This window comes from Calypte anna, chromosome 1 (assembly GCF_003957555.1).
Source record: "Calypte anna isolate BGI_N300 chromosome 1, bCalAnn1_v1.p, whole genome shotgun sequence".
Lineage (NCBI taxonomy): Eukaryota > Metazoa > Chordata > Aves > Apodiformes > Trochilidae > Calypte > Calypte anna.
Window position 1 is genome coordinate 84,952,895 of NC_044244.1, and position 288,358 is coordinate 85,241,252.

General features: G+C 41.3%; 2 protein-coding genes across 3 annotated transcripts; both read right to left on the bottom strand.

Annotated features, from left to right (window-relative positions):
* Positions 1-19,374: 19,374 nt before the first annotated feature.
* Positions 19,375-130,508, bottom strand: TBX15 (T-box transcription factor 15). 2 transcript variants are annotated; one of them, XM_030467075.1, is made up of 8 exons: positions 130,217-130,508; positions 76,570-76,783; positions 68,293-68,394; positions 66,382-66,553; positions 65,696-65,863; positions 62,242-62,306; positions 54,789-54,886; positions 19,375-19,438 (listed from the first exon to the last, which is right to left on the bottom strand). In XM_030467075.1, exons 1-8 carry the CDS (start codon positions 130,416-130,418, stop codon positions 19,431-19,433), a joined length of 1,029 nt encoding a protein of 342 aa, XP_030322935.1. In that variant the 5' UTR covers positions 130,419-130,508; the 3' UTR covers positions 19,375-19,430. The 2 variants fall into 2 exon arrangements, with proteins under 2 accessions (XP_030322935.1, XP_008503670.2); XM_008505448.2 differs by lacking the exon at positions 19,375-19,438 and adding an exon at positions 37,971-40,180.
* A 25,677-nt stretch (positions 130,509-156,185) lies between these two features.
* Positions 156,186-205,400, bottom strand: WARS2 (tryptophanyl tRNA synthetase 2, mitochondrial). Its single transcript, XM_030457336.1, has 6 exons — positions 205,299-205,400; positions 181,297-181,554; positions 164,241-164,321; positions 162,424-162,509; positions 159,717-159,835; positions 156,186-157,680 (listed from the first exon to the last, which is right to left on the bottom strand). The coding sequence occupies exons 1-6, from the start codon at positions 205,350-205,352 to the stop codon at positions 157,232-157,234; spliced, it is 1,047 nt and encodes a 348-aa protein (XP_030313196.1). The 5' UTR covers positions 205,353-205,400; the 3' UTR covers positions 156,186-157,231.
* Positions 205,401-288,358: the final 82,958 nt, after the last annotated feature.

Here is a 288,358-nt window from a genome sequence, read left to right on the forward strand (position 1 = left end):
CCATAGTGTTGCCACAGCATGTAACCTTGTGCAGGGAGGTTGAGCTGAAGCATCACTGAGAGCGACCTGGACATATCATTAGTATTCTTCAGGGCTCCAAGCACCTCTTGCCTTGGGTTGATGGAGAAGCCCTATGTCAGAAGAGATCACAAGCCTTGACCTGAGGCATCCCAAGCTCCCTGAATCCTTCACACCTCCTCAAAGCCTTTTCTCTTGCTCTGCTGACATTTTTGTAAAGTTCCCTGCTATATAATCTCAGCTCACCACGTTGCTGTTTAAATCAGTCACCACCAATCTGTTGTGACCCTTCAGATCAATTACTTCCCTCCCATCTTAGACCATTCTTGCAAATTATTACCACCTCCTATAAATATGGCTGTGAGGTTGCAAAGTGTCAGTTCTCCTTAGAAAGATGATTTATTTAAATAAGTGCAGAAAGGAGGTTTGGGCTATTTTTAGGCTTCTTTCTATGAAGCTATATGAAGATTTGCTGACCATGTTTTCCTATTAAACTGTGCTTCCTTTTCACACAGTGGAAGAGTCATCCCCATAAGGCTTTCAGTGACTGGCTTTCACTGTTCAGTTTTGTTATTACTAATGCTAAATTTATCTTTATTTATTCTGCAGTAAAATCAAGCAATCTCCCACAAGAATGGAGCAGCCTCCTTAGATAAGTGCAATATCCAAATGCCACTGACAACAACAAGCTTATGGTATGTTTTCTGTTCAGCTGAAGAAGCTGAAAAGTCCATCTAACAGGTGAGATTGGTCCAAAGTGAGAGCTGCAAAATGTTATCTGGAATGGAGAAGAGTATTTCACTGTAACAGTTTTGTATTAGGAAACTACAATTTTGTGCAGAGACAGACCTATTTATTTTAAATGAAAATTATTTATCTAAAAGACAAAGTGCCTCTTCCACTCTATAGTGAGACTGGCCTGACAGAATAGCCAAGGACCTGACAGCTAGGGTATTAACGTTTAGAGAAAAAGTGTTAGGCTCTGATGCACAAGTCAGACTATTGACTTAGTCTTGAGTGTCTCACATGCTGGGTGAATGATCCTAGCACACTGTTATGAGCTATTTCCTCTACCACCTCTGCCCTTTTGTAGCTAATTTTAATAGTTTCTGAGCATGTGTTAATGCAAAAAACACAACTTATGCTAAAAGAAAAAATATTGACAAGGTGGAAAAGCTATTTGTGTCCCAGATGCTGCTGCTATTGCCATTTTCCAGCAGAGAGGTAAAGTACAAAAAAGTTCAATGACTTTCCCAAGATTACTCAGGGAGCTGGCAGCAAACTGATGTGAGACACCTCATATTTGAGGTCCTTTCTCAGATGACAATGCTATTTACTTCTTACTTTTAGTTTAGATGTCAGACAGTACCAGCTTGGTTTTTGCGCTTCCCAGAAGTTAACAAGACTTTTGTGTAGACTGAAAAGAGCTAAATAAAAAGAAATAAAAGAAACTGCAGGCCACCTTATTCCCTATCAAGCCTCTCACCTTCCCATGGAGTCAAGGCATTGTAGTTCTGCATAAGAGATTAGGGACAAGAAGTCACTGCAGGCTTCCTCCTGAACTCTAAAAATAAGAGTTCTACTAATATATTTCAGTACTAATTAAGTTTTTGCTAATCTTCCCACAGAAGGTTATCAACATAGTTTACAAAGTGTCATCTTTTAGCAACTACTCAAGAGTTGGCTGTTTCCCATCTCATCCCCTCTGACACATTTACATAATCTCTTTATACAAACACACAGATAAAAAAACTCCCTGGTGTATCTAGAATATTTGCAACTGAAGAGGAAAAAAAATCCCTTGTCAAGTTGTCCAGTAGCTGGAAATTACTTGTCATGTCCACTGACCAGTGATTCTTTTTATTTTTAAATGACTAGCCACACTATGATTAATGTCTCATAGAAATGGGCTCAAAATAAGTCTGGCACAAATATAGGGCAGGAGGAGGGTAAATGGAATAAAGACTGGATGGGTTTGCAGCAGAACATTGGTGGCGTGAATGGCATAGTGGGCATGGGGGAAGGAAAAAATGTTTCATGCTATTTGTAGCTCAAAGTTGCAGCTACAGATGGTGATGCTGCCATGTATCAAGGGCTTGGGACACTGAGAAAAGGCAACCTGCACTGCACAGACTTGTCTCTCCCTGGATGCTGGTTCCCTAGAAGGTGAACCCTAGAACATTCACAAGACCTCATCACCATTATGTTCATAAAAGCTGATGACACTCTTTCCAACATGGTACTGAATCCACATCCCTATCTCCTGCACTGGTTTTGCTGTGTGTTTTACAATATAATGCATTTGCTATTCCTCTTACATGAGCAATATTTTCCACTTTCTTTTGCCAGCTGCTATGCAGTTCATCTTCAGCCCATTTCCTACAGTGATACCTCAGAGTGGAAACATCAGACAAAACAAACAGGGACAAACATGTCACTTCAGGATACTATGAGAAGTACAAACTCATAGCTGATGCACTCTGCAGAGAAGACAAACCTGGTGGTGTGGTAAAGGATGGGGAGAAGAAGCACTCATTCCAGACTATTGAAGCAGTCTTGATCACCTGGTAGAACAAGATACTTCAAGGAAAAACAGTCTTGAATAAATCCAAATGCCATGGCATGCATCTAGTATCACAGAATGGAAAGGTCTCTCCAGTCAGGGGAGGCCAAGAACACATCCTGGGAAGAAGAGACCCTGAAGAGATCATGGATCTGAATAACTGGACAGACAGCTGAGGTGAAACAAAAATTCAGACTTTGCAGATGAATAAGCAAAATGAAAAATGGGCAGTATAGTTTGCTGATCAAGAAGCATTCACAGTCACAATCTGTTTTGGTGTAGTCATGTGGCAGCATTCAGGTGACACCAGAAAGCCCTGGGGCCATAGGGAAGATTGGACATGGCTCTCCCTGCATGATCCCACTCTGAGTCTACCCAGTCTTGCAAATTCCTGCTGCTTGCAAGCCCTATGGCTCAGCTGCATCCCAGAAGTATCCCATCCTACAGAACTCCTCGCTGTTGCTGGAAGCAGGATCCAGCTAGTAGAGCTGATTTGGCTGTGGGCTCTTTTGCGTGGCAGGACAGGTTAGCACTGCATTTCTTGTAAAAAACCCCATTGCAGCTGCAAGTGGTAAACCATGTTGCTGTGAGAACAGTTACCATCAATTTCTAAAGTTGCTTTGCCATTATTTTTTGTCCAAAACAGTTTACAATGACTCACAGTTCCTGAAAGAAGAATAACAAGACTGTAATGTCATCGTTTTTCCGTGGTGAAGTCTCATTAAAAACTGTGTGATGTTTGGATTCGATCTGTTCGCACCTTTCCACCTCTAATGGCACAGATTCCTGGGGATAGGTCTCTGCTTTAGGGTGTAAACAGAAGTTTGGTCTCCAGGAAACAGAAATACTCTTGAAAAAAATTGTGAAATAAATTTTCTGTGGGTCCAACAGGAATGAATTTGTGGCTCCCATTAGGTGAAATCTTTCCCAACAAACAGTGGTAAAACAGGAGGTGTACATAGGCCTTTGCCAGCAATATATAAACATGAGGTTTCTGCCATAATGCAATAGCAGAGCTCTGTCTCAGAGAAACAAATTGCCTCTTGTAAAATGGGAAGCCAGAAAACTGTTCAGAAGCAATGAGATGTTTCCCAATTGCTAAGAGTATCATGGGATAATAATGAAGCGATAGAGAGCCTGTCAGTGTTGTGAACATATAAAGGCTGAGATTAAATGCATCATCTTTTCCTCTCAACTCTCTCTTCCTAAGAAACTAAGAAAGATAGCTTCTAGTTAGCTCTAACATATAGATTCATCCATATAGAGATTAGAAACAAATGCTCTGTGACTTCTTCTGTCCGATTTGCTACTTGGGTATTATACATCAAATATCACCAGCTGTCTATTAAGCATATTATGCTATATTTAACAGACCTGGCTTATATTTCTTTATTTGTATTAATATATTTATCTATATTTTTATATAAATATGTAGAAATGGATTATGTATTATAGAGGGTCAGATATTTCCCATGAATATCTTTTTCTGAATGGAAATGCAGTATTTAAGAACTCTGAATTTCCCCATGGCATTTTCCTGGAGTTTTTTTACTCTCCATTGGGAAAAATAAAATGCTTTGTTTTGAATTAGCCCAGTCTAAATTGAAATACTTTGGTCTGTCAAACTGAGTTAAAACATTTCATGATGGGGCAGTTCAGCTTTAATTTATATCCACAAGAGTTACTATGTGCCTTGTGGACATTTTAATTTATAGAACTCATACTTTCATAAAGCATCATAATAATTTCTCTCATTAAATATATGCAATGTACTCTGAGAGTTAGATGGCCACAAAACATCACAGGGCACTGGCTGGGAATTTTGTTGACTGAGAAACATGATGTATCACTCTCATGAGTCATCACAGCAGCTCCAAGGGATGCACAATTATATCAAACTAAACTGAAGCTAAACTTCTTCTGAGAAAGGACAAATCTTCTTACAGTAAAAATGTTTCAACATTTCATCCAGATGTGCATCCAAAATAAATGTTGATATCGGAACTTTTTATAGAAAAAAACAAATAAATTTTGACTATTTTACTGTCTAATAAATAGGTTCTACCTTTGAGGCTTTAAGTGCTTTTCCCTCTCTGTTATAAGGAGCATGAACTGTAGTTTTTTATGTACTGCAAGCACCAGTGACCTGCCATCTAGGTAGAATTATTTGCCATGACTTGGGGAAGGAGTGTGAGGGGAATCTGGTGAATTTCAATAGAAGTTTGAAACCTTCTCACCTCCCTGAGAGCATGAGAAATGGTAGATCAGAGAAACCAGTGTACAGGAACAGGTAGCTTGTAAAAGATGTTTCTAACATTTACAAAATTTTTAAAATTATATAGCATCAAAGTTAAGACTTTTATTTTAAAAATTTAGGAAATTCAGAGTCCCAATTGCTTTAGTGAGTCTATGCCCACTAGTTGCATTTTGGCAAGGTCTTTAATTACATTAGCACACAACAAAAGACATAAAGCCTGGAGAATATTTATAGCTCTGGGTTAAATCTATTCAGGCGCAGAAATGTGACATATCTTGGGGTGATGCTGAAAGAAGGCAGAGACTGTTATGGAGTGGGTGCTTGGGTGATGACGGAGCATTTAGTTTGTTGTGAGCTGAGTCAGAGTGCATCGTATAAAGCCTTAAGGCAGCACTGAAGATCTTTGACTCGAGTTGATGTTGTGTGGAACTACAAGAATGCAGTATGCAATTACCTGGGCTGGCATCCATCCAGGACAACATGGCCATGACCTCCTCTTTTAATAAAAGTGTTAAGGCAGACTTAGGATAAGATTTCCACAATGGTTTCTGCCAAGGCTTCAACCAGTGCTGTAAGAGAGAGAGAGAGAGAGAGGGCAAGAGCAGTCTTTGAGACTTGGAAAGGAGACATTGTATTTACGTGGTTTTGATTTCTCCTTAGCTTGTCAAGGGACAGAAGGAGTGTGTCCCAGACTTCAGACAAAACCAGATGTAAAATTATGTAGGACACCTGATGGCCCCTCCCAGAGGAAAATGCTCACATCCCAGGCTGAGAACACTTTAGTCCCAGTATCTGCTTTTCTCTGTCCTTGAGGGAACAATCCTAGCTATAGAGGAGTTAACTACATGTAACTGAGAAGTGTGTCAAATCAATTACCTCTTTAAGATGTCCCCAAGGATTGCTGTGAAGCAGCAGGCTTATGTTTAGAAGACCTCACAGGAGACTTGGTTTGCCAGCAGAAGTGATGAGGTTTGGTGCACCAAAATTAGTGAGAGTTCTGGAAGCTGCCTTCAGCTCAGAGACTCCTCTCCCTCACAGAGGCAGTCTTATCCCTGCTGCTCATGACCTTGACATAAAATACCAGCTCTCTTCCCCTTCCCTATGACTCTTCAAAATCATAAGAACCTGAGATCCAAGGAAGTTGAAGCCAATTCAGTGCTATTCCCATTTGTGATTTATACAAAGTATCACAGCAGAGCATGCCACAGAGATACCCTCATTCAAGCCTTTGTCTTTCATCTCAAAGCCATGGCTGGTCTGTATCAGAGTTAATTTAAAAGACAGTCTCAACACTGTCATTCATGCCCAAAAGATGTCAAGGAAGAATTCTGGAAAACTACCCTGGATATATCCCCAAAGCATTATTATTATAGAAGGGGATCTTCTATTATAGACAGAGGGTGCTGTCACAGAAAGCCAATAAGTCAACTGCATATTCCTAGACTAAGGGGAGCCCAGTCTTTCTGGTTTTGTACCACATCATCTGAAAACAAACAGGGAAGATGATCAGTGCTAGAATCAGAAATTACTGCAGGGAAAACTCCCATCTGCTTCTCAACTTGTTACCACCCTGTAGCAGCCAGGGGATAAAAAAGGTCTGGATTTTGCATTTTAATAGTCACTTTGTATTTTATAGACTTGGATATGTCAGAAAAGAACACTCACTAGAGAGATCCTCTTTTATGTGTCACAGTTTGTTCATGAACTCGCACCAACTGGCTCCATGTGTTGCTGTATTTGGCATCTCCACAGAGGAGGAGGAGGAATCTCCCTTCAGTCCTCTCCCAGGAGGTGACCTCCGTTCTTGAGAAACACGGGGATTAGCTGAGCTAGCAGAGCATGTGCATGACGCTGCTGGGGGAGGATGGAAAGTGCTGCATGGTTTCAGTGGCATCCTGTTACACTGCACAGCACTGACAACTGCAAAAAGAAAGGAAGAGGCCAAGAGAGCTTGAGAAGGGCTGAAGCATACAGGGTAGTGTCATGGCCAGTGAATGTCACCTCCATGGTTAAAAAAGGCACTGTGCTTACTGCCTGACCCCTGCAAAGAATGCCTCAGATAAGCCATCTGCTTGGCAATTTTGCATGCTTGCTATAAAAAGACAGTCCTAAAAAAATACTGCCAAAACTCCTAAGTGCCAACCTTGGATAAAACAAGGGTTAAAAATACAGATTTCATGTTGACTTGGTTGAGTGCTGATGCCTGCTACATTGTGGGACTCAGACTTTTCATAGGGATAGATTCTGTCTTCACAGAATCACAGAATGGTTTGGGTTGGAAGGTACCTTAAAGATCAAAGATTTCTCTTCACCCATTTGTTGGGGAAGAGGCCATGTCTCACAGAGGCCACCTGGAGCACCTCCCAGTGCAAAGGTGCTGTCACAGGCACTGCAATAGCAGCAGAAATTACACCTTCTGATCTTCCAGTTAAAAAAACAGTCTTGGCAAAAATTACCAAGAAAATTCCTGAGAATTACTGATGATGAAGACAGCCTGGATAGATCCATGGGTATTTGGTGGTATATTTCATAAGAGAGTTAACAAAGAAAAAAAACCCTACTTGCACATGCTTCTGACCAGGATAGTGAAAAAGTTGAGTCAAATTAAAGGACAGTAATTATTATTCTTTTTAGCTCAATTGTCACGCAGAATTGGTCTCCTAGGCTTATGAATAATGTCTCAGCACTGAAAAAAAATAAAGGAAAATATAAAGGACAATAAGAAAATTAAGTTATCCACAATGGCAATGCAGGCAAAATATATTGATATTGGATATAGTTTATTTAGATCCACACACACGCATATATAGAAGATATTCATCCTGGATTGCATACAAAATCAGTAGTTTCAGTTAACCATATTGTTTTAACAAATGTAAGAAATCCAATGTAGATTAACCTATTCAGTATTTGTGTTGCTAGTGCCAAATGCCTATATGCTGTCAGATGTTGTAAGCAAAATGTAAATAAAAATAAAACACAGGAAAAAAATTACCTTTGATTAGCAAAAGACCAAACATAGATCCCACTCATGGTGCCTTGCTAAAGATACGGCTCTCAGAATGTGGACTTTCCTTGGAGAACATTTAACCTTATAGCTGTGACTTTGCACAAAAGGATCATCGTGAGAAGAATCTCAGTCAAAATGGTCATAACCATCATATGAGTCAACAAAACATGAAGAGCTCTGAAAACTGGAAAAAAAAATCTTCCTTTGAAAAGGGGAAAAGAGACTGTGCAATGCCTGGAGAACAAAATTTGGGAAGCATCCAAAAAAAAGATCTGTTGCCTTAGGGTAGTGTACTGGTACATGTGGCACAGTCCAGCAGTACCAGAGTAAAACAGTAACATGAAAGTTTAAATATCTTAAAGTCATAAGATATGACTAGCTTTCAGTAAAGGCTTTTTTAAGTGGAACAGGGAGCTTTCTGAGATGCTGGATTTAATTTCCCAGGTTTTGAACTGGAAGGATTCCAGTGAAATATTAAGAAGCTAGTTTGCTGACATTTTCAAGTGATAGATGGCATAACAGGGGAAGTTATAGGTCAATTAGGGTGATGTTGACACTGGGAAAAAAATAACAGGGACATGATCAATAAATAGTTAACGTACAAAAATTCAGTGGGTGTTAGTCAATGAGCTTTCATGAAAATGGGATTTTATTAAAATAACTTCATATTGTTCTTTGAAAAGATTGTGGTCCTGGTTGACAAAGCTGATGCTGCTAATGTAGGGTTCAATTTCTTCAAAATATGTTTTCAAAATATTTTACATTCTGATTAAAAACTAGGACTATGACAAGACACTATTGCATATATTAAATGAATTAAAACAGATAAGTGAGTGAAAACTGCATTTGCTAACAGAGAATCTTCAGTAAAGGGTATGTGTTTCTAGTGCACTCTTACAGAGGTCTGGTTTTGCTCTAGCATGGCTGAGTATTTTTACACATAATCTGAAAACAACTATAAAAACTATGATCTGTGGCATGGTATATGAGGATGAGAGCATCTGATAGATGTAAGGAAAATTGGGGTGCTTGTTAGGCTGAAAACAGCTGAACATATGTGTGCATAAATATATATATACAAAGTGTATATAGAGCAACAAAAATGTGCAGATTATGTTTACAAGAAGGGAGATCTCATTCTCAAAAAAAACAAGCAAACTAAGAAGCAAACAAACTATGAAAAGGACAGTCTAAAGGGTGGAGAGATTGAGAAATGTGACCAATTGAGAAGACCTGCAACTGCATTTGGGCAGGTAAAGAGGGGTAAATGGGTTGCTCATGTTGCTCATGAGAACCAGTCTGAGGCAGTGCCACTGTGAATCCCAAGCAGGGTGTGCATGGTGGTGGGTAGTGCTCTCAGAGCATCAGTCCTGATGCTGTTTCAGGAGCTGTTTTAGAAATTACACCTCTGGGGAAACCGCTAATCTGCGAAAGTTCCTGTGTTGTACAGGTCATACAGGAAACTCAAATCCCTGAAATAAGCTCTTGAACTTGTCTCCTTTGAGCCTCCTGGTAGACTGACAAGAGCTCTCTCTGATCAGGATAGCCAGGAAGGGAGCTATGAGAATCCGTCCCTTGAGAGAGCACAGGCAAAAAGAAAACCACCAGGCAATTCCTATCTTGCTCTTTCTTGAAGAGGAAAGTGGCTTTTGGATGCAGATCATGTTTTTAGGGAGAAAGCCTGGAAATTCTGGGGGAAGGACAGGGTAGCATGAGTTTAGCAAGGATATCAATTAAGCTGGAAGTCTGGGAAGACTTCGCTTGTGCCTCAAAAAATGTCAGCATGGAAAGGATCTCTGTCAGACTTATTTGGTATATCATGTTGTCTGGATAGCTGTGAAGGAGGGATATGAGAATTCAGTGTGTCAATCACCAGTCACTCATGTGGTGATAGGCACTGGAAGGCCAGAAAGGAACAGGCAGGTAGACTGCATGAAAAGACTTAGGAGCATTTTTGTTCTTCTGTGTGAATCTCTGTCTCCTCAGCTATTGCAAAGTAGTTAAGACCCTTAGACCTGGAGTAAAATTTGCATCACAGTACTGATGTAAAGTAGGCATCAGATTTATGTAACAAAAAGATTCTTTGTTGGCAAACACAAGGTAATTCAGTTTCTGAGGGGAACCTGTGTTGTTATGGGCTTCCTAAGGAAGGAAACAATTATTTTTGTCTGATAACCTGACATGAAGGACCAAGTTTTTAAAGTTACTTTGACCTGTCCTTGAAACATGCACCTGCTCTTCTGCAAGCACAGTTACTGAGGGAGGGTGCATATTTATTTTTTCCATTCCTATAATTTGATTTTCCATTAAGCCAGGCCCTTAATGCAGGTCAGTAACAAGTTCACAAATGCATAGGCCATACTGCTCATCTGCATACAAGCTTATGGTGTTTAAATTTTATGGCATCTGGGCTTGTGATTTCAAAATAGGTCACACCATATATTTGTACATGGCTCAGGTGGGCAAGTGAAAATTCACAAGCCATCCCACAGACTTCACTACAGAAAGGACACCAGGGCACATTTAATTCCCATTTGGTCAGGTATAACAATTGCCATGCCCCTCCAGATGTAAATAAAAAATTAGTAGTTTTAACATGAAGTACTCAGATGTAGCCTCAAGCTACTCCTTTCTGAAGTCCCCAAAAGCATTCTTGCTGCTTCTGCATTAATCAGGTATAGGGGGTGTCTTCACATCGAAGGCTTACCTAAAACCTTAAAAAACTGAATGGGATCCACATTGTTATTCCATACTAACTTCTAAATTCATCTCGTCTTTCATAGGATTTCCTACCAGACTTTTTGTGCCATAATTTCAGATGCTGATATTGCTAGCTAAATGCTTCAGTCCTTCCTTGAGAGCAGAGTTCCTGCTTTTCTAAAACAGACACAATACACCAAACACTTCATCAAACAGTCAGCTACTCCTTTGATTTTACAGCAAATAACAAAGCTTTTTCTAGAAAGCAGTCTTGTCATATGCACAGTAGTTAAAAGCCTGTAATTGTCCTAACACTTTGGAAATGCCCGTGAAAGTAAGATTTGACTTGTAATTGAAGGAAGAGAAACACAAACTATCAAACAACTAAACTTCTAGTGTGAAAACCCCCAGACCACTGAATCTTGTCCTGTGAGGGCAGCAAAGCAGTAGGAGATGCTGATGGAGAGGTTACATATTGCAACTGGAGCAGGCCCTGACCAACCTGATCTGTTCTCACAGCTGACTCTGCTTCAGGCTGGCAGGATCCTGTGATTCTAGGTGATGTCCATATCTTTATCAAGGGATCCTATTTTACCACTGTCAAGCTCCTGACTCCTAGACACACTCTGCTTGTGTTCTAATTGCATGTTTAGCTGATGTCTTGTATTCATCAACCCTTATCCAGTCTGGTTTCCTTTGGAAAAGAGAGATGTGGTGTGGTTTAGTTAGGTCTTCTGCTCTGGATAACCAGAGTTTTCTTGGGGGAGAAGCAACCAGAAGTGCCTAGCACCCTCAAAGAACTCCAAAAAGGCCTCATGATCTGTCACTGCCTGCTCACCATTAACTCTACAGATGATTCAAGCAAAGGTCATTTGCTGAGGCTGGATCTCTCACTCTTGGCTATACCAGCTTCCCTGGCAGATCAGCTTACAGGGGCCCCTGGGAATCACCTTCCAGTGATATTTCCTAGCAGTAGTGCACTCAGAGCCCTTCTCTGATGGCAGCTGTTACCTGTGAATGCCTGTGAGGTTTAGGAAGGCCTCACACATCACGTAGGAACAAGCAATGCTCTGTTCTTTCACCTAAATGATGATACCAGGCATCTGGGGATTATCTCTAGTGCATTTTCTTGAGCTACTGAGCCCCCCAACCCTAGATACTTCCCATCCTCTGGCTGCTGAGCTCCATCACTCCCATGAAAAGCTGAAGCCCACTTAAATAAATTCTGACACCCAACACCTCTCTGTTTTTTCAGCCTGCCTGCCCCAAATATTTCTCTTCAGTCTTGACAGAACGGGTATTCACAGGGCAGTTCCAGAATAACAAGTTTCCATTTTTGAGAAGGTTGCATGGAGAGCTTTGTGGTGTGGCAGCTGGCCAGTGGGTGGTCATTTAGCCAGGGGAGCTCACTACTGAGTAGTTAATTTGACATGCAGTGGTTAGGCTCCCTCCAAAGCCCAGTCAGACACTTCTAGGCTCCCAGTATTAAATTATACCTGACATGCAACTCCAAAATATCATCACTTGAGTGCAAACCTTGACTTTGGTGAGGCTGATCAGCCCAGCAGCTGCTTATTTACCCTGACACAATCAATTTTCTCCAGTGGACTGTGGGTCTGTTAGCTGCTTTAGAGAGATACGTGGCTTGCACCAGGGTCTTCAGAACCTCTGCATCACTAATCTGGGAAAAATATATTAAGAAGAAATAGTGGTGACAAATAGTGACGGTGAACCCACAAATATGAGGCTGGGAAGAGTAGGACCTCTTTCAGTGGTAACAGGCCAGGATTCCAAATTCACCCCCAGCAAGTGTAGGAATGAGACCATCATTGCAGTGATGGATTCCCACTTTACACAAACTCTTTCTGTATCTCCTTTAGGGCTTGGACTGAATAATCGTTATCACCACATGGTAGCTATCTGGGACTAGCTAACACATTATAAAAGCCTAATGTAGCCAATACATGTTAGAGTCTTAGCCAGAACCTGAATTGTTTGCCAGAACACTTTTGAGATAGACTGTTCTTGTGGTATTTGTATCACTGGCAAGAAGCAGAAGTAGAGGAAATCTGGAAAACATTTCTGAGGGAAAAAAAAAAAAAAAAAAAAAGTCTGTGAAGTGTTGTAGAATCTAGAGGCAGATAGATGGTACTAAAATTCTGATTGCTTATTCAAATGGTTGTGGGGTTTGGGAGTCTTTTGGGGCCCTAAAACCAGTATTTTACACTTTCTGATTATGTTAGCATGTGTAATCAGTTGGTTCTTTGTTTTCTCTGCATCACTCATATGGCCCAAGGCCTGCTCTTTGGCACTATTATCCCTCCAAAGAAGCAGAAGGATAGTGCCTGCTGAACTTAGTCACTTGCAAATCAAAGGGAAAATATTTAGAGTATTAATGAAAAAAGTTTTCTTCTACTTCATGTGGCATTGACCTTTCCTGCTTCAGTGCGGTCCTCAAACTGCATGCAGCATCCTGAGGTGTTCAGAGAGAGTTTGGTATCTAATTAGGCCATTGCATATTATGATGACTAGAACCAAAATAACTGTAAAGGAAGCAGAACAGTCCTTCTGGGATAGATTTCTACTGCCATTCATATACATCCCTCACAGAGAGCTAATTGTGAGAAATGCTGTAACGTGACTAATAGAGTGATGGCAAATGGAGAAAAAAACTGACTACATAAATACTATTGGAATCTGTAGCACCCATTCACCAGAAAATTCTGATATTTCAAAATATTTTTCATCCTGATGGATGGATGGCAAAACTATTAAAGTTTTCCACCCCGCTAGAAGTACTAAGACATCCTGACTGACCTCTGACTGACATTTATAGCTGAGATGAAGTTTTTCATCAGACCAAAACTGTAGCTGGTTATGAAAATTGAAGTGGAATTTTTCCACAGCAAAGGCCAGTTCAGCATTTTTCCAAGTCCCCAGGAGGTGTGATCGACCTCCTGGGATCCTGCGAGTCCCCTGCATCCGTTGTGGGCAGGGATCTGAGTTGAGCTTCCTCTTGCTGTTGCTCTACCATGATTATCCCAGGCTTTTTCATTTTGGTGAAAAAGTACTTGATTGATTTGAATTGCTTCTCTTACTTTTGGGAATATTTTCTCCCCTGTCTGAGCAAAGAGAAACTCCCCAAATATCTCAATCAAATTTTGTGGGAAAGCTGAAGTAAAATCCCTTTAATCTGTTGTGTGGAAAGGACTGTATTTATCCTGTGTAACCCTGTGGTCAGACAATTTCCAATAAGAAATATGAACCTCGGACTCCTTCAAGTCATGTTTAAAAAAAAAAAATATAGATAGATAGATAGATAGATATTTCTTTTCTTTCATTAATTTTTACTTACTTCACTAGAAATTTACAGTAGAAAGTGACGTCTTTCTAACATTTGGCTGGAAAACCCAATGGATCACTGGATAATTAGTAAGACAGTGAGTTTACAAGCATGCAAAGAACCTGAATAAGCAGTAAGGGAAGGAACTTCTACTCAGACAGCAAAAAATGTCATGTGGCAGAATATAGGAAAGAGAAAAGCAAATGACCCAAGGGTAGGAGGATGCCAGGCAAGATTGGTGGTGCATCCAGGGAGGAGATAAACATATTTTGCAAGAGGAGTGTCAAGTGACATGCTGAGAATTCCCACAACTCAGCCTCTCTTGATCTCACAGAGCACACACAGCTTGGTCATAGGGTATTCAGTGATTTTGAATGTTTTGTTGTTACCTCCACAAAGAGAGATCCCTGAATTCTCCAGCTCTGTCCAAGGCTCATGCAGCCACATTTATAGCAGAGTTCATGAGGGATACTAGAGCAGGTCCTCATCTCTTTTCATGGGGATGTACCCAGGGCTTCTTGTACTCCTTTTAGGACTTTTTAATAATGCTGTGATCACAGCTGCCTTAGTCTGAGGTCAGTATTTCTCACCGTTGCAGAGAGGCTGCTTCAGAACCTGTAGTTTCTTCTTGTCTCAGATGTTTGAATCATCACCTTCATCTTTCTCTATTCACTTCCACGAAGAATATACCATACCCTGGGATTTTCCACCAGCTATGAAGTTCAGTAGAACTGGATTTCCCACCAGGAGAGAGTTAATATCTCTGGTTTACTAAAACAAATAAAGACAGAGAAGGTGATGTGTAGAAGCAACACACTTGTTTTTCCCATTTTAAGCTGTGGCAGCTGAAAAAGTAATCTCAATGGAGCTACCTGTTCTATAACATCTTATCTTAGGATATGAATTAAATGCCAGTGGTGGTGGGAGTTGGGTTCTTTGCTTACTGAGAACTGTTTGTGTTACTGTATCTCACCAAGCCTGGTAGAAAAAAAAAAACCAAAACAAAACATAAAAAAAAAAAATTAAAACGTTTGAGTGGTCAGAAGATCCAGGAGGGAAATAGGAGCTACCTGTGCCTTAAGTGACTGTCTGCAAGTGCCACATGGGTTCCCTGCTGGGTGCTAAGTGACCACCGAAATGCACACCATGGCCACACCAAATGAGAGCTGAGAAGCTGAAGAGTGCTGTGCTGACATGGCCCTTATCCTGTGTGGCTGGAAGCATTCCACACCTACTCAGATCTTCTGAGCAGATCACCTTCCTGGGAGGCTGCTTGCTTTGTCACTGGCACATACGGCACATATGAGGGGACATGGTACTAAGGGGTAGGACGGTGTTACCTTTTAATTTCCTGAACCATGTTAAATCTGTCAGATTAGGAACTGGGGCGATTAATAGAAGAGTTGATGTTCAGATGGCAGTGGAAGAGCTGTTTTCAAATGAAGTGTTCTTAAGGAGAGATATTTGGAACCTCCTCTTCTCAGTGCTTCGTATCACTTCATGACCTACCACTTTACTTTTCCTCCAGATTAGTATAATTTGAACATTAGTCTGTGCACCTTAACCTCCTTGTCTGCAGGGAGCAGGGGAGAGGACATGAATCTGAGTAAAACACCAGCAGTCACTGATGCCATAAATCAGAGGGATTTTAGAATTTGATGACAAACCAAATTCCTGTCAGAAAAGAGCAGAGCTGACCCCTCCCAAACTGTCATTGAAGCTGGGCCATAAAAATCACAGCTGTCACCAAAGCATGACAGGCCTCTGGGGGACATGCCATCCTAGGGACTCATCTGCTGCTTCCACTGCCAAATTCCAAACCCTCAGGCACATTCCACTTGACATTTTGTCACATCTCTTGCTGGTGCATCTGTTCGGGGGCATTAACTTTTCCTAAATCACTTTATCCTTTTTTTTTCCTTCTTTTTTTTTTTTTTTTTTTTCAGAAAAAGCAAGGCTATGGGCAATGTAGAGGTCTGAGCAGCGGTCTATGGCATGAAACAAGAGTCCAAATGTTTAAAAATTGGCAGCCTTGGATGTAACTAATCCTATAGGCCATGTTGTTACATTAATAGCATTGGAGCCCTTCCCCAGCTTTCTCATAGGTCCCCTTCAGATATTGGAAAGTCACTATAAAGTCACTGTGTAGCCTTCTCTTCTCCAGGCTGAACAACCCCAATTTCCTCAGCCTATCTATGGGATATGACACTCACCTATGGGAGGTGCTCCAGCCCTCTATTCATTTTTGTGGCTCAGATGCCTGGGGATGGTATCCTGAGTTTCTTTGCTTAAGGTTGGAGTCCCTGATTTACTTGAGGTGTAGATGGGGTTTCCCCAAGCTCAGACTGGCATAGCCTGGGACAAGGTTTCAACTTCTGCAGTATGAAGTGGACTTTGTTTGCAGGGCTGTTCACGGAGCACCTGCTCATGGAGGTTCATGGTCATGGGGCTTGTCTGAGGCTTCTGCTGTTCCTTACCTTTGGCTTTCATCAGGCTTTGGTCTTGGGAACTAATGTTCTGGGAGACACTTATATCAGAATTCATGATATCATATATATCTGATATCACATATATCAGAATATCAGCGGTACACAGGAGGGCTGAGCAGTCAGCCTGGTGAGCCCTTCTCTGAGGATCTCTGAAAAGACTTTGAAGAGTAACTTGAGAAGTTTCTGAACAATTACTAAATTTAAACATTTTCCGGTCCACAGACCAGGTACATTTTGCCAGAGTGCTTGAAAGAGACTTGCTGAAGAGCTTTCTGAGCTATTCCTGGTGATACTTCGCATGTCCTGGAACACTGAGATGATTCCAGATGACTGGGAAAAAAAGCGAGTTGTTGTTCCTCTGTTCAAGAGGATAAATGGGATTTCTCAACTAAATACAGGCACATTAGCCTGGCGTAGGTCCCAGGGAAAATTACAGAAAGACTCACAAGAGACATGACTGGTAAAGAATGGCAGGATACTGATGCAATTAAAGACCATTGATGCAATAATACAGAGGGCATATCCTATTGGAAAAAATTGAAATCTCTTTTTAGAGACTGATTACGTGACTGATAAAAGTCACATTTGGCTTTGCTGGCCAAAGCACTTTATTTTGTTCAATGATTTTCTGATGTAAACTTTAGCTTGCACAAATGTCTAGGCTGTGCTTGTTGAAGAAAAATCTTCCACTGAAGCTTTTTTTCCCCTTTTTTTTTTCCATTTTTTCCCTTTGGAGGACTGAAACCATATGTTTTGGTATTGGTGTATAGTGAAATATTTCAGTTTGCTACATTTCAGTTCCACCCCTCCTGCACTGGCAGGGACACCATCCACTAGATCAGGTTGCACAAGGCCCCATGCAACCTGGCCTTGAACACTTCCAGTGAGGGGGCAGCCACAGCTTCCTTGAGCAACCTGTTTGAGCATTTCATCACCCTCACAGGAAAGAATTTTTTTTCCAATGTCTAACCTAAATCTCCTCTCTTCCAGTATGAAACCATTTCCCCCTGTCCTCTCACTACACACCCATGTAAAAAGCCCTACTCCAGCTTTCTTGTAGGTACCCTTCAGATATTGGAAGGTTTCTGTAAGGTTGCATTGGAGTCTCCTCTTCTCCAAGCTGAACAACCTCAACTTCCTCAGCCTGGCTTCACAGAGGAGGTGCCCCAGCCCTCTTATCATTTTAGTGTCTCTCCTCTGGTCACGTTCCAGGAGCTCTGTGTCCTTCCTATGCTGGGGACTCCAGAACTGGACACATTACTCCAGGTGGGGTCTCACAAGAGCAGAGCAGAGGGGGAGAATCCCCTCCCTTGTCTGGCTGTCACTGCTTCTTCTGATGCAGCCCAGGGCATCGTTGGCTTTCAGGGCAGCAAGCACACACTGATGACTCCTGATGAGCTTCTGGTGTACCAGTGTCCTTCTCCTCAGGGATGTCCATAATCTTTTCTCCTCTTAACCTGTATTCATGCATGGGATCTCCTTGACCCAGAACCTTGCACTTGGCCTTGTTGAACTTCATGCAGTTTTCACGAGCCCACTTTTCGAGCTTGTCAAGCAAAGACTAATCACAAGCGTAGGTGTAATATGCCTATGTATTTTGCTACTCCATCCCAGATGTAGGCTTTTCAGTGGAGTTACATCTCCATGAAATATTCTTGTGTCCATACTGGACTACCTACATCTCTATCCGAAATCTCATTCTTCGTGGGGAAACAGTGAGAACTTTCAGCACTTACATGGACAATTTCAAATTTACTGATCCACAACCAAATCCCACAAACCGTGGATTCACACAGCAGACCTTTGGATCTAGAACAGCAAATATAAAGTGGTAATCAATAGCTCTGAGAGCTACAGACCTCTGAAGGTGGAGCCTAAACTGAACCCTACCAAAGGGGGAGAAGAAAGTCGGGGCTTATCAGGAATTTTCTCCACTAGCACCTGATCCACTAAGCCTTCTGCTGCAAAAGTCTCCTTTGAAAACAGCCAGTTCAGGCAAACAGTGCAAAAGTGATTGCGTTATCATCCTGAGTTCTGACAGCAGCAAGCAACACTTCTGAGAGCTTATAACCTCCTCTTTGCTTGCATCACAGCTTTTTACTGGCTCAGGAAGCCTCTACCCTGCACTGGAGGTCCCATCTCTGGCACAACATGTCGTGGTAAATGGGTCAGAGTACCATGGTCCTACATAGTCAAGTGGAATGAGATCAGTATAGGCACTCTTCCACACTGAACTTTTATCTTTGATTCCCTTATGTTATATTGCTTTCAAAGGGAAAGGAAGACTATAAGGGTATTTATTTCTCTTCCACTCTACTTCTCGCCTTGCTGATCCTGTCCTCTCCCTCTGCTCAGCATGTCCCAGCAGTTCTTCCTTTTCTGTCCCCCAAGGTTCACCCTTCCAAGACTGTCGTTACCCTTTTTGTCTCTTCCTTTGTTCCCTTTCATTTTCTTTGCTACCCATCCCTGTCTTCTGCCTTTCTACCTTACAGACTCCCAGCTGGCAGCTTTCCACATTTCTCCTCTTTGCTCCTGCTTGCCACTGAATATAAGGTCTTGGAAGCAATCTCCTGTATCCTTTAACCCATTGCATCAGGGAGCTGGTGCTGACACAGATGCAGCAGCAGAAGCTCTGCTCCCCACTCCCATGGCTACAGCTGCAGCCCCAGAGCTGTTAATTCTGCTTCTCAGATTCAAGGGTGGGTTAATAATTTTTCAGGGGTAGGATGGGGATACTTAAAATTCTGTATCAATTGCCTTTCATTGGTTATACATGATCTGCTCCAGTCCAAAAGGAAAGGAAATCAAATACAACTTCATTGATCCTGGATTTGCCACTTTTATCCTTCAAAAGAAATGGAAGTCATGTGCATATGGCAATGAAGAAACATCACAGAAAGGCATAACATGTTATATAGTAAATATTGACAGATATGCAGCAGATATCTGTCCCACTCCTTGCTTTTTCTCTCTCTTCCTCTCTTCATTCTTCTTTCTCAACAGCCAGCCCTGTTTCTGCTTTCTTCCATCTGGCAGCTCTCAGAATAATCTCACCCACCTGTTAAATGAGAGAATGTCAAGTTAAATTTACAGCAGGGCCTGGAAACAGGATGCTACAGAGAAGTATTTTAATTAAAATCCTCTAATTGAACGCATGCTTCCTTGTGAAAAGGGAGCTGCCAAGAAGGGCTTGATGTCACCACCTCTACCCCCATTTGCCACAAAAGGAGGGCAATTAAAACCAGCTCTCAAGGTAGAAAGAGGAAAGGGCATTTCCAGGCAGTTTTCCAGGGTTACCTTTGCAATACCATTAGATGTTTGATGGGAGGTTTGCCCCTTATTAGAATCAGGGTAGAATAGCTCTGCTAGTTCTGACACACTTCAGACACTTTGCAGAGTAAGAAGCTGCCAAGTGTGTGTAAGGATGGGGTTATATCTGTGTGAAACTTGAACTCTGCAACGGAAGTTTGACAAATATAAAGCCCTGCCTCTGATGTGGAGATCATCATCACAGAAACTCTCTTGGGAACACTTCTTGTTCTTTCTTCTTTGCTAGGCAGTCAAGTGGAATTTTAAGACTGTTTATTGCCTTTGCTTGAATAGATGCATGGATGGAGAGCAACATTTTGAGATAGAAAGCAAGCTGGAAATAGGCAGAAAGAGAAAAATGAATGGGGCTCCCATTTGAACAGTCTGGATGGCCAAGTCTATGTTTGTAGACAGGGCAGCATGTCCTCCACCTGGATATGCTTTCAACCTGAGATTTGCTGCAGAATATTAAATGCAGCCTTAATGTGTTGAACTGCAATTGTTCGGTAATTGCACAGGGCTTGGGTAGAGGAGTAACAGACTGGATATGTCCAAACAAACAAGAGCAGGAGCCAGGAGGAAGTATTCAGGGAGAAGAGGGAATTAGCAAGCACTGTAGGACCACATCACTGCAATGTAACTCTAACTCTTCTAAATACTATGCAAATCCATCGACACTATATACCTCCTGTAACCATGAAACCTCTACTTTTCTTTCCTTCTTAGACAGTAGCTAACTGTTATGAAAAGAGAGTTACAGAGAATGAAATGCACAGCACATGCCTCTGAAACAATTCACAACATTCCGCAGTATTTACAGGTTTTTCCACTAAGTTGCCCACAACACGCAGGACTGATGTTCACCGCTATCGCATTCCTGTGCCTCCAGGATGGTAGAGGTCATTTCCCAAGAGCCCCAGGTCACATAGGAGAAGTTCCCAGCACCCTCAGGTGTTTGCCAGCCCTCCTTCCTCTACAACAGAGAATCCTTTAATAACACACATTCACTTTGAGTTTCAATATTTTTTGCTTCGTTGACCTATTTTGAAATTGGAAAATCTTACATCCCCTCTTGAGAAACCTGGCAGGCATGTTTGGCTCATGCTGGGAAAGCAAAACCACTGGCAAACCCTCCAGCCTCTGCTAAAATTTAAAATGGACTGTCCAAGTGCTAAAGGCATTTTGAACACCCTTTGGGAATGCTAGAAAAAGAAGCATGAAAGAATTAAGACCTAGGGAAGGGTAATTTTTTTTCCACATCAAATTCTGGGGTGCAATAGTGACTTCCAGAAGAACAGTACAGCCCCCCAAAATAGTAGATATGCCAGATTTTTAGGGTAATGGAGAACAGAGAAGTCAAGACTTTTGTCCCTTTGGCTTTTTGCATTTTACCTACATACTTGTCAAATGCAGAGTAAGCTTAGCAGCAGCTCTGAAAGTGCTGTTGACAGCAGTAACTGCTTGTGCACCAGGAGAAGGACTTGCCCATTCTGCAACAATTCACCACCAAATGTGCTCTGAAAATGCTACAGCATTGCTTTGGTGGTAAGAAGCAGTACTGGTGAACCAGGAGTGCAGAACCAGTGCTGCAGATGTAAGGAAGGTGAGAACAGGGAGACAAACTCTTAGGATGGCTTGGAAAAGAACTGCTGACAGTAAAGATTATCCTGCCAGCCAGAGCTCAACATGGATATTTTGTATGCAGATAACATCTTATACAACTCATGATAACAGAAATGTCCCATGAGATGTTTATCGTGGTTTTTAAAGAAACTCCTGGTGAAGATTGCTCCACTATGTGAAGGACAGTTCTAGTGTAAGACTAGTGTTAAACTAGTGCCCAAAAATGGAGTAGTGTTTTCAAGAGACTGAAAGTTTCTTTAACAACATTGCTTTATAGATGCAATAACCATAGGGTGCTACAGAAGTTATTAAGTGAGCATGGAAATACGGTTCAGATCCTCAGCTTATGAAACATTTTTGTAGTTTGCAAAATTTCTATTATGTTTCTTGCTGAAAAATCACAGGAGTTTGCAGGCATACAACGAATATTAGGATTCTGCCTAAAATACTTGAAGTAATCCACCACCCCACAAGTGTTCAGCCATGGACTTAATTTGGACCATATGAACCTCATGAGTCATTTTTGAACAATCAGAAGGTAACAGTTCAAGAGCAAGAGACAGCAAAATATAGCTAGTGCTGTACTACAAGCCTTGCATGGTGTATACACAGAGTGCCAGGAATATCCAGTTCTGTCCAGTTGTTATCAGGCTGTTAAGCTGATATATAAAAGTCAGTGAGAAGTGTTGTCACTTGCAGCAGGGATCAACAAGGCTGACTGAGATCCACAGCAGCGACTGTAAGTAGCAGAGTCAGTGTCATTGGAAAGGAAGTTTTAGAAGACAGAATAGAAGATGAGAAAGAAAGAAAAAAGCGGAGACCCAGAGAAAGCAAGGCTGAAAGGAACTTCCCTAAAACCATTCAGTCCTTTATTAATGATCATGGTCGGAAAATGCTAAATGTTACCAGTCACAGGCCTGTAAAACCAGGCTGCTGTTTTGATGAAGCACTCACTCACCTGGTTCAAGGAGTGCCCAAATGAGGTAGACTGTCTGCCAGGAGAGGTGGATTAGCCCACCTAAGGTTTGGGTCTCCTGCTAAACCTCAACCTTGTGCTGCAATTGACCTAGAAAAGTTGGGAGATGACAATTAAAGAGCTTCCAGTCAGTAGGTGGTTCTAAGAACCAAGCCTTGCCAGCAGGAAGTGATATTATCTGGCTGCCTTCTTGCGGCTTTTGGTAGCCTCAGTAACTGCAGCCAGTGCCAGAGAAAGCCTTGGCAACTGAGCTCACCACTCTCTTCTCAAAGCTGCCACTGGCCAGAGCCCTGTGTGGGTTTGAGAAGCTGGCCCTGGCTTTTGTCAGCCTGAATCTGCTCTTTGGGGATACAGGTCCAATTTTTAATGCTGCCAGCCTGGTATGTCTGACTGCTCCCCTGACCATTTTTAAGGAATATGTTAATCGTGTATTAGTTACAAAGAGAAGACTGTGAAGTCCAAATCACTCAGGTTAGAAGCATTGTCACTGGCATACTCCAGAGCTAAAGGCATGTCTGAGTCACTACCATCAGCTAAATGAGTGTCATATTTTTAATGAGGAAGTGCTGCATTTGGCATATGCTTTTTTTTTTTTTTTTTTTTTTTAAACCAAAGTTGGAAGAGACCTCTAGAGATCATCTAGTCCAACTCTCCCACTAAAGCAGGATCACTCAGAACACATTACACAGGACTGCACCCAGGCAGGTTTTTAATATCTCCAGAGAAGAGGACTCCACAGCTTCCCTGAGCAGCCTGTTCCAGTGCCTTGTCACCCAGTGAAAAAGATTTTTCTTATGTTTAGATTGAACTTCCTGCATTCCAGCCTGTATATCCTCCCCCTAGTCCTATCACTGGGCTTTTACTAGATTAACCCATCCGGTCTGAGAGCATCCCTGTGGATACCACAGTGTCACATATGAACTGCAAAGCTGAGATTTGTGTGCTTCAGAAGATCCTGGTGAGGCCCTGACAGTGATCCACATTATGAACAATCTGTATGAGACCACTGAAGTGCTTATTTGAAGACAGAGTCTCCAGGCTGCATACAACTTTAACTGTGTCTGTGCTGACTGCTAGAAGGTATCAAAGTTCTTGAACACTTTGGGGTGCCTGAGGTCAGGAGAGTGCACAAATACTTCCCATTGCTAAGCAGCTGTTTACCCATTGTCCAGAGCTACAGACAGGTATGCTGGACCCATCATTCCTACCCTGTAGCTGCAGACACCCCTCCATCCAGGACCACATCCCTTGGGAACGGGTTTTGTAAATCTGATAATGTAAGGGGAAACTCCTCTCCTCTCCTCTCCTCTCCTCTCCTCTCCTCTCCTCTCCTCTCCTCTCCTCTCCTCTCCTCTCCTCTCCTCTCCTCTCCTCTCCTCTCCTCTCCTCTCCTCTCCTCTCCTCTCCTCTCCTCTCCTCTCCTCTCCTCTCCTCTCCTCTCCTCTCCTCTCCTCTCCTCCTCCTCTCCTCTCCTCCTCCTCTCCTCTCCTCTCCTCTCCTCACGCTTCCCCCATGCTATCCATACTGCTTTTGGTCTCTTCCTGCACCCTGGGTTCTCTTGTGTGTCACTAAGCCAACCACAGCTCCCCATGCCACCCTTGCTCTTTGTCCTTGCTCCCCAGACTCTCCCTAATCCCTTGTATGTGTTTCTAAGAAGCCGACCTCTCCCTCTGCCTTTCTAGGCTCATTATTCTCTAGTTGTGAAATGGATGCCAGCCTCCTAGAAGTTTTATTTCCAGAAACATCCAGGCAGTAGAAGATTATTGCCATTTTGCCTGAGGACTGACCCCATTCAAAGGTACTAGGACTGACTTCTCTTTTGGTTAAGAGTCTGATAGAGAATATTGAAAAATGGAGCCATTTTGGGTAGTGTTGACTTGTGTCAGAAGATCATGAGGGAAAAAGATCAATATTGGATATTTCAAACCCCATTAGACATGGCTATATGTTGCACCCTCGTTCTAGTTCTTAGGCTCTCTAGTTTCTCCTGAAGGTTGTTCAGCCTTTCCTCTGACTTCAGACGCTTTTACTTTTCTTCTTTCCTACCATTTTTTGCCCTGGTATTCAGGTTGTAATGAAGGGTAAATTAATTAAATTGAAATCAAAAGAAAAATATCAAATTTCAACAAGTATCTTCAAGAAAATGTCCAATCACAAGTACTGAAAAAGCTGATCTTAAAATGCCTGTACAAATCATGGAGAAAGACTCAAAACCAAACTGCATGTGAAACTGCAAAGACAGTGGAGGGGGGAGTGAAAGGAAAATGCATGACAAATTCAGATGAAGTGTCCCAGACAGCTTTTGTCTGCGCAGAAATGGTTTTATGGGATTCTCTGCAGAAAAGGGAACAAAAAAAATTAAGGAGTTGAGTTCAAAAGATCAAGTTGCATTTTCATTGATCTCAGACTTGTAAGAGCTGCCCCATCAATCACAGTTGCTTAAAAATTCCTATTAATGGCCTCAAGTGCTGGGGCTGCCCATATGGTTCATCTTTGTAACATTTGGGCATCTCCCTGGGAGCAGCAGGAGATCTGTCAGTGTCAGAGCCAGACACTGTGTTCATCCCTACATTCCCACGAGTGGTGTAAGGAAAATAATATTACTACAGGATTGAGGATCTCTGTCTGACCCAAGGGAAAAACAGCAGCAGAGGATGAGAAGAGAATAAAGACTAGGAGTGGCTTTTGGAGATACTGAGGACAACTGGAGAACTAGTTAAAAAATCCCAGTGTATAGTCCATGAGGTGCACAAGGCAGCTTCAAGCCAATGTGCTGCATGACACTGCAGATAAATAAACTGTTGTTTGCTCTTAAGGAGCTGAGAAATGCAGGGCTGGTGGAGGCTTTCAGACTCAAAGGGAAAATTAAGAGACATCCCTACCATTACACTGAATGATGTGCTTAATGCCCTGGTAGGCTGGAAGTCTTTTCTTTGCTTGAGAGATACAAATAAGTCAGCATGATGGTAAATCACTAAAGGGTGTTTTTTTAAGATATAGCTTTGTAGGTGTGCAGAGAGGAGCTGTACTCACTGGTAGCTGACTCATATCCATGGGCAGCAGATATGTTTTTACAGACCTGAAGACTTTGGCTGCAGACTTTGGCATACAGACATCCATGTTACTATAGACAGAATATTAGGAATGTTGTTGATGCTGAGTACATATTTAAGACTTTCTCCTGTTTCAGAGGGTTTCCCCATCTAGCCAAACTGACTCCATGCCCTAACTGCCATCACTTTCCCTTGGAAGTGATTCAAATCTAGAGCCAAAATTCAACAAATAAATCTTTCTCTCCAAGGAACACAAATTTATCTTTGTAGTAAGTCCTTTTTTGCACTGGGGAGATGGTTATGAGGAGAGAGTTCTAAACTGGATCTTCAGCTCACATTGGACTTCAATAGCGACAAAGTAACTCAGAAATGGACACTGAAAATATGTGTGCTGCAGCCTAGCTTTGGTAAGTCAGCATTCACTTTGCCATTATTGTCCCAGAGGTTGTGACAGAGCAAGTAGCTGCACTGATACGGCCAGGAGGTCTTTAAAGTTTGCAGAATCTGCCTGCAGAGAAATATGCCAGGGGAGAAGAATATTCACAATCCCTTACCCCCTCATGCTATCAATTTTCCCCCCAAAAAATCACATTTTATTAAGAGTAAATTATGCCTAGTTGAAGAAGGTCAATGCAGCATCAGAGAGCAAGTGATCACTTTCTTTCCAGGTGGGCTGAGAACAACATGGGATGCAAAACTTGGGTGATGCTGGCACAAGTCCTGAGTTGAACAGAGGTCCACCTCCTGAAATTTGAGCAGAGGCACAATGGGTAATGCTGTGAGAAAAGTTGTTTGCTGCAGAAGCAGGAGTAGAGCTGTCAACTATGTCAGCCCTCCTTCTTCAGAATGCCAGCCTGCTGCAACCAAGTGCTCAAAAGAAAGATTAACCTTGTTGAGCTGAGATCTGCCACATCTTGCACATTCAGGGACATTCTCCTGCTCCTCATCCTTTGTATGCACCTGCACTGGTGCTTGAACAATTCCTTTGCAAGCAAGCTCTTCATGAGCAACAATGCTGAAATTCAGTGTATATTCACCATTTTACACATTTCAATCTGGTCTCCTTTTTCTCCTGTGCCTATGCATTGCATTTGTTAGGGGTTGAGAGAGGTAACCTGCTTTTTATGGACATCTTTCTATAGCTGGTTATAGCCTTTGTAGCTTAAAGAAACCACTGTGATTTTCTCTTGGCCAGCTTGATCCTGCTTTGTGCTTGCAAGAGAAAGAACACTTTTTCTGGTGGCTGTCTTAGGATCTCGGCAAAATGCCATAATCTGCAAGATGAGAATAGTGACTTCATGAATAAAGGGAGGGCAAAGGGGGTGGAAATGAATTTTTGGTTTTCTACATTTAAATCTCATTAGGCTTTGTGTTTTCATTCCAAATCCTTTTCAAAATACAGTGTCTATTTTCCTCCAAGATGCTGTGACTATGACTTTATGCTTTGCCCCCGCTGATTATTTTTCTAAATAGAAAGCAATTGTTTGTCTTCAAAAGTCACCCAACAAAGAGCATCCAGGAATAAAGCAGAAAGTGAGAAAATGTGAGTGCTCTAGAAGCAGGCAAGTCACAAAGGAGTTAAAATTCTTCACACATGTCCAAGTTAAATAATACCTGGAAGGACACATGGATCTCCCCCCAGCATCTCCAGAACTCTGGGATGTGGGCTCATGAAATGCCTGCAAGGCAAAGTTGGCCTCCATTGTGTCTTGTTTAATTTGGCTGCTTGATGTACTCTTATTTGTTTTGGGTTTCCTTCCTTTAACGTGAATGTCCTTCCTTTAACGTGAATGTCCTTCACATTTTCAACATGTCTTTTCCCCAGCTCTCCATACCATATTGTTTGGACAACTGTCTCTTTTTCTCTGTGCACCTACACAAGGCTGCTGGCACGGGGCCACGTTTACCCACACACAGAGGGAGAGTAAAACCAAACCAAAGAGCCCATCGGCACAAATACCATGTTTCCAGGGGTGCACTTTTCAGCTCTGCCTGCTGGGAAGGAGCTGGCAATGGTGTCCCAGAGGCTTCCATTGGCAGGACTACTCTGGAGCAGCATGGAATGATCAAGCTTTGCTGCCTGTGCAACCAACCCACAGCCTTTCCAGCCTCAGCTGGGAACTCTTTCGCCACCACCTTGCCAAGGGTCAGTGACAAAGTACTAAGCTTGGTCTCACTAAGGCTGCAATGTCTGCATGATGTTGCAGTAGTTATGTGAGAAACATAGCTCAGAATACCTGTGCTTGGTGGTGTCAGTCATCATGCAGAAAACTTTCCCTCCCACCTGACATAAATGCTGGAAATACAAATTTGTCATTCTTTCTACCAGTGAATACGGCTTTACAATAGATGGAGCTGATTCTGATGTAAGTTATGCATGGTCAAGGGCAGGTCTTCTGTTCAATTTACTGGTATGTAAAATGAGGGTTTGACCAGCAAGGGAGGTGCAACTTAACCAACTTAACTTGGTTGCATTTTTAAGTGCCTTGGCCATGGAAAACAAAGGATAAATTTTCAAGTACTATTGTAAAGAGGAAGTTGAAGGTATTTTTCTGGCTATATAAAACAGCCTAATTTTCTTTAAAACTATTCCACATAAAATAGGAACATGTGAAATTATATTTGTTTCATAGAATCATAGAATCATAGAATCCTAGGGGTTGGAAGGGACCTCGAAAGATCATCTAGTCCAACCCCCCCTGCCAGAGCAGGGCCACCTAGAGTACATCGCGCAGGAACGTGTCCAAGCGGGTTTTGAATGTCTCCAGTGAAGGAGACTCCACAACCTCCCTGGGCAGCCTGTTCCAGGGCTCTGTCACCCTTACAGTAAAAAAATTTTTTCGAATATTCAACTTGAACCTCCTATGCTCCAATTTACACCCATTACCCCTTGTCCTATCACTGGTAATCACTGAGAAAAGCCTAACTCCATCTCCCTGACACTCGCTCCTTACATATTTGAAAACATTGATGAGGTCACCCCTCAGTCTCCTTTTCTCCAAACTAAAGAGACCCAGCTCCCTCAGCCTTTCCTCATAAGGGAGATGTTCCACTCCCTTAATCATCTTCGTAGCTCTGCGCTGGACTCTTTCAAGCACTTCCCTGTCCTTCTTGAACTGAGGGGCCCAGAACTGGACACAATACTCCAGGTGTGGCCTCACCAATGCAGAATAGAGGGGGAGGAGAACCTCTCTTGACCTACTAACCACACCCTTCCTAATGCACCCCAGGATGCCATTGGCCTTCTTGGCCACAAGGGCACATTGCTGGCTCATGGTCATCCTCTTGTCTACCAGGACCCCCAGGTCTCTTTCACCTACACTGCTCTCCAGCAGGTCAGCCCCCAACCTATACTGGGACATCGTGTTGTTCTTCCCCAAATGCAAAACTCTACACTTCCCCTTGTTGAACTTCATCATGTTTCTCTCTGCCCAACTCTCTAGCCTGTCTAAGTCTCTCTGAATGGCCGCACGGCCTTCCGGTGTGTCAGCCACTCCTCCCAGCTTAGTGTCATCAGCAAACTTGCTGAGGGTACACTCTATACCCTCATCCAAGTCGTTGATGAAGATATTGAACAACACCGGTCCCAGTACCGACCCCTGAGGGACTCCACTAGTCACACACCTCCAACCAGATTCTGCCCCATTGACTACAACTCTCTGACTCCTTCCTTTCAACCAGTTCCTGATCCACCTCACTACCTGATCACCAAACCCACACTTGGTCAACTTATCTACAAGGATGCTGTGAGAGACGGTGTCAAATGCTTTACTGAAATCAAGATAAACCACATCTACCGCTCTTCCATCATCTATCCACCTAGTAATTTCCTCATAGAAGGCTATGAGGTTAGTCAAACATGATTTACCCTTGATAAAACCATGCTGACTGCTCTTGATGACCCCCATGTCCTTGATATGCCTGGAGATAGCGACAAGAACAAGTTGTTCCATCACCTTTCCAGGGATGGAGGTGAGGCTGACCGGTCTATAGTTACCCGGGTCCTCCTTTTTGCCCTTTTTGTAGACTGGAGTGACATTTGCTATTCTCCAGTCCTCAGGCACCTCTCCTGTTACCCATGACTTACTGAAGATGATGGAGAGTGGCCTAGCAATGACCTCCACCAGTTCCCTCAGCACCCTTGGATGCATTCCATCTGGACCCATCGACTTATGGATGTCCAGATTACTCAGCTGATCCCTAACCCAATCCTCATCTACTATGTCAAGCTCCTCATCTATCTCGACTACTTCTGGGGCTAAATGAATCTGGGGCTCATGCGGAAACCCTGCAGGAGTAAAGACAGAGGCAAAGAAGGTGTTCAGCACCTCTGCCTTCTTTATATCCTCTGTCACCAGGGCTCCCATCTCATCCCTTAGTGGGCCAATATTGCCTCTGGTGTTAGTTTTACTAGCTATGTATTTGAAAAAGCCCTTTCTATTATCCTTAACCTGACTTGCAAGGTTAAGTTCCAAGGAGGCCTTAGCTTTCCGAATTGCCTCCCTACATCCTCTGACGACAGTCCTGTATTCCTCCCAAGTGACCAGCCCCCCCTTCCATGATCTGTAGATTTTCCTTTTCCACTTAAGTTTTCCCAGCAGTTCCTTTTTTAACCATGCAGGCCTCCTAGCTCCCTTACTGGATTTCCTAACCATAGGGATGCTCTGATCCTGTGCTTGCAGATAGTGGTCTTTGAATATTGACCAGCTATCTTGAGCCCCTTTATCTTCTAACACCCTGTCCCATGGGATTTCTCTTAACAGTTGATTGAGGAGGCCAAAGTTTGCCCTGCGGAAGTCCAGGGTTCTGGTCCTACTGGGCATTCTGGTCCTTCCACACAGGATCCTGAACTCAACCATCTCATGATCACTGCAGCCAAGGCTGCCATTGACCACCACTGCTTCAACAAGGCCCTCCTTGTTGGTTAGTACAAGATCCAGCAGCGCTCCTCTTCTAGTCGGCTTGTCCACCATTTGCATTAAGAAGTTATCGTCAATGCACTGGAGGAACCTCTTAGACTGTGAAAGGCTGGCTGTGTGAGTCAACCAGCAGATATCAGGGTAGTTAAAATCACCCATGAGAACTAGGGATTGAAGTTGTGAGGCTACTTTCAGCTGCCTGTAGAAGGCCTCATCAACTTTCTCGCCTTGATCAGGAGGTCTGTAGTAGACCCCCACAACTGTATCACCCACACCAGCCTGCCCCTTAATTCTTACCCACAAACTTTCAACTTGCCCCTCATCAGCCCCTGCACAAAACTCAGCACATTCTAGTTGCTCCCTCACATAAAGAGCATAAAGTAGTGGAGAACTGAGTTAAAGAAACCCCCAGTGGTACAGTTATGGCAGCAACTGAAGGGAGAAGAAAACATAGATATTATGGATGGATGAACATAGAGAATTTTTAATGTTTGGATTCAAGCTCAGTTGAAATTGTGAGCTCCCTGCTTGCCTTGTAGGGGCAAGTCACGGATACTATGTGTATAACCAAACAAAAAAACAATTAAACAGAGCATAAAAGCACTTATGTTTGTGTACAGACAGCAAAACTAATTTGATGTGATTATAATTGTGACTGTTTAGTGATTAGTTGCCTAGTTCATTCAGTAACTATAAACAGTGTATGCAATACTGTAAACAGTGTAAAAAACAAATCAAATACAGCACATTTTATGTATAAAGAATTATGTTTCCTTTCAAAGACTGATGTTTTTGTCTTTGTGATTAAAACCTATGGTGGCCAGCTTTGGAAGTATGCAAGAAAGAGGGCAGTTTACTGTTAACTATCCAAAAGTATCTCAGCTATTCATAAAACATCTTTACAGACTCTATGCTGTCTCTTTTGTTATGTGTTCATGGCCAGTTTGTTCTTATTTCAGATCTGTGCATTATATTTTTCATTTTTATGCAGGTTTCTTCAGGCTAACTTATCTTTTTATGTACTCTGTTATTCTTTTTACTTTTTTCCCTCAGTTCAACAAATTTTTTTTTAGTTTCCTCTGGTCTTCTGTAAAACTTGAGACTGCTCCCAACTTTGTAATGTTCACTGAGTTAGGAGCTGGAGTATTTTATATGTAATACTACAGCTGCAGAAACTGATGTAACAAAACTGAGTGCAAGACTGTATAGAGATGAAAGTGATTTTTATTTAGGTTTCCAAAAAACATGAGAGAGCCAATGCACACATGGGACTCACAAGTTCCAAATGTATGTCTCCATATGTTCTGGGCAGAATCATTTGCATGTAGGGGGAGACCACCATCAAACCTTCACTTCATCTTCTGGCTTTCTTTTCACTGGTGGCAATGAATTTGGTTTTAGATAGGTCTTTTATATATTTCAGAAGTCACAGGTACTGAGCTTCCACCTTGGAAACTTGGTTAATTACCTATCATAAACCTCGGGTAACATTGCTTCACATTGCCTGCTTCATCCTCATTTTGGGCAGCTTGCTGTTAAAGCTTGGGTTCTTGTTTGAAGTTACAGGAAGGAGAAAGGGCACATAGAGTGTGCTGTACTCTTGTTACCATCCTCCCATTACTGGATTGCAGGTTTTCTGCTGTAGAGCTATCTATGCTGTGATTTTGATGAAAGCAACACATTCCTCAGTGTTTACCAGCTTTGCTATTGTTGATCATGACCCTGGCTATCAGGACAGGCCATTCATTGCTCTATTTCATTGCATCCTTGCTCTTGTGTTTCACTGGTGCTTTAACACACACACCTGCATTCATACTTCTGAGTAATATTCATACTTCTGTGTACAGACCCTTGCATAGCAACACTATATAAGCTGTGGACCACAGTGCTGGCCCCGATTTGGATGGTTGGTAGGCTGTGTTTAAATTTATGCTTGGTTAGTTGCACAGCAACTTGTTCCAGCTTTATTGGGAGAGGCAGATGCAGGTAATTGCACCAAGTCTCCAATTACTAGACCACATTCTTTATTTATTTTTTATTTATTTGTGCCTGTTCCTGGTCCAGTTACACCAGCTTGAAATGCAACTCTACTAATGTGCTGTTACCTGACTGCACATTAAAGGAAATGTTATAAAGGTAGAAGTGGAAATCAAGGCCATGTCAACTCCCTACCCCAGGGACACTCCCGATTCTTACAAAGAACACACCAGGAAGGCAGTGCATGGTACAGCATGCCCCCAGGACTGTCTGCTGTGTAGTCTGGAGGGAAAAGCCCTTTCCAGGCACAGGCACCTTGAATGAAAATTACTAGAGGCAGCCTGTCTTTTTGGCTGAACCAGCACCACCCTTCCCAACATCCTAAGAAAAGCACTGATGCTCTCTGCTCACAGTCTCACTCAGGACAGCTCTGTGTCTTTTCAGTACTACTGTATCTAGTAATCTGGAAAATAGTCATCTAGTATCATCTGGATACTGTATCTGCACATCTGGGGTGTGCACAGCTGGGTGCTCAAGGGAAGACGTGGCCCAGCAGAGCCCAGGATGGCTGGTGAATCACGGCATTACCTTAGTTGGAAAAGACATTCAACATCATCAACTCCAATCATTCACCACTGACAAGGCCTTAATTAAGCCATATCCTTAAGCACAATGTCTATACCACTCTTAAATACCTCCAGGAATGGTGACTCCACCATTGCCCTGGGCAGCCTGTTCCAATGTCTGATAACCCTTTCAGGAAACAATTCTTCCCAACATCCAATCCAGAACTCCCCTGGTGCAACTTGAGGCCATTACCTGTCATCTTATCACTTGTAATGTAACTTCATTGAATAGACTGATCCCTACCTCTTTACTCCCTCCCTTAAGGTGGCTGTAGAGAGCAGTAAGGTCTCCCTTCAGCCTCCTCTTCTCCAGGCTAAACAATTCCAGTTCCCTCAGCTGCTCCTCATAGGAGTTGTGTTCCAAACCCTTCATCAGCTCTGCTGCCCTTCTTTGTCCATGCTCTAGTATCTCAATGTCCTTTCTGTAGTGAGGGGCCCAAACTTTGGCTACTTGCAGATCCCATTTACCCTCATAACTTTTGCTGTCATATTACTTGATTCAAAATCAAGTTTCATTTTCTTTTCTGACATACAGGAAGGGAAATTTGTGTTGTTTCCATGTTTTGACCCCGGAAAACAAGCTGCTGGTCAACTTATGGAAAAGATAGGCACCTGAGAGGAGCCTCTAGAAGCCACCCTATCTCAGCAGTGAAGGACATTATCCAGCTGAATGTCAGAGCTTCCAAAATGCTCAACAAATTTAGAACATTACTGAACAAGAACAGCATCTGTAGGAACTTCAACTAGTGTAAAACTATATGGGCTCCTAATCCTTCTCTCCCACAGCATGCAAAGAGTTCCACATTAAGTCAGAAAAACAGACGATCTCAGTTATCCACAGACAGATTACTGCACAGTTAACCCGGCTGTGGAGTCTCATTGCTCCTTCCTGAATCAGCTGATGCCAACCACTATCCAACACAGAATCCCTGCTCATCACTGGGCTGTTGCAACACGACAGCATGCAGCCATGTCAACTGCTCTTCTCTAGTCTAGTTCTGCATTCAGGCAGGCTAGAATTATTGGAGATTTTCATTTTAGAAAGGAGCTAATATTTATAGAGTTATGCTCCATACACTTCTTCTCCCATCTGTGGTCAGGATAAGTAACAGGTACTGACCCAGAAAAAAAACCCATGAAAAGAGTTCCAGGGATTTTAGCTGCATTCTGGACATTTTCCAAGATAGCAATCAGAAAAATTAGAAGGAGCAGTCCAAACACTGACTGAGCTGCTTTTCCAGCAGAAGTCTTGTGGGTCAGCAGCAGGCAGGACAAACCTGTCCCAGCAGACCAGTAGTCAAGTTCTCAGAAATGGTCCCATCAGTGCGCTCAAAACACTGGGTTACAGACCTGTCCAAAAATGGGTGATCCTGCAGGCTGGTTTTCTAAGAAAGACACAATGTTTAAGGGGTTATATGTTCCTTGGACAGGAGTTGGCTTATTTATGGCAACTTACCCGTTGGCCACACCAGCACCGTCATCACAAATTTCTGCCACTGCTGCTATAGCTGCATTTGTAGCATGTAGCTGACATGCTCAGATGTTCTGCCCAAGCTTTAAGTGCATTTTCATTTTGTTGTTTTGTTTAGAATGATGCTCAACAAGCAACATCCATAAAACCTCATCTGCTAGTACTAGTCTAACATGGGGTGTGTGCTCTGGGCCAGTGCACCTACTTGTGCTGGGGGAAAAAAGTCTGAACCCTTTTTTTTATTTTTCTTAATGGCAAATGACTATCAGTGAGGCTTCACCCCATATGCAATGTCAGCCACCCTAGCAGATCATCTGCTATGATTTTTGCTGATGCGTATTTGTGACAGTGTCACAGGCCTTGTATCTTATTTATATTTATGTTTGCTTTAGCACATAGTACTTACATTCCCTTCAAGAACACTACGTTGTACTGTAGTGCAATGACTTGATTTTGTTGAGCTGCAGAGACCGTGGTCACAAAAATATTTATGTCCTGTGCCCATCAGTGTGTTAAGGAATGAAGCTAAATAAACTCTGCAAAGCTGATAAACCCACTCTGATTATTTTTGCCCCATTCTTTTCAGTTGTGTAACAAGTTGACAAGTTTGGATTTCGAACTGCCTGTGCTGCAAGATGAGGGATCTCTTCTAGCCAAGACTTCCACTAACGTTCCTGGCATTTGGACCGGTCTTTTATACAAGGGTACTTCTTCAAAATGATAATGTTCAACCTTTTAAATTTGTAGCATGTACCTGGGAGATAGTGAGCCTTCTCTCCCTGTGAACTGGAAGACAGAAGCCTGGATAGGCAAAGAGTAAATGTGTCAGTCCAGGAGTGGTGGAGTAAAGACCACTCCTGGTTTCTGCAGCTCATGGTAGGTCTTCTGGTGTCTAATAAGATGCGTGTGCTCATCAAAACTTGGAGGGGGTGTATATGTGCACACATGCAGGTCACCTGTTCCTTGTGTGGCTTTTTTGAATAAAGAGATGCCACATGGTGGCCTCTCCCGTTCTGGGAAAATGCATCAGCGACCATTCCTCCTCTCCTGTCTCTTCTTAAAAAAACAAATGAGAACTTAACATCTTCGCAAATGTTACCACACTATCAAATCTGCTTAAAGTTGGCCAAGGGGCTCAAATGTTCAAGGTAAAGCAGCGAAGGAAGGAAGGGGAGAGGAACCACACAACAGCCATATCTGTCCTCCCGTGCACACGTGCTTTGCAAATGAGCAAAGGCCTTATGAACAAGAGTGTGACTATGCCAGGAGGGCTTTTAAGCCCTGTGGTCAAGGCAGTCACCTAAGGAAAGGGAATGGGGTGGTTGCCCCACCCCAGGGGTGGTTGCTCTGTGTACTGCAAGCCCAGGCTGCCTACCAGGCAAGCTGGTCTCAAGCAGATCTCCCACACTGGCCCCAGTTCCTGTCTCCCATTGCGCCTTGCATCACCCCTTCTGTGGGAAACCTCAAGCAGAAAGTGGCAAATGGCTCAGAGACTCGTGGGGTGGAAGGGGGAGAAGAGGCACTGCTGTGCATGAGATACATCTGTCATAGCCAGGTCACTTCGAATTCAATGCTCACCTTGTGTTTCTGGGGAGGGTGTCGAGGCCTTAAGCATATTGTGTGCTCAGTGGAGTCTTATCCTGGGTAGATTTGAGTTTAATATTAAGAAGGAATATTTACAATGAGGTGGTGAGACACTGGAACAGGTTGCCCAGAGAGGTTGTGGATGCCCCCTCCCCAGTAGTGTTCAGGACCAGGCTGGATGGGGCTTTGAGCAGCATGGCCCCATGAGCAGGGAGGTTGGAACTAGACAATCTTTAAGGTCCCTTCTAACCCAAACCATTCTGTGATTCACCAGTGCACCTAACTGAACACTAAGTAAATAATTTTAACATGCTTCAGCCTGTTATCATTTCTACTGCTCTCCAAATAGTGCTTTATTTGACTTTGCACAGTGACAAGCAAAGAAGGAGTTTACTAATTTGTTCCAATGCACTGTTAGCTTGTACTTAATCATTGTAGACCACTAGTGTAACTTTCACACTAAATTGTGTTTTTGTACTTTCATCTTAAGACAGGGAAGCCTCTCTCTGGTTTTTGGGGTGTTTTTTGTCCTGCACTTTTTTCAGTCCTCACGCTGAAGTTCTGATTTCTAGCCAATGAAACACACATATGCTAAGATGAAGGAATAACTAGCCAACTGAATCCCTTTTTTACATATCTTCCCTATAAGGGTTAAATAAATATGGTCAATAATTATGGTCAACAAATGCTCACCTTGAGGTCAATAAGTTTCACACTGAAGGGAATTGGATTGATAGTGTTATCATCTCAGTATGTTCAGAAGTGTTGTTGGATCAGGAACAGGGTGGTCAGTACATTAAAGGGTCGTATTGCTGAAGAGTCCAGCTGATGAATTCAAAGCTCTTCCCTATGGATGCCTACTAAAATGAATTGAAACAGGGACTGCAGTTCTTCACACTAATATTGAAATTTGTGCCCTACATTTGTATTTTGCTTTCTTCAGTGACTCTGGTGATTTTTTATTGATTTCATTTTTTTTTCTTTTAACAAAATTAGAAACATTTATTTTGATACTGAGAATTACTCTAAATTTGCTGAACCATATTCTCTTCTTAGGTGAAATAAAGACTTGCTCACAAAGAATTAAATGGAATAAATAAGAAAGCACGATCTAATGTGAGTAGCCATCAGAAGGAAATACTGGCTCACCTAACATACTATTAACCTCTAGAAATCGTTGCCATAGGATGGAGTCAAACCCAGAAGCATGGCAAAATTCAAAGCACAGATTGAACACTATTTTAGAAAGATTCCGAAAGGACTTTAGAAAACAAAGAATTAATTATCAGAGGTAACTAGAAGGTAACAAGGGAAGAGACAGATTCTCTGCCATCCACAGTCCTTCCAACCCTTTTCAGCAATATCCATGCCAGATGCAATAAAAACCAGAACACCACTGGACAGACTAGGCAAAGAACTGGGAATGGTACAGGTATATTTGTCTTGCCCTGTAAAAATAAAAATCAAGAAATACTTCCAGAATTTCTCTTTCAAGGTCTTCATACCTTCCTGGTGCTTTCACAATTCAACTAAAAAAAAAGAAAAGTTTTATTGACATGAGGAAACCTGTAAACTCTGCAGCCATAATTTACAGCTTCCCCACAGCTTTCAGTGTTAAGGTCTCAATTTCATATTAGAATTGTAGTGCAAATGGAAAACTGACACATACCTTAAAATGACATTTAAATATGAGAAACAAATAATACTATTATTAATAAGTATTATTTTCTACGTTTACTTGGAAAAATGAAGAGCCTTTTATTAGAGTTTAAAAACCAAAATAACAATGCTAGCTGTCCTTAAGACACACTTCCTGTGAAGTCAGGCACCTTAGAGATCCCAAGCACTCAACTTTTAAAATCTCTTAGAAGACAGAATTTTTATTTTTATTGTAATATTGCCTGGACTTCACAATTTAGCACCTTCATTTAATAGTACCTACTTTAGTATTCTCATTTCCTCTGTTGTGCAAACATGCATGGCAGTATTTTGAAAATGTCTATCTCTAGAGGACCACTGAGGAAGCCTCACAGACAGAGAAAAACACAGAAGGAACAATTGCAAAGATTTATTTAGCGCATTCTGTGCTTGGCACTTAGAAACAGAGTTCCGTGCATAGGGCAAATCTTTATACACTTTTTTCTTCATACATATTTTACATACCATTTTTATTGCCCTCTTTTATATTCATAATATTGAATTCCCCACTAGGCATATAAATACATTTATCTACAACACCTCACACAAATCTCAATAATATTTGTATTCTGTTACTTGGTATTTGCATTTCAACACAACTTCTTAAATGCATAGCTTGCACCAAGCTACAATTGTTTTCTTATTTTTAAAGGATTTGAAGAAAAAAAAAAAAAGAAGAGAAAGAAAGAAACAAAAACAAAAACAAAAACACCAGAAAGGAAAGATGTCAAAAGGCAATGATCTATTTGGTTAAACAGAGATCATGTGGCAGGCAGGAGGTTTGCAACTACTCGACCTTACTGTTACTGAAATGCTAATGGTTTTCTATGGCAACTCTTGCATGCAAGGTGAGGGTGGTTGGCTGCACTTCTGTAGGGCAGAGCTCTCTCTTTTCTCTGCTCTTTCCTGTGAGCTCAGTCTACACAGTTTCCTCCCATTAAGTTGAGTGCTATGGGACACACATTCCCCACAAAGGCTGTCATCCTTTCAGTTTGGATGCATCACTTCAGGTCACATCAACAGGAGCTGAGCCCCCTCTCCCCCATGCATCTTTGAGAATATCAGTCCCTGCTTGTATCTGAGGCTCACTTGTAGGTTAAAATTTTTCTCTCTCTTCTCTCTCATCTCCGTCTGCAGGCTGGATGCTGGTAAGCTTTACCCTCACAAAGAAAGCACTTGTCAGGCAGAGCCAAGGTGAAAATGCAAAAACATCTTTGGGAGGAGAGACTCTAGCCCAGCAGCCTCACACCTCTGCTAAAGTGGGAGAAGGAGCCATGGGCCACTGTTGGCTTCAGAAAAGGGCAGAGACACGCCAGCAGGGAGAAACAGTCTGAGAATGGAAAGGTCTTTAAAGATATGGGCAGTGTAGCTTCAGAGTGTGAAGCCTTTGGAGACCGCCTTTCTTCAACACCTGAAGAAGACAGCAAAGGGTCACAGCTCCCTTCATGCCAAGAGCTCACACAAGCTGAGAGTTAATGGTATTTTCAACTGCTTCTCTCCATCTGCTCATTAAAATCATGCCCTTCTCTCTGCAATGTCCAGAAAGAGCAGATGCTCTATGACAGGTCTGGTGGCCCTGGGGTACAACAAGCTGCAATGGCTGTCAGTCGAGGCTTTCCACAAGGTTCTGGGTGCACACCTAGATGGCTTGTGTTCTTATTTAACATTGAAATACTAGTTCCGCTATATGTTTGAAGGCAAAAAAGGTAGTGGGATGGGTCTACCCCTGGAAACGGCAAAGGTCCTGCTGCTTTCGATGCCAAGGAGAGGTGCAGCTTGTTAGACCATGTGCACAGACATTTGTGAAGAGGAGCCCTGAACTGCACCGTACTGTCTGTTGTCACAGGCGTTGGCCGTCTGCTGGTTGCCGGAGGGAGGGCTGATCATGTGCATCCCATGATCCATCCCTGTGGAAAGGTATTGCCTCTCTCCAAAAGCCCCGCTGGATGGGGAAGAGCAGAGTAAAGTGCTTTGGGAGGTGGTGAGTTTCTCTGGGCTCGCCGCCAGCCTGGGGGAAGCAGGGAAATTGTATCCATAGATGTTGTAGGGATTGTGCAGGGAGAAGGCGTTGTAGGAGCTCTGCTGCATGTGGCCGCCACCAAACATGTGTGAGGAGGAGGAGGTGGAGGCAGGGTTGCCTGCTTGCATGACATACTGGAACTGGGAGCTGGGGAAGGAGCCCAGCTGGCTGCTGTATGCCTCCATCTTGCTGTTACTGGGCAGGGAGGAAGGAGTCGGCATTCCTGAGATCAAGGATGGAGTCCTCTGAGGCATGAAAGTTTCAGAGGGCTGCGAGGCAGAAGCGGTGCCACTCTGTAGCCGGTTGTAGCCACCATCACTCAGCCCTGGGTAGCTCTGCAAGGCAGCCATGTTGCTTCTGGCACACGGGGGATAATCTGACAGGTTGAGGTTGCAAAGCTGACTCTCCCGGCAGCCAACGTTGAAAGTGTTGGGGGCCAGATGAAAGGCTGGAGGGGAGCAGGATGGAGAGAGAAGGTGAGAGGAAGCAGAGGGAGATGGGGTCCCTGTGCTGGAGGTGGTCGGGGAGGTGCCTGTGCTGCCTCCTGTAAAACAAAACACATGGGAGGATGTTGAGTGCCTGGGACCACATCTGCAAAATGAGACAGTCTCGTTAAAAAACAGCTTAGTTTAATAAAGAAACAAGGGTGGTAAAATGGCCGCTGGAAAACTCAGCCTTTCTTGGCAAGTGCCCTCACTTTATTAATAGCATCCCTTGGTCCTTCCTGCGGCTTTTTTGTTATGATTTTGTTTTTCAATGGAGATTTTTCTTCCCTTTTAAAATAGGAGAGGGAATCAAGCGTGTCACAGAGCAATGGAAGGCAGTGGGAAAAGCTATAAGGAAGCACCACTTCATCAGTCAAGAGAACTGCCATTTCCAGGCATGTTTATCTAGTCCTTTTTTTAAAAAAAAAAAAAAAGTTTCATCTCCCTCTCTCAGAAAGACGACCAGTCAGTGGGTTGCATGGCTCCACTACAAACGTGCTTAAGCATCCATTCAAGGGGCTTGTGGCAGAAAGTGTCTGAAAGCATACTGGACTTCTGCACTGCTGAGCATTTTTTTCAGACTCATATTGGAGCAGTATTGACTTAAGCCAGGAGTCACACTAAATGAATGGACACAGCTTCAGTATAGCTTGAGCTGAGCACAAAGGGGATATGTCAGATTTTTCAGTCATGTGCTTTAACTTGAAAAGGGATTCCATATGTTGTATCACTGGTGCTAACCAAATATTGACATACATGCTTGTCAGCAGTATCAATGTATTATACATTATTAATACTATGAATTATTTTGCACAGCAGGGATGCTCACATGTTCTGACCTGGGAAAAAAATACTGCATGATACTACCAAAAACAGTAACAGTGAATGATAGGAGGAAGCTCATGGCACAATTTTTAGCTTGACAAGAGGTTATTTATATGCAAGATTCTGAGTCAGAGGAAGATTCCTTGAAGGTTAATGAGGAAAATCAAGTCTTTCCGTACAGGAATGCAGTCTTCCAGTGTGAAACCTTTCTTTCTTTCTTTTTTCCCTTTTTTTCTTTACATGAGATTCCATTTCTGCATTAGTGCAACTAACACTGAAGACTCTCATAAAAGAAGTAAAGAAGTGCTGGAGAAGTGGTTTGTCAAAGTGGTAAGTAGAACCAGAGGAACTAGGAAGACCACTGGTGATGTGGCATTTCAGACAGCCCTGAAGATGACAGGTGAGAGTCAAAGGGACTGGAAAAGAGGGTGCTAGAGCAGGGAATTGAAATTTAACCAAGGCAGAGATTGGACATTGAGGATGAAAAGTAAGGGTTAGCTTTCTCTTGTGTCACCTTGTGGGAAAAAAAAAACAGCAGGAATTTGAGACCAATCTGTTGCAAAATGCATGAGGAACTGAATGCAGTGCTGCCTGATAACAGGAGAATAGGTGATGCTAATGGTTAAGAGATGCACTAGAAAGACAGGCTCTGTGTCATTATATGATGGTGAGAATGTGAGATCATATTTCTCTATGGTAAAGACTTGGCTTTGTTGGTGAAAGTCCAGAGAGGGACACAAAAATCATCAGAAGAATGGAGCATCTCTCCTACAAAGAAAGGCCAAAAAGAGGTGGGATTGCTTAGCCTGGAAAAGAGAAGGTTCCAGGGACACCTAAGAGGCCGTGAAAGAAAAATGAAACAGAATGAGGTGTTAGAGTGAAAAGATAATTCTGAGACATTGATAATATTTTATTTGATTTTTAATTAAAAATAAAAATAATAAAGATCCAGAAAAAAAGCAGAAAACCAGATCTGAGTAAGAACTGCCTGGGATGACTGCAGCTGACCCATCAAGAAAATGCCTGGTTCCGTGTTGCTATGTCAGAGCAGTCATTCCCACTACTGACCATGGGGATGAATGCTTATTGCTAAGCCATGTCCTTTAGATGTTCTTTAGATGTTCTTTAGACATTCATTCAGAGGCATAAAAGATAGGTATTGAGTCAAAACTCATTAGAATTAGATATTCATTGTCTAATTCTTATTAGAATTAGAATATTAAAACTCATTAGAATGCATGAGAAAAATTGAAGTTTTTAATGGCATCATGGCTTTCTATATCCCCTTTGTGTCAACACTGAAATATCAAACTTGCTAGTGCTTTTTTGCTTCAGGATTGATTTTTGTGTGAAATTCTAATAAATTTGTATTTTAAAAGGTACATTCCTCTGGTTCATTTAAAGTCCAACAGACAATCTCTGGCTGATTTGTTTTGGTAAGTTAAGTTGGTAGATCCTGAACCCTTTCTCCCTGTCTCTTTGTTGCAGGTTGTCAATACTGCATCCAGACAGGCAGAAGCAAATGTCTGCCTCTACACAAATAGTCCCATTTCAAAGTCTATTTTAGCTGAAATTGCTGATAACTGTGAGTTTAAACTGAAATACCCAACTACAGACACACATTTTCCTGTTAGTCCTGCACTACAGAGGATAAACTTCAGCAGAGAGGGCAGTCAAACAGCTGAGTTCATATATCATCACTTAGCTGTCAAAGATCAAAATACAGAGGTCACATAATCACAAAACAAATACAGCACAAAGTGAGATGTATTTAACCCACAGTAATTCCACACCTGATTCTTTACACCACATATTTCATGAGCAAACTTCAGACCATGACTTACTTGCTGACAGTGTCTGGAGAGTAAGTAAAAATACATATGTATATTTGTATGAGCATTTAATGACCTGTTTGAAATAAAATATGTAAAATAAATTATTAACTACAATGTCTTTATTTCAGTCCTCCTTTACTCCATACTTAACCATTTAAAACTATGCAGGAGAGGAGCACACACATTGGTTACCTCAAACAACAGGCTTTAAGTATCTGCTAAGAGGTTACAATTAAGTTGTAGCCATAACTGAGGCTTTGTCTCCAAAGAGAGTAAGTAGGGATCTCTGATTAGCAATTACTAGCAGTTCTTAGTGGTTCCAAAACTGAAACACTGAGCTGCATATTTTAGCTTACCCAAAAGAGGGATTAAGTGATTCTGCTCTGAATTACCTCTGTTCGCAAGCTAACAGGAAAACAGTGAGGTGACAACACAGTAATTAGGAAACCAAGTAAAAAAAATCTTATTCTTCATAGCTTTAAATGATGATGAGGTGAGAGATCTATCAACAGGAGCAAATGCCAGACCTTTAGAGCATCTTTCAAGAATGCTTTGCTGTAAATGCCAACCACAAGTACAGGACACAGCTCAATTCTGCTATGAGCATATGCAACAGAGCATAACAGAGAAGCCTGAAGTTCCTGATCATTTGCAGATTAATCTTTACATCTTGAAGTGAAATGGGAAACAAGAAAAAGCAACATCCATCTCAGCTCACCCTCTCCAGTCAGACAGCTCTACTCTGAACAATAATTTCTAATCCATCTTTGCTGGCAGCACTAAATATGGGCCAAACGCAACCTGGACTTTTGTGCAGTTATAACTTGGAGCATAGTTGTAACAAAGTCAGCCAAATACCCAGAGAGATGGCAGCAAGCCCAGCAAGTGTATCCACACCAAACTGCAGTCTCTAGATACACAGATGTGTAACTCCTTTTAATGGAAGGCATGGATACAAACCAATCTAGTTAAACAGACACACAGGGCTATGTTTAGGTCTGATATAAGTCAAGTAGAACCACATTTAAGGAAGAACAATATGAATGCCTCAGTAATTCTCCTCTTTTCTTTTTCTCTGCTCATTGCTGCCCTGGGAATAACTGCCAGCACCAAGAGCATTTACAATGAATGTCACAGCATCTCTCATCTCCACACTTATCATGATTCAAGATTGATTAATTAATGATCGTCTGGTCTTCTGACAGTTATTTCTGGCTCTCCATATATCAGTTCCAGGTATGTGCAGATAGAAAGTCACATTCACATAAAATGCAAACTTCAGACTCCCTTCCTTTGTATCTGAATAGTGCCCCACATGGCAGATGAAAGTGTCCATCCTTCTGTCCCAGGCTCTGCCAAGCCGTAGTGCCATCCTGAAAAGTGCCTGCACTCTGTCTGGGCATAAAAGTGATAACCAAATTGACCTTATCAAAAGGGCAGGAGCATTTCCAAAGAGGGGGAGTGGAGACTAATCTAGTGAAAGAAAGGTTAAAAACTACAAACTGGACCAAAAAAACACTGGTAAAGCAAAGAGATGGGGAAAAAAAAAAAAAAAAAAAAAAAAAAAGAGGGAGAGAGAGAGAAAAAAGAATGAAATCATGGTGGAGGTGGTAGTGGGATGGCATTTTTTCTCTTGTGAACAACATATAGAAATGTTGGCTGTGTACCAATATCAAATACCTGCCCAGAAGGATTAGGGAGGAAACTGCAGCTTCTCATCTGGTTAAAAATAAGAAGTGCCATTAAAGTTCCATCTCAAGTAGCTTATGGTCTGTTTTTCTTTTCCAGTCACCTACTTTCTTCTAAGACTTGTTAATGGTGTTGTCTCTCTATAGGTTCCAAATAGACCCTTGCTTTTGCTCTACCTAGACTGAGCTTGTGTTAAGCACAATTTCAGGTTAAACTGCAAGCCAAATATACCCAGTCCATGGGTATGATGTGCCTTTAGATGAGGGGCTGGAGCATTCTTGAAGTATTTGGCAGGCCAGGGTGTCTGAAAGGCAAAATGAACCTCTTCCACACAGGGCAGGTCACGTAGAGAACTTCTAACACTGCAGTGTAAATGGAAAACACATCTGCCAGCAGCCAGTGTTAGCCCAGGGAACTTTCTGGCAAGAGGGAGCCAGGAGAGAGAGCAGGAGTGCCAATGGAGCCTGAAGCAATTGTGTATGGAAAAATTTCTGGGATCTCTCTTGAATGACACCACACTCGTCAGTTGAACCTACCTCCTTTATCTGAAAGGTAGACATAAATCACACTTTGGACTCAACCACAGCATACTTTACTTCCTAATGTTTCCAGGCTTGGTTGATACCATCACCTGTAGTGCCTCTGTACAAACCTCTCCGTCCTTGAAGGCCTTGTTTAGGGTATAGGATGAGAGCAAGCACAAGCTGAAACTGCAGCAGCACAAGATATATGAACATGAAGGCCCTGCCCCATGCAGTGGTAAAGTCTCATCAGACAGCTACAGGCAAGAGTTGTAGACTAGTTTGGACAACTTGATCACTGCCTTTATCTGACCACATTGGCAGCCCACAGCTCCTAGTGTGGTTGAGTTTAAACAGTGGTAACACCACGTCATCAAAAACAAATGTGGATGAGGGTCCTCAGAGATGATGCCTTGACTTTCTAACAAGGATGGGAACCACAAGGTGATTTGTCTTAAGATTTTATGTTTTGATGTGTCAGTCAGTAAGCACAAAGTTATTATCCTTGGAATGCAAACACCTAAGCAGCTCAGCCCACTTCCACCTACAATCCAGTTTAGTTTATCATGGCCACAGCTGTGGCTCAGAACCTGTACTCAGCCCAGCAGAACAGTATCTGGCCCACAGCATCAGCCCAGCCACTTTCTCCCACCTTCAGATATGAGCAGGACTAGCTTGAAGGCAGAGGCTTGGGAGTAGACAGCCTTGCTGATTGGTGTCTTGTAGGAGCCACAGCCCCTTTTCTGATACATACCCAACACATTTGCATCGTTGGACAGGCATCTGTCTGAGTGCCTGAGGCTGCAGGAAAGAGGGGCTGTGGCCACTAGTCACTCCTCTGGCTAGCAGCTCTCCTCCTGGCACTTTGCTTGAACTAATAAGCCCTCCTGAGAGGCAGTTTATATTCACTTGGGCACGAAGCCATGCTAATGCAGCCCTCCAGTTTTCCAAATGGAGCTGGCCAGGAGCTGGCATGTGTCTGGCCAGCGTGGAGCACAGACAGAGGAGCCTGACCATGCAGATGTAATCTAAGTCGTTCCTGAAAGGACTGATTTTCGCAAAGGCTCTGCAGACATGTACACATTTGCAAGGGGATTTTCTAAAGCATGGGAGAGACCAATCCTTCCCAGTGTTTTGCTATGTCCTATCCTTGAACAAAACAGTAAATAAAAGTGATGACATGCATGCAGAAAAAAGAATTTGAATAAAAATAAAATTCCTTTACCTTTCTGTGTACTTGCACATGCATGCACCCTAAGGATGGCTTATGAAGCTTACTCCCTGTCTCTTCCATGCTACTGTACCTTTGGTTGCAGAACAAAAATTAAGTACTTGACCAAAGGAAGAAATCTGAGCTGGTTATGAGGAAGGATTTGTGCAGATTTCCAGGTGATCCTACTGATAGAAGATGAAGTTAGAGGGAGCTACTTCAATCATTTGATCTCCTGTCTTTTAAGAGCCTGGCCTAGAACAAACCTGGATTCAGCTTCCTGCTCTAGTCTTGCTTGATGCCTACTTGTTTCTCCAGGTATCTAAATACCTGGTGTCACTCCTCTCTCAGATATCATGACAACTGCTAGTATAGCTGACAGTTCAAGGTCTCTCTTTGCATTCCTAGTTTTTCAAAAATCCAGCCTTCAGAAGGACTGAAAGATTCTTCTTCATGTCCTCCTTGTGCCAACACTACCCTTCTGAGTTCCTTCTTCACCATCTTGGAAAACTAAACAGCTTTGATGCCTCCTCTTTGTCTTCTCACCAAGCAAGGGCAGAGACACCTGGTTTGTGACATACCAGACTCTACCCCCATTCTTTCCAGATTCTAGGAATGAAAACTTGCCTTTCTCATAGGAATGAGACCCATTTCTGCTTTCATGGAGGGTAGCTGCCTGTTTTCTCTCTAGAGCCCCTGGATAATTATCAAACTATGAATCCACTTTAAAATCTTTAAAAGGCCCAAATGAGACCTGAAGTCTTCCTCATGCCAAGTTTCTGGGTTCACAGGGGAAACATGAAGACTGCTCTGTAGTGCTTTGAGATATAACTCACAGAGCCCAAAAAGGACCGTTATGGTAATAGATTTAAGGGGGGAAGATTGTACTGTATGGTACAATAAAAGGAAATAAAAGGAAATTTAAGGTTAGTAGAATATAGGGAAGAATATTTTCTATAAGTTTACCTCAAATTATGAGAATCACTGGAATTAATGGTACATCTAGAACAACTCAGAATAACAATTCCCTTTAGCTCTTGCATATTTCTGCAAAAAACTGAACAGTCTGAAAGTTAGAGGTAAAACTTGCCTCAGTCATCCTCCAAGATAAAATATTTTCAAGATTTAATAGTTAAAAAACAACCTTTTTTTCTAACATGGAGAAAAGGTATAAGTCACTACAAATTATTTCCATTCTCATCTATATCCAGATCACCACAAGTGCTTTCCCTAAAGTGAGACAACATGCCCTAGCCAGTTCCCCTAGATTGTCTTTAATACAAGGGTTTCTCCTGCTCATATAAACACATAAAATTCTTGGGCCAACTCCACACTGTCTCAGGAGAAGGCCCATTGGACATGACTTTCTGCCCTGTAGGCAGCTGTAATGCAGGGTACAAAACACTTCTGTGAGATGCACATCAGCTCCTACAGAAATGTCTCATTTCTCTTCTTCAAGTACAGACAGATAAAATCAACTCAGGTCTGGAAGGTGATGAGGTCCTTACTATATTGGAGAAATTTGCTCATCATTGATAATTATAGATTGTACTAAGGTACTAATTCACAACCATCAGCTGGTCACAGAGATTCACGAAGGGATCTTGTAATGAAAACTAGTCCAGGAGATTATGATAAGTGATAAAAAGATGTAGAAAAGCTGTCCCTGTGGCACAAATCCTTCAGAAAGTAACAAGAGAAACCACTGCAACTTTGCAACTGAAAATGTGGTGATTTCTTTGGAGGTGACAAAAGCAAACTGAACTGCAAACCCATTCTGCTATTCCTGATGGAGACTGCTTTGAGCCAACACAGGACCTGGAAGCTCCAGCATATTAAGTGATAGAAAAATACAACAAACAAACATGAAACTCCAGAGGTACTGTGGTTCAAAATTTCTGAAGTGAGGAAAAATGTCTCGCCAAAGCTCAAAGCACACACCACTAATGACAAAATAATGTTCTGCTCTGAGGAACTTTTGCAAATCTTCAAAGTATAATCGTTGCCTTCGATTCTTTCATATGAAACCTGATCACCATCCATGAGATAACATATATGGGCTTTGGTAATTAGACTTTAGAGTAAACACCCCCTTGGAGTAACAGAATGCTTCAGGCTCCTTTCAGTTCATAAGAGAGGGGCACAGACTTTGACTTTCAGACCTTCGTGTCACATCTGGAAGGGTATTTTAGCTTTTCACTATGAAAGATGAGACCTTGAAGCACCAGAAGCACTCCTTCCCTAAAGAAAACCTGTGCAGCTCAAGCAAGAAGAAGCTGGAACAGCTTGTTCTCTGTTGCTTCGTTTAGATGAGGCAATCTACTAGCCATTTGAGGTATGCAGCAGAAAGCAGCTCTTGATCCCAATAACCCTGGCAACAACTGCTCTGTTTCCAATCTCCTCTTCAAGGTCAGACAAATCAAGAACATAATTGAGACCAAACCCAGATATCTGACCTCTGCCAATAGCCTAGACTGTTCACAATTGATTTTGAAAGGGAAGCAGCATCCAGATTCTCCTGGTGGCATGGCTGAGAGGACTGAAGGCTGCTGTCTGAAGGCAAGTGGCCAAGCAGATGTATTCATAGGTTGTTCAGTTTCCTTTTACATCAGCAGGTCTGCTTTTTTGGAGATGCTATTTTGGGGATCTGGGATCTCAAATAAAGCCAAAAGGATCTTAACAGTTATTTTCTTCTTTCTGCCTCAAGGCGCCTCTGATGTCTTCAGATGAAGTTCTGCAGGGCTTCATCTTCTCTCCACTTGACTCTAATATGAATCTATGCATTCAATCAGGGCACCAATCAGAGCACCACACACTTGACATGGAGGCAAGTGTACCAAAGAAGAAATTACTAACAAGAAGTACAGACAAACTTCAGCAAGACAGAGGTGATGCCTGCCCAAAAAGGGTAATATTTACCTACAAGAAAGCTGGAAAACCAGCAACATTTCAACTCAGGGTATGTGTTCCCCATCTGCTGATATATCAAGCAACCTTAAGGTCTGTCTGGACTCACTGCTACTACAAGAAAACATTGTTCCTTTCCAGCAGTAAATGAGCAAACTGAATCTCTTCCACACAGAGGAGAGGGAGCCTTTTGGGCATAGTATTGCTGGCACAAGACTGCAGTGTTATACTTTTCCCTCCTCAGCAGACACCATACTCAATTGCCAGTTTGCACATGCTTGCTGCTTTAGAGATAGAAGCATTTTTGCTGCTACCAGAGACACTTGCTGATAGCAGAGACAACAGGACATCTTACCAGAAAGAAACTCCTCTTTGCCTCCCAAACTGTTTTAGACAAACATTGAGCTTTTGATACCAATATCAACAAGCATCAATGAAGACTCTATGGAGTGGTCTCTCTACATCGGGTACCCAGAGCAACATCAATGCATATACTTAAGCTGATGGAAAATGGGTTGAATCTACTGAAAGCAACTGATAGAGTCCCCAGCAAAGGCCCTTATTAAAGCAAAGAAACCCAATTTGAAAGAAAAACTGCCTTGTGAACTCACCAGTCAAAACTGCTTGATTCTTGCAGATTTGGTGTGCATGTATCAAAAAAATTAAAAAATGGTTAAGTAAAAATGTATGTGTTGCAAACCTGCCAAAATACCACATCATGTGGCTCTCATACTGGTCCTTGATATTCTGCTTAGGAGTCAATTCTTTTTACCAGTTGCCATGGTACCTTTGATTTTACTACTTGCATAAGTCATCAGCGTTTATAGGAAGGATCAGATACCAATCAGTGTTCCAACACTGTCACAGTGCCTTTCTACTCTCTATGTTCTGGTAAAACTTATGGCCACTGACAGCAACCTGCTCGTCTCAGTGTCCTGTGGGAGACTGCATCACACAGGAGTCAGCAATAGCTCTTTTTAGTCTTAGAAAATAACACAATCCAGAGTTACTGGAACTTCCATTTTCTTAACACTACCACCCTACCTTTTTTTTTTTTTTTTTAATGTTCCCTGTTAAAATCGAGAAACTAAGCTACATATTTTAAATAATGAGAATCTGGAAGAGGTTCAATCTAAGTTTCAAAAATATACTCCAATTAAAAACTTTAATAGATTCTTGGCTTTCCCCACATCTCACTGCCATGTGCATCAAATAATTCCAAGCCCCCCTTTTTCTCTAATAATCGGTAGATTGCAAAGCTGGTGACATCATTCTCCTAAAGGTCAGCCTCTCCTGGACTGATGCTTTCTGAATATTTTTTAAAGAGTTTTTGTTCAATAGGACTTTTCTTTTTTTCCAACTGGCTGCAGATCTGCCATGATTTTGTGGTGCTTGCCCTTTTAAAGCTGAAATGATTTTTGTATTCTGTGCTCTAAAAACCAGGCTTTATATTCAGGTCAGAGATTTTACTGACAGAAATGACATTTTCTTCTCCTTGGGAGGGCAATCCGGTGACCACTAAGGTCACAGACCTGTAGGGACTTACTGATGAACTTTACTCCACCAGCAGCATGTGCAAATAAAGCTGATGGACTACTAGAGTCAGCCACACCAGACCGGCTGTGATATCAGGCACTCCAGTTTGTGTAGCAGCTGAAACCTATCATTATGTAGATTAGAAAGTTATTTAATCCCTGTATGAAACAGCTGCATCCAGTGTGCTGAGTATCAATTTGGTATGTCACTGTGGCCCTTGGTCATTGTACAGCTTGGGCCAAACAAATAAGCAAAGCACTGGGATACATGCTGAATGGGAGAAATGTGTAAAAAATTATAATACCTTTAGATAAGTGTATCATGTGGATGCATCTGGAATACTCTGCACAGGCTTGTTTTTAAACAAATTATTAAGGACCTGGAAAACTTTCCACTTGAAGAGAAAATAAATGACTGGCACTGTTCAGTGGGAGAAACACAGAAGAAGGACATAAAAACCTGCAAAAAAATAATTATATTAAGAAGGTAGATGAGGGGGAACTCCTGTTCTCCTTATCCCGGAACATCCCACAAAAAAAGAATTTTCACTCAGAGCAGTGAAATCAAAGCCACCATAATGAAGCATATTCCACACAGTTGTGTCACAAAAGCATGGAATTTACAGTCAGAAGAACCTATTGACAATGAATGATACAAAGCTATCATGCAAGATGATATGGACTGTAAAGATTCAGTACCTCATCTTTTTTAATATCCTGCAAACTGAGCTTCCATTCTTAGGTATCTTCTCCAAAAAAATCAATCTACTTTTTTTTTCCTTGAATCTTCTTCAGTCTATTTCTAGCCTTTAAAAATACATATAGTAGCAAACTATATTGTAGGCTCAGTTTACAGCTACGAAATTGTCTCTGCACTATTTACCACTTTTTTTTTTTTTTTTTTTTCTAATCCAGAGACTGCATGTCCTTTTTTATCACACTATAACATACACTGTCCCTTGTACGTGCATTGGCTTATCCACTGGCACCTCCAAGTTCTTGTCAGTACCAACAGTTTCCATCACACCTGGTGAATATTATGTCCTATGTTTTGTTCCTGGACATATGATATTGCATCTGGCTGAACTAAAAGCCACAATTTGTTTGGATGCATACAGGTTACCAAGCAATCTCTACTGCCCTTCATACCTTTGCCCCCATCATTACTGACCACTTTGCAGTCTGAATGAGATCTGTGCCTCCTAGCAGCTGCAGTGTTTCTTTTAGACCTGGACACATTATTACTGGAACCAGTCTCTGCAAAGCAACATTGGGACTGTCCCTACTGAATGGTGTTTTCACATATATCACATCAGCTTTGAGAGCAGTCAGCTACTCCTTTCCTAATACATGCAAAATACTAACTTTTACAAGCTGACATGCAGCAATTAGTTAAATGCTCTACAGAGATACATCACACCTATGGAGTTATTTCTATCACTCAAATCTGTAACTTAGCCAATTAATTCAGTTGGATTTGTTTGACAAATCTGTTTTGGAAAAGGCAGTTAACACTTCTATTTCTTTAAAAAATTAGCAAGTGACAAAAGAAGAGCTAAGAATCCATACCAACCCATAGCAGACAAAAATCCATCTGGAAAGCACCTAAGGCACCATATTCACACTGCTGAAGTCTCAAGATTCTGCTCCAGAAAGCATAATTTTTTCTACCACAATAAGGGGGACTCACTTCTAGAAAACGAAAGCTGAATTCCACAGTTCCTACAGGAGATCTGTTCCAGCACTTCAGTAGTCTTCTATAACTGCTTTTTTCCTATTTACCACAGACAGCATCTTCAGTACTATTATGTACTCTTTCTCCCCTTACCAGGCTGAACACCCACAACTTGGTCCTCATCAATTATATTTCTTCCTAGGCATGTTGCGCCTTCTGTAGCTCTCACCTTGTCTCTCTGCAGTTTGCAGTCCTCTTAAGCTCATCTAGTCCCAAAAGGCTCTGGCAGCCCCAGTGATGTTTCCTGACTAACAATTAAAGGGATAAAATGGAGGCTTGCCATTCCTAAAATGTTTATTCAGAAATGCCATATACTCACCCAGCTTTGGAGATAATGGCATGATCAAAAATTAAAATGTCTGTTTATTAAAATAATACCCTTAACATTTCCAATACATGAAGATCCAGGGTATCAGATGATACCACACAGTTCAGAGCACTGAAGCTTCAGTTGGGAGAGAGGAGTAGAGTCCCAGGAGAGCTACATTAAAACATTCTCTAAGGCTCAGAGCATCTGAGATACAATAGGTTATGCTGAAGCCAGCTCTTGAACAGCAGTGATTTACTCACCTGTCACACAGTTCATGTGTTTGAAAGAAAGGAAAGAGAGATATAGGCACTTTATGTTCTGGTTGTCTTAGGTTTGGAGGGAAGAATCACGTATAGTTTTAAGCCACCTCAGCACTTCTTGCTCTTTCTGCCAGCAATTCCCAGATCTCCAGACCAGTGTATTTGTGCTGGCCCCTGGGGTCTTTCCCAGCAGCCATAAAGAAATAGCTTATGTTTGCACTTTGGCTTTGTACCTATCTCTGAGACCCGGGTCAGCTTGTTGCAACAACTACTGCAGAAGTGAGCATTATGGTGGAGGGAGTATTTCTGATTTACTATCTTGAGGCTGTTTTGAACGGCTAAATGTAGAGCTCAAGAACACTGTTTTGTAGTGAGCTCTAAGTTTTGAGACTGACCTGTGGATACAACTTTAGTAAAGGGCCATTCTAAACCTAGTGGTCTGTGGTGTGATGGTGGTGGTCTGCACAGAGCTGGCCGGTCACAAGGTAATGGCTTGCTTCCTGGTTTTTCAGCTGCCAAACTATATTAAAACAAGCTAAAAATACATTAAATATTTTCCTTTGCTAATATTACCTTACCATGTAAGCAATAGCTGGACTTGCCACTAGGATGTTATGTGATAACCAATGGGAGGGGAGGGGAGGAGTGTGAGCCAGAACAGGGGGTCAGACAGAGGAGGGAGGCTGGTTCAGCAACCCTGAGAGGGAGGAGGGGCTGTAATGTTTCTATTTAGGTGGCTGATGAAAACACTTCTGAATCCCTGTTTTAACTCATCTCTGACTGCACACCTCACTGCAAGCATTCCTTGACACAAACCCCTGAATTTGTGCAAAACTTCTCCTGCACTGCGATGGGCAGCCCCAGCAGCCACTGCTGCTGCCTTCCCTCTAGAGCAGACCACACCACCCCCAGATGCATTTGAGGTCCAAAGAGAATTTTTGGGGTGATTTCAAGCTCAAATATGAGAGGCTGGGGAATCTGCCACACAGGGCATGCTTTCAGTTTTGATTGTTTAATTTCACAGGTGTAACATTCGAAAATGGCTTTGGGTGATTTCTTTTCTTTCATTTATATTGGAATAAAAGAAGTACCAGGTTGTCCTGGTACCTCTCTTCCCAGTGATCACTGTGGTTTTAACTAGAAATAGCTGCAATGAAGTGAATGGGGAAGTCCTATCGGTGGGGGGAAAAAAAAAAAGTAACATAGTCTGAAACCAGAGATAAAACCCCTACTTAACAAGTGAGAGATGTAAAGGGCAGATGCTATGAGAGAACACAGCATAAAGAAGTGCAAAACACTTGTCCTACCCATTAATTCTTCCCAGCTTTGTGCTAACAAACTTCCTCAAGCAAGGCCATCAGGTTTTGTAAGTGAGCCAGCATGATCCTGGAGGGAGGCACATTTCTGGTCTCCTAAATCTTCCAGAGTACACAGGTGCCTTTCACTTGTACTGCCACACAAATGATAAATTCTAAGTGTAAATAGAGAACGTCTCTGATGTGCTGGAGTCTTTCCGTGGTTCCTCTGTGCTCTCTGCACACTTAACTCGTTGTGTACTTGGCCTGGTTCTCCCAACCTTCACTCTTTCCTGGTTCTCCTGCTAGCTCTCAGCTGCACCAGGAACACCAGGGGGATGAGGTGGTTGCACTGCACTTCATGAGGCAAGGCCTGTCCACCATTTCCATCTCCCCTTTCTGCTCAGTGTCCTTCAATAGCAATCAAGAGCTCAACAAGGTGCAGGTCCCCAGCCCCTCCAACCCAGCCACCAGGCACACAGCTGAGTGCACTGCTGCTCATAGACCCTTTTCTCCTCCTCTTTTCACGGCCTTTGTACACTCACCCTGCTGCTTCTGCATAGTAGTGAAGTCTTCAAAAGTGAGAGTGCGCACAGGGGGCCTCCAGAAGGCATAGGTCTCCATAATGGCCTCCAGCCCTGTCCTGTGAAATGAAAATAAAAGAAGAGAGGAATGTCAGTCAGTTGGAAAGGGTATTAGTGTTGGGGAAAGAGGGCTCTGACCTCCCTTGACAGGCTGCCAGCAACCACCAAAATGTCACCTTGGCATCTGTGAATTCCTCAAGCGGGGCCTTCCTGCACAGGTGCTAGCCACTGGCGTAAAATGACATTTCCACAGCCCCAAAAACAGAAGCTCCTAACAACCTTCCAGCACCCCTCTCTTTTTTTAACAAGGATCCCAATGTCTCTGTCTATTCTCCAGGGGAAACATGTTTGTCAGCTCCTCGAGGCATTCTTTATCATAGAGCAGGCTTTACATGCTTTGTGGATACAAGGTGTGATGCAAACAAGGGAGGTCTGGGATTCAGCCTTCAGAGTCAGAAGGATTTTATGAATTGCTTTTCTCTGCCTCCTCTAGTTCTGGACATTGCTTTGAAGTGCTATGGGAAGCCATCCATGGAATCTCCTTGGTTTTGGACTTCAACTAGAAATGTAGAAGAGGTATCTTATAAAAGATCAGTGGCATCTCTGATTTGGGTTCTTAACTGACCGCAAGAGTAGTGACACAAGTAACACCATAAGTGGTGACAGCACCAAAGAGAAAAAGCCAAAAATCAAGTGGGAACTTTTCCTCTTGAAGGGCAGGGGTCTCGGATTGGTTCTTATTTTCACCACAAAATGGTAGAGCTCTTCTGAAAGTGTGTAACTACACAGGCTTAGTGAGGACAGAGTTGCATTGTCAGGGAAGAAACCTCATGCTCTTTATCAGACAATCCCCTGGAGTTTCTTCCCAGGAAAGGCTCTTCCACGTGGAAGCAGCACATTACTGTGTTCCCCATTCCTTGCCTTCCTCTGCCTGTTTTCCAGCAGTAGGTTATAGCCCTCACACTGACTGAACACGACTACAGATGCTTCGTCAAATGTGAGAACATATCCCCTTTCAATGCAAAAGGCTCTAACATCCCCAGAGCCTCTCATCAGATATTGAGCTGATACTGGAGCTGCCTTTTGCTTCTGAAAATGTCTTTCTGCACGTGCCTTCACTCACTCAGTTAACTTTCCAAAGTCTCCCCGGAAGCTCGGATGCTTTAAATACATTGGAGTTGGCAAACCAAACTCTGTATTTTAAGAGAAGGTTTAGAAGAGAGGTTGTTGCATGGTGTTTATTAGCTGCTAAGCTGTTAGAAGTAGAAACAGAAGACATCTCTGCATAGCAGTCTCACACTAGTGCTGAGCACATTGCAACAAAACTATTTGGTTAATACACTTGCCTCTGCCAGCTCATGGAGCTCAGAGATAAGGCAGCACAGAATGTGAACCCATCTGCTAATCTGGGCTCTGTGTGCAAAAGCAACTTTTTGACCACTGGATCCACACCCAGGATTTCATCTACTATCTATATGAGAAAGTCAGACATGTTCAGACTCCAACTGCTTCTCAACACATGCATCCAGGTGCTTTTTTGTAGCACCACAAATAATCCCCAGCCCAAAAACTGAGGGAGTGCTTTCTGCTGCCATAATATACCCAGCAGGCACAAAATGCCCTGAGCAAATCATGATGCAACAAGACCTACTGTTGAGAGGATTTGTCTTGATTAAACCAAGTAATACATCCAGACACACAGACTGAAAGTTCCAGCTGTGCTAATCCAGCTGCTCTGTGTCTGCCACCAGGATTTGGTGGGGAATAAGGTAGACCAGCTTACTAAAACCCACGTTCTCACAGTCCAGCTCAGTCATTAAATCCCCTTGCACATAACCCCACTCTTCACCAGCACGTGACTTCTAGCTCTGCTCTCAGGACTCCCTTCCAGTAAAATCCAACCCCTAACAGGAGGTGGCTCAAGAAAACAGTAAAGGCAGATTAAAGTTATTACCCCTGCGCCTCTGCCTGGAGCCAGCATCAGCTCAGCTTGCTCACAGTTCAAAGTTTCTAGTTTTCTGTCTACCACTTCCTTTTGTAGCAATACAGTTCTTGCAAGTACCATATAAATTTGAACTTCTAAAGGAACAGGAAAGAAGAGAATAGTCAGGAGATAACAAAAATATGAAATAAAAGATCAAATCAGGAGCAACATCCTGCTTTCAGGAGCTGGACCCTACTGTGCCTTTGAGCGCACAGAGGGTAAATGGCAGCAATGAGTGTAGTAGAGCAGCTTGCAAAGCTGCTCTATTCCTGCCCTTTATGTCCATGAAAGGAGGAATGCCATGCCCCTGGAGAAGCATGTCTTACTCAGCTCCTGTCACTCTCCCCTTTTCACACAACCACTGCTGACAGCAACACTGGCTTCACCAGACTCACAGATTGCCATGTAATGGGTAGCACTGCAGACACAGGTACCTGAAGAATAGAAGTCAAACTCCACAGCTGGCTTAAAGCCACCTCTTTCACCTTTTTTTCTCTTCCTGCCCCAAGTGTCCTGTCCTTTACTGTCCCAGAGGTGTGCACATGTTAAACATGCATTATAAAACACACTTCCTGAGAATGTGTGTGACAAAGTTCAGTTATGTCCAGTTCTCTTCCACAAAAATTTAGGTCCTTGTATACCAGATCATTTTTCTCCCCTGCTTTAGGCTGTTGTGATTTTTTTTAAATCTTCGGGAAGGAAAAAAAAATGTGGGTGTTTCTGAAACAGAGCCTAAGCAGAACACATTCTTACTCAACTTCCAGATTCCACACATAAGACAAGATCCACAAGACAGCAGCCTCTTGTGTTAACCTGCTAGGCAAATACAACCTTATGTGTCAAGTATTTCAGAAAAATAACGTGCAATCACAAAAAAACACTGTTGCTTTATCCCTAGTCTTTCAATATATATTTTTTTCTTATTTTTGTAAAGAAATGGTGAGATAAGGGGTGGAAATCTAGCAGCTCTGTCACTGTCAACTCTAACAACCCTCTATCCCAGTGCAGTTTATGTCATCAATGTGGCACCAAGATATCCAGAGCCACATCACATATCTCCACCACAGGACAGGAAGGTAATGTTCTCCTTGTTAGCAGAAATATTGGAGTGCTATTGTGTGTGTTTTCCAGCCTCTTGGAGGGAAAACAAACCCCACCTGGCCAAGGAAGAGACATTTTGGGACAGAAATAAGTGCTGACAAAAAAAGAATTGTTGTCAGCATTTCCAAAATTTCAGCAGCTTCTTCTGGGGTTTGGTAATAGCTGCTGGTACCAAGTGTGCTGAACATTATCCATGTGGCATCCACTGTCTCTTCCAAAGAGCTGCACTGAAAAATTTACTTCAAACTGTCAATCAGGCCATAAACTCTCCCTTCTCACACTATCTTTATGAAGGAAGAAAAAAAAAAACAAACTATCAGAGAGGAGTCACTGCCAGCTTTATTTTAATAGGGTCAGTCCTTTAAAAGGTATCCAAAATTTGCTCTCTCTTTTTCATTCATTTTTTATTTTTAGTGCTATAAAGTTTTAATAATAGGCAATAAATGAAACAGTTCCATTGTCTGAAAAATGAAAAAAGATGTATGAGCTATCTGTGCACCTCCATAATCCATCCCATATGGCCGACCTTGCCATTCCTGCTGCACTCAGGATCCAGGTCATCATTTCATTGTTCACTGGGGAAGCCAAACTATTGGCTCCAAGCACCCTTCTGGCTCTCTTACCCTACACAAAAGCTCAAAGACTATTTCCAACACAAACAACTTTTATCCACCTCAGATGCCCACATCTGAAAGTGCTGTTGCTTGCCTTCATCTTAGTTTGTTTTATTCCCACACCCTGCTGGGTTTCCTGATGGTTGTCCCTTCTGTCTTCCTCCTAGATAAGGAGCTCCCACAAGCATCCCACTGTCAAATGAACTTTACTTGGTCTCCAAAAATAGGCTCTGTGGCATTAAACCTGCACCCTCACTGCCCAAACATTTGGCTAGCTGAGCCCCACATGACAAAAACTCTGGTTCTCAATCTCTTGAAGTTCAGGGAAGCAATCAAGTAATACCTGCCTTTTGAAGTACATTACACAGGTATCCTTTCATCTCCAGGACCAGTTCTCTTGTTTCACTTCTACAGATGCAACATGTGCTTTTACAGATAAAGGAAAGAGGGATCAAAAATCACATAGAATCTCTAAGAATCAGGAATTAAGGCTCATCCTTCTAACAGAAGCTAACTCCCTAAGCTATCAAGGCTATTGGTGACATTGCTGAACACCATTAATTAGCATGGTTTGAGCTCTCAAAGACCACAAAACAATGTCCAGCTGCTGAGCTGCTTGCATCCTTCCAGCTGAAATACCTTACTATCCTTCTCCCAGCACAAAGACTGAGGCAGTAAGTGATGAAGGGAGACCACCATGCACACAAGTAAAGGAGATGCAAGAAGGGATCCATGAAAAGGTCATTCCCCCAGATGGATAAAGGCAGCTACATAGTGATGAGATGTCCCAGAGCAACACGTTTTTAGTAGTCTCTTGTACTAGTGAAGGGAGACCACAGTCACAGGGAACCATATGGGAAGGCTGTGAGCTGATGGAAGTAGAAGAAAATTTCTGCAGCTTGCAACAACAGTGAAACAATATTGGAATAAGAACTAAGAGAAAGAAAAACATCACTCTCTATTTTATGAAAAACCTCCACCCAAAGCAGAAAGGAAATGTCCTACAAATTAAGTGGCCTATGAAGCCCTCGTCTCACACCATTTTTCCATTGTTTTGTTGGATTTTTTCTCCATCAATTACTGGCAAAGTCTAGCCATGGGTCCAATTCTGTATTCTAATGCTGCTTCGAATATGAAGACCTAGAGCAGCCTCAGATATTCTGTGGTTCCTGATGATGCCATATTTTTTTTTTCTTTAAGTCCTTAAAGAGAAAATCTCTTGGACATATACCACACTTGCCTGCTTCACAAATAGTTTCTTTTCAAATTACCCTGTTTCTGTTTCAAAGAAGGCCTACTTTTTCAGTGCAATGTTCTCCACCTACAGCCTAGTACTCTGTAGCTGAACGAAGTGGCAACGATGTGGGAGGCCACAGAGCATCATGAGCATCACAGAGCATCAACCCCCACTCAGGTTGACCATCAATCCTGAGGAGATTTTAAAGTCACAAAGGGAAAATTCCAGCACAGTTAAGAAAATGTCCCATTTGGAGGGTCCTTTCCACACATACCTTGGATCTTAATGCTTTTGCCCCCTCCCACGTGTTTATCTATGTACATGTCCTCTTTAAAGAGAGCAGCTGAGACTTAAAGTGTCCTCTGCTAGCTGACAACAGCAACACAACCTTAGCCAGACCACTGCTTGTGAGGCAGGCGCCTGACTGCTATATGTGCTTGCAAATACCTTTGCCTGTTTTTTCTTCCTAAAGCCTCAGGCTGCTCTCTTTGATGTGTAATACCTTAAAGATTTTAATTCCTCTTTACATCAGCAGAGAGCCTTACTGAGCCCTCCCCACAGCTGCAGTTGTGTAGCAATTTCCTGCTCTTTCTTAAATCAATGAGCTACAAAGATCAGTAATTCCCAACCTTTTTAGGAAACTGTCCAGATTCACTGGGCTAGGACTTTATTAATGCCTTCCATGTTAATCTAGCTCACCATGTACCTGGAAGTGCATCAATCCCTCTTCTAAGCCCAACCTCCATCACAGCTGTATCTTTGCACACAGGGAAGACCTGGTACCCGGGGCACATAGAGCTTTCCCCCCACAGGAGAGGAGAGCAGAAAAGAAGTCACATATGTCTCAAGTATCAGAAATAATGCTCACAGTGGAAATTAAATAAGGGCTGTATCATCTTTTTTTGCATATCTACCACAAGATGAGACTAGAGGAGCCGAGCTAGGAAGTCACTAGGTCAGTAGGACATCATCTTTCTGACCAGGGAGAGCCCAGGCACTGGAAAAGGTGACAGGAAACATGGGGCAGGTGCCCGGTCACTGAACGCATCCCATCCAAACCCTGGGTAAGGTAATGGTCCTGGTGAACATACACAAGAGGAACACGCAAGTGAAAACAGAATTACAGTGCCCATGGGGACTATGAACATGACTTTCACTCTGGTTTACACACTCGGAGCCTCGCTTTACAGCCCTAGGGTTCTTGTAATCAATTTAATGTTTAAAGCTTTTGTCACATTTACTTAAAGGAATTTAGATCTGAAATATTTAGATCTCCTTCAGACTCTGCTGGATTCATGAATGGCAGGAAAAGGTGAATTTTTTTATTTGGACTTTCTTACTATTTTTTGGTAACTCTGTAATGTATTTTACTAATACAGAAGATATTTTAAATTAAATTTCCGTTTTACCATTGTGGTGTTAAAATACAACATATTCTAAATAATGTTTAAGTTTTTCTACTTCATGTTTTCATTAAAAATACTGACAAAATGAAGCAACACAGTTAAAAAGAAGCAATTTGACATCACTGGAGAAAAACTGAAATAATTTGAAACTTGAACATATTTGCACCTTCATCTTGCCAACCTATCAGAAACTCTTTTTTTTTTTTCCTAATATAAGGCAAATATTTTTTCTCCAAGTTATGGAATTTCCTGTGAAAATTAAAATTTAAAAATGCCCTTCAGCCAGCTCTACATAGAATAATGAACAAGCACAGTGTCTAGGTTCCCTGTCCTATAACTTTCATTATTTTGCAGTGTAATCTTGTGACCTATGTCTGTTTTACTATCTGTAATATCCCATTTTTGTCTTTGTTCTTTCTTTAGTAAAAAAGAAACATTTATTAAGAGACTCTACAGTATCTTAAAAAGTTTTTTCAAAAAGTTATTTTACCTAATTCTTTGGATACAGCAGTGTGAACATAAATATATAAATTATTCCATAGGAAGAAGGAAAAAAACCTTAAAAACCACAAAAAAAAGCATACATACAAATGAAAACAGCCTTGAAAGTAGCAGTAACAGAAAAGGTGCTGAAGTAGCAGTGAACAGGAAATTAAACAGATGACAGCAAAAAAATAGTCACAGAAAAAGCTGTTGTCAAGCAGGAAAGCATTAAGCTGTCTTTACAGATATGTTGTCTAAGAATATCTAAAACCCTCTGTCAAGGTGTGGGACTGCCGGATCCAGGCAGTGGTAGGAGCAGCACTGTAGGAGACTTCTGAAAAAAAAGGGGGGGTTCAATGTAGCAGGCTAACCTGGAAAGTATACTCTAAGGAACCCATCATTACACCCTGGATCTGTTCAAAGTAAAGCAGGCCTTCTACTTCCCCTAAGAATGAGATCACAGCAAACTTCTTCCATAAAAACTTAATTAGGATCACAAAATGCCTTCCTTGACCTTAGACACAAACCCTGTGCACATGTCAAGGGAAGGAGAGAGCAGATAGAGAAAACACAAAAAAGCTCCTCTTACCTGTTTCTCCCAGAATCTCTGAAACCTTTAGCGAAGGGGTTTCTGTCAATTTTTAATCTGGTGATCTGCAAAGGATGAAGAAGAGAATCAGTTGATCTCTCCAATTATTTTTTTTTCTTTCAACAAGTGAAAATTACTCATGTTTAACACTCTTGCCCAAACCAACTGCACAATGATCTTTCACACTTATTTCCCTACACCTATAGTGGGCTTGCCCTTCCTCTTCTTATGTTAAAGTCACTAAGATTATCTGCTTAGCAAACGAATGACACCAGAGGCAGAAATCTGCCAGCATCAGGAAGTCTGGCACATCACTGGAGCCGAGAAGCTCTTCCAAAAGGAAAAGCACATCTTAGACCCAGGTGAAAAACCCCAGGAGCTATAACCCATCAACAGCTGTGTGTTTCCAGAAGCAGGGGTACTACTCAATTTGGGCTGGCATCTGGGTTATTCCAGCCTCAACACTCTACATACACAAGCAGCTGCACACACTCATGGGCCTTCAAACAATGCCAAGTAGAAAGGGCCAAGTAACACATAGACTATAGCTGTAGCCTTCAAAGATAGCAGCTGGCCATCTGGTCACTGGGAGAAGGTGCTGCTGTTCTGGTTAGCATCTAGGTGGCCCTTCAAGGGCTTTCTGGTCTAGAAAGCTTTTTTTTTTTTTTTTTCTGCCCTCTTCCAAAAAAAAGAAGACAAAAGCCAGATCGAGTGATTTTGAGGAATCTTCCTTCCTGCTTTATTTTCAGCCATGAATTCCATGTTGGTAAATCTGGAAAATAATACTGGGATTTTGACCTTGCAGCCCATGGTATCGTACTCCCGGTAAGCTATTTCCCAACCTGGTGTGTCACAAAAGCTTCCCTTTAACACCCTTCCCATGTTCCAGAGACCTTATCTCTGCATTGAAAAGAGAGTGAGATCTCCAGATCCTAGAAAATTCAAAGTGTTTTGCTCAAAGGGGACTAGTATAATACAGCCTGATCGGAAGCGGATTTGCAGGTGGTTTGCTTCTGTCAGAACCCAGCCCTTACTCTGGATATTAACCTCAGATCTGGAATGCAGCTCCTATTTTTGCAGAAGCTTAATTTGTGAACTTAATTTCCGCTAGCCTGACTTTGCAGCTGTCCTGGGACTTGTGTGTACAGAGACAGATATGTTCTGTGGAGGATGGAATTACAGCAGAGGGAATCCCTGTGGTGGATTTGCTAACATTTTACAATTGTTTCCAGAGATGCTTCTCCCAGCAAGGCAAAGTTTTATAGTCACTGAAGGGCATGTAGGCAAATTCAGGGGATTTAAATTTATTTTTAATGAAAAGGTTTTCCCAACCCATCAGAATCTCCTTGTATTTTTGAAATTCACTCCCCATATTGGAGTTGGGGGGAAGGAAAACACCCAAATGCTTGGAATTTGAAGAGACAGGAAGAAATTTCAGTCTTCTTTACAATGAGGCAACTTACAAAGCCAGTGCCTAATGGAGATCCCTCCCTTAGCACCTCACGTACCTGTACAGTTATATCCTATAGGTCTGGTCATTAGGGAAGAATGATAGGCTTCTTTCCCGTCATTCCTTCTCCTATCTATATTGTATTTCTCTCTGGTCAACAGCTTAAAGTTTGGGTACTAGATTATTCGGTGTGAGGGGGGCAGGAGATTTCAAATGTTGCAATGACAGCAAACCAAATATTGTTTTGCAATATTTTTTTCTGCTGGAATAGTTAATTCATTTTCAATCCCAATTTGATTGTACTGAAGGGAACCAGACAGAAAAAGTCAGGAACTGGAATCCAGAAGCAGTCATAGGAGCACTCTAAACACATGTGCTCTCCCTTATATTTTGCATAATAATACTCTAATAATACACTGACCTATTGCAATCCAAAAGTATATAAATTGGCCAAATACTACAATCTACCCTAAGATGATTTGGCATGGGTCTGTCTCTCAGTTCAAGAACACTAATTATAATAATGGTCACTGAGTTAATTAAGTCATTCTTCATAAGGACAGATGTTATAACCAAAAGAAGTATTCACATCACCATTTCTGATTCAAAACTCCTCTGCTTTGAATTGAAGAAAATTATGTATCCTGTTTCCCTGACAGGCTTGATAAAAAATTACTTTTCTTCCAAGCTGGTTCATACACCCATTCTAGCTTCGACTCTCTAAGTGGAGACACTATCAACATGGCAAAAAGCTTCACCAGCATGGCTGGGTAGGATTTGCCTTACACTGCCCTTTTAATGCCATCTCAACCCCCATCCTAGTAAGGAGGAGAAGGGAAAGAGGATGCACACAGTATTTCTCATCTGAGAATTAAATTAGGGAGGATGTATACATGAACAAGAGGAGCACACTGAGCCCAAAGTGTGACAGAGGTGGTGTGAAGGCTAAAGAGAGTCCTTGAGGCAGAGGTAGCTGGCAGATTAACAATATATAAGGAGACTACAGAGGGAATGTGTGGATATAGGGAGCTCTCAGTGTGTGCAATGAACGTGTCTGAGGAGCCACGAAAGACTAGGACATAGTCTTTTACTGGCCACTGAAGGAGAAGGGAGAGCAAATGTGTGTAATCCACAGCAAGGCCTTTCCAAATCCTTGCTGGTGTCTCAAATGCTTACATTCTCAAATGCTCAGATTTTCCTAGCAATTAATGTCCTCTTAAAGATATCATTGGGAAAAATAGTGATAGACATGGAATTCTGTAATCAAATGCAAGAGTGCACTGGCATTTGAGCACAGTAGCCTAGTTGAAGAAAAAGGGAAGATCAGTAATACAGGTCAGTAGTCAAGGTCTCCAGAGGTAGGATCCCACTGTGGCAACATCTTTCCTTTATGATATCTGGAGTCAACAGTAACACTTTCCACTGGGAACTGTGCAAAATCTGAATCAAATATGACTTATAAGAATTTCAGTTCATATATAATACATATATAAAAATATATAAATATATTTCAGTACATATATAATACATAGACAACTGCTGCTTATGTTCAAAGGCTTCCATTCTCAACAAACTGATGATATTGTACTTCTCTACAACTTATTCCTTCACTGTTTAAAAAAAAACAAAAACAGCTATGTGATTCCTCTTTGAGATAACAGATCCAGACTAGCTGTACAGCCTTAAAATTACAGTGGGGACAGGACACCGTACCACGAAGTTTCAAGGAAAACTGAACACAATATATTTTTTTATGGTTCATCTCACCTACTTTATAGCAAGAATTACAGGCACCTTATCTGCAAGGTACTTTTCTGGCTTGCTATCTCATGTCTACACACTGCCTCATAGTAAAAATATTGGTTTTGTACAGAAAAAAATACTTATTCTGAAAAACATACACTCTTCTTGAGGTATGCTTCTTAGTTAGGCTAATGTCTCAAATATGAAAAGCACACTATTTTTATGAATGCCCAACAAAAAATGATCCTAAAGGATCTTTACCTGTTGATTTTGGTAGGCTGTCACTGTGGTGAAGACAGTCTCAGGAAAGTTAAAAGTTTTCACCCCATCTCCTGAAGGAACTGGCTTTGTAGGAGAAAGATCACTGCTGAAATCCTTGCGGATGACATGAACACGGGGCTGGTACTTGTGCATTGAATGTAAGATTATCTGAAGAGAAAAGAAAAGAAGGAAAAGGCATTGAATGTAAGATTATCTGAAGAGAAGAGAAGAGAAGAGAAGAGAAGAGAAGAGAAGAGAAGAGAAGAGAAGAGAAGAGAAGAGAAGAAAAGAAAAGAAAAGAAAAGAAAAGAAAAGAAAAGAAAAGAAAAGAAAAGAAAAGAAAAGAAAAGAAAAGAAGGAAAAGGATTTTTCTTTCCCCCCAAACATTCTACCCAGATTTATAAGGAAGCAGGGATGGAGTAAGCACTAATTTGAAGAAAATTACCCTTTTCTTACTTGAGACAAAGTTGTGCTGCATGCAGAGAGAGGGGCTTTATTCATTTATAGGATCAGGCAACATTTTGAGAAAAGCACTGAAATAAGGAAAAAAAGCTCCATAATTCTGGAGAATGGCTACAGAGTGTACCCACAAGCACACAGAAGCATCAAAGCAGCAACAACACCCTTTCAAGTCTGAGAGGAGTAAGGCTGGAGCAGCAAGACACCAGGATTAGCTTTCAACTTACATGGCCTTGATCATCAAGCTCGTTGTTTGTCAGTTTGAGTTTGTCAAAACTGACCACCTGCCTCATCCAGGTGTCTCCAGAAGCCAGCGAGTCGGGGTGGATGTAAACTCTTGGGGGCACTGGGGAGTCAGCATTGCCAGCCACCATCCACTTGGAACTGTGATACACATACCTGAAAGAGGAAGAGGAGATGGCTAAGAGAAGTTGTCACTTGCTCACTTGCTGGAGCAACATTTCCAGGGCTCACCGCCACCCTGTTGCACAAATCCAAAGCTCTCATTTGCAGTCAGGGGAGAATGCGCTTTATGGCAACCTCCATAAATGAAAGCCAGATTACCCCTGAGCCACTTGTTCAGGCTTGATTCCTCATTAAAACCACCTTTGCAGTTATTTTCCATGTAAAATGCTGCCACATGTGCCTTCTCAAGTCCTTAACCCTCTCTGAGCCAGAGTAAGAAGCTAAAAAATATGAGTAAATAAAGCCCTCTCTGAAGTATTAATAAATCCCCTGTAATTTCTGGAAATCTGCACTGGCTTCCATGCCAGACTGCAAAAAATGTGTCTTCAGCCAGAATGGGCAAAACCCAAAGGATACCACTAGAACAATGGATAAAACAGAATTTCTGATTTGAAATGTTGTGAAATAGGAAATTCCATATAGTATTACAAGTGTTGGGATTAGAGGAAAATAATAGCTTTTGTGTTCCTGGTTGTGTATCATCTAATGTGTACCTGATCTAACCATCCTATATATACCATCAATTTCTCTACCACAGCTTTGCCTAGCTACCTTTTTTCTTTCTGTCCTGTGGCTCTTTCATCTTAAGGCATTTCACAGACAGTCCTGCTAACACGTCTGAGTTCTGCCCTGTGCTGCATCTCACTGGATCTCTACTCAGTTCTGGTAAGTTATTTCAGCCCTCACCTACAAACAGTGACTCATTTCCTGTATTTTCAAAAGAAATGAAAAAAAAAAAAAAAAAAAAATCTGTAAATCTGTTCCTTTCACTGCTAGTGTGCTCTATGTGGCCGCACAAGCTAACAAGGACAAAAACAAAGTGTATGGTATATTTATTTTCAACATTGTTGCTGTCACAACCACACTCAAAGAAAGGGGAAAACCATCCTGCTGAGTATCAGACACTACCTTGATGCTTCCAAGAAAATAATTTTTCTGACAAACACTGCACGCTCTGAAAGCAAACGTTATATTTAGCATTTGAAGAAGAGGATCAGTTCTTGAATCCTTGAAATCTGGTGAAGACTCTTTGGTGTAAAGGCATTTTAATGAGTATAGATAAATCACCTTTGTCCAGAGAGTTTTCTGGACACGAGGAACATGAGTTTTCTGGAGCACTTTTTAGGACTGGGAAGCCCATTAGTATCAGAGAAATCTCCTCTTCCTGTCTTTCAGCTCAAGGGTTGAGATTTACCAGAGAGTTTCTCAATAGCTCCACACTGCAGGTCAGGGCCCATGTGCCCTGTGGCTGCTCTAATGGTCAGTGAATGCTTTTAAAAAAAGAAATCATCCAACCCAGTTCAGGCCAGATCTGAGCTGCTCATCCTAGCTGAGGTGCTGCTTGCCTGTTTTTATCTTGCTGAAATAGTTTTATAGGCTCCAGACTTCACACTGATAACTTTAATTAACCATCTCCTTGAACATCCAATTATGAAATCCATATGAGAGATCTCCCTGATAAAGAACTCCTATCTGAAAAGAGTAAGATTTCAATTCAGAAGTGCAAAAGTGTACATTAAACCTCTGGTTCGGCTTTCATAATTCTGTTCAAATCAACTAATTGATGTTGGTGTAAATCAAAATGGTCTCCTTCAGCATGCCTTTGCCAGGGTGTATTTCCTAGGCTATCATTGACAGTAAGTTATCACAATGTTCCTACCTCTGCAGCTTACCTGTATCTCTTGTTATCCACAGGCACAATGTCCATTGCAATATAATATTGCTGGTGGGGATCCAAGCCTGTAATTTTCACTCTCATGGCTGGAAACATTCTCCTAGAAGAAGAGTAAGAATAAGGAAGAATATGGTGAATAAGGAAGATGAAGGGGTTCCTTTGGCCTCTCTAATACCAGGGATGTGCTGCTTTACACAGCCCAGTTCTTGTCATGACTCCTCTAGTCTTAGTGTGATTAGTGAAGACTGTGCAGGCAGGGGGTTGCATCTTTGAATTTTTCCCATTTAAGAAAAAGGGTAGCAGGATGAAAACTTACGGGTAACATTAAAACACTCCTAGCTGAGCACTCTGTCTATTCCCAGCTCCTAGCAGACAGTTCTGCTATGCTCCACACAAATTGTCCTCTCTAGGTATTTCTAGGATGGACAGTGTACCAGTGTACCTTCTTCCTGCTGTTTTTCCTGATGGCCACGCATCTCTAATTATTGTCTCATATTCCAATAAACAGAGCATCACTTCATTCCTCTTTTGTGAGAAAGTCATATTTCAGTTTCAAGTATGATAGTACCAGAGTAATAGTTGCTTAAGAAAATATAGTTGCTGAAGAAAAAATGAATTTATCTACTTATTAGGCATATATTTGACATTTAAGAGAAACACTGACATTATTGTCACGGTTTCCTTGAAGTTGTCTAATGAGCTGTAGTCTTTTCTGTGACAAATGGTCCAGATTTGTCCTAAGCATTTTCTTTTGATTGGCAAGTTATGAAACTCTACACCAGCAAGAATACATTCCCAGACTTTCTTTTGTTGTCTGAGCACATGCTTAGCTTTGCTCTGCACTATTCACTCTTCCATAGGTGTTTGTAGCTTGGCAGTTATTTCAGAAGACAACAGCTCAGAACAATTTTAGCGTTAAACCATGCTAGCATTACTGTGGCTATGGCATAATTTGTCCTATTTTAAAATTTCCTGTTTGCCAGTAGTCCCCTTGCCATTCTACACCTTCCTCAAACAGCATGCTGAGGGAATTGTTTATGCCATATTATATTTGCAACCACTGTGGTATTTTAACATCATAAAATCTGAGGAGGAGAGCTGGTGAGTTGAAAAAGAAAATGAACAGCAGACCACAGCAGTGAAAAAAGTCCTCCATTGCTTTGCTTTTAACTCAGACCTGAGCTCTGCTTGACTGGCTTCTCAGCACTTAACTGAGAAAACCCTGAGCTGAGGTTCTACTGGATATTGTCACTCAATCACACAACTTCTGCCCAGAAGATACAGAGTTTTGGTAGAAGAAACTATGAAAGTCCTGGACCCTCACAGGAAATTACATTCTGCTCCTCTGGTAAGTAGATACCTATGTAGATACTATCCTTATGGAGCAAGAGTAGCTTGAATGGAAAGAGGATAATAAAGGGGAATTTAAAATCACAAGGCCAAATCATGGAAAAGAGCACAAGAAATTATATCCACTGTTTCTAGGGGCTATCCCTAGAAGCCATCATGATACTTTCTATTTAGTGAGGAGCAGCAAAATGTCAGAGAAGATTTAGATCTCCTCCCAAGTGGACACAGCTTAGAGGAGGAATGAAACAGGATGGTTTATGTCAGCATCCACAAACATGTCTCCAAAAATTTGCACTGAAGGGATGCAACCATAAGAAGCTATTTTAATCTTTTCCATGCAAGCCACATGTAGGTACAAAGGTTCAATACACATATTGAAGACAAGGGTGGGAAGAAGGAGACTGGTGCTCAGGCTTACCCCTCCCTGCAGCTCTTTCATTTCATGACACTGAAATGTTAAATTCTGACCTGCAAGTAACTGCATCATCTGCCTTGGAATAATAGCATCATAGAATCATAGAAACATAGAAGGCAGTGGGTTGGAAGGGACCTTTAGAGGTCATCTAGTCCAGCCCCCTGATGTGAGCAGAGACATGGAAAGGGCATTTATCAGGGTAGGTGGGGAAAGCACTACCCCACAGCTGCCAGAGCACATCTAACTCAAGTTATGAAAGACATAAAACTGTCAGAAAACCTGTATGCAGAAGCCCTTTAAGGAGAAAGCAGATTTGTGCAACTGATGGTGTGAGTTTATGAGCTGAATGGGTTGGGGGGAAAAAAAGAATAATGGATTAGTCTTTGGTGGCTTGAGGGCACTACCTTGTTTCTACCACAATGGCTCATTAAATCTGCCAAACCAAATGGGTACAGGAAGTGGCATTTTACAGTCCAGCTCTCCTTAATTGGAGAGAGGTGGCTTGGGAGAAGCTTAAGAGGTAGGTCATATTTCAGAGGGTTGATGAAAAACCCAGGTTAATCCAGATTAAATATCTGAGTCTCTTCGGGTCTAAGTCTGTGCACTCTGTACCGGGAAACTGGAAATCTATGTGTCCCAAGAAGCTCTCTACAAATCTGCAGCCCTGTGCAAAGTTGCAGTATAGCCTGTGGGGTTGTTTGCTTATGAAATACCCTGTAAAATATTACCACAAACCATTCAACAGGCTTAGAGGCTAATCTCTAAAATGATCGGAGAGAGCTCTGCTTATCCCACTGCTTTCTCTAAGGTTTAAGCGTACTTTGAAAGTTTCATAAATTATTACAGGGTTGCTTTTTTGTGGGCGTAGAAGTGACTGAGGTTTCTTTGTCCTAAGGATGTAGCCTGGAATTACCACAGCAGCTCTCCAACAGCACTGCTGCATAAAAAGGACAAGATGGAAAAGGAAGAGGCAAAGAGTGGCAACTTGGGGATGTACTCAGGTGTAATCCTGGTAAAATCCCCATGCTTTCTGTTTCCTCTTGGCTGGATCGGGGCTCCCAAGAGGCACCAGCTCTATAGGAAATGGGAGGCTCAAAGGCTTGGAAGGAATTCAGGCCACTTTAATATGGCTCAGTTAATAAATAGTCAAGCCATTCATCAAGAAAGGTATCAGCTAGCTTTATAGTCCACAGTTACAGACAAGAAGGCTGTTTTCATAGGGAACACATGATGACATCTGATATATTTTAGGAGGAGGTTTTATATCAGCAGCAGTTTAGGATGATCAGGTTATTTATATGTTAGCTTTACCACTAAGCAGGAAAACAGTCTTCCTAAACTTAGACTGTGAACTTACACACAGTGCCCTTTTAGGGCAAATGTGATGTCATATGAAATAAATTATTACAATTATTTTTGGACCACTTAAAAGTGTTTTTAAAAGCTTTTCTGTAACACCCATGTGCTCAGTCTACTTAATTGCTGTCTCCTTCCATTACAAAAATGAGTTCTATGAAACTCTGAATGTGAAAAAGTTAATGATCTATAAAGATATCTGAAACTTGATCAAAAAACTTTTTGCCAGCTCACTAGTGCACAGAGGGATGGTATTAATGCCCTTCTGTTTCCTTCTGCAGTGTGGGAATATGTAAAGGAGATGTTTGTGTTGAGAGGAAAGGCTGAGGGCAGGGCTTGAGAGCAAAAGGATTTATTGTTTATGAGGGAGAGGGAGCCCAGTAGATCTTCTCAGTAGCTCCCAAAGGGGACATTTTTCTAGAGCTGAAGAAAGATTATCTGGTCCACTGGGCCAGGAACTCTGGGCAGCAGTTTAGTAGCTACACCCTGCCAGCTCTCACTCTGAGAAGTCCTCTCCATGGGCCCCATCAGCATCAACAGAGCTTCACCAGAAAATCCCTGCTGGTGTCCCTAACTAAAGAGTACTGTGGGGCCCTTCCTTCCTTCCACTGGAAATAAAAAAAACACCCAACATTTGATAATGCAAACAGCCCCAAGCACACATTTCAAACAACTCAGACTCATTATTTCAGGGAGGCAAAGAAACTCCAGAAAAAAAATACCAGGAGGCACAAAGGAGTCAGGAGAGGACAAGGTCACCTGTTCCATTCACTGCTGACTTTTCCAACTCTTATTACTGATCCTTAGACTCAGCACTTAGATTTGAGACATCCCACAGTACAGGTATGATAACTGTAACACAACAGATGAGATTGTTTCCCTCATTGCTGAGATGAGACCCTGACTGTGACAAGTAGAATACCTGGGTCCCCAGAGGAATCCCAAAGGAATACATCCTGGCTGTGCTTGTGCATGTGTTTGCACTCATATAACCCCTCCATAAACAAAAGGCAGAGCCTCCCTCCCAGAGGAGAACTCCAAGCACACTTCATAGTACATTCCCCCAGAAAGAAGTGCACATTGCTTTTCCCTTTGGGCAGCACTTCCAGGTAGCAGCTTACTGACAGCTGCCCATGAAGTTCAGGTGACCATGGAATTTAGCTGAGAGTTATAAAGGTGTGGGGGGGATTAGGATTCCTCTGCTGATGTTGCCAGTGTACATGTATTATCACAGTTTGTGAAGGAAACACAAACTCCTTTTGCAGAGAAAAAGAGCTAAAGGTGTTTTAAGGACTAGTTGTTTAAATTTGTGGCTTAAGTTGAATTTATTTTTTCTTTATACAATGAAGTCTAGGGCTACCTTGCAGACAAAAAGGAGATAAAATTGATTGAAGATTTGAATGCACTGCAGCTGACAGGAAGACATTTGCATCTTTTCCACAAACAACAAAGGAGTCTTGTTTTAAGCATATTGTTAAATTACTAGTAATGCTATTCTGATTTAAAACAAAGAAAGGAAAAGTTCTAAGAGGACTGAAGTAGGTTTATGGAAACAGACAAAAAAATAAAAAAAGAGAGATCTATAAATACAGCATCTAGAAAAGAAAAAAAAAAAAAAGAAGACTTAAATGGGAGCGGGAGTGGGAATGTTAAAAAGTGTAGTAGGCTTGACACAGTAGGCAGGATAGAGCTCCAGAAATATGTTTGAAATGAGAATGTAGGTTGGAAACTAGCATTACACAGTAAGAGCAGAAGGACATTGTGGGGTCAGACAAAACAAAGCAGTGCCTTGCAAGTCATAGAAGATTAAGGAGCAGCTGTAGTTATAGGTAACTGAGTCTGTAATTACAAGGGCTTTCAAAACAAGAGGCCTTACAGGACTCAAAAAGAGTTTCCAAAGAGAGAGCATCAAGAAGAGCAAAATCTTCCCCCGGGAAAGAAGAAGCTGGAAAATAGACTCTGTGTCTCTCACAGTTTCAATCAGTAGAAAATCTTCAGGAAATAGCACCAGTTCTGCTATTTTTACCATCAGTCATACAATGGGATTACATATTATGCATCCCATATGGAGAAATAGGATCACTAGATTCAGCTCTGACCCAATATATCCTCTCTGAAGGAAAGATTTAATTTGTGAATTTTATCATATATGTAAGGACCAGCCCAAAGGAACAAATGTACTTCCTAAAGAAACTGTCTAACTGTTCACTGTGCTTTGCAGTGGTTAATCTACAAATGTAGTCAGCAGAAAAATATTACCTCCAATGTTCTCAACATCACTTCTGGAGATGAATATCATCAAGCAGAAAGAATATATATTTAGTAGCTATATAGATTTTGTATGGTCAGCCAGTGATGAGCTATCTGATACCTATCAAGGCTCAAGTAATGATAAGCCTCTCCTTTCAGTAAGAAAGAATATTATTAAATCATAAAGAATATAAATTTAACAGTAAGTTATGATTCTGTAAGTGGAAAAAGTCTTTCATAAGCAGTAAAAATTTTCAAGACTGTTGCTTGCAGAGGCACTGGAGAATGCTTTTAATGGTGTTACAGAAAATATTCCTGGAAAGAGAAATATTTACATTCCTTACAGGTTTCCTTATGTCTATTCCCTACAAAAAAATTATCAAAATACATATTGGTTTGGACTCCATAAAATAAATTTAAGGTGTCTGTCTTTCTCAAGAAGTGCAGCAGAAATAATGAAGTATTTCATCAGAAAATGCAGACTGAGGTTTCCTCCAAATCATGAAAAACAAAATTTGCCAAGCTGGGGCAGAGAAAAAATTAATGTTTTGTTTTGAGTTGCTTCTTTAAAAACTGGGTGGGTTTTTTCCTGGCACAGTGCTTTACAGAAATTGTAGTTAAGTTGCATCATGTACCCTCATGGAAGGAACTATGTACATCTCACAAAAATTCTTAATGAGCTTAATTCTGGTACTATGTAATTAAGGATTTGTAGCAATTATTTGTGATGATGATATGTCATGTGGTAAGCTATGTTTGTTAGAAAGGCAACATGAATTGCAAGTTCCATGAAACATTGCTGACACAAAATATTTCAACACATAAATGCGAGGAAAGGAGTTTTATATCAAAAGTGACAAAATACATCCTCAACAAATAAGAGTTTAAAGCTCAAAGACAGGAGATGGCAAAATAAAAAAAAAAGTGCTTTTTTTAAAAAAAAAAACAGCAATTTATTCAATATTATAATTTCCTAAAATCTTTCAAGGAACTAAAGGATCTTTTTTGTATATCATTCTGACCAAACAGAATTTTTTCATTGTTTGAACTGATCCAAAGTATTTAATTTAATTATGTTGTATTTCCCCATAATATTTCAGGTTTTTTCCATGAACTCTTCCTTCTTGAAGGCTGCCAATGCTGTCAGAGCATTTGTGAGAAGCTGCATTGAACTGTCTGCAATATTGCAGTGTCATTGATGTTGCTATTGCTTTGATGATTTTTTTTTAAATACCTGTAACTATTCAATGGCTTTTTAAGATCACAGAAAGGTCAGCTACTTCATTCAGAAATGTGTGAGCTGCTGAAATAATCTTCATACTACTAAGCTTTGGGTGTCTTAGTGCGCACTGGTGTTGATGGGCTTAAAGATACTTATGCTGCTGTTAAGTCTATCTACTCCGTAAAGTAATTAATTATAGTTAATCCAACAGATAACCATATATTATTTTAATTTTCTAAGACATCATGACCCAGGCATCATGACAATGAAGTCAGAAGCATGGAATTTGGTTCTGATGGAGTCATATGTAATGATCATTTAGGTCTCAATTTCAGCCCGTATGAAAAAAAAAAAAGTTGTTAAAAATTTTCTCTGCTTCAACATCTCAACAGAAAAGTTGTTGCCTAATAGCAAGTGTTAGAATTGTTGTTACTTTGCCTTTTCCATTCGAGGCAGAAGGACAAAATCAGCAGCACACTCTGTACCGTTGAGAGATGCTTCCTGTGGCAATGAGATAGTATGTTCAAAACTAGGAGCTAATCTGCTTCTGATACTCTTCTTCAGTGCTTATTTGGCGTTTTTCTCTGCTATAACATTCCTCCAATTCTCCAGATTTCCTGGAGCTACAGAGCAGTAGTGCTCACTTCACGAGAACATACAACAAGTCCTTCCGGTTTTTCCGGCAGATTCTGAGAGCACAAACGTGAAACAAAAGTTTAATCAGCAGAGCACCGGGGGGGGGGGGGGGTTTCCCCAAAAAAACTTGCATAAAATTCCCCTCCGCGGGCAGCGCAAACCAGCACCGGGGACGGTCACGTGGTTGGTCCCCTGTCGCCGTCTCTGTCCATGGTGCTGATGTCCCTCTCCTGACCGGCCAGATGGAAGCCACCAAAACTGGGTCAGCACAAACCTGGCTGGAAGTTCGGCACCCCTCGTAGACTGAGTGATCTAGAAATTTACAGCTACCCTTCCAAGCTGTGCTTTGGCAAACGGATCTTTAGACTTTTTTCTGTTTTTTTATAGTAGACAGCAAGTGAAGATCTTACCCTTGGCTAAGAGTGGGGCAGGGTGAGTTTTTCTTTTTTTTCTTTTTAAAATCTGGCACTGCCTAACTTCAGCTGACATTTTATCTGTTGCAATTGCAGGGGAAAACATTAAACCTGCACTTTTTTTAAAACATGAACATTTTTTTTAGAATTGCTGGAAGACATTCCTTTGGCACAAAGTTGAGTTTGAGTTTCACTATATTTGACATGAAATCAGCTGTCTCATGAAGTGCAAAGGGAACTTGAAATAAAACTGTTATTTCAGTTGGGCTTACCCCCAAATTCATAACTCATCTTAAATTCAGTACAGCCAAAAGCACAATGATCATTTCCTGATCTATTTGCTCAAAGGAAAGACTATCCTCAATAGTTTCTTGCAGCTGCCAGTTCTCCTTTGGAGCCATGGATTCAAGCAATAATATGAAACAACTTTGTCTATATTAAGAAAGCTAGCAGGAGATACTGCTGTGAAAATTTTAGTCGTTTGTTTTTTCCTCTATATTAATTTATTTGGGTTATCAAGAAAGAAAGAAAAAACAAACAAACAACCCTCCCCCAGGTTTCTCTTAGCATTTATTTTTCTTGTTGCTGATGGTTGTTTTGTTTTAACTAAGCAGAAAGCCAGAGATATCTTACCTGCCTGCTTTCGTGATGATCATCTCTGTCCCAATGTCATGAAATCTTTTCCAGAGGTCAGCACACTGCAGCTCTACCTGTATCTCTTCCATAGATGAAGGTGGAGGAGGCTGAGGCCCTGAGCCACCAGATGTAAGGTCAGAATGGGAGCCGAATGAGCAGGATGTCCTTTCTGCCAAGACCTCTGTGTCTGACCCAGTGCTCTGCTCTGAGTCTGCAAAGTAAACATGCCAAGTAAGCCACTTCAGTTCCACCTGAACTGTGAGCAGTAAAGTGAGGGAAAATGAGGAAAGCCAACAAGGGAAGTGCTAAATAACAGTACAATATGTGTGTGCGTGCGTGTATAATAAACACACACACACATAGATTCATGGTTTGTTGTGATTTCTTGCTTCATTAGGGGCTTTGGGTTTTCACCATGACATCTGGCCTTTTTGCAAAGTTTTAGAAACAGTTAAAAAAAAAGGACCCCCAACAGAAAATATCAATATTAACAAACATCACCACAGTACTGGCAATGGAGTACAATATATAGATTTAAAAAATTGAAATAAAAAAATTAATTCAACCCATAGTTTCAATCCCAGATTAGAGGGGCTCACTGGAAAACTACATTCTATTTAACTGGATATCCTCCTGCACTACTATCGAAAAATGGGTTGTTTTTAAACAATACTTTACAATGATCTTTGTCATCAAAAATAATGAGCATTTTGTTCTTTTGCCATTTGGCAGCACCATTTTAGAAATGTGTTTTCTTTGCTCCCATAATATCTTATTTAAACAATGATATTTCCTGGGAAAATAACCATGCTTCTTTTGGTGAGGGAAATGCTCTAGGCTACTGAAGTACAAAAAGGGGAGATAGTAAACATATGGAATTCATTACCAAGAAAAGTAATTGAAGAAAACTGCAGAAAATAGTACATAAGACAACCACTTCTCTTTATGGGGGAGAAGAAGAAGGTGTGCTCAAAAAGAAGCAAACAAAAAAGTGATATCATACTAGTTTAAAAGTCCAGGTTAGCCTACTGAGTCAGGTGGACATTTCTTTACAAAGGTATCTCATGTATGTATTAGGTACAGTGTATATATGGTCCTAGTTCCCATAAGTTGGGGCTAAGATGAAATTATGCAAATAGCAGTTCTATTTTGCAACAGGGTGCACACTCACATTACAAGAAAATAATTCACAAAACATCCTGCAAAGCAATATGTTTAAATTTTGAACCTGTTTTTTTAAAAATTGGCACCAGTATTATATAGGTGGTTGACAAAGGAATAAAGTGATGTGGAGCACTTGGTCAAATGGCTCAAGAAGAGCTGTGTGCATTTCAAAGAGGGTACAGAAACAATATTTCAGAATGTCTTCATTGGTCACATTAGTACAAGGATACCAGTGAAGAAATAAAACAGCCATATATACCTATTCTCTGCACTTTAAGAAAGAGAGAGAGATTTCTGTCTGCAGGGGAAAATTAAGGAGACAAAACGGAGCTATCTGTGTTAAAGATGTGATGAAATCACCCTAGCTAAAATTCCTTCCATACCAAGCAAATGCCAGCAAACTCTTTAATAACCCTGAGGTCATGCAGGCTGAGTCTCAAATTTACAGTGCTTCTGAGAGACAGCGTGTCCTGGAGCAGCTTGCACATCAGTGTAAAGGGCTATAATTAAGAAGAGACCAGGGGTGAAGATGCCACCTGCAGAATCACCCACCCCACCTCCTGCCACATGGAAACACTTCTGGAAAATTCAAACTGCTGCAGTGGCATGTACATAAACTGTTTGCTTGGCAGTATCTGAGAAACTTCCAGGCCCAAGTGCCACCAGGAAGTCTTTATCTTCTGTGAGAACTCCAGGGGATATGTCATTGCCTGAAGGTTGTTCTGAATACATTTTGCCAGTGGTTTAAACAATCTGCCGGTACAATGTAGGACTTTTCCAAAGTTCAGCATGTATTGCTCTGAATTAGTTTTGAATACGGTGACCTCTCTCTCACACTGGCTCATAAGTTGGACCAAAGCAATAATAGGTGCATCTATCTAAAGGAGCAGTACAAAACCTAACAACACAGGACTGTTGCATGGACACCCGGAACTACAGCCAGAACTGATATCCTTACCATGAGCTGATTCAAGACAATATGACATAACCTGCTGGCATTCTGTGACCACAAGACAGAGCATGAGAATATGGAGAGGCTCAGACATTCGCTCCCTACTTCAGGAGCAAAGTGATATTTATCTGCTTCCTCTAGCTCAAATTATTCCACCTCAAAGGGTCGAAGCAGGTAAGCCTGAGTAGAGGTTACTATGCTTAGGACATTTGTTTTCCTAGTAATGGTTAATAATTTTGTCCTTCAACAAAAAGCAAGACTATGCTTCACAAATAACAGTAACATCTTTTTTGTGTATCTACTCATGTGCTGAACCATTAACCAAAAATTATACATCTTCTCTGATGTCCTAGGAAAGTAAACTACACTGGGTGTCTTAAGAGGCTGGACCTAGGGAAAAGCTTCCATTATGGAGTTTTCCTCCTGAAATGAAACTAAATGGCAGGCTTGGATCTAAAGAGACTGGTATAAGGCACATTATCTCTGCTTTGTTCAGACACTCAGAATCATCTTATGAAGCAGTATGGTAAATGGCCAACAGATGGCACTTGCCTAGGTGCTGTCCCCACATCATTTCAGCATTTCCTGGGAAGTCTTTCTAACTGGGCATGTGCCTGGAGCCTTTGGGACCCCAGGGAATCTACTGCAAATGCATGCGTCAGAAAATGAAATATCAGAGGCTTAAGTCCCCTTTCGCTGCTTTGGTGCTGGTATCACTCTACTGACTTTCCAGACTTTTTGAGGGTGTTTTTGACAACAATGGAAGTGGAAGATGGCAACAACCTTGTGTATGATTCATCATGCTGACACAAATAAAAAATTTCAGAAGGACCTCTCTTACTACTGGAAAGCCAGTGTCTACCCAACCACGCAGTACCACACAAAGGAGAAAATAACTTTTTTATTATTATTCTTAGGGCAATTATTTTGTGCCTTGAAATCTACAGTTGCCCCTAAATTAGTACACAGATAAACAAATACCTCTCATTACTCAAGTTTGGGAAATGGGTTCAGGAGAATCACTTATATTGCTGCATTTAATTCAGTCTCAGGAGGCACTGAGCTGAATTTTGTTTTCCTTCAGCCATTTTTGAGCTAAACCCTCCTGAATGGTGTCATCCAGTTGGGGACACTGAGGTCATTCCAGACCAAAGGAATTCAGGGGATTTTAAGTATAGGTGACATATGAAAATTGTTCCTAATGACATCCAGCTCTCTAAGATTCTGTGACTCTTAACTAGAGTTCTCTACATGTGTTAGGATTCTGAATTAATCAAGAGATAGGTGTCAACATCTGTAAGTGAGCAACATACAGAGGGTTCAGGGTGAGTCAGTCTCAATATGTAGCACTTAATTGTGGTGGCTGGCAGCTAGCACAGCTCAAGTCACTCTGCTGCACATGATGTGTTTACAAGGAAACAAGGTGAAATGAGCTGAGTTTCCTTGAGGCATTTGAACAGAAGGGTTGATTTTCCTCATGCGCCAGCTTTAGAGGAGTGCAGCTTCACTAAATTGAAGGACATTATATCTACTTTATATTGGTCTAAGCAGAGGGGAACTAGAGAATAGGTCCTGAAGCTCCAAGAAAATAGAACACGTCTCTGAACACCCTGAGGGGCAGATAATGGCATTATTGACACATGAGCAAGTGGCAACTAAAACAGTTTTATGATTTTCTCTTGGTGACGTAGAGTACAGTCCTTGAGAAAGTATATGCCAGAACCAAGCTTATCCACTGCTGGCAACTGGCAGAAGTGGGAATGGATGCAACTGAGGTTTCTAAACTTACAGTATTCCACTGGATTTTCAATTGAGACAGTTTCAGGTCAAAATGTTTTTCTTTGCTTTTACGGGCACCCATGAAGCTGCACTTTTTGACCTAGCCTTCTTTTCTCTACAAGGTCCTTTCCCTCACCTGGCTGCTTGAAGAAGCACCCTTTTTGCTGCATTGTGGAGATTAACATCTCCAAAGCTCCTGCTGACTGCACAGTTCATATCACTCTGACTCTCTCATGTCCTCCTTGCAAATTGCTTCTGAAACCATCTATTTCCATTCTTGCTCATTCCTTACATATTTTTTTTTCTGATCTTCCCATCAATTTTTTTAGCTGTTTGATGCAGTAATGTGTAGCCAGAAGAAAACAGAGACATTTTGGGCTCTGTGGAGAAGGGCCCAGTGACAATAGTGGAACACAAATGCTTAACTCCTCCACACTAGTATATTTTGCTGAGATAATAGAGAGAAAAGTTCCCAAAATACTGTCCATTGTTACAGTTAGCCTGCTGGACAAATAAGCTGACCAAGTTTTATGACCATGTGAAAATGCTGTTCCCTTTCTACTCCCGTTGGATGGCTTTCTACTCTGCCTTCTTACCACACTGATCATGTACCCAGCTACTGCAGGTTAACAGTGTTGGACCTGGAGAAGTGGAAATTTCTGAGTGCTTCCAACAACCTCTGAACCTACCAAAAAGACCACAGGGTCACTTGCAGAGCTCTCAGGAATACTGTGGTCATTGCTGATATTAGAGAGGAACATTAAAGTCTTTCAGATTTTTAATTTCTTTATTCCTTTCCCATTTCTACTATTTCCAGATTGCCCTCAAAATCCACAGCTCATGTATTTTGATCCACAAATTCTCAGGCTTCTTGTTGGCAGACAGGAGGAAAGACACCATTCTCACAAGCATGGTGACTCTGAGATCAGCATCCCCACTGAGTGCCTCAAGAGGATTTAAAATAACACCAAGCAGCTTCCTGCACTAAAATTACATGTCCTGGGATGGGAATCCTTTTGACAAAAGAGTGAGCTGCTGCTAACTGACTTCTTTCTATAATATTCAGCTGCCTGGTATTCCTCATCCCCTGCTTTTTCTTCAGTCTGGTCCAAGAGTCAAACTGGTATGTGAGACATTTAAAGCCATTAATTTTCTAAGCGAATTCATACATGGATCTTCAACAGAATTTTCTCTCCATCTGGAGCACAGCAGGGATACTGCTCCCCTTATTTAACCAATAAAACAAAAAGAGCTCAGTTTAGTCCTTGACCATATAATGAAGATCATGCACTCAACAAATGTTATACTCCAAGGTATCAAAGAGAGAGTGAGAACAATGACAAAAACCTACTATACATAAAACACCATCTACCCAGGAAAAGACTTATATTCATTCTCTTTCTCTTTTTTTTTTTTTTAATTTGCATAATTGTAGATATCTAATGTACATCATGTCAGATTCCATTAGCATAAAGATTTCTCTTGAGTGGAATGTGGCAGCTGTTACAAGCTGTTAGGGGGTTTTTTTTACTATTTACTTTTGTTTGCAAAGTTTGTGACCACTTAGTGCAACAGGTGGTCCTTCCCTTTCCCCTGCAGTTGATTCACTGGCAATCAGGACCTGCAGACCTCAAAGCAGGTACAAAATCCTAGGTATGCATGGGCAGAAAAAAATCTGGGAACTCATCTGAAATTAACAGCATGGATCCCTGGCTTTTGCTGCTGGTTGCAGACAGATCTCATGCTTCTTTTTAGATTTCTAATTTTCAAACTGGTTACTGACACCCCGCAAAATCAGCAGTATGGAAGCCATCCATAAAGAAGTGTGACGTGACTGTAATCTAGATACAAAATGCCACAACTCTATGACACTGAAAAAAAAACCAACCTACTCATTTGGCCATGGTGTGGTGGTTCTCAGTGCAACTACTTCAGATACATGGCTGTTTTACCCTGATAAGTAATAGTTGGGCAGAAGCGAAAATAAAGACCTGAGTAACTTCAAAATTAAGAAATCGAGGTGCAGTAAAGACAGCAAGAGCAGGTGAAGCAGGCTGGAGTCCAACAGAGCCATTCAGATTAGGGTGGTTCCCTTTTACACATCTGATCCAGCAATTTCTCTTGCTGTAGGCAGAGGTTTCTGAACACTTTCCAGGTGATTGTAATCATATGCACATGCTGCAAGGAACAAATAACACAAAGATCATTCTGCATGGGTTCTTATATATTCTCTTCTCCTCTTGAACCTTTTTTGGTATGTTCATAAACCCTACCGCAATAATCAGGCCTTCTTCCAGCAATAGGCCCATTATCAACTACATACAGTTAGAATTTTTAACCTGTTTATTACTGATAATAGAGCCATAGAATTGTTTGGGTTGGAAAGGACCATCTAAACATCATCTAGGCTATTCCTCAATAATATTTATTATGATTACATTACTGACTACAAGTTGTAATCAATATCAGGATTTAATGATCTGTAGATGGCACGAGCTTGTCTGAATCAAGAGCTTCATCAATGCTCATGCTGCATTGCAATCTTAGCCAAAAGAAATATTTGGTAATTAAGAGCCTAAGACCCTTTCATGAAACCAGAGCAGAACAAAATAGCATTCGTATCAGCAAGACTCAAAAAGACAAACCTAGAAGGCTTTGTATAGATGGGAAAATGCGGCACAGACAAATAAAGAGACCATACAGTCACAAGTGGAATCAACGAGAGACAAGATAATCCTGAAGTGAAAAATTCCTCTGGCAATTTAGCCTGAACTATTTCTTCATCCTCCTGAATTATAGTTTAATAAAGGTGTTTTCATAAAATGAATCAAAGCCTGTAAAATACACTGAAGCTAATGCTTGCCTTTACCAAAACAAAGACTAAATATAAGTCCAGTATGACATGGAATTAATACACATATATATCCCCATGGCAAACAGCTAGTAGGAGAATATAAAATCAAACACAAAGAGAAAGAAGCATGGTGGCTTTGGCTCCAAATTCAAGTCTTTTAGTAAGTTGGCTGAGCATTGCCAAAAACTGACTGCTTCTGCCCTGGCTTATTCCATGTAAGACTCAACAAAGGGATAAAAGGCCCAGAAAAGGAAAAATCACCCTGATTGACTGGTATGCTCCAGCTGCTCTGCCCCACTCCAGCAATGCAAAACAGCTGTAAACCTGGTTTAACCAGCAAGTTAAATTGGGTTTATGGCTTCTCAGTGTTGGCAAAGAAGTACAATGCAGCTGGAGTTTACTAGTATACTTAGCCCTTGGAGTTTGCCCTCAGAAGTTAACTCTTGCTTCAGACAAAATAAAGAATATGAACCACAGTTAAACTTAAAAGTTATTTTTTTTATCTCACAACCTATTGTATGTTTATAAATACTGAGAAAAGGAAAACTTACACATTTGCCAACATAATAGTTTAGGACCAGACATTGAAGCGTCCAGCTCCAGTTTTGAGATGCATCAGCTATAAAATGAGATGTTGGCTGTTGGGCTCTGAAGTTATCCTTGGCAAATATAAATTCTCATTACAGAAGTGTAAGCTAGATGACCAAGAGTGTTCTGAGTCATCTCACATCATAGAGGATTTTTCTGTAGATATCATATCCAATCCCACCATATTATCTCATAAAAACTAACTGCAACTCAGCAGTCTGTGCTTTGGATAATCCATCTTGACTAAAAATATCTCATCAAATAGACATCAACCAAAAACCTGTTCTATAAACATCTCTGGATTGAGGTAACTTGTTTGCTTAAAAGAAATGTATAATCATAACCTTTCCCCAGTAGAGGCTTCTGGCAATCATATTTCAAGAGAATAAAGCCCAGCAAAACTTGGACTAAGTGCTTGATTTTCTATTATTGTTGTCTGGAAAGCAAAAAATAGTTCGGGTCACCAGTATTTCAGACTACCCTTGAGGAAAATGCAATTTGAAATTTCCATATAGAAGAAACCAAGAGATTCCTAAAATTCCCTGAGGAGTTTCTCTGCATCTGTCAGTCAGCGCTGTCTTAGGAGGAGGAATCACTTGCACAGCCTCACTAAAAGACTGCTTGGTAGCAAATATTCAGAAAGTACATACTTCAAATTGTAAAGGGCTAAAAAGAACATGCAGAAAACCAAGATTCTGTTAAATCAGGATAGAAAATAGAGGAACATAATACTGAAGCAAATGCAGAACACAGAGAATGTCAGACTTCAAAAACATGAGAAATACTAAGGAGAAAGTGAGATGTTATTAAAAAAAAAGGGAGGTTAAATTGATGACAACTTTAATCTGGCCAAGATCCTGAACTTGTGCAGATTACTAAGAATTTGTGTGGCAAGTATCCAAGAGTTTGTGCAAAATTAAAGAGTGGAAATGCACTTGAAAGTTATGGAAAGCTAGAAAAATGAGATCAGGAGTCAGATGCATTATATGCTGTAGCCTGTAAACATAGAGTCGTTATTCTTATAAATAAAACCATGCAACAAATATTTAGAGACCAGCCTGAAGCAAAATTTAGGCTCTAAATAACCACAAATTGTGCAGGAGTTTGAAACCAGATCCCAGCTCTGTGGCAGGCCCTTCCCTGATGGGAAGGTGTACGAGCTCTAGTACAGTAGAGCTTCTGGATTCTGTGGCTTGGACTCCTCCCTGCCAGCCAGGAAAAAAAAAAATCATTTGTAAAAAAGGAAAACATTACACAAGGGTAATGCTGCAGAGGTACTCCTTCTCTCTGACACCAATGTGAAATTGCCAAGAAACCTAAAATGGACTGTGAAGTCCAGAAAATATGGCTCTCATTTTGTAGATAGGAGCACAGCCCAAACAGGTTAACTTCTTAAATGTTTGCAAGCTGATATTTGGTGGCCTACAAACCACAGGGAAAGAGACATTACATATGTTTCCCTATACCATGGTGGTTATCATGACAGCAGTATCAGAGAGCCAGCTGGCATCTTAATAACAAGAAATGTCCAACCCTTTCCTGAGTCCTACTGAGCTCCTGTCACTCTCATGTGGTGGTGAGTTCCACCACATAACGGTGCACACAAGAGGAAAGAGTCCTTTTTCACTTTAAAATGGATTGCCTTTTTAGTCTGAGTGTTCATGTGCTGCAATGTTATAACAAGACAAACACGTATTGCTTGTGATTCCTTTCTAAACAGAATAATTCTGAAAGGAAATCATTAAGAAATTTCCATGAGAATGGTTTTACAAGAAAAATGCAACTCTATTAATCTGAAATTTCAAGTTTAAATCCTTTGTTTTGTTCACAATCTACAGTTTTCTTTTTGGAAAACAGTGATTATCAGTCTAGTCCAGTTGAAATGATATTTGGATTTTTAACAGTTCAACAAATCATTAAAGTAAGTTTTTTTTCATCCACATGCTACGTTAGGCAAACTGTCCTCCAGACTCCTCCCACTCCTTTCTGAGCCAGACTTTGGAAGAATATGTACTCTTGTGCAATTTTGATTGACCTCTATCTAAACTTCTTGACTGTAATCCAAAATCTTTCAAATTCTTTTAACAAAGCTTCTCCTTGACTCTAAACATTTTAATTACTTGCTCCCTGAATCTGTTCTGTCTTTAGTAAGTACATGCCTACGTGCACACATACAAAGACATGTAAGTATGTATATGGGATTTAATTCTTTAAAAATTGTTTGGCTTTTAAATCAGTGATCTGCCACTAGCCCACATATCATAGTATTTTCAATGGCACCATTTGTCTGAGTGGTTTTTGCAACCTAACATTCTGTTTGTTGTTTTGATCACCTCTGCAGAGTGAGCAGATGTTTTTACTAAGCAATGAGCCTGGAGCATTTTTCACAAGTGATAAATGTAGTCTTCCTTATTTGCTTCACATTCAGTCGACTTGCATCCAAATCAGCTGATTTTCCTGCCTCTAACTATGTAGCCATGCAGGTAGGATTGGGGGAGAAGGTTCTCCAGAAACATCTGAGCACAGTGCTTATTTTTTTAACTCCTAGTGTTTCAAGACTGGAACAGGAACATTAAAAATTTCTTTTAAAAGTGAAAAAATGTGTTGGAGTTGGTACAAGTTTGTGGGGAACAGAACTATGAGAGATTTAATAGCTTAGAGTGCTGTATTGTGAATGTATAGTGCAAAGACTTGGAAGGGATGTATTCCTTAGAAAAGAGCTTCATCCCAACCTATGCTATGAAAGGCATCCATGTCAGACAAAACCAATTTGAAATCCAAAATATCAAACATACTAAGCCATAAAATGGAATCTGCCCTTGAACTATAAGCAAGAATATACCTCATATCAATTTGAAACAATTATCTAAACAACTTTAATTTACACATCATCAGGCAACTTGCAAAAGTTATCCACAGAAAATGTTGAAACTGTAGAAGTTTTCAAAGTTGTAAAAACTTGTGCTTCACTCCACCTCCAGGGAGTGATGCCTGGCATTGATGTTTCAGAATATCTTAATAATTATACTGCTGCCTAGAAGAGCTGAAAGAGTGATGTAGGAAGCACATTACCAGCAGCTGTAGTTGACAGATGCCAGGGAAGAGAATGTTGAAAGAGACGTAGGAGTAAGAAAGGACATATAAGTGGACTCCCACACTCTGTAATTTGACCAGACAAAATAACCCCATGCAAGTCTGGGCAGCATATACAAAGATAATGCTGCAGTGAGAGCCAGGTTGTGGCTGTATTTAGCAGTTTAGGCAAGAGGAAACCCTAGAGACTTTCATTTCACATACAGCAGAGGAAGGAGATGCTGAGTTAGATGCCTCCCCTACCCAGCAGACAGACAGGATGAGGAAGGGATGGGAGACAGAGAAGCACAAGCTTCATGCCAATGCTCAGAGGTGGCACAAGAGCAGGTATAAGATGTTCCTCCCTGGAATGTCAGTGCCACATGGAATGAACTGAAGTCTGAGAGAGACTCTGGGCCTTCCTCATCTCCACAGCAGCAAAATAATTAAGGAAATCCTACTCAAAAGTCATAGAATCATAGAATCATAGAATCCTAGGGGTTAGAAGGGACCTCGAAAGATCATCTAGTCCAACCCCCCCTGCCAGAGCAGGGCCACCTAGAGTACATCGTGCAGGAACGTGTCCAAGTGGGTTTTGAATGTCTCCAGTGAAGGAGACTCCACGACCCCCCTGGGCAGCCTGTTCCAGGGCTCTGTCACCCTTACAGTAAAAAAAATTTTTTCGAATATTCAACTTGAACCTCCTGTACTCCAATTTACACCCATTACCCCTTGTCCTATCACTGGTCATCACTGAGAAGAGCCTAACTCCATCTCCCTGACACTCACTCCTTACATATTTGAAAACATTGATGAGGTCACCCCTCAGTCTCCTTTTCTCCAAACTAAAGAGACCCAGCTCCCTCAGACAGTCTGACAGTCTGTACATCACCTCTTGAACACCAACAATTTCACCCTGCAGATGTGCTCCTGTTGGGCTGCATGACTTGTCGATGCAGACATTGCCAGCAACTGAATTATCAAAAAGAACAATATTCTAAAATACCACTGCTTCCATGTACTTCCACAGAGAAACAGCAGCACAAAACTGGTAGCTGAGCCTGGAGGATCAAAATCAGTACATGTATCATTTCCTTTTCCTCAGGTCCTTGGGTGAGTATTTCTGCATTGGCTTTTTCTCTTTTCTTTTACTGTCTTCAGTCCAAGCTCCTGAAGTCACATCCCAACACACTCTGCCAATCGCAATCCCACACGTCAAAATCCCTACATGCAGTCACACACACTGATTCCAGGAAGCTCACACTGCTGGACTTTGTTGGCTTCCACAGAGCCACCCTGATTTATGCCTGTTGAAGCCATCATCCTGAGCGTAAGAACACCTACACTGCACAGTTGTTCCACATGTGTATATCCTATTATCCAAACAACAGATGCACCACCATGCATGCACAACATATCCCAACATCTGGCGATCACAAGCTAACTGTAATAACTCCATGAACTTCATTCATCTTTACAAAACTCACAAACACTTCATCTATATATCCTCTGAAGAAGCATATAACCTTTTCCATTTTACCAAAAGAAGTATGTGTCCTTAACCTGGCATTCACAGTCACACACAGGAATACACCCAAGCACTTGCACTTACTCTTAAAGCATACATTTGGTCCCTTCTGAACAGCAGGGCATGAATGGCTCTTGACTTAAACACTTAACAGATGTTGCACATAATGTTCATGCAGATAGGCATCTCTTAATTGCTCAGTCATACCCATACATGTGCCTATGTGCCCTTACCTGCTATGAGGCCCACTTTTCCACTTCTTGGCTAGAAGTCATGGCAGAATAAAACTGATAAAAAGAAATGAAGATTCACATCCAAATAGCCACATATGTTAACTTAAAAACATCTCACTGCTTCACACTAAAATTGATACTTGTATAACTCAGAATTTCTGGATGCTGAAAATTTCCAGCCTATATCCCTGTGTTTCTCTCATTCATATCAAGCATAAAAGATATGTTCACAGAGAATGTGGGCAAAAACTTCTGTTATTTTGTGGTTAGTATAAAAAAATATTTCGTCTCAGATTGCTTGTGCCTGCCTGGCTCTCTTTTCAGGGCACTGGAAACAATAGGATTCCCCACTGTGATGTTCTCAGAAAACAGTGTCACAGCACAATACACTGGAAAGTACACAGTCTGCAAGAACTGAAGTTGCAAAGTTCTCAGGTTTGCCAGATTCTCCTGCCAGTGATGTCAATGCATCAGTGGTGATGTCAGAAACCTGTTGGCTTCTGTGACCCCAGATAACACCCTTTGTGCATGTCAAAAGCACGGCTAGTAATTTTCTGTGTGTATATATACCCACACGTTTTCAACCAGGCAGAACCAAACTATTTCATAACCATTCTTCCAAAGCCTTTAAAACCATGTACTACACTTGGAAAATTATATGTGTATTTTGAGTTTACTGAGGTTTTTTTCCCAACCATCTTCTCTCTAAGAAAGTTAGGGGTTTTGACAGCAGGAAGAATGGCTTCTTGTGTCTCAAAGCAGACAAGAAGAGGAAATATGCACTCTACTAAAATACCTTAAGAGCTTCTGTTTAGAAAATGGGCATGAAAATTTTCATGTGGAAAGGAAATCTGCAAAATCTCAAATTTTTCAATCTCAACTACAAGTATTCCATATATTTTTGAAGCAGAAAGCAACAAGAATTTACATCACCATAAATTTCTATTTTAGCCTTCAGGATATGAGCTTAACATAATCAGGTTTCCAGATATCAAATGTGCAAAGATCCCTAACAGCTAAATGAATATACTTTATTATAACAGCAACTTCTCAGGCTTTTGGGTATCTTGGGATACCAGCTCTGAATGATGCTGTTTGTTCCTTGTATCTCACTGTGTTGTTAACTATGAAGTCAAAGTGTAAATATCATTAACCATTTCATCAATAAACAGATGTGCAAGTAATGCATTGCTGAGCCTCCCAAAAATCCCAGTTCATCCTGACTCTGCTTGCACACTGATGCACTGCACTCCTGCACTTAGGGTTTTCCATCACAAGTAACAGTGGCACAGGGAAAACTGATAGTGTGCCACTGCAGAAAATACATAGAATGGAAAATCAAAATCATTCACACTACAGCCTAGAGATGGAAAGACACCCATAGACACCAATGCACCAAGAACCCAGGTATCTACCAGTGCTTGTGCTTGTTATCATTCAGCATATTCCACATGAAAGGTCTTAAAGAAAAAGCATGTGGCTTTCTGATATATGGATGATCACTCACATCCTTTCCAGATGTTGTTGTACATTTATCTTACTGGTCAGCTTAAGAACTACAGAGAGGCAAAGGATGGTTTTAACCCTCACTGGGGTTTTTTGATGAGTGGGGTATAAGTGCACAAGCAGATAATTAGCACATCCATTATTTGGTCTCTAAACATATTATTTCATCTGCGTCTCACAAGCTCTTTTCAGCAATTCCCATCCTACAGTATGCTGGGATCAGAGGGAAGCACTGAACTAGTAAGAGATCCAACAGTTCTTATGTGGGGAGTGGGGAAGGGGGGGTGGGGGTTGCGGAAGAGAAGAAAAATGCAGATATATTTCAAAACAATGTACTTTTCTCCAGCTTCCTTTCCAATCGTAATTCTGTCACCTTCTTGTGTGGCAAAATTTGATGTGAAAAGCAGCCCAAGTCTGCCTCTACTGCTGCTGAGCTTGACCATGTGGCTACAGAAGTAGGCAGCAATTTCCTCTCCTAGTACAGCTGCGAAGCCCCACAGTGGTGCTTCAAAGGGAATCTGTGACCCACCCCTTCCAGCCTGAATCCCAGCAGGGTCTGAGAAGCAGCTGGGCTGCTCTTCAGTGAGATGCCTTTTGGAGAACAGGGAAAGAGAGGGAGGGAAGAGAAAAAAACAAGGAAGGGATACAAGAGAAGTTAAACAAATGTAGGGAGTAAGAAAGGAGAAAGAAGAGGCTGGGGATTAGGACAGTTTATTGGAGTTGACTTCTTAACACCAGATGCTGTAATGAGAGTCTAGGAGTATTGTACCTTACACCTTCTCACAAAACACCCCAGCAGAAGGAATGACAGTGAGCCAGGCTAATGTCCTCATTGCTATCACAAGTCATTCCCCCCTTCCCACAGCTCCTGTCAGACAGCCTTTCTTTCTACTGCTGGCTGCATGTCTGATCTGCTCAAGCAGAGGAGATTATTTGCACCAGGCAAGTAGAGACCTCTTAATCCATCTCAACAGTTTGCTTGCCCACTTTCATTTCACATTCAGAGGAAAATACAAACATAATACAGAAATATGGTTCTGCTTCATCAGGATACGTTTTGAGGCACCCAGAATCCTGGCTGGACGGTCTGTTCTTTCTTTAACTCTTAAAGGATTTAGGTGTAAAGAAACCAGTAATAAAAAGCCTTTCAACCATCTACAGACTCCTTCTCCGAGCTCTGTGAAGCCAGCATGTCTCACAGCATTCCTCAGTAACAAGATGGCACATCTGCAGGAGAGGTCCATTGAGGCATAGACGGAAAAAATAAAATAAGCGGCTGGCTGAAATTAAAGGGCTGTTTCCATGGCTAAATCTCCAGGTGTCTTTGCAAAATGCTAGTTTTGCAGCCACGGGTATCTTTTTACTGCTAAAATAAGTCAGGATATTTACAGAAAGGTAAACTAATGCACCTTGGTGGCCTTGCTGGAAAACAAGAGCAATGACTTTCTCCCAGAAGGCAGAAAATTAAATCCATCGTTATATCTAATACATCCCCTACCTCTCTTACTTTATCTGCATCTGGGGCAAACCCCTCACAAGCTTATTATATCAAGTATTCCAGACAAAGGCAGCTAACTTCTTTTTATTTATCTTACTGTTAAAAATGTGCCTTTATTGCAAGGAAGATACAGTTGGAGAATAACAGATTCCACTGTTTACTGAGTGGGAGGAACGGAAAAGGTCACATCTATGAGACATGCTTCGTGTAATAATTTTGGTGTTTCTAAATCAAGCCAGGCATCTCCATGTGGATTTACAGGCCATGGATACTTTTGGGTTACTAAGTAGGTCTTTTTCTTGAGCAAAGGGTACGTTACACTGTCCAATTCAGTAAGAACCTTGAATGCAGGTAAGACCTTGGAGCACAAAGCAAGGGTTTTGTGCAGGATGCTGCTAGGGCAGCCTGGTGTCCCACCCATCTCCATTCCACCCACCAACCCCTCCATCCCACCTCACTCCACCACACTCATCCTTCTTCACACTCCCGAAACTTGTACTGCTCAGGTCCCTCGTGTTTCAAGCAGCAAATGTCTATGCAGCACTCCCAGGAGAGAGAGGTGGCAGAGCACTTGCTACTCCATGGCACAAACAGGACGCACCGGCTGCACTCCCCTTGAAATCTAATCCACAGCCATCCCCTCTTTCAGAAAAAGACTGTGAAAGGGTGTTCCCTCACCCCAGAAAAGACCACGGTTCTCTCCTGCGTGTAGCATAGGGCACATGCATCACCACACCCCTCCTGCAACAACCCAGTTGAGCCCCACCTTTGAATTTGGCATTGTGCTCTTCCATTCCTATCCTGCATCTAATCCACTATACAGCAACAAATGTTATCTGCTGTACAATGGGAATGAAAAGGAGAATATGTACCAGAGAGTGTTACAAGGCAGCTATTCTTGCCATTCAGTAAAGGAACTGTTTACTTGCTGCTTTGCAATGTGCCACCTCCTTTAAGAAATTCATGCAGCTCAAATTTCAAAGTCCTTCTCAACATACAGCAAGTTCACACAAACCTTTGTTTAGAGGTCCACCACAAGCCTTCTCAGCTACAGCACACCTCTGCCCTGAGACCCAGTAAGTGTCCCAGCCCTATTCATGAGGTATGAAGGGAAAACATTATCTGACTGAGAGAAAAGTATATCAAAATTCACCCTTAGAATTCACTCTCCAAACCTTTTCCCTGACATAGTTTATCAAGTCTATGTCACAAAATAGTAATAATTTGCCAAGCCAGAGATTCAAATGCTATCAAATATCTGGTGTGAATAGCTTTCTGTAAACATCACATCTGCTCTGGAGCAGTTTTGGCCCTAGTAAGGGGTCTTATATGAGGGTCTACCCAGACTCGGGCAATCATTATGCTAAAACCCACAAGAAGCAGACAGAAAGAGAGCACTTCTTGCTGCAGAGGACAAGACTGAGCAGCCAGTGTGTGGAGTAAAAGGAGGAACTGAGACTCTCAAAATTATCTGAAAGAGGGACCACTGTGTATCGATGAAACTGGGGTTAACTGCTGCAAGCCCTGAGCTGGGCTTGATTCAGATTCTGATTTGGTGCTGGAAGACTCTGTAAACCACTAGCTATGTCCTAAAGACCTGTTAGTGTTAATGTTATATCTTCAAAACTGACATTAGTTTTCTGGAAAGAAACCAATCAAACCAAAACTGAGATATTAAGAGCCTAATCAAATTATCCTCCATTCCCTCTGTCTAGCAGACAGCATCATCTTCACATCCAAATGCTCTGCATGTCACCCCCTTAACCTTAAATGAAAACTTGCACTCTTGCAAATAAAACACCTTGTACAATATTCACGGGCTTAATAGGACAGGAAAACATGGTCATAATTACTGTAGGAACATTACACCTTTTTTTACATAAATACACATTTTTATTAAACTTGGGAGGATGGAAAGAGTAGCAATGCTTAAAGCCAAAATACTTACACTTACACCTCCTTTTATCTAACTAACAAGTCCTGCAGACTGCCAGTTCAAGGGTTCTGTGCTACTACTTCACCCTTAGAGCAAGAGTGGCACAGCATTCGGCTTCAGAGGAACTAGAATATATGGACCTCTGGCTACAAAAACTTTAACTGCTATATTGAGCAGATGGAGTGGAGCAAAGCAGCCTTCAGGCTGCTTAACACCTGACACACTGTTTTTTCTCATTTTATTATATCACTTTTACAGTATCATTGCTGTTTCACACTTTATTTTTTTCATAGTCCTTAGACTGTCTATGTGCTCTGGTGATTTCCTGCATGTGATTTCCTCCCATTTATTTATGCACTCAAATGCTCCAAAGCTTTTTTATTTCAAAGGTTTGAAAAGCATTCAAAAGAATATAGCAACATAATATAACAAATAATTTTTTAGTAAAAAGCAAATTACAGTTCCTACAAATCTGTCACACAGGCCAGTGCAGTCTGCCTAAGAATGAACAGAGCTTTCAGACTTCATGAGGCAGCATGGTTGCCTTGATCATACAAACCACCAGGAAGCAAAAACCTCTGTGGTAGCACAGCCACGTTTTAGTGCAGATCCCAATAAATGCTTTCATTTCTGCACATAATTTAAAGCGATTATATGCAGAATTTATAAAACTACTATATTCCAGCTTCTTCAGTAATCTAAAGCAATGTCTCACTTATTTTATGTCAAAGTTGGTTTAAAGGGGCTTATACAAGGGTTCCACATGCCCAAAAGCAAAGATACACACTCACACACAGTACCTTCAAACCCCTTACAGGACTGTATCTCTGTGCCTGTGCTTGGCTGTCCTAGAAGTATCTTGGCAAAGTCAAAGCTGCATCACACTTACCAGAGCTGCTCAGATCTGAGTTATTCCCTCATAGGGGCTATGGTTAATTCATAGTCACTACCTCAAAGTAGCAGTAAATCCATTTACATCCACCTTCCGCCTGATTGTCTTCCTGTGCAAACAGGGAAAACTCACACAGAAGGCTGAGTCAGGTTCACTGATGATGCCTGAGGACTTGGACAAACCACTTCAAGTTATTGCTTACAGCACCACTATCAGCTTTATAGCAGAGAGATCCACCACACTGTTTTAATACAGTTTCATCTTCTTAACTCTAACACCAGTTCAATAGCTTTCACATCCACACATTTCGCTGAGGAAAGAGCATCCTGGCCTACCCAGGGCTCGGGAGGGAGGGAGGGAGGGAGGGAGGGAGAGAGGGAGGGAGGGAGGGAGGGAGAGAGGGAGGGAGGGAGGGAGGGAGGGAGGGAGGGAGGGAGGGAGGGAGGGAGGGAGGAAGGAAGGAAGGAAGGAAGGAAGGAAGGAAGGAAGGAAGGAAGGAAGGAAGGAAGGAAGGAAGGAAGGAAGGAAGGAAGGAAGGAAGGAAGGAAGGAAGGAAGGAAGGAAGGAAGGAAGGAAGGAAGGAAGGAAGGAAGGAAGGAAGGAAGGAAGGAAGGAAGGAAGGAAGGAAGGAAGGAAGGAAGGAAAGGTATCCTTCAGACCTCCCAAGATGAACACTCGAAATCTTAATTTTTAATATAAAAAAAACCAAAACTGTTCCTTAGAGTCATGGAGCTCTCTGCTCTCAATAGTTTTAAATGGAGCAACCAGAGTGTGATAGGAACAATAAGAGCAGGAAGAATACAAGGAGGAAAAGGGTAGAAGAAGCAAGAAGAAAAGGATCTGGAAAGATACAGTGGATGGAAATAGATGGAGGTTGTAGTGTTATGGGGAGAAAAATAATTTAGTGGAGGGGGAAAGAAAAATAAAAACAAAAAGCTGAAGAGACACTGAAGTAAAGGGAAAGGAAAAAAATAAAGCACAAATGTGTGTCAGCCCACACATACACAAAATAATTCAGTGACTGGAAACTTACTAGCTAAATTTAATCACTGAAAACATTCTCAAGAATTTCCTATGTGGCTTGGTAGATGATGCAAACACTCAGAACCTACCTCTCCTCATCACAGGGAAGGCTACAATACTTTTCTTTTTATTTACCAAAATTTAACGTTTGCTATTAGGATTCCCTAGAAGATCTATTGCCTTATACCACCCCCGAAAACCCATAAAACCATCCTGAGTCCACACATTTTCAGAGGAAACAGGTACAAACATTGTAGGCTGCACAACAGTAAGATAGAAAGCAAAAGAAAAGGGGAATGGGAGAAAGCTAAGAAGCTCAGTGTGAGGAGAGATCAGTAGAAGAGGCAGTAAAGAGCTATAACAGCACAGCTTTTTAAAAAATGCAGAACAAATAATAAAGAAAAATAAAGACATTAACAGGGCATTAGAAAGGCATAAAAAACATGAAAGAAAAACATAAAGAGAAAGCAGACTATGGAAAATGCAAGTCAAGCTAAAATTCAGAAATTACTCTGACACTGCTGCATGGTTTGAACAGCTTCCCAGTGTTCCCTAGGTATTTCTAAACTTCTGTGAGATGCCCACATTGCAGGAAATAGACAACCACATTCAAGTGGACAAAAAGCTGCATATGATGGATTGTGAAGGAAATCTATTGAATTCCTCTAATATTCAATCTTAACCCACCATTGTAATTTTTGGTGTGTGCTTAACTCAATGTAACATAATTCCAGTTCTGAATCAACAGTTGTATCTATTGACTCTGAGAGAATTTTTTCTCATTTACAGTGGTACTAGAGACTTCTAATTATTCTTCACTGTGCTCTCTTTCTACATAAGTAAAACAAACCAAAGGAGAATCAGCTGTCCAGTGTGATACACTGGAGAAAATATTTCTATACCTCCATCTCACATTAGCAAGTTCATGTAGAGGACCCTGAAATGGATCTGCACAGACAGCCAAAGCCAAGACTTCCTCCAACATCTTGTGGAAGCTCAGGTAGAAGACATTATGGATTTACTTGTAAAACATGCAAAGGCAATGTGTGAGAGAATAGATGACAGCATGAAACCACTGTCATACCATCCATCTAGCCCCAAACTGAGGTGTGACCTCTCTCTTCTCCACCAACAGAAGCCTCCCTTATCAAAAAACACTTACATGAACCCAGGGATAAAACCTACTCAGCTGCCCCAGCCTTTGCAGCTGTCAATCCAGCAGACCAATGGGAGAAAACATTTTGCACAGCTTTCAAAACTCCCCTGAGGGTAGGGAGAGGGCAGGTCACAGTTCCTTACACAACATGGGCAGTAACAACAGGCTTTAGTGCAGTCCACATTGCTTCTCACCTGTTTTCTTATCCACCAATACCTCTTGGTTGAAGGAGGTTGAGGGACTGCCAGCAGAAGGCTTGCTGGGTCGTATCCTCTAACATCGGTCTCTTGAGAAGCCAGTAACCAAGGAGATGGAAGTAGATGGACCATGACACAAAGCTCATGTCAACAACCAAGATCAGAAGCTGCCTAGCTGCTCACTGCCCAATTCAATGCCCAGTTCAATTAAATTTATTTATTTATTAATACAAGTAGCATTTTTCTTTACTCTTTGTTTTTCTGATTCAGTTGAGAAAGCGATGGTAAAACGAAACTATAACTGAAGGTGGTCAAAGAATGCTGATAAGATAGTTTTTCTTCAATAATGGCTTTTTTGTAAAAATAGAAGTGTTTCAAAGATGCATTATTATTGTTTCATAGTTGAAACTATGTCTAGTTCTTTGTTTCATTTTGATGATTACAAAACATTTTGTACTGCCATTTGTAAAAATTTCATGTATTTTTATTAAATGCTTTTCATAGTGCTACCTACTAAAATATTTCCCCCTGTACTATTTACAGGGACACAGGAAAGAGGAAAATAAAGTAGATACCAGACAGAGCTGCAGAATAAGAACAAATACTGAAATGATCCAGCCAATGGAAGGAGAGGTGAGCATTTCTTGTTCCCTCTCTACCATAGCCCTTGATTTTGCAGGTGTCCTGCTCTGCTGCAGGCTCAGATTGGTGTGGGAAGGCTGTGCAGCCACATCCCTGTTACTGTGTAAAATGTCCTGAAAGAGAGCGATTGTTCTGAAAAACCAAGGACACCTATGTTTCTCACTCTTCAACCATTCCTAGGTTAAATCCATTCCATTTCTCAATTTACAAGAAAAGCCAGTTTGAGGAGAGTTGGGATTTTTTTATTTGTTATTGTTTCTCTTGTTTTTCAGGGAGTTCTAACCTTGCACGCTGGCCTGGGATTTGAAACCCAAGCTGAGCTCCTTTCAAAAGGTTCCCCTTCACTGAAATAAATTTTATTGTTGGGATTGTAGTAACACTTTTCCTGATGGAAAGCAATAACACTTTTTTTGCTACTCTGGCTCTACTGCAGCAGATGAAGTAGGAAGTTGTAAAAATACATATATTTTTTTAAAAGCAGAAATTACTCTAAGAGCAGAACTTCACAAAATAGAGGTATTTGCACACAGTGGTCCCAAGATTAGAAGAGATTTATAATTTTAGCTCAGGTTTTTGTTTGCTTGTTTATTTGTGGAAGTACAATTTCTAAGCAGCAGCTCTACCCTCTGTCTTAAGATCACTCTTAAACAGCCTTCAGAACATAACCACAGAAGCAAACAATATCTTAAAAAGTACTGACTTATTACTCCCCAATTCCTCTAAAAACCTGTGCTGCAGCATAACCCTAAAATGAACAGATAGTACCCTTTGTAAATGTATGCTAATGTATTACAAAGTCTAAAAAACATAATTTGCCATTAGCAGAGAAAAATGCTTTGGTGCCATACACTGTCGTTTCTGCAGCATTTCTCAAGAGGTTAATCCAGATTCTTTAAACTCCTCCTATACAGAACACAGTCATGAGCCAGCTGAAAGTCATCTGCAGCCATCTCCTGTCCTGCTGTCTTATTTTTGCTCAACTTCAGTGAGGGTTTGTTGTTTTTTTGGTTGTTTTTTTTAGCATGAGATTTCAACGGAACTGAAAATATCTCATAGCACAAACTCCACAGCATGCTCTGAGTAATTTACAGCTGCCAAAACCATTTAAATCAAATCCCATGAGGGATTTCTCTTTCTTCAACTCATGCACATTAGAAAACAAAAATGGCCAGCAGCCATCCTCCTTCTCTTCCTCCTCTTTCACCGAGCAGATTCCTGCAGCTGGAGCAATGTCATTAGAAGCTGCACTGACAGAAGCAAAGCAAGGATAGTTTAGATATAAAATGCAAGCAGTTTGATTCCTAACAACAGCTTCATCTTTTCTTTTATCTTCAGAATTGCAGAGGTGGGCCCTGTGGTCTGAATCCTCAGCATTGCACAGTGTGTAATGTGTGGCTGTACAACTATTTATAATCACCCTTCATCTGATTGCATGCAGGATTTAATTAGGATTTAATGTCTAACTGGTGTTCTGCCTGTATGGTTTTTGAGATTGTGTTGAATTAAAACAAGTTTTCAAGGCAACCACTGAGAAATCTATAAAACACCATGCAAACCAAATAAGCACACACAGCAATTCAGGTTCTTTCTCAAAAAAAACCCCACATGCAGTTTTAAAAAAATGTGCGCCTTGATTTATTGAATGAGGAAGTTGTTTCTAAAGAGGAAGTTTTTGCCCTCATTTCTTAATTTTCAACCTCCAAAAAGAAGCCTCAGGACTAAAAGGTGGGGAGTTCACCTTCTGTAAGGTTCTGGAGAACATCTGTATGAAAACCAGTGAAAGACACAAAGTATTGGATGAAGTCCTCAGCCATTCAGAAGGCAGATAAAGCAACCCTCAAAATGCTGCTTGAGGTACACAACCAAATAGAAATAGAAAAACTAAGCAGAAAACAGTGATTAGAAACAGTACCATGAGATGCTTTCAGAAAAAAAAAATCTAATTGCAAAAGGACATGATGAATCATAATTGTGACATTTCATGACTCATGGGCAAAAATTCCCATCCAGTATCATCACTGCACTTGCTCAGTTCAAAGGAACCCAAACAGGGACACGCACAACCTGGGTCTGCATGGGGCCCTGCAGAAAAGCAGACTTATGGTGGCAAGAAGAATAAATAGAGATGCTGTTGCCAGCAGGGCCTGCTCAGCTGCTGTGTGGTGCAAAGGAGACTGTGGAGAATCTGTGGAGAAGGTTCAAAGGGGTTCCCAGGGTCTCCTTCCCTCCACTCCTCCCGCCTCACTTCCCTGCCCACTGCTGGGCCCAACTGCTTGGGCCAGGTGTTGAAGCCTGGATTTATGCCTCTGCACATTTTAGTTTCTCTGCAGTACTTATTCCAAATAGCTTTTGCTCCTTATTAAAGGTCAATAATAGTTATTCTGTGACTGCTGAAAACAGAATGCTCTGTATGGGCAGACATGTACTGTTCAGCCTGGCTATGAGCTGCTCGTATCCTATAATTTCCAGCATCTCAGTTTTCCCTAGCTCTAGTGTGGCAGGCAGGCTTTCCCTTGATTTTTTCCTCTTCTAGATGGCAGAAGGATTCCTGAATATTACTTTGTCTTGGAAAGTGCAAGTAGTGAAGTTCCCCAAGAACTGCAGAGCAGAATGTGATAGCTCATTCACTTATACCTCTTGTTTACCGCCAACACCACAGAAAATATTGGTTCATCTTCCACTGCACAAAGCAAACTAATAGAGAGATGCTGATGGGATTTCTGTGTGGGATGATTCCCAGAACCAGGTCCTGTGGTCTGCTCCACAACAAAATTTAAACTACGTTGGTTTTTTTTTTAAGAAACTTCTCATTGTCTTCTGAGTCCCTCAAGCCAAAAGCAATTTTCTCCAGCATTCTTCATACCACCCCCTGCATGGGTTGTGGTAAAAGTTTATATATTTATAAGCTCCTATTCAGAGATATTTCCAGTGCACCAGAAAATGAAAAACATTTTAACAGAGCAGAAAAAACTAAGCAACATTAGAGACATCAGCATACTTACTTGTATAGTAAGTACAGAAAACCCTTCCTTTTCAGGTTTTGTTTTGCTCTGTATTTCTCTCTTACATAGTCAATGTGACTGAATTATGCCTTCCTGATGCTTCCCTCATGCAGGAATAGTTTTGATTTTCAATCTTCCCAACCCATTGTTTTCCATTATTTTTATGATTATTTTCCGTACCACTTTCCTTTCAATTATGATTTTTTCTTTCTCATCATGAAAATTTCTATACATGTTAATTACAGTGATTTTCATGCCTTTCTTCCTATATCAGGACAGCAAACAGCACTGCCCAAAGATGAGCTTTCATCAGAATGTCTCATTTAGCCTCCTCACTTCAAATTCATGTAGTCTGAATGGGTTTCTTTCTTACTTCTATTAGCCTGAGTTTTATCACCAGATGCTTGGCTGGTGATAAACCTTTTTTGAACTACTCCTTCTTGGCCTTTAGAAAGGTTCTATTACAAAGAATCACCTAAGAAATATCACTAAGAGTGCTCACTCTAAATCTTAGAGGAAACTCTCCAAGCTAAGTGATTAGTAGATTATTTCATTTTTCTCCTTATTTGTTTAATGCTTACCAGATCTGTAATTTTTAAACCAATGTGAAGAAAGCTGGAAAAAAATATTCATGCCAATTTACAAGAATCCTTCTTCAAGGAACTATCTATATATAGACATCTAAGAAAAAAACAGTAAAGCAATGATAGTGGCGTTTAAAGTGGATTTACTAAATTGCATTAAGCCACTAAAATGGAAATAACCTGATCTGATTTAGTTACTTCATCTCTAGAAAATAGCTACCCAGATTATCTATGTAAATTAGCTAACATATTAAGAAATAATTAATTTTAACTATCCAGAATATCCCACTGTAGCAAAGTCCTTAGTTAATGTTCTTCCAGTATTACCATTAAAGTTCAAAAGGTTTCAGGAGCTTCTGAGTAACTACTTGAACACCTACCAACCATGTCAATGATAAGAACTCACAACAGACTACACTGCTTTATCCATGACTATTTAAGAGTCTTTGAACCCTGTCATCTGTCGTAGTGAATACAAATACTTTCAACCTATTTCAGCAGATCAGAAGACCCTTCAAGACATATGCATTCCTAAATGCATAGGAAGGAGGTAGCAGGAAGACAGGTCCTCCAAGAAGACTGCAAGTAGTAAGCTGCCAAAACATCTCATTTCATCTGCAACTCTTAGGGCTCGAAGTCACAGGGATCACTGGAAAAGCAACAGCTTTTCAGAGCTGTTCAGAGCAAAATCAGAGAGTGATTTTCATACAGAATCATTAAGTGTTCTGATGGTCCCAATGCAGTTGACAAACTCTGTATAAACTGGACTACCACTTCTTCACTTCCACATACCTATAGTCCACTTAGGCATGTACTGCATCTGTATGTTTTCTACAGGGAAGGTCTCAGACCTCTGAAACCATGTCCACCTTTTTATTCCTGCTGCCCCACCCTCTTGACATTTGAGTATCTGACTTTTTTTCTTATTTATCTTGTAATAGCTTTTTATTTTCATTGTCTCTTACCACCATGTTGTGAACGTAATCCCTGCACACCATGTTCTCTATATACCAATTATGCATATAGAAACAATTGGGAAAATATTCAAGTTCTGGCCATGTTAGAAGTGGCAGATCTGTGGTTGCCTGTGCAAAATTTCCATCCTTTTCTTGTTGTCCTCTGCCCCATTATTTGCCTAGTGTTACTCACTCTGGCAGGCTTGGGAACTTTTCTTGTTAGTGTAGTGATTGGTAGTGATTTTCAGCTTCTTACACTGAACATGTATCTAATGGCTAAGGACGATGAGAGAAGATCTTGATAGTGCTGCCCTTCATGATTTAGGAGTTCATGCTGGTGTGTGTTATCAAAAAACCCTTAAATGAGTTAATTTGAGTACAATGCATGTCTGTTTCTAAAGACAGTGGGTAGTTGGGGGGGTGTTTTTTGTGGAAGAGGATTGGGAAGTGTTTGCTTTTTAAAGAATCAAAGGAAACAATCTCAGAAAATTTACTTGTTTCCATATATTTCAATGTTCCATGCAAATACGCATATGCACTGACATACGTCAAGTTCTAGCCAAAGAATGCAAGCACTGCCATTGGTTTTGCCTTCTCTAATTCTCTACTTCCACTCTACTGGTGGTCACTTCTAAGTGAATCCTCCTCCTATTTTTTCCTTTTTTCTTTCATTTTCTTCTGACATTGACCTGAAGAACATTGGTTCCTCCCTGTAAGTGTTGAAATGTACGCAATTGCAGCAGTGCTCTGAGTCCCAGTTGTGAGTGGGAGATGCAGGTTCGGGAATAACACAGACCTATGGAAATTACATTTTGCTCTGCAAACAGAGCAAACAACAGTATCTCCTCCAGTTCTTGAAGGAGAAGACAAGACCCTGACATACAACAGGGATGAATTGGTAGCCACCAACCCAGGTCACAGGACCAAAGAATGAAAGCCCTGTGTCCCCACAGATGACAGCAGGACCAAGAACCTTCATGCCCAGAGCAGCTGCAATTCTAGTATTACAGCAAAATCCTAGCACACACCAAGGCTTCCTGACAGCAGGTGGGACAGTTTCCACCAAGATAATCACTTTCATAAAAATAATTTGCTTGAGGGAGGGGGCAGAAGATTAACACTTTTTTATGGCTAAGAGCTTATGGGTCAAATTCTGTTCTTACTTTTGGCCCAAACGTTGGGTAAGCATGAGGATATTCATATTTAAAAGCAACTCATTTTCATGTCCCAATGTGACTTTGATTTGCAGAGTGAAAACGGAGGGGTCCTTTGGAACCCCGCGTGAGGAAAACAATGGGCAAAGGAAGCAATTTTGACTACAGCTTTAAATTACCTTAGTGAATCCAGGGTAAATGAACAAAACAAAACAAAAAACCAAAACCAAAACCAAAAAAGAGCAAGGAAGTCTTCATTAGTAACTGTTAAATGTATCAAGAAATTTACAGGCATAACATTCTTCATCAGAAAACAGAAATAGATACTAGCTTATAGCCTATAAAACCAAGAATACCAAATTAATAAGATCAATGCACTCAGATACATTATTATAAATACAAAATAACAATTATTCATGCCTGAGAATCAGAAGTAGGATAGTACCATATAAGAATGACTAATTTATTAGTAACAGAGAAGGATGCTAGATAAATTAAGATCAGTTTTCTATGAGCGATTATCCTCAGCTTGGCAGGCCGAGACCACTTGCGCACAACAATTCTAAGAGACTTGGCTAGATGCATCTCTGGCCTGCTGTGAAAGTCTTGAACATATTTTGGAAATGCAGGGAAATGTTGAAACACTAGAACTGTGTCAGTGTGAAATGAACAGAATGAGTGGAGGAGCTCTGCTGATGAAGCCTTGTATTCCTTCTGGGTGAGAAGAATGTGAAAGCCATGAAGAGATCCCATTCATAAAATAACCAGAGAATAAAGATATAAATAAAGCTATATCACATAATTCTATGGAACATAAATCTTGTTAAATGGAGCATACTAAAGCAGTCAAATGCAAAGTTGGACATTTAGGAACAAAGAATGGGAGCCAAAGCTACGAATTGAGAATTGTGTTTTCAATGGTGGTGTGTCTGAAAAGGGGTAAAAAGTCACAGTGACAAGCAACGCAACATGAACTTGCAGTGTAATGCTCTGAAAAAACAAGTAATTGTGTTTAATCTTGGGACTATAAAGTGAGATTTGAGCTAGTTTTAATTTTTTTTAAAGCAAAGGTACTGCTACTGTAATACTGTATGCAGTGTTGTGCATGCATTTCCTAAAGAATGTTTAAAAGTTCAGTGAAAAAAAAAAAAAAAGTTCAGAGAAAAGAAACAGCACAATTACTTTTGGTCTGGAAAAAAAATCTGCTGGAGAGAGATGTAAGGAAATCTGTCTGCTTTCATATACCAAATGAAAATAGGATAAGTTTATTATAATGCAAGTATATGCTTACAGTACAAAACATGAAATATAAGAAAACTATTTAAGTAAGGGGTGACAAGAACCAATGTAAGAAAGTAAAGCCCTTTTCTAAAGGAAAGAAGACACAAGTTGTTAGCCATGGGATGAGTACTTCTGCTGAAGGTGATGCTGAGTTCTCCCATTTCTGAACTTTCAGATAAAGCCTACGTGCTTTACTACAAGATACTCTTTAGCCAAATAAAAAGGTGACTGTGATGCTGCAACCTGTAATACAGGGAAAAGTAACGAGGCAATACTGTGGTCTCTTTGGTCCTTAAACTCCATGTACATATACTGCTCTTACTTATTATGATTAGAAGGCAGGTGGGTGTCTGGATTTTCTTCAAAGCAACCAACAATGCTGCTAGGGCTAAAGACCATTCCTTACTCCACACAAGGATACCATAAAGCTAGAGGCTTCTCTGATGATTTCATTGGGAAGAATTAACTCTTTGCGCTCATTAAACTTACAGGCTTCTGTATTAAAGCACTGAACTATGAAGAAGATGTTGGGTTTGGATAATGATGATGACTTCAAGAGGCTTCACAGCCTATTTTCTGTGTGAGGCTTTGACCCTCTTAATCTTGCAAGGAAAAAAAAAAAAAAGAAGTTCAACGTGTATTTTCAATAATACCATATGACAGCAAAGATAGAAACTCTAAATATTGTTTTGCCTTGTAAAAGAAACGTCATCTGCTCAGGTCACTTATTGGTAGAAAAAAGTAAAATACTGTAGCTAATTAATGTAATTCCAAGAAAATTCTATAAAGGCCACCAGGAGCCTTTAGCAGGCTATGCAGTCTATGCTGCTTGTGGTCTGCAGCGTATCTCTGCTGCTGGTGGAAAATGTTTGAGCTGCAATTTTAATGCATGTAACGCACTTGTGTTTACTTGTATTAGAAGTAAAAAGCCACTATTGTGAAATAATGTTATTAAAACCAGAAAGTCAAAAGTTCTTTTCAAGTTTCTCTGCAAAAAAGATGCAGACATCACAGTAGTGGAAATCTATCTATCTATTCAGCTCCTCTGAGCTTCAAAACTAGCAGGATTTTGAATCAGAAATAAAGATGAAAGAAAACTAAAATGTAAAGCAAATTCATTTATCTTCTGTGCAGATGGACCAAATTTTATAATGCACTTCACTCTTCCCTACCAATGGCATGAATCCAAAGGATCTCTGTTGACAGGAGAGGTATTATCAGGCGCACACATCTGCATCAGCTTCTGTGCTAAGGACAGCTCTTGAATATATTGATATGACAGTAAATTTGCAACAGAACCTGCATGAGAGAAGTAAGGTTTGTGTTAGATCCTGAGTTAGGTAGCTTGGCTATTCCTTTTGCATCCCAGAGTGTTTACTGTTCTGGCTTATCCTATACTCTCCTCTGTAGCTCAGATGAAAAGAACATGAAGAGGTATTTCTCTGCTTGCATACTTGTCAGGCTTTACATCTTGCAATGTTTATGGCTTTGATTTGACTTTTTAAGGAAAAACTTACACTGGGCTTTGCGTGGGCAAATTTGCCACATTCTCCTGCTTCATGATTTCATCCAAACCATACTCCAGAAGCTCTGGTTTTGATCATGTTATGCATTTTTAAGTTCAGAATCACAGAAAAATCAATACACAGGAAAGCAGCACCCTCGAACTATGCAGAGTGCCCCTGTTAAATTACCATCTTCAAGATCTCTTGATTGGGTCTGATTTCCTCTTTAAACTCCTTTAAAATCTCTTATGAGCCCTGAATAACACTGTAGAGAACATCCTGCTTTCAAACATGCTTTCACAACTGCTCACAGTTTCAAGAGACTTAATAACAAGCAGCACTTCCCCCGTCTGGACAGCAGAAATCTCTCTAGCGAGGCAGGGTGCCTTCCTTGCCCTGACTTTCAAAGAGAGCAAAAGCTTTGGGGACACCCGAAGTCTTCTGCAGTGCCAAGTTACCCCGGATGGTGAGGCCTCCTCCATCTGTATGAAATAAAACTTATGGACACCTTTCTTTTGGTAGTGGTGAGTAACGTGCAGAGACACCATCTTGAACTGGGCACGCTGTCATTCGCAGTTCAGGCAGCCTTTTAAACCGTCCTTCATTTGATTTGAAATGTCTGCTGCAGGTGGGCAAGCAAAACAGATGCTTTTTGTGTAGGCTGCCAGACCTCCCTGGCCAGGCCATCAGAGCTTTTAAAATAATGATGCCCTCCCTTCCCTAGGCTCTCAGCATTTCCATTTTGCAAGCATCTTCCACTTGAGGGGTCAGTACCTCCTATTAAGAAGGTACTATTAAGAAGTTAATTTCTGGTCACTTGAATCTGTATCTGTGCTCTAAAGGGCACAGAACACAACAGTGCTTGGACAGAAGGGTAGAAATACCATATTTAAGACACAGGTAATGAGGATAGAGGACAAATTCAGTATGGCTGCAGCTAACTCGGTGAATGTCAGGAAAGAGATACAGAGCACGAAGTGCAGGAAGCAAGGAAGTAAACCAAGATTAGCAAGAAGCCTGAAAAGTCATCTGAAGATCTGACAAATCCTTTATCAATAAAAGGGTATATTTGCTATTTCAACAGGCAAGACTGAGTTGTTTATAAAAGTACCAGCAAAAAGGAATAGATTAACAAACTTTAAGTTTAAACGCTAGAAATGTAACAGCTGAAAAGCCAGTAGAACAGATAAACCAAATCAAATTATGCCTTTAAATGTTAAAAGGTTGAGCACCTTACATCAACAAGTTTTACAAGCAAAAAAATATATAAACACAACTGTATAATTGTACAAGTTCCTTTGCAGACCAACAATGAGAGCTGCTTGAGATGCAGTATGAGAACAGACACCATAATGCTTTTCAGGCCATCAAAAGAAAAGGAGTGGCAGTTTTATTAGTCAAATACCTCTTTTTCATCCTAAAAGCCATGTGTTTGAAGATGGCAGATATATTCTGATCAAAGACCTCTAAAAGGATAACTTTAAACAGTGTATACTTCATACAATTCTGTCCAGGGACAAGTCCCTCACATTTCACTTTGGGTTTTTTTAAGAATTTTTAATAAAATTTAGGGCAGGAGAGGCAACTGTAGTCAGTTCATTAATCCAGCCCTTGATAGACCAAAGTGATCCATATTTGCAGATCAGAAGTTAACTTAAAGCTATTCACCTGCTAGATGCTGGCAATGTTTAAACGATGGTAAGCTCTAAACTCCAGGATGCTCTTGCTGTTTTCAAACATGTGATGCATATTCAAGCACTGATGTGTTCCCTGTCACTAGTAGCTTGTTAAATCCTCTTACTTTGATCTGTCTGGATGTAGTCAGTCAGTATCTTCACTCCCCGTGCCTAACTTTAAATGACTGAAATTTAAAACAAATTATATTGATGGTGATTGGATGGAATTTTGCTTATAACTTAGGGCAAAAGAAATATCTATTGATTTTTCAGAGTCATCTAAAAGAAAACAGTAAGCTTATTGAGATAAGAAAACTCAGCGGGGTGCTTGTAGTGTGAGAATTCATGGTAAAGTTACCAGTAAAGGTTTCTATCTTTAAAAATCAAGAACTGGTGAATAAAAAGTCCTGCTGGACCCCTTTCAGTCTGAGATAAGCAGAAAGGTGCTAAATGCTTTTTTTAAAAACTGCATAAATGCGCAGGCAGTGGAGGCACTGAATTCCCTGCAAATCTGTTAAACAGCATCAGCCTAAAAAAGTATAAAGCAAAACATTGGAAAAAGGCAGGAAGGTGGACGGGCTTATTAAAAAGTCGATAATATGGTGGTTTCTTCAAAAGGGACAGCAAGGGACATCTGGTAGTATGTTGAAAAGAGATGCTGGGTTATTTGAGACCAGAAGTTTTTATTGATTGCAGGTCAGATCTCCAAAAAGCCAGCAACTTCTAAATTTCTTTAAGGACTTCTTTCCCACAGAACCACAAGAAAAATACTGAATTCTTAAATAAACCACTTGAAAGGAGGAAGTGAGTACTATCATTGAAAGCCTGAATGTAAATATGGCATTGGGAACAGATGGGTTTATTGCCAGAGTGTCACTAGACCTATTCATCAAGAACATACAAAGAAGAGCCAGTTCCTCCTTCAGAAGAAACAATCTAAAATTTTAACACCCAGACAGTTGTAGAGCTTGAAAATTTTATCAGTTGGACTTCTTGTCTCTGGATGTAGAAATATATTTGGTTAAAGAAGAGAAACTTACAGTCATGGCACTAAAAATACAATTTGAAGATACATTAAGGACTTTGACTCTATAAAGATCCTACAGCTGTTGTTGGAGTGAATGCATTCAAGGGGAACACAGCAGAGGCCCTGCTGACAGCTCATGGATGTTTTGTTTGACCGTGAGGAATTAAGCAGAATCCTCAAAATAAGGAATCTGGGGAACAGGTCAGATAATTCTGAAACCTTCAGCACAGGATGCCTGATAAGTAATCATGCTCCAAAAATGCAGGTACAGCTTGGCTGCTGAAGTTCCTACATATAAAATTAGTCAAGAAAAAAGGAAAGTGTTGGGTTTCTGCATTTCTCAAAAAAAGTTCAGATTCAAAACTACTGCAGATTGAAGATTCAATGGGATTCCTGGATATATCAGGTCTTCAAATATATCATGATGCACTAATCTGGTGAAACAAACAAACAAACAAGCACCACAAACTTTTAAGAAATGGGGTGAGAACAGAGATATCTAAGATGGGCTGAAAAAACTTGTGAAAATTAATATACCCCCTCACATTCTTTTCCTTCTTGATTGCTTACTTTTGTGTATTCTAGACATCACTTAAAACACTAGAAAAGTTATTGTAATGAATTTCATTTGGCAATAGACAGAGCCAAAACCAAACAATTTCAGACTATTGAGGCATCCCACAATGGGATATCTTACAGGCCTGGAAGAGTGACACTATTACAGAATTAATCTGAAATTAGGAACTCAGATGAAGAATATTTTATACTTGTGGGCAAAGCCATCTTTGTAGACTGATACAGAATGAGAATGGTGTGAAGAAATTTCTGAGATCATTGCTGTGTAAAAAAAAAATATGAAGGACCAAAAAAAATTTAAAGTCACCTCTTTTACTTGGCCTTCCTTGAAATACAAAGATAAATAGAAAAAAAATTTTTCCTTCATCTTCCCCAGTTTTCCATTTTGGTTAAAAATAAAGAATTCTTCATTAAATTTACTGTATAGCTGTGCTTGCATTATGATATCTGTCACCATTGAGATTAATACTTTTTGAGGAGGATATAAAATCTTATGAAGATTTGTGATAATAGAAAGTAATAATTCCTCTCTTCTATCACCTATAACTATCAACAATAATCATGTAAGAGCTCTCTGACCTTTGTGTCCTTTTGAGCAAGTAATATACATGAACTCAAGGAAAGATGGAATACTTTCTAAACTATATGAAATTTTAATGGAGAAACAGATACACCAGTGCAGGAAATGAGAGAGAGAAATCACACAAGCTAAATATCTTGCAAATATTATTTGCTAAAAAATAACTTTAATAAAAGATAGTTGTATCTATGCATCTGTCTCAGTAGGAAGTCAATATGTATTCTGTTGTGTTGACTTTTCCCACCGGAGAACCTCTTCAGATACAAGCTCCTTTTCCAGCATCCTAAATTGTGCCAGGGACCCAAATATCCTGAGTGGATGTCACCAGAGCCCAAGCTCTTGTAGTAGACAGCAACCTCTCCTCAGACCTGTTGGCCTCCCTACTGCCTGCTCCTTGCAAGGAGTTTACTCAGCTCACAAGGAGGAGAGGATATTCCCCTTGCTGTGATGTTATAAGGGTGAAATTATCAAATATGGAAGATGCCAAGTCTTCTCCTTGATCTGGCCCTTTCCTCCTGAAACATGCAGCCTGATAATTCTGGGATGCCTTGGTAACAGAGGGAGAACCCCCTCAGGATGCATTTCTAGAAACCAGTCAGAAGAGGAAAAAGTGCTTGTAAATTCATGTTTTCTTCTTTACTTACACGCATAAGGCAGAAATTCAAATGATAGTGAGCCTAAGTCCCTAGACAGGATATTTTTAATTAATGGTAAGACACTGGCAACAGTTGTCCAGAGAAGTTGTGAATGTCACCTCTCTGGAAGTGTTCAAGGCCAGGCTGGATGGGGCTTGAAGCAACCTAGTCTGGTGGGAGGTGTCTCTGCCCATGGCAGGGGGACTGGAAATAAATGATCTTCAAGGTCCCTTCAAACCCAAACCATTCTGTGATCCCACTAATAGTATTGACTAGTCACATATTTTGTATATATTATTCACATAATACTTTTCTTTATATTTAAACAGGTGTAATTCTTCTGTTATGTGGATTGTATCATGGTAATGGTTTTGTGAATCTTAAATGTCTTGGTCTGCAATTTCTGCGTGTTCTAGTTGTTCTTTAGTCCAGGTTTTTAAGTTGTTGAAACAGAAAAACGTATTTATCTTAATTTTTGTTTTTTTCTTTGATGGAAGATAAATATCTTAGGAAGTGCCTGGCCTGATAATCATGTGCCAGACAACATCTGGAGAGAATTATCAGCAGTAATGCTCTGGGCAAGATGGTTTGAATGTATGAGCATGGTAAGTTTTCTGGGGAAAAGTTTTCTGAAACAAAAGGGGGAAGCTGGATAGCTGGGGAAGAGATATCAAGAAATCAGATCAACATGAAGTAGCTTAAAGTGTCCAGGGAATAAGCCAGAAGGCCTAGGGTTGATGTAAATAAAAAAATCTACCTGTTTTAATGCTGGCTACTTCTTCCTAGCCAGCATACATACACTTGACAAAAATTGTGTTTCTGGCAGGAGCCTTCTTCTGGGCCTTTTATTTCAGTTTGAGTCTCTGTAAAACCCCAGAGTAAGTAGTAGAGAACCTACAGTATCTTAATAGACCAAGGAAGTAAAAGGCACTAGATATGCAAGTTCAAATTAAAGCCTTGAACCCAGGTCTCAGGTTCTTGTAGACTACTGACCAGCAGTCACGTGCACACAAAAGAGATGCAGCCTGATCTGACCTCATCTCTGTGGCTTGCTTTTATTGCACAAAAATAAAAGGAATTTATCTCAGATTACACAGATAATGCCTATCTCATTGGTTACTGTATTCTCACTTCTGTCTTTCTGGGTTGGCCTCACATAGTATCAACATGGGAAAATTCATTCAGGTTACTGGAATTGATTTATGGCCACAAGAATGTGGCTTTTGTCTTTGTTTTCCTTTATGCTACTTCCCCTTTTCTCTATGGTAATTTTTTAAAGATTTTTTCTCCCCTAATGTTCTCTGACTTCATCTGCCTGATACTTGAAACACAGATACAACTGACTTCAAAGACAGGTTCAAATGCAGTCGTAGCTTGCATTGTATGAGTTTGGCCTGCTGATCTCATGAAAGCAAAGTTTCATCTGTTTTGTGGATCGGGTTCTTGACCTGCCATAAAAAAAAATGCTATCCTATACACTTATTAAATGGTAGACTGTTTCCTGAACTACTGTGGTGTATGTGTCTCTTCCATATGCCTGTCATTAAAAACAATAAATAGGATTCCCTTATCTTATGGAGATCTCTTATTTTTCCCTCCTATTTTGGTCTCCTGTTCATTTCTACATAGTCTTGCTGATAGACTCACACAGCTTAGATGAAAACAACATGCAGCAACCTTCCTCTCTTTGGCATTTGAGACACTACCAGTTCACACCTCCTGATGTTCCACTTTACCAATAGTACTTTCTGAATGCATAAAGGAAGCAAGGTAAAAAATCTTGCATAATAAAAGAGCAAACAAAATTCGATGCAAATATGCCATTGTTAAAACATTAATCAAGTTTTTAATATGCTGCTATTTTCTCTTGCCATTTGTTAATTAATTCCATATATACTCTTAGTATGTCATGAAATTGAAAGCATCTTTTTGTATCATGCAATAGCTGAGCAGGATCTTCAGTATTTTAGAGTCTGAACTTTTTTCCAGTAAATAATGTAGCTGTTCTGAAATGAACAGTTATCTGTTATCACTAATTCAATTTTCCATTAAATTACTCTATTTAAACAGAGCTAACAATAACAGTCTTGGTCCTCCAGACTTCGTTTCTGATTCTTCTCCAGTCAGTGATACAGTTCACAATGATTCCCCAGGAAAAAGAGCTGGTTTCCTGTGTAGTTTTTCACCAAATAGCTGCATAAAAATCATCAAACCTCTCTCTACTTCCATATACAAATTGATTGAAGTAAGCTTCTTTTTGAAGAATAGGAATTCATAGGTTTTCCGGCATCGAAGAAAATGTCTTTTGCCTTATCCCCTCCCCAGATGCCAGCCATTGGGAATTACTGGTACAAATTTTCTATGAATAGCTATTGTAATTTAACTAGAACTTATTCAAAATAATGTGCAGACAATCTATTCAGCACAGAATGGGACACTGGGCAGTAATGCTCAGGTGCACAAAGGTATTTAAGGACCTAAAACGCCCTATTGAATTTACATCTTTGACATCCATGGAAAATGGTCACTCACTTTTCAGAATTAGAAGTCATTCAAGGGAACTTTCTATATTGAGGTTTTGTTCTTTTCACCTTTTTGTTATGGTTATTTTAGTTCCTCCATCATAGGTTATACTTCTTTAAAAAAGGCATTTTTGAATGCCCTTGGTGTCTTTCTGCTTGAAAAATCACTTTATGATTAGATTATGTTCTTCAGCCTTACAATGTTTTTTTATCAAAGCAACAACACAATATGAAAAGTAAAGACTCTCAAAATATATTACTGATCACTGTTATCATATTTTTCTTTCATACTATCCACAACAATCTTATTTGCATGTCAGGAATTACTCTATCTCTGAAGTACTGATAGTCAAACACGTGAAAATGTGTTAGGAAGTTGTGCTACTAAGTATTATGGGAATTCATTAGACATGTGTGCACTGAGATACTATCCAGGAATGTTTCTCAACTTTTTCTATATAATTGGCCACCTAGATTTTTTGAAAAAAGGGCAACACATAGACCAAACCAGACCATCTTGCCACAATATTTTTTCCCTTTTGATTGAATAAAAAATTACCAAATGTTTAATGTTTATTTATTATGTTCATTTTCACATCTTGTACTCTTGCATACAATTGCAGCTGTTTTCAGGATGTTCTGCATGTAACCCATAAATTCAGTCCCATTGGTATGAGAGAGAAGGACTGCTCTCATTATCTGTAAACCTTCTACCATTGACTGCAATATGTGTGGAAGCTGGCTCAATGGCAAATACATGGAGCATCATTTGAAAAACTTATAAATAAACTTTATCAGTGGTTTTAGCTCTGTTTATATTGAATTCATCTGCTGAACATCTCCTTACATCCTCTCTATGATATTTCCATGCATTGTTTCACTGTCTCCCCAGTGTTCAGCCAGAAGGACAATGGGAGAAAACAGTTCCACATTTCCATCTATCTATACACAAACAAATTCAGCTCATGCATTCTTTTTTTTGTTGTTGTTGTTATTTTTTTTTTCCAAAAAAAGACTCCCAGGGCAGGAGAAGAATGCTGGATCAGGCCTATCCATAGTTGTGTGTTCCCTAGCATCCCACAGAGGGATGTTGTTGCTACTATTTTAACAGCAGATCTCTGCTGTTGTTGCTATTTTAATGGCAGATTTTAAAGCTTCCGCTGACATTGGTACAGACCCTGAAGCTCAGCTAGAGAAAGAGAGGTGGTGAGCAGATGGTGATACAAAGGGGGAATGCTCTATCTATAAATATTCTGGTGGAATTCATATCCAGTGTTCCACACAAGAGACAACAAACTATACTAAACCCTTAATACTGGGTTTAAATTACTCTTACCTGGTAAATGGGTTCTTAATCAGGGTTTCCCTGACAGATTTTCACTCAGATGATGTAACTATTTATATCAAACCACCAAAAAACACCCCAAAAGCTTAATTATGACTTAAGTATATTAGAAATTATCATTAGAAAAGTGTCAAGAGGAAACATTTCCTGAGTTGTTAAGGCTTCTAAAACAGCCCAAGGGAAGGGGCAATGGTGAAGGCACAGTGATCTCCAGGAAAATACTGCTGGATGGTTTGTCACTGTCAGAATTAAGGTAATGTTACAGTACATCAGCTGAACATGTAACAGCTCAAATCTCAGATTTTTTGTTTATGTCCATGCATGCCAGTAACATACCTTAAATCTTAATGGTATTTTTTAAATTGTGTAAATTATTTAAGCAAACAATTTATTTATTTTTAATTTTCAAATGCAGTTCTCAAATGCTTTTATAAGTAAATGTGTTAATTGCATCTGATATGCTTTCCAGTTGTCACTGTCTTAATGAGACTATTTTTCTGAATAAGGACATATGAGAGGTCACAATATCATTTTGTTTAACATTCTGTTGTATTACCAACCCAAAAGGTGACTTTAAAAATGCTTCTCTTTCTGAATAGCCTTATCTTAATATCCATCATCAGAACTGGTAAATACACCAAACAAGATGATGCACCAGGGAAATAAAATAGAAGTCTCACTGGTGTTCAACGGCAACAAGAGGGCTTGACAGTTTTACATTGAAAGGACAATATAAAATGAAAATTAAGAACCTGGCTCCTCACCCTACGGCTACAAAATTTACAATAAATAGCTATCTCAATAGCTATTTTAAATTTTTTTTGTGTGTAAAACTATGTACTTGCAGAATAAAAACTTACATTCTCTCTGAAGGGTCTATCCCTTACTAGAGTTACACAGTATATCTAGTGTTTCTATAACTAAAGTATTAAAGAAATATCACAGAATCATCCAGGTTGGAAGGTACCTCTGAGATTATCAAGTCCAACCCTTAATCCACTACCACTACCACTATTTTACTCCTTATCCTCTATTGTTCACTTTGTGCCATGGACAGAATTCTGTGCAGTTTCCATTTCCTGTACAATTAGGCACTGATCCTACAAACACATAAATGTGAGCTCCCCTTTCCTGCTGGGAGGGATTTTGATTTGAGACTCACCGCAATAAAGGACACAAATACATTTTAGCAGGATCAGGGCCTCAGATGGCAAGGAGGAAACTGGCTAACAGAAACCACCTTTGCAAACATGAAGAAAGAAAAATCCCAGGAACAAAAATTAAAGTTTTATACACTTTCAAATGCCATCCAGAGTATTTAAAGGGAGCAGAAACTGGAGAACTTCAGAGCTCATCAGAGTTTTTAAATGCAAGTTCAGAGTGTTGCTTTAAGAATTCGTGGCCATCGCACAGCCCAGAATTTGCTTAGTTTGGCTTTTTACTAAACCATTATTTTCTTTTGCTAAGAGATCCAGAAACTAAAAGTGCAGCTTTATTCTTACTCACAGCTGTTTGCTCCAGTGCTATTGAATATTTTCCTTCCAGCTTTTGCTTTCACCTCGCTCACGGGATGTAAATGATGCAGGAATTTCGGCTGCTCTGCTTCAGTTTAGCAGAGCGATAATCTTAGGCAAATGCTTGCAATCTGTCTTTCATTAAAGGAGCTTTTTGCACTTCTGTTTAACAGAGGGAATTTTTTGAATTGCTCTTCTAAAAGAGGATTTCACCTCCACTTTTGCCTGAAGGGAAACCCTTGCTGCTACAAATATATCTGCTGTAAGCATGGGAATGCTCTAGCTGTTGAGTGGTTCTCCCCAAAGAGAGCAGACAGTTCTACTTTCAACTCCTGAACATGAGGCTGCAAACTTAATTGGATAAATCAATGCACAGAATAATGCTTCTCCCATTAAAAAGCAAGGCATTTTATCACCATTCTGTACCAAATAGGTGGTAAAATTCCATTGTAAAATGAAAGTAGATTTCATTAACAAATGCCATTAAAGGTAACACAAGTATCAAATACTTGTTGCCATATAAAACTGTAAGTACAAAACAGGAATGAAAAATATTGATATTTCTAAAATAATTAAAATATGTTAAATGTTTAAATTCAGGGGGTTGGTGGCCCTAGAAAAAGATTAGTTACTCTTAAAAGATTAGTCTTCTTTAAAAAATTCTACTAAAATATTATTAGTATAATATGTACATGTATATATTTTATGTCTATCTATATAGAGAATGTTTATACATGCACACAGTGTGAAGAAAATATATAGCAAACAAAATGGGATTTAAAAACAAATCATTTGCTGTTCAATATTTGACAGTTACTACTTTCTGAACCATGAAGAGCAGCAGGAATTTCCTCCCTTCAAAAGCATCCCTAATTCTTAAACAAAAGAAATCCTAGAACAAAAGAAAAAAAAAAAAAAAAAAAAAAAAAAAAAAAAAAAAAAAAAGAAAAAGAAAAAAAATGTAGAAGTAAATTCACTAAAAATGGGGAATATTAGATATTTGATAGAAGTCACTGTTAAGTTTTTGTTTAAATACAGGGACAGGGTGGGCCAGAGTTCTCAGATACTTGCTGAATTTGGCCCCAAATAGGTATCTACAGACCCTTCTGAAGAGAAACTATTTTAAAATAACTTTTGAAAATCATGTCCTAATAAAATACAACCATTTTGGCTATCTGTGAACGGGTAGCCAAAACTCAAATGAAGAAAATGAAACTTTTAGATCTCAAAATGTACAAAACATTTGTGTAAGGAACTCTGTGTCTGACCAATCCCTGTGCTTTCCTTGCTGAATCAGGATGCAATTCAAGCCAACAATTTGAATTGGGATCCTATTATTCTCAATTGATCTGCAATCTCTGCAAACTAAGCTCTCAGCTACAGATCTCTGCATCCACAAATTACTGCTTTCTATTCTCTTACTTATTTTTAAGATGTTCAAGAGGAAGATACTTTTTCTCCCAGCATTTTAGACAGAGGAAGAGGAAACATATCTCTGAAATTTCTGGTCTTTTTTTCATAAAATATTCCTTTAGAAAACAGAGTAATTTACCTGTAATTCATTGTGCCCTTGAGCACAAGATCTCTGTTCTACTTCACAAAAATATCATAATTTCTTCAGTCAGAATTTTCATGGCATTGACATTTTGAGTTCCTACTCCAATCTCACTGAGCATCCGTTTGAATTCATTACCAACTTATCTCAAACTCAGACCTAAGTAAAACAATTACAAATCCTGATTGAAGTCCTTGTTCCCCTAATGATGGAGATCCCGGGGAAGAGTTAAAACCATTTGAGCTGCTGTATTCAAAGAAACAAAGTCTGGCATATGAAACGAAGATCACATCTTAGTCTGTACATGAGGAAAAAATTTGGCCAACCACAGTGCAAACGGTTGGTGTAAATGTTGTCCTATTAAAGTAAGGTGATTAACCAGCAACACCTTTAAAATATTATTCTTTGTACGACTGCAATGTCCCAAAGCCCTGGATGCAGGTTGACACTTGGCTTTACTGTTAAATGTAAGCAGAGGAGATGCTGTCCCAAGGAGTCAGCAGTCTCAGTATGTGCAACAAACAGCCCAAGTGCTACCAGTGAATCCCCTCTTGCTTTAGAAATAAAGCTAGGTATGCATCCTGATTTATGAGGCAGAAGTCATGACTCAGATGAGCCAATAATACTTCAACTGTGGAAACGGAGTGAGGAAGAAAGGAAGTGGAAATAGGGGGAAAAAAGCCTAAAAAAAGAGAAACATTTATTTTTTAGAAAAGAAATATAATTAACTAGTATGGACTTCATTAGGTGATCACAATTTTTAAAAAACCTTCTTCCTATTTACCTGCACAGTAAACATCACTGTGTGAATGCTAGAGTGAATAATATCTGAGATCTAATAATTCATATTTTAATTCAGGACTGTCAAGCTGTTTCATGATTACTCAGCAATTGTCTGAATATCCATGATTAAAATTATTCAGGGTCAGATGGTAAATATTCTCATTCAGCTACAAATGGTTGTAATAAGAAACCATTGCTACTGTTCATAACTCTTCATTTAAATTCTGTAGCCCTAACCAGTCTTGGAAAAGTAATTTCCAAGAAATTTTCCTGCTGTGCAGACAAGATGCATTCCTTTTCCCTCCACCCAGGCCCCTCAGGAAAAACACTCAAATAAACAAAATAAGTAGAAATTTTGAGTAGAAGGGAAAGACTGAATTATCTGTAGTAGCTGATTATCATAAGTCAAGTTTAATTACTTCCCTAACACCAAGAAATTTGCAATTCATGATTTAATTAGTAATCAGAAATTGCCTCTAACCATACCTATATAATAAATCTAATATCTAATTTTTAAATACAATAGGAATCAATAGGGTACAGCCAATGCAACTGCATAATAAAATACACTTAAAACAAGTCCATGTCTTAAATTCTTTCTTAATAAAAAGGCTGAAGGACTGAATAAAAGTAGCAAAAGTAGCAAATATGATTTCAAATTTTATACTGAAAAATCTTATGGCATTCTCTGTAAGCAGAAACATTTCATCCAGAAGATTCTTTCTAATTTTTCCTGAAAATCCTGATTTTTTTCACATCAAACCATAGAGAACAAGGACCCTAGAAAGAAACCCTATTCTTTCCCCTGAAAATTTCTTGTTTGAGAAGTGTTCCTATTTCTTCCTAAGACCAATTTATTCACATTTGTCTGGTGTAAGGTACAAAACAAACCAAACAAAGCCAAAACAAAAACACAAACAACAGAAAAACACACACACACAAAATATTAAAAAAACTGAAACAGAAAGGAAAAAAAAAAAAAAAAAGAGAGAGGGAAAAAACAAAACAAAACAAAAACAAACAAAAAACCAACCAACAAGAAAAAAAACAAACAAAAAAAAAAAAACCAGAATAGTAGCCAGATGCAGGGAGAAAGTCTGAAAATAGTTTCTAATTCTTCCTCAGGCTGTGAGCAGCCTCTGGGTAGGAAATGAAGCCCTCAACCACCCCCTTTCCTGCCTCGTTCTCCTCCTTCATTGCCAGCAGTGGTCCCCATTTCTGCTTTTCTACTCCTTTGTCCCTGTTAACTCAGATCTTCCTGATTTCACCAGCATTTCACCCCCACAGTGACAACGTAAGTACAAGACAGTGATCTGTTCCATCTTTTGTCCCTGCCGAGGGAGCTTCTCAGAGCAATGTGGGGCACCCTGTTCCTCACCCAGGCTGGGGTACAACATTCCTACCCTTCACTTGTTATTCCTCTACCACTTCTGAGCCCAGGGACAAGTCAGAACCTACAGAAGCCCAGGGACATCCCAGTCCAGCGGGTGTCCGAGAGCACAGCCAGGGAAAACCAGCATCTGACGTGGTAAAAGGACAGAGGCGACAAATGCTGCAGACATTTTCTAACCTCTTGTGGAGTTAAGCTGGGGTTTTTTTGCTAAAGGCTGCAGCTACACTTGATTAGTCACTTCTGTGCGCTGTATGTAGTCAGTCAAGCCTCTTTCCATTTTTTCTGAACCAATTATTCCCGAATTGCCCCAGATACCAATGTCCAGCACCTTAATATAACTCAAGCACTCAGTCTTGAAATATTCTGAACAGTCGCCTCACAATCAAACCTTTAATTCCAAGAAGCAGAACAATTTTTGTTTTGGTTTGCATTTTTGTTTTTGTTTTTTTTATTTTTATTTTTATTTATTTCCTGAAGCCGCGTTATACGACTCTACTTTCACAAAAGCTATTAATTATTGTCCATTTCTGTAACAGCACACTGCTAACAGCCTTCACAGCTGCCCTCCCTTTCCCCAGCCCAGGCGCAATTTCCTGAGTAATGGAGTAAGCAGAATTACGACGTACGGAATAATCCGGGCAGTCTCTAACAAGGCAGCGGAGGCTTTCTGCCACTCCAGCAGCATTGCTGGGAGCTGTGATATACAGCCTATAACTGAGCTGTGATGTTACAGTCTTATGTGGGTAACACTCCCAAGCACTGATGTGAATAGTGGGACTGGTGTGCTGCTGGGCAGATGGAGACTTTGCTAGGGTTGTTTGATGGTAAATGAAGACTTCTTTTTTTGTTTGCTCAAAGGAGCCTGGCACAGGAAACCCCCAGATCCTTCTTCTATTTATTTTTTAAATTCTGCAGTAAAATAAAAACCATTAGGCACCCACAGCCATGTGCTGCATTTTATATTTTCCCAGCTTCCTCCAATATTCTAGTATAAAAGGATTAAGTTTTCTAAAGTAAAAAAACAAGTTCTCAGCTTAAATATTGTTGCCTTGGATGAAGCACTGTTTTATTGTATCACACAATAAAGAGGCAGGAGAACTTAGAAACTGACAAGATGGGCATAATCTAGAAATCTGTGTCTGATCCAGCCTGATAGTTCTCATACTATTGGGCATTTACAGGGAAACTGAAGAGCAGAGGAAAACATGATCCTTCTGTGACATAAAAAGTGATCACCCAGGCATTAACCTCACTGTCATGATTATTTTATTCATACAGACTGACGCAGTATTGCAACAGATGAAAAATAAATCCCTTTACATAAATCAAAATTATTCCAATCCTGACAGTTGTACTGTGGGGGAGGCTACTTTCTGGCTATCACTGTCTGTTTAAGGAATCACAGAGCAGAAATCAAGCAAGAGGTCAAGATCTCCATAATGACTGCACATTCTTAAGACCGCTGAAAATAAGGTCATAAAAACTAAACCCTTAAAAATCAGGGCCATAAAGGAATGTAGATGCTTAGCATCTTGCAGAATCGGGCCCTCTTTTACCTGAAGCTGCCTGGTGTCTTCATTTCACACACAGCCTTCACTTTATTGTATTTTGAAATGTCATGGGACACTTCCACTGTATTTGTTTTCTAATTATCAGATGCCAGATAGATAAATAAATAAATAAATAAACAAACAAACAAACAAACAAACTTAGGGCCAACACACACCTTTGCAACTAAAAATGTCAAGTAAAAATTTGGGATTGCTAATCCCAATTATTGCATGGTATTTTATTACAAATGAAGGCAGCAGCAGAGTCCAGTCCAATCTCATGGCCAAAGTCTGCTTTTAAAAAAGACAATGAGGGTGTGCTCTGAGTGTGCACAAGGGAATGCTCATCAGGTCATCTTCTACTATTTTTTGTCTCTGATAAGAAATATTGCTTCAAGCACAATAAAAATACATTTGTATTTTTTTTTTTTGTACAAAGTGTATCTATCTGAAAAGCTGAAACAGAAATGACAATACGGGAATAACTTCATCAAGCTACATGATGCTTGTAGAAGTATTGATGATAACACCTATGAATATTCAATAACTGACCTTTTAATAGGATCCACTGAGCAGGATTGAAGACAACCCAATCCAGCAAGTAGATGTAAAAAGTCTATCTGTGAATCTTTCCATCTATTCCTAAGGTCCCTTCTTCCTCAGCAAACTCAAACTTATAGAACTGATCTGCTGGCATTTCAGGGATAAAACAGCAGCAACATTCTGGTGTCTTCTGTTTTCCCCTTAGTTTTGAGGTTGATATTTGCCCAGGCAGTTCTCTGTTTCCTGAAGCTCATAAAAGTGGAGTCTTGGTTTCATTAATTCATTGGTCATGGGAAAAATGTTAATGCTAGCCAAGAGTGCATGAAGTCCCTGAGTGAAGTAAAAAAACTGTAAGTCATTCATAAGTATTCTGTGTGCCCTGGCCCAGTGATTTTCAAACAATTTTTGCCTTGGGTGCATTCATATAAACGTGCTGATGACTACTATGATTTGTGTCAGTTCTTAACCAGTTGGTTATGTACTTTTTAGAAACTGTAAATCAGTTCTTCTAAAGACAGTTGGCAGTAACTTCTTCCCAAGCTCCTTTCCAAGAACTAAACATGCGGACATTGCTGAAAATGTCCATTAAACAATACAGGAAGATCTCCTTCCCAAAAAGCAGAAGCCTAAAGAAGAATGAGCATGTGAGGTACAGTGAAACTGTCCACTATGACAGGGTCTGAATTCTACTGTGCAAAAATTTATTTGAATTGAACAAGAAAAAATGTCCTTGGAGAAATTAAAACTTTGTGAAATCCTGCAGAATTTGGCAAGTAACTTTGATTGATAAAAGAAGAAAAACTGAGAATCAGCTTTGAACATTCGAATACTTGATTTCATTATTATCTCAATCAAAATGCTTTATTTTTTCATTTCAAATTCATTTTATGATTTGTTTTTTCAATATTTTTAGTTCATTTAAGCAAGAAAGCTTGGGGATCCATTTTTTAAATGGTTACATAACTTAAAATATGACGTAGCTTGATGATATAAAAATAAATCTGTAGAGATTGAGCAAACCTTAGGTTTTCATGATTCTCAATGTAGCAAAAAAAAATTTTTTTCTCTTATTCATATGAACGTAAATGGCTCCTCACCATCTTCACTTTTTTTCTGCTCAATCCCCATCTGACAAATCCTCCTCTGAAGTCCTCTGTTTATGTGAATCAACATGCCCTCGCCTAAGACATTTGCTAGGTGCAGCCTTCCCACTAAGAGCTGTGAGCTTGCATTTGCAAATGCACAGCAAACACTGGACAACCTCCTGTCACAGGAGATTGACTTGTACCATCCTGACAATACTGTCAAATCAATAGCACAATTGAACAAATGGCACATGGAAATACCATTCTAAATATTATTGTAATAAGTGCTTTTGTCACTTCTTCGATTGATTTACTGATTCATTGTTTTCTGATCTTGCAGAATATGCAATTAAAAGATGCTCCTGGCACGAATGCTGTTGCTAGAGCTTGAACTGGCACCACATTTCCTGACAGAGCCTTAACATTTTTAAATCTGCTTTCAAAGATTTTTCCTTTTATTTTTACAACACCTTGTTCTCTTTTCCTTACCCTTTTCACCAAAGCACACTATGGCTTTTACCAAGAAATACAATGGCAGTGTATTTTGAGACAGCAAATGTTTTGCAGGCAGAAGGGTTGGAACTGGAACCTATTTTAACCAGTACTGTAAACAAGCAGCAAAAAGATACATCCATTTTTCTCTGAAAATAAAAATGTCTCAGCTTTTTTTCCAAGTATCTGTGGAAAATCAAGTCTTAATAATAAGCCAGAAAAGCCAAATCTTTCAAAGGCCTGCTATGCAGAGCTGCTCGGGGCAGAATTAGGCATGGGAGTGCTGGTAAACCCCCAGCTGCCTATGCTTCCCTTTACATCCAGATGATTGCTGCTGCTCTTCCTAGTTGAGTTCCATAGCTCCCTGGATACTGACCATTCACATGTATACCCATCCTGCTTTTTCTGTCAGGAATTAAGCAAAACTTCCCAACCCGTTTCTGCAAAGTAATTGTATTGTTCAGGAGGATGTCAGTGTCCTAAGATCTACAAAAATCTCATAATTCCATCAACAGGCACTAGAGAGCTTAGCCTCCCTGGGAAACTCTGTCTCTTATCTCACTTTTAGAAAACTTAAGCTCTTTCACTGAACTTGATTTTACATTTCTGGTGTAAACTACAGACCTCAGTATGGACGCTTGGGGTGAATTAAATCACACTTGAAAAGATTTTACTTGCAACAGGAACTGATGTAAATGCTATATGAGCCAGACTCAATATATCCAGAAGTTTCCAAGTGTTCTCAGACTAATTTAAGGTGTAAGCTTATTAATCTAGATTGGTAGGAAGGGAAAAAAAAACAAAAACTTAAAAAAAAAAACACTACACATACTTTCACCCTTGAAGATGTAAGGCTGCAACCAAAGATTCAAACAGGAATCCAACTGATTAAAATAGGAACGGTGTTCTGTGTGAATAGAGGTGACTTCTGTGACATCAACCATTTTGTAAAACAATGCAAATGCTCTTTCCTGAATGCAGCACTCTTGGAAGACATCATTCAACTTTTCCATCTGAAAAAAGCATCAGTTTTCCTTGAAAACAGGTATAGATAAAGCAGGACATTTCTGCCTTAGCAGGCTAGCTGAGCTGATATTTGATATAAGTGCTCTGTCCCAAGTGGGAGGAGGGAGAGGTGATTGATGGTTTGTAAGGAATTACTTGACTTTTGCTTGTAACAGAAGCGTTTTGGATTCTCCCAAAGTTCTTGTCAAAGAAAGAGAAGTCTTTTGAAAATAGCAGCTTTCCCCTGAACAGCAGCTGGGGTAAACCTGCAAAAACCCACTGCAAATCTAAACTCAATGTAAAAGAAAATACATTGTTTGACAAGCTGCCATTTTTCTAATAGTCTGCTGTTCTGTAGGATTTGCCTCCATTATTCTATTACCTGCCTTCTTAACAGAGTGTGAGCAAGACACCTCTGTGCAGGAAGAGTTTCTCAAACCCAGCAGCAGTTCACCAATTCAGTAAGATACACATTGCTGCGGAGACAAATACTTCTCGCTTCACTTGTCTCCTTTGGCTCCAAGGTTGGAGTTGTACAAACTTGACCAAGACAACCCTTTCCTGAGCCCCCACAGGGCTCTCCTGGCTCTCATCTGGGCAGCTCCATCTGCCTCCTTCAACTTTCTCCTCTGGGAAGGGCAAGAGCATTCACTTTGCAGCCAGAGTACAGGGGGAGCACAGGCATTATGAGGGTCAGATTTTCACATTTCCTTCCATAGCATACACAAGGGAGCAATGGATCTGAGCTCAGTATCCCCTCTTTAGGAGGCAAACTGATGATCCAACAGGTGGAATGAATTCATACAATCCCAGACACACATGCAGTTGTTAGAAAGACATTGCATCAATAAATCCCAAGTGCTTCTGCCAAAAGCAAAGCTGAGGCTCTCTATCTTACACCTCGTTGATACAGACCATTGTTCATTGGTGAGCATCAAGAACCATGCAAAGGATAGCGTGTACCAAATCAACCTGCTTCAGGAAAGAACTGAGAAAAAAGTTTTCTGCCAGCTCTTGAAATCCTCATCCTATCCACCAAGCACTCAAACAAAAGCTGAAATGAGAAACTATGTCTGGAACTAAATTAAGCAATTTCCCAGCCATAGGTTTAACAGCCACTGCTCAAAAAATGGAACTTCAACAACATGATCTTTCAGAAGCAGTGAGATATCCCCCACATATCGAGAGAGAGATTATACATTATTCTTATATATATATATAAATCATGTAAAATCAATTGCATTTCTCCTGCTCTTAAAATTTATTTGCCTTTTCAGAGGGCCGGCGGGTTGCAGGCTCCTGCACTCCCGCTGCTGGAGGAGGGGTTGCCAAGGGGCAATGAGGAGCAGGCACCCGGGACTGGCGTGGATATTCGTGCCACTTCCAAGACTAGGAAAATGCCTTCACGCCATGGTGAAAGAAATCGAGGGTTTTTTGACAGACACGAAAGGTTTTGTCAAGATATCGGACCTTAATTTTATGGAGAAACAGCTGTAATAATCACATTGTAGGTCTTGAAATGTGCGCCGTGTTTTCTCTCGTTGCAAAGTTTCACAGTAGTTCGTTAATATAGCTTCAGAAAAACAAAAAATCAATTCATATGTAATGTCTTCCCGAATTGATAAAAAATAAAACTCTCAAAAATATTTTGTTTTCTTTCGTTGTGTTGTTTTGCTTTTCAACTGATGTGTGCATTATTAAGACATGCAATCAATAATATCGTGGGATGTGTGATATGAAGATTGCACTGCCGAAATTCGTTTACAAACTTGCTACCAGGTTTCGCTGGGAGGAACAGGATGGTCGCAAAGCGAGAAAATTTTAGCTTTTCAAACGTCACATTTTGCTCTGCCTCTGAAGCGCCTGTGTAGCATCTCTCCGTGTAGCTGCCTCCAGGAGCAGCCGTGTTTTGGGGGGGTGGGGGGGGGACACGGCCGCAGGGAGACAGCTCTCAAAAAAACCCGCCTCAAACTCTAGACGAGCAAAGGAGCGCGCTCGGCTCAGCCTCGGTCTGTTCCTGCGCAGAGCGAAAGGCTGACTAAAGCCACAGCTGTAAACGATGGTAAATAATATATACATCAAGGGAGGCAACGCCTGGGCCCCCCGTGACCTTTCTGCTGCTCAGGTTTAATCTATAAATACCCAGAAGACATCCGAGCCCATTGTTTTGCTGCCCTCTGAAACCAAACCTGCCAAGGGGACGGAGGAGCGCCCGTCGCCGCCTGCACCCCACTACCCTCTTCTTCCTCCTCCTCCCCGCAGCAACGACAGCCGAGGGCCGGAGGGAGATGCGGGGCTACCCGCTGCCGGCCTCCCCTCTTCCCTCTGCTCCGCCGAGCCCCGCGGCGAGCCCCAAGCTCGCGAGAGAGACAGAGAGGGTGAGAGTCGCTGTAATCCCGAATTCATTTTCACAACTTCGTGATTAAAACCCGCACGTGATTAAAATCCATCTTTATCCCCCTTTAAACCGAGTCTCATAAAACAGCACATTAACTCTGGCGACAAGATTCATTGCTGAGGCATAAATATCTCAGATGCTCGGGAGATATTTTTTACAAGCCTGGAAGATAAATCGATTTCTCTAATTTCTCTCACCTTTTCCCATTCCACCCCACAAACCGGCACCTACCAGCCGGCTACCTCGCCTCTCCCGGGAAGATGCGACCCCAGGGAGGGTCTCTCGGGCACTCGAGGGATGGCCAATATTGTCACCGAAGGGTTTGGGCATAGCTGAAAAATCGCACATAAGGGGTGAAAGATTTCGGCAAAACGGAGAAACGAGGAGAGATGCCTGCCACGCCGCCCCGAAGGCTGGATTTTGTACATGTCCAGCGCAGAGCTGCACTGAGGGCGGCGGAGACCCCTCGCCGTTAGCGAAGCGCGGCCGCCCCGTCGAAAACCCCCACTGCCGCCCCGGGACACCCAGTGCCACCCGTGGTGGGGACGGAGAGGAAAATCTGAGGCGTGGTAGAGAAATTGAGATAACCGTCAACACAAAAAGGAGCTGCGAAAAGAAGAGTTGACCCTTACTTGTCACTTGGCGATGTTTACTTCCCAGCGGCAGAGAGTTTCAGCCCTTCAGACCCTCCTGAGCTGAAACTGAGAGGGGGTTTAAGCCAACAGATGGATGCATCGGGCAAGACCGATTTACGTTATTACACTGAAAATCATCACGTAATTTCCTAGTGCATACTGTGATATTTGGAGCCTGTGTTGGCACATCCGTACCAACGATGAATTAATGAACAGCCTTGTGTTATTTCCTACGCTACTCGGGAGCAGCGACTTGGTGTTTTGAACTTTTGGGACACTATAAAAATTCCCTTTCTTAATTTTGGCTTGTTTGGTTTTGTTGGGGGTTTTTTGTTTGGTTTTTTTTGTATATCGTTGGAGATTTGGCAAGTTTAAAATATGTTAGGTGTAAAGTTTGTACTTAATTGGGTCTTGTAAAGGTGGAATTTTGTGGCCATTATAGAGCCTCTAATCAATTTTCACCCAGCAGCAAAGGTACACCGCGGAGGATTTAGGTTCAATGAAGTAACTGTGCAAATAACCGTCGCGGACTTTATTTAAAGTCTATCAACCTCCTAAAAATGATTTCTCAAACTGTTCTTGATTTCCTTTGCTTTATGAAAAACATCACGCTTGCTGTCTAAGGTTTCAGGCATTAGCAGCCATCCTCTCCATCCCTCCAGTATGGTGCAGGGGGAGTTTTCCAGTGCTTTATTTTGAATTAATTGAAAAAGGGACAAATGAAATTCTAGATACGGGAAAAGTATATCCTATTGTGGCTAAAAATTAATGATAAACTGTTAAAAAAATAAAAAGAAAAAAAGAAAAAGTTCGACACACATATCTGCTCTGTTATTAGAAAGTGGATTGTCCTTTCGTTTGTGAATTTATTATTTCAAACCGGGAAGACTCGGAAACCGTAACCAATGTTTTCTAGCGGCTAATATATTAATGGCTCCTGTCCCCTCTCCTTAAAGCCCATCACTCCACTAAGAAAGGTGTCGCAGCAGCAGAATTTACGTATTTTTTACGATCTGTAGCAGAAAGGTCGGCTGCTACAAGCATATTAAAATATGCGATTCTTTGAGAGTGGACCCGGGCGAGGTCTCTCGGAATTCCCAATCTTTAGCTCCTTTTAAAAATACTTTAAAAAACTTTTTTTTTTAGTTTTAAAAGTTTTTTTACAGCAGATATTTTCCACACCTCGACCTCTTTTTTTTTTTTTTTTTTTTTTTTTTTTGAGGGCGGTGGTTTGTTTTTGTGGGGTGGTTTTGTTTGTTTATTTTGTTTGTTTAGGGCCGCTGATGCTTAATGACAGAGCGGGGAAAGTAAAAAAAAAAAAAAAATGTTTTCTTCTTCAAGTGCAGAGAAATGAATTTGGCGAGAGTGGAGGGAATTACCGCCCTTTCTTTTACGGGGTCGCGCATAGAAACCGTTTTTACCGTTTCGAATGTTTACCATTCGAACATTAAAAGAAAAGTAAAGATAAATTGCCTAAAATTCGCTTTCTCCACACACTACTATTATTTGGCTCAAGAGAAAACCTCGCCCGCTCCGTCCCGTGTTAAGGCCGTAAGGAGTGAGGTGGGGAGATGGCTAGAAGGGCGCGGGGCAGAGCGGAAGGCAGCGCACTTTCGCCCCTCGGTGTCTCCGCGGGTCCCCGACTGCTTTTGCGGAGCCCTCGTTTTAGAGAGGACAGAAAATGCCGGGGGCGGGGGACCAAGAGAAGAGTGAGGGTTTCTCTTGAGCCAAATGATCACTCCAAGCTACAAGCTTCCTTTTAAAAATAAATAAATTATACAAGTTTAAAATTTAAAAGTACAAGTACCACGAGGGAAGTCTCATTCTCTCCCTCTGTCCCCTGGAAGCGCCAGGATCTATAAAGGGGTCGGACTCCGTGAAGCCCCCCTCACTTGGAGCTCCTGCTCCCTGGTGAGGCCCTTTTCCCTGCTGGGAGCAGTGTCCCTGCGAAGAGGGGAAACCTCCTTCACCCGTCCCCCCAGGCCACCACCGCGGTTTGAGTTCTCCGTCCCTGGCACAGAGCGAGGCCGCACCGCTGAGCCCCAAAAGGCCCGATCCCGGGGAAGGATCAGGTCCCCAGCCCCTCGCTGCGGTGCTGAACACACCCCCAGCTCGTGGAGGTCTGGGGTGGAAGCTCGGTGTGGGGCGGGCGTGTATGTGAAGCGGGTCCCGCCGCTCTGCAGAGCCGGCGCCCCTCGCCTCAGTGTAACGCTGATCTGTGGCCCCCGCCTCCTCCTCCTCCTGCACCGAAGCCTCTGGTCAGGGCAGCAGGGTCTCCGCCGGGAAAGCTCGGGGTGGTGGCCGGTGTCTCGAAAAGCCGCACGGAAGTGGAGTGAGGTGATCCCTCCCTCGGGCATGCCAGTGTAGTGCCCCACTCCTTTGCCCCCGACTCACACGGTACCCCCACGATGGTCGGGAAGCTCCGGGGCAAGGATAAACGCTTGTCCCAAGACACCCAGGAAGGACTATCGCGACCGGCAGGCACGGAGAGGGAGGAGAAACGGAAAAGGAGGAAGCGAAAGGGAGGGGGAACACGCTGTTCCCTCCCGGGACATTATGGAATTGGGGTAGCAAAGAGCCACAGTGAGGAGAAGAAAAGTAAGCAGGAAAAAAGAAAACCCAAAAACCTATAAATTAAAATCCAAGGAATCTCCGCAACAACCCCCCCTCCCCACCTACTCCTTTTCCTCTACCCCTAGTCCCGGATGTTTCCCGGGACGCGTTGCCTCCCTGTCTGGCGCCGCTTTCCTGGCGGGCAGCTCCCGTCAGGGCTCGGTGAGGAGGGTGCGGGGATGAGGGGTCCCCGAAGAGAAAGCAGTTGCACTAACCGGGGTTGAGGTCCAGGCACTGAGTCGGGTCTTCATTGTCCCCTAGCTGGCCGTTCGGGCTGAGGCTTTCCATGGACAAATCCAGCCCCTTGTCCTCCCAGTCTCGCAGTTTCCTCTTTTTATTTGTCCCAATCAAGGCTTCTACCGAGAAAGCGTGCGCTCGGGAGCTGAGGGCCACCGCCGATCTTCGCCTCTCACTCATCTTATCCCCCAGCCCAGACCCTTGGGCAGATGAGCGGCCAGTGGCTTGGAGCGCTGAGCTCGGGCTCCAGAGGCAGAGCTTCTCGCCTCTTTCTCCCCCCACCCCTCCCCAGCTGCACCCCCAGAAGAACCAGCCCTCAGCCTCCTGAAGGCACTACATGAGGCTGCAGATACTCCGTAGCCAGAGCCGGGAGGGTGTGCTCAGCCCAGGTCTTCAGCACTTGCTCAGAGGGGCTGCAGGCTGGATTTCTTTTTTTTTTTTTTTTTTTTTTTTTTTTTTTTTTTTTTTTTTCCTTCTCCCCTTTCCTCCTGTCTCTCTCTGATTGATCCAAACTTATGGGATTTTTTTTCTCTCCAAGAGTTAGCAGCCTGCGTGCGCCTGTCAAGGAAAAAAAAAAAAAGGAAAAAAAAAAAAAAAAAAAAAAAAAAAAAAAAGTCCTCGCCAATAGGAGGGAGAGATCAGGAGAGACCCAAAAGCTGCGATCCAATGGGGAGGGGAGGGAGACTCGAGCTTCAGGGCGAGGAATTTTGGCCATCTGAGTCCTGGAGCACTGGCCGGGAGAATTAACTGTTTGAAGAACGGGGAGACAGTAGGAAAACCGTAGTTCTAAACACTGAGAGGTAACAACTCCCGCAGTTCTCTCCCCCGTATCCACATTTCCTAGGGGCTGCTGCTAGCTAATCCCCACGCACAGTACTCGAGAGGGGCTTAGCACCCCAGGGGTGCTGGACGAGTGGGTGCTTTTAAAACATCATCATGCCATGTTTTACTTGGGTTTGCCGGCGGATGCGGTGTTTGGCCCGGCAACAGCAACGTCTCGGGAGGGTTTTGAAGTTTCACTTCAAAAGAGTCGTGTGCGTGGAACGGCGAGGCTGACCGGGTGGCGTGGGCTGTCGCCGGCAGCCGGAGAGATAAACCCGGACAGCCCCGGGCAGGGGAGAGCCTTCCTTTCGGAAGAGGGATATTTTTAACAATAGTAAATATATATACATATATATATTTTTTATTCCCCGCCCCCCCTCCTCCTGATTCTTTCTGCCACTTAGCTATAGAGGGAACAAACCCGCTAGATACAGATCCCAGCCGGTTGCCTGGACAATATTCAGCATTTTGTTTCCGCTCGACGCTTCACTCTGCCCAGAAACGGGGCTGAGGTGGGGCCGTAGTTGTTTCTCGGTCGTGTGTGGCGCAGCGGGGCTCGCAGCGAAAAAACACAAGTTTTGAATTTGCGAAGGTGAAGGAAATACCCTGTGTTTTCATTAGCTGATGGGAGCATGGAAAAAATAGGAGAAATCAAGAAAAACACTGCCTAGGGAAAAAGTCAGTGGGGAAAGCAGACGGGGGTCAATTCGATTCCGGGAATCGAATAGAGGTTCGAAATAAACGATAAATAATTATATAGTAAGGAGAGCGAATAACACGGATCGACCCACGGTGGAAAGGGAGACGAGAACACACGCCAGCTTTCAGAGAGAGATTATTTTTGGCCAATGTTTCTTTGATGCTTCCCAAAGGCTCAGAGCTGCTCGAAGCAGCTCTGGAGGAGAACGAGATTTTTTTTTAGGAGAGATTTTTTCGATGTGGTCTAACAAAAATGAAAGAGACAGGCGTGAGGACTGGAGGAGCAGTTACTTGAGCTACCGGAGTGACTCCAAGATGCCCGTGTCTGCGTGGAACGGCAGAGCCCTTCAGCCCCCTCTCCCCGGCCTAAAAAGCCTGACAACAGCTCGCCAGGGTTCACACGCACGGGACGGGATTTCGAATGAAAAGAAAGAGTACGTTTCTTCAGGAAATCCCGGAAAAACTAAGCCCCGTTACCTAAGCCGAGGAGCAGGTTTTGTGCGTCCTCATCACCCGCCTTACACCCTCTCATCACCCCCCCACTGTCCCCCTATCCCGCCCCTCTCTGCCGATCTTTTCTCCTCCCCTCTTGTACATCGTCTTTGACTGGTCACTCGCCGAGGGCTGAGTGCCGGGCACGCGGCACTGCCACCCGGGGTGTGCCACCTGGGGCACTGCCCCGCTCCTAGGCTCCACGGACAGCAGTGCCGGGGCGGGAGCAGAGGGAAGAAGGAAGCAACACAGGCAGGGGCTTGAAAGAAGCCGGCAGCAGGGCATGAGACCGGACTCGGACGGGTAATATGCTTTTCCAGTGGATCCGCTAGCTGTGTGTATTTCCCCCGACGAAATCATGTATCCCAAATTAAAAACAAAATACAATAATAAATTTTTAAAAAAATTAAAAGCCCTTTTCCTCTTTCCAAAAGCCTAGGAAACACTCGTCTGGGAGACAGATACCGAGAAAGGCTTTTAAAGAAGCTGGGGGGAGATTTTAGAAAGAGAGCCCAAGAAAACAAGAGATTATTTATAGTGTTTTAGCGAGAGGAAATGCTATTGGAAAGGTAGGGAGATTTAGACGAAATTTGGGGACTGATGTATGAGTTAAGAAATACGTCTTCCACGGCGCTAAGTCTGGTTTTACAGGTCGACAGTTTAAAGCCGCCTCAACCTCTTTCGGGTCTCGTATCCAGGTGCTCTCCAGGCTGCTGCTCGAGGTCTGTAAGTCGTGTCAGACCACCCTGCACCCGGCCCTGGCAGAGAGACACAGCCTCCCCAGCAGCAAGTAGAAAAGCAGCAGAGTTCCCGTGCCAATGCGGCCCCTAATTGACAGACCCCAGGGAGCTGAACTTTTTGCCAGGGACCGGAGACCATCTCCCCGCGGTCCCGGGAGAGGTGTCCGGGGGCGGGAGGACACGCAGCCGCCGTCGGCCGCTGCTCCCCCTTCTCCCTGCCGCTACGCCGATGCTCCCAGCACAGCTCGCCCTCTCTCTGCGCCAGGCGATGCAAAAGCGATGAACACAATGGATTGCTGCTTCTCACTGCGAGTGGGGAGAAAGGGAAGCCTTCGTAGCGACCTTGCCATCCCCGAAACCTGCGGCCCTGAGCACATGAGGATGTGCCGGGGATGGGGGGCTAGGGGGGGCAGCGGTGTGAAGCCGAAGTTGCTCTCCCTCAGCGATCTTTGTCCACTGCACTGAGAGGGTTCGGCAAGAAGAACCCTCGCGACTCAAGCCGAAGGATGGAATTTCCATTCAGCTTTTGTACCAAAATCTTGCTGATCAAAATGCAACCGCGCCGTGCCCCTGGCAACCTGTCCCCGACGCCCTTGTCAGACAGAGCGGTCGGTGTTAGGGACCTAGCTCCCGCTCCCCGTAGCAAGCGGCGGTGAACTTGGAGTCGGACTGGGCTTAATGTGGATTCAGATCCTACTCTGACCCCCGACGCCAGAGATGAATGTGTGCCTTTGCTGGTCTTTATTCCAGACCCTTACTCGCAGGGGCAGCTCCCATTAAATCCAGGAAACTGCTCCCTGGAATAAAGTGGAAAGAGCAAGGGTCGCAGGGCCAGGCCTGGAGTTTTATAAAGAAAACATTCAGCCTGCTTTCCAGTTGTCGCCTGAATATATTTGTTTATATATGGAAATATTTGGAAGGAAAAAAAAAAAATAAAAAGAAAGAGAGAGAGAAACAGAAACAAGGGGAGCAGACTGCGAGGTGGGAGTGCTGTCCAGATGTGCTGCTCGCTGGGGCTGAGCCCAGCCAGTTTCTAACCCTGCTACACATTAAGAAAAACCTTACCGAAGGTCCTTTATCCAGACCTAGCCCAGCGATTTTTTTCTATTTCTTTAAGTTAGTAATTGAAAACAATGTTACAACTAGCCAGTGGGTTCGGGCTGAAGGCTGCCTGATAACGTGAGCGAGTGATTTACTGGACTTTAACGCAACGCTGATTGTCTTTTAAAAACGGACCGGAGGATTTTCGAGGCTGGCACTTTCGTAAGAGGCGAGTTTAAAACGAACATAAGTCGCCGCTTGGAAACTCTAGCGAGGTGATGTTCTCGGGCTGCGCGGGGTCAGTTATTGTGACTGCGGGAAAAAAAATACGCCTGCAATTTATTTTTATGGTCTGCACAAACTGTATTGTTGCGTATTACTAACTAATTCATAATTATACCCCTATTATGCCGTTGATTCCCCGTCTTTCCCTGGGTGTCTCAGGCTTTAAGAATTGAACCACCGCAAAATATTTACAGTCTCGAGTGTTTTTAAATGGGCTTTGTTTGTGTTTTACAGAATAAAAATCTCTATTAGTGTTTAAACAAACACCATGCCAGTTTCTTAAGCCTTCCAGATGTTTGCAATAAAATGTCAGGTTTTGCCTTTGGGACTCGAAATAAAATTTAACTACCTTCACCCTGTAATTATTCTCTTAGCTCTCCCTTCATAAATTTATCTGCTTTCTATCAGGAGAGAAAAAAAATCCGATTATACACTTGAACTATAAAAAACAACAAGTACTTTCCCTCAATTTTAGCAGGACTTCTCCTCGACTTGTTTCAGCACAATAGACCGACGCGCGTGCATGATTTCTGGTTCCCCTGTTTTCGGGCGGCAGAAAGAGACCAGAGACGCATCGACAGGCTTCCTGGGCTTAAAGTAACCAATTGCTCCGTATCCCAGGGCCTGTTCCCCTTTAGCCCTATCTCAGCCCCAGTGTTCTCGGAGGTGAGGCGAATCGGGAACTCAAATTGTCCCTGAACTTCCTCCAGCTCCGGACGGAGCTTCTTCGCGGGCACAAATCAGACCTGACTGAATTTCGGAGCCTCCCAGTGGAGCTGTTTGGAAATAGGCAATTAGGACGAATATTTCAAACAAAGCAGGTTCCCCTCGCAAACAAAGACGAAAGTCCGAGCTAGAGACCCTTCTGCCTTCTCAGCTACTAATTTGGAACAACACAGGCAGGGTTAAAAGCCATGCATTTTGTATTTACCCACGCCAAACTTCAGAACAACCCGGAGAGATAAGCGAGGGTCTAGATGATCGCTTTCTTCATTTGCCGCCTACAAACCCACTTCGCCTGGCTGTCAGAGGGGTCGCCGAGTTTCTGCAGCTCTCAGCTTTCCCCGCATGCATAAAACCCGCATAAACACACAGGCGCACTTGGTCTGTGTTTCGCTCATTGTGTGCTGCAGTCCCTGGGCACAGCCTGGGGGCGCGCCCGCCCGGGACACCCCGCTTCACACCCACGGGCGCCCCGGGAAACAAACCCGCCTGCTGCTGATCCTGCCAACTCTTTCTTATATAATTTATTTATATATTTATTCCCCTCCTCAGGTGATTTTCTCCCTGATGAGGACTCCCGTGGCAGGTGAATTCGCGTGGTTTCTGCTCTCGGGTGGCGAGAGGCAGGATGCAGCTCCACGGGCCTGCAAATCCCCTGGGGAGCACAGGTCTCCCCAGAAAACGCGGCGCTTCCCCCGACTCCTCGGGGGGAAAAGAAAGAGGAAAATAGGTGTCAGTCGTCCATGCCAGCCTGCTCTCAACTCGTCACCCACCACGTTACCTTCCTGACAGCCATATCTGTCGCGTGTGTGCCCCTTCCATAAGAAATGATGGCAAAGCAAGATGAGGTCGCTCACACGGGAAAGATGGTGTCGAGGGGAAGCCGGACTTGACACCTCAGTCAGCTCCCCCAGCCCCATCTTTAGTGGGTCACTGATCTTTCTTTGGGGCCTCCTTTTACTACTCATGCCCCGTTTGCACTAGGGGGGGGGTGGTGGCCGGCGGGAAGACACTGAGAAAGTGTGGTTCTGGGGTCTGGTTTTTTGCTTGGTTTTGTGTGTGTGTTTTGTTTTGTGTTTTGGTTTGGTTTTGTGTTTGTATTTGTGTTTTGTTTTCCAAAAAAAAATAAACGGTCCTTGCGTAATTTTGGAGATCTAGATGGTTAGGGAACCTCGGAAAGAGAAGGGAAAAGCGGTCAGCGGATCTGTATCTCGACAAGGTCTAGGACGGGAGTTTTAAGCAGACTCGCTGTCACAGCCAAGGCACACGAGCAGTCCCGGAAGGTTGCGCATCAAGCGACAATCACCTCTCGGTGCCCGAAGGACACAGGTCTGTCATGCTTAGACTAAGCACAGCCATTGCTCGTAGCCCGGATCGGGCCGCATCTGCCTTCCCTCGCCGCGGTGCAGCCGCAGGGATGAGAGAAGTACTGGGAAATCTGTGTCGGGGCGATTCTTGAGATAGCCCCGGCATGTCCCGGCAGGGAGATTTTAGTTTAAAAAAGGGCCTGTCCTCAGCCGAATCTAGGCACTGATTTTCAGCAGGAAAATAAGTAAATGAATAAATAGATAAAATAATTAAATTAATTAAATTAATAAATGAAATAAAATAACCCAAATCATATTCACGGCAGCAGCAAACAGCATTTACCCAGCAGTGCGCTGGAGAGCTACTTGTTCGCAGATTATTGCCACTATTCTAATTTGGAGTAGGTAGAAAGTTTTGAAGTTTTGTTGTGGTGTTTTTTGGTTATGTTTTTGCTTCAAAACTCTCAGGACTGAGTGGGGTGGGTGGGAAGACCTGAGGCTTCTTCCACACACAGAGCTCACGCCAACTTTCAGCCGCCCCAGCTGAGGCTGCCGGGCCGGGAAGAGGAATGGGAGCGTCCAAACTCTGCTTTCACTATACACTCCCCCACCCCGGTCCAGGCCGGACCCACCTGGCAGACACTTTCCCCCTTTGTCACCCCCCCTTGTCCCCACACCTCGCACACAGTGAAAAAGCGGCGTTCCCCTATAAAACGCTACGGATCTTGCACACAATGGTTCTGGTATGGGGCGCCGCAGGCAGACAACCGGCCTCTTGTTACCGAGACAGGATCCAAAGTCCGCTTTTCCAGGGAAGAAAATGGAGCTGCGCGCAGCATTTCAATGTGTGTTCAGTCAAGAAAATAAATATAAGGGGAATGGTTTTTATTTGTCTTCAAGGTACAGGTCTTTGAACCAAGAGAGGTCTGTGTGCTCCCCTACCTCACACATAATATGCTATAGTGTAAACAATCCAGTTTAGGGCCGATCCTAAAACGCAGCAGACTTTAGCGGGGCTATCCCAAAGCGCGGTGACTGCGCGATGTGATCAGTTTGCTACCGAAAACAGGCGTTTATCCCGCCGCGCTACCTGCGCTCAACACCACCACGAAAACAGAAGACGACGGCCTCCACGACGGGCAGCAATGTACGTGGTACAACCTGGGAACATCAAACACGGCTTATTTTGTCCCATGTGAAACGCGACTGCCACGTAAAGCAGTCACGCCAGAAAACAGGCTCCGGTCCCCACAAAATGACCATGGTCTGTTTGACACTGACCTGGACTCCCTTTCTGCATGGCAGACCTCACCCGCTCCTGCTCTGCCCCTCTAGTTTATCCATATTTACGATTAAGTGACTTTTTCTTAATTTCTAATACTGTTGGTTTGTTGTTGGGTTTTTTGGTTTTGGTGGGGGGCTTTTTTGCTTTTTTTTTTTGTTTTTTTGTTTTTTTTGGTTGTTGTTTGTTTGTTTGGGGGTTTTTGTTCTTTTGTTTTGTTTTTTGTTGTTTTAGTTGGTTGGTTGTTTCTTCTGGTTTTATGTTTGTTTGGTTTTCTTAGTGATTGTTTGTTTGTTTGCTTGTTTTTAATTTCTAGTAACCAAAACGCTACCGGAGACTGGCTTACTCTAGAGATAAATTTAGGGCTGTCCCGAGAACATTTGATTCTAGTGCCTGCAGTCCCTCGTTTACCGTGCGCCTTGCTCTCCTCGCAAGTTTTTTTTCCCGGCTGGGAGATACATAAAAAACTTGGAAGCGAACGGAGGGCGAAGGGCAATGTCGCTGTGAGGCACCCTCTGATCAAAGCTGGGCCTTCATCCTTCCCACGGTACATGTCGCCTCTCCACAACTCATACAGGTAATTCCAGCAAACTCGGGAAAACATACCAAAGATCCTCCCGCTCCCGCCTCGGTGCTGGCAGCTTTCCTGACGGGGTAATTTTCTATCGTGATACTGACATTACGGGTGAATTTATCTGCTCTCTTCCCGACCCGGAGAAGACCTCGCCCCGAAGCCTCGATCCTTCAACCCCCACAGTATGTGGGATGTGGCCACTGCAAGGCCTCTCCCGAACCCCGTAGCCCTCCTTGTTGCGGGGGTCACAGAGTCGCCTGGGGTCAAGCCAGCGGAGTGCGGCATCCCCGGAGGAGGAGCCCGGGGGGCCGAGCTTGCAGCCCTTCTCCGGGGAGCTGAGAGCTCACTACCGGGCGCTTTGAGGGTTGGGACCATGAGGCCGGGCACGGGGCTGGGCAGCAGCAATGAAGCCAGACAAGGGCCGGCGGGGGGGGGCCTGGGGGCCGAAGAGTAGTTCGGTGGGAATGGTACACTAAAGATGGAGAGCGCTTGCCGGCCTGCCCAGCCGGACCCGAGAGATCCCCCTCGCCCGCTACCCCAAGGCCGCCTTTCAGGCTGCCGCAGAAAAGTGGGTTGCGGGAGAGGGGGGATGCGGGTACAAATATAACTGGCAGCTCTTGTCCCCAGGGGCTGAATCGCAGGGACATCCCCGCAGCAGGGGAGAGCAGAGAACACCGGCAGGCCGGGGAGAGGGCAGGAGATCCGTCAGCGCTTCCCGAGGCTGCCCGAGATGGGCGCAGCAACGGGGAATTTCGTGTGAAACCAGCGCGGGCGGCTCAGCCGCAAAGGGCTCCGGCTTTAGGAAAGACACGGGTGGTAGCAAGCAGTAGCTTTCCCCTGCCACGTCTGGTCGGCCGCCTTGGAACTCGGGCGGGTGAGGTGGGAGCACCGAAGGCGGAGAGTATAGCAGCTCGTCCGCCGGAGAAGGTACAACAAAAAGAATTTAGAACGGGTTCTGGCGTCTCAGCACAGATCGAGGCGCAGAGCCGCTTCATCTCCTCTCGGGTGAGCAGCTAGCCACGGAGGGAGACCCGCTGAAGGGCTCGGGCCCGCTGTCCGAGGAGCAGGAGGGTGTTCAGCCCCCCGCATCCAGCGGTTCTTTCCTGTGTGGGTGGCAGGCAACTAAAAAGGTACCCCTGACTTTTGGCTTCAAGGCAGGCGGGACCAGCATGACGAGACAACCAGACAAAGCCAGCTTATGCCACACTGCAGCTGCGCTCGGGGAATAGGGGTTCTGCCTTTGGAAAACAAAAACACAATAGCAATTAAGTACTCATTTGAGTGTGACTGCTTGTTTGGCAGAGACCGACCGGAACCTGGAAGTTTTCCCCTCGCCAGTACACACATTTGCCCCTTTTCCCTCCTTCTCCATTGGTGCGAGAGACGTCCCGCACCGGGACGTCCGACACGGGAAATATCTCCAGTGACCGTGACAAGCCTCAGGCTTAAGGGTGCCCCTAAATGCCCCTAGGGACGCCTGCTCAAGGGGGCAAGTGTGTCCCCCTTTAAAAACAAAACACAACCAAACCGAACAAAACAGGGTTGAGCAGTAGCCTCAGTAAAAAATGCCCTGTAGCAATCGTGACTGGAAATTTTCTTCTTTAACAGAGTCTTGTTGCAGATCGGCCCATTTGTTATGACCCCCCTGTGCCTTGATAATCCCTCCCTGCCGTATTTGCTTGCTCTGCGTTGATGTGGTTTCTCCTCTTGGCTTTCAGGATTATAAAAATCCCTTCCTCTCATTTCCCTCTAAAGCCTGGTTTCAGGGGAAGGTTGGCTAAACCTTCTCATCTGCTGCTTTCTTTCCTCTGTGATGGTAAATTCGGTGTCATTTGCGGACATGCCCAATGCAAACATTGCATTAAGAAGTATTTCAAGGCATTTTATTGTTGCTCTGCAGTGCTTTGATGTGGTCCTATAGGCACCAACTGTTGATGTCTCCCTGCGACTCCTCAATGTCAGCATCTCGTTTCTGTCTCTTCTGTCCAACCCTTCATTTCTCCTCTTAAAAAAAAAACGGTTCTGAACAGTCGCGACAGAGCCCAGCACCTCACTCCCTGGCCAGTGCGGTCCCACTGCCGTACAGGGCTGCCCCCTTCCCCTGGAGACCACAGATTTTCCCGCCCGCATCTTCCGCCCCAAGGCTGCGGTGGGAGGCGGCTGGGTGTCTGGCCACCAGATCTCCTCCTGGCCCCTGCGAGCACCTCGCCTTGCCGCTGGTGTGTCTGCGTTGCTCTCCTCGGATCCCGCAGCGCCCGGCTGCGGGCCTTCTTCGTGCGGAGGAGGCAGCGAGCGGTCCGCACGGAGCAGGGGCAGGGGGTCTGCGGCAGTTCTCAGGGCGGTGACACGCCAGACCAGCGGGGACCCAGTCTGCGGGGAGGGCTCTTCCCCGCGTTGCCTGCGTGCTTTCGCCGGAGACCGGCGGCAGGAGCCGTCTCGCCCCTTGACAGCAGAGGGGGTCGGAGCCAGGTTTTCGTGGTGCCGAATGCTCACGTGGGTCCAGGAGAGTTTACACCGAAAGTCTGCTCGCAGGCAGCTTCTGTGTGTCCATCTCCACCCCGCCGAGGAAGAGAAGCGCATCTTCCAAGCATTCCGATCGGGGTGTCCCCCGAGCACGGTAGAAGCAGAGTCCAGGCAGAGCTCCCTATGGCGCGGGCACCCGGGGGTTGAAGCATGGAGGGGAGGCGGGTTCTGGGAATAACCCCACATAGGTACGACAGAGTTCTGGGAGAGCCCCTTCATCCTTTGCGTGGGCTTCAGGGACAGTGGGCAAACCTCGAGTCACCTTTGGGATGGAAACGTCACGCAGCGTCTGTGATTGCCCAGCAGTGAAATGGCCCGCGTTCAACGCCGGGTTCAACACAAGGGCGGGGTTCCTCTTCGATTTTAAATAGCATCTTGACAGGGACGGTGTATCTCCGGTACATCCCATCCCCCTCTACGCCCACCTTCCTTGCATTTGATTTTCCTTTGCAAAATAAACACCCCTCCAGCTCACGGGTAGGTCTCTCTCGGGAGTCAAGTCATTGGGCAGGTGTCTGTGGCCCGGACAGGGAGGCGGAGGCCCAAGGGCTCCCGGTTCTCCAGAGGCCCTCCCAGGGAGACAGCTGGCAGCCTGCTGCTCCCGTCCGGGAGCTCTTAGCACTGTCCTGGCTGCAGCCACGGGCCCTACGGTGGCCATAGCCGTGATCATGGGACCGGGTTGTCAGTTTATGAGCCTCCGGGCAAGAGAGAACTGCCTCCTCACTAGAGAGAGCTGCCCCCACCCCCGGTGGTCGCAGGGCACCTGGCCGGGTTGGTTTCGGTAAGGGCGTCCCACGCATCCTCGAGATGGGAGCATTGCAAGAGACACGAGGCTCGTGGGTTTGGTATGGGGGAGACATATTTTTGGTGAGCGCTCAAAGCGGGTTGGCCGTGCACCAGCAAAAGCAGAGTGGTCTTACACATCTCCCCCGTCTGCTGTAACAAAGAAGGGTCGGGCCCCTCTGACACGCCTGGGTCAGGACCTCTCCATGTCCCCATGCGCTTAAAAACTGTTAAAACATTTCTCGGGCTCCCCGCCACCCGACATGTGCGCTCCTCTCTCCGTCGCACCCACCGCCAGCCCCGGGCAGGAGCAGAGAACGGCAGGTCCGTCGCACGCTCTAGCCAGCCCCCATGTGCACTGGCAAAGATTTTTCCCTTGTGAACGAGGGAGGATGTAAAACTAGCCTTGAGCAGATGTTCCCGCAGCCAGGCTCTTTTTGGAGAGAAAGCCCCTTCCTTCCTCGCCGCCTCATTCTCGGCGTTTGCTCCCCGCCTCCCCGGGCCCTCCCCGCGCTTTTCGATGACCTCATTCCCTGCATGTTTGCCATTACACTGTGAGTTACCCAACCATTAAAAAAAATAAAAAATAAAAAATATAAATTGCTGCTTTGTGAGATCAAAGTAACGATTTCTGGTGCATCTGGAGAGTGGAGAAAAAAATTGGAGCAGAAACAGTTGCACAACTTCAAAGTGGTTTTTTAACAATGATTTTTCTCCTTCCTCTCCTCCCCAATCTTTCAAGGATCAGATAAAGACAATGGGCTCTGTGGCTGTTTTCCAAAGAAATAACCTGCCTAAAGGGCCGTACAAAACCTCAAGTAGACAGGAAACACCTTACACGGTTTTCTTCTTTCGATTAAATATAAATAATACGAGACTCGTCTTTCTACTAGCCCAAATCCCGCCGCTACTAAACGGCGTCTGCGGACTGTTATAATGTGTAGGGAAACGAGTTTCAGGCTCGGGCTGCCTCGAAGTCTTTATTCTTTTATAGAGGCTTCTAACAGCCCAGCATATGTCCCGTAGAACACAGCAGCCGAGTGTAACCCAATAACTTGTAGGGAAGGAGCAGAGGGCGGCGGCGAGGGGAAGATTTCCCCAGCAGACGCCCTAGGGCTGACAGCAGATGCAGAGGACGGAGAGAGGCGGGTCCGGGGCTTTTTTGTCGTTTTTGTTTGTTTGCTTTTCCTTTATCAGGAGCGATAGTTCGTTTTTCCTTTATTAGGAGAGATATACCTGCCCTGGGATCCTCGGGATCACGGATCCCAAGAAATGAGAAGAGAGCGGTGGGGAAACACCGTGCTCTTCAAGCCCCTATCCTAACCGGAATCACCTTTTGGGACCTCCGTTGCCCTCAGTGCTATCCACCTCTTTAAACCGTTTCCAAAGGGAAATATTGTGACACTTCCCTTTCCCCTGTGTCCTTTAAGCCTCAGGACAGAGCGATGCCCGTAGCGAAAGCCTGAGGCCGAAAAGGGCAAGCCTACAGAGGCGGCCGCTCTAAAGGCTTCGACGCTGCACTCCTGACCTTGTGCCTCCCCCGCACTTGTCCCTTTTGCCCCCTTAACGACTTCGGGATCGCGCCTTTGAACTTGGAGCAGCTGAGCAGAAATCCCTATGGGCTGGACGGTTTCCTGCAACAGGGAAAAATCCGGTCTCGACTCTTCAGTGTCGGAGTCGTATCTGTAGTCACGGGAATAGAAAACTTTACCAGTAAAGTTTTTGACGTTAATGGTCAAGCGTATAGAAGTAGAGAGAGAGAAGGAATCACCAAGAGAGCCGCTGAGGAGAAACCTCAGCACTTTGCTCTCTGCTTGTGATACCGAGAGAAGCCCCAGGTCTCTCCCCCAGCATAGAAAAAGGCCAAACTGAGTCACCAGGAGTACAAAAGCGGTTCACATCCGGGGCCAGGGCTGCGGCTGTTAGTGGCAGGTCTGTTCCTGAGGAATCCTTCGCCTCCTAACTCCTATTGCACCCGCGGTGTAGCTGCGCGATCCTCAGTTCCGCTTCGTGACAGCGGCCTCGCCCTTCGCCTCCCCCAACGATCCGGGGAAGCCACAGCGGAGGCCCCGCCGGCTGATGCGATATGTTTGGGTCACACCTTCCTCCCTCCGCCCTGACACCGTGCATGCGGGTCGGCCTGTGCCGTGAGGGTTTTACGTGTCCCGCTTTTATTTTACCTGCATTTTATCTGGGTTTTGCATTGGGTTTCTTCCCCTCATTTTGATTTTTAAACGCAAGGGTCGGGCTGTGGCTGTTCTGCCGATGCGATTAATTCTCTTTGCTGCCACAAAGATTTCTGCCACAAAGATTTCCATACTCCCCATCTTCTCATTAGGTTTCACGACCGGTCCCAAGCGACTCGGTTTCCAGGTTGGCGCAGCGCGCCTCCTAAACGACGCTTCGAAGGCCGCCTTCTCGTTTTAATCTCCGCATTGGAAAACGATTTAGCAAACACTACCCCCGCCCCGAGAGACAGAGACTGACACTACGCACAATCACCAGAGCCTTGGAGAAGAGAAAAGAGAAGAGAAGAGAAGAGAAGAGAAGAGAAGAGAAGAGAAGAGAAGAGAAGAGAAGAGAAGAGAAGAGAAGAGAAGAGAAGAGAAGAGAAGAGAAGAGAAGAGAAGAGAAGAGAAGAGAAGAGAAGAGAAGAGAAGAGAGAAGAGGACACCTTGGCTGCATCCCACGAATCGCGGTGTCCTGCCAGCTCTTGGGTTTTTTTTTCCCTGCCAAAGCGGAGGCTCTCAAGACCTTCGGCTTTACAGCACAGTCCCCTACGGTTCGCGGTTGTAAACCTGAGCAGAGTAGCAATAAGACCTCGACCCTCCCTCCTCCCACACTCGGTACAAATAAGTAAATAACTACAAACTTTTCGGGGTCGGGATCTCAGCAGCTGCGGAGCTTCCCTCCTCCACGGTTTCACAGCTAAAGGCTCGTCCCTTCGGAGAGCACCTTTTTCTTCAGCGCATTGCCACTTTACAAAACATGCCTGTCTAGAAACAGAGCTCGGTCGGCGGCATTAACTCTTCTCATGCTCTCCTCTTCTCATACTCTCACCATGATCCCAGATTTCGAAATAGTTCCTCTCCCGTTTGCAACGGCACCTACATCACAGAAAAGGGGGGAATACCAGAGGGGGGAAACTATTTCAGAAATCAGCTCACGTTTATTGCTGAAGAAAAAAATCCCTCAACAATAAAATCAGTAACCTGTTATATGAGCTTAGAAGAAGATTAATGTTATCTCTTTTTACACAATACAGGGGTTTACACCTCGTTTACACTCTGAGGCGGCTCGGGAGTTTTTTACGGGTCTATGTTCTTATATATAAATATAAAGACATTACCCTCAAAGAACCCCTATGAAATTTGACTGCTCTAATTGGGCTTTGACTGGGGGTCCTTAGCTGTTCAGAAAGGAGGAAGGTCTTTATTTGCCTCATTACTCAAATAAGAACGAATTCGGGGAGGGGGGTGAGGTGGAAGGGGGATTGAGGAAAAAGAAAACACAAAAACCCCACAACAAACTGGTAAAGGACTGAACTTTGACTTGAGCACTCACTGGTTCGACCTAGGTTGCATCTCCCAGAAAAACGAACCTCAAAGGCAGATAGAGAGACAGACAGATGAACAGACCGGTGGACAGGGACACCAGGAGATTTTGTAAATTAGAAGCTGAACTTGAGGTCAGCACGGAAAGGGATGGCACAGTTCAGAAAGTGGAGTTCACTTGGATCAATTTATTTGGGTCAATTTATTATCTCTTTTGTAAGGAAGAAACGGCACCAGTACTTTCCTGTCAAGTTGAGAGGAAGAAGGAGAACGTGCAGTGAACTCTTCCAGAGGAGCCGAAGATAAAAATCACGCTCCAAGCAAGATGACCTAGCAGCACAGACACAACACAAAGAGGGGTCACAGCCAGGGGCTACATCACTCATACTCACCCCCTCTGCCTTGCCAGCGGGTTTTGTAGATATCAGAGGAAACACTTCTAGATACATTCAAACACAAGCCAGTCACTGACACGGCAGCCTAACGCATCCACACTCACACAAGACGCTCCCCCCACACACACTCTCACAGCACCAGTCAGCTTGAGAGCCGGGCGAGCCCCTGGGTGCAGGCTCCGAGTTGGCATGAGTTTCGTGAGCGGCGCGGGGAGTCCTCGCAGCCCCCCTGCTTGCCCGGAGCCAGAAGAGGAGGGGGAGTTTTGAGGGAACTGGCCAGCAGCATGATTTTACGCAGGCTGCAAGTGTTGCCAAAACACTTCTGCAGTCCGGGAGCCCCCGGCTCCACCAGGGCAGAGGGGAAAGGCTTTGGGGCCGGCCTGCCAGCTCCGAGGCAGCGTTACCTGAGAGAGGATACGGACAGGCTGCCTGACACCTTCCCCCCGCGCTTGCCCTCTGCCTTCAGAGCACGCCCGCACTGCACGCCAGACCTCGCCTCAGCGGCCTATGCCCGCATCCAGGCCCCACAGCTCTCCCAGCTTTGCACTATCTTCTTTTATCAGCGGCTTTACACGTAGATTCTTTCTCTTTAATTTTTTTCTTTATATATATTTTATTTATTTTATTCGCTTGTTTGCGGCTTTTTTTTTTTTCTTTTTTTTTTTTTTTTTTTTTTTTTCCACATGGGATCTTAAGTCTTATTCTTGCTGTCTGCCATGGCAATCCATCGTCCCGTGCTTAACTTATTTTCAACAACAGCAATAACGATTTTTTCCGGGACATTTTTAGATCTATCTTAGAGATAGACTCCCTTCCTCGGAGTCCGCTTTAAAGTGCATTTGGCCGAGTCTTAGCTCTTAGTTTCTTCCCCAACAGATCTCCCAAATCATCCCTACACTCCTGCAGCGTCTTAAAATATGGAAGGAGTAAAATACGTATAAATATGCCTCTCCCGGCTCAAAGCTGCCCAGCTCGCAAGAATTAGGGTGAAAAAACAAAACCATATGTATACAACGCCACACTCCACATTGCGCTATAAGATAAAGAACTTCTCAGTATAGATTCAATACCAGTCATTAAAAAGAAAGCCTAGGAAGATAATATCCGTATATGAAAGGCAAATGCTCTTTTAGAAATTTATTTAGGATACAGCGAAGCTTGGGAAAAGTTTGCGAGGCACAAGGCGAATCACTAGTGTCAGTATCTCAGTCGCCTGAAATAATAATAATAATAATAATAATAATAATAATAATAATAATAATAATAATAAATTTAAACCAACCAACCAAAACAAACCCCCCCCCACGAAAAAAAACACCTAAGAAGACACTCGGCGGGACTGACATCTGGGACTGCGGGAGGGGCCGGGAACCGAAACTTCCCGCCCGGGGTGAGCACCAGAGAGGACAGGGGAGAGAGATCGGCTGCTCCGAGACGCAGGGGTGATGCTCTCCCTGCACTCGGCACCGCAGCGCTGCGGGCTCCAGCATCCGGAGTCTCCGCTGAAGCCGCGGGGAGATCGGCGGGACTCTCCGAGCTTTGCCGAGGAAAGAATAAAAATGATTAACGGGATTTAGCTACGGCAATCAACGTTGTACCCTGAATGGAACTATACCGGGCGCTCAAGACTTAATTTCTCGAAATGTATCAACTCTTTAATACTTTTCTGTTTTCTTCACTAAATTGGTTTTCGTCGTAGGGAAGTTGCTGCAATTTCCTCCCTGAGATGCTTGAAAAGAAAAAGCACCGCAGTCCGGCGCTGCTGCCTCCCCCCCCTGCCCCATGCGCGTTGTCTCCGAGGTATTTTCACGAGAACCTGGGATTTAACCTCTCGTTCATCCCAAAGAGCTCAAATTGCGGGGAATATTACATGACGGGGTGCTCGGTAGGGTATTCCCTTCCTCAGCAAAACACTCTCGCTTTGGCCGAAAGAGGATGAAGGCAATCATTGCCTTGCTTTATGCCCACCTCAGAAGCCTCTGGCTGGGGACACAGACGTATGTAAGTTCTGCTCACGCACGAATATGGGGCTCGAGAAGGTCGGCAGAGGCAAAGGCCTCCGGACTAGCCCCTCTACTTCATCACCTCTCCTACCAGGGAGGGCTCGGAGACTTGCAGCGCTCCGACTCCTCCTGAAAGACGAAAAGAAGCAGGGCCACGCGAGGTTCAGCATCGCATTGCAAGGCTGAAAGAGGCTCAAGGGTGGGATACACGGCCGGGATAAGACGTGGCTTTCCCAACCTTATGTCTCTGCTTTTGTTTCAAAGGCATATTTAAGCTAGCCCCAGCAGAGGCAGTGGGGAACAAGTAATGCTAAAGGGAAAAAGGTCGTGTGTCAGAACAAGCTGCGCAATAGGAGACGGGAGTCTTTATCTGCCCATACATTAATTCCACCTTCGCTGTAATGAACAGCATCAGGTGTATGTTACTCTGTTGATCCTGTTGCCTTCTCTTAAAAAAACCAAACCAAAAAACAACAACAAAAAAGGCAACCCCCAAAACAATGAAAAGCTGCCCAGACAGAGTAGCACGCTCTTTCCTCTTTCCCCACGTTAAGGAGGTGACGGCCCAGGACAGTTCTCGGTTCGTCTGGTATTTTTCGTGTTCAGACAAGTGTGTGTGTGGGAACTTAACAAATAGCCCCCAATGGGCAGACCTGATAGTGCTTGCACAGTCCCCTCCCGGATGCTTTCAAACCACTCAGCCACTGAAATCATCCCCAGCCTCCGGCTCGTCTGAAGGACAGCGATGAGGGAGAATCGTCGGGAGAGGGGCAGACCGAGAGGGGCTGGAGTCACTTTCGTTTTCCCTGCAAGGCTTCACTACCCCGAAGGTGGGGCAGGATCTGTCGCGTTTTCTGCTCTGAAATCTACGGGAGGGCGAAGTAAGAGCCCGTAGGGATGCCGAGATCTGGGGATGGCCTTCAGTCCTGGGGTTCTTTGTACAGTAAGCAAACATCTTCCCAGAAGGAGGGAGGGAGGGAGAGGGCAAGGAGTACGGAAAGGCAACGAGCGATTTGAGTATCAAGCGCCTCCTGTTCATTTTTGGCGATTAGGAGGATGCCCAGAAGCGACAGCCCAGCCCCTGTGCGGAGACGAGCGTTGCTGCGGCACAGAGCTGATGGGACACTTCCTCCACTCACCCCGCAAATACCGGGCTGAGCTGGGATCCCCCCTCCCGTGGGGACTATTGAATTTGGAAGGCAGAGATGCATCTCTTCCCACCCGCGGAGCTCGGATTCCGCTCCGCGACCCGGATAGAGCAGCAGGACACATGCAAAAGCAGTCCCCGGCTCCACGCCGCGGGAAGACACGGCCCCTGTGCTGGAGGGGACGGGGCGGGGGGCTCACGGCCCTGTGCTGGGGGGGGACCTTTTCGAGAGGGGCGCTGGGGGGGTTGCGTGTTTGTGCCCGCCCCGCAGCCCCCGCCCCGCGCCCGCGGCTGCCTCCTGGCGCCCGCCGCCGCGCACTGCACCCCCCGTCCGCCGGCCGCGGGGGTGCTCCGCGGGTCGCAGGTTCCCCCCGCAGCAGTGAAGATCCTTCCTACCCAGCGGAGCTGAGCAATGCTCCCCTCCGCTGTGTAACTCCTGGGACACTTTCCCCGTCAGACCTGTTTTCTCCATTGGCTGCTGTTTTCAGAGTGGGGAGCGGCGGGAGGCTGACAACGGCGGCAGGCGGGGGCATCCTGCCCTAGAGACACGCACCAGCAGAGCGAGGGACCAGCTCCTTAAAAAAACACCCAACAAAACCAAACTGTTTATTATTCAGGAAATTTAGTAATTATTTTTCCCCTCCCTGTAGTTACATTACTCTTCTTTTGATATTAGATCCTTGCCAGAGGCCCTTGCTTTCAGGCTGCAGGGAGGAGACCTGGATTAAGCAGAGGTCTGTAGTGTAAGTTTCTTTCAGGACATTTTCAGGAATTTTGCAGCAGAACAGAAAGTTAGAAAGCAATAGCCTACAAGTTTCTGTGAAGCAAACAACTTTGATGCTTTCATTGGATCCATTACTTATTACTCTGCATTGAACTGTCTGTCCTCCAGCACATTTCACTGTTCATTCATGCCACAAGCACTGCTAATAAAATGTTTCAGAAAGCAATACTATAACTCAGCACCAAGTGAGGGCATTTTCAACTGCAAGGGTCAAAACACTTAGAAAATACTAGTTTAGCCTCCCAATACCTGTGTAATGGTCTCATATACCTCATGAGGCATACCTGAGTGTTTAAAAATTGTATAGATACAGTGCTTAGGGAGGTGGTTTGGCAGTGGGTTGATAGAGCTGGTTAGTAGAGTTAAGTAAAAGATGGGACTTGATAATCTTACAGGTCTTTTCCAACTCAAACAATTCTATGATAAAAGAAACTGAACACAAACCATATTATTTCTTTTTCTTTGCTTAACCAAAAAGCTAAACTCTTCCTGCAGAAATAATACTAAAGAAGCAGAAAACTTCAAGGATGACAAAATTAAGACCCAAATCAGATTAAAAACAACAGACCAAAATGGCCTTGCTGATGCACATTTGCTTTCTATGAGGCTGTAGCAAAACATCATATGAAGTTGATAAAAACATTCTCTATTCATTTTAATTCTCAGCTGCTGATCCTCAGATACAGATACATTACACTTTTTTATTATTTTATCTCTATTTTTTTAAACTAAAGGGAACTAACTCGCCCAACCTTCCAGCATTCATTGAATCTTCTCAGGCCACCCAGAGATCCCCCTTGACAACCCCATGCATTATCTACTGAAACATCCTCATAAACCACAATGACAAAATTCACGCTTTAGCTAATCCACCTCTCCAAAGGCAAGCAAAGAGTAGAGTGAAGCCCTTTGAGTCAGGACTTTGCTGGCTTAAAGAAGAAAAAAAGTGGAGTTTCTAGTCCTGCCAGCATGTGATGCTGGTAGCAAAATGGATTAAAACAGAAGTGATGCTCACCTCAATTTTGTATATTCTAACTCTGAATATTTTAACACCACTGTTTCTCTGTAGGAATGAAGCTCATTAGAGATAATTCCCCTGCAAAAATGCTTTTCCTCTTCAATGGAGCCAGAACAACCTGCTACCACACAGAAGTCAGAAACACACCCAAATCCAAGATCTTTAGAATCCCAGCACATCCTTGAGATGTTTCTGCAGTAGCTAATAAACAGTGAAATTGTATTTTTTCAACAGGTCACACCAACACTATGCAAACTGCAGCTTTCGTGCAGCCCATGCAGTAAATTCATCCACGTCAGTTTCTTCCTAGAGGTTTAACGTTGCTGAAAACAAGCCAGCAGTGTCCAGCTTGAATGAATTGACTCAATGGCAGCAGTAATTTTCTCACAATCAACATTTTCATAGAACTGTAGAACGGTTTGTGTGCCCGAGAATGGACCTTAAAGATCATCCAGTTCCAACTCCCCTGCCATGGGCGGGGACACCTCCCACCAGACCAGGTTGCTCAAAGCCCCATCCAACCTGGCCTTGAACACTTTCAGGAAAGGGGCAGCCACAACTTCCCTGGGCAACCTGTGCCAGTGTCTCACCAACCTCACACTAAAGAATTTCATCCTAATATCTCATCTTAAATCTACCCTCTTTCATTTTGAAACTGTTTCCCCTCATCCTATCACTCCATGCCCTTGTAAAAAGTCTCTCCCCAGCTTTCCTGGAGGCCCCTTTAGGTACTAGAAGGCTGCTAAAAGGTCTCCCTGGAGCCTTCTCTTTTCCGGGCTCAGTCACCCCAACTCTCTCAGCCTGGCTTCATACAGAGATGCTCCAGCCCTCTGGTCATCTTCATAGCCTTCTTCTGGATTTGTTCCAGGAGTTCCATGTCCTTCCTCTGCTGGGAGCTCTAGAACTGGACACGGGACTTCGGGTGGAGTCTCATGAGAGTGGAATAGAGGGGAAGAATCATCTCCCTCAATCTTCATGCTTCTTTTGATGCAGCCCAGGCCTCTTAAGGTTGTCAACATGCATGCCTACATGCAAACACAAGAAGGAAATGGGTTAAGTCATTTACATCCAGTGCATTCAGCCTGTGACTAGCCAGTAACTTCACTGCTTTTTTAGAACTGTGCTTGATGTGATGGGGAGGAGCTTTCTGTGCATCAAAACTATAGTTAAGATGTGGTCCTCTGAGATGTCTTGTCCACATGGATTCCACATATGCCCCAGGAATGTATGTCTGGATTCTAAGAGATGCAGCCACTGAAGTCCAGCATTCACTAAGCACGTCTTGCTTCCTGTTGCAAGAAAAAGAGTGTAACCTATATTTAAGAGCAAGTGTAACATATACTTAAGAGTAAGAATCTCAGGAGTAACTTTCTGATCAGCACAGGCTGAAGGCAGGAAACACAGCACAGTCTTGAAGAACCACAGCTACTGTAAGGTAAATACCCATTTTTTTTTTTTTTATTCTTTTCTTCCCCTGACTATACACAGAACTTCAATTTTGGGGGTTTGCAAAGTTGATGAAGGCTGCCTAAAGATGATAGATGCTACTCTGCCACAGAGAGTTTACATATGGCCCACAAGGCTAAACAGAAAATTGCTCTTTTTTCCATTCTTGCTGTAGGAACATGTGCCAGACAGGCTGTGAAGGAATAAACGTGGGCAGAGCAAGCTCCAACCCACTCGAGAAGATCTTTTCTGGCTTGAGTAGTCCAGAGGCTTTGTTACTCATTCAGTAAACACCATGAAGGGAGTAATGAAATACATTTGAACAACTGTTTCTAGTCACAATAAAAAGTCAGTATCGCAACATTCAACAAACAAGATTTTACTTTACTCAGAGAGGGACGTGGTTTGGGGAACGAAACATGAAGCTGAATTAAACAGTGAATGAAGCCAGAGACCACCTACACCAGAAACTTTGGGTAATGCCAGAGAGTAGTCTTGTTTTGATAAGTTTCATCTGTATTTTGCTTAACAATATGTTTCCATAAAACCTGGGGTATCAGAAAAGAAGTTTTTACCAAAAATAATACAGAACATAAATTCACAATCAGTTGTTTCTAACATAAGTTCCATTATTTCACACAGATACATGACCATGAAGTCACACCAACAGTGAAGACATGCCTTGGAAATCAGAGAGTTGTAAATACAATAGCAAGTGATGCCGCCCATGCAGAATCTTGCTTGTGCTTTGTCCCCACCTGAACTACAAGCATCTGGTTTCAGTATGATTTAGGACACCAAGAGTGATCTGATACCACCTTGCTCTGCCGTAAGCTCTTGCTTTCCACCTCGAAAGGCTAAGTCATTAACCCTTCACATTAGACTCACATGGTTTTTACATTGATTGTATTGAGGAAGCAGATGGCTTACCTTACTCCACCAGCACATACAACTCTATGGCTTCTTGTGTCAGTCATATGAGTGAGGCTATGACCATGCTTTCATACCCAGGCTTTTAGAAGCATGCTGTTACTACCAAACATTTAATGACTTTTAAGGATTTCAGTGCTGGAACTCTTGTCCTGGCATTTCATCTTGCAGATGCACCAAGCACAGCACATCTGGAACTGATCGAGCCTTCTGGTGTGGCACAGATTTGCTGTTCCTGTCTCACAGCCATGCTGGAGTGCTGAGAGCACAATAGACATTAGGCTCAGTGCTTAGTTTCATGTCCACAGGCAGTAGGAGACCCCTCATGTAGTAGGTAATCTCATCTCCAGCCATGGCGTTCTGCAACAGCAATTTACCAGACTAGCAAAATATTTTCACAGATTTTGATCTGTTTATTGTAACTGGGTACGTGTGCTCATCCTTCAGTGAAGGTTAACATTTTGTTTTATATAAAATTCTTGTAAAACTGAAGCTGCTGCCTAAAAGCACAAGGATCAATGGCTCTTCCATTTGCATAGTAATGTGGGACTGTTGCTGTAGAATTATTTTTCATTGGCACAAAAGAATATAAATACTTTTATGTCAAATTTTCCACATGGCCATCAGTGCAACTAACAGCAACATAAAAGACAGTGGGAATCAGCACTGTGACAATATTGTGACAATAAAAATAATTTTCCAGTACTTCAGTGGTTATATAGTCACAAAAGGACTAGGCAATAGAAAGCTTGATTGTAAATTTAAACTTTAACAAAAGTCTTCCTTCACAGTCTAGTGATTTTAAAAAAGGGTATAAATATTTCAGTTATATCTTAGTAAGTTATTCAGTGTGAAGGTGATATTTTAATAATAAATTAAATTTATTAATAAACATTAAGAAAATTAATGTTCCTATTTCCTTTACACTGCAAAGGAAGTGTGTTGAATGCCAACCCTGTTGTTAGTTATTTGAATATCAGAAGCATAAAGACAACTTGAAACTATGATTTGTCTTTTGCATACACGCTTCTACCTTTGCTAATAAAAAAGAGAAATAGGTAAAAACCAAGTACATCAGTGTTAAAGATTTTCAGTATTTCCATGAGGATTGTGCAAACTTCTCTTAGGGAGCGTGTATTCTCTGCTGGGTTAAAACTGGCTACGTGGAAGGGCCCAAAGTGAGTCAAATCCAGTTGGTGACCAGTCATTAGTGGTGTTCCCCAGGACTCAATTTTGGGGCCAGTCCTGTTCAATATCTATACCAATGATCTAGATGAGGGGATTGAGTGCTTCCTCTCTAAGTCTGCGGATGACACTGAGTTGGGTGGGAGTGCTGGCCTGCTTGAGGGTAGGAATGCTCTGCAGAGGGACCTGGGCAGGCTGGACCAGTGGGCCAAGGTCATTAAAATGAGTTTTAACAAGGCCAACTCCCAGGTCCTGTACTTTGGTCAACAACAACCCCACGCAATCCAACAGGTCTGGGGAGAGGAGGCTGTAAAGCTGCCTGGCAGAAAAGGACTTGGGGGTGCTGACTGACAGCTGGCTGAATACAGGCCAGCAGTGTGCTCAGGTGAGAAAGCCAACAGCATCCTGACTTGTGTCAGCAATCACGGAATCACAGAATGTCAGGGATTGGAAGTGAGCTCTGAAGATCATATAGTCCATCATCCCTGCCAGAGCAGGACCAAAACTAGGGCAGGTCACTCAGAAATGCATCCAGATGGGTCTTAAAAATCTACAGAGAATAAGAAATTCTTCCTCGTGTTGAGGCAGAACTTCCTGTGCTTTACCTTGAATCCGCTGCCCTTCATCTTATCACAGGAGACAAGTGATAAGAGGTTGTCCTTTCCTTCTTGATGCACAGCCATCATATATTTACACACATTATTAGATCTTCTCTCAGTCTTCTCCTCTCCAGACTAAAAAGCCTCAGGTCTCAGCCTTTCTTCGTAAGGCAGGTGTAACAGTACTTTAATAATACTTGTAGCTCTCCTTCCTACTGCCAACTAAAACCCGGTCCCATAAATCCCACAGAAACAGTGTGGCCAGCAGTAGGAGAGAAGTGATCCTGCCCCTGCATGGAGCACTGATAAGGACACAGCTCAAGTACTGTGTTCAGTTTTGGACCCCTCACTACAAGACAGACATTGAGTTGCTGGAGTGAGTTCAGAGAAGGGCAACCAAGTTAGTGAAGGGTCTGGACAATAAGTCCTATCACAAGAGTCTGAGGTAATTGAGAATGTTTAGTTTGGAGGAGGCTGAGAGGTGACCTTATTGTTCTCTACAAGTACCTGAAAGGAGGCAGTAGAGAGGTGAGTGCTGGCCTCTTCTCTCAAGTGAACAATGATAGGACAAGAGGAAATGGTCTGAAGTTGCACCAGGAGAGGTCTAGACCAGATATTAGGAAGAATTCTTTATTGAGAGAGTAGTTAGGCATTGGAACAGACTGCCCAGTGAGGTGGTAGAATCACCATCCCTGGAAGTATTTAAAAATCATACAGCTAAGGCACTTCAGGCCATGCTCTGGTGGACAGGATGATACAGACATTGACACATTTTATATTTATTTAATGGACAGGAGGTGTTGACAGTTGGACACAGTGATCTTAGAGGTGAGATTTCTGTGACTGTGAGACCTTTGGAGAAATCAACCCATGTTAAAAAGTCACAGCACACATTTTATGCCACAGTATAAAATCAGTACACAGCAGTACATACCTTTGTGACACTGTTTTCTTAGTTCCCACGCAAACTAATGTGGCTATTAAAACACTGACAAAATTTTTCTAAAACTACCTAAATATGCCAAATTATAACTGTGCCCTTTCCAAATCTCTGCTATTGCCAATTTGAAACCAGGAACTATTTTTAAAAGTACTTCTTTCCAAAGGTGGAAAGAAGACCTGTGACTTGTCTACATCGAGTTTGGTTTCTCATCATTCTATCTCTATCCACTCTGCTCCTCTAGTCTTGACTAACTTTATAAACTCTGTCATCAAGTCATTGCATGGCAGTTCTCTTCTTCAGATGCCTAACAAATAAGTACAGGTCTCTGTACTGATCCACATTCAGTCCACAATGGTTTTGCAGAGCTTTTTGCAAAATTGCACTACACAGAACCCTTCCTCCTCCTATTTTGACTTAGTCATGTAAGCCTGCAATCCTCATGATAAATGCTATAGGCATACAATGGTTATGAGCTGCTGGAGTACAGGGTGAACTCAATTTACATTATAGTATAGCAGTATCAAACACTGCACCATTAAATGCAATGATACACTTAAATATGCTGGCACCAGACCAATAAAGCTTTTATTTTATTTTTATTTATATTTTATTTTATTTTTTTACATTTTAAATGTACTACTACCCTCTCTTTGGAAGAAGATTCCCCTGAAACATGCCATGGTCCACAGGTCCATCTGTGGCTCTTGTGAGGCTAACACTATTCTCTCATGACTGAGTTTTCATGAGGCTGGGTAGTGAAATTTCATAAAGAACTCTTTAACCCAATTCTGCCTCTGACCTCAGCACAAATTTCTAAAAAAGTACATTTGTAAATTTTAGAGAAAGTTCTCTTGATTTCGCTGTCTTTCTCACAGGATTACATCTTTTACTCCACACATTTTCTAAAGTAATTCTAGACTTGATGCTGAACTGAAAATCCTGAGCTCCTGGCTAAACTGAACAGCAGGTGAAACAGGAGCAGATGAAGCACATGTAATTTCCCACTGAAATATCTCAGACTTAACCAGCAGGATGGCACAGGTGGCAGAAGGGAAATTCAGGGAAATCCACTGCCTGTTTTCTTTGGAGTGACTATGAACAGAGAGGGTATCAAGCACAGCAGTCACAGTAGGTTGTAGAGATGGATATTTGTATCCATATGACACACTGAATCTCTTCACAAATACTTGGTGCAGATACAAAATTACACTGAGTTTGAAAATGTGATAGACAGAGGCAGTTAAGTTCTCTCTTCACCACCCTGAGTATTTTGATTTGTAAGCCTTTGATTTTATTCTGGTTATCCATGAATCCCCATACCACAATAGGATGTGTTGTCTATCTGTAACAAGATCACATGCACAGATAAGGATGTTGTTGAGAAGATTACAAATCTTTCTGCTAGATTCTGGTTACCTTGCTTATACCTCAGTTTCTTGCAATGGTCAACAGACCTCATTTGGATCATCTTATGCTTTTGTGGGATTTGTACATTGTGGTTGCTTCCACCCTCCCTCCTCGACTATCCAGACAAGCTCAGTTCTGGTCCCACTGGAAATATCTGGCTTCATGCACATTTTTAAATGCAAGCACCTTCATTGTTCTACTTGGATTTTCCACAAAAAAAAGTTTTCATTTCAAACCAAAATAATCCAGAAGATAAAAGTAACAAAACGTCTGTCCTAGGAAACAAAAATCTTTGCAACTACTTGCAGTTTCTACTGAAATCCTACCAGTCTTCTTATTTCTTGATAGATGGGGGCAGCCACTTCTTTTGCTTTCTCTGCTCCATCCTCTAAAACCTTTATCAAATGGAATTTGTCTTCCTGGAGTTTTTTAATTTCATTCCTGATAGGTGCAAATTTTTGAATAACTGACTCTGCTACCATCATTTTGTAGTGAGCAGTATCAAGACCAATAGACTGGTGCAGCACTTCTTGTATGCTAAGCCCCGTTACTGCAGCATGAATGGACACAAGGTTGGAGACACCAGGACGAGTGGCTGGGTCATAAGTCACCTCAGAGGTAAAGTCAGTCACAGCTTTGCGGAATTTCAGTACTATTTCGTCAGGGCTGTCTGCTATGTTTACAGTAGCTAACTTCTGTGGGTCTGACTTGGACATCTTCACTGTTGGATCTCTGAGGGATTTTATTTTCTTTGTTGTACCTTAAAAAAAAACAGACAACAAGAAAAAAAACACGAAGGGAATAATTATGAAGACATGTAGAGAATAGTTTCTTACAAAAATTGCTAAGATTTTGTGGCAGCATGACAAATTTCTCTGTTTATCCTTGCTTGGAAGAGTTTGCACTCACAGAATTAGTCCTTTAGTCTTTTGAGGCCCTCTTTAGTCCTCATAATCTCTCTGTCCTTCTAAGCCACTTTTCTCCTCCCATAAACAAAATGAAAATCCTCTCCATTTGCCCCTTACTCTCCCAGCAGAAACTTCTGGAACACTTCCTAATATTTTCTGTGGCTACATGCTGATTTGCCACAAAGCCTCTCTTCTCCCTTGTAATTTTGGCACTGGGGACAAACTACCTAGCATGCAGACTTTATATTACTGAAAGGTTCTGTAACAGTGGAGAAACATGTTAAAGAATCCCAGAATAGTTAACTGCATTGCCTTACTTTAGGAAACTCTCCCACCTGAAATCTCTTTTTAATTCTCCTAAATATCAATAAAGACAGTTATTAGAATTTCCCTAAGTGACCACTAACCAGCTCTGTTGGAGTGAAGGTACTGTTCAGATAAAAGACGTGGGTATTGTACAAACTAGTAAGATACATGTATCTACATGAAATGGAATAGTAGCATTAGGAGAGTATTGCAAAGTACTGTCATCAAAGTACAGCATCAACCCAAGCTGTTTGAATCTTTCACCAGGAAGTACACAGAGTACCACTGATTTAAGAAGTACTTTCACCAATTGTTTTTAGACACCTAATACAGCCAAATGAAATACCTGCATTTCCCTCATAGACGGCCTCTGCATTTAGTGAAAGGATGGGTATTTTTTCAGGGTACAGATCAGACTGCCCCAGGAAGTCCTCAGTTCTGAATCACCTCTTGGAAGGGTCTGTAAATTTGAAGAAGTCCAGGTAATCTGCCTACAGCTAGTGAGTCTGAACAGGACCCTAACTCCTCCATTCATCTAGGATATTTCAACAGTTTGCATATCCATATGCACTTAGAAAGGTATGCTTTCCATGAGGAAACTGAGAAGTTGTTTTTTGGTTTTGTTTTCTCCGAATTGAGCTTTTTATTTCCTGGAAAACAGTATCACCTGCATCACAGACTACACTCAACTCCTCATTACAGTACTTAGCATTTAATTGTTTATTAGAAACTGTAGAGCTTGCAATAGTAAGTACTTTCTAAGCTCCACTCTGGGTCTAAAAAACATTTTTGTCAATGAAGCTTGAAAACTGAGAAAGGATTATTACTGTCTGCCTTTTCTAAGGTGAGAGCTCCTTGCCCTTTCGGGGGAAAGGTCTGAGCTGTGCATTCCTCTACATTACTTGCAACAAAGATGCAACGCTTCTTCCTTGCCCAGTTCTTCACATTTCTTAACAAACGTGCCATTTGTGGCATCTGACTCCTCCTCACCTCCCTGGCCTATGACCTTATAGCTCAAAAATGGCAGAGAAGATTTTCCTTATAAGTCTCCCTGAGTCTAAGATCAAAAATGGTAAGTATAAGCTCTGAACAGACCCTTAATGAAATATCCAAGCATATATTAATCACACTTAGAACATGTTTCAGCACTACATTAATAAACCTATAAGCTATTTAGCATACTTAGTCATACTGAAGACATCTAAGAATTCTTTTTGCTAGAGACCTTTTTTTTTTGTTCCTCATATATCTTCTGAACTAGCAACATGGAGCAGAGATTCTACTCTTAAAAGATGCAGTACTTAAAGTGCAAGGCTGACTGGCAGAAGCAAAGTGCATCTGGCCCCCTGGACTAGAATACCATATGTCACATACATTCCTCTACCAGGGATTTGTAAAGCCTTATGTCTGTCTTGGGAGTTCAATTTCACAGCCTCTAGTCTCTTGTAATTTTTAAAATTTCTACTCCCTTAGCATAAGTTTGCTCCCTGAAACTGTTTTCACAATATTTAAATCCATCTTCAACTTCATAGTACAACTGAGTAAAAAAAACCCAAAACAAAACCAAACAAGACCAGCTCACTTAAAATGGCTTTGGGCACAGGAAAGAATTCTCCATATTTCTTGTTGAAATGTTGTGCTATATCTTGGGCTAGTTCCAGGTGCAGGACTTGATCTTCTCCAACAGGAACATGTGTTGACCTTTTAATAAAAGACAGATACAGGAAACTCAGAAAAGCTCTCTGGTTCTGCTGAAATGTTACTCAAGACTGTCACAGCTTCTGCCATGAGTGAGAGCCAGACTGAGCAAAATACTCAGTCCTAGCCAGATAGGTGCTGTGGGAACAAGATCCCAAGCTGACTGTATTCCAGGATGAGTCTGCTTTTTGTGCTGAAGCACATTTCCAAGGGCGAAAAAAAAAAGCCTTTCACAAAAACATATATGGTAAAGATACTAATAAGTGCAAATCATTAAACTCAGCTTAATAAAAGGTTTTTGTAGAATCTCCTGCTTTCTCTTCAGAGATCAAAGAGCACATGTAACAGTATGTTAACAAAGCAAGAAAGATCTGCAAGGCATAAAGTGCAGGCAACTTGCCTTGTCAAGTCTCAGGAAAACACAACTGTTGTTGAGAAGTTACTACTGTGGACTTATCAAGGGATGGAAAGGAGAGAGTAGCTCTTCCTCATAGGTCACCATCACATAATACCATGTGGGCCAGGGCCTCTACTGCCACAAGGATTATCATTCATAGATTAGAACTGTTAGGATCAAAGGATCATTTGATCTTCTCTATTGAACTCAATTGCTTGAATGCAGTTCTGTAGTTGGAAACACAATCTGCATCAGAGAACATGAAGAGGTAAAGAATCCATTGCTTCCCCTGGTGATTCTTTCCCACAGTTAATCTTACTTGCTAAAAATGTACAAATCTTTCAGATGAGGCAGACCTGAAGTCTTGCCAGCTTTTGATTACTCTCTCCTCCCCCAGCAGATTTTTTTTTCTAAGGCTTGTGGGATTTCAGATCTGAATCCTGGATATGTTCCAGTGTAAGAAAATTCACTATCTGCATCTTCTAAGTTTCCTGAAAATTTCACTTCAGCACACTACTTCTGCCTTCTGATTGCAAATTACTGGGCTAATGTCCAGGAATCAATTTCTCCACCTTTATTCCCCACCAAATAGCCAGCAAGGCAACCTCAAAACAGTTACAGTAGCCAACAGGAAATCACAGTGACCTACATCTAAAAGAAAGACAACCAGTTACCATAATCAATATACTTTAAAGAGGTAAAAAGAAATGTTTCCATATGCCAAAATGGTTCCATATTCACAAAGTTTGCCACTAAACAGAAAACATGCTGTCTTTATCAATGTCTCTGCAGGATTCTTTGCCTTTTTCCTTGCTGTTTAATCTTTCTTTCTTTATGCTATTTCTATTCCTTTCTGTCATGTATTTACCTTCTGTCATTCTCCTGTCTATTTGATTCCTGGTTCACCTGAATTAATACTGTCTCTCCCCTTCCATCAGCTCTTAATTCTTCTTTATGATGGCCAGTCCACTCCTGTATCTCCATTTATCCCTATTTTTTTTTCCTATATGATGTTTTTATATTAAAACATTTCTTATTAAAGATTTTATGTCAAATTTCTTCAAAGAGATACTGTTCCTCTTTCATCACATGGCAGCAAACAAACCACAGGATTCACTGAAGAATGATGAATCACATGATCTTATTAGGGATAGGAAAAGACATATATGGTTGAGCCCAATCAAAATAAGGTCATACCTCATGAAGATGTTGAAATTTCACACCTAAACACTTCTAGACAAATGGGACTACCTGCTTAGAAGACTTTAATATTCAAATTCATTTTGACTTCTGCTTCCTTCCCATTATTTTTGGTAAAAATTCAAGTGAAGTAGAAGTATCATCTACTAGTCTTTTAATATTAGTTTTTTCCCCTACTAATGATCAGTTAGGATTAAATTTCTCTAGAACAATTATTTGGGTTGACAATTTACTAATCTGTCCTCCTAAAGTCCCTGCCCTCATAGTTCCATATTACTTCTCTGTCCCAGCAAACATTCACCACTCCAGAGGAATTCCACAAAGTAGGTACACTCAAAAAATAAAAATAATTAATACATAGTGTGCTATCTCTGACATTCACTTACTGAGACATTTTAAAACATATTATGAAATATAACCAGACACAACAATTCATTTCAAGCTCTATCAGCTAGGCTACAAACTTAGTCATGCTGAGCCACCGGTCCACCATTAGGGCATATTTCCACTGCAGTACATAGTACACTACAGAGAAAACTGAAGTAGCCCAGGTACCACAAGGTGCAGTAAATGACTTACTTTTTGATCAGTATCAACAGGTCTGTACAGAATCCCACACTAATACTGTTATAATATAGCCAGCTCAAGTATCTCTACACTGAGCTGCATAACATAAATCTACTACTTAAAAAAAACTATGTGTATATCTGTGTGGAACATGCATTTGGTATAATTAAGCACTAATATGTTAGAATTCCCAAAGAATTGTTTTGAAGTGATCAGCTTGTTCTCTTTGGAGCATTGTCAGCTGCTTTCCAATCAGGCTAGTTTTCAACCAGCCACTAGAGAAGTAAAAAGCTGTGATCCATTTCCAATCTTCTGATCTAATCACACCCAGCTCCCCCACTTCCTAAACTAGCAGGTTGACCTGGTGAACATTCATTCTAATGCAGATGAACAAAGATTGCCCATGGGCTCACATTCTGCCTCTTACTTGTAGAGCAAAATATCTGCTGCTTGAAGCACAGGGTAAGTCAACAAACCAACAGTTCCTTCGTTATTCTGGCTGGCACGCTTCATCTGTTTGCAAAAGAAAAAAAGAGCAGAATCACCTTTTGGCTAATGATGTGAAAGTCTGTGATTTTAATTAATTATAATTCTGAGTAATTTGCATAACTTATTGTGTAACTCTAGAGAAGAGTCGCATGTAAAATCTGTTCCTTCTGAAGATATACATCCTATTTATTGTCATATTGTATGAATTTTCCTACACTGTTCAGATACTGTAGTGAGGAGAAAACATAAGCTTGTATTTTCTTTCTGTTTGCAATCTTAATAATGAAAATTATTACAAATCTGGAACAACCAGACTGGACTATTACACTTATTATTGATAAACTATTTTTAAAATAGCATTTTCAGCAATAATTTTTTGAAATGCTTTACAATAGAGATATAAAAATGCATTAATATACATAAATATGTTCCACAGAATTGAGATCAAGACACAGTGATCACACACAGTCACCAGAATACTCAGTGACAACTAGGAGGAGAACCAGAAATACAAAGGCAGAGTTCCACATTCTCTCCATTATCCACACTGTGTCTCATAATCCACCTTCTGTTCTGAATTCCTTTACTGCTTTAGATGGAATATTTAAACCAAGATAGTCAGGGTACAAATACTCATTCTGTTCTAGCAATGGCTTATTTGCTTTTTGATTTTAAAAATAGTTAAATACACTAAAGCCCTTAAAATCATAATTATTTAATTAAGATTATTCAAATACCTTTAGATTTTTCTCACTTGCTCATACCCTGCCTTCTGTCTAAATCTCTAAGTGTTGAGGGTTTAGGGGACCTAATTTGCAAAGCCTAGCACCCGTAACACCTATCTGTAGATTTGGAAAGTCAATCCAGTCAAGGTTGGATTAAACAGCTTAACTTTAGAACCTCAGGTTTGAAAAGGTTGGCTTTAATCTATGCCATGCGTTAACGCTGGTTGCTGTATTTAAGTTTTACTGTTTTTATTTAATTAAGAAGAAAAACAGGAAAAAAGAAAACATCTGGAGGTATTTAAGGCTGGTCTGAACTCTGCAAGCCAAACTACTCTTCAGATTTCTTTTTTCCTTTTTTTTTTTTTTTTTTTTTTTTTTTTTAATACTTTCCTGTCTTTTGATTTTTCTGTTCACTAAATGCTAAAATAAAGTACAAGGAAATTTAACAACTCAACTGATGCAGTACTAAGATTAAGAAGACGAGCATCTGAAACTTGTAAAGGCAAACATTTAAGGTATATTAACTTTATCACTCAGCACATTTTTAATATTTGTACTTTTCTATACTGCTCTTTCAACATAGGCTTCTTCTTTTGCACTCTCCTCCTGCTACAAAGCAGCCGCTCTTCACAGTGGAAGAAGAATGTCTGTGGAAACTCCTTAATCAGCAAGGCTCAAGGCTTCCACTGCAATATCTTGTAATTGTTTTGCAGCATTAAACGAGCATTGAAATTAAGCATTCCAGCAAAATCAGTTTAACACCACCAAACAAACCTCCTGCTTAGTACAGTTTCTGCAAATCTCCACCAAAAATATTATCTTGCAGCTACCAGAAAGAAAATATTCACTGATAGCTCCAGACCTGGAAAGATACATGTTCTTCCTCCTACCACAATACTAGAGAATTATATAAACCTGAAGCAAGGATAACCAAGATACAAATGGTACTTCACAGATAAGAAGTATTTAAAGGATACCAGTTCTCCTGAATTTCCATACATTTCCTTTGGATTCAGGATACTATCCATACCTTCCACTGGGGCAAACGTAGCAGACGTGGCACATTAGTTAAGCACCCAAGAATCCAGGCAAGTTCTGCATGCTCAGGGACCTGGAATTAGAAAGTCATAATATACTTTAATCTTCTGCAATTACATATATACATATTTTCTAAAAATTAATACAGGTAAATAGTATCAGAAAAATAATTATCTCTGGCTATTATTTTTTCAGTAAGGTGCAGTGACAAATTAATGGAAAGTTTTGGTTACTGCATGGACCGAATGCACTACACTAAAGCAGCACAGCAAGATTCTTGGTCCTAATCACTCATATTCTACACAAGAAAGAAAATGCTTTAATAGTAACAGAGGTAAACTTACATACAAACTAACAAACTGCTGTCCACTGCGCCACAGCCTCCCCACACCTTGAGATAATACATTAATAGTTCAAAACCTCGTTGCCTTTCTGAGGTACAGTACCTGTAAGTTACCAAAGTTTCATTTCTTCTTCATCAGGGCCCTGAATACACTAACTTCCCTTGGCTGCCCTGACCAGCCTCATCTGAATCCTCTGTCCACACCTTCTGCCCATGGCCCCATTTAAGCTCAGGCCAGGTTCCTATAGTCCTTACTAGAGCAACACTCCACTGCAGCACAGCTGGCAGTATCATAACTGCAGGTCCTTCACAGAACCCTGACTTAACAGGCAGGGAACAAGACGAGTTGGACTGCTCCACTAGGCTGTGGCTGCAGAAGGCTACAAGCTGGGCAGAAACAGTCACCTCCCTGACCAGGACAATGCCCTGCAGGATTTACATAGGGCAGAGGTGGTGACAATGACAGCTTGGTGATCGTCAGATTCTTTACTGGACACGAGTGGGAATATAGTTGTTAAAGATGAAGAAAAGGCTGAGGTATTTAACACCTTCTTTACCTCAGTTTTCAGCGGAAAGACAGGTTACCCTGAAGACGGATGGCTTCTGGAGCTCATAGAAAGTGACATGGATCTAAACAGCCCCCCTGTAATCCTGAAGGACACAGTCTGTGACCTACTGCGATGCTTGGATCCCCACAAGTCTATGGGACCAGATGGGATCCACCCAAGGGTAATGAAGGAGCTGGCAGAAGAGCTCGCCAAGCCTCTCGCTATCATCTACCAACAGTCCTGGCTCACTGGGGACATCCCAGATGATTGGAAGTTGGCGAATGTCACGCCAATCCACAAAAAGGGCCGGAAAGAGGACCCAGGAAACTACAGGCCCGTCAGCCTGACCTCAGTGCCTGGCAGGGTCATGAAACAGATCATCCTCAGTGCAATCACACAGCACCTGCAGGATGGGCAAGGGATCAGACCCAGCCAGCACGGTTTTAGGAAGGGCAGGTCATGCCTGACCAACCTGATCTCCTTTTATGATCAGGTGACCAGACTGGTGGATGAGGGGAGGGCTGTGGATGTGGTCTACCTAGACTTCAGCAAAGCCTTTGACACCGTCTCCCACAGCATCCTCCTGAAAAAACTGTCAGCCCGCAGCTTGGACAGGAGCACCCTGTGCTGGGTTAGGAACTGGCTGGAGGGCCGGGCCCAGAGAGTGGTGCTGAACGGGGCTGCATCCAGTTGGCGGCCGGTCACTAGTGGTGTCCCCCAGGGATCAGTGTTGGGCCCAGTTCTGTTCAACATCTTCATTGATGATTTAGATGAGGGGATTGAGTCCATCATCAGCAAATTCGCAGACGACACTAAGCTGGGGGGGAGTGTTGATCAACTAGAAGGCAGGAGGGCTCTGCAGAGGGACCTGGACAGACTGGAGAGTTGGGCTGATTCCAACGGGATGAGGTTTAACACGGCCAAGTGCCGGGTCCTGCACTTTGGCCACAACAACCCCATGCAGCGCTACAGGCTGGGGACAGAGTGGCTGGAGAGCAGCCAGGCAGAAAAGGACCTGGGAGTCTGGATCGACAAGAAGCTGAACATGAGCCAGCAGTGTGCCCAGGTGGCCAAGAAGGCCAATGGCATCCTGGCCTGTATCAAAAACAGTGTCACCAGCAGGTCCAGGGAGGTGATTCTTCCCCTGTACTCAGCACTGGTTAGGCCACACCTCGAGTACTGTGTCCAGTTCTGGGCCCTCAGTTTAAGAAGGATGTAGAGGTCCTGGAACAGGTCCAAAGGAGGGCAACCAGGCTGGTGAAGGGACTCGAGCACAGACCCTATGAGGAGAGGCTGAGAGAACTGGGGTTGTTCAGCCTAAAGAAGAGGCGGCTCAGGGGAGACCTCATCGCTCTCTACAACTACCTGAAAGGAGGGTGTAGCCAGGTGGGGGTTGGGCTCTTTTACCAAACAACTTTCAACAAGACAAGAGGGCATGGACTTAAGTTGTGCCAGGGGAAGTTTAGGTTAGATATTAGAAAGAATTTCTTTACGGAAAGAGTGATCCGTCATTGGAATGGGCTGCCCAGGGAAGTGGTGGATTCTCCGTCCCTGGAGATATTTAAAAAAAGACTGGATGTGGTACTCAGTGCCATGGTCTAGCAACCGCAACGGTGGTTCAAGGGTTGGACTCGATGATCTCTGAGGTCCCTTCCAACCCAGCCAATTCTATGATTCTATGAATTAGTGACATCTGAGGTCAGTCCAGGAAGCCATGAGAAAATCAGGGCAGCAGTGTCAAGACTGAGCACAGGTACACTTGTGATGTAGCTCAGGTGCAGAGCCTAGGTGGAGCATCAGGAGTGGGTTTGTCAGTGCTTTGGGTGTACAAACAAGTGCCAACAACCCTGACCTGTCTGCAAGATATCAGCTATGGTTGGGTGTCAATCTTTACAGCACAGCCTGGACTGTCCATTGATTTGTTCCTCTGCTCTGCAATCCTAGCAAAATTAACAGTGATCCACAGATGAAAGGGAGAGATCAGGCCCCTATATACTCTTTGCTACAAGGATGGTTTGAAAAAATGAGAAAGATAACTCCATTTAAGTTAATACCACAAACTCTTCATTTAACATTATGAGGGCATTGCAGTTACAGTGGAATTGTAATGCTTTCTGAAAGAAAGATGTTAGACAGTGTGATTCCCCCCCTCCTGTTAAGAGGAAGACTTTCTACAAGCAGAGACAAGAAATGGCCTATGTGTGGGAAAACAGTCTGCAGAGGCTTAAGGATTCCGTGTGCACATCAATATGATTGTATGAAATCGTTTATTAACAACTTGCACTCACTGTATATAGAGAAGCCTTGTTTACACCATCTTACCATGCAGGTGGCTTTGTATTCCAATTACACATACCATTCTCATGGAACCTTCTTCTCACATAATTATTTTCCTCTTCTGTTGTCAATTAAGTTATCTCTTTCCCATTAGCTCATTCTCAGAAAGCCTCTAACTAGGCCTCAATAACCATTAACCCAATGTGGCCTAAATTGAAGTAAGTCAGGATTGCTCACAACCTGTATATTTCTGAACTGTTTCCCCAACAGCCTATGCAACAACCTTTGTTGGATGAACCCCTGTTTAGCTTCTTGGCGCATGTTCTTCAGTTTTTACATCTACAATATTAACTTTAGGACTAGTAAAGCAGGCAAGCACGGCTGTCGCATAGGCTGTTACTTAATTTCTTTCCAGTAATTTTGGTCTGTTGCTAATTAGCTATATGTAAGGTAATAATAATAATAAGGTAATGCATGTTCTCCTTTGCTTACATGTTCTGAGTCTTTCTTTTCAATAATGGCACATTCGGATGCTTAAGAACATACTAACCATGTTAAATCATGCTAAAGATGTTCAAAGCTTCATGCTTCCAACACAATATAACAACCCAGACAGAAAGCAGTAAAAAGTGTTTGTTAACAAATAAGAATTACTAGCATTGTTAATAGCAATTCCTTTGCAGTCACATTTTAAATGTAATTTCCTAGGTAATGGTCATTAGATTACTTCACTTATCCATGTCAATAGAGATATCTGTCTGACCACAAGAAAATAGCTAAGTGACTAGAGAGATGAAAAATTTCACGTAGATTCTCTTTCCCTTCTTTTTTCCTTTTCCACAGTTTTGTTTTGTTTGTTTGTTTTTTTTAACATCCTCCTGATTAATTCACCTGCAATCTTCTATGCACAAGACAAAGTACAGAAAGATGCACCAAATGTACCTTCAGCAAGATACAAAGTGTAAACGAAGCTTTACAGAAAATACTAAGCTCAAGACCCCCCTTTCATTTTGAAGAAATCACCATCTGGTTCAAAGTGAATCATAGAATCATAGAATTAGCCGGGTTGGAAGGGACCTCAGAGATCATCTAGTCCAACCCTTGACCCAGCACAGCAGTTGCTAGACCATGGCACTGAGTGCCACATCCAGTCTTTTTTTAAATGTCTCCAGGGACGGAGAATCTACCACCTCACCAGGCAGTCCATTCCATAGCCTAATCACCCTCTCCGTGAAGAAATTCTTTCTAATATCTAACCTAAACCTCCCCTGGCACAACTTAACACTGTGTCCTCTTGTCTTGTTGAAGGTCGTCTGTGAAAAGAGTCCAGTTCCCACCTCGCTACAGCCTCCTTTCAGGTAGTTGTAGACAGCAATGAGGTCTCCCCTGAGCCTCCTCTTCTTCAGGCTGAACAGCCCCAGCTCTCTCAGCCTCTCCTCATAGGGCCTGTGCTTGAGTCCCTTCACCAGCCTGGTTGCCCTCCTTTGGACCTGTTCCAGGACCTCTACATCCTTCTTAAACTGAGGGCCCAGAACTGGACACAGTACTCGAGGTGTGGCCTAACCAGTGCTGAGTACAGGGGAAGAATCACCTCCCTGGACCTGCTGGTGACGCTGTTTTTGATACAGGCCAGGATGCCATTGGCCTTCTTGGCCACCTGGGCACACTGCTGGCTCATGTTCAGTTTCTTGTTGATGCAGACTCCCAGGTCCCTTTCTGCCTGGCTGCTCTCCAGCCACTCTGTCCCCAGCCTGTAGCGCTGCATGGGGTTGTTGTGGCCAAAGTGCAGGACCCGGCACTTGGCCTTGTTGAACCTCATCCCGTTGGAATCGGCCCAGCTCTCTAGTCTGTCCAGGTCCCTCTGCAGAGCCCTCCTGCCTTCGAGTTGGTCCACACTTCCTCCCAGCTTGGTGTCATCTGCGAATTTGCTGATGATGGACTCAATCCCTTCGTCTAAGTTGTCGATAAAGATATTAAACAGAACTGGGCCCAACACTGATCCCTGGGGGACACCACTAGTGACCGGCCGCCAACTGGATGCAGCCCCGTTCAGCACCACTCTCTGGGCCCGGCCCTCCAGCCAGTTCCTAACCCAGCACAGGGTGCTCCTGTCCAAGCTGTGGGACAAGTGGTTTCTGATTCCTTTCTTCTAGTCACGGATAGAGGAGATGGTGCTCTGTTGCACTTGTGTTGACAAGGAGTCCCTTTAAAAGCTATGCAGTCATTGATCCAGCTCTGTCAGTTGTTGCTTCCACAGCCAAGACTGCACGTGTGTTTCATTGCATCAGTGGCTTTGACATTACATCAGTTACCAAAACACCAAATGATCTAAACAGCATTTACTGAGCTGAATCAGCAGTTCTGGGTCCTAGAACGTCATGCTTACCTCTGATCATTAAACATACACAGTCCTTTCCTAAGTAAGGCAAGAGTGGTGAACAGTGAAGAAAAAGCCTGATAAAAAGGATAGAAAATATAAAAAGGTGTGCAGAAGAACAGATTTCAGTTGGAAAAAATTTCAGTACTGGAGCCTAATGAGTGAACATTCATCATCCAAATTGCAGTAACTGACTGTTGGTCTGTGAATCAGGAGGTACTAGGCTTAAACCACAAATCATTTGTCAGAGTAAATCATGGTTTAAGCTACTGTGTTTTACTTGGCAAGAGGGGCAGGTAATTGCTACATTTGGTCAGTCACTCTGCATCTGCTCAAATGTGGTTACTCATTAAGTTACAGTACTCCATCACTTTGATTGGGTAACTTTGGCTACAAAGAAACTGGAAGAAGTGAAGATGTGTATGATACCAGTAAAATAAAGGCACAATCTACTAATCCTTTCTGGCACTAAGCAATACCAATGGATCACAATTAGGAGAAGCCATTCTCTTGGACAAACTCTGTCAGCCTCCTACCCTGAGTTTGTTTAAATTGTGAGCAAATTTAAACATGTTCATTAAACAACCAAAACATAAGAACATAAGAAATAATACCCTACTGGATCACAACAGAGGTAGCTGTAGCCTAGCACTTTGTTCCCAGTAGTAGTAACAAGAGGCAGCATTTTGGAGGCACACAAGCCAATTGCTTCTTACAGTATCTTACCCTCATACCTGTACAGTATTTGTAATTATTGTATTAGGGATTATCTGAAGATATTATCCCTGGCCCAATCCTGTTAATATCCATGTTTCCCATAAATTTGTCTATTCCCTTTCTGAATCTGCTAATACTCCCCACTTCACAATCTCATGAAGTAACAAGCTCCAGACATTCAAATCTGATGTGTAAAGAAGTACTTTCACTTATCTGCCATTTGTTTACTAGTTTTGAATGCCACCTGTTTCTTGTATTGCACAATTTGTTGAATGATTCAACACTCTTTCTGATTTAGTAAACTTTGACTGCTTCTACACCTCAGCTTCATCCTTTTTGAACTGAAGCATGCCAGACCTCTAAACTTTTCTTTTCAAGTTAGCAACACTATTCCCTTGTAGCTTTAATTCCCTTTCTTCACAGCATCTCTAATTCACTGCTTCCTTCTTGAGATGCAGCCACTAAAGATCTATCCAATATTCAAGGTAAGATTTTGTATAGTGACAAAAAATAACCCTTGTCTTCTTCTCAATACCCTCCTTGGTGAAATGGTGATGATGACATATTGTTGGCTTTTTTGAAAACTGTGCTGAGCTAATGATTTCAGAGAACTGCCAGTGATGACTCCAAGACTTTTTTATTTTTCTCCTGCATTGTGACTTAGTTCAATACTTTGTAAAGGTTTAGATCACTGTTACCTAGAGGCTTTACTTTGCATTTAAAGCTCTCTTACCACTAATTTGCCTACCCATTCTGTTTTACAAGTCCTTTTGGAGTTCTTTTCCTTTGACTATCCGAAAGAACTTGGCATTGCCCACAAACTCCGGCTCACTACCTAGTTCAAACCTGTTGTGATCCTGGGATTTCCTTTGTCTGCATGCTTACTGACAATCTTGTAGAATTCAGCAGTTTAATGAAGCAGAAGAAACCATAGTTATTCTCCAAAGAGAGTATTTAATCACGTAGTCAGTGTCCTATTCTTTCTTGAAGACTATCATCTACCACCCCTGTTAAGTAGAACGTCAAAATCAGCTTGTAGTTTCTGTGGTCCCATTTATAATGCTGCTTGTGTACTGCCAACATGACTTCAATCTACTCCTTATGCACAGTGACCATTTCTGTTGTCAGGCTGCACACTTTGGCTACCATTTCTGTCATATCACGTGTTTTTTTTAGACTCCCAGCCAAATGCCATCTGGTGTCTAAATTGCCTGCCTTTACCTAATAGTTTCAGTAAATTTACAATAAGCTGACTTGGCTCTTATCTGCTACTACAAAATACACAAAGTGGCAACCTTCCCAATACCTTCAGCAGCACCAAGACTGAGCCTTGTTCTTAGGGCCTTACCAATCCTGAATACCTCTTACACTTTGCATTTGCTGATCCCCTAAACCACCTCCTGTTTCTGACAGGAGAATACTTAGCTAAGTATCCTCTGAAGGGTGCTCCTCAAATTCTTGCATAGCTCCTTTAAATTTTGTTTGAAAAAAGAAAAGAAAAGAAAAGAAAAGAAAAGAAAAGAAAAGAAAAGAAAAGAAAAGAAAAGAAAAGAAAAGAAAAGAAAAGAAAAGAAAAGAAAAGAAGAGAAAAAGGACATGCCAATTCTATATGCTTTCTCATTTTTCGAATTTGGGCAATTCTTTTTCTCTGATTGCTTCCTACTTTACAGAATCATGGAAAGGGATTTGCTGGACCAATGCTTTCTTCATGAGTGGTTTCAAACATTTAACTGTTGTTTTTATCCGTCTAGGTTTTTTGTTTGTTTGTTTTTTAAATACCTTTGCTTTGTTAAAATATGATCTCCAGGATAGCTGTAGCTTTCCTGCTTTTTATTTATTTCTCACAATTCGACTTCATTTTCACCTCGCTCTCTTTCTAGAAATAGAACATTCATGTACTTTATTTGGTCTGCTCTCTCCAGCCACAATGTGAAACACAGCTATAATGAGGTTGCTACTACTGGGAGCCCTCCACTAAAACATCCCGAACTAGGTCCTCTGCACCACCCAAAAGCAAATGTGGAATGCCGTAATTTCTAACAGACTGTAAAACTAGGAAGTTATTTTTTTGCATTGAAAAATTTTATCTGTATGTGTCATCCTCAAAAAGGCTGTATGTGGATAGTTGAAATGTAATAGTATTGCTCTCTGTCCTAAATTTGCAGCTTCTCTCATCTCACTTAACATCTCCTGACCACTAGCATCACCTTGATCAGTAGTATAATCCTACTAGCAGGTTTTCCATTAGATTTTGGTATTTTCAGCCACTAGGATTTTTACTCATCTTTGGCAAATGATTCTCAGTTGCTTCCTGCTGTGTTAGGTAGCATTTATTGTGCCATTACAAGGAAGAACGTTGTCAAAGAAGCACCACTTTTCACACAGTTTCCATTAAAACAAGTAGGACTATTAGAAAGGTCTCTTGCTTACTGTTTGTTTATTTATTTATTCTTAAAAGGGGTTTACTCCAAACCTAACTACAACTCTAGGGAATAATAGTATAGAGTTCAAATAAATTAGGGTTATTCTGTGTTTATTTAACCTCTAAAGAACGTAATTTGTTTTGTGTTTTAAAATGACAGCTTTCTGGACCTAAGGCACACTTCGGGAACGCTCCACCTTCACAAGAGAGCACATAGTAATAAGCTTAGCTATTCTCCAGTCAAAATATCAGTTTCTCAGCAGTGCTTTCTCTCCCTCCAATACCCCAGTATAAAAATACTACAAAACACAGAAAAACAGAACTGCATCTCCAATGAGCAAAACTTGCAACCAGTGACAGTTCATGAACCGTATGTCAAACCAACCTCCAAGGATGTCTCAATCTTTAATATATCTGAAAAACAGCTATCTAACCCATTAAATCCTTCATGTCAACTCCAGATACTTTTGTGTCCTGAAAGAATATAATAGCCTGTTTTCAATATAAACATTATTTTCTCAGGAAATATTTCTTGCAGCTTGGCTGAAAATATTTGGAAGACTAACAGTCTTCCAAGTCTTCTATTTATTATTTCTCTTACAAAGCCAACCATTTCCCATTTAGCAGTTTTCACAAAAAAACTTAACCAGATCCATAGAGTGACCCCCCACCACCACCCTTTTTAGACAACACAAATCATAGCCTTTGCTTTTCTCAGTAATTACATAAAGTTTCTTTTTTTCCTGCCCTGTCGTCCACTTCATCACAGTTTTCTTTCCTAATCTGTTGCAAGTCTGTAAAAACCATCAACATTTCTCAAAAGGTCGAGATGGTCATCTCTCTGCTATTACCAGCAACATGTTTCCTCCTTCAATTTCCATTGCATTAAGCATCTCCCTCAACCTGGCTTACAAATCACTAATCAAACAGTTATTTCCAGAAAAACTACGTATATTCCTTGCCTGTGGCCTGACAAGGCTAAGCCTGCATAGTCAGATTCCTTTTATTTTTTTTTTAGCACACTAATTGGACAGAGGTGACCACTCTGAAATGCTAATGAGTAGTTACCTAAAAGGCAAAAACATCTCTGTTTCTTCACCTGGCTAAGTGCCCTGTTCCTCCCTCTTTACAAGTAAATAGCTTCTTAACTATACAGTTGTGTGGCCATTTGACATTATTGAACTTGCATCACAATTTACATTTAGATCATCTCTGGATTGTTATATGTTTCTCAAGTACAACCTCAGGGTTTGTCCGTACAAATCTATTATTTTGTCCTTATTCCTGGCTATTCCCTACCAAGTTATTGCTGCTACTCCCTGGCCACAGCCACAGTTGATGATATATGTATATACATATACATATATATATATATATATATGGAAAACCAATAGATACTGTTAGCCCAAGTAATTCTAGATGGCTTTTCACACCTAGACATACAGCTGAGGGGGATAGGAAGCAATGAGATTCAAGAACAATAACAGAGGGAAAAAGGCATGGGTGCTGTGAGCAGATCTGAAAGCAGGCAGATCAGCAACAGGAATTCAGCTTTCTGAGTTGTGTGTCAGCAGCTGAAGTGGCTTCCTGCAATAAGAGGAGTGTTTCATTTTCAAGATAGATTCCCTCACGTTTCAACCTACAGCCCTCCTCTGTAAAGGACTGCAAATTTGCTGCATATTTGCTACGTGGAAACAGCTCCCCTCAGCAGTGTAACCTTGTAAGGGGCTACATTCTAAACGACAATAAATTCCACAGATTTTATGTTGCCAATGTAGCAGACAAACAAACAGGTCTAGGGAGGTAATTTTCACAGCTGTGTACTAAAATAAAATCTGAACTGAGGATGGAAAGGGTCCTAAGTTTCAAAAGAAATGAAACAGTTTTTCAGGATTTTTGTCTCTTCTACAAGTATTAGTGCCTCCAAAAAATTCAAGAGGCCTTTTAGAATAAAGTGCTGCTCACCTATTTTTTTTTTTCTCACATAAGATGTAAGATTTTATTAATGCCTATGATTGCAAACAATATGTTCAGGATACTTAATAATGCATCTGTATATTAAATAGTGAGAGTAAATAATGGGGCCATAAACAAGACAAAATAGATTAGTCTTGAATCAAATTCAGACTGCAGTAACTCAACAGCAAGTGAGATACTTTTATGACAGAAAATTTAACGTAGTGTCCCAAATTCCTCTTTGAAGAATAAAGTCAAGACAGTGTGGAATAAATTCATGGTTACAAACATGTTACATGGTTAATACATCTAAGAACATGTTAAGCAATATATTGAATTGGGGGTTATCTAGCTTTTGCTGTTACCTTTGAATATTTTAATAACATGCTTATTCATATTTGGCTAAACTTACAGAAAGCAGATTCTCCTTTCTGAAGACCCTGACCAAGAATACTCCTACTGGAACCAGGTTATACTGGTTATAAACCTAGATACAGCACAGTAATTTGCCCTTAAGGTGACAAAGGGAGTGGAACATCTCCCTTATGAGGAAAGGCTGAGGGAGCTGGGTCTCTTTAGCTTGGAGGAGACGGAGGGGTGACCTCATTAATGTTGATAAATATGTAAAGGGTGAGTGTCAGGAGGATGGAGCCAGGCTCTTCTCAGTGATGACCAACAGCAGGACAAGGGGTAATGGATGCAAGCTGGAGCACAGGAGTTTCTCTCTAAACATGAGGAAAAGTTTTTTCACTGTGAGGGTGACAGAGCACTGGCACAGGCTGCCCAGGGAGATTGTGGAGTCTCCTTCTCTGGAGACATTCAAAACCCACCTGGATGGGTTCCTGTTCGACCTACACTAGGTGGTCCTGCTCTGGCAGGGGGGTTGGACTCGATTATCTTTCGAGGTCCCTTCCAATGCCTAACATTTTGATTTCCTTCCATGTATTCATTATGAAATTAACTTATTTTCAGAGATTCTGATAGTCTAACTCACAGTACTGTTTGACTAATTAGTTTGGTATGTCAAGAGGACTGGTGAAAAGAGGAATGTTTAACAGCTTCATAATAGTATGAGATAAACCAAGCATATTATGGAATAAAGGTAAAAAAATATCCTACTGAACCATGACTTCTTTGCTCTGAGCTCTGGCTATGTCTAGCCTCGTCCTATGGGGAAGAAAACAGAAGGACTGAGACAAGCAGAATTTTTTTTTTTTTTTACTTTAAATATTAACATACTGCCTCTTGTGACAGAAAGCTTTCAATGGAACACGCTAAATTAATGTACTTTAATGAATTTATAAGCTATGAGGCAATGGAGGCTTTTAAACCCCTCTAAAATTGGGAAAGAAGTAGTGTGAATCCATTTAAACTGCCCACAAAACAAAGCAGCTGGATATTTCTAGAAAATAATAGCAGTGAAACAGTTAGTGCACACATTTAAATTGTTGTTTTTTGGCTTTTGGAGTTAAGGCTAAGACAAACTGTCAAATTCCCACCTCCCAGAGTTACTGCTTTAATTTGCTTGCACACTGCAAGAATACTGCAGCGAATTATATTCAGAAAATAAATCACACTGTCTATAGCACTGAAAACTGCAATTTTCCACTGACAAACTGAACGTTATGTTGTCCAGAAACTCACAGGACTCCTGACAGAACTGCTTATCAAACACTTGTTGAATCAGCTCTGATGCAACTGTAGTTTCTCTTGGGACATTCAGCATGTGTCTACTACAGTAGGTAGGTAGGTGGACAGGAAGAACAGCCTGAGACCACATAAAAGCAACAGCAGTTTCTAAAATTGTTTTGACTGTGAAGCAGATGAGATACAAGATGGTTATGAGTAAAAACTGAAATGTGTATTGTACCCACCAGGAATCAGTGAAAATGGTTATATGATATAAGCTTACCATATGTGCTGATTGCTTACTGTCTTACTTATTTCCCCCCTGTAGTCCTTTTTGTTTTTAATAAAACATTCAAAGTTTTATGGAAGACGACCACTGCAGCTTTTATCAGTTATAATACAATTTAAAGAATGAATTTGCTCTTTCTTGCAGTATTCTCAGGATATGCTGTGTAAGTAATTATTCCGTTGTCTTTTATGCCTGGTAGGCAAATGCAGTAATTTAAAGTATATCTTTACCTTATTTTCTCCAAGAGTAATGAGGGTTTCCTCCATCTTGCAACTATGGTCCAAACAAAAACACATAATTATGAAATAAGCATTTATTTTCATTCTTACAGAAACTGCCACGTATCTGTGACTTGTCTTCCTATTCAAATTATAACTAAACATGCTGTAATAAAGAGCTTATCTCAGAAGCCATTCTAATGTCCAACATATTCCACAACTGTGTCTTTCAAGACAATCTAATTAAATGTCTTTGTTTCTAACCCTTCACAGACAATGTAGTTCCAAACACTATCCTAAACATTCATCATCATCCTTCTTGCTTTTAAGTATTTTCAAGTTATCTTTATAACCACTACTTCCTTAAGCTGAAGTTTGTATATGGTCATACAAGCATGGGAGGTATTTAGTCAACTGCTATGTATGGAGACCAAATACACAGCTACTCATTAACTTTCTGTTTATGTAGAAAAGACATGTTTTTAGAAAGATGTTCTTCGTCTGTTTTTTCTTATCTTTTTAGAAAAAATGCTGTAATTTTAAAATTACAAAGTATATAAAACTGATTTTCATCAAATGAGCACTTTTCCTTTATAGGAACTTAGCTGTATACCTGAGCCATGAGAACACAGCCTTTGTATCCTCTAAGCAACACAATAAAAACCAGTCCATGCAAAATTCCTCTCACTTTCATTTATTTTACTTGAAAGGCAAGGACATCACTGAAATCTGTACGGGGACTGCAAGACAACTTCATCCCTCTTCTTATCATAGCAGGAACTTTTTGGGTCCAGTGGAAACGTGAGTGGTATCTGTTCTCACCACACATTTCCTCAGCCATCTGTTATCAATATTAATCAGCCTTTTGCCCAAAAGGATGATAAAAGTTGGGAAAACTCTGGAGGCAGGTATTTCAGGTATCTCTGAATTTGATTTAATCTGCATAAACCCTGCTGTAAATAGCTGTCCACTGACAGTGAAACCTTTACTAAATAAATGCATAGGCCTTTCCAGAAATAAAATATCAGTATTTCTTTTGCATGCGGCAAACATGTTCCAGAGAAGCAACACAAGCAGCAACAGAAAGAATGTAAGGAAAGAGTAAACTAAACAAATGAATAAAAAAAGTCTCTCTCTTTAACAATTCCAGGCCATTCTTACCCAGGTTAATCCAGAGAAAGTAGGAGGACACAGATGCATTTACAATACTGACTGCATGAGCAATTCCCTTAATGGGCTTACCATTACTAGCATATTATCCCAGTACAAGAATTTCACTCTGCCATTAGTCCTACAGAATCAGGGTGCTACCAGTCATCAGTTGTATATGGCTTTGGGGATTAAAACCAAAAGTTCTTATTTCATAATAATTTAATTGCATTATGTTTGTTTAAAAAAATGAACAGAAGAATTAACCACAAATAACTGCTGTAGTGCTTCTGTGATACACAGATCACAGCAATAACTATACCACAGTAATCTACTGAGAACTCTGATTTATCACTTTCATCTGGTATTAAAAAGAGAAAGCTACTTTGCCCATAACCAAATACCTAAACCAGTTCTCTGCAGCTGGATTTTCACTGCTTTGCTGATGACCTCTGGAAGAACAACCTATTCCAGTATACAATTAGTTTTACTCTCTTTGCTTCAAACCTCAGCCCAAATGTTTATAAACAAAACTGTAGCTTTTTAGACCACCCTTGGAGACTGCTACAGTGGCTGAAAAGGAGAGGCCAGCTCCCTTTTTGCAATTACTAATCAAGCAATAAACTTTCTTGATTAATAATAGCTGCAATCCACTTTACACCTATGTTTTTAGGAACAATCTTCTTGGTATTATGACATTCTATAATGCATGATTTCATTATCATACTAAAACAATAATCACATTAGCAAGGTTCCTGTCTCCTTTCCTCACATCAAGAGCTACATGCAGATATTTCTTTTAATTGCTTCCAGACAAACATCTGGTCCTGCCAATGCAATTTTAACAGACCGCAGTGCATCTCTGGGTATACCTGACCACCACATACTGCTTGAGTAGACATGGTTTTGGGAAGTCAACAAAACCACTTCATCCTGAACTATTAGTAAAACAGTCTGGATTCACAAACAACTGTAACAGTACTTCTGCTTGCAGTGTGGCAATGAGCTTTCACAAATGTGCTAGAATTAGCCATTTCTTAAAGCTGTATTGATACGAGTATGAACATGGTCCAGAACAACAGACACATCTCAGAGAAAAGCACATAATGCTTTAGATTGAGTAAAAAAAAAAACATAAGATCTATACAGATAAGGACATATAGAAAATTTAAGATAAAATATAGTCTATTTAACAAAGGCCAGCCTAAACACTGTAACATAAGTAAGAATCATCTTTGGTGGAACAATTTTTTTATAAGATGAACATTTTTTCAATGGTTGTTGACTGCATTGGTTCTGTAAAAGTATCATTTACAGTCCTGTCCTCCCATAATTTCTTAAGCCTGATACATTTTCCCTGGGGATTCAAAGTCCCAATCTCTGCAGTATTACATTGTGAAAAATAGAACATGCTTTCTGTGGTTGACTGCAATGTAAGATCCTTACTGATAATCACAGAAATCAGAGTGTTACAGGTTGGAAGGGACCTTGAGAAATTATCAGGTCCAACCCCCTGCCAGAGCAGGACCACCTAGTGTAAATCAGACAGGAACCCATCCAGGTGGGTTTTGAATGTCTCCAGAGAAGGAGACTCCACAACCCACCTGGGCAGCCTGTGCCAGTGTTCTGTCACCCTCACAGTGAAAAAATTCATCCTTATGTTTACATGGAACCTCCTATCGTCCTACTTGCACCTGTTACCCCTTGTCCTGCCATTGGTCATCACTGAGAAGAGCCTAACTTCATCCTCCTTCCACCCACCCTTTACATATTTATCAACATTAATGAGGTCACCCCTCAGTCTCCTCCAAGCTAAAGAGACTCAGCTCCCTCAGCCTTTCCTTGTAAGGGAGATGTTCCATTCCCTTTATCATCTTGGTCACTCTGCACTGGACTCTCTCAAGCAGTTCCCTGTCCTTCTGGAACTGAGGGGCCCAGAACTGGGCACAATATTCCAGATGTGGCCTCACCAGGGCAGAGTCTTCATAGGAGAGGTGCTCCAGCCCTCTGATCATCTTTGTGTGACCCTCCTTTGGACTCACTCCAACAGGTTTGTGTCCTTCTGACGTTGGAGGCCCCAGACCTGAACACAGTACTCCAAGTGGGATCCCATGAGAGCAGAGTAGAGGGGGGAATCACCTCTCTACCTCTCTCTACCTGCTAGCCCTCTTTTGATGTAGCTTAGGATAAAGTTGGTTTTCAACCAGGCTGCAAGTGCATATTACCAGCTCACGGTTCATCAACCATCACCCTCAAATCCTTCTTCTCAGGACTGCTTTCAGTCTGTTTTCTGCTCAGCCTGTCTTTGTCCTTGGGATTGCCCTGACTCATGTATAGAACCTTGCACTTGGCGTTACTGAACTTCATGTAGTTTTCATGGGCCCAACTCTCAAACTCTTGTGAGTTTGGAGTTAGTAACAGAAAGCTAATCAGGCAAGAAACTAAGTTATATTTCAGGAAAACAAAGTACATGAAAGACTAGATTGACCACAAGTAGAAAAGAATGCCCAGTCCCTCTAGGTTGCTCAAGGGAAGAAGCAAGTATTTCACAGACACACTATCAGATCAGGTGGGAAAAGGGGCATATGAAAAAGAGGTTATAGCAAGGAAGGCAGAAAAAAAAAATCCCAGAGAAGACTTAATCCTCTGGTGGTAATGGCAGAACAGACACAAAACTTACCACTCCAATCACCTGTTGGGTATTGCAGCTGGCAGATTAGGTGCTAGGTGCTGATACAAAACCACAGAAATATGTAATTGCCTTCATGGCTGCACAGACTATATTTATGCATTTATGAGTTAACATTTTGTGATTAAAGTGAGACTTAGCTCAATTAGTGATCTTCTAACAGGTCCTTTCAGTATTTTACTCATAGCCCATACAAACTCCTAGCTCTGCTTGGGAAATGAAAGATGTACTTATCACCTAATGGACTTCTCAACCATGGTTTCAGCCACTTCAAAACAGCTGCAAGGGATAAGTCTGAAATCCTATAGTAACAACATTTTCTAGGATCACCAACACAAAGATGATAATGGAATTCAGTAATGCTATGCTCATTTATTAACATATGTGGAAGGCCACTTAATGAGAAACAAATCTAATGTAACAGGAGCACTAACCAGTGACTGTCGGAACAGGAAACACTTCTTTGGGTCAATACCACAGGCAAGAACAGCAGCAGTGGTGTCCAGTATGTTCTGGCGCAGGACAGCTGGTTCCTTGGGCATGGTGAGAGAATGCATATCCATAATGCTATAAAGCACTGAGCTGTACTCTTCCTGAAGATTCACCCAGTTCTGAATGGCTCCAAGGTAGTTACCCAGATGAGGTGTCCCAGTTGGCTGGATACCAGAGAAAATCCGATCCACGACCACATTCTGTTACAAACATTGGTAAAATTAACACATGCATTTTCTTTTTTAATTTTCTTTTTCTTTACATGCCAGAAAATGTCATAGTTCTCATTTATTTATAGAATAGAAAATGAGAATGATCAAAGTTGAACTTTCAAGTCCAATTGTCAACCCACCACCACCATGCCAACGAAACCATGCCCTCAAGTGCTATGTCCACACATTTTTCAACACTTTCAGGGATAGTGACTCTACCACTTCCCTGGACAGCCTGTTCTAATGCCTGCCCACTCTTTCAGTAAATAAATTTCTCCTAATATCCAATCTGAACCTCCCCTGGTACAACTTCAGACCATTTCCTCTCATTCTATCACTTGTTATGTGGGATAAGAGACAGATCCCCACCTCACTACAACTTCCTTTCAGACAGCTGTAGAGAACAATAAGGTCTCCTCTCAGTTTCCTCTTATCCAAACAAAACAGTCCCAATTCCCTCACCAATTCCTCATGAGACTTGCTCCCCAGATCCTTCACCAGCTTTGCTGCTCTTCTCTGGACATACTCCAGCAGCTCAATGTCTTGTAGTGAGGGTCTCAAAACTGAACACAGTATTAGAGGTGTAGCCTCACCAGTGCTGAATACAGGGGGACAATCACTTCCCTTCTCCTGCTGGCCACACTATTGCTGATAGAAGCCAGGATGCTGTTGGCCTTCTTGGCACCAGAGCACACTGCTGGCTCATGTTCAGCTGCCTGTCAACCAACAACCCCAGGTCCTCCTTTGCTGAGCAGTTTTCCAGCCACTCCTCCCCAAGACTGTAGCAATTTAAGGGGTTGTTGTGACCAAAGTGCAGGACCCTGCACTTGGCCTTGTTAAACTTCATTTGATTGACCTTGCCCCACTAGTCCAGTTTGTCCAGATCCCCCTGTAGAACCTTCCTACCCTCAGCCAGATCAGCACTCCACCCACCCTAGTATCATGCACAAACTTTCTGAGGGTGCACTCAACTCCCTCATCCAGAACACTGATGAAGATATTAAACAATACCAAGATATTAAACAACCCCAAAACTGAACCCTGGGAAACATCCCTTGTGACTGGCCATCAACTGGATTTAGCTCTCTTCACCACAACTTTCTGGGCTTGGCTGTCCAGTCAATTTTAAACCAGCTAAGGGTACAGTTGTCAAAGCCATGAGCTGCTGAAAGAAACCTAGTCCTTGATCCAAAGAACCATGAAAGAGATTATAAGAAGTTCTGAAACGACCCATCTTGGCAGCAGCAGAGTTTCTAAAAGGGCTCTACAATGAAATACTGCTAAAGCTCAAGATCACACCTGAAATACTGCATATGCATCAGTACCAGTAAAATGTCAACATCTGAAGATAGTTCACAGAGAAGCAGCAAAAATATTACGAAGAACCTGAGTTTGTGAGCAAAGATTAAAAAGCTTAAAATATGTATAGTTTGGCTAGGTGACAATTACCATCTTGGAAAGTTTCTTTTCCTGCATCCCAGCCATCCATCTGACCATTTTCTCAGAGCCTCAAGCTGTCAGCATATGATCAATTACCTCCCCGACCTTTGCAAAGAATTCCACCATATTCAGAAGTAACTCAGCAATGTTTTAAGTGAAAATGTTACATGCCAAGTTGTAAGAGCATGCAAGACTGCTTGACTTATAAATGAGGGACCCATCAACCTCAGCAGGGAGTCCTAGTCACAAAGATGCACAATACAAGTCCTCTGACTGTTGTACAGCAGGAACTGACTGCATGATTTTTTTCTCTTAAATTTTAAAATCAACATCTATAACAAAGTAGAGAGAATTTATTACTGATGTAGTCCATTTTAATTGTTGTGAATCTCTTGCAAATGTATGGAGGAGAAAAAGACTTAAATGAAGTCATACAACTATGAAACCACACAAAATAGCACCAAAAGTCAAGGCCAAGTACCATTATTTTTAACTATTAAAAAAGGACTTCAAATTGACTTAATTAATTTTGACTCAGACCCAAGAAAAATGAATGAGAAAGTGTTTCCAAGTGGAATAGGACTTAATTTTTTTTTTTCCCTTGATCTGTAGTTCAGAAAGGCCTGGCCCATTTCCTTCAAAATTCGCTGAAAAATTCTTTTTGCTTTCAAAGTAAGCCTGTTTTTAAAATCAAGACAGTTTTCTTGTCCAATTCTTAAGTGTTTGTGCTGACAGGTAAGAGCAGGTTTGGGCTAACAGCCATGCTAATCTCTCCTGCTCATATAAATGCTTACACATTTAAGTCCAGGTACTAACCCCTTTATCCCATCCCAAATATCTGCTTGATTTCTAGTATATTCTTGAGTCACTTTCTAAGCACTCTTGGAGAACCTCCAGCACAGGAGCTGCAAGATAGTCACTGCAATGAAAAGCACACCATTTCCTCCAACAGCAGCTATAAATTCCAGCTACTGTGCTCCATTCCTTGACCACGCATGCCTCCTCTGTCCATCACACAAAAATAGATTTATGCTACTCAATTCCTTGTTTGCCGTTTGATCCCTTGCTTTCCTAGGAACTTGTATAAAAGCATTTAACACTCCTCACAGAACCCCTTCACCTGCCACAAGGACTGCAGCCAGCTTCCTGTTAGCAGGGAGAAAGGCTAGGTGCTCACCTAGAGAAGGTGGCATACATACATAAATTAAATGAAGTCTTGTAGAAACTCTGGGAACTTGGGATTCACTAGGCAATCTCTTACTAAGGGCACAGAGCAGTTGCTAGGCAATGCAATGGGTACTTTACAGGCCTAACATTACCTTTTGCTTCCCATATTCCTCTTCCCATATTGCTCTTCACCAAAAGACTAAGAACTCAAGAAGAAAATAAGACAATAAATGGATGACCACTGAGATGGTCTACTGCTCCTACAGAGAGAATACCAGGCTGTATGTAAGAGCATAATTTCTCTTCTCAGCTCCTTGTCTCCTCTCTCTCAGTTCAAATCATGATGCTCCTTTCCACAGCTATTTCTTCTGCCTATTTTCCAGTGCTCAACTACATGTATGGTTAACCACAGTATTCTACACAGGCCTTATAGCCCTGTTCTCCATTTTTTTATCAGATTGTTTTATCCCTCCTGTGTTCCTTTACTGTTTTCTTCTTCCACTTCTGCTTCCCACCCTATACCTTCCAAAAGAGCTATTGCATGGTGTAACAAGCCAGTAAGGAGGCACAGAAAATGCCATTTGATAAAGAAGCTATTAGTGCCTTGACTCCAGTGACTTTCTATAAAATGTTTCCTATCTGCACTGTTTTAATAGCTATGAAATTTTATAATGTTCTGAACTCCACAATGGATGTGCATCAAATAAAGCATGCAAGGATGACCAAATTAAAGCATGCTGCAAAACCTTACACATCTTTCAACTGCAGCTGAGACAAAGACAGCATCATTTGAAATGTCCTCTGATGTTACCATTTCTTTTTGCTGGGACTCTGTAGTTAGTGCTCCTTCAGTACAGAAATAGCTCTACCCCCCTGTGGGTGACTGCCTGTCACACCAGAAAGCAGGAATATCTCTATACAGTCAGGGCACATCACCTCACACATGCCAATACCTTGACTCAAAAAGTGCTGGCACCCTGAGCCTGTGGAGAACAGTTCTGTCTACAAACCCTGTCAGTCCTCAAGTCAGAGTCTCCATGACTTGAAGTCACCGCCTCTTTCTTCATGGGAAGCTTCACGTGCTACGCACATCATGTTTGTTATCTGCCTTTTCCTGTTCCCAGATCAATGTAGATTATATCACTATGAACATGCTGCGTGTATTGCCAAAGTATGTCCCATTTTAGCAGATGCAAATGCAACAGAAACATTTAAATAGGCAGTTTGAGAACATTTTTGACCAAGAAAATACGAGACATTAGTGTCTCAACATAAACCATACATTCACATTTTGTACTAACTCCAAACATCTGAAGGGTAACAATGAGCTAATTAAAGAGAGGTTTGCTGTAATACCATGTAAGTTAGCATCTGGTGACACAGTATATGCTGGGAAAAAACAGCACCTACATGTAGAGTAAAACAGACACATTCTCATGTAAAGAAAAAACAAAGTTCTCTGTCTGTCCAGTAAAGAGAATGCCTATGAAAGCAAGCATAACATCTTTAATGGTGCTTGTGTGTTCAAATGGTAAACAACTACTTATAAAACATTTATTCAGCATATGGGCAATAAATAGCAAGTTAAACATGAGAAACAAACAGTAGCTGCATTATACTGAACCTAAGCTCAGCAATTACTTAACCTAAAGCAAGGAATTTGCAGAAACAAGTTAATCCAATAATGAAAACTGAGCTAGGCTGGATCTGAGGCTGGATCTGGGTAAAGCACTAGCAAACACATTACAAAGAACAAACCCACACTGGCTCCCAGCTGAGGGACTAGTTGACTAGAAGTCTTTCATCTTTAACTCCTTTGATTCCATTTAACAACATAAAACATGAGATGTTACAGCAAATCGGGTGGTATGAAATATTCCATTGTGTTAGCAGAAGTCTATATTAAAAAAAGCCTCCACAAAACACCCTTAAATGAATCTTGGCTTTCGAGCACTAAAAATATACAGAGAACATTGCTCCTTTGGAGAGAGTTTATGTTCCTTGTTTGTTCACCCTGTGAGAAGCAGTGGGCAGCATAGCAGCGTGGCAGGGGAGTTCTGCCTGGTACCATGAAATCATGGGGCTGGAATGCACTTCAATGGAGCTCTTAGGTCAGGGGATGGGAGCTGTGTGCTCAAAAGTACTGGAGTTGGAAAAGGATAAAAACAAAAGGAGTGAAGACTTCCCAATGGAGCAGAGTGAAAGCCACAAGACACGCAGCTCCAGCCCACAGGCACTCACTCATTCAGACATCTGTAGTAAGCACAGTATGAGCCTGCTGTTCGTATGTTTAACTCTGTGTGGTGTTTGCATCTACACCAGTAAATGCTGAATGTTAATCTTAGCTTCTATTAAAAGCATAGTATCTGACAGATGTGTTAACATCTATTATTTGTTTTCTCTCAATAATACTTCTTCAGGGTAAATCCAAATACCACAGTGCATTTATCAGCAGTGTTTCTAAATGAAGTTTGGTCCCAAACCCATAAACATTCAGGTGTTCTTTTACCTAGTCTCCTTTTTCATGATGAGATGAGCAAGTGCTGCGGCTTATACTGAAAAACTGTCAGCATCCAAACGTTCTCAAATAATCATGAACAAGCGTTATATTCTTGTTCTGGAGCAGGATGGCTAAATCCTGGCCCAACACCCTGCAGTATGTCCACATACAACTTCTATTTGAAAGGCTATACTGGAAAAGATGACAGCTTCCAAAATCCAGTGTTGCTTTCTTGGATCAAAACAGAGCTTTTCTATGTAACACTTGTTGTAAGGAGAGCTACAGTTGACAGGGCCTCAATTCAGCAGTCAAAACCACACTCATTCCTTGCTCACAAGACAAATGTGCCAGAACTGGAATACACACTGAAGTTGCTAGAGTTAAGGAAATCCTACTTACATGTCTTCCAAAGACCATTACAAACAGCCTTATTTTGAAAATGAAGAGGGTGTTAACAGAATGCTCATTTAATCAGAAGGATTTTGAAGAACACTGGTAAAGTCAACTTGATGCTGTTCAATTGTATTGGATGAACCCCAAGTGACTGCACTGTGAGCCCAGTCACAAAGTGAAAGTCGGGAGGGACCAGATGTCACTTTTCCTATTGGACCTAAAACCTCATCTAGTGCTTTCCATGTTAAGGAAAAGTACTGGTGCCTCATACACTCCAGGAAGCCCAGCAACTGGGGCCTGTAATTAGGGGCATGTGCAAGCCTCAGGTAGGGACTGTCTCTGCACTGACCAACCTCTGTCAGTAGGTCTGACTGAATCCGGGACTCCGCCTCTCTCTCTCTCTTTCTTTATTATTTCTCTCTCCTTTTGCTCAAAGTTATTAAGTAACGCAAGGTCTACCTTGTTTTCCTACAAAGCTGTATAGCTTAGATGTGTACAGACTAAATGTGCCACCACTGAGTGTGCGTTCCATAGAAATACTTAAAAAAATACAGGATGCCTATTTTCCCACTGCCACTGACGTTTATGCACCATATTCCTATTAAAAGCTGATGTTTGTGTTTGGATCTTGACTGCTACCTCACCTTAGTCCTCACCAAGGTGATTTGAGAGTCAGTCATTCCCCATCCACCAGAGGTGGGATGCGACATCAGCTGGACACAGAAATGTACATATAATACACAACTTCCTCATGTTATTAATAACATGGACAGACTGACTTGAAGACCACTGAATTTTACAGCTTTAAAGACCATAAAATCTTCAAAGGAAACATGCAAAATGCCTAAAATTTATACTCACAATGATCTACCAAAGGAAAATTCTACAGAGAAAGTGGACTCAAAAAAAAATAGAGCTACCTTAGCCTGAGTTGCATTTGTTTTTTGCCCTTAGTAGGCCTAACTATTTCCAATCATTAAACATGGTCAGCTATTCTGTTTCAGAAAACACCTTTCACTATTTATAAGAAACCTAGAGGATGACAATTAATTTTAGGAGTTAAACCATGTATCTCAGAAAGCAGAGATAGGACTGTCTTGTCTTTCAATGCTCACACAGAAATGCTTCCAAACTCTTAAGAAGCAGCACTAAGCCCTAAAAGCAGCTACATGGTTCTTTGAATGCTAGTAGCAATTCCAATCTAAAAGCTTATTGAAATCTCCAGAGCAGGATGCCACATGCTCCTTAAACCACCTGCAGTTGTAGAAAACATTCAACAATAAAGTTTCTCTGTTTCATTCCACAACTTTCTGATTTCTGATCTGATTCATATTTATTTTGCTAATACCATCTAATTTAGACATCTATACATTTTTAATACATACATGATATATGAACAATATAATAGCTGTAAGACATCTTAAAAAAAGCTGAGGATCTGCCTTGGCAAAACATTTACAAGCTTAAAAATTAAAATTAAAATATTTATAGCTGCTTTAGAAAAATCTGTGAAAACATATCTTTCTTTAAAATTAAACATTGCAAAGTCTGGAAAATAAGAGTTCAAGATTCCTTCAAAAACAAGCACGGAAATGTACAGCTAGCCATAACCTAGAACAGTTTTTCCAGACTGAAAATCAGACAGAAAGAAAAAGACAATTCGATTGCTGAAAGGATGACACTGTATCACCATAAGGTTACAGGGCTCCTTCCAGAGGCTCAGCATCACATCTGTGAAATTTAAAATAGGTGAAATCTCCCGTATTTTATTAGTATAAGAAGCCACCTCTGCCTCCTTTAAAATTTCAGGAAGTTACCCTCTCATTGTATTTTTTTTTTTATACATTTTTAAGACTTCACTAGGAAGATCTGTTGATGTTTTTAAATTGATCAGGATAAGCACCAGGCGAACTCAAGCACGAAACTCATTTTACTGGAACACAAAACATGGAGATATATTTATATATATATTTATACTTATATATATATATACAGTTTATCACCATATTGATAAACATTCTTTGGAAAGGCAATCTGGGAAGCCTCAGACTGTGTTAATTCAAAAAAAGAAGCCAATTCAAGCCTCTAAAAAGTGCTAAGAATCCACACTGAAAAGATCCACACAGATCAAAACACCCTATACCACTAGACAATCTTTAGTATCCCGACTATACCTTTCATATTCAGCTTTATGCATTCTGTGAGGGTTGACTATAAGTATTTCCCTGTTGAATACATGTATTTGCCTGTCACAAAACCGCTTCTCAAATATACAGTAAAATCTGTCTTAATACAGTTCCTCAGCTTCACAAAGGAGTTACACCATGAAAATCAAGTGAAAGCATTCACAGGACTTAAGTTTTCAGAATCTCTCTTCTTTATAGCTCCACATAAATATTGCCATCAGACAAGTGAAATGACAGCGGACAATTATAAGGAAGCCTTATACTTTATAAACATTTGTTCTCTTTGTGGGTTTTAAAAACAGAAAAACAAGATAAATTAGCAACCAGTCAGGGAGGTAGGAGAAAGCTGCAAATAGACAGAGTTCTCAGGACTACACAGAAAAACACTTAAACAATTATATAAAAGCATGCATATAAGTTGTGGTGGTTAGAGTCTGTCAGACCACAAGATGATTACATTAATCCCACCACAAAAGCATGAAGGCAGTACATCTCAGCTTCTCAACCCACCCAGAGATGGGCGAAGACAAATGTTTTCAAGACCCCCACTAGCCAGATATAAAGGCTTAAAATCAACTCCCAAAGAGTCTTTTGCTAATTGTATTCTTTCAGAACCTGAAGTTAAGGCCAAGGCTTCAGAACAATTAATTTATTTGAACTTTGTTCATAAAACTATCCAAGCAAGCTAACTGATGGAAGACAGGCTTATGCCTCTGTCTAATGTATCTAAAAAAACATTTTAATCTCTATTTAATGTAAAGATTTGTGCACAAGCTCACCTTTGGGCTGAAACACAAGCATGAGATTTCAGACATAAAAAAAGCCACTGCCCCAGAATATTATGACAATATTACAATAGCAGCTGCAACAGTAATCACCCTACAACTCACACTGATGGTTATTGTTCACATGCTATAGCATTTAACCACTCTGCTTCATTTCAAAAGCTATTTAGTTGGGGCAGAACAGGTGAAGAGCCAAGTGAGATCTGCAGCATCAGCGCTAATTCTAAACACAGGTGGTAGGCACAACAGAGAGAGCAGGAAGCCAACAGGAGAATCACTGCTGACATCTGCGACAAGAAAGATTGATGGCTTCCCTCTCTAGTTTTCCCCACTGTGTAAGGACGCAGGGGGTAGGGGAAAGGGACGGAGAAGCTGCTGTGCTGGCGACATAACACACCACAGAGACTCCACAGCACCAGCACTGATTAATGACACTGAAATGACTCAGGAAACAGCAAAGGATCATTCATGGCTCTTGCTCTTCTTGTTATAATTTTATCCATGGTAGTTCATGTCCTGAAGCAAGCTCAAATTTGCCAGAAGAAAATGTGAAAGTCAAAGAAAAGAGGAGCATTAAGCAAACACAGACACACAATGAAACACACAAATTGGAAAATTTGATATTTTAAACATGAAGATCTTCCCAAAGGCATCAAAAAGGGAAGAAAAAATAAAACAACAATCCAAACCATCACCAAAAAACTTGCCTCAGCCTCATAGGAAAAAGAAATACTTTGACTGACAAAAGCCACCAACTACTGCATCTTTTGCATCTGTCTATGATTTTTTAATTTCCCTCATTAATACTTCGCAACTTCAAAGCTCTTGTTGCTAAAATGACATGGTGGCCTGTTGACCTTGGCTTACCAAAACCTGTCAGATAGCTATTAAGTAGCAAAATGAAGGGAAACCCTTCATCTGACTCAGAAGAGTCAGATTTTACTAGCTAAAGAATACATTTTAAAGCTTAATTGTGACAATTTAAGTGCTAATGGTACTAGAGATAGAAAAGGAAAACTTAAAAGCAGTGTGCATACTACACTGTAATTTATTTCTTTTTAAGCAATTATTTCTCCACACATTTGCTGTAGAAACCTTTAAAACACATTTATCTTAGTATGTTAATTCAATACATAAAAATTTACGTGGTACAGATCCCAATTCATCATGCTTAATTCTTAAAATGAGATTAAAGAGCTAACACTAAATTAGAAAGAATCATATTTAGATTACAGCAAGTTTTCAGATAAATAGCTTCTGAGAAAGGACTAACTCATTGCTCAGAAACCGAACTAAACTAAGATTTAAACAGCACTGCCTGGTACTCCTTTCTTGAGCATTAAATGTACTTCTATTTAAACTTAAGATTTTAATACTTATATTTAAAATGAGAAACACATTTACAGGAGAAACATTTACTGCACATAGTAACCCCACCCTATAAATTTAACTCTGCCCTCTAGGGCTAGCAAAAGAATACAATATAACTGCATTTGGGTTAGGCTGCCCTCTCATGCTGTCTTGTTAAAGATGACTAAGCAAATGGATCCTTTAATGTGGTGTGCTGCATCCCACAAATGTATTCTCTCATTTGCCTTTATGAGCTCCATGTGCCATTCAGTGTGCTAGTGACAGCTGTACTGACAGACAAAAGGATTATCTTTAGCAGGTTGCTGCAGCTCACACCACCACATATCAGAAGGTACCTCTAGACCCAAGGCAGCCACAGACCCTTCCCTCCCATGCTGAGTAGAACAGGTTGTATCAGCTCTGGCTAAGGAACCAAGCAGCAGGTCAGCACGCAGCCAACAGTGGTCACCAATCCTACTCTACACCACAATGTCTTCCTTAGCAAGGCCACAGCTGATAATTCCATTTTTTTGTGCTGTGTTCCCAACAGTTCTCCACATATATTGGAGGGACAGCATGTTATGGCACCTCGTCAAAGCTCCAAAGAAGTGCAGTTACTGAGTGAGCCCAAAACACACTGACACAAGCACTTCTGTGCCTCCTGGTTTTCAAAAATAACACAGAAAGCAGCTACTGGTCTCGGAGGTAGCAGCTTATCTTAACCCTGTATTAACTATTCTCAAATAATTTGCTTCCCTTTTTTAAGTTCAGACAATTCTTCTTCAAACTACCTGACCACAAACATCAACCGTAGGCCTTGTCAGCCCATATCACACAGACTCATTTGAAAGGGTAGAAGACTTCATAATGCTATGTTCTTACAACTAGCACACAGGTAGTATGATAAGACATAAACCAAATGTGTCTCACTTGACAGGAGGCTGTGGAAGGAGATGAGTGTGCTGAATCATCAGCAGGAACATTCTGGTCAGAAAGGCCAGGTTAGTACGTGCTGCCTCCAAATTCATTTGATGACACACACAATGCTCAAAGATGAAAATTTGATAGTTTTAAGTACTGTAGGCATTGTGTAAGGAAGGTGGCACAGGTTAGAGGGAATGAAGACACAGGCTTGTTACACTGTGGAGAGCACATCTAACACAAATCCATTGAAAAACTGGCTTACTGTTAACTGAACACTATAGCTGAACCAGAAGCAACCAAGCAACTTAAATTCCTTTAGGCTTCCAGATGTCTTCTGGAAGCACCAGGTCTCCTATTCTCCTGATCCACCTGAATCCCTGTAGGCTGGTAGAAAGCACAGTGGCAGAGCAAGAGCAGGCCAGGGAGAACGAAGAGAACCCCACAGAATCACAGAATTGTTACAGTTGGAAAAGACCTTTAGGACTGAGTCCAGCTATTAATGTGACTATACCAAGAGCAGTGCTAAACTCTGTACCTAAGTACTACAGTCCAGATAGGCAACATCCACAGCCTTCCCCTCGTCCATTAGGCAGGTCTCATGGTTGGGCCTTATCCCCTAGCTGTTCTGCACTTGCCACATGATTGCACTCAGTATGAAACCCTCCATAATTTTTCTGGGTACCAAGGTCAGGCTGACAGGCCTGTAGTTCCCCAGATCCTCCTTCCTTCCCTTCTTGCAGATGGTGTCACACCGGCAAGCCTCCAGTTACCTGGGACCTCAACTATTAACCAAGACTGTTGGAAGATGATGGATAAAGGCTTGGTGAGCTCCTCTGCCAGCTCCCTCAATACTCTTGGGTGGATCCCATCTGGCCCCATACACTTGTGGGTGTCCAGGTGCTGTAGCAGGTCATTAACTGCTTCTTCCTAGATGATAAGGTTGTGCTACTCTTCATCCTCACCTTCTAGCTCAGCAGGCAGAATACCCTGGGAGTGGCTAGACTGACTAATGAAGAAGGATGAGAGGAAACCTTATTGCTCCCTGCAGCTACATGAAAGGAGGCTGAAGGGACATGGGTGTTGGCCTCTTCTCTCAAGTGAACAATGATAGGACTAGAGGAAACGGCCTAAAGTTGCACCAGGGGAGGTTTAGACTAGAAATGAGGAATAATTTCTTTACTGGAAGAGTGGTCAGGCATTGGAATGGGCCTCCCAGTGAGATGGTGGGGTCACCATCCCTGGAGGTATTCAAGAACACTGTAGATAAGATACCTCAAGATATGCCAAGAACATTGTAGATAAGGCATTTCATGATGTAATCAAGGTTATATTGCATTCTAGAATTATCTGGCATCTACATACTCTAGTGGACAATACAGATATTGATATATATATTATTCGTAAGGAATGTTGATAGTTGGACATGGTGATCTTAGAGGTCTTTTCCAAGTGTGACAATTCTGTGATTCTGTAAGATGAGTATGAATCAATATTATGCTGCTTCATGCCCATTACTTTTACAAAATGCAGCAAAATTTTCACAAGTATATATGAACAGGATCAAAATCCAGACAACAAAACAATTTGCTCATCTTACTCACGATGAGGATGACCTCAAGCTTTTTGCTTCAAACTGAAACTCTGGGACATGTTTTATTTCGATCATGTATTTCAAAACAGTGGTTGAAAGAGGCTACAGATGAACAATCAAGTGTAATGAGAGACCTCAGAAATAAGACTATGGAGGAAATGTGGAAAGAACTGAGGTTTAGTCCAGTGGAAGTAAGACTGGTAGGATAACACATCCTATATATGTCATATTCTATATATGACTTTTGGGATTATGCTTAATAGAGTAAGAAACAATGAGTTGCAGTAAGAAAGATTCAGACTAGACAGATGCAAAGAAATCTTACCAACAGTAAGAAAATGAAACATCTTGGAACAGTGTTTAGACAGATACAAAAAATGTGTGGATAAAGATAGAGGGGCAGTTTTGTTTTGGGTTTTTTTTTTGGGGGGGGGGCGGGGGGGGAGGGAGAGGCAGGGAAAGCACCAGATCACCTTCAGTTGGGCCTCTTCCAGTTCTCTGAGCCTTTGATCTTATATATGCATGATTAATGTCAAAATGTGGTGACCAAAAAGGATGGAAGAGAAATTAGGAGTTCTATTTAGATAAGCTAAATCTCATGGCATTTCACAATTCTAGACTTTCTACCTGCATTTAAAAGATTTTAAGAATTGAAGAATTTTTATGGGTAGCAGCTGAATGCTGGCATGGTTTGAAAAAACAATCCATGTTGTCCAAAGAGGTGAAAACTGGTTAACACTTAATACTTGGAAACTGGTACATACACACATTCAGAAATATACACTTCCACAACAGACTAAAACTGACAGCAGCAACACTGGAAACTTTTAAGACTCAGCTTGGCAAGGTTCTTGGCCATCTCACTTAAACCATGCTCCTACGTAGAAAGGTTGAACCAGATGATCCTTGAGGTCCCTTCCAACCTGGCATTCTATGCTTCTTTGATTAGCACTCATTCTGCTCCAAATACAGGTGTTACTGTAAAAATGCAAAGAAAAGTATATCGTATTTCTAAATTATAAATATTGATATATGAAACATGGACGCAATTTTAATTGAATAGATGAAACTATTTTAAATACCATGGACATCACAATCTTACAGCAGAAATGCCCTACAATAAAATTCTTCTCTCCCAGAAAATTAGAAAAATCTTATGTTTTTTTATCACAGCATTATCCAAATATCTTAAAAGCATCTGATCATTCTTGCTCCTTCTCTGACCTCTAGCTGAAAAAAAGTTTATTTTTAATATATTTTGTTCAAGCAAGGGGTCTGCTTGCTACCAAGATTGCCTTATAGGATATAAATAAAAACTATCAGATTACATCTAAAGGGATGTTTTTTAAATTTGTTTTGTTTGGAATTACTATGTTTCTTCAGAATATTGTACTAGAAACTCAAAGAGTAGTTCATTTCCTCTCTATTATTTTATTTGGCAATTTCCTGTAGCAAGGAAAAGCTGGATTCATTTCACATGGGGCCAAAATTAACACAGCTGTTCAAAAGCCTTCTCCTTGTAGTCACTGCTTGAAATTCATCTCAGGTGAGAAGGAAAGTTTTAAAACCATCTGATGGCTGTTGAGAGGCCTTAGGACTTGGAAGCCTCAGTAAATTCCCCAACAGTGCACACATACACAAAGAAAATTCGATAGCTGGGACTCCTTGTCCAGCTAAAGAGAATTCTATGAATTCAAACATTTTAGATATAACAATCATACAGGGACTCTACAGTATTTAAAAAACTTTCTGAAGTATGGCAAACATAGACTACATTTAAGCTGTTTTTATCAGTGCAGGTTGGTCCTGAATTACCAGAGTGGGCTGTTTCCACAGAAAGGAGAAACAATGGAGAAAGAATGGATGAAGGAGGCAAAGACAGAGAGGGTCATTTGTGCTCAGGCCTTGTCCTCTAAGAAGATGTAGCTCCGGCACGTTTCTGTGGCCAGGAGCATCTGGATGCCCCAATTTAGATACTGACCCCAAAGAGTAAATGGTCAATAATAGCTATATTCTCTTCCTAAGGAACTGATTTCAAGGCTGAGTTGATCATAGGATGAATGTAGTGGTTGTATTTCCATTGAACATGCAGGCTGCATTTCCAAATGATTAAATTTTCTGTATACGGAGCCAATTTTTTCCCTATAGGAAACAGAGCTCTTGTAGGACTGGTATCTAATATGCACCAGCATCTTCAGTCACTAGCATAACAAAACACTGCTTAAAAAAGCCTGCCCCTTTGTCACTAACATCTGAGGAACATAAAACCAAAAGCAGTAAAATTAAGGGTTATAATGTTTAAAACCTAAAGCACACAGTTTATAGTAAATCTTCTGTCAGACACAGCAGTGGTCACAGCACACTGCACTCAAGTCACAGCAAACTCAAGTCACAGTCTTGTTCATTACACACTTTGAACCCTAGAGTGTGAAAGGAAAAGTTTCCTACTTAGTGTATGACACTCACTGCTCTATTTTGAAGATGAGCTCTCCCTTGCTAATTTACCTGCATCATTCAAACCAGTCCACAGGAAACCACGCAATTTGGATGTACCCTTTGGAGTATCTCAGTGTAAATGAAGCCAACTGTTTGCTTTGCAATATCCCAGAATATGTAATACTCTAGTAATTATAAATATAATTATATATCTAATAATTATAAATATAATACTCTATGATTTTTCTGGCAAGTATTCTAGTAGAGACTAATAACTAAAGTCATATGGCCAACTACAAAAATGTTCCTCTGAAGGGAGTGACAGCACCTTTGGATGTTTTGACCTGGCTCAGTGCTTGATGAACATGCTAAGTGCTGACATGGCCTTTGCAAACATCTCAGAAGTAGCCATCTTCAAGAAAACAGAAAAACAACACAAAAACAACACACACCAAAACAGTGAAAGTGTATGAAGAGATGAACCTGTATCCATCCTTGGTGGCAGCAATTACATGAACTAATTTGTTGCCAGCAGAGACACAAAAAAAGAGTTCGTCAGGAATTCAGAGGGCTGGACCCCTGGTTCCCTTCACATAAGCAACAAAGAGACTCTGAAATGTGTGAAAATGTTTCGCTCCTCCATGCAAACGGAAAGCACCCTATGGATGCCTGTTATGTCTTTCAATATCTGGGCAAGTATGTGATTTCAAGAAAAATATTTGCAAATGGATAACACAATTCAAATAGAATTTTTTTTCTTTTTCTTTGATGTGGCTATAAAAAGACTGTATTTAGGAAAGATAGCATAATGTTGTTCTGTCACCAAAAGTTTGTACCTCCCTGTATTTCTTTCCTGCTTTTAATTAAAAAAGCTATGCTGGTAAGCAGAAAAGGGAATGACTAGGGGACCTTCTCGGATTAAGGCATAATCCCTGGGGAAAAACTATTCATTATATTGAATAAGCTCAAAACAGGCCATTTAGCTATCTCTACCATCAGAAGACCAGAGATATTAGACGATCTGCAAGTGTGAAACCAAGTGATAGAAACAGTTCCTACATGGATTGTTGGTGAGATCAGCAGGAAGGCTGGAGTCTTATTAACATGGAAATGTTGCTATTTCCTTCCCAAGGCACAATGAACAGGCAAATTTCAAAGTCAGAACTATGCAACAGGCAAAAACAACAATAGGAAAACATCAGGCAAAATCATCAGTGATGGAAAACCAAGGAAGTTGTGAAAATGATTGTGAATTTGGTTTTTTTTGAATGCTGGCCAACACCCTCCCAAATGAGATTAATAGTTCAGCATCCAGATTATAAGGGAAACAATATGAAGACCAAGGTGTATTTCTCACCGAGTGTATGTGACCAGAAATGACAGTGAGGAGATTGCACTGACAAGATTCAAATCCATATACACTCCATCTGTCAAGAGAGGGAAGTATGGATGTAACTTTGTCTCACTGTAGCTTCTGGGAATTAGAAGAGTAATATAGGACCTTTGAGCCTTAGAAATAGAAAACTTAGCACTACCCAATTCCACAGTTTTCCTGCACAAGAATTTAAATATTGCCCTCTAAATAAGAATGAAGCAGGTGTTTACCTGCCTTGTTATGAAGGTAACATCAGCATCCTGGTACCAGTTCATAACATGACATACATGTGAAACCATGAAAACTGGGGAAACCCCTATTAGTGCTCCCAGTCCGGAATACTATTTATTGTTCAGATTTTCTATGGACATCACTGAAGCAAACAGGTAAGCTTCACCCTTCCATTACTTCTGCCAGGTCCAAGTAGTAAAAGTTATCCTTAGCATAACTCAAACAACAAACTCAAAAAATTTTTGTATTTAAAAGTAAAAGCAGACATTTTCTTTCTGGTAGCAACCCTCACATTTCAGAGTAAGAATGTGGGACATGAAAAAGTAAATGTATTACCTTACTGTATATTTGTGTATATACATATTTACTTACATCTATCTGTTTCCTTTCCTTCCCATTGTGAATTTCAGTGCACTTTCAAGGTGGACATCTCTGAGGGCAAAAATATATTTAACCCTGTCCAGTGGAGGTGTAGATTTTCTTAAGACAACAGAAAATCGTAAGATCTGCTACACTATTTGTCTGAGTTGAGGACTCCAAGAATGGTACAGTCAAGGGCTCAAATAACCAAAAGGAAAACAATTTAAATTTGATATGAACTCAGCAGAGCTCAAAAAATGCATGATCTAAGGTGATTTAACTGACAATGTTTAGAGGTTTTCTTCACTTCAGCTTCTGATCCTACTGTAATTTGAGTCAACTCCACAAAATGTTTGTTCATCTGACCATAGAGTCTCAGCATAAACCACAACTTGTGTCATGGAAAAAGTAATTGTTGAATATCTAGGATAGTGCTTGCCATAATAGTAAATGGAAATTCTATCTGCCAACCAAGTAGCATTAAAACGAGACCCCCAGTCTGTGGTCTAGAGACAGAGGTGATCCACTACAGACTGTACAATTCACAATATATTTGTCTAACATATGCACCAGAGAAATTTACACACAACTTCAAGATGCAGTACTGCAGAGTAGCATCGTTCATTAAACTTGCTGTACAAAAACAAGTAAATAAAAAACAAATAAATAAAAACAGAAGTCCCTAAAGAGAAAAAATGAGCACAGCAAAGAGACTCAAAGCAAGGGCCAGAGGGGGAAAGAATGGTGGGACTCTACCCAAGCCCTGCCAAGATGCCAGAATAAAGGGCTGTTTCCTGCTAGAACAATCTCCATTTGCCAGACTTTATTGTTAGAACTCCATTATGGAAATGAATAGGACCCATTCATGCCTCAAAGATCCTTCATTTCTGTCTACAATGGGAGCGATCTCCTGTGCAGCTACCAGAGGCCAAAATCCAGTAGAGATGAGGCATTAAATGCAAGGCAGATTATGAGAAGTCTCTCTACCACTGCAAGGTCTAACAAATCTGTGTGGAAATCTGAGTTCTCTCAAAACCAGTGAAAAAACGTAGTCTCACTGCATACTAACTTCCCTTTAGTTCTAAAAATTATATGCAAGCTAGTAGTTTCATTCTGGCATAGAGAACACATTCAGTGCTTTATTTGAAAGATAAACCTGTTTCCCTTAAGCATAAAACATGTTATTTGTTGATTAAAATTAAAAAAAAAAGATTAAGAAAGACATCCACTCCAACCTGGACAGGAAATACTAGAGGAATAATGTCCAGGCTAGAATATGTTGCTAAATCCATCTGATTTCAAGAGTTGGGAAACCAAACAGCTTTGAGTATTTGTGCCTAAAAACAATAGGCAAAATACTAAATTCAGGAAAATCTGAAAACTGGGAAATTAAAAAAAAAATTAAAAAAAAATTCCAATTTCTACACGAGTCCACATACAGTTACTCATATTCAGAACATGTTACTCAAGGTAATTTAGATCTTTCCTAAAGGTCCTGTAAATTACAACATACTTAGTGACAGCTATTTGCACTCCAGATTTCTTCTCAGTCAACAGCACTTTGCTACCCCCAGCCTTCATGCTCTCTAAAAAAAGAGATGCTATGCTGGGGACTGCTGCAATCATAAATTCAAGGCAACCAAGTACAAAAGTCTCTGCTCATCCATCAATCTCAGCACACAACTGCCTAGATGGCTGTTCTGAAGTTGACCTGCTGCAGTAACTTGTGTATGTGTACAGCTAGTTACATGCATCTGGGGACTCATTTCGTTAATGGTTAACAAAGTGACCCCTAAGTGAGAGCAACAAATTCAAGATGGGAACATAGATGCTTTTAACTGGGTTGCATTTCATTCAGAACATCTGAACAATACTAAAAATTGAGCTCTCTCTGCCACAACATTTTAAACGACAATATTTGAAATCCTTAAGGATTAAGGCCTGGTAACTTCAGTTAGTTCCCTTATCTGGAACTCATATTGTAACTAGAGCTAAAAATTTCCTATCTGGGAAAAAGCATTTTAATGGTCCTGCCCCAACCTGCCCTTCAATTTTTATTGGTCTTTTTCAGAGACATCCTCACTAAAAAAAAAAAAAGCCATGAAATATGACCAGTAATTAACATAACTAGTCCAGTAACAATGGAGTGATCAGGTGGCCTGAATACAAAAAGAACAATACCTCATAAAAAAATTAATCAAATTTCATCAGAGCCAAGCAGTCTGAATATATCTCCTTAAAGTATCAAGAATACTGGCCAGAATCACAGACATTCACAGGGCTCTTGCAAAGTATCATAAGACCAAGAAAAGACAAGTGCCATTCCTGTTTCTAAAAACAAAGGAAAAGAGGAACAGTTTGGGAGATAGCCCACTTAGCATCAATTCTCACTGGAAAAAAACAACCAACCAACCATCTTTTTCAGCTCCCTAGAAGATAGAGGAATGCAAATTAGAGGAATGCAAATTAGAGGAACAGCAAACCAGGATTTGTTAAGAGTAAAGCATGCCAGCCTAGTCTAACTCTGGCCCCAGGATGTCACACCAGTGGAAGGCACAGTAAAAACACATTGTGATTTTAGCACCACCTTTGGTTACAAACGGTAAAACAAACCTATCTACCGGGATCTATCCTTTGGGTTTTTTTTCAGATATTCACTTGGATAAAGAAACAGGAACATTTGCAAATGAGGCGCTTGGATTACCAATATGTTGGCTAAGATTCCTTGGCTCTGAAGATCTCACACTTGCAGTGGTGCTGACTAAACATTCACCAGAGATGTTTTCTGTGTGGCACTTATCACTAAGTAGAAGCACCATTAGGACTCAACCCAATCCTCTCTTTGTATGACCTGAACACTGCCTGCTACAATCACTGTACTGATTTTCATTACAGCAAATACAACTTGGAGTGCCACTAAAAAAATGACCATGTTCTAGCACCAAAAAGGAAAAGAAATAATTGTGTTAAAACCCACCAATCCTTGTGAACAGAAGATGCAGTTCTGTTATCACATAAAGCTAAAAGAGAATCTACTTCCAATGTGTCAGACTCCTGTGAAAACTGACAAGAGTAGAAAAGCTATATAGGTATTACAGTATTTTAAAAATAACTGTAATACTGATAAACAGTTTGCTACTAGGAAAGAAATATAGTGCTAAAGACTGCTGACTTCTTCATCAAGGCAAACAATGTCTCAAAGCAGACCTCCAGCCTGGAAAGCCATCCAGTGATGCACCAGACTCTGTAACCAAAAGCAAAATCTCATCGTTCTACTTTACTGGGATAACAGTGAAGGTAAGTAAAATACCTTATGGTATGCTGCAAACAAACTATGTAGCAGGAGCTACATCCCTGGAGGGGGTAAATGGAATGCTGACTGTCCTGAACAAACTAGAAGTCCATTATGGGATATAAAGGAGAAAAAGACATCCTGTCCAAGAGCTTGAGTCCACACCAGTACAGAAATGCTCTGCAGTTAGTCACTGGCAGTGGTAGTCTGCTGACAGATAAACCCTGATCACCGAAGCAGCAACAGCCCCCATCTCTACTTCATTGCCTAACTTAGATTTTTCTCAGCAGCAGCTGTTATGGTTAGGAATGAAGGTCTGAGTTGGAGAAAAGAAATTGTACACAGGCTGGCATTTGACTTCTGGCCACTTTTGGTCTTAAATGATTTGGCTTTGCAACACTGCGACTACAGAGAAATAACTAGCTGAAGACATTGATATTACAACTAACCCATGAAATTTGCTGAATGACAATGCAAGGCCTGATTTAGTCATACTTAAGATGTAACTGCACACTTACATTGATAGTAATAACTTCAAGAGCTCTGCTGACAGAACTAAACCTAATCTATATTTTATCAGGTAATACACCTACATCTGACTGACTCTTCTTAGATTAAATTTTTCTCCTGACAAGTTATGTTATAGTTAAGATTCCTCAGAATTTTATCTGAAATTCCCTGGAATACCTGTTAGCTGCCATTTTTAAGAGTGTCTTACCAAACTAACAGAACTGATGAAAATGCTTTCTAATACCCGATTTAGAGACCCCTTAGAGCAGTAAATCAAAGAATTTTAAAATAGTATCTTGGAAGTACAGAGAGCCAAAATATAATCAACCCCTCTAACAAAATGTTACTTTCTTCTTAGCTACATATAGTATGCCTACATTCACTAGTTGCTACTAGAAATACACAGAACAAAAAGTATAGAGAACATTTTCTATAGCCTGATCACTGCAGCATAATGATGAACTGTGCACTACAGTGAGACAAAACTGAAACCCCAGGAACTACATCTTCTAATAACAATGGCTGCATTATCAAATGTCAAAACTGTAAGGGTGCCAGTAGATACGCACTGCACAAGCTTGAAGACAAACACATTTCCAGCTTGAAACTTGAATATTCCCCTTATTAGGCCACAACAAATACATGATCTATTCCAAGCTGTCTGCCATAAAGCTGAACTACTCTAAACTCCACTCTGGCAACAGGAACAACAAAATTTAGGAAGTCAGTGGTTTTTTCAGTTCTTTTGAAGAAGCACTGAAGTATCACTACAATTCCAGTGCAACTCTTTCCAGTTGGACATAAGAGGGCACTTAAAGTGAGAGAGGAAAATGACAAAAGCTAACAGCATATTGGAATTGCAAATTTAAAAAATTAGAGAAACAACTTAAATTACTACTGTTATTTTGGGGCAGGTGATGTGAAGTTACATTACCAACACTAACTTTTGGCTTCTTGTTTTTTAAATTAAGACATTTAAAGAATAACAGTAAGGAGGAACATTCTAAGACCTATCATATAGAAAAGTCATCAGGTAACACAAACCAGGTGACAAAGCACCTGATGAATAATCTTGATTTGACAGGTGACTCACATCTGGAAAATAAATTCTCATTAGAACAAATATTAAGATTTAAGAGACAAGTCTGCTAGGAGCACATTTGCCTTTGATGCAGTATAAACCGGAATCTTTTGCTAGAAGAATGAAGGCAGGGGAAGGTATCAGCTATGGTACTGAAATGATCCCAAAGAGCCACCATAGCTACCTGGAAAGGTAAGCATATATAAACCCTTTTGATATTTTTCAAGGAACTTTGCAGTACTTATTAAAAAATAAAGAGTGGTTTGATGCACCTTTGATAGATCTGCATGTGATTTGCTTTGACAAATATATTACAGTGACTGTGTAACCATTCAACTTTTAAGTGTTAAAAACCTATAAAGATTTAGGTACACACAAGTTGAAGGAAATCAAAGCATCTGCAGGAATGGATTCAACTACCAATCTTACTAAGCATGCCACATCAAGACCTAACGTCTTCTGTATGGTTAAAACTCAGGGTGGTCTTATACACAAATGAATTCTGAAACAAAAAATAAGCTTGGAAACCTTGCATCTGCCGCATAGCAGTATCTAGTAAGAAGCATTTAGTTACCAAGTAAAATACTGTTTGTTAAAGTATCACAGGGGATAACAGGTTCTCCCTCATTCTCCCTCCCATTGAGCCTCCTCTATTAGGGGGCAGAATCAACATCATTTGAACACTAGTAGCTGTTTTGATAAATAAATGAAATCTGCCTTAAGTTCTTAAGTTTCTTAAGTTCAACCATAACAATCTCAGGTCTCAAATACTCAAACATTCCTGCAACCTGTAGTTTACCCAGCCTATATACACAACGTTTGTGTGTATTAGTGTGTTTTAATTTGAAATTTTCAGAATAACAGTTCCATGGTTGAGGGTAAGGTAACAGACCACATTCAGTTCCTGCAAGGTCACAGCATGGATAAAAGCAAAAAACTGCAAGCCATCTTTGGTCTGCTTATCCCGTTTCTTGTCACAAGCAATGTGAGACACATCTACCATGACACCCGTTCTAGATAAAGTGTTTGGTAACAGAAACATAGCAAATTATTCAGGATTTGGATTATATATAAATACAAACATGATTTTCATGAAAAAGCTACTTGTCCAGTTAAGAGAAACAAACATTCACCAAAATGACACAGCATTTCTATTATTGTCATCAGATTGTTTTAATAAATTCTTCACTTGTTGTAAAAACAGTGTTATAAGGTACATAAAAATTTAAGGTTGGTAGGGCAAATCACTTACACTTTTATAGACAGAAAACTTTATGAATAAGTATGCCTACAACCTACATGTGCTCACTGATTATATTCCCACCTGACTTTGCTGCTTGCTTTTGGTATTTCTCCAAATTTGGTCAATGAAAACAGCTGATCCACTATTTCAATTTGGTAAAAGAATGAGAGGGAAGAAATAAAAAGAAGAAAAAAAAAAAAGAAAAAAAAAGCAAGTACCTTATGGTTACAATGACAACCCCAGATGTATTAAGCAAGCCTTAACCATTACTACACCCCTTAGAACTTAGGTAAGTACCAATTCAGAGGATGGACATAAAGCCTTTAATATTCACTTATGTGGGGTTTTTTTGTAGCCTATAGGTACATTTGAGATCGGAAGACAACGCTTCGGCAAAATATGGACTAACGCTGAAAACCTGGAAATCACACAGCGCATCAACGACCACCAGGACACCGATCAGACACGGCAGGAGCAGCCGCTATGCACCCGCACCCCCCTTTCTGGCTCAGGCCGCCCTCCCTTCCGTGCCCCCGAACCCCTGGGTGTGCCACGCGGAGTCAAAGCTCCTCGGGCTGCGAGCCACCAGAGACACCCAGCTGGAGAAGACGAAAGACGGAACGACGGCGTGAGACGCACCGAGCAGCACAAGCCTGGCCCGACCCTCGCCCTCGGCCGCCACCGACCCGCTCCCCCCGCCGCGGCAGCCGCCGCTCCGGCCCCCCCACCGCACATGCGCGGCAACCCGCGGGGGCGGGATGGCGGCTGGGCCGGCCTCGCCTGGCGTGGGGGATTCGGTGCATGACGCAAAGACCGGGAAGCGACCTCGCGTCCGTGCGGGACAGGGGAAGTGTCTCAGGCCGGTTACCTGGCCGAGGGTCCCGCGGTGCAGGGCCCGGATCAGGCCACTCAGTGTCGCCATGACAAAGGCGGGAAGGGACCGGGGAGGGGGAGGGAGGGAGGAGGAGGACGGGGGCGTGAGGAAGAGCCCCTGGGGGGGGGGGGGGGAGAGCGGAGGGGGTGTCCCCCGGGAGGTGTCGCGCATGCGCGCAGGGGCAGGTTCTCGCGCGGCGAGAGTGCGCATGCGCACTTGAGGGTGCGGCTTGAGGGGGCGGCCGCTGGCAGGGGGAGCGGTCACGTGGCAGCTGAGCGTGGGGGCGGTTGGAGCGCGCGGGTTTCCCGTTAACTGTGACGGTGGCTGAAGGGCCCGGGGTCGGCGGGTGTCTCTTGGCGTGTTGCAGGCGGAGGGCGGGCGGTTCTCTCTCTACAGGGTTCCTGCCCCATGTGCCGGTCGCTCATGAAACGGACCTGCTCAGCAGTATGTTTCCCCCTCCGCTGCCGTGTAAGCTTTCAGGTCTCCCTGAGCCGTGCTTCCTTTGGGCTGCCTGACTGTTGCCCCGGCAGGTTTTTCTCAGAGCTTTTTTTTTTTTTCTCTATAGATTGGGCTCCTTTTCGAAGGTTCCTGCCTCTTCTCGTGCTCCTTGTCAGAGTAGCGGAAGTACATCCCCCCAGAAACTGGAAACCTCTTTACCGTCCTTGTCCCAAACGCCACGGCTGAAAGCCGCCCTTTTATTGTCGTCTGTCCTTAGCCCTTAGCCTGGCATCTGTACATCCATCCGGTGTGCCCATGTCTCTCCTGGTTCACTAGATTAAGAGACAAAAAAGAAGTAACACAAGTTGCAGACGAGGTTCAATATTCTGCGAATGTCATTCCTCAGCCCGTTGTTCTCGCTCCTTTGGGAAAGGTGCCAGATGTCTCCCCAGTTAATTTCTATCCAGTTTGATTCCCAGGCTGGGAAGCTACCAAATGCTTTTGACTATGTTCAGGTGAGGTATCGGAGCTCCGTCTCAGCTGCAGGGCTGGAAATATCTGGGTCAGCGTCTGTGGGAATCTGCTACTGCACTCTTCAGGGAAATAAAACAGCATTCAGGAAAAATGTACAGTTGTAGTCTGTTACCAGTGGCCATACACAGGCTATGGGTGATTCATTTTAGTAGCCAACTCAGTAGTGAGCAAAATTAGTCCCCACCCCATAACTGAAGATACTGCTGTAGAAAGGTCCTAACTGTATAATCCTGAATTAATTTTCATAGCTAAAACTACTGTGAGTTTACAGAACTATTTTATTTTTCCTTTGATGTATTGCTTAGCAGCAGTTTTTAAATTTTAAAACTATATCTGTGCAGTGCTTTGTACATTGGAGCCTAGACTTCATTTGGTTCTCCTGACTTCAATACAAATTGTAAAAAATCTACTTTGTACAGTCAGTAAGAACTTTAACTTGAACCCAGAAATGTTGTTGTTTCATCCTTTGTGTCATCCGTATAAATACTGTTTATAATTTGAGCTAAAAACTTCAATGTGCAATGATGGTCTTTGTCTGACATTTTTATTCAGTGTTATATTTCAGCAAAAATGGGTTGCTTGGTTTTAAGAATGTAACTAGCCAAAAATCACATTCAGCTGCTTGAATTGTAGGAGATCAGTGAAGAAGCTGGAACATAGAAAAATCAGGTGATATTTTTTGAGACTTTCTTGTTCTAATGCTAAAAAATATTAGACAAGAGCTTGTGGCTACTCCACAAAAGTGAGACTGAAGACGTGCTTTGGGGCAAGATTCGGATGACAGCTGTGATGGTGGGAGGGAGACATAGATGCCTTACCCTCTGTCTCACTAGAACTGTTCTCTGTTGAATACTAATTGGAGCAGGTAGAGCTGTTTTAAACTAAGGCAGTGAAGAGGGGGCTGCTGAAGATACAAATGGAATGCAAGCTTAGCTTCAAAAGCTGTAGATAAAATTGAGATAGTGTAGTAAGGAGATGTTAAGGCAATTTCAGCTGTGAAGAATTTTAAAACTAATTTTTATCCAGTATGTAAATACCAAAGAGAAAGCTACTAAATCTAAAAATTATAGTGTAGTAGGTCAGACATTGATTTCAGGTTAAATGATGATGAAAAAAGCTATGTGGGATTCAGTAATAAAAGACTAAAGAATGTAGGTGTAGTTAATATTACATTTAAAGTATTAGTGTTAGTTTTCAGGCTAATTAGAATTTGAGTTAACAAGTGGAACACTAGAAGGTGGTACTTTTTAGACTTTTGTAGTAGGTTTGACTTAATACTACAGAGAAGCACACCATAAATGACTACCCGGTGATAAGCTGACAGCTCTCCAGAAGTACTTGTTAAATTTGAATTGGGAGACTTATTGGTACGGCTCTATCTGTGCTTTGCCCTACTCAGTCCTACTACCAGTTATATGGAAATTGATACTGACTAATATATGTTGAAATGTGCCCTTGACAGAAATGAGAGATTATAAATAAATAAAAGACCATTTTGATAGTAGGAGTATGTTAAAACAAATTATGTTTTAAAATTTAATTGAACTCAAAGTAAAAACTTGGATTACTTTTGTTTTTTTCTAAGTTAACCAGAATTAAGTCTCTACTACCTTGTTGAACCCAAACTCAAGCTGAACAAAAAGAAAAAAAAAAAAAGGTACATTATTTACAATAGCTCCTCAACACAGGAAGAGCCTGCTCCTATAACAGAAATCTAACAGGGGCAGAGGAATAAGCATGGGATATTCTTGGCCAGAACAATGAGGGAGAGTGGTGTGAATCTGCAAGGAGGGTGAAGAGGAAGAGGTTGGCTTGAGAATTTCAAAGAAGATAAGGTGATGTCTGTCTTGAGAGGTGGCCATGTCAGAGGAGGAGAAGATTCACTGCTTATGTCTGTTGTCCTGTGAAGCTCTTGCTGCTGCCAAAACTCTTCTCACCTTTCTCATGTATGGTTCCTAGACACTTTTTCCTGACTCAGATTACTCCTGCACACATTGTGAATCCATTTAAGGCTGTTTAGATGTGCAGGATCTGTTACTGAGCCCAAATTAGGGAAATACCAGTAACAGGTGAACCAGAACTCAACCAAAATATCACTAGTGCAGTTCTTTGTTTTTAATGCTGTCAAGCTGACTGTTGACTTAGAAACAAGAGTTCTAGACTGTACTTTTCAGATGACCATGTGTCTCCTGGGACAGTGATTCTGTAAAAGATCTAAAGTTTGTGTTGGACAAGTAGCTCTCTTTGTTAGTGCAGACATGTTGCTGAAGTGGTCAACTAAATAATTTTTCAGTACCAATCAGTGAGTACTAAGTCCACCTTGGGTTTCAGTGCTTGAAAAATGATACTGAAAAATCAAGGAAAACTTAGAGGCAACAGCTGTAAAATTATTTAAGAGAAGAGTTAGGCATGTGCTCAAATAAGTGATTAGGGAAATTGTTACAGCCTGCAAAACTTAGTTTCACAAAGCCTTTCCAGTGCTTTACACAGGATCCAGCCTCGGTTAATCTTTGATGCGAATGTGATCCTGTGAACTAATTAGGGATGTGTAGAAAGATTTTGTGCACAGCCTTCTTGTCTTATTACATATAGAAATTAGAAGTTTGACAGCTGCAGCCGCTTGAAAAAAGCATTGCATCCATTGGAAAAAGTAAGAATGGTTAAAGAAGCTGAATGTATTTTTTAAATCATATGTACTTAAATATTTTTGTGTTCCTCACCTGAAAATTTACAGCAAATTTGCAGAAGTTCTGTGCACTCCTAGGTAAAAGGTTTGTTGTTTGTTTTTTTTTTTTTTTCTGGTGCTCTGCTTCTAATATCCTCTATGCTAAAAATATGAAACAGACTAAAATATCAGGACTTATATTTATTAATTTAGCACATAAACTTTATGTGTTATGCATAATGTAACTGTGCTTTAGTTCCCATCTTTAAAACAGAGGAAGACTAACAGTTATTAAATTCAGCATTGTCAAAATAATGTCACTAATATTATTGAGTCATTCACATTTTCTGATAAAAGTGACAATAATAATAATAATAGAATAATAATAATAATGTAGAAGGAAATTAGTAATTTTCTCTTCAGCTGAGGGTTTATGACAGAAAAATCCTGTGGAAGAAAGTTTTAGGGCACCGTTTTGAATAAAAATATTTTTTTAAATGAGCAATAGTGAATGAAATAAGACCCTGGCAGAAAAGCAGTATGCTATCACATAGCTAGAGACAGTATGATAATATTTGTGCAGAAGAGAGGGAAATGAATTAAAATCCAATCACAGAGTCGATGCTGTCGTTTCTTGATTTCTGAGTGTTTGATCATGCTTTTTTAATGTAGCTGAGGGAGGAGTAACCATAATTGATTGGTTTTTGTTTGTTTGCTATGGTATTGCTCGGGTGCTGTGAAAAACAGGAACTCTTTGTGACATGCATTGCTCAAGTATGTACCAAATGACAGCAGCTACTTCAAATAGCTCGTTGTCTAAACACACAAAATGGACACAGACCAAAAAAGTGTATGGCACGTGGCATGATAAATGAATTTGCAGAAATTGATATGTAAATACTGTGACTCCCATTATTTTTTAAGGAAGGGATGTCATTAGCAAAGTACTACCTAAATGGAAAAGCAGGGAAAGGAGATTCAGGCAAACTACAGAGAAGGGAGACCTGTTAGGGTAGGATCTGGAGAATAGGAAAAGTTGGAATGGGCAACCAAAAAGCGCAGGAAAAAATCCAGTCAACCCCTACACATTGTCATACATAATAAACTTTACTTCAGACATGTAGGTTGGCGTAATTTAAAAAGCACATCTTTGAAATCCTTGAGAGCCTAGAGGTTAGCAGTGAGACTGGCCGAAGAGGGTGAATCAATTACTCTTACCTGTCTCATTTTACATTTTACACATGCTATACAAGAATCTTCAACCATTTTTATACATCTGTCTCCTGAGTGAAGCTTTGGCAGGGTAGTAATTTTGAAAGTGCTAGAGATCTGGCTTTGGCAGAGGACGTATAGAAGTGTTGTATTATCTTTTGTATGCTGAAGCTGTTGATAGTATCATAGCATTGCAGAGAGCTATATCCTGTGAAGTTCATGAAAAAAACATTATTTTGGTAGCCACTGAGAAATAAAAACACCTAGGATCTTCTGAAATCTGTAAACCTTTTCTCCCTATAATATGTTGGAAAAAGAAATCTATCCTACATGTTCTTTTGTATTATCATCAGTTATGGTGACTGTGTTCTTTACATTCATTTTGAATCTGTGTTTCCTGTCACGAGCAGATTAAAAACAGAAGAGAGCAGAGTGAAAGTTTTCTATTGCAAACATCTGTGTCTGAAAAAGGATTGTATTTCCATGTCCTGGAACATCAAGGGGAAAAGCTTGCCCTCCCCAGACACACACCTTTGGTTTTCAGCAATAAGGAATTTATAGACAAGGTGGCTATACTACAGTAAATAGAAAACCCAATTCTGCTATTATTTCTGGTGGTTAATCCAGCCTGGTTGTCTGAAGAGACCTTCGATCATTGTTCCCAGCAGAGAACTGTCTGAGTCTCTATCTCTGAAATGCTAAACATACATTCGGGTGTAACAAAAGCAGTGTTTTTAGTAATTCCTCTCTTTTCTATATGAAATTCACTTTTACATGCAAATATTGCTGTTCAGATAAGTGTTCTGGGACTGTCAGTAGAAATGGAGAATGGACATAACCTCTATAAGTTAAATGAAATCTGCAGACAGAGAAAAATGGCTACATCAATGGACTTCACAAAGAAAAAAATTAATGCTGATATGTCATCCATATCTGTCTGCTTTTAAAGAGCACAAACCTGGAAAGGAGAGAGAAGGTGTTTTAAGAACCACTGGGGGCCTGATACACAGCTCTTTCCCATACTTGGTATTCTTACAACAATTTAGCCCTGGAAAGAAGGAAAATTGTTGGTTTAGAAGCTGCCCTGACATCTTTCTATCTCGTACATAAATTTCCTTTAAAAACTTCAATATATCAACGTGCATCAATGCAAATACCACAGAAAATATATTTCATTAGATTCATATACTTCTTCACCTCATTGTACCCAAAGATCTGTTAAGTTGTATGCAAAACTGGAACAAATCTAGGAAACAGTTTGTTAAAATAATCAACTGGGCTGGTTCTTCAGTCATGATTATCTTGGGTTCTGAGGAGGCTTTTGCTCTTTTGCTGGTATGCACCAATGACTCTTCCATTCTGAAGTGGAAGCAAATCTCCATGTAACAGTCCATGGGCTAGAGTTTTACTATGGGTAACATAATTAATGAAGATGGTCTTCTCATCTCTCCATCAGATGAGGGTCTCCCAAACCTCCTTCAGGTATACCCAGCTGATGGTGGTATTTCCATACCCAGGAACATGTTAAAGACTCCTAAGACTGCAAATATTATTAACCAGAATTAATGGAAAAATGAAGAAAGCTTAAAAGTTTTGAACAAACTCAGCAGAGTGTGGTAAGAAAAATACAAGCAAACAGGGTTAGGAAATTTAGAAATGGGTAAGAACTCACACAGTCAGAACCCCTGGTTTCTAATCTGGGTTGTTTGAATTAGCAAGAGAACCTCAGCTGCCTTTTTTTGCAATGGCAATTAGCATGACGTATTTCTCTAGAGGATATATTACAGTGTGAACATTTGCCTGAGACGTGTCTGGCCAAGGTTCTCAGAAAAGACACTACAAAGAACAATGAAGTGAATCCCTCAACCTGTTTCTTGGAGTAAGGATCTTAAAGATGTAGAGACCTGCTTGCCTAATTCACACTTAGGGGCCATTGGGCAATTGATAAGTCATTGAGGTAAAACCTATAAGATATTTTTATAAATTATTTCAGTCAAAAAAAATAGGCCATTTTTCCAATCTCTATGGGTCTAATTTCACATTCCAGTTTTAGATTGTATAACCTTAATGCCTTTTAGACTAAAACATATTCTACTTCCAGAAATCTGCCCTCACAAGAATGGGATAGGGGTTTTTTGATTTATTTTGTTGTTATGTTTGTTTGTTTTTTATAAGGAAATGGCATGGACCATTTTTTTTTCAGTACTGTCATATTAAAATAGACTTTACACATTTTAATTCACAATTGTGTCTCCTTAATATTTTCAGAACCAAAATGTGCCATGATATTATTCCAATACTTAATATCATTTGTCTGGTTCTACTCAATAACCATCTGCTAAAAAAGAATGGAAGTGTTGCTAAGAAAGCTTGCAGATGATGCACAGATTGATAGAATAATAAATAACATTTATATGGCTGAGAATAGTGTTAGCTGCTACATCACACTGAGAGCTCACATTCTTTCTATGAGATCTCTGTCTACGATTTTCAGTGTCAATGATTTCCACAGTCCCTCAGCTTCCAGGAGTAATTTAGGTACTTTTTGTTTCCAGGTGTGTGACCTTACATTTATGTGTGTTCAGACATTACTTGAATGAGTTCCCCTTCCTATCAAACAACCCAGCTGTGTATAACTGGCTCTTTCTCAATACTGTCTATCATCCACCAAGCTATGCATCATCTGCAAACTTTATTAGCACTTCTTTCATATTTTCTGCTATGTGGCTAATAAAAATACTAATGGTTAAGCTGAGGTAAGAGGCCTAACACCTATTGAGCTGGTTATGATTTAACATCCATTTACTGTACAGTTCAATATACACTTCAATGATTATTTTGTCTTAATTTTAAAAATAAGACTATCACAAAGTACAAAATAAACACTTTATGAAAATGGAGATACAGCACAGCCAAGTGTATTTCTAGATACCAGAAAGATTTAAACACAAAATGCAGAGTTGTTATAAATATCTCCAGAAAAATCACTCATGTTAATGTAATATTACATAACATACCCAGATAAAGATTTTCAATGTTAATTTTTTTTTTTTACTATTCATACAGACATTCACAGCTATGCTCTGACTGTTGCGTTCCCATCTGGGGAATGCAGAACACCTATGTTTTAGGGAGACATCAACGGGATTTGCAGCTGCTTTGTTTCACCAAAGCACTGGAAAATTACCGAAATAGACTCTAAAACACTTGGCTTTCTGCACTGCAAATTCCTGCTGATTTGTCACCCCTCACTATTAGTTATTCTTCATACACAATCCCTTGTTTACATTCCCTTAGCCTGGCTTTAGTTCTCCAGGCTCATGCAATCCTGCTCTCCTTGGATGCCAATCTGGGTGGAAGCAGAGTGACCACCCACCTAGGGCACCAGGTTGGTTGGGAATCACAACAAAACCTCCCTGCTCTGCCCCTTGCTTTTCTTATGCCACAGACTTGGAGAGCCAGCCCAGACACCACTGCTGAGGGAGTGAGGAGCTTGTGTTTGTCCAGCTCTGGCTGGACAGGAGGGTGGCAGTGACAAGCAGCACGTTTGTTTCTCCAGATCTCTTGGTCCCTTGGTGATGGCAACAGCGACTGATCAGCTCTCCACATCTTTTCCCTGAGCCCTCTGCTTCAAGTCATAATCTTTTCTCCATCTCATGGCAGAAATGACCCTGTCCCTTCTCCTTTGGGCAGCAAAATATGATTTTACCCACATTGCTTATAAGCCTGGAGCCAGTCCCCTGTGTGTCTGCTTCCTTCTCCATCACTTCTCTAAGGAGGGTGCTCCTGGCTTCCCCTTCAGTGCAGGAAACAAGCACGCTGCCCCCCACCTCCTTCTTAGCTTCTTTGTAAAGAGGATCAGGCATAATAGGTATGTTCCTCCCACATACTTTGTATGAATGGCCATACTTACTGTTATTTTTTTGCAACTAAAAGTTGGTTTGTTGGTTTTATTGGTTTTCCCCCCATGTAGAATTTTTCCCTTTTTGAGTGGCCACCATCATCCGTTGTCCTCCATGAAACAGAAACTGCCACTGGCCTCGGGGGAGATGGTAGCTGCCTATACTGGGAGGCATCATAAAACACAGACTCATTGGGAACAATGGAGAAAACTCTTCTCAATGTGGCCACCAGCTGTGGCCTGCCACTGCTCTCAGCCCATCCAGAGCACTGGGCAGCAGCAGCCATGTTGAGGGAAGGCAGTGGCCCACCCAGCAGCCTCTGAGCCATGCCTGGGGAGAACAAAATTGCATGCATAAGGAAAAATACTTAACCAAAACTGGCTTAATTAAAAGAAGCAAGTGAAGTAAAGTGTTTGTGCAAGGTTGCAATGAGTTCCAGTTATGCAGGAGGTTTTAGGTTGGCTTTTAGGGGAAGATTAAGTCCTTTTTGCTGCTCTCTCACATTAATGCCTTGATTCGCCCTTAAATACCAAGAACAGAACCCTTATTTGACAGTTTTAATAGAAAACAATTTTTTTCAGTCAATAATAAGTATGTAATCTATAAAGATGTCGTATTTTTTCACCCTCATCTGAGCCTCCAGATTCCTGGGTCACTGGAGTCTGTATTCTTTTTACCAGGACATGAGACAACTAGAAGTCTAATAATGGGTGGTCCATTTTTTTTAAAAGCCCGATTTTAATACCTAAGCAAATTAAGAAATTCAAATACATCTGTGAAATAACTGCAAAATTTGTTTCATAATCAAGCCATGCATATTGGACTGTTAGAATCATAAGTCATGGAATGTTTTGACCTTAAAGATTATCTAGTTCACTGTACTTTTTACAGACACAAAAGAAGAATCAATAAAGCATGCCTGAGCTCGAAAATTCAGCCTTGATTCTAATCTTTAATTACCTCTAAAACACACATTAAGTGACAGAAAATATTTTAAAGCATGATGAAACTTGAGAGCATACATTGTCAGTAATTTTCACAAGAGCCGAACTGTAGGAATGTTGCGATTATTTTTAGAAAAAAGCATTGTGACTTAAGGAACTAAAAGGGCAGTTTTCTAATAGGAATTAAAACCATCCAGGTAATTGACATCATAATTAGCATACTCGACAAAGTCAAACTATAACCTGTTAAAATCCCACATACATAAGCCTTCAGATTTCTATACTTTTACATTTACAATTCTATAGGATTTGTTACCATTATTCTTTATAGTTCTTTATAGTGGAAAATTTTCTCCTGAGCAGAAGTCTTAACTCTGCCACAGAGTGACACTAAAAACCTTCGTAATTATGCTGATGGCCGTTTTAGTGGTTTTGTACTTAAATTGACAAAGTTGGTCTTTAAATACTCAGTATAAGCTCTCTCTTCTTTAGAGTAGGGACCTTTAATTACTTTGGAAGTAGTGATTAATCTAGAACCATGGAGCTGCATTCGCAACTGAGACACTGAGCTCCTGGTATTGTGCACCTAACAACATGAGTTTGGGATTTGAGAGGCAGCTTTTTTGTTCTGACTCATCGAGAAATCACACTCGGGGTGATAGGTGCATTTGCTGCCTTACACACCGGGTAAATGAGGGAACACCTTGGTTTTAGTAATAACTTACACCATGGAGGCTACTGCCTGAAATAAGCATTGAATGCAGGGTCAGAGGATCAATTAGAGTGAACGGAACAGTGGACAGCAGGAGGAAAGAGTCAGGGTGTAAAAATCATGGTACAAGAAATGAAGGGAATACACAATAGCCTTGAAAGAAAGCCAAGGGAAGGAACTTTTTGAGCAGAGCCCTGACTGCAAAGCAGATCTGGAATCATAAGCAAAGCAAAATATTCATGTTCAGTCTTACAGTATTTCAAGAAACAGACTTTGTCTGTAGTAAAACAGGATTACTTCAAAGAAATACCTGGCTCTTATAATCAATTTCTCGTTCTAATGGGAACAGCCTGTGTTGTTGTGTGTTTGGGCTAACAGCTCAGGCCACAGTGAAGTCAGAGAATGCAACCAGAGAGAGCAAACAATGAGGAAAAACAGGGAGAGAGGACAGAGAATGTAGAAAAGTTCATAGCAAAAAAGAAGAAAAAGGGAAACTTGCAGGAAATTAATCTAGGGCACAAAGAGATAAAAGAATGTAGCCAGGATGTATTCAGTGTGATTGTCAGCTTGGAGATGCTAGTTGCTCTGGGGAAGCATAAGTCCGAAAGTGTACCCATCTTTGAATTTCTGGTAGAAAAGAAGTCTCTGTCCCTGATGTCCCATTGCCGTTTTAGAAAAGCAGCCCTCTCAGAGAGGCAACCAGGCACCATGAAGGAGGATTAAAACATGCGAAGCTGCTGCCCATTTGGAACACACTCTGTCTCCTTTCACATCTGCAGAGCATTTAGCTGCTTGCATCTGGTTGTGTTTGCGCAAATATAATTCCATATTCACTAATAATTCCCGAGGCTAAAGGCCCCTCTCCTGTAACCTTGTTAATATTCTCACAAGGCCTGGTGTGAACGCCTCACAGCATTTGGATTAGAATTCAGTCTGCTGGGGTTTTTTTCCCCCCTGTCTCTTACTCTTTCTCTTTCTTGTACTTTTCTGGCCTCCAGTTTCCTGGCCACCCACATGACGAGACACTCTCCCTCCCGCTCTCTCCCCATTCTCAGTTTCAAGGAATTTCCTTTTGTCAAAGGCAAAGTGTGATTGACATATTTTCCCCCTCTTAAGTGCAGTCTTCTTAATACTTGATTTAACTATGTCCTTATGGGGCTCGTATAATCATTACTTAGGTGAGAAAGAGACCCCCTGCTCCCTCTCTACCATCCAATCTTGAGCTTCAAGCTCCAGACTGCTGGCTACTTAGTACTTTTAACATGTTTTTAATTCACTTTTAAAAGATGTTTTTATTAATTTGGTGGTGACGAAGGGTTCCCTTTTGACAGCCTTGGAAACTGAAGTCATTTGTTTGTCCATAAAACAGGTACCACCGAAGAAGCAGAACTGCTGGCTCCTCAATCAACGACTTGGGATCCCCTTTCAAAGCACTTCACCCAGGCCAGAAAAATTACCTTCTCCAGCCTTGCTGGGGGGAAGGCAATTCAATTTTCTAATCAGTTTTCAACCCTGATCCTGAGACTGATAAAAAATCTGAGCTGAAGTTCACCCTGGCTGTTGTGTCAGCGACATAAGCATTTTGCTTGTTCACTTTTGGTCTTTTAGCACAAAAAGCAAAGTTTTCCTGTTATACTCCAGCCTGTTTCCCGTGTAACCCACACAGGATGGGTCCAGGGCCAACTGTCCACCCCAAGTAGAGACCAAGGTGTGGCATGTTGCTTGGGGCAAGGGGTTAAAGGAGCCCTGGTGCTTGAGAAGGTGGATAGGCTGGTGGCAGGAGGAGAGGAAGATGAATTTCTAGACTGATGTCTTCAAGTTTTTTAATGATTTCCTGGTTAATTTTCATTGGGCACCCTTCTGTATTGCTCTGGTTTTATCCATGCCATGTATAATGTGAAGGAAAGGTAAAATTCTGCACTGGTGGCTATGGGTTGACTGTGGGAATTCAGTTGAAGAGGTTGCTCAGACTGAGCTAAACATTTTCAATACAAGATAGGAAGGAATATTAACAAGTTTTTTTACTAAATATTTGCATGATCTTACTACATCTTTTAATTATTATGAGATCAAAAGAGACGTTTTTCATTAACAGGAATAATTCTGAAAACTGATTGTTACAGCCAACATATAAGGAAATATTTATGATTAAGTATGTTGAAAATTAATGCCCTCACATAGTGCCTTGTTTTCAACTGTGTGTGAACTTTGCTACATTTGAAATAACTAGGGTGAATAATCTGTCTTTGTACTTGCATTCTTCTTTTCTCCTTTCTTTGAAAAAGGAGGAAAAGTAATCGAGTTTTCAGAAAAAAAGTTAGGGAGACTTTATTCTCATGTATATGCTGAGAAAAAATAGAAAGGGAAGCCAGTAAAAATTGATAATCCCTACTAATTTGGATGAAAAACTTGTCTTTTGATCAGTACTTGGGGCAGGAGATTATTCTGATGTCAGAAATGTGTACTTGTCTATTTCTGTGAAAATTTTTCCACATTTACTCAAGTTATGAGCCTCAGAAAGTCCTGTTTTGCACAATGACATTAAAAATACCTGTTCTTTGAAGGATTTCTATCCATTCTAAATCCAGATGGGGACTACAACCTTCTCTCCCACCAGAGCAGTGGGTGCATGGTGTGGCCACACTGTCTCAGGGCACAGGAGATGAACACTGTTGCTGCCTCTGCTGTAGTTTTAATGTTGGTCTGAGAGAGGGTGGGAAAGGAGAGGAAACCTTTCTGACTAGACTGCAGAAGTCCAGGAGCTGGGAACGAAGTACTGGGAATGAAGACACTGGGACAAATTGCTGCTGGGCTTAATATCCTGATGTTCAGAGCAAGGGTGGGAGGTTTACAGGTCAGACTGGAAACATGACAGGAGAGAAGCATGGACCTCAGATGCTTGTCTCTGGAAGCAGAAATTTCAGAAATTGAATGTAACAGGAAAAAAACCTTAGAAAGTTAATGATTCGGGATTCAGAGCAGGGTTTGGATGGCATCCAGTAAATAAGACATGATACACCTATTGAACAAAGAGTATAAAAGAAGACTTCAAATATCCAAGATCTTTAACTGAGATCCAGTGGAAAACTTATGAAGTTATGTAATTAAAAACTTAAAGTTAGCTCATAGATAGGGCTGAAATAAGGTCAGTCTTACTGAAGATGTTCCTTAATATCTGAATGTTTGGCTTTGCAGCATTAATGATTACTTAACGTAGTATTACTTATACAGTACAAAGACCTGGTATAGCATATAGGCCAGGACCTACATTGTTGTAAGGTGAATTATATTCTGTATCTCAGTAATGGCTTAGATTAAACTCACTAACAGCTATGTACCTTAACTCAGGTTCCAAGCCACAAGAATTACCTGCTCCTCTATGTTCTGTACTGATATGGAACCAAACAGTAATGGTAAAAAACAAAATTCTTTTAATTCTTGTCATCTTTTTTTCACACAAGCATGTGCAGCTGTGGCCCATAGCTGCTGAAAATAGTCATCAGCACAATATGGCAATGAATATTTTCAACCATTCTTTCAAGAAAACTTTTATCTTTTCTTGGCCCCACAATGTTTCCAGACAATCTATCTCCATTGTCTGGGACTTGTTTAGCAAAGTATTTTTTCAAGAAGCATAGTTTAGGACTTTTCTCTGGTATGTGCTTGGGAAGGAGTTAATTTGGAGATGGCTTCAGTGTCTTATAGATCACAGTCCTCATTTTTGCTGCTGCCATGTGTCAGGACGGCCCCAGTTCTCTCACAGCCCCTATTCCCTGGCTTTGGCACATCTTGCTTGCAAGCTGGCCAGGAACTGCTTTTGGGTACCTGACTACAGATATTGGTAAAATACTGAATTTACACACTGTGAGAAATTGCTGAATTCCACTGTTGCAGAATAGATGAGTTCATGAGACTGTGACTGAAATGCTGCAGAAAGGTGATGTGAAAGCTTTTGTTTCCATCACTGAGGCAGCTCTGCAATGTTGCAATGGTTTACCCATGGTTCAGATTCTCACAGTTATTTCCATAAAAACCATTTCCAGAAGCTTTTTTAATACAAGCTGCAGTTTCTAGAGTGTGATATACAGTGAGTTCGTTCTGCATGGGCTGCAGAGCTCTGGGAAGAAGGGGCTCTGCAGAGCAGACTATGCCCTCCAAACCAGCTCACTCTATGTGACTGCTGTTCCACTCCATCTTCTTTATGCCACACAGGCTTGTGCACATCACCTGTGAGATCAGTTCTCCACCCTTGTGTCCTCTTGGGTCACTCTTCTAGAGAAATGTGCCTTGCTTTCATACTGGCTCAGCTTCAGGGCTTTGGTCTGATGTTGGCTTGGTTTCTCAGACTTGCAGGGCTTCCTTGCAAACAACAGAGCTGTAAGTGAAAACATAGAAAGCATATTCTGGAAACTGTGAAGCAGTCTTGGCTTTCAGAATGATAGCTCAGGAGCCAAGTGACCTGAAATCTGATAGAATATTTGTATATTGTTTTATCTGAAGAAAATCCCTTCAGTTGTCTTTTGTCAAGAACTGGCAGTAGTCTTTTTTATTTTAATTTTTACTTTTAAATTCAATGAAGCAAATAAAAATCCTGCATACTCCCTGCTAGACTGAAGTATCTTATTTTTCTTTTTTAACTGAGTATTTGGAAGGATTAGGGAGGAGAAAAAGTGGCTTTAATAAGTTGGTGATGGAGTGTCTCGGTGTTTTCCAGGTGTTTTCTAGGCATTCTGTAAAATGGTTCTTGCATTAGTGTGCTTATGGCCTCTGAGAACAGGGCTCAGAAAACCTGGAACTGAAAATTGGGAAGGGGATGAAGCCAGTATCAAGCAGCACCATGTTCATGGAGAATCGAGCTGGGGGGACTGACCACCACCAGGGGCCAATTTTGACAAAGTGGAACACAATACAGAAAGCATTTGAGTCACTCCACTGTTATCAAGTACCTGTGAAGCTCACAGGTGAAGTATGCCTCACTCTCTTTAAGGGCCAGAGCAAATATGAAGTGGCTGTCTGCTACTGCTGCTAGCAAATTGAGAAACAAAGACACTTATGTCCCTTGATTCCCTACTCCAAGCAAATAGTAAGCATGAAGGATGCTGGGTATTTTGGTATTAAATCAGTGGTTCAACAACTATACTGTGAACAAAAATAAATGGCTCTAGTAAGATGTGGAATATAAGCAAGAGAATTCCAAACCAAAATGCTTTACTACAGGAAAAGGAAAAAACAGGATACGACAACTGGCTTTTCTCTTCAGTCACAAGTGATGAAGAGGTCCCTTACACATCAGATTATACTCTGGAGGGGAAGGGATGCCATCCAGAAGGACCTTGACAGGCTTGAAGGTTGGGCCCATGCCAACCTCATGAAGTTCAACAAGGCCAGGTGCAAGGTCCTTTACCTGGCACGGGGCAATACCAAGCACAAATACAGGTTGGGTGGAGAATGAATTAAAGACAGCCTTGAGGAGAAGGACTTGGAGGTGTTGGTCAATGAGAAGCTCAGCATGAGCTGGCAATGTGCACTTGCAGCCCAAAAAGCCATCCTGAGCAGTGTCAAAAGAAGCGTGGCCAGCAAGTTGAGGGAGGTGATTCTCCCCCTTTATTCTGCTGTCATGAGACCTCATCTGGATTACTGTCTCCAGTTTTGGAGCCCCCAACACAGAAAGGGCAGAGAGCTCTTGGAGTGAGTCCAGAGGAGGGCCATGAAGATGAATTGGAGGATGGAGCACCTCTCCTATGAAGGCAGGCTGAGAAAGTTGGGGTTGTTCAGCCTGGAGAAAAGAAGGCTCTGAGAAGACCTTATAGTGGCCTTCCAGTACCCAAAAGGGACCTCCAGGAAAGCTGTGGAGGGACTTTTTACAAGGGCATGGAGTGATGGGACAAAGGGTAGTGGCTTTAAACTGGAAGAGGGTAGATTTAGGTTAGACATTAGGAAAAAATTATTTAGTGTGAGGGTGGTGATAAACTGGCACAAGTTGCCTAGGTGTGAGACAGAAAGCTTTCTTTAGGCTGTACAGAGGCAGCTGCCATTCCCATGGACAGTGAATGGCATTGTTCTGGGAGCCGCAGCTTGCAAGGAGTGGATTTATTCACAATGTCAAATCCCTCCTGTCCTGACCTTTCCTGACTCCTAGACATCTGTGAGGGAACACCCCTGAGAGGGTATCTGTAAAGAACCATTTATTTTGCAGTGAAGGGTAATCTCATAATAACGAGGGCACTCCTACAAGTTCCTGGGAGTACCAAGTGGACATTGCCCAGTTTTGCTGGCTGAAACACTGCAAACACAAATACAATGGAGGCTCTGAAGAAGGCAGAGCAGCTCAGCACCCACAGCCCATGTTTATTTTCTCCGGAGATGAAGGGGGGACTGCAGGTCAGCAGGAATTGTGCATTCAGGCTGGTATTTATTGACTCAGAAGTCCTTGCTGACAGACAGACAGACAGGCAGGGAAGGTTCCATTACAGTGACGTGTTTCTTTCCGTCTTCACCCCTGAAGCTCTCGCTGCTGACACTTTACACATTGCTGTGGCTTCTCCAGCTGGTGCTGGGGCAAATGGCAGCTGCCTTTCACCTTGATGGTGGTGGAAGTACCATGGGAACACCACTGTCAGGCTTTTGGTGACATACCAGAGCATATTTATCAGAGATGTAGCAACAATACAGAGCTTCGTGTTCAGCCTTCCCTTTGAGTTGAGGGTTAAGAGTGTAGGTCTGGATCAGATGCTGAAGGTGAGCTCTGGGTGGCTACTAGGGGTCAGTGGACAAGGTCTATGTGAAAGAGAAATATACCCCTGTGCTGTGTTTAGCCCCATTTCCACCTTCTGTTCGCTGATGCAGCACTGCTAATTAGATCTTTGATTGCCCTACTCTTAATATTGTGCTTTAGGAGACATTCCACTCCTTTCCATAAGTGAGACAGATCTACCATCTGTTGTTTGCAAGGATCCTGTGACACTGAGAACCCTTCATTCAAGACAGGGGTGATGGCATCAATACTTTGGATTCCTAGTATTTCCTTCTGAGTGCCCCACTGGATTTAAGATGATGCTGGAGACTCCTATCTATTACAAGCAGTATATATACCTGTGCTTTTAACCACAAAGGCAGTCTTTTTTAATGTGGCATCTCTGGCAGTGCAAGATACTTGATCTTTCATCCTTTGTCAGAATGAATAAGTAAGTTGTCCCTCTTTAAATAACATTAAATAACATTAATTTATTATTGTCTCCACACTCTCAATTGCTTTTTAAATTATATCATTTTGTAAATCAAAGGTGACAAATAAGAGGTGGCAGTTTCTAAAGGATGTGGCAAGCTGGGGTACAGGATATCTGGACTGTTTGCAGCAAAGCACTGTCAGATCAGATTGTGGATTTTTTGCTTGCAACATGGGTAAGTGAATCACACTGATCTCTTGCTCAGGGAAATTAACATTAGGGATGTGAAGAAGTTGCAGTATGAGGGTGCCCTTTCACCTTTCAGATTTAATCTTTATGAATATGCCATCTCTGGAAATACAAATGCATATGAATGTGAACTCAAGCACCAGATAATTTAGTCCATTTCTTGATTGCTAATGCAAGATTATGTGCAACATTGCACATTTTGTTTTAACAATCTGAAATGGTGAGATATCTTCCACATTTGGATTTTCGCTGTTTTTCTAGTAATTCAATTCATGCAGTGAGACATGGTTGCAACACTTTCGTTCTGTGACAGAATGCTTCTTACATCACCGAACATATATGGAATTTTTTTAAAGCTCTACCTCATTAAAACCTGATGCTTAGATCTCCTGCCTCTAGTGTACAGGGGCAGACCTACACATATTTTGTTTTTGAAAAGTTTCCCTCTCTTTTTCAGTAATGGCAGGTCTACATCTAAAGATTGTGGAGATTTCCTTCTACACCTTCGCATGTTTGCTGTCTTGGTAATCTGTGTGTGGCAAGCCATACGCTTTAGTTCCATCAGTAAAGCTCCTTTAAGCAAAACCTGTTTTCCCTGATGTGGCCTTACCAGTAAATGGGAGTGAAGAGGATGAGGAATTCATTATGTGTATTGAAGTGGATGCTGGTGACTGGATGGTACTGCAAGGAAATGCTTTCTTGACTATGTCAGCTACTGAGAATGTCTCATGTCAAAGGGCTCTTCTCATGTTGATGCATATGGAGCACCTTCAGGGTGCTTATATGTCCACATCAACTTACAATCTTAAGTATAAGATAGCCAAAACAGCTCCTAAGCCTTTTATCATCTACCTTTGCTGAACTTTAGGTGTAAGGGGACAAAATATGTCCAAATACTGGACACAGGTATCGTCACTCTAATCAGCCTCTACACCTGAAGAGGGAGTAGCTGGATGTTTAGTCTTACCTGAGGGCTGACTTCCTCAGATGGGATTCCCCAAACTAATTCCTGTTTGAATAGGAGCACAGACATAGAAACAAAGCAAACCTTGATTTAAAATCAAACTTGAATACCAGTCTGTTGTATAACTGGCTCACCAACCTAAACTTTCTTGTCTCTGTCTTTAATCCACTGCTTTTCTCATCTTTTCCCATGACATCCAGTGTCCTTCTGCCAGTGGCTTTCAACCTGTGATCCACAGGTTTCTGGAAATCAAATGACTGCTTCTAAAGGGTCTGTGAAAGAAAAGCAATTTATATGTACTGTGTGTTAATCTATGTGTGTGAAATATCTAAAGAAGATAGGGCATCTGTGTCCCTATGGGTGTGGGCAGGAAAGTAAGAAGAAAAGTTAATCTCATGCAAAGAATCAGGAGATTTAAATCCTAAATTTGTGACAGTTTTATAATACTTAGGTTTCTTTCGGTCTTCTCTGTTTCGAGAGGTATGCTGGCTGGTAATTTGTAGAAATATTGAATCTCTCAGGATGTATGGGCAGAAAGAAAGGATGCACAGTACAAAGGGTGTTTGCATTAAGTTGCAGTAGGTTCTTCGCTACTAAAGTATGCTGTACCTGGCCCATATTCCTGTGTGGGGACATCTTGGATATGACATCCAGGGAAGATGCTGACATCAGAGTGCTAGTTACCTCCTCAACAAGAGCAGGCATCTGCAAACAGGTCCTATATTTGGAGGTGAAAATTTTTTTATCCCAGACAAATACTGTAAATTACCTATGTTTGATCTCTAATTTAGATCCAATTTAATCCCCTTGAAGGACACTCCTTTGTATTTTCTTTCTTCTGTCCTGTTTCTTGGTCAAAGTGTCATCATGGTTTGTTCAGACATAATATTAATCTTTAATACTAGTTTTTGCTCAGAACCTTAATCCCTTTTTCTTCAGAGCCTGTGATTGCACCTATTTGTGGCATCTGTATTATAGAAAGAGCTTCTTTGCTAGTTACGCATTGCCTCCAAAATAATTGACAGTCAGGAACAATGGATGTAACAAAAGTTTGTATGCATCTTTATCAGTAGATACATTTTAACTTTTCCTTCCAAACAGTCAACAAATTCTACTTAGTTATCTCCATTGCTGCAGAAGGACATACAGTTGTTTTGCTTTCTACCAGTGAATTCTCACCAATGAAGAATGCTGACCAAGTGGACAACCTACCCATGCAGTGCAGGTATATGGTCTTAATGTACTTTATCCATGTCTTGGGCCTAGGAAAAACTAATTTTGGTAATGAGATTAGAGGCAGATGAAAAGCCTCTAGGTTCTCTGACAGATCTCCTTTTGGTTTTGTTTCCTTCCCAAAATGCCTTGTAATTTTCTGCAGTGAAACAGAATTATATCAGGTATTATGACATTTACACAATGTGATGTACTTAACTATTTCTCCACCTAAAAATGTACTCACAGTTTTGTAGGTGTATAAGGTTAGATACTGGTGCTGGATATTCACAGGTACTGCATGCTGTACATGTACAGAATGTACAGATGATGCTGGCTTTGCACTTTGCCTGGATTCTGGAGGACCACTGGCTTCCCCTCTTTAACACATTTCAAGAAGGATCAAACTATGGCTTGAAAGATAAATATTTCCTGACACATTATCAGTCCAGCGTGCAGTAGATTTCTGGCCACCGTTGTCTGAAGGCTCTCAAGGCATGCATATAGAGAGCAGGTTATAGGCTTTGTGGGTTGTTCTTATCATTAGTGTCACCAGGTATCCCTGAAGATACATGGAAGTGACATGATACCACGTGACAGGACACATGAGTTGGTGGAAATCCAGCTATTGATCACTAACAGGTCCATAGCTGGGAACTCAATAGAAAGCCTCACTGAGGAGACAGCCCAGAAGTGTTCCCCCAGGAATGTCTCTAGGGTGCACTTCAGCAGAAAGGTGAGGAGGCAGTGCTTTTTCAGGGCAGAATGCACCCCAGCCACACCTTGTGCCTTCTCCAGCTCATTGTGCCAGATTATTCAAGCAAGCAAAATGTCCCAGTGGAGGGGGAGCAGTGCCATGGAAACTCTTCCGTGTCCTGGAGATTTCCAACTGTTTCCAGCAAATATTGCCACTCTTACAATCCTGGTACAGAGGCTACAGTGAAACACAGCCTTTGTTTTTGTACATGGAAACCCCACACTTTAAACTACGCGGGCTGAAAAAAAAAATCAGAAAAAAATCAATAGGAGTTAAAGGATACTTCTGTGAGTAAAGGAAAAAAATGAGTCCTCAAGAAATCAATCTGGGTTGAAGATTGGAATACAAATATGAAGAATGAAGATGTAACATTGTAGGTATTTTTTTGATCATTAGTGCATTTTGACATATGTGATGATAGAGGAAAAAATATTTTTTTTTTCTAAAGCAAGGGTGCACTCACAGTTCAGTTGGATTATGAGTCGGGAATTCTGAAATCTGAAGTGGCAAATGGTGGTTGCTGATGCTTTTCTTTAGGGGCCTGACTGCATCCACTTTCATCTAGTTTTGCTTCTGCCTGAATCCTGCGTGTCCCTGCTTTATTTCCATGTCTCTACTGCACCTAGCATGCCTGTTATTAACATGCAGTACTAATACTGTAGACTTAATTTTCAGAAGGGCAGCAGAAAACCAGAAGCAGCTGCCTTTGGCTTCTACTGGAATTCAGCACCACTGAAATGGAGCCCTAATGTTTTTCAGTTGGAAAACCAGATTCCCTTATATAAAACAATGCTTTGCATTTACATTTAAAGAACTTCTCATCTATGTAGGTTTTAAAAAGCTGTGTACATGCTATGTTCACACAGGAATCTGGCAGCCATTTCTAGGGAGAAAGCAACAAGATCTGTAGTGAACATTGGAATTATTTTTTATTTAGAGATTACATAACTGACAAAATGGAAACCATCCCCCTGCTTCACTGTAGACCAGAACTTTCTCTTCCCAGATGGAGTATGACCTTTAATTGTGTCAGTTCCACCCCATATCCTTAGAAAACAAGGGCAGCTGCTTCACACATGAAGGGAAACAGCAACTGAAGCAGCCATGTTGATCAAGGATAGATCAGGACTAAGGTAACCTACAATAGTACACAAAGTAGAACCCATCCGTCAATCAGGTCTGTGAGTCTCCAGACAAAAATAATTGGTCTTAAACGCCACAAATTGAATTAGCCCCCATCTACCTCTGTCCCTTGAGCAGCCTTCATCATGGCAATACTGATGCATCCAGAAAAGCTGCTTGCCATGGTTAACCCATGGGGGATCAAGCAGAGATTGATGCTCAGAGTGCAAAGCAGGACAAAGAGTGGATCTGCTTGGTCAGCAGTGGCTGCTCCAGCATGAAGAGGCAGACAAAAAGAATGGGCAGATGGGGAGCTAATGGTGCCCTCAGGCTCAGACTTCTGGAGGAGGTGTTGCTATGTAGGAGTCATGTCCCTGTTACTCAGAGCAAAGACAAGGAAACTAGAAGCACACCAAGTATTCAGCCCCAGGTTCATTAATCAGTACTCCCATACATGTCTTATTAATAATTGTCTCAAAAAACTCTGATACATCTTCTGCTCCTCCATATTTCACTCCTTTTGTTCCAGCCACTCTCCCAAACATTCGGATTTTTTTTCTCTTTCCTCGTTTCTTTAATGTCTTCATGGTGCTGAGGGGGTGGGTAGGTGGGAGGTGCTGAGACTCCTATGAAGCAGCTGTGACTGATCTCCGAGGATGTGTGAGAGCTGGGAAAAAGCAAGGCATGATTTTTGCTGTATGCTGAAATGCTTTCTCCACCAACCTGAAGAAGGACCTGAGAAGTGGTGAAAAGGTATAGAGTTGTCAGCCTTGGAACAAAAGTGTTTGCACATTTGGGAAGTAACTGGACAGTGTCTGTATCTTCTGATGAGCTGAGACAGTTCCATTGCCCACAACTTGCCTGCCATAAATCAGCAAGTCCTCTGCTCCAAAATAAGCATTCAGTGTTTGCTCTGCTATTCCTTGAAGTTCAGGGCTCTTGGTCAGAGGAGAAACTTCAGGGCAGTGGTTGGCATAGTGTCACTGAAGTAAAGTTATAATTTCTTTAGGCAAACTTGTCTCTGACCACAGTCACACACTGAAATACATTTTAAAAATATGAATTCACTTTGACTCTGTTTATGTTAAATTTCTGTGAACAGTCAAGCAATTTACTTTTATTGACAAGAAAATCTGTAAAAAGTCAATGTCAAAGATACATATGTGTGCATTTAAGTAAACTAGTTTTAAGTTCTCATGCATAAGCATTCAGTTTTGAAGTGCTTACACATTCCCCCAGTCAAAGGAATGGAAACAATACAATGTGATTCATCTGACCTAACCCAGACAGCTGCAGTGCAGGCTCTCCTCCTGGCTGCTATTTCCATGCCAGCAAAAGCAGAGGGTAGATGCCTCAGATGATTGTATTTTTGTTGTGAGCTGGTAATTCAGCTCTTCTTGTTCATGACTCAGACGCTAGAAAAGCACAAGCTGCCTCAAAGAGTCAAATGTGAGAAGTGTAGGAGTCCACTAAGTCTGATGCTCACTAAACAGCTGCCTGTCAATGGTATGTATTAAATTTAGCCTTTTATTTGTCTATTTAATTATGAATAGATTGATAGGGAGCAATTTATGTACTATGCTGAATATGAAATCTCCCCCCTCCTCATCTGATTCAAAATTGTAAAAGAACTGTTGACAAGTTCCGTACAAGTAGTAGTATATTAAGAAAAAATGATGAAAAATATGTTGACATTTGGTGTCATTTTAACATTTAACATTTGGTGTTCTCATTTAACACGGGGGATGCACAATGTCATCACTGAAATAACAGCTTCAAGTAATACCTGTGTAACACTCCTGTATGAATTTTTCTATGAACATCTCAAAAAAACATACAATGGCCTCATTAAAATTAAAAAACAAATCAAAACACCACTAGAAACCAATATCTAGATCACTTAAGGATATGCCAAACTGCTGGCAAAGCTGCTGCCAAACATGAAGATGTCTAAATTCCCTTCAGGTCTATACTTTTGCCAGCACATCTCCACATGGTCTTAAAGGTCAGCTGCAGAAGAGGTAAAGCTTGGCTGTATTAGATAGCATAGCATGTAACCTGGTAAGTTTCAAGAAGAAAATCATCATGATATGAGGAGGTTTCCTCTGAGCACCCCTCAGATTTCTGGGATGCAACAGAAATCCATGCCCAGGATTAGGGTAGGTTATGTGTGTGCCTATCCCATCGCCTCCTGTGTTGGTGATCCCACCTGGCAGCACAGATTGCTTCATTGCTCCCTGTCCATGATAGTTCTTGCCATCTCTCTTGTCTTTTCTCCATCTTCATCCAGAGCAGGGAGTTTCTGCCAAGAACTTGGGAGAAAAGGTAACCTAGGGCCAGATATTTGGTATTTTCAAGGGGTGCATTTTGGCTGAGGTGTGGATTTGGAACAAAATGCCAATCACAGTTCAATGCTCCTCAAATCATATAATTAATCGTCTCTGGTAGCAAGACCAGTTTTCTGTCTGAAGTGTGTTTTAAAGCAAAGATTACCCTTTTGAAAAAAAAAAATATTTTGAAGAAGAAAAGTGGTGAAGTTTTTTTAAATTTTATTTTTATTTTAAAACCATAAATCAAACCCAGATGGGTTAATGAACTTGCAAATACAGGGGTTTTCAGCTTGTTACTGAACCTCCCCACCCTTTGGCATATTTCAGGAGAAACCTGAGTGCATCCCGATGTGCCCATTGTGGGGAATGGACATTTTGCAAGACAGGCTGGGGGGCTCCTCCACAGTGGGGGACCAGACAGTGGTGGTGGGTGGGTGGCTGGGTGTGCAAGAAGAGCTTTTGGTGGCCCCTGTGAGGGCGGTAGCCATGGACATCTGCTCCACACGTTTTATTTATTTCTTGTTCAGAATGGCAGTGTGAGTGGCATGGTAAATCTCACACATTTTCCCAATCTGCACCCCAACCAGGTAGGATTGACAGCTGGAGAAAACTGTATATTCTGAGTGCTAAATAGGTTATCCACCATCCATACGAAAGAAAAGCAGTGAGCTTTACAACCGTGCCTTCCAGCCGTGCCCTTGTTTTTGACTTTGCCACTGGCAAAACTGAGTGCCTGACCCCTGCTAACGTGCGGTGCCTTTAATAAGGAGAGGGAGGGAAGTAATTTTATACTCAGTGTGTGAGTGATTCATGTTCTCAAAGGGGATAAAAATGTTATTAGAAAATTCTCCTGCCAAATGTGTGGCAAACGAAACCAATTTATTAATGCTGTGAAGCCAATGTGTGAAATTGGGATAAAAGGTGAGGTGGGGTCTCACCCCTGTGCTTACTGTGGCAGAACAGTGCTGCAAGACAAAGAACTCTTGTCCTCAGACAAAGGATGCTGGTGTTGTGACTGCAAGCACTAGCAGCAAACAAACAAAACATTTTCTTCAGTTCAGATGAACTTCAAAGTGTTGGGGTGAGAGATGCTGAGTTTGAAAGAGAAGACCTTGATCACAAGCCATCAAACTGCTTATTCAAAACTGTAAAATATTGTCAGAACACCTCTGAAAATGCTCTTATTGTCTCTGTAGTTCAAGGCTTCCTCTTAATTTAGGGTTATTATTTATTTTATTATGTGTTAAGCAGTCTCAGCATGCTCTTTGTTGAGCAAGATGCAAAACAAAATCAATCCAAAGCCCATGAATACCCCCAATTCGAAGCAAAGTCCACACAAGTAAGGCATGGGTTTGGAGTCAAGCAAAAAGCTCAGACATAGCCCATGCCTTTATACTGATATATTTTACATCAAATAGTGGTGAAATTGACCATATGTTCATGAAGTACTTATGAAGCAGGTGCTGTAGAATTGACAAAAGCAAGGTGAAAGAAGTTTATGTTGAAGTGACTCCTGAAAGGTCAAGAGTCCTCTACTCGGTGCCCTTAAACTGTCGAAGTCTGGGACTCTTTCTGTATTCCCCTAATTTTTGCTGTCTCTGCCAATGCCCTGTTTGATGTAACTGAACAGGATTGAAACAGCTGGAAGGAAGTATAAGCAGAATAATCTACATCCTTTTACCTCATATGCAAATAGCGTCATCTCTGTGTTTTCAGCACCTGGAAAACATCAGCATCTGGACAAAGGACAGTCAGGCAGAGCCTGTCTGGACAGAAGAAATCTGCTGGGTAATTTCTGCCCTGAAATACTCTTCTCCAGAACAGAATGTACTTGTTCATCTAATGGTGTCTTACTTCAGATTATCATGTAAGTAGGCATGCTCCGTTCTTCTGGATTCCTTTCTCCTCCTGAACAGTCCCCAGCACATACATGCTAACCAATCAATTTCTTAGCTTCAGGTATCTAGAAATATGGGTCTTGTTCAGTCAGATTTCCATTTCACTGTGGCAATCATCATCTCCAAGGTGGTTTGCTGCATTATTTTATACTCAGAAATAAGACTAAGGATTGTTCTGATCCATTTCTGGAGATCTGTAACCCAGACACTAGCTCAGTTAGGCCATCCAAGCCCAGTCTTTCTGCCCACCTTTCATTCAAGAAAACACTTACCATATGGTCCTTAGACCCTGGCAGCAGGGCAGAGGAGGTGATGGGAAGTCAAACTTCAAACAAAAGTATTCAGTGTGTATAAAATTCAGTTGGTATAGTCAAGCATGCTCACGGTATGGGTGGCTGCCTCAGTCTTGTCATTTACATCATGGACTTGGCCTCTAAGTAAAGGTGTGCAGATTTAACTGTTCTCAAAACTATGAGGATTTTTTTGTTTTGAAGGCTTTTTTTTTCAGTATAGTTTCTATTAATGAATCTTTTAATTTTTTTAGATATGGGATTTCTTCAAGCTTCCCTGCAACTGAACAGCTTTTCTGCCAGCCATTAAATCAGCAAATTAAGTCCACAAGATCATAACTTTTTCTTTTTTTTTTTCTACAGCAGGGACAAATTAATTAGTTTCTGACATAATATTAATATTTTATTACCCTAAGTGGCAAAACACAGTAGCTCAGACAGAGCTGAGTGGTCCAGAATGCAAATTAATTGTTTGGGCTAGTATAAAGTACCCAGTCATCTATCAGGCCAGATCTAGCTTTGTTTATGGCTGGAGTCAAAAGGTGAAGTTTGCAGAATCAGTATTCCAGTCCCAGTCCCTTCTATTGTCAGATTACAGCATTCAGCTTTCTTGCCAGTATACACAAGTCCTTTTAAGAGTGAGGTAATTGCAGCTGACTGTCATGCCATAGTATTCTGAAGTACAGTCCAAGGTCTCTTAACACATAAAACATGAAGAAATTAAACCTACCACTGACTGGCAGAAACAAAGACTCAAACTCCTTATATGCCTCAAAGTTTCTAGCTTCATGAGAGGGTCCTGTGTTAGATTCTTAATCCATGCCCCAGTATTTTTACCTTCACAAATGGCCGTTGTTGTTGCAAGTTCCTGGTTCCTGTGTCTTTGTGGGTGAGCTTCTACATACTGCCCATTTTAGGAACACCTTTAAGACTCAAAGCTTAATTCCAGCATTTTTCTACCCTTATAGAAGTGACCTGAGAGGAACCAGGCTGTGGTCTCACTCAGTTGCTACAGTCAAGGAAAAAGCTTAGGTGTTTATTGCACTTTGAAATACATTCAAGTATCCACTTGCCTGGAGTAAGAATGTACTTAGTATTTGCTTGATCAGATGTTGCTACCTAGATGTTTCTGTCTTACTGAGGGCTTCCTCAGTTACTTTGCAGACAATACTGAGTTAGGTGGGAGTGTTGATCTGCTCGAGGGTAGGAAGGCTCTGCAGAGGCACCTGGGCAGGCTGGACCAGTGGGCCAAGGTCAGTAAAATGAAGTTTAACACGGCCAAGTGCCGGGTCCTGTACTTTGGTCACAACAACCCCATGCAATACAATAGGCTTGGGGAGATGTGGCTGTAAAGCTGCCTGGCAGAAAAGGACCTGGGGGTGCTGACAGACAGCTGGCTGAATACAGGCCAGCAGTGTGCTCAGGTGGCCAAGAAAGCCAACAGCATCCTGGCCTGTGTCAGGAACAGTGTGGCCATCAGGAGAAGGGAAGTGATTGTCCCCCTGTACTCAGCACTGGTGAGGCCACAGCTCAAGTACTGTGCTCAGTTCTGGGCTCCTCACTACAAGAAAGACCTTGAGGTTCTGGAGTGAGTTCAGAGAAGGGCAACCAAGCTGGTGAAGGGTCTGGGGAACAAGTCCTGTGAGGAGATGCTGAGGGAACTGGGTATGCTTAGTTTGGAGAAGAGGAGGCTGAGAGGAGGCCTGGTTGCTCTCTGCACCTACCTGAAAGGAGGTTGTAGGGAGGTGGGTGTTCGCCTCTTCTCTCAAGTGAAAAGTTATAGGACTAGAGGAAATGGCCTAAAATTGCACCAGAGGAAGTTTAGACGAAGTATGAGGAAGAATTTATTAACTGAGAGAACAGTTAGGCATTGGAATGGGCTGCCCAGTGAGGAGGTGGAATCACCATTCCTGGGGATATTTAAAAACTGTAGATGAGGCACTTCAGGACATGCTTTAGTTGGTGATACAGATATTGACATATATGTATTTCACTGGGGCGGAATACTGACAGTTAGACACGGTGATCTAACAGGTCTTACCAACTGCGACAATTCTGTGATTCTATGTATTTTTTAGGCCCTTCAACATTATCTCAGTACAACCATGGACTTTCTTAGATGGGCTTTCAGATCAGGAACAATCTATTGGCCACCAAGGCAAAGGGTACCTGTGCTTAGATTTAGATCAAACGGATACCTGTAACAGCATCTCAGAAGATGAAGGAGATGAATGGACCATTTCCTACAATCTGTTAACCATATTCCCACCTTCTTTTTCTTTCCCCCTATCTCAATAACATGAAAATATCATTACAATCCACTCAGACATCAAGAAGGCCAGGAACTCATCCCTGTTGGTAAGGAAAGAGAAGTCTTCTCCACGGGGTCATTGGAGAGCATTGTGTTGTTTCATGAGACCTTAGTGTTTACAGGTTCATGCTTTTTCTGTAAATGCATTCCCTTAACAGATGCTGTTGTTTTCTCTGTTCCGGTTTGCAGACCTGTTGTCTGAATTGGCTAATTCCCAGCTAAAGCCTATCTTGGGGTCAATGATTTCAGAAGAATATAGTAAACACAATAGAAGACAACTTCTTCGATTCTGGAATTAAGGGAATACGGTTGACACATTGTGGTAGTTTAACTTTGGTATCTAATGACACCAAAGAACTGAAGCTCTTCCTCTAATGAGCTTCTGGAGTGTCTTCCTGAATGGATTCTAGGGGGTCAGTGAAAAGCTAAGTTTACTTTGCAGTCTTCCCATCAAGAGGAGCACTGATAAAGGCTCTCCTCAACAGCTGGTGGTTGTCACATAGACTCTCTGGAATTAACATCTCTGAAATATTGTCACTTGTGTCAGATACAGTCAAAATGGGCTAACCTGTTAAAGCAACATTTTGAGCAGAAAGAGTATAGAAAGGAAATTTGAAGCAACTAATATAACAGTCTTCCATTTTCCCCTTTGAGAGCTCACATGTCCTCATAAGCCTAATTTACCCTCTGAACAGCAAAACACCCAACAATCTTTCCTGCCATAGTTTGATAATTTTGTATATTGCATGAAGACTTAAGAAGGAAAGTGATGGAAAGGACAATTAACCACCTGCACTGTGTGTCAAAACTCTGGAGCTTTGCTGTCTTCCCTGGAATTGCTCTACGTTTCCACTGGTAAGAGCAGATCAAAACATAGCCTCATTTGTGCTGTAATTTACTCCTTTGGAGATGTATAAGAATTTCGTTTTCATATTACAATACTTAATTGGGAGTTGTCTATTAATATATTATATTATTATGAACATTATTTTCATATGGTCTAAGTGTTAGTGGGCAGAGTCATGTCTCAATGTAATTTTTTATTTCCTGGAATCCCAGATCTTTGAACATCTCAGACACAGTGCTTTAGTGACTAGTAGTCCAGATCTGACCTGTAACAACTTCCTGGGATTGCTTTATCGTATAAACTGTGATTTATATCAGTGTAGCATATCAAAGCACTTGTTTCTCTCTGCAGCTATATGCCAGCAGTGCTCTTCACAGTGTGCCAGAACTGTATTTGGTCTTGGATGTTAATGTTTTCATGACAGGACTGTGATTTTTGCTGGGGTTAGTTTGCATTCATATGTATAGGCATATGTATATTTATTGATACACATGCCCTCTTGTGCACGCTCCACTTTCCTGTGAATCTATTAGATTCTAATCTTTGAATCATAGAATAGTTTGGGTTGGAAGAGACCTCTGATCATCTAGTCCAATACCCCTGCAATGAGCAGGGACATCTTCAACTAGATCAGGTTGCTCAGAGATCTGTCCAACCTGGCTTTGAATGTTTTCATGGACAGGACTTCTATCACCTCTCTGGGAAATCTGTTCCAGTGTTTCACTCCCGTCATTGTAGGAAATGTCTTCCTAATATCTAGTCCAAATCTACCCTTTTTTAACTTTAAAACCATTACCCATTGTCCTATCACTAATTTGTCACCATCTTTCTTGTAGGACTCCTTTAAGTACTGAAAGGCAACAATAAAGTCTCCCTAGAGCCTTCTCATCTGCAGGCTGAACAACCCCAAAAACTCTCATCCTCTTTTCATAGGAGAGGTGTTCCTGTCCTCTCATCACTTTTGTGGCCCTCCTCTGGAGTCACTCCAACAACTCCATGGCCTTTCTGTGCTGAGGACTCCAGACCTGGACAGTGTAGTCCAGGTCAGGTCTTAGCAGAGTAGATCTGCTTACCAGCCTTGATTTGCTGGCGATGCTTCTTCTGATGCATTCTAAGATACATCTGGCTTTCTGGGCTGTGAGTGCATATTGGAAGCTCGTGTCCAGGTCTGCATCCACTATTCTCAAGTCCTTCTCCTCAAGGCTGTTCTCAATCCCTTAATCGCTCAGACCATATTGATTCCAGAGGCTGCCCTGACCTGTGTGCAGGACCTTGCACTTGGCCTTGTTCAGCCTAATTTGTTTCACCTGGGCCCACTTCTGGAGCTTTAAAAAAAAAAAAAAAAAAAGCAGAGCCCCCGTGTTGTGATACCACCAGGTTTGATGCCATGACTTTTATCTTGTGCAAGTACCAAAATTACTGAACTCTTCAGAAAGAAGTTGTGGCCATAGGCTGGCACTTTCTGTTGAAGTAAGCCTGCCACCTACACCACATTCAGTGTGGGAGTGTTCATTGCATGAGCTGCTTTCTGCATGTAGCAGTAACTCTGCACCCCTTTACACATACACCTGTAAACGCAAAGAAAGATATTTTCTTCTGTCACAGATTACTCTGAGCATCGTGCTTATCTGTGGGAAATCTAGTACTTTTACCTCACCAACTTGATGTTTCAAAGAACTGAGCCTTTTTTTGTGTACTGTCTCAGCAAGTCTGTTTGACCCTGCAAGGGCTGAGTGACAGCAAGACAGACAGGCAAGGCTCACTCCAGAGTCCAGTGATTGCCACACAAGTCCATGGTGACAGAGCAGGTGCAAATCAAGCCAGGAGGTCAAGTCAGTGAATTGGGCTCAGAATTAATATGGTACCAGGCCAGGCATAGGCAGGGGCCAAAGGTGAAGTACTAAGTCTCAATGCAGTTCCTGAGCAAAGGTGGAGGCTGCTGATGAGGCACCTTACAACTCTTTCCACAGCATTTGATTCAAGTTATATAGCTGTGCCATTGTAGAGCTGGTCATGATCCAGGAGGCAAAGCTCCTTGAATGGGGAGGGAAGAGGTTGCAGAGGATGCTGATGCACTCAGGACAGGTGCTGGTAGCCATTGGAACACCACCCTTATTCAGCATCCAAGGATACCTCATGGATTCCTGTTCTTATCTAGTCTTCCTGTATCTGAGAGACAACAGATAAACCTACATCCTCCTTCTCTTTCATGTACTTCAGGAAAGCTTTTCTTCAATATCATATTTCAGAAAGCTTGAGAAGAACAAGTGACCTTTTTGCTATTGCATGGTCTCCTTGTAGACCTCTACCTGCCTAGTGTTCCTGGTTGGGAGGTAACATTTACCTTTATCACAGTCATGATTTTTATATATGTTCTAAATAATAATATAATTCAGAAGCTAGTGTTGTGAGGTACTACCTGAAATAGTTTTTCTATACCACATAGCTGTTCATGTTGTTCATGTTACCATATTTCATTTTCTGCATTCAGCTTTTTAGTGAATGGCAAGAGCCATCACAGTTCTCATGCCTTCAATATCTGAAGAAATATTTCATCAACACAATGTATGCCCTCAATGAAAATACAGATTTTTAAACATGTCCCTGTATCATATGAGGGATGGTAAGTTTTAGCACATCCACACCCTGTGGATCCAACCCTTCTGCCTTTGAAAGACTTTCCAGACTTACAGAACATTTTTCCATATTGACTCAAAATGTTACAGCTTTTTTTTTTTTTTTTTTTTTGAGTCTATTCTGGGCTGCTCGTGTGTGTGGAAAACATTCACCAGACTTCCTGCTAGTTCCAGGCTACTGTTCCCAAAAGAAGGCCATCTCAGGCAGTGAGGATTAAGCAGCATTGTAAGTAGCTGTCTGGAACAGAGATAAGACAGGAAAATGGGACAGATTTGATAAATGTCCCCTAGTCTTACCTTTCATTTAAATGTTAAGTAGTCTATTTACCCAAACAAAAGGCAACTTTGAATGGAAGATAGTCAATAATATTTTCTTTGTGTGTGAATTTTGGAAAGGGGATGTTTAACTTTGCACACAATAAAAAAAATAAGGTGTGTCCCTATATTCAGTTTACAGACCAGGTCAGGAATGTCCAGTCATTCAGCACAGCAAGTCTGCTCCTTTGCACTTCTTCTGTCTCTGTGTGAGGTGCTGGGTAGCATGACTCCCTGAGAATCTGGCTGTAAGCAGGGGTCTTGCTTGTCATGCTCTGCCAGGCAGGAGAGTCTATAAGCACTTTATAATGAGACACTAAAGTGGAGTGAGAGTTCAGAGTGTATTTACTGAAACTCTTTATTCTCCCATCCCACAAACTGTCCTAAATTTTCTTTGAATTTTGAAGGCCTTCTTCAAAATGTTAATAATAAAAAATAATTTAAAAAATAATAAAACCCTCCCAACAACTTTCAGATTCCTCTAAATATAAGATGCATCTTCCTGAATTTGTAGATCATCTGTAATAATGAGAAATCATAGGATATGGGTGCTTAGTTCATATTGGTGGGAGGTGCTAGACTCCAGTAATAATATTTAAGTATTACAGTGGTTATCACCACCAAGAAAGAATATCCTGTCAGTGAGCTACACTGGCTGCGAGTTCCTGATTGAGAGATAAAGGTCAAAGTTGGAGATGTAGTAAATATGTGCCATTACAATAAAGAGAATTTCAAGAGTATGTGTAGGGATTAATTCACTTAAATTTTGGGAAACAGATCTTTAAGGCATTCTCTTAGTAGCTGAGTATTGCCAAGGGCTTGCAATGAAGTATTGCAATGAAGGCTATCTGCTCCCTAAGGAACGGGGAGCTGGCAGCCTAGGACAGTAACATGCCTGTCAGGGCAATGGCTTTACCAGGCAAGGTCTTGTTCCACTACATCCAAATGGGATGAGCAGAGCAGTCCAGGGCCAGGTTCAACCAGGAGTCTAAATCACTGGGCAAGATTGTGATGAAGCAAGTACAAAGCCAAGCCAGGAAATCAATCCACAAGTCAAGGTTTGCTGAGGGTAACAAGAGTCAGAGTCCAGTGATTTTGAGAAAGATCTGTAGTGACCAGACAAGTCTGTGGCTAATGTCCAAAGCTGTGGGGTTCAAGATCAGGCACAAGGAAGGCTGTGTCTGCTCTGGAGATCAGCAATCCTACAACGAAGCTCAAACAAGGGCAGAAGTCAGCCCAGGGCTGACCTTTCAGGGAGCTCCTGTGCCCCTGGGCAGGGTGGTTGGGAGAGGTCAGGAAAGGTATGGCCTTTTGGTGCAGCCAGGGCCCTGACAGCTATTGAACTGCAAATACTGTAGGAATAGTTAGAAAATTGTCTCATCGTTTTGATGACCGTTTTCTCCATACAAAATGCTCTGTAAGGATGTTTCCTATATGCATGAATCCTGCTTGAACTAGCCCATGTGAAAGAAAGCATTTTCTATCAGGAAGTAGATTTTTCTGTCTAAGTTGATCAATGTGTAGAGCCAATGTCAGCCTTAGAGCTTGCAGAAGCTCACAGGGGCACTTTTCCTGCAAAATTCAACCAGTTTCCAGGGAAGACAAGCTGTGTGTCTTCATCAAGTTTTTTCTTAGGCTATTGGTCTCATTTTGTGTTAAAGGAAGTCAGGAGCATGGTGTCTTCTCTTAATAGAAATCAGAAAACAGAAAATATGCTTTCAGTTTGGGGCAGTAATAGGTTAGGTTGAAAGAAACACTCAGCTGACTTGTTCTGCAAATAAGAGAAATATAGCTTCACCTTCCCTGGAAGACCTGTAGGCTATGTGATTCAACTTCATTGTGCATAGCTCTCCTTAAAATCCCTGTGCTGCTTGATCCATACTTACAGTACTTATCTCCTGTATTCCCAGTGAGAACTCAGGCCAGAAAGCTCTTGAGTCCAGTAGCTTCATGTGGCACTTTCTGATTAAGAATTCATTACAGCAGGCACCAAGTGTCTGATCATTTATTTGAAGTGGGATCTGATAAACAGGAGAAATGAAAAGGAAAAAATCTTGTCTCTTCATTTCCTTCCTTCACAATCAGAAGAGATTTTTAGAATAGCAGTAGGTAACACAGTACCATTCTCTTGTCTCATAGCTAAAGTGGCTTCAATGGTTGGTTGGAAGTGTCATTAGTTTTCTGGTTAAAAAGGCTCTAAGCAAATGCAGAGTTTTCATACAACCGGCAGCATGGCATTTTGAGAGAAGTTCAAGTAATTGGGCTTTACATGGGTAAAAATCAAATCCACTGTTCTGATCAGGAAAAGCTGCATGCATCAAAGAGTCCTTTGCACCATTAGATTAATATAATTACAGTTTCTAGTGGCTTCAGTCTCTCCTAGCACTGGACTATATGGTGTTAGAGCTGATATTCCTCAACTGAGTGGAAGGAAAGAATGCAAGGTAATAGGAATAACATATGTTGCTGTCTTGATAGGATGCTGAGCATTGTAAATCAGTGTGGACTTCAGCCAGAAACAATCTTCAGCTCCTGCTGAGTGTGTCAGCAGCATAAGAGTTCCCCAAGTTTATGTTCCTTTGCACAAAACTTGTGCAAATTTGAGACCTTCCTCTCTACGCCAATAAATTCTAGAATAGAGAGATCTTGATTCTCCATTCCTGAAACTGATGGTTTCAGTTTCTAGGGAACTGGCTTTTTTTCTCTATATTTCCCCCTTAAAATGTCTCTAGTTGAATGAAACACTGTGTTGGCAGAAGTAATAGAACATCAATCGTAGAATCTCAGTGTTTTTCCAGCCAGTGCCTATCTGAGCTGAATGTGAGATAGTAGCACAGTGTCTTCAGATGAATTTCATCATCCTACACTAAGGTTAAATAGGGTTTTTGGAGGGCAGTTTCTTTATGCTTTTGCTCCTGTTTTGATTCTCTGAGTGAAATTCCAGGGTCCCCAGCTGGAATGTCAAAAGAAGTGGAAATCCTTAGGTGGTGAAAGGTATTGTATCTGTAGTTGTTTAAAAGTCAAATGAATAAACACAATTTCCATGACAAACATAACCCATAATCAGTGAATAACATGACTGGGTGGAATGTAAACAATTTATTTTTATCTGCATGTAGTGGAGCATTCAAGTAGGGTTCTGTATCTAGGAATAACCCATGCTGGGACCTCTCCTATACTCCTCTTTACCTGTTAGATTTCTTCCTTTCAGGTTCACATCCAATTTCCCTCTCTCCTGTGTAAATTATGCGACCTGCAGAGTTCATGTTGAGCTGTCACACAAATGATATTCCTTAGATAGCAGGAAACACAACCAAATTATACAGTCTGAAAAGAACCTGGCTACACCTATTAAATCCCATGGTTAGTGCTGTGAAGTAGCGGAGAATTCTCAAAGCTGTGAAGTTCTGCATGAGGATGACACAGTGTACTCTGACCCTGATGGAATGAAGTGAGGTTTTTTCACCTGTTTGGAGTTAATGAGAAGCTATACACTAGTAGAATAAAGAAAGTAGGTAGCCCTGGTGTTATGAAGCCTATCTCTTAGGAAGCAGTAACTCAGAAAGGAAAGTCCAGCCTGTGGTGAATGACTGAGTGTGACCTTTTGGTGCAGTGCTATGGCTGAGTGAGCCCAGTGAGTGATGGCTGGGTAAACACAAGGTGTATAAACAGACAACACTGAATAAAGATCATATTTCCTCTGCATACAGTGCTGATAATACGTATATATGGCACTAGCTGTGTGCCCGGTTCTGCTGTCTACACTTCATAAAGGTGATGAAAAAATGACAAGGGGTTAGAAGCAATTACAAGTGTGACCGACCAGAAAGTGAATCTTTGTAGTGAAAGATCAACTGAGGTGGGAGTTAAATGAAAGCTCAGTGATGGTCTGGAGGTAACTATACGGACAGAAGAAATTAATTGCTGTTGATTAAACAGCTCAGACCTCTACCTGTCTACCAAGATATGGCAACTTTATACATTTCAAAACAGCCAAATTCATGTTGAAACTCAAGTTCAGACACTCACGGTAAAGATAAAGAGTTGCTGAAAAAAAACACCTCATCAGCAAATGCAGTGTATTCCTGCTTACTTGAAATGACTGAGTAAATTCTCATTGTGGCTGGCTGTTTGCCTGTCAGATGTCCTCCAGCTCAGCAAGACGTTTGGGAGATTTTGACAGGATTTTTCTGCCTTGTATTGCACTGGAAAACAAGATAACCTCCCAGTTTTCTCCTTTAGCCATAAAATATCTGTGCCTACCTGCTCCTCTGCTTCTTTGGCATGTGGGATTGCTTATTCTCCTTTGTGGTGGGCTTTGAACACAATCCTGAAAGCTGAGATAGTTTTCTACTCAGAATCTACAGTAAGAGTAAGTTAAAGTCGCGAGGATAATTTTTCAAATTCTTCCCATAAACAAAGAAGCTTGCCTGTGCTTATTTCAGTTTTGTTCTTATATGAAAATAACATGCTTGGAAAATAACTGGGATCTTGCTGTGGCTGCTGCTTGTGTCTTCACCTCACTCCTCAAGTTTTTTCGGGACAACTGCAGCAGTTGTGTTGGTGCTGAGTGGCTAGGAAAATAATGATCTGGAACTCAGCAACATATTGTGTGAGAGCAATGAATGTGTTGCCAAGAGTATGTATAAAATAAATTACTGCCACAATCCATTTAGAAATCCTCACTTTCCTTAGCTATGGTGTCTCCTTGGACAGCTCAGGCATAGCTGGCAGAGTGGAAGTTTTGGCAGGGACCAAGTGTACCTGAGCAGGAGACCGTGACTTGGCATATGGCTGGGGGAGGATGAGAAAGGGAATCAGAAGGGACTGCCTGAAAGGCTGAGACCAGATTTTGCTCTGTTGTGGTGTGGAGCCAGGCTAATTTTTCTGAGATGCAGCTGAGAACAGCTGGATGAGGAGAGCAAGACCAAGGTGAGAAAGAAGCAAGATGGAGACACATAATAGCATGGGTTAAAAGGTCAAAATTGGAAGGAAAAGAAGGAGTGTTCATTTATTTCCAGGTTGTGGGTCAAAAAGCTCAGAATCATGAATTCTTTTTATTCACTTACCTGTGAATAATACTGTGAGAGAGCTTAGTCTCTATATATGTAGGATTAAAGGAGCTGAAAATCTAATTTAGAGCTGTGTTGGTTGAAAAAATCTCTTATCATATTCATGAGCTATACACATGCCACTTGTGTGCCATATTTTTTGTGGTTCTACTTTTTCGTCATGAATATGAGACTTTTAAAGAAACAGTGTCATATGGCTGTCTAGTTGAAGGTAGAACCATAGTGTGCATCCATAGAAAAGCCTAACTACTTGATTAGTTTATTTCTGACTTCAGATTATCTACAACTGCAATGGCTAATATTGTTTTTATAACTTCATTTTTCTGTTTGTTGAATAGTATGGTTCATTTTTATTCTTCAATAAAGCTTTTTTTCAAAGCTTGTATCTGAGCCCACTGGTACTGCATATTGGCCTCTGCTGAAATCTTCAGTCTTCCTTCATTTTCTTAAATGCTTCTATCATTCCCTTCCTATGGCTTCCCTGAATCCCAGCTGTCTAAACCAGCACATGCCGAATTCTGCTGCCCATCTGTTCATCTACAGAGAGAAGCATGACCACATCCCCACAGCTTCAACCAATTTCATTCACTTCCTGCTGACTTTGGATTCCAGATAAAGTTGTTTTTTTTTTTTTAAACCTTCCCCTAATCTGTCCACTTACTGATGTTAATGGTTGTGCTTTCATTTAGAAGGAGGGTTTATCAGAATTGCACTGTATTGGCTATATTGCCCTCCTAAAAATGATGGTGTGAGTAAGTTTGTGACTTGAGACCATGGGAAAGCCATGCATTTCTTTGTTCCCATTATGCTTTCAGTGCCAGCTGTCTCCACATTCCAGCTGTCACTGGGTTTCTCCAGGAAGTTCTTGTATCAAGAATTTGTGTTTATATATTGCTATGCTAGCAGTAGCATCAATATGATGCTACCAAGTCATCAATATGGCCCTGTTATGCTGGATATTATATGAACACATGAAAATACAGTCTCTTTCCCAAATTGCTTACAATATGCTAGCACCATGCAACTCCTACCCCTGCAGCAAGCAGTTCTCTTCTCATTTTATTCCCTGGTATGGATGCCTGCCAAATGAACATCATCTGGAGGCAATGGATCATTTTACCTAGGCCACCAAAAATGTGTTTGTTGCTAATGACTTTGGTTAACTATTCAAGCATGGCCAGGCAAAAGGAATGGTCTGGATTCAGAAGGCAGCTCCTCTCTTCCCCACACATTATTCTGTAACATAAATCCTGATCTGTGGAAATTTGGTTTATAGTCTTGTGTAAAGTGTTATGTGTTTCACAGACGAGAACAATAGTGATGGCCACATTTTCAGTCAGTGTGGTGTGGGGTTTGGATATTGTTCCTCTCTCTCTCTTTCTCTCTTCTCTTTAGGTCACTGTATTGAGTTAGGAACCGGCAAATCTCAGCAATCATCAAGTAACAAAATGATTGATCTCTGCTTTATCTGGGAGCTCCTTGAGTCCTGTGCCAAGAGTTTGTTACAGATTTAAGCTGTGCAGTTTTTAGAAAAGATAATCCCAGTGAAGTGGTAAAATTTAACTTCCTTTTTTGCACTCAAGCAATGAGTAAGCCCACCAGAATACCTGTCTGGCAGTGCACACAACTGTTGTGCTGGTCTGTAAGCCAAAGCACTTCAAGTGATGGCCAGTGAAAGCAGGACACCATTGCCTGGGAAACCAAATAAATAGAAGCACACAGCCATCCATCACTGCCATCTGGAAAAGATTGGGCTGAACGTCTTCCTGTCAGGATCTGCTACAGTATTTATTTGTATAGCTGAGCTTTGACTTTGGGGATTTCAGCAAAATATTCCTGTCAGCGACGATTCAAAGAGAAGATTTGGGTCTGATTGTCAGGCTAGTGTTAATTCCTCTGTTCAATTTTGCAAAATTACAATTGTAACTAGTAGTTGCATTTCTTCTTTAACATGTAAGGGCTGCACATATGTGGAAACAACACTTAAGAGATGATCTCATTTTGGCATTAGGTACACATGTTACCAAAGCACCGTGAACGACCATGAGTTGGTGACATGTACAGGTGTAAATGATTCATGATGGATGAGTTTGCTCCTCCAGTGTATGCCTAAACCTGACAAGAAGCACAAGTTTTTGCTTAATGCAAATAGTCTGTTGAGTTCTCCTAGCATTAGGATATAAACAAAAGCTGAAAGATGGAGTTATTTTAAGCACTAAAAATAGAAACATCTGAATGTACAATTATACAAGGAACTTGTGTATCAAATAAGTATTCCTGAGGATAAGGCTGTGCTAATTCATGTATACTACAATGCAGTAAACAAACCTCAAAATTTAATAAAGCAACACTTAAAACTGGGAGTACAGCATGAGGTGTACAAGCTATACAGAACAGAAGAGGGTAAAGAGGCAATTTCAGCTGGCTACAACTCAGCAATAGAAAATGTAGCAATTAATTCCTCTAAGTGAGGACACAAACAAATGTAAATCTGCATTTGTTGCTAACCACCAAGGCAAAAGAGAAAAATAACAAAATGTTCTCAAACCAGCAAATGCCACAAAATGCTGAGTTTAGGGGGTAGCATAAGCTTCATAAATGCAGATAACTGTAAGAAACTCCCTTTAGCCAAAGAAGGATAAAATAGTTTCCTAAACTAAATGGGAAAAATAACTTCATTGTTTAGAAGGGAGGGAGTGTAGTCAGCAAAGACAGTGTCTGGTATCTGCTTTGCCATCTGAGAGGGCTGGAGAGGATGCGAGAAGTAGGGAGTATTCTGGCACTGGAACCAAGGAGGTTCTGCTGACAGAGGACATGGAGCAAATTGTTAAAATCACTAGCCTAGTGAAGATGTAAAAGAAAGACATTAAGAAAAAAATTGAGATGATCAAATAAGATTAGGAACTGTAGGACCAAACCCTCAATCCCGTGTTCATTGTTTACTTACTTTTTACTCAAATTGGCTCCATTTGAGTTCCATGGGAATTTATAGGAGTAAACCCCCAGAAAAGTAGAATCAGGGCTCTGCAATTTTGATTCTAGCATATGAAAGAACAAGCACTAAAAAACTGGAATCCTCAGTGGAAGAGGAAGGGCAGCCATTTGTATTCATATTGTCCTTTTTCTGAATGTTCTGAATGGGCACAGTGAAGCTGACAAAAAGCTAGTTCTTCCCTTCAGTGTCATCACTTCTACACCCTCCTGCTAGTGTTAAATGTGTGGGAGCAGGGAAATCCAGAGCTTTTCCACAGATGGTCTTGCCTTCAGTGTACCCCTGAGGATTAATGTGCACTGGGAGAAGAACAATTTTCCTTCCTGGGAGAGCCATGTCCTTCCCATAGCCCTCCTAAGAAGTCACCGTGAAGGCATCCTCACAGAATTTGCCTTTCCCCAGAGCCTTCTCTTGTGGACCCGTTGTAATTACAGAACAAAGAGCTAGCATTCCTTTATGAAAAAAAAAAACCCAACCCACCACCTTTTTCAGAGAACGAGAAGCAGACAGCATATATAGCGAGGGGCTGTTCTGAAGAGGGAGACTGGAAACACAACTGCTGGGATACAACTGCAGAGAGTGTCAAAGCAGGAGTTACCTGAAACTCAAAGGGAGAGAAGTGTGGCAAAGGAAGAAGAATGAGTTAATGCTTACTCTAGATTCCTTAAAATCTGTTTTTCAAAGGGAAAGGAAAAAAAGAAGGGTGAACCATTCAGAGAGCATTAATTGTTGAACTAGGTCTCAGAATGGCCCTTGGAACAATGGCTGCCCAGAAATAGAGATTATTTCAAATAATGGCTAACTTTATATGTTAATTTTTATTTCTTGCATTATTGGTGTCATTTTCTAGACAGGAAAATGGAAATGATGTTCACTTATATTGTGGGAGGAAAGGCAGAGATCAGATTAACACATTCAGAGAAAGAACTACTAACAGCCAAGAACAGAATTTGGGAGTCTTTGCTCTTTAGCCTGCAAAGCTGAAGAAAACATATCTGAGAGTAAAAACCACTAGCAAGGAAAAAATCATGCTGCAGAAGACTTTGGTCTGGCCAAAACCAAGTACTGATGATTTGCAGGAAATTTATTTGTAGCAGCTTTATTCCAGAGAAAACTGAACCTCAGAGTACATACAGACAAGGATCTTCCTTATCTTTCAGGTCTTTGTTAAATCCATCATGCTTTCCAAGCTGAGTGACAATATGTGCTGCCACACAGTCTGCAAGAGATGAATGATCTCTTGATTGCAATGATACAGAGATGAAAAAAAAATCTAAGTGATAAACAAAGGTGAAATGATATACTTTCAGGGGTAAACTTACGTGGTATATAGTTTCTACACTATTTTACAGGAAGTGTCACGGAACTGAAAGCAGTGTCATGAGAGCAGGAGAAGAAATTTTCCCAGCAATTGGCTTGCTGTCCAGTGGAGACAAGACCTTCACACTCTGTGAAAAAAAATGTAGAAACTCCTGTCTTCACTCAAGCTTACAACAACAACAAATGAAGGCAAAGAGGAGAATGAAAACGAGAAGATATAAATAAAAATTTCTCTCAGATGCTGGAGTGTGGCTTTCTGTTGTTGTGATAATGCCCTTGGGACTTTTCTAGACCACATATGCATGCTACTAATGGTTAGATATTTAGATGGATACATGCTGCAGAGATGCTAAACAAACCACACCTGCTTTCTATATCCAGTGTCTTGCTTACTGGAGGGCTGACTCTAGATAAGTCAAACAGCATTGCTTCTGCATTCCTTGGATGTACTCCATTGGAGGAGGCAGCAGTTTTATTTTCTGCTTAGCTCTCTAGAGAAATTATAATGCACAGTTATAACTCAGTGGCTGTATTGTTAGCATATCCCTAATGACTTCAGCTTGCCTCTCTTCCTGGGCAATGATGCCTTCTTTGGCTGTGTTACTGGCATGTAGTAGCTAGCTCACAGAGTTCTGACAATCCAGAATGCATTATCAAGTCTCCCAAGTGCAGATGTCTTTTTGGTTTTATTTTCCTTTATTTTGTCTCAGAACTTGGAGAAGGGGACCACTGGCATCTTTCTAAAATCAGACTGAATTTCCACTGTGCCTTTTCACCTCAATTCATGCTGATAATTTTTACTATTTAGCTGTGTGTCTTGTGATAGATAATAATTTGGTTTAATTGTTTTGCAGCAGGCATTACATATCTCATCCTTTTCCCATAAAACTAGGTGTATTTGTATCTTAAGAGCACCAAATGTGAAAGGTGAAGACACAGGACAGTGTTAAAAACACAGTAATTTTTTATATTTAAGTACATTTTGTGACTTTTAAGAGAGTCCAACATTTTCTTGCATTTGAGTTGTGGTTTCTGATCTCTGTGATTGGCAATGCTTTAGTTTGAAGCTAAAGGAGAATTTTTGCTTTGGATTCCATAGGTGAAAAATTACACCATGATGTAGGGCTCAGATCAGTTGACTTAATCTCTTCTAATAAACTCTATTTTATTTTGTTTATATAAGCTGCGTCCAAATATACTGTATGCATTGGCCTGATGAGGGAGGGATTTATGTAATTTTAGAAAAAAAGATACACAGGAAGTCTCTGGTGAAAAGAAAGAAAGAAAGAAAGAAAGAAAGAAAGAAAGAAAGAAAGAAAGAAAAAAAAAGAAACAAAGAAAAAAAAAAACAAATTGCCTTCTTGAACAGAGGCTAGATTTTACTTTGATGAAGCCACAAAGAATTTGAGCACATATGAAGAATGTCTCATGGAAGTTTTTAGAACCCAAGTAAGACATACTTCACCCCTTAGAGCATTAAAGAAAAGCAAGCCTTGATGTCCCATTTGGTACTTTAACCGCAGTGCATCAAGTACCTTCAATTTGTGACTCTGAGATCTCTGAAGTGCCTTTTGTTCAATTGCCTCCTTGAGGCTAGGCAGTTGTCCTTATTCTGGGGCATCTTTAACTGTAGGAAGATGAAGAAGGCAGAAGATGAACAAAACCACTACAGCTTATATCATGCTACTAACAATTATTTTAAAGTGATAGAAAAGTAAGGAGGAGGCTAAGTGAAAGCAAATGTAAAGCCCATCATCAATAAAAAGAGCAAGATTGATGATAATGAATGTTGTGGCTGTCTCAGATGGCACGCAGGCTACCAGCTGGACTGTTAGCTGTGATACAAATACTTTGGGGTTTGTTCTTTTTTTTTTTTTTTAAGCATTCATGGTAACTTTTTGAAAACATTTTTTCTGATTTCTTGAGTCACACTCTATGAACTGTAAAGTCACAGTAATATGCTCCTAGGTCAGGAATTTTTTAGAGTCATGAGCAGAGCTGGTAGATATTTTTCACTTTAAAACAATTTTTTTATGAAAATGGCCTCTTTTGTGAAACCCGCTGTATTTAATGAAAAACAGAAAGCAAATACGTTCTTTGACTCTAAGTTAAGAGTAAATATCGTCCCAAGGCACTGTGAGCTCCACATGAAGGGGGAAATCAAAGAGTGGGAAAGCACACATGCTCCCTAGAGCTTCTTTCACTCAGAACCTGTCATTTCCTCCATAGGGATGCTTAATTTAAAGTGGTGCAGAATATAAATCTTGAATACAGAGGAAAATAACAGTTACATGAGGAAGATTACAGCTGCTGAATGCCTTACCGGAGAACATCAGCCAAGGGCTGAGAGCACTTGTTTTCAGATCCAGAGTACATGGCCTACCTGTCTGAAAAACCTACCTGGGTAATTATGCCTTCCATGTACTTTTCAGTTCACTGTTATTCATAGTCTTCCAGTGAGTCTGGAATATTCATGGTCTGATGTGGGTTTCCAAACACAGTGAGCTGTAGCTGAGGTATTTTTCAGTCTAAACATAATTACCTTCAATTTGTCATCATTTCCTGATGTGCTTAGTCTCTAAGAGTAATAAGTAATAAGCTTGATTCCTCTCTATCATTTAAGTATTTGTGTAGTAAATAGTTTTGGAGTCATATGCCATTGAATATCTCTGTGCTTAAACACATGTGAACTCTCAATCTAAATCCCCAACATCATGCTTTGTAAAGGGTGTCAGCCTTTCATTGTAAAAGGGATTTTGTTTATTGACTATCATGGTGCTTCATTCCTTAAGCACAAAGTGTAAAAGAGACAAATACTGTGGCTGATTGCATTTCACTGATGCACTCTCATGTCTTAATTACATCACTTGCCAAAAGGAAGGGTTACAGACAGTTCCTAGTGGGACAGAACACTGAGCAGGACCTCTGGTGACTTGGGATTTTCTAATAGGATGTGTATCCCAGCTAAAGGTCCCTTCTTAGAGGAGCAATGGACAGAGGCCATGGATCACCTGGGAATTTAGGTGGCAGATCTGACCACTGTGAAATTGTCCTATCAGCAGTGTCCTTGAAGAGAGCACCAAAAAGATCCTGAAATGGAGCTCAGTGACTAAGTATCCTTTATTTGACTTAATTTCTTCATATTTGTTCCTAAACTGAGCATCTTCTTCCCTACCGGGGCATCCTGTTAAAATAAACTTTGTACTTTTCCCTTAAATCTGATCTGGTCAGATAGCTCTGGGAACCCACAGCATGGAGGAGGAGTGAACATAGGGAGCCTCTAAGGCTGTTCTTCACCCACCTCAGGTGTAGGAGTCCTCACTGTCTTGCAGGACTGTCCTCTGCTTAATTGCAAGGAACCAGGCATGCTGTGTTGGGGAAGGGAAGTCTCCCTTGCTAATCAGTATCCACATCTTGTTGGCAAGCAATAACAATCCTAGAAAAGGGCTAGTCATTTGCCATTGACTTAATTTTCCCTTGACTCCTGGTCTAATAGCATCTCTGATGTCCAAGGCTGCTTTCTCTACATCAACATGAATGTTAAATAGCCAATGGAGACATAAGGCCTTGTAATCCATGACCACATCTCTGCTCGTGGTCCATGATGAGTTTAGTTCAGCCTGGCTTGAGGATCACGTAATTTTTTATTTCCTTTTATTTATTGCATTTTGAAAAAAAAACCATTTTATTTATTTAGCATTTTTTGGAAGAGAGATCCTTATATACCTTATATACCATAGAATGTCACTCCTGCTAAATGAAAATAAAAAGAAATGTTAATATACAGCTGTGGGGTTTGCTATTTTTTGACAACCATTCCTTAATAGTTCTTCAAAAAGTGTCTCTTTGATTTGCCAGTAACCATCTGAAACTTTCACCTTTGAGACTTATATTTTCAAGTCTCACCACTGGTCAGATTTTTTAAAAAGTCTGAGCAGAAGTGATTTAGGAATAGCTGAGCATGGAGAAAAGTGCAAAACCCATGACTTCTGACTCTATAAGGAGGGACAGGAGTGCTCTAGTGATAAACCAGACAGAAACTTCAAATTGGGCAGTAAAATCTTCTTCAGTGGAGGCAAAAGATTGTGACCATCCTGATGAAAATTGATTTGCTTTTGTCTGAAAAACAAGCACTCAGAAACTGCACCTGGTCTAGGTCCAGTTTATTTTAAAGTGCTCTTGTGTCACTCTTAATAGCAAAAGCCCACTGGAGCCTTTACTGTGTTTGTTGTATTTCCTGTACATAAATTATTTTCATGAACTGTTTGTCTGGCATAGGCAGTAGTGGAGGGTATTGTACACGTATATTGGAAATAGGAAAAATGGAATGGCAGAAGCAGGCAGATTTCATTGCTGCTGTAGGATTACGGTCACATTTAATAATTGCCTTGGCATTCTTGATGATCAAAAAGCTACAAAAATACAAGTTGTAACATGGTTACGTAAAATTAGAGCAGCAGTAAAAATGAAACTGGGTTAGTGGCAGGAGAAGATACATGAGAAAACAAGTCCTAAACTGAAACATGGATTGAAGGTTCACTTAAACAGGTTGCTACGTAACTCTGGACTGACCACAAGCATGTTAAGGCAGCATTCAGCTCCTCTGTAAAACATTTGCTGGTCCACAGGAAGAGTTTGTTGCATTAAGTAATTTATGGGGTGCTAAGAAGTTCCTTAAGCTATTATTAAAAACATTCAAAATCTTCCCTGGTTAGGACTTGAGTAACTCATACTTCTAACTAAGCAGAACTGATAGGGCAGGCCTTTTGATGTTTAATGAGTTCTGAAGCAGATGTGAGATGTGATAGACAGGAGAGTCAGGGTGATTTAGTACTCATGGAACAAAATGATGAGATCCCCTCCTGAAAAAGAAAATGTAGCTAAAAAGGACAGCTTTTTCTTTTTCTTCTTTTTTTTTTTTTTTTTTTTATTTCCTTTTTTTTTTTTTTTTTTTTTTTCCCCTTCTTCCTTCTTGGTGCATGTGTTTTTGATTTCCTCACCCCGTGCCTCTCAGTGCTGGCTCGTTTCCATTCAAACACACACAGAACACTGAAAACTAATTAGCCCTGGATGCAGCCACAGGAAGTTAGCCTGCCAAGTCCCCTTTCCCCCACAATTCCTCAACTTTCTCAGCTTGCCTCAGGCCAAGGGACTTGCACTGGGCCTCTCTGTGTAGGTTGCCAGGTCTAATTTTACAATTTCCCTTCACCTTATCAAGTGTGCCCCAGGCCCAACAAGGGGGAAAGGATCAGAGCCAATGTTGTGTTGTGGGCCTTTCTCCCCACACCCAGTCCCCACCCACTTCTTCTCCTTTCTGCATCAATTTTGGGAGTCTTGGTCATATCTAGTTTCAGTGTTGACTTGTTAATATGACCTTTGCTAATGCTTTTTAAAGCAACCAAAGAGAACTTCACCATCCTGTAAAACTTGAAAGTCCCTCTTCAAGACTTTTCTTGAAGGTTAACAAATTTTCCCAAGAGCCAGAGGACTACAGGTGTCAACCATTTTCAGGCATCTCATTTCAAAGCAGAGCCCACCACAATCCCAATGTGAGAAGCCATAGTCTGATTAGAAGAAAGCATCAGGCTGGATGCCAGCCTACAGTGGGCAGAGCCATAACACATGGAACTCAACTGGAAAACAACAGCATGGCTGCGAAGTTATGAAGGTCTAGAAGCATCTTGAGGTTTTCTTCTTGATTCTTATGTTGAGTTGCTCTGTGACACTTAGCAAAAGTAACTTCAGCTTTTTTGACATCCCTTTTTAAGCTGATGATTACTGGACACAGCCTCTACAGAGAGTGCTTTGAGCTTTGTGGATGAAGGCTCTAAAGCACATGACAGCTGTTATCAAGACTGAGAGAAAAGGGGTGAAGAAGGAGAAACATCAGGCATCTGAACTCCCCTCTTCCTTCTTCTGTGATATAGATAAATGGGAACTGATGGTCTTGTTGGACCGTTGCCCATCCAGAACAAAGTCTTCAAAGGAAGACTTGAGGATCCTGTGGTTGGATGGGTGAAAAATGAGATGAGGCCAATTTGATCTCGTTGTCCAGTGCCATTCAGATCTCCAAGAGTCAGGAAGTGGCATAAGACTTCAAGTAGCAAGTGTTTCCTGTTGTTGTCTGTGACAACTGTAGATGTTCTTGAAAGTCACATAAACATTTGATCCTTTATATTGCTGTTAGGATTTTTTTGCTGTGGAAGTTTTGCCAGAGCAATGAGTTCTACAACACAAGTTGTGTGAATATTGTCCTTTTTCCATGGACTTGCTATGTGAATATTTGGAGAAATAAGTGCTACATATGCTGGTGCTCCACCTGCCCTATAAACAGAGAACATTGGCTTGCATGACTGGTAGAGGAGGGTCATCTGTGAGCCAGCTTTATATGAACCCAGGACTTGAAAATAACCTGAAGAAAAAAAAAAACCTGCTGTAGGAAAGGAACAAGATCCTATTTTTATTTCATTCTCCACTGATGCAAGACTCAAGAAGAGTTTTGAATTAATTTTTTAGTGAAGTTACCTTTTAAACACATTCACTCTCTTGCCTTTGATTTCCATGAATGTTCTTCCTGTAGTGTAGGCTAAGGAACCTCATATGTGGGACCATGTCTGCTCTTTCCACAGCCTGCAAAATGCTTGTTAAGTGTGTGTGAGTCAGACAATACAGTTACAGAGGATTGACTTCACTGGGCAGCCACACTGCTATGGATTGGAGATCAAATGGAAGCACAGAAATGTGATGTTCTAGAATCCAATTTGGAACATTCTTAATTATGTGGGGTGCAGCATGTGAGTAGCCTGTTAAGATAAAAGGGACTCACCCTGTGACTGCCATAGTGCTATGTTACTAATAATTTACTAAGCTCAGCCAGTCTAGGTAATTTTCAGGAAAAAAGCGACCACCCTCTGTTGTGGATATAGACAATAATGTTAATCTGACTTCAGGAATTCCACTGGCATTTGTAGCAAAATCTCTGCTGGGTAGTCTGTTTTTTCCCTCTGCACGAACAGACCTCAGCCTGTTTGGCCTATCCCTGTTGCAACTCTAACAAACGTAAATTTGGCAGGATGGCAGAACTAGCAGCTCAGTGATTGACCTGTGTGCTCTCCCTCTGGCTCTAAGTTTTAACATTTCTCAGAGTACTTGCAAGAAAACAGCCTTAGTTTTTTGGTCTTTGCCCAAGTGTCAGGACTCTAGTCCAATATTATCACTTTACTATTGGTTATCCTGAAGAAATCTGTGAATCCCAGAGAGAACTAAACAGCAGCACAAGTGCATCTTAAAAGAACAAAGCAGTTTTTCTGTAAATATCCATACTTCTTTTAGCAGGAGAGAAGCAATGAAGAAAATGGAATATTCAATAAAAATTATTTCTGACTCTTGTTTTGAAGTTTTCTGGGAGGTATTACCAGATATAATGACAATTCTGGAACCACAGCACACATGTTTTGTCTGTTTTCTGAGAGGGCAAGCCTCTATTCAGCTCATTTTTCAGAACTCTTCGCTTATCCTAAAGAGCAAAAGGAGGAAAACAAGTTTAACATAAAAAGTTGGCTTCTGTTCGTATCTGTGAATTCAAAGTAGAGCTTATGCTTTACTAGAGCTCTAACAAATCGAGTCCATGTAGCTGGTCTTAGAGCTATGACATTTATCTGACTGCAAGTAGAATGAGCTGAAAAATTTCCATCCAGACTTCACTTTGTAAAAAAAAAAAAAAAGAGAGACTTTCAACAGAAAATGGATGATTACTCAAAATAATCTTATTTAAGCCATTCACATGTTCTTATTAAAAAGTAAGCCCAAAATTTTAGAGTGCCATTTCTGAGTATTTTGGGGCCAGGATTTGTCAGTTTTTGTCAGTTGTTCAAAAAGTGTGTGTGTGTTTGTTTTTCTTTTCATTTCTCAGTTCTAGGCTTTTAAAAAGCAAACGCTAAAAATATTATGCACGTCCTTTTCTTTCCCAGAGCAGACTTAATGAGGCAGGGCTAAGACTGCAGTAGCCCTGGCTTCACACTCCAAGTCACTGGATGCCCTTGCTGCTCCATGGTTACTCAAAACTTTGTCAGTGTTGTGATGTAAGCTCAGATCTGTAAAATGTGACTTGTCTTTCTGTACTTATAGTTTGTTGGAACTGGCTTGTATCTCGACTCCTGAAAAACCACAAAACGTTACTCTTGCACCCCTCTGCCTAGTGCACCCCTCTGCCTAGTGCACCCCTCTACCCTAGTGAGAGGGTAGAATTGGAAATCTTCATGGTTCACCCCTCACTTTGCTAATGTCTAGGTACCAGAAGCCTGCCCCAGTCAAAAAGCACCTTTGCTTTCTATATTTTCTCTGTAAATGAATAATTATACCCTTAAGAAAGTAGCTTGATCCCACTTCTAAGTGTGGCATAGTCTGTGCTGGAGAAGAAAATAAATAGGTCAGAATTCATAAGATCCCATTCAAAAACAGGGCATTACGACATATAACTACAGCAAGAACATTTTCATCACAGTTAACATGCTGCAATGAATTGCCCATTTTGATGCATTTATATCCATTTTGAAGAAGATCTTATATGAGGCTTGTCTGACATGCTAGAATGCTTGATTTTTCATGTTTCTAAAGTTATTATTGCAAAAGTCCCAGTCTGTCCACTTTTGATAATTCTGTGAGGGAGAAATACAAGCGTAGCTGATGGCAGTGCCTGAGCATGGTGAACAGCTTCAACTGAGTGCACATGATTGGGTTTGAGGAGATAGGACTGCCAGATCTGAGGGTCTTTACATAAGGATGAACTTATTACATGTGTGAGGATCTGATCTCCCACCACTGAATTTCTGATCAACAATAACCTCCCTCCTGTTACATAGGCCTGATTATACAAGATCTTAATTATCTTTCTGCATGGTCCTGTGAATCAGTCTAGATTCCTTCAGTATCCTCCTTATCTAATGAAGATCTATGGAACCTTTTCCTTGGAAAGTGCCTTTGTGCATTACATACATAGAAACTTTCAAGACTAAGATTTCTGTTCTATATTGTTTTGTAAAACCAGTGCATGGGAATGGTCTAGATCAGGATTCCAACCCTGATTCAACACCCTCATCTGCTGCTGGCATGGCCTGGAAGGAAAAAGATGAGAAAAGACAACCAAGTTTCACTGTGATCCCCAGTGCTCTCTCCATCATTTCTGATGTTTTCAGTCTGTGGGCCCCAGAGAGTAGTTGCCAGATATTATTTTGGCATTAATAATGAGCAGCCTTCTAAGCTTCTCCTCCATGTTCCTTACCCTATTCCTTTCTTCTGCTCCATTTCTGTGCCCTCACTCCTTTGTGTCCTCATTTCCTTTCATATGCACCCTGCTCTTCTAATACGGAGAAAGGCAAAATTCATATTCCCCAAAACAGACCGAGGCTCTAAAAGACAATCAACCAAACAAGATAATAATGAGCATAAACCACTTCCAAATTACTGTAGTTGGAAGTATTTTTTTCCACTCTTTTTTGGTTTTATGTTGGAGCTGGTTGAAAAGTATTGGAATTTTATTGATTTTGACCGTTTCCCGAGGAATGTGGAGTTTTTTAGTAGGAGTTTTTCAATCAACATATCTTTAGAAATTAATATGTTCAATGTAAAGATACTCCTTTAAATAATTTACCTGGTGCTCCTCTTCTCCCTAGTTGTCAGACTTGTCTCTCACAGTGTCTCTCACCATCAGCCCTTTCCTGGTACACCACTGTGGCAGAGTTTTAAGAAGTTATCTAGGACACCATACTAGAGAGGCAGCATGAGTTACCCAAAGAAGAAATCTTTATAGATGCAATATAATGTTTCTCAATAGAAATGTCATTAATGCTACTGGTACTGCTACTCAGTATTGGGTATGTGGTAAAGTTGCATTCGATCCAGTTTGGAAAGGGGCAATGAGTCTGATATCTGATATCTTATGGGCATTTTACACAAATTATCACTAGGCACATTTCTGGTACTTATCACAAACAAACAGTTGCACAGAGTGGAATGTGGCAGGTGGGAACTAGTGAAAGATAAATACTTAAGCTGCTGTGTCAAAAATAAATAAATAAAAATAATATCTCTTTTGAAGGTGAAATCACAAAATTAAGTATCCCCATTCTCTCAATGGAAAGCAAGAGACCTTTCTAGTGCAGACTAGAGACTTCCTGAGAAAGTCTGTGATGCCATTCTCATCTTGGGTTCCCAATTCTAAAAGCTATCTATCTCTTTCTAAAATATATCCATGCATATAAACATGGCTTTTTATTTTTGAAACACATGAAATAATTTAGTACAAACTAGAAAATAACTTCCAAATGCCCTCTTTTTCCTCCACTCTTCTGAGAACATATGGGGAAGACAGCACATACTTTTCTTACAAAGCAAATGAAAATATTATTGTTTTCCCCAAATGAATTTGAAAAACTGATTTTGAAAAAATGCATCTTTCAGACCAACTCCTCCCATAACAATACATCATACAAGAAACCAATCACCTCTGCAGAAACATTTATTGGTTTCCATTTTGTTGCGTTTTTTAAGAGATGAGACAGCATGGTCTGAAGAATGTAGAACTTCCTCTCCTCTCTACTTTAATTGCATTTCTGTTCTCAGCATTACATAACTTTAAAGGCATGTTAGAAATATTGTTCTGCGTAATAGATCATGTCTATAATTTACACAGCATTTTCACTGACATAGTCTCAATGAAGAAAAAGAAAAACATGGGAAGTTAAAATAAAAGAAGCCAACCTGACGATTTGAAAGACATTTTACTTTTTTTTTTTTTTTTTTTTTTTTACAGAAACTGATATGATGCCATTTTGCATCATGATGCCATTTTGCATCATATTGCATTTTGCAACAAAGCCAATTTAGAAAGGTGTGATTAAAAATTATTGTAAAGTCAGAAAACATATTTGTGAAATTTTTCTCCCATGAAAATGGTTTCATGTTGCTGGGGTTATTTTTTATTATTTTAAATTCAAGATGAAATTGTGGCTGATTCTCACCCAGACTGAGGTAACCAAACTAACAATAGTGGGGAATGCCACACTGAGAATAGAGGCAGATATGAGAACAACCAGATTAATTCCATATATTTTACATACTAAAGCGAGAAAGAAATGTTCTACAGGTACAGACATTTGATCTTTTTTCTGTGTGCTCCAGCAAGTTAGAAGTTCAATCACTATGACAGAGAATAAAGTCATAATCCCAGCACGTATTACTCCTTGTTACAGAATTGATATTATTGATAGGAAGTGTTTTGCTCCCTTTGCAACTTTGCAATATAGTCTACATTTTCCCATTGGTGTTGCTTATAAAATGAGAACTATACAAATGGTGCATAAATATATTAACATTTGTCTTACAGTCTTTCTGACTCTTGTCTGTCTGTATCTCATGTAGCTGACCCAAAAGTGACCTTCATTCTGAATTTTAGTAACGAATGGAAATAAATATTTAGGTAACATATTTTTCTAAAAACAATGTTAACATATAAAATGCTTGGAGCATCCACTTTCCTGCAGAGATGAAGTCTGAAAGGATTTATCTGGAAAAGTAATTACTTATTTTACATTTTCACCTAATGGTTGGTAGGGTTAGCTTATGATTAGATTCGATGATTTTGAAGGTCTTTTCCAACAGGAATGATGCTGTGTAACTGTAAAACAGTATTATGAATTGTTTTCTTTTGATTCTTTGAACTATATTAAAATATAATTAAAATAAGCTTGTGTATTGCATTGCAGGTTCTGTAGATCAAGTTCCCTTTCTCTCTTGGGGGCTGAGTTCTCTGGCTGGACATTTTTTTCCCAATATACACAAAGTCTAGTGATTCCAGGACAAACTCTCAGGAAAGAATCAGTATAGGAGGTACATACAGAGGTGGGACAGATCTAATCTAATAGCTTCAGTAACAGACAAAATATTAGAAAACAAGAAAGCCACATCAGCTTTTGCTGTTGCCACATATCTGAGGACACCATCAACAGAGAAAAGGTCATGATTGACACAGAAAAAAGGAGATGGCCATGAATATTGGTGTATGGGTTGTTCAGAACAACAGAAGAACTCTGTGTTTTACTTGGCTGCAGGTTGGCTGTGAGGTGCCAGTGTGATCTCAGCGTGGAGAAAACAAAAGTCATGCAACAGTGTATTGAGGCATTTCTAGCAGGGGATTGACTTTTAATACCATATTATGAGGTACTGAGAACATGGTTCATACCTAGGCAAGGCAAAACTGGAAGTAACATTGCAAAGGATGCCTTCTGGAGCGGCTGTGGATGGGAAGCCTGTTCTATGGGTAAAGACCTAGACAATTTGTCTTTTTAAACTCATCCATGAGAAGAACAGGAGGAAGATACTAATGGTCTCTGTGCATAACCCAGGTCCAAGCATCCAGGGTACAGAAGAACAGTATAAACTCAATGGCCATCCTGGCACGAGAACAAATAGCTCTGAGCAAATGCATGTTCTGATCTGAGGTAATGAGGGAAAGCATCAGTAGGAATAATGGAAACTGGAAGTTGAACAAACTTAAAGATGGGGCTGGTAAATATTTTTAAAGGATTAGATGATGTGATTGCCTGCTTTGGTGACTGAGGCTGTTCATTACAGTCCTGTGTTCTGCTTCCCTTCAGCCAGTGTAGTCCTTCCCTGCATACCAGCCCTTTGAGGAAATGAGGGCTAAAAGAGGGTTTCTGGGATAAAATATCTGCCCAGAGATCAACTGCAGGGATTGTGCCAGTGGCCCCATTTCACATTTTAAAGGATGAGGATTCTGCCTGTTGCGTCTCAGTCGTCTGCTTCAAGCAGTCATGTGGCATCTGCCACAGGTTTGCCAGGAGCTGGATAAAAAACTTCCATTTCATGTTCTCCATATGGCTGCTGTCTAGCAGATGACATCACCTAAATGCCCATAGTCCTGGCTCTCCCCTCAAAAGGCAGAGTGGTTAGGGAAAAAATAAGCCAAACCTCATCCCTGCTCCCCCTCGCCCCTAAAAAACCATGCAAAAGTCAAAAGTCTTAATGAATTGTGCCAACCCAGGAGAAACAACCCATCTTCAGGCATCACAGGTTGTTATGGATACTTAATTGCAGCCTTGTTTTTTTGTGGTTTTGTTTGGGTGGGAAGCATGGGATTCCTGTTCATGCTTTGCAACTTACTTTGTGACATGTGGTAATGCTAGGGAGAATAAAGAGCAGGAAACACATGCAGCTGTCAGGCAGGGCCAGTCGCTTTCCTTCTGCCAAATAAGCTGCCTTCATGTGTGTTTCTGGCAGTGAGCTTCATCACACCTCAGGTTCCCTCCCGTGTCTTTCCAAGAGTAACAGAGATTTTCTTCCTTGCAAAGGAAAAACAAAATCATGACAAAAATCAATAAAAGCCACCATCCCAAGGCATTCCAAGCAGTTTAAGACAGGAGTTGGGGGTGTTTCTAGCCCAGGATTATTTTGTTGCAGAGCATTACTGGGTGCCCTAGTTTATCATGATATTTTTTACTTTGAATTTTTTAAGTTCTCTAAAGCGGTGACTTTCGGCATGCTGAAATGGATGATTTTACACAATTTTATATAGCCCAGATATCCTTGTGCATGTTTCAAACAGTGTAAGCCACTTTGAAGGTATTTTGAGAATATAATTTGCTAATGAATTTTTTGTGTTGATTTTACCCTTTAAAAATTCCTGCATGGGTGCATTCCCTGCAATGCAGAGGGAGTTGGCAGAAGGTGAGTGGTGGTGTCCTGACACACCCCTATCTTTCTTGTGTTTCATCCTCCTCCTACATGATTTTTGATCCCTTTGCCAGTGCAAAATAATTCCTAATAACACATTTACTGCTTTTAAAATAATTTCTAATGGTTAAATTGCCACGACTGGCAGAACTTGCCACGACTGGCAGAACTTGCCTAAATGGGTGATAATTCAAAAGATGAGACCCTAGTTCTCTTGTTTTAAAAATACAATTCCATTTGTCTCCCTTTCCATCTTTGCCAAAACTACAAACCAATACGTCTTACATTTCATATATATGATCTCATGTCAGAGCAGACGTTTTCTGAAAAATCTGAGACAAATTGGATGAGGCATTTTTGGATTCATATAGAAACTGAAGCATTCTTTTAAACAAGTTTGTTTTTTTTTTTTTAACTTTTTTTGGCTTGTTGTAACTCAAAAGTAACATGGACTGGAAAATTCCAGATCTGCCAAGACCATGGGCTTTTCTCAACAGACTCTAGGTTTTCAGGCTCTTCTGGGGGCCCAAAGAGTAAAAACAATTAAAAGGGACAGTCTTCAGCTGGTCAACTTTCTCCCTTCCTGCCTGGTGGAGAGAGAAGTATGCTGAAAGACAACCTACAGTGTAATTCTGTTTTACCTTTCAGTTGCAGAAACAGAGGGTTAGAGGCCAGTGAAAGAGCTCAGCAAATTCAAGCCTATGTCTGCTCCAAGTCAATTTTTTCATGTTCCAGAATGCTGACTGTTGAATGTATCATATTAACACTTTATCACTAGGTGGTTCTTCAGCTTGAATTCTGAGTTGATAGTACTGAAATGAGTACTTTTTTTTTTTTTTTTTTTTCTAGAAATTGATTTTTTCCTCCCAGCAAAATAATTAAAAAAAAAAATTTAAAAAGATACCTTTTTTTCTTCCATACCAAAGCAGAGAATTAACTTCAGTTTCGTAAACTGTTTTTTGATTCTTCTGCATACCACCTGCAGGCAAATTTCAAACCAAAATATTTTGTGAAAAAAAAAATTCTTATCAAGAAAATCTCAAAATTACTAATTTTTCTGTCCTCCCAGAAAATTTCTGTAGACTTTCTAAATTCATTATGATCTTATGAATAGTTTTGGTTAACCCCAAATGATTTTTTTTCTGGGCAAAATGTTAATTATTTACACTAATATCTTTTGGAGTTCTACTTCACTTTTATTTTTCTTTGATGATCTCATCAGTGACTGATGTCTATGGCTACTTCTGTAAAAGTTTGTTAGTTAGACTGAAAAAAACTATGGATACCTCAAGAACAATGCTTGCTGATTTCACTAAAGCCTTAAGAAGCCCATCCTGGCTAGCTATGACATATTTAAAAATTTTTGTAACTTCCCTTCTCAGATATAACATATGTTGAATACTTAGTGAGTAGGGGGGAATTTATGCAAACAGTGATTAAAACTAAGGATACTATTTGGAGCTGTATATATCCCATTTTCTTCCATGATGTGCCATTACTCCAAAGATCCAGAAGGCTTTGTCGGCTGTAGTTGAGCTTCACAGGTTGCAGGTGCTCTGTCCCTGTGCAAAAAGTAATCTATGAATCTGGTTTTTATTCTTCACATGTTCAGTTCCTATCAGAAGCAGAGGAAATTGTGCTTTCAGAGGTCATATGGTAGGCTAAAAAATAAAACATAAAATAGTATAAAATATGATTTATTTTATCTTCGGAGAGTGGAAAGTCTCCATCTTCTCTTGCATCCTTTATCCTCCTCTTTCATACAAAAAAATGAGAACTCACAAATTATGTGGACACAGTCTGCGAGTTTTGGCTTGAGCTTTGTGAAGGGTTAAGCTAGAAGCAAGGCTTGCATGAATGTTGTATGATGGAGAAGTTGGCAGTGGTGGGCAGTGGGGTGCAGTGCTAGGAGAGCAGTATGACTCCAAGGGCAGAATATGACCACAGCTGCCAAGACAGATTTCACGTCTCACCCTGGTATTTTAAGTTGAACAAATTTAAGTTCAACTGACCATTTGTATAAGATCAGTTTTATTCTAGAAAAGGTTGACATTTCTTCAGAAAAAACAGCACTCCAACATTCTAAATTAAATTAAAAAAATACAGTATTAATATATGAAGAATGAAAAATAATGGTGAAAGGCTAGAGATCGAAATAAATAGTTTTAATGGGAAATGTAGTGACATAACATAAAAATATAAACCACCAGAAATTTCAAGATCTCAACAACCTTTACTCTGCTTTCATGTCACTGAACATCCTCCATTTATAATAGTGGAAAAAAATCCCACATAGATCTGCAGTCCCTCTGTACACTGACAAGATGAGCTATTCATGTGCATTGTGCGTGATTTAAGGGCATCTTAAGCACCCACACAGGACAAATGGACAGAACGAGAAACTATCTTTGAACTCTTGTATCTATGGCAAAATCCTGACCTTTATGTTTCACATAAGGAACAAAGATTACCATCTTCCCATTCACGTTTCCCCTGCCTGGTATGGAAAAATTTAAAACAATTTAATCTCCTTACAATCCCCAGTGGTGCCCTTTAAAGCAGCTTTTCATTGGAAATTGACTACATACTTTCTGTAATATAAACTGAAATCTGGGAGTTGTAAACTGCCAGCAAAATATGAAGGTATGCTACGTTTGCCCAGATATATAAGATATGAAAAAATTTAATATGTATTAAATTTAGCAGGTGCTGTGATCTCCTGTGTAGATACACCATATTCAAAGGTGTACTCCTGAGAACTCTGCATTCCCTGCTAGTTCTAGATTTCTGTCTTTTCCAGCATATTTTTATCTGTAATCTTACCTCCCATTTCTTACAATTCAGAATAATTTTATTTAAGCAACATTATCTACATTTTTATCAAGTTTCTAATTTCCAGGAAACATACACAGCCTTAGCTCAAGTTTCCCAGAGGTGTTAGTTGGGCTAATTGCATACTGTTTAGATAAAATATAGATTTTGACAGAAACAGAAGAAAAACTGCATGTCACATTTCTCACCCAGTCAGAAAAGATGTTTCTCTCAGATGCTTATTATTTGAGTCTTTTAAGTGGAGAAATTACCAGGGAGGAGGTGGATGGGGAGAAAAAAGAATGCTTTTTTCCTTTTTCTTTTTTTTTTTGTGAAAGCTCGTTTGACTCTGGAGAACCATCCCTTGCTATCTTGAAGCTGAGATGTAAAGCCAAGTATGTTAAATGTCGTCTAATACTAACATGAGTGATCCCACTTTACACGTTTCACATGGTCTTGAATATTGTCAGTAGGTGCGAGGCAGCAAAAGACTGAGCTACTGGGACAAAGTGACTGCCTTGAGCTTGCCAACAAAGCTGAAGAGACCACATCAATCTAAAAATTATAGGTCTTGATGGGAGGAAGCGCTTCTTGATTTTCATTTACAGTGCTCACACTTTGATTTCATTAGTGTTGCAGGTTTTGTCTCCCAGATAGTGGCTCTGAGGTTTTTTTTACTGTCTAACCCATTCAGACACTAACAAAGACACCACCCTCACCCCCATATTCACAATCATGTTGTAATTTTTCTGAACATTCAACACACAGCCTCTGTCACTCAACACTCCCACATCCACTGAGCTTTCCAGCTCAGTTTTCTGTCAGGATCTGCCAGCTGGTGAGAGGCAGGTTCTCCAAAAGTTTGTTTTCTCTCTTCTGTCATAGGAGGATGTTGAAACATCACTTACTGAGAAAGCTATGTGAGAGGAGAATGTCATCATCTCACTGGGATAAATAGAACCATATTTTGGTCTCTCTCTGGATCAGTATTTTTAAAAAAAGAGCAAATTTTTCCATTGATGATGCCCTGTAGGCAGAAGGAAGGAGGCTGCTCAAAAAAAAAAAAAAAAAAAAAAAAAAAAAGACACTTTTAGACATAAAGAAGCTGCATATGGCTAAAACCTGAAAATCTGCCTATTATAAACAGAAGAGGTAAAAAAAAAATAAACCCCTCTAAACATAAGGCATTGATGATGTTTCCAGGGATCTTAAAACCCAGAGGAACTACTATGGTACTTGCAGGCTAGCTTGTCCCTAAGTTAAGCCAAGCAATTGCACTTGATGATTCTTTCCATAAAATGGTATCTTCTACTTTATCACTAAATAAAATGTTTTGAATTTAATGGCTGTTTTCATGGATGAGTATGTCTGTAGTTTCCAGTCACTGGATTTCGTTTTGCTTTTATCTGCTGCTGCTTTCACTGCAAATCTTTTCCCCATGAACACACTTTTATGGATTGCATCACACTTAACTTCCCCTGAACAGCACCCAGGGGAATGGTGTTTTCTCACTCTGTAGAAGATCATGTTGCTGAATTTCATATGAAATATGATGAGAAGCCTTGAGTATTATTTCTAAACCTAACATTCTACAGTTCTGTGGTAGACAGGACATCAGTTGAAATCTTTCTAGCAAATACTGTGTGCTAGTTCTAGAGTCCCCAACATAAGAAGGACATGAAGCTGTTGGAGCAAGTCCAAAGGGCCACAAAGATGACTGGAGGTCTGGAGCACCTCTCCTATGAAAACAGGCTGAGGAAGTTGTTCAGCCTGGAGAAGAGAAGGCTCCAGGGAGACCTTATAGGGGGCTTTCAGAAAAGCTGGAGAAGGACTGCACTTAAAAGAGTATGTGGTGACAGGACAAGGGGGAATGATTTCAAACTGAAAGAGGGCAGATTTAGAGTAGATATTGGAAAGAAATTCTTTAGAGTGAGGGTGGTGAGACACTGGCACAGGTTGTGGCTGCCCCCTCCCTGGAAGTTTTCAAGGCCAGGTTGGATGGGTCTTGGAGCAACCTGGTCTGGTGGGAGGTGTCTGCCTGTTGCAAGGGGGTTGGAACTGGATGATCACTGAGGTCCCTTCCAACCCAAACCATTCTACGATTCTATCATTCTAAGATGCAAAATCAATCTAAAAGTTTGGAGTGTCTTTCTAGAAGGTATACTGAACACCAATAGAATTTGTTTTCATAATCTGGCAACAAACAAGTATTAAGCAATTTTGAAATGTGATTAAATCATGCTCCATGATCAGAATGAAGTCTCAAAAACAGTTGCTCTCAGCCCAGGTAGTTTTCCATCAGAGGACCTGAGTACAGATATAATGGCTTTTGTGGAGAGGATAAAAATGTTCATCTGGGAATGCACATTAGGTGTGGAGGGTGGTGGTGTTTAAATTCTCTTCAGTACATAAGTCACATCCTTTGTGTGGGAATCTGGTGCTCTTCTAAACTTCATTGGTTTATGGTTAATGTGGATCGGTAAGTCTGTTTACTGCTGCAACAGGCTGCTTAAACTCCCTGCTATCATGCTGAAAAAGATGTCACATGTGTTGGCTACCAAAAAATTTAGAAAATAAAAATAAAAATTCAAGATTCCTTAGTGCTGGGTTTAGATATTTTAACCAAGATAATTTCAGAATCAGCAGCAATATTGACTGTTAGTCTTCTTTGGGATAAACCTCTGACAGCTAGATGTGCACTAGCTTGATCACATTTCCCATTGATGAAACTTTCCTGTAGAAAAATAACAGGTCTTCCATAAAAAAAAATACTGCTGGTTATGTTTTTGGTGTGTTTGTTTTTGTCTGTTTGATTTGGTTTTGTTTATTTTTTTTGTTTAATAAGGCAGGAACCTCCAAATATATAAGTGAGGTGCTAAATCTTCAAAGAGATTAGTTTAAGAGTTGAGCCACAACAATACCATTTAGATTTTAAAAATCAATGGGGCATGTACATTAAGATATATGTTGTAGACAGGTTGCAACTCTAGTGCAAGAGACACAGTGTTTGAAAGCTAAATCTGGTCAAATTGAGACTCAATTTGAAGCATGTGCACAGCTGTGGAGTTAGTTAACTACTAAAGCAACTTATGTAGAGACATGGTGGATTTTCCAGTACTTGAAGACTTTATATCAAGATTTTGATCATATGGAAGGGTGAGTATCAGGACTGGTGTAGAGAGAAATGTTTTAGATAATTTGTTTGTCCTTACATTCCAGTAAAACCTATCATGGAAAAGGATGACAGGAAACCAAGCTACCCACATTTGTTGAGGACCCCACAGTACATCACCCATCACACATGCACTACAAATGTGTGATTGTCCCATTATGGTCAATGAGAGGATGAAATACTGAAGATGCAGGTGACCATGTGTAACCACCCTCAATGCCATCTTCTGTTGCAAACCACTGATGAGCAACACTTATGGCCTAGCACAATCTAAACCAGAAGGAATCCCCAGTTCTTATGGTTGGTCCTGAAAGTTTATGCTCACTGTACTAATATGCTCATGTCTCTCATCTCTAAATTCTTCACAGTTCTTTACAAAGCCAATTTTATATGCTGAAAATCATGTGTCTCCCAATCCCAACATGTCTTAGTTAATTTAAAAACAGTGGTTGAGTTACCATCCCTGGAGGTATTTAAAAAATGCATAGATGTGGTGCTTAGGTACATGGTTTAGCAGTAGACTTGGCAGTGCTAGGGGTTAATGGTTAGGCTTGATGATATAAAGGGTCTTTTCCAACCAAAACCATTATATGATTCTATGTACAATATGTTGGGGCAAAGGAGGCCACTGTTGTCCAGTTTGGCTGAGTCTGGACAATGCAGACCACATAGCCTGATTGTACTCTACAAGCCAGTATGCCATGGCCCAGGCTTGGGGAGTGAAGCAGCTCTGAGGGACACCCAGATGCTGGCTGTCCTCAAACACCACTGTAGCTGCCCACTCATCTCTTTGTAAAGGGTCTTAAAACCCTAAAAAAGTTCAACGCTGTGATTAGCCACTCCTTTGTTCCCTTCATGATTAAGTTATGCAAACTCCGACTGAAAAGGAACTGGGAGGATATACTGTAATGCTGCAAATATGGTTGATATAATATTAAAATGAGTATATCGAGAAGGCCTTCCTGAGACAGAAGAAATTGTTAAAAAATAGATTTACTAAGTAACCGTATTTCTCCAGAACAGGAAATAGAATGCAAGTGTCTGCACCTCTTTTTAATTAAAAATGAACAAATAAAATATCTCTACAAGAAACTCAGATGAGGAAAAGGCTTTGTGGCTGTGTATTTTGTTATAACTATCAGGAGGACCTGCAGAACTTGCTATAAATGTAGCAACTCACAGTGTAAATTTAGAGATGAATCTCCTGTATGAGGAGTTAACATATCCAGTTAACAGATTTTACTGCATTGCCATTAATTATGAAAGACTCAATGGCTGTCTTCTGGACTCACTTTCAACAGGGATATGCCAGAGAAATATTTGTTAGCAGTATATTCAGTGTTCCCATTGACTATCTGACAACAGATGTTGAACTAGGAGTAACAACTATGGAATCATCTTTAAATATGTTGATAATATTACCTAGCATAGGGACTGCCAACAAGCTAAGAGGTTATTAGAAGAGTTGCAAAAATATGTAGGCCCCTAGAGGATTTAAGATCAAAGTCATAAACCAAAAGAGTTTAGAATTTTTTTCAGTGACTTTAGTTGCCTGTGGTTGAATTATAGCATCTCCTTTGAAAATCTCTTCAGTTTTGATGTAAGCCACTTCTATAAGGAAAAATCCCTTGTGTTTCTCAGTAGGTGATTTCAGCATTTAATTAGAAATGCTTTCTAATCCAAAACTGAAACTGTCATGGTCTCTTCCTACTAAAGACCTCTTTCTTATCATATTTCTCTTCACCACACAGATATTTTAGGTAAGGTTCAAACCCCTTCTCTGAATAAGCTAGGTTTATCTCTTCTCCTTCCTCATCATACAGCAGATTTTCTTGACCTCATTTTTGTCATTATTTTCTGAACCTCTTCCAATTTCTACTATCCTCTTACGGGTGTGGACACCAGAACTAGAACCACAACTCCAATCACCTTATTACTTTCATTGTCCTCATTAACTTTCCATTGCCTATTTCTGTGCAGAAATTAGAAAGATGAGAGAGACACAGTTATATAGGCAGCTCCAAGAAACAATGCAGAAGAGCCTAATCTCCAGTCCTCTGAGGTGACTCTGGGTAAAACCATTCTCTTGTCACAGATGGCAGAGGGAACTTGGAGAGACCAGACTCCGTAAACCGTAGTTGATCTTAGGAAGAAGCCTCAGAGAGAAACTTTCTTTGCCCCTGTTGTCTACCTAGCAGTGTGCAGACAGATTTTTCTCAGGGAGTTGATTCAGAGAGAACCAGATTTGCTCTTTGGCCATGAACCAGGTTTCTAGTTCAAGAACTTTCCTCACAGTTTTCCATGTGGGATATTACTCTGATTCACGTTTGGGCGGCAGTACTAATTCAGTCCTTCCATAAAGTAATTTTATGCTTTCCTAGTTTGTTTTTTTGGAAGATCTAAAAAATGCCATAAAAATTAATTGCTTTGCATTTGCAGCAGTCCAAAGAAGAAAGTAAGTTTGATGGCCTTAATCTGATTATTCTGAATCTTGTTTTAATGTTAATAGTGAAGTCAGTTGTAGAGGGTGAAATCGAGCCAGTTTTTCATGCAAACTACTAAATCAATCATATCTCTCTACTTGGTATTAGAATTCTTGCAATCAGCACTGAAAATTATCTCATCCTTTACCTGTGTATGTAGCCAACCCTGCTGTTTCATGACTCCCCTGCTATACTCCACAAATACCTACCATGTGCTGCAAGGGAACCTCTAAGTATGTGACAGAGCCTTTGGGATGTACCTCTCTCCCTGTACCCAGCACTGGTGAGGCCACACCTTGAATACTGTGTTCAGTTTTGGGCCCCTCACTACATGAAGGACAGTAAGGGGCTGGAGCAAGCCCAGTGAAAGGCAGTGAAGCTGGTGAAGGGTCCAGAGAAGAAGTCTTAGAAGAAGCAGCTGAGAGAACAGGGACTGTTTAGCTTGGAGGAAAGAAGGCTGAGGGGACACTTTATCTCTCTCTGCTCCCTGAAAGGAGGATATAGCAAGCTGGGTGTTGGTCTCTTCTCCCAAGTAACAAGTAAAAGAACAAGAGGAAATGGCCTCAAGCTGTGCCACAGGAGGTTTGATTGGATATTAGCAAAAATTTCCTCCCTGGAAGGGTTGTCAGGCACTGGAACAGGCTGTCCAGGGCAGTGGTTGAGCTACTGTCCCTGGAGGTATTTAAAAGATGTGTAGAGACATGGCTTAGTGGTGGACTTGGCAGTGCTAGGTTAATGGTTGTAGCCGAGGATCTTAAAGGTCTTTTTCCAAACAAAAATTATTCTGTGATTCTGTATTTGAAAGACAAGGTGTGAAATGTGTCTCCTTCTTCTGAAATACCTTTCAGCAGTAAGGTATTTTCCTCTCAACATTCAAAAGAAGAAGGAAATGTGAGAATACCTGCACCAAAAGCATAATGGAACATTTCTGGCTCATGCATTCCTCCTTTTGGACTTCATCATCTTGGCTTGCAGAGAAAAGCTCCAAAACAAGAGGGCAGGGAGTGGTTTTTCAGTGTGTTTGTCTAAGTTGTGGTCCTTCAAGCTATGGGAAGCCTCTCAAGCAGCTCCAGCAAGACTTTTCTTTCTGCTCCCTTCCACATCCTACTTTATTCCTAGGTCCCCCTCCCCCTCCTCACTTTCTTTCATGTGGATCAAGGCCTGGAAAATGACAAGCCTCTTGATTAATAGATACAGAAAGTCTTCTTATGTAATTTATTTGCTTTCTGCACCTGACTAGAATCACTAGGTTTATCTGGAAGGGAAAATATATTGTCCTTCCTGACTCCGAGTGGCAGCAGGGAGAGCTGAGCATGTGATATCAAGCTGCGCATGGAAAGCAAACAAAACGCCATTTCTGTATTTTGTAAGCATCTCAGGTCATAAAAGTGTCAGCACGCTGTATTTCTTGCTGGGATCCTCTCTGTTTTATTATCTGAGCCCTTTCCATTGTGTTGAATGTGCAAGGAGAGTCTCTAAAGCAGGCAACATCTGTTTCCCTGTCATGTTTTTGATTATCAGCTCCATATTCCTTGCAAGTCTCCTGCTCACATATTCCAATCAAACTCAATGGGGGCTTCAACAGCGAGGACACTTCCTTATCTCCCTTCCCCCAGACTCACCATCCATCATTCTTACATGCTAGCCCACTAAATTCTGATGCAAGAAGCCTGTTTCTTACACTTGGGTAACATACTCGTGACCTCCCCAATTTGTTTTATTTGCTTAAGTGTAATTACTATGAGTGTACCTGCCTCTTGGTGCTTAATGGAAGAGAGGGGAGAGGAAGGAGGAAGATGGGACATAAGACTGATTTTTGTTTTGATACCTGTGGAGAACAGCTTTTTAATGTATTTTTAGATTTGTTTCCCAGTTTTCTTCCCTCAAGAGGAAGTTTCTTCCCCTCTTTCTTAGCTCCCAATTGCTAAATCAATTTCTTTGTCCTTTGCCAAGAGATCTGTTTTACTATTTAGGCAGGAATTTCATTCTGCAGATGGGGATTCTGCCAATAAGAATAATCAATTAAAACAACTCTTTTTGCCCATGGTATTGTAGTTGCAAGATATCTGGCACACTGAGATCTCTGAACACAGAAATTTAAGTTACATTGAGCTATGAGCGGTTTATCTAGTGTTGTTTTGCATTGATTTTCACAGAATATTTTTGTGTTCTTGTGCAGAATGGCAATGAACAATTGTGTGATGATACAACTAGTATCACAGTTAAGACACAAAAGTTGCAGTCTGCACAGGTGGACTGTACTTACTAATTTAAAACGTGGATTCTTGCCACCATAGATAACACATGCATCCATCCATATGGCAGAATTTTCCACATTTGCCAAAAAAATATTGCTGACATTTATACACTGGCTTAAAGCCTGAGCAGAAGAAATGTATGGATCCTCTAGACGTTATACTGCTGTGGTTATTGATGGATCTCTAAGGCTTCAGGCATGGCATGCCTTGCTTGCACATGCCAGGTTAAACCACTCTTCAGATTTAGGGTCATAAAGGAATTTTTCTCCATGTCAGGTTCGTCAGCACAGTTGTTACATCTGCCCTGCTGTGCCATGCGTGCATGGTGCCCTCACATCTAAGGCTTCCTAGATGTTGAAATAGTCACTAAAATAACTTGTTTGATGAGCATCCATTTGATGAGTTCTGACATGATTTCTGGTGTGGAGAAGGGAGGGAACTTAGGAAGGGCCTTGCATCCCGTGGCTGCCTGCTGAGCTTCTGGCATTTGGTGCAGCTTCCTGCTCACCTTCTGCTGCTGCTTTTAAGCAAATAGAGCAGACCTGGTGCAGAGGCTGTGAAGTTCATCTTACAAGGGTCCAGACACTGTGGCTGCAAAGTTGAGTGGTAATTTGTATGCAGCTTAAGCTCAAACTAAACACTAGCTGTCCTCAAAGCCTGACAGAAACACTAGATTGTAAGACATGCTGGAATTTAGAACTCTAACATCTCTGCCAGGTCCAGTGTGCCAATAACATATATTTTTTTAAACTTGAAGCCGGATCTACACAAAATGTTTCCATCAAAATTTCCCTGCTGTCATATTTTTTTATATCACTATTTCTTTCCTTAGGACACATCTAGCCTCCTGCTCTTTGTGCTATGTTTCGTGTTAGGAATTAGATTTTAGCAGTGCTGTGTAGCTTGAGATGAGGTGTATGTATGGAAAGAGAACATCTGACCTTTCTGTCTACCCTTTCCTAGAGTCTTGTCCTGGACCTGGAGGAGGCTGGACTCCTATTTATGTTGACACTTGGCAGTTCCTCATGCATCTTGGTTAATAGATGTGTGGAAGAGGTTAAGAGGTTGTCAAGGCCATTAATGGAATGAAACTGACTACATGATGAAATGCAACAGGAACAGAATAGAGAAGAGCAAAAGAAAGAGGATGCTTGCAGAGTACCTGTCACTGAGGATCACTGCAGAAAATAAAAAGAAAGGGTGAGGAAAAGCTACAGATAGACATAGCTCAAGGAACAGCCAGGTGTGAAAGAGCCTTTGCTGGTGGGCTCACAGAGCTCACTGCAAATGCAAAGACAGACTCCTGTGAGACTGCAGGGCTCAGACAGTTTCAGAATATGAGTGTCCTGCAGAGGGAGTGGGAATTTCTGAGAAAAGAAATGGTGGGGAAGGGCAAAGGGAGCTGTAGTAAGGTGGGTTGCTGGGATGGGTCAGAAGAGGAGTCAGGGAATGAACAGTCTGAATGAGAATCTGGGGTGGGGACAGAGAAACAGAAATGGGGGATCAGGAAGAGAAGGAGGCAACAGAAATTTAGGGGTGGGAGGGAAGAGATTCGCAGAGTGCTGTATAGGAGAAAGAGACAGGACAAGTGAGGAGAGAAGAGAATGAGTATGAATGAACATGGGGGGCCCATAAAAGGTAGAAAGGAGGGGAACCAGAGATGACAAATAGCAGTAGCTTGGTGTCAGGGATCCAGACAGAGTGTATAGAATACCACAGCTGAGATTACTCATCCACAGCCTTTTGCTTATGTTTCATACACCCTTTAATTATACCATAAGACTTTGTTTTATCATGTTAATGCTACCTTTTCTCCCAGCCCAAATGGTCAGAAATATATTTACATAATCTACTGTTTCCTGGTTTTCTACTTTATATAATTTTTAGTATCATTTTTGTATTTACTTCATACTTAGGTGATTGGAACTAGGTAAAATTATTTCCTAGGCAGTTTTAAAATTATATTTCCACTACATAAATGTGAATGGCTTCATTAGTTACATTGGTATAACTTGCCATAATGTTTTGACTACTTCACTTGGAAATTCCTACTATTTGACTGTTCTTTTTAATAAAATATTTTAATAAAAGCATAATATAAGCTTTAACCTTTAATAAAACACCCATCAATGAGCTTGCATTAATAAAATAAACTATTTCAGCTTGAAAGCAAACCAACACCTAGAGAAAGCATCTAAAGAAAACATTTCCGTCATACAGAATTAAAATTTGGGGAGAGTTTTTCCACCCTGCCCTATTCCTGGGACAAAATTTGGGGGCAGAGAGCCACCCTGGACCACTTTGGGTGATCCACTGACCAACAGGACATGGCCATTTCCCTTCTCTCCTGCAGGCAGGGGGTAAAGTGGGATGCAGGCAGCTGCCAACCCTGCCCACTTTGTCCATCACAAGGTCACAGCTCTGTTCATGGTGAATTATGGTCCTCCTGAGGAGACCAGAGATGGAGTGCTGGGTATGAGTAAAGAAGTAGCAATCAGGAGCATCTGATAAAACAACTGGAAAGGAAAAATATCATGAAAAACTCTTGGACTGTCTATCTGGGCACCCAAAAGCCTTTGGGAGGACACTGCACTTCTGAGGCAGGAGGTGGGAAGAGAAGGCTGCTGCTTGCAGTGTTTTAAAAAGCTGATCAGGTAAACTTTCAACAAAGAGGTTTTAAAGAGTGAATTAAAGTTAACACTGTGAAAGCAGTCACTGTCTTTGTAGAAGAAACCACTTGCCTGGACAGTAGCAGAAGCTGAATGAGACTATAGGGAATATGGATCGTTCACAGACGACCTTCAACAAGACAAGAGGACACAGTCTTAAGTTGTGCCAGGGGAGGTTTAGGTTAGATATTAGAAAGAATTTCTTTACGGAGAGGGTGATCAGGCATTGGAATGGACTGCCCGGTGAGGTGGTAGATTCTCCGTCCCTGGAAACATTTAAAAAAAGACTGGATGTGGCACTCAGTGCCATGGTCTAGCAACTGCTCCGGTGGGTCAAGGGTTGGACTAGATGATCTCTGAGGTCCCTTCCAACCTGGCTAATTCTATGATTATTGTGAATTAGCGACTTTAGTGTTGTTCATGAATATTTCAAATGTACTCACCAGGAACATGTGTCCCATAAAGGGCAATGTACTATGTATTAGCACATGGGGATTCTCTTGCAAGAGAGATTGATCCAGGGCGTAACTCTGCAACAGGTACAAAAGCCAAGGAGCATTGAACTTCCAAGCTCAGTTTGGCCACAACTTGATCATCTGGTCTCTTGTGCAATTGAGAGGTGCCACAGAGTTCTGCCCAGTCTCAGTGTCATCTTCCTGACCTTCCCAGTTTGCTGCCCCATGCTTTGTCAACTTATCTGCCCTTTCTGCTATATATAGGAAACTTCATCTTGCCCCTGCCTTCCACCTTATTCCCTCACAATGTTTCCCTACAACCCAGAAGATTACCACCTTCCTGTACACTCTGTGGTCCTCTCTCTGTAAAGAAGGTCCCTTCATCTTCCCTTCCACTACAGGTTTCTACACCAAGGTTTCACTGAGGAGCAGTTGCAGTGATTTAGCAGGGAGATGACAGAATGCCAGTCCTACTACCTGGGCCTTGCTGTTGTTTATTATTCAGGGTAGACACTAGAGGATATGCAGGCTATGATTTTTTTGGCAGGCAAGTTCCCATTCTATTTACAAATGTAGTTTGATGCTGTATACATGATTGATACAATCAGAGATGGTACTGAAAAAACTGATGAAAGCAATTCTAATGTTATTAAAAATGAAGAAAATGTCCTACATATCTAATTTCTGTTTTTAAAAAATTGACTCATGTCTTGTATGCCCATCATCTGTGATGCAGCACCACAAGCTCTGTGATCTTATGGTTCAGACAGACCAGGAATATGGGTTCAGATTGTTAGGCATGCTTTGCAGTTTGGGGTGTGCCACCTTAGCTTGCTGCAAAGTTTATGTGCTTCAGCTTTTGCCTTCTTACTGCAGCTGCTCCCCTATGATCCCACAGTGTGTGTGTCACTTGGCTGCCTAAATCTCTAAATGTCTGAGCCCTTTTCCTGTGTATCTGATCTCACCTGTCAAGGGATAAGAATGTGGGATCTAACATCATGGAAACATGAAAAGAAAGTAGACTTGGTCAGACAGAAGTTTTTAAAATGGATCTTAGTAGCATGTGAGATGCATGGGAAGAGGGAGAGCAGTAGGTGGAGCAAGTCCAACACAAGATCTTTTTCACAGAGCCAGTTCAAATGTGCCTTACATGGCCTCCTGACCCCCCTTCCTGTTCTGCACTGCAGCAAGCCAGCTGCACTGTCTCCAGTTTTATCCCTTCTCCAGGTCTCTGGTGAAGTTGCTTTCTCTCACCATCCTCACCATTGCTTTCTTCCCATCCTCATCGTGTCTGTCTTCCACCTGCCTGAGGTCAGTGAGATGAATCAGAGCAGCCTTCCAGGGGTTTTAGCTCTAAGGAGGCAATGGCCTGGCAACCAGATTGGTGAGGGTGCTTTGATGGTACCACAGTGCTAAGCTTCTTAGCCCTGTCTTATTTTTAGGGTTGTGTCAATCAAATCGTAACTCTAGACTTGGGCCTTTGTTTTAGTAGCACAATTTAAAATGCTTTGTCAATAACAGGCCATGTGAAAATTGTCTGAAAAGCAGCTTATAATCAATTGTTCTCCAGATGTTTGCCAAATGCATTAAACATTGAGTAATAGTTTTGATGTTTTCTAGCTTTTTCATAATGGATAAGAGGGTAAGCCTCAGCTTCCTCATGTCTGCAGGCAGGAGGTTACTACCTCAGGGTAATCTGAGTAGAACCTAACTGAAGGAGCCAAAGAATCAGAAAGCAGGTCACTAGGTGACAAAATTAAATCTTACTTGCGAAAATATATAAACGAATACATATGGGGAAAATTATCTAAAACACATTATTCACCAATAGAGACATTGAAATAGGTAGGCTGAAAGAGACCTAAGTTTGAGAGAGGACAGTAAATTAGACATGAGTTTGCAATGTGTCAGCAATGCAGCTGGGGATGCATGTGCAAAGGCACCACATCAGAGAACATGATAAAAATCCCCCCTAGATACACTCCTGGTGTGCCCACACCTGAAAGATGCAGGGACTTTGAAGTCAGTGGAGCTGTGCCAATGGACACCAGCTGAGTCTCTGCCTGTTGTGTTTGGTTTTAGCTGAGGCATTACTAGACAGCTGTTGACAAATTGGAAGAATCCAGTGGAAAGGACCAAAAATGAGGACTAAGGCTGACACATACATGTATATATATGTATATATAAATTATTAAGTAAACTCTATATGAGAAATGTTCAAATCTTGGGGAAATGCCACTTATTCAAATTTCAAACAGCTGTCTGGTTTGACTGCAGTTATGATGCCTTGTAGTATGCAGTGCCTAAGGACGTGTGTGGAATGATTGGTCTCTGATTGCATACATTTACTGTAAGAACAGAGGTGTGTTTGTGAACAAATGCATACCCATTGTTAAATACAGGGTCTCTATCTGGAGGTGAGGCTTTTAACCAGAGAGAGTGGTGATAGGACAGGGGGTAATGGTTTTAAACTGAAAGAAGGTAGATTTCGGTTACGTATTTGGAAAAAAATTCTTCACCATGAAGGTAGTAAGACACTGGAATAGGTTGCCCAGGAAGGTTTTTGATGCCCTATTGCTGGAAGTGTTCAAGGCCAGGTTGGATGAAGCCCTGTGCAACCTTGCCTAGTGGGACGTGTCCCTGCCTGTGCAGGGGGTTTGTATCTTGATGAACTTTAAGGTCCCTTCCAACCCTACCATTCTATGATTCTATGCATCCCTCTGATTAATCTGTGTTTAGGCTCCTCAGCAAGACACTTGTTACTTAGAACTGGTAATCACCCACAGCTGTCATGAACTTTAATGGCAAGCGCTAAGAGCTTGTCCTCTCTGCATGTATGACCTCAGTTACATAGATATTAAATATAGATGTATACATCTCAGTGTAGGTGCCTCAATGTGAATTGTTTAGTGGAAAACAGCTGAAGTTGCCACAAAGATCCAAACATTTTCCTTTTCATTATCTAAAGATACACTGATCCTGACATCTAGTAAAGTCCATTTAATGCAATGTCCCCTGAAAGGATTCCTGAAGATGAAAGTTCCTTGTTGTTCTGTATCGGACTATCCAGGACCTGATCCAGAGCTCTGGTAGTCAATGAAAATCTTTCCATTGACTTCAAAGTGTTTTGGCCCATTCCTAGATAATAGCACAAATTTCTCTTTGCTCTTTCCTTCCAGTTGGGTTGTCTGAAGCTGCACAATGTGACTGGATTCCTATGCCCCTTGCACAGCTTGCACACCAGCCCCCTTTAACACCTTCTGTGAAGCTTATGATGTTAAATAACATATTCAGTTGCTGTGGGCATCTTCTTTCCAATCTGGACCACAGCTTCTTGAGGTCTAAGAGATCATTCTTAAAGGGCAATGTGAAGGCAACAAGTTTTGCTAAACACCTCTGGATAAGTGACTATGAAAGTTATGGAGTTAATCTAGGTTTGGACACATAAGCTCCAGCAGCTGATGAGTGATTACAAACTTATCTATTCATTAACCTTGATAAAAGCAAAGATGTTTTGTGTTGCTAGTGATCATAATGCAGAAGACTCTCAGTGCTGGAATGCCTAAACAGAGAATCTGACCACTCAACTATCAGAGACCCAGACCACATCACATGTACATCTGAATATGTACAAGTACGACCAGTTCTGCAGGGAGGCTTCTACTTCTAGAAAATGGGAAAACTCTTGAAGTATGGACTCAAAAAAGTTTGCTAGTCCTGCAAGGAGGCTATTACTTTTAGAAAATGGGAAAACTTTTAAAGTATGGACTCAAAAAAGCATGTTAAAGACAAATAAGCTTCATATGGTGAAAACTCATGAGTTTCTGTCATGTTCTGTTTCCACCAGATTATGCCAGAGGTTAAAACAGGGTTATTTATCTTCGTATGCCACATGTAGAGCTACGTCTCAACTGTCCCCAAAATTGTTCAGTTCCTCCACCATCTAACTGATGCCAACATTCTCCAGCCAGGATTCAGCTACTATTTAGATCCTATTGTTACTTCTGGAACCACAAAGTCTGCTAGTTTCATTAACATCTGGCATTATTAAATCAAAAACTTATACTGGAGAAGCTGGAATTATCTCTTACAAATTCATTTCATGAGTGTTTCTCAGGGGAACTCAGAGGATTTGGGCATGAGTGTTTCTCAGAGGAATTCAAGAGCTTTGGACATATTCCTGGAGCTTGTCTGCCTATGTGCACAGTTCTTTTAAAGGATAAATTCACAGGCACTGTTTTTGTCCATCATGGAATGACTCACCTGTGCTGTAAGCCTTTTTACTTGGAGATTTCTATTCTATGTGACAGCAGAAAAAGACACCACTCACTGGTATTTATGTCTATATGAATGCAAAGAATGGACACTTCCTCTGAAGTGGAATAAATACATGGAAGAGGAGGCAAGCCCACTCATCCTTGTCATTCCAGCAGAGTGGGGAGTGGAAAAAGAGCAAAGCTTCACAGGACAGAAGAGTGACTTGTGTATTTCCCATCATAGGAGCAAAGCAACAGTATGCCTTGCTAATAAAACCTACACAGAACCAAATAATAAAGCCCTCATATGTAGAAACACACTCCAAATACCACAGTCATCAATGGAGAGGAAATGAGATGGTGGGTGAGTGGAATGAGAGAGAGCACACCTGGCAAATCAAACAGTAACTCTCCATATCAAACGTGCAAATATCAGACTCCACCCTGCATTTTGGAGGCTCTCAGAAGCTGCTCTGACTATGTCAGACAGGCTTGGATTTGTGCTTCTGTATCACAGGCAGGTGGAGCTTTAATTCTGTTACACTTCACACTACCTTTCTTGAATTAATCCTTATCACCTAGAGCAGTGCTTAATCCCTGTCATGAGTCATATTTTCCAACATCTTTGTAAGACTGACTGGCTCAGTCTTCCAGTGAGAAGTGTCTCTAAAAGGTAATAGGAACTATGAAATAATTTTGGATTAATCTGATGTGACCTGTAGTGAGCCAGGAACACCTTCTGTGACTGAGAGCTTGGACGTGGCCATCAGACAACATCATCTCTAATCTTTTGCAGACCAGAACAGAAGAGAAGGGGACAGACAGCAGTGGAATGCACTTAAGAGAAATAGATACACACATGAAAGAAAAAGACCTTGATATTTAAAATATTTATGGCCTTAAAAGGCATGAAAACTGATACTAGCCATTAACTAATAGACATTCTGCCTTTGTTATGCAGCTTACATCCCTAACTAAAACCACATCTCTGCTTTGACTTTGTCTGAAGCCAGGTGCAGAGATGATTAAATTTTGGGCCAGCTATAAGGAGTGTGTCTCCATCCTGTCCTCTCCTCTAAGCACACGCCATCTGTATGATACTTATTCATCTCCTTTTGCTGGGCTGACATAATGAGCCCATATTCATCCTGCATCAGTTGTCCTCATACTGGCAAGCTGTGCAAGTGGAAGGGATCTAAGCCTAAGGGAGTAGCAGACTCTGGGAGTGGGCTTGTGCTGCACTAAGACAATATAACCGCTCTACTGTCACCTTGAAGTTACTCATGTGTTTTCATAAAAGAGGTTTGGAGCTCTAGCTGTCCACTTTTGCCAGCAAGCCTTGCACTTATGTGTTCACTACGTTTAAATACTATGCTGATGTGCACCTCCTCTGTGTTAATCAGAAAAGGGGAGAGGTTGACTTTGTGTCTCAGAACATGTGGATTCCTTGTAAAATGTGGAGGGTAGATTGCTGAAAGCATTTTTATTTTATTTTCTGAACAGAAGTTTTGAGCCCCTCTTCCTGTGTCATAGTCCTGCTTGTAGCAGGAAACAATAAACCTAGACCCTGCCACTCTGAGGAAAGGATAGGTGGAGAAAAAGCTTCAAATACATGTATGTTTTTCATACAAGAAAAAGATAAGATAGCTACTTTAAGTGTTCTGAACAGACCAGAAAATAGACATAGGTTCAATTTTGCTGTTCTTCCTCTTGTCTAAGCCATAGAGCCTAACGAGAGCAAATATACACAATACATTTGACCCAAATACATGTAAATGTTATTCAGACCTGGATCCAAAGCTGTCACCCAGGTACTTCACTCCACCAGATATAAAGCTGCACAAGATGCATTCAAACTTCCATTTGAAGAAGTTCCTCCAGAGCAGGACACTACTGGCCGGTCTTACCCTTAATTCTTTTGTCATTTCCCCTCACATGCAAAAAGGCATTTTCTTCCTAATTGTTTTGAAGGCTTTAGGGGCTACTTTCAGCAGCTTATTGATGCGACTGAGCCCTGGAGCTCTCAGGTTTCTTTCTGGGATGGTGGACTCAGGCTACAGAGGGTACAGTCATAAGAACGAAGACCTTGAATGTGTGCACTTTGAGAAGAGCAGGTAGATAGCAGAGAGAACATCTGATGGTCTCCACAGATACAGAGGCCAATTGTGCAGATGCAGTTTCCCACCACTTGTTGAATGCACCTTTCTGGGAAAAAGCAGCACATTTTACACCATATCACCCACAGCTGGTATCTTATTGGACCCTTGAATAGTGCACAAGAGCCCAGGAGGACGAGGACAGTTCTGTCTCTCTCTTTGCTTTACCAGTAGACCATCCCGTACTCCACCAGCTTCCATACTTTAAGCTGGCTAAAATGCAGTGTGTGCTGGGTCTAAGACAGGACAGCCAGGAGGATATATGTAAAAACGTTTCGACATAAGGAGAGAAAATTAAAGTGTTGACATAGCAGGCAATGTCTTACAAATATATGGCAAGTGCATTCTGTCAAGTTGTCCTATGCCATTTTCTGGACGAAATAAATAGCACATCCTGCAGGACATTGTTCCTTGGTAAAAATAGAAGTCCCAAATGAAAGACCATCCTAAGTGAATAGCTAAAGGTCAGCTAGCTTGCTGATGCCTGAGGAGATTATGGAAATCACAACTCGTGCTTCATAGGTTTTTCCTAGCCACAAAGCCCTTGTTTTCTTTCAGCCATTTAAGAAAGATTGTAAGGGAGAACCATAGCTCATGTAGAACTACAATCATAGTAAATAGATACAGATTTATCTGCATAGTCCATTTGATTAGTTGTTTAGCAGGGAGACACAGTTGTAATATGAAAGTGGAATATCTGATCACAGAAGGGCTGCTTTCAGAAATACCAGGTTCCATACCAACATAATTTTTACTGAGTTTTTACACTGAATAAGTCAGACATTTTTACATGATCAATTTACATGTAAATGTAACAAATGTATTAAATTTGTTGTTGTTGTTGTTCAGTAACGATCAAAGAGTTGTTGAATTTGGTATAAACATGTTGAATGTCTACTCTGCCATATGTAAAATACAGCTCATGGGACATTAGGGACAAAAATGGATCTTGGTTTTAACTAAAATGTATCCTGGGGTCTTTCTTGGAGCTCATCCTCGGTTCTTCTCTGAACAAGGCTGTATATCCTCTTCTCTCCAGCATGGTGCTTGGGGAAAATATGTGGAAGCCCTGCAAGTTAATTAAGAATAATGAGATCTAATAATTTTATGGTGACATTATTAGTGAGATGATTTACTGTACTTGAGCTTATAATGCTTTCACTGGGGAAAGAATTGGCCTTGCTGAAGGAAAAGTAAGCAGGAGAGCAATGCAGTAGCCAGCAAGTAAGCAACGTTTCCAACCAAGCTCCAAGCTAACAGGGCAACAGCTGAATTTCAGGCTTCAAAAGCAGCACAGCTGGAAAAGACATTGAACAGCCAGAAACCCTGCAGAGAAGAGGAAGGCAGAGAGGAATGTAGGGGACTGTCAGTGGATTCTAACCTGCAGGAGGATAGGTTAAAACTTGTTTGCTCTTTAATATTTTTGCCCTGAAGAAATAATCCTCTTCATCAGGGATAGTGCTGCTGTTGCTTCTGGAGGGCTGGAGGTGCTGGAGAGTAGGGGTGCAGCAAAGTTCTGGGGTCCTTCAAGCCAGAATGAGGATCCCTTTCACAGCCGCAAACACTGCCTCCTCCTCCCCCCCCCCCCTCACAAACTTTGCCAAGGCTCCAGACCTGCACAGAAATGTTCTCAGAGAGGATGATGTTAAAGCTACTGCCACAGACAGAAAAAAATGTTACGCTTGAAATATAAGTAAATTGAGGAAAAATGCTGTATTAGAAATTTAAGAATTCCTGTCAGAAAATCTCATCTTAAGTTTGGCTGTCTAAGGGTGAATTATTTTTTCAATAGGCTGAGAAAAGTGACGAGAAATCGATTCCTAGAACAACAGCATTTATTATTTTCTGCATATACCTGTCTTTGTTGGAGAAATTTAATACCAGAAAATGAGACCAGACTACAAAGGTTTTCCCTTCACTATACCTCAGCTGCCACAGTACAGCATCTTCCCCTGTAGCAGTAAATTGAAGATAAGAACAGCACTGAAGAGCTGAAAAAAGCTGGAAATTTAATTCACAGACAAATTAGCTGCATTTCATTTAATATTCTCAGTGAGGAAATGAAAAGAAATTTATTCTGTTTCTGCTCTCCACAAATTCACCAGAGGGAATGATATTCCTTAATTAAGGAAGAGTGATTGCTTTTTTTTTGTTTTTTTTTTCCTCTCCAAGCTTTCATTTGCCCTAGAATAAAATGATGAGAAATAAATGCTGCATATAAAAAATCAAAACCACACTGTAAATGCTGCAGTCATTCAAATTTGTCATTGTAGTAGATACTACATTTTAAAGAGTTCTTTAATAATCTAGCAGGAGAGTCAGCCAAATGGAGCAATTTATGCCTTGTTTCGATGGAACAAGTAAGTTCAGCCAAACAAATTAAAACCAAGGAATTCCTCCTGTTCTTTCAGGGCTGGAAATTTAACAGTGTGGGATAGTACGAATGTACACATATTTGTCAGCCAATTTTTTTTTTGCATCAACACAGTGCACAAATATAAAGAAAAGAGGAAGGGAAAAGGGTGCCCAAGACTAGAACTGCATTGGTGACACCTTGGCGTGGTTGGATGAGATTGAACGAGCAATGCATGCTGAACAGCAGAACTGATCCTAATGCAGGCTTAATACAGAAACGTGGTTGTGCCTAGACAGCTATAAACTCTTGGAGCATTTGTCATTATCTAAGGAACTATATGTGAACTAGTAACTTCTTGCAGCTTGTGCTCATAAAGAATGTTTATCTTACAATTTAATTAAAAAGGAAGAATAGTGGAGTTTCAAAGTCCATTTAGAGGGAAGAGAGCTCAATACTTTCTACTCAGTAATTGGACTATGAAGGCAGACTGGGGAGGCTGAATGTAACGGGGTCTTTGATAATGCATAGATAAGGTAGAAGACAGACTTCGTTGCTCCTGGCCTGAATGTAGATGTAGTGCACCTGCAAGACTGGTCACATGAAGGACTATATGAGAAAGAGGTACATGAAAACTGCTCTCCTGGTTTTGATTAAGGATCCTTGGAGCCTGGTAGCTCCTCTGTGACAATGACCATAGCAGGTGCCTTTAGAATTGTAAGAACAGGTATGAACACCATTAAAGACAGTCTCCTAACAACAAAAAATTTTTTTTGCTCCAAATATTTCTTGATCCTGATGCTTTTTCTCTAGTATCCTGTGATACTAGAGGAGACATTTGTCCAGTCTCTAGAACCCACGTAAGGTTTTTATGTCTGTAAGGGACTTAGGCAAAGAAGTACTTCACAGTTACTTCCGAGAACACTCACTTTCCTTTATTGATTGGTTTTGTTTTTCTGTTTGTTTGGTTTTTGTTTGGTTTTTTTAACCGGGTTTCTGCTAGCTTAATTCCTTGTCCCGAGTTCTTGATTTGGAGGAGACAGTCAATCCTGATGCATCCTCACCATTTCATTCAGACTTTTGCAGAACTCTTTCACATGCCTTTTCTCTTCCAGGCAGAAAATTTCCAATCTACTGAGTCGTTCCCCCTATAGAAGTCATGCCATCTTTTGACCATCCTTGTAGACATTCCATTAATGTTTTCCAGTTCTATTTTATCTTTTTTGACATGGGAACAGAACTGCAGACAGATCCAAGTTTGAGGCTAACCGTGGGCTTATACATGGGCATGATGTTATTCACAATTTTGTTGTCTGTTTGTTTCCTATCAGTTCCTAACTTCTGTTGTGCTTTTGATTCTCTCCTGAGCACCAAGCTGATGTCCTCATGGAATTATATCCTCATGGTTTGTTCCTTAGTGCAATGGTCAGCATGAGGTCATCTACTCGTATAAAAAATGACAGCTTTTCCTTGTGTGCTTTGCTTTATGTTTATCTGCATTTTGAGTTTCATTCACTGCTTGATCACTCAAAACCCTTCCATCATCCTTCACAGTCTGCCTTCATCCTCATTAACCTGGATATCTGTTCCATCTGCTAATATCATGTGGCAGCTCATTCTCTTCTTCAGGTCATTTATGAATATGTTGAATATAGGCCCTTGTCTATCTCCTCTGGTGACATCCATCGCTCTGAAAATGCCTCTACTCTGTATTCCCTTTATTTCAGTTTATCTTTCAGGATATTGTCTTCTTAAATTCTGGATGGTTAGTACACTTAACAGCCTTTGGTAAGGGACTTTTCAGGACCTATTTCATCTACAGGGCCATCTTCACCTGTCTGCTGGTGGTCCTTTCACAGATATCAAGGAAGTCTCTCAGACAGGATTTCTGTTTACACAAGTAATGTTGACTCTTTTGAAGTATATCTTATTTCTTCACTTTTCAATGCATTCTCTACTGAGTGCCAATGCTTTTTCAAGAGCAGAACTTCCCCTCTCAGACATGCATGGCCTGGTGTCCTAGAACTGTGCTGCTCACCTTTCCAGGCTTTGAAAATAGATATGAACCATAAGACCTGTGTTTCCCTGGATGCTTCTGACCCTGGCCCTGTTTTGACTTCATATATGCTACCTTCTAGTCTTCAGGTCCCAAAGTGGGAGTTTGCACACTGATAAGCAACATAACATTTCCATCCTTGATTTCTACTAGGTAACATCAGGCTCCAGCAATCTGTTAGTTTTCACTGTGTCTGTTTGAAACACTACTTCATCCACAACTATTGTAATTTCAGACACATCCCCTGTATTTTCTCTCTTACAAAACCTCACCCCAGTGAGCAGGAACACAGAATGCCTTCATTGTCTCTGAGCTTTGCTTTATCACTAGCTGGCCATGCAGAGCCCATAGCAGGTCTTCTGATCCTAACATTTTTGATGAAGGACTTAGTTCTAGCTTTGATTCCTTTAGCTTGTTCTCCTGAAACTATTTTTAGCCTTCTTATTTAGGATTTTGCTTTTCATCTGCCTGACTACACTATTCATTTCATTTGTTGGTTTGGATACAATAGGCATCTTTTTGAAAAATGCCTGCTTACTGCTAATAAATTTATTTATTTGGTTTTTTATGTGTGCTGTCCTCCTTTCGTCCATTCTCTGGCCTTTCTCAATACGTCACACACAGCAGTGTTATGCTTCCAGTCTGACGTTCTTCAGAAGTTTCCATGCTTCTTGCTAGGATTTCTCTTTGCTGGCCTTTCTAGCTTCTTTTTAATGAGCCTCTTTATTTCTGTATAGTTTTCTTTAAACTGAGGACAATGGCAGTGCTGTATTTGGCCTGTGGTGATCCTCTAGAGCCTGTGAAGTCCTCTGTGGTCACTGTCACGGAGTGGGGCTTTCTCTGGAGGGCTAGAACCATGAGACAGGGGGCTGCATTTGCTTCTGTGGGCTCTCTAACCAGATGCTCCACAGAATAGTTGTTGACAGAGCCCCAAAATGCTTTCTCAGTTTCATGCTTCATCATCACATTTGTTGATCTACAGGAGAGCCACTGATGTCCCTTGTTAGTATTGTTTTTTCTGCCCACACTGCCTCTTTTATCTCTCCCAACTTATCAAATTCAATGTATTTTGCTGTGCTGGCTCAATAACATTGTCTCTCACAGCTATATTCTTCCTATTTAGGCCTGGAATATCAATCTGTGTAAATTTTCTGCTACTTGTAGAGCTGGTGACCTTGTGAATTTGGTTTCATGCTGAGTTTTCAAGAAGGCAAAGCAGTGCTCTGCCTATGGCGCAGTTTATATGTACTGTGTGCTTTACATCCTGGGTGAAGTGTCCCATTGACACTTCACTGCTTTTTGGATCACTCTGGCTCCTCATCTTGTATTTTAGATTTCAAGCATTGTGTAGAACCGAGTATGCCAGTGCCTTGTTCTTTTTATTGGCACCTTTTATAAAAAGCAGTATGTTTCCTTCCTGTGCCCTGCTGGATTATTTGCATCTTCTGGATTGTGCTCTCCTCCAGGATTCGGAACTTTCCCATTTTTTAACTCATAAGACTAATCTTGCTGAGCCTGGGCTTTTTCACACCTATCATTCTTCCCCAATTACTTTTTTTTTTTTTTTCCATCCAGTAAAGGAATATTTTCATTTTAAAATTAATGTCAAAAGCCTTCATTTTGCTAAGAATGTCTTAGAATGTTTTCCATTTGCTGCAGGACCAAGCAAAGAGAGTTAGATGTGTTGGAAGTTTTCAAATCGGTTGTACTTGATCAAATTCCTTCTAGGATACTGGGAGGACTGTCTGAAGCAATGCCAGAACTATCAGCTGTTACCTTTAAGGAATCATGAGGTACAGCACCAAATGTGTTTCATCTTACTATTTTTTTAAATAATGAGGGGCCTCCAGAAGTTAACTACAAGGTGAGTAGCAACCAGTCTGGATTTATCAAGAACAAATCATACCAAACCAGCCTACTATGCTTCTGTGACAGGACTTGTGTATAGGGAAGAACAGCAGAAAGATGTGTCCTAACTTCAGGAAGACTTCAAACATTGCCTCATATGAGCTTCTCAGAAACAAGCTGAGGAAATATTGGCTATATAGAATTTTTATTAGGTCAGTGCAATATTGATTGAAAAGTATACTTAGTGACTAGTTCTTGATGGTTGACTGATAAACTGGCAGTATATATTCACTGTGGTCTCTCGTGTTAACTTTTTAGTTAATTGAAAGGATGACAGAATAGAGAAAATATTTATTATATTTACATATTATGTTGACTCAGGAGAGGATGCATTTACTTTAGATGTCCCTGACAAACTCAAAAAATAGTCTGGAAAAGCTAGGATGCAGTTTAGTAGGACAAACATCTTCTGCCTTTGGAATCATCAGCTGTACATGAGCTAGAGAGCTTCACTGCAGCAGGAAATATGGGGGCTGCAGTGAATCTTTTCCAAGCTGAAAACTGCACGCGATGCTGCTGCAAGACAGAAAAACCTCTCAGAGGAAGATTGCTTTTGTGCAAACGGGGACATGTACCTCATCTTAGATGCTTCCTTTCTGACCTACTGAGACTTCAACTCAGGGACTCAATTTAGCGTCAGCCCAATGACTGCCTCCAAAGTGGGTCAACCTCGGGATTGCTGGGATGAGAGCAAGCACTCTGCCCCCACTCTGTGGCTTCCTGAGAGCAGATCTTCTGCTTTCATGAAGCTATACTGGGAGCCTAGATATTAATGATAACAGACAAGTCCCCTTCCAAGGCTGAGGTGGATCGTTCAGGATGCAGACTGCTCTCAACACT

Bases quoted from the DNA above. Each gene is read 5' to 3' on its own strand.
- TBX15 (XM_008505448.2), bottom strand. From the start codon at position 130,418: ATGAGTGAGAGGCGAAGATCGGCGGTGGCCCTCAGCTCCCGAGCGCAC. The intron at 68,395-76,569 runs GTAAGATATCTC...CTCTTCTTCTAG, and splicing joins ATCATCACGAAAGCAGGCAG to GAGAATGTTTCCAGCCATGA. The intron at 66,554-68,292 runs GTAAGCTGCAGA...TTCCTCTTTCAG, and splicing joins GTGGATAACAAGAGATACAG to GTATGTGTATCACAGTTCCA.
- WARS2 (XM_030457336.1), bottom strand. From the start codon at position 205,352: ATGGCGACACTGAGTGGCCTGATCCGGGCCCTGCACCGCGGGACCCTC. The intron at 162,510-164,240 runs GTATGGATAGTA...TTTTGCAAACAG, and splicing joins TACGTTTGCCCCAGTGGAAG to ATGAAGCGTGCCAGCCAGAA. The intron at 157,681-159,716 runs GTGAGCTGGTCT...TTTTTTTTTAAG, and splicing joins TGTGCCCAAAGCCATTTTAA to GTACAACAAAGAAAATAAAA.